General features: G+C 33.1%; 1 protein-coding gene across 5 annotated transcripts; it reads left to right on the top strand.

Annotated features, from left to right (window-relative positions):
• Positions 1 to 16665: 16665 nt before the first annotated feature.
• LOC143238617 (rho guanine nucleotide exchange factor 11-like) lies at positions 16666 to 238692 on the top strand. 5 transcript variants are annotated; one of them, XM_076478988.1, is made up of 41 exons: positions 16666 to 16914; positions 21000 to 21028; positions 54510 to 54614; positions 57934 to 57983; positions 59528 to 59585; positions 61045 to 61244; positions 64599 to 64679; positions 75591 to 75695; positions 76719 to 76901; positions 80847 to 80960; positions 89771 to 89914; positions 100304 to 100381; positions 102970 to 103086; positions 105863 to 105976; positions 107390 to 107488; positions 116388 to 116433; positions 120483 to 120608; positions 123871 to 123985; positions 125270 to 125447; positions 127151 to 127265; positions 128558 to 128719; positions 140983 to 141075; positions 146763 to 146883; positions 155277 to 155325; positions 198748 to 198806; positions 203422 to 203499; positions 208488 to 208741; positions 210439 to 210665; positions 211998 to 212123; positions 212776 to 212893; positions 218533 to 218711; positions 219552 to 219795; positions 220130 to 220214; positions 221210 to 221335; positions 222895 to 223259; positions 224396 to 224505; positions 226167 to 226230; positions 227002 to 227079; positions 235117 to 235253; positions 235873 to 236077; positions 236784 to 238692. In XM_076478988.1, exons 1-41 carry the CDS (start codon positions 16895 to 16897, stop codon positions 237005 to 237007), a joined length of 5181 nt encoding a protein of 1726 aa, XP_076335103.1. In that variant the 5' UTR covers positions 16666 to 16894; the 3' UTR covers positions 237008 to 238692. The 5 variants fall into 5 exon arrangements, with proteins under 5 accessions (XP_076335103.1, XP_076335106.1, XP_076335105.1 ...); XM_076478991.1 differs by lacking the exon at positions 236784 to 238692 and adding an exon at positions 236438 to 236470; XM_076478990.1 differs by lacking the exon at positions 89771 to 89914.
• The last annotated feature ends 5625 nt before the right edge of the window (positions 238693 to 244317 follow it).

Below are 244317 nucleotides of genomic sequence, written 5' to 3'. Positions count from 1 at the left end.
GCCAAGATAGGTGTTTGAATAGATAATATCTACAGTATATATCTCTTCCTCCCTAGATGTTTGGTTACATATATTTGTATACCCAGGAGGGTCAGGTACACTAGACCTCTTCCTCCTTCCATTACTTAGTTGGAATGGCCTAATTAATACATTTATAGCAAATAGAGAATGGCTGAAGTAATATCATAACTTTAAATCTGGTCCTTTTCAGGGTAATGTCCATTTATATTGTTCTTTCATTTTTTAAATTTATTTTTAATAAGTCTAGAACGTAGATGGTCTGTTTCATTTTAGCACTATATTATTATTATTTTAAATTTGATTTTATCTTAAAGATCTGATGTACAAATTTAACGGGGAGAGGCCTACAGTACATCCAGCTACTCGAGGGCTATCTGCGCTAGCCGTCCTTAATTTAGCAGTGTAAGACTAGAGGGAAGGCAGCTAGTCATCACCATCCCCCACCGCCAACTTTTGGGCTACTCTTTTATCAATGAATAGTTGGATTGACCGAAATACTATAAAGTCCCCACGGCTGAAAGGGCGAGCATGTTTGGTGCGACGGAGATTCAAACCCACGACCCTCAAATTACGAGTCGAACGCCTTAATCCACCTAGCCATCCCGTCCTCCTGCCGTATTTGCTTAATTTTTTTTACAATCCCTATTTGCTGGTTTTTAAATTCTCATTTTTTTAGTTATCTTGCTTTAATGTTTTGCATCGTTCAACTTAAAGTTGGTCATTTTTTTAAAGAATTTAAATAAGTCAGTAACAACTCGGAGAAGTGAGAAGTTGATTTTTAATTTTGTAATGAACAGTATTAAAAAAATTGTCGGATAGGGGCTTTCGTGAAGAGACAAATGACGTTATAACTGAGCATGTGATTATTTGGATCCACATTTTAAAGCTACTGGATGAATTATGTTAATTTTTTATGCCTAATGAAGCCTATATATTTTGAACAAAAATCCAAGCGATAAACTTGCCTAGTTTATAAGTAAAACATCATATGCTGACAGAATAGGACAAAGAAACTTTTTTTTTTCTGTGTGTATTTTGGAAACACTATATCACTGTAAAAAGAGAGATCACATATAATTCAGACTTACCCATTTCTAATTTGGAACTGGTGGCAACCAGTCAGAAGCACCTTCTGCCTACGAAATAACTCTTAACTAAATGACGCACTTGGCTGACAACAGTAAAAACAGCTGAAAGAAAGGAGCGTATTCAGTTGAGCATTGTGTCTCAAACTTCGAGCTTCTCAGGCACTGCTTTGCACATCAGCCACCAAGCCACGCCGTATATATATATCAACGTCAATAACCAGTAAAATATATTTTCACGGCTTTTCACACTGATACATTACAGACCTTAAAGACCAAATATTCTTCTCATGAGAAAAATAGTTAAACATCGCCGGTAATATCTTTTAATAAGTTAATAACAACTATTCATTTTTCGGTAATTTATAAAATCTTATAAAATTTTCAACAACAGTACATTTCTTTCACAGTTGATGATAAAATATTAAATTTTATCAACTACAACAAAATAAGACTGAATAACATAACCTTCCAGATAAAAACATTCCTGAAAAAGTCACCTGTTTAAAAATTAAATTTTGAGCAAAATAAAATAATCTCTAGAGAAATTTCGACAAAATTTACTCTTAGCAGTTTTAATACAATTTTGTAATCAAATATGCAGTTGATGTTTCCAAAGGCTAAACACTAAGTTATAAAACACGAAATATTAAGTAGTTTGTGCTCGTACATATTTACTTTAACTTTGTTGAATGTAAAAATACTCCCCAAAAATCCTTATTTAAAACTATGTTATTTGCCTTAGAAATTATTTATCACGCCAACCTGAGCAATTTGAAGTACAACCTGATGATAGCATTTGACATATCAAACCATAACAAGTATTATTGTAGCGACATCTAATGGATAATATTGTTGTTAACTATATGAAGAACCTATTTTTATCGTTGAAAAACACCACCTTTATTAAACGAAAAAATCAAACGTCGTGGAGTTTTAGGTTAAAAATAAATAAATGAAATATAAATGAGGCAAGAATAAATAGACGACACAGCCAATAAAAGCCTTCAAACAGTTAATATTTAACATTGAATAATTTTATAGAGGAATTCTTGTTGTTCACGTTTTACATATTTAATCAGTAACATAGTAAAGTATCTACTATGTATTCGGCTATTCAAAATGGATGTTCTATTTAAAAAAATCACCAATTCAACGACAGTGATTCTTTGGTTTAATTGTTTGGTTATTATAAATAATTATATGAAGTGCTTATACTAGTTGCAGTGACGGGCACAGGAGGGTGGCTGGATGGACTCAAACTCCTGTCTTCCTATCCTTATGTTCCAGAATTTTCCTTTTTCTCCAGTCATGAAAAATCGTCAATAGATGGTTATCTAGCTTGCTGCGAGTTATTAGTGGAAAAATTATTGCAGCTTTAATATTCATGTAACACAGAACTTCCAGGTCTCAACAGTGAACAAATAATAATTGTGACATTCTGTTAAGGATAGATAAAAATTTCCTTGTTTAATTTTAGCTTTGGAAAATGTTCATAAGACAACTTTAAAAGGACGAAAAGAAGGTCTGTTTGCTTCTTATGACTGTTTCTCTTATGTGTCCAAGATTTCCCACAGTCTCTTCTAACCCCCATACTCTCTCCAAAAAAAGAGACTTGTCTTAAGATGCTTGAAAAGGGCCTTTTTTTTGCCACTGAGCCCTTGCCCTTTTAATGTTCTTTATTGCGTTAGTACTTAGTAAAACATAAAAAAAATTATTTATTCTGCATCAACAACACAAAAAAATATTAAGCGGACTTCTTCGAAGCTAAACATATTCTTAATATGTTAGTGCGCTAGCTTATAACATTCCAATAATAAAAACAAATTACTTAAACTGTAAATTACATAATATTAATTACATTATTTAATATTGTATATTTTACTAATAGTAAGTTTATTATTGTTTTTAAAAAAGTGAAAAATGGTTTACTTTAACAGCAATGATTCGCGTTAAAATCCTACTTGTGTTAATCATTCAAATTATTAAGCGGCAAATAGTGATTTTACGAAATCGGAGGAGTTAAAGTGTAATATGTCTATTATTGATCATTAAAGCATTTCTTTTATTTTTTTATTATAAGGTCTTCACTAAAATTCTTTCTTTAAAAGCAGTCACGAACTTCAGGAAGCTGATAACCATAAATTTGCAACTGGAGTGTGTGATGTTGAGTAAAATTGAGATCAGAAGAGCAGAAATATATAATCTGCAGCTTCTCGGCTAAAATAAAGAAATGACATAAAACAGAAACCCTGAAAGATGCTACCTTTTACTAATCGTTTGCAAGATATTCCTGCTTGCTAGATTTATTTTCATTACATCCAGTGTTTAATACTCAAGCAAAAGCTAATTCTTGCGGAATACTAAAGGAGTTTCTGCTTAAAAACAACAGAACACGAACTCATCAATTACTCTAGAAAACATCGATGAAGTTATTTATGTTTGTTTCCTTGCTGCTAAGGATAAATCTGCACAATGGGTTATCTGTCTTCTGACCATTGCAGCTATCAAAACCCAGGTTTTAGCATTATGAGCTTTCAGACCTACTGCTAAACCACCAATAGGCAACTGATTTATTTAAGTAAAGTATGAAAGCGTTGAATCTTGCAAACCAGTCATGAATATGATGTTAAAACTGAAAATAATGAATACTTATAAATGAAAGAACTTACGAAACATTTTCGTTGGTAAGTTTACTATGTTACCTACCAGCACAATTACTATTGAAAACATTCCACATTTTATAATTCCCTGTTCAAATGACAACTGTGTTCTACCGCTGTTATTTTTAGGCATGCACAGAGGGTCTTTGATATTCATGGTGTAATGAATTCACTAATGTATATTTATTTTAATACCGATGTTTGTTTTATTTGAATATATATTTAGAAATGCGTGTAACTTATATTATTAAATATGTGTTACGAAAGTCCCGCCTACTCTCTGAATACGTAGAATATTCTCAAGTGTAAGAATCAACAATGTACAATGTATGTGTGTAAATACCAGTATTGTTGCCAACTTAATTTTCGAGAACCTCGCATAAAATTTATAAACCGACGCGCTGAAAGACAGTAGATGTTGTTGGTTTCCTACAGTTAGTATACCATATACTTCAAAAGCTGTAACTGTGATAAACGCTTATTAATTGGAACACTACAGATATTTGGCCAGGGACGTTTATAGATTTAGATTTCGAGCATTGCTAACTGTTCAACTTCATACGTTAGCATTTCTACGAGAACATTAGATACCTTCCTTTGTGAAAAGTTAACTTGTAAACTGCATAAGACCAACCAAGAATAGAGCTAACTAACTTTTCGTCTAGTGAATTTAACCTGCACATTAACACAAAATTAATTCGTTCATCGTGAACCATCTATAAAATATTCAGTTCCAGATCAGACAAAAGACTCAGTATTGTTTGTAAGTTTTTTGTAAAAAAAAATCATTCTTTGTAATAATCGTTATTATAAATTGTATTGTTGTTTGTACATATATTTCTGTAAAGAAATAAAATTATGTGTAACAATCTTGTTGGCAAATATCATAAATCTCACACATATCGACATTTAATTAATTTCTAAGCTAAAAATAAAATTTATGGCTAGTTGAAATCGTAAAACGTAACATAATAAATCAGTAACTCGTCCGCGATAAATTATAATACGTGAATTATGTAACATACTAAATCGGAGACTCGGCCAGGATAAATTATAATACGTAACAATACAAAGATGTATAAACAAACCTTGCAGCTCTTTCGTTCACCATTGACGATGTACTACGATGGCTGTGGTATTAGGTTAATGCTATATAGTGCATTTTCCATTGCAAGGAGGCAGGCGGGGTGCATAAACCACTACGGTCAGTTTCCCTCCTTCTTTATATGTTTTTTAAATCCACCAAACTTGAGCGGACGACAACTTCAGAAAGTTTTATTTAGCAACCCCAAGGCATCGAAATGCATGGAAGTTCTTCATGGTGTAATATGAATGGATTCTCGTTTAGTCTCGCATCTTGGGAAGAAACTCAGAGGTTGACTCGTATGTTTGACTAGACGTTTTGTCTGCAAAAGCCATATCGTGTCCTTATTGGCATCCAATGCATGTTGAGAGAGTATTTCATTACGGCATAGTGAGTTCAGCAGCAACGTAGCCTGATAATACGAAATTTTAATTCTTTTAGTGATTATAGTGCTTTTACAAAAAAACAAAATTCATTTTAAATTTGTCTTCCTTTTTATACGGCACCAAATTTGAATGCAATCTGTCTACATTGATTATATGCATTTCTGTCTGGTGTATTATTAAAATTATTATATAGCCTTTTTTGTTAAGTGTATTAAAATTCCATCAGTTAGTTTTTACAGATACACAAACTCGACATTACAGAATATCACATCAGTGTTAAAAAGATTCACTTTGTTAATATTTATCTACTTCTGTAGTAAAGTGAGTTATTCTAATGACAAATTATTCTGGTCTTTTAATGAACTGCGATTTGTTATTGAAAATGAAATTTCCGGTAAATTTTCTACTTTGCTTTTGACATATAAAACAAACCATTTGTAACACAAATTGTAAATGATTTGCTAAGAGTTTCACTTTGCAAGTATATCTTTTATTTTGTTTAAAGGTATTTCTATCCGTATTTACAAATACAGTAAAAAGTCCGAAACATTTTTTTCTTGCATCGAAAGAATGTTGAATGTTTAATTATGAAACGAAGTGAATCTTGTTATACTCCACCCATCAAATTTAGATAATTGGCCAGATATGTAATCCAATATCCGGCATTCTTTGAGGGTGGTTCTCGACAGACAACACTAGAAACATTTGTCCACAAAAATTTGTCAGTGGATGTGAATTTATAAATAAAATGTTCATATATATGAAGTACGCTTATGTTCATATATATGAAGTACGCTTATGTTCATTATAGGTTAGTTAAATATATATAAAAATACATTTTACAAAACTTGGATTATTCAGAATATATGTTCACTTTATAATCATTTCTGCTGCTTCAAATCTGTTTCTCAATGACATGAATGTTATGTTTTACCAGATTTTGCGAGATTGGGCATTGTCATTGCTTCATTTTGAGACAGGTAAATTTTAATTCAGGACATCTGTGATATAAGAAACTCTATATGAATTTAAAAACACATACAAATAACATATGAGAAAATACTAATATTTAATCAACATAAGTTTGTATATCAATTGTCCTATCTTTTATCACGACGATAATATTTAATAGTTGGCATTTTTGGTAGTAATTGAATGAAAATATAATAACATTTCACAGTATCTGGCATATGCTGTATAAACTAAGATAAAATAGTGTTAAACAGGGAATAAACTTCTGTTCTTTAAATGGGTCATGTATACTAAATGCTATTGCATTTCCCTCAGATCACTTTACAATACCATGTGTAACATACATTTAGGAATAAGTAGATAATATTTGACACAAATGAATGGCAGTTATGTATGACTAAATACAAATTGTAACCGAGTCAAAAATGAAATAATTAATACAATATAAAATTTTATAACGATCACTGATCAGAGGTAAATCTTTCTTATATGCATAACACTCAAAAGACTTTGATTATTTTTATAACTTATCATTAAAAATTTGTGAAATATGTTAAAACTAAGATCCAAACCAGAATGTAAATTTAATTTGGTGGTAAGGAAACACGAACCTAAACTCCACAGTCCTGAATAATAAACACTGGATCGCAGTCTCCTTTTACAGTCATAGAATGTCTAATCTAATTATTAAGTTGTCTTAGCCAACAAAACTGTGTTTATATTTACATGATAAAATTAGAATACTGCGTGATATTTTGAATAGTATGGCTTTCGTGCAGCGTTTTGATAAACCCAGTTTTGATACAAATTGAAATTTTAACATCCATACCATGACTTCCTCTGAAAGCACAATGGGTGATTTGATGTTAGAATAAAAAATTTTAAGTGTTAGGTTAACGTTCTCAAAGACCAAGTCTTTTCTTATCATGAGAACAGGAATCAAGACAACGAGTTAATTAGCTACCATGTGCTGACAGAAAATGTTGAATGTTGTTCAGAAACGATTTAATCTTTTATATATGTTGCTGTATTATATAAATGGCACTACTCTGTTGCTGGTCGAAATACTGTTGGACAGAAGAACTCTTTTTTTTTTTTTTGGGGGGGTTACTCTACGTATGCATCAAATATGGTACCAAAATAGTGTTTTCAACGTTAGTTATTATACCATTGAGCTCTTTTTAGCATTTTCAGTCATATTTACGGATAATTTTTTTGCCTTTGAGTTTGTTTGTTTGTTTTGTTTTTTGGAATTTCGCACAAAGCTACTCGAGGGCTATCTGTGCTAGCCGTCCCTAATTTAGCAGTGTAAGACTAGAGGGAAGGCAGCTAGTCATCACCACCCACCGCCAACTCTTGGGCTACTCATTTTTATCAACGAATAGTGGGATTGACCGTCACATTATAACGCCCCCACGGCTGGGAGGGCGAGCATGTTTGGCGCGACACAGGCGCGAACCCGCGACCCTCAGATTACGAAACGCACGCCTTAACGCGCTAGGCCATGCCAGGCCTTGCCTTTGAGACAGGAGAAAAATGTATTTATAATAACCAATGGCACTATAACAGTCACTGGTGCTGGGTAAAACGAATAATGTTCTTCGAGTGTCGTAAGTTCGAATCCCCGTCACACCAAACATGCTTGTCATTTCAAGCGTGGGGGCGTTATAATGTGTCGATCAATCCCACTATTCGTTGGTAAACGAGTAGCCCAAGAGCTGGTGGTGTGTGGTGATGACTATCTACCTTCCCTCTAGTCTTACACTGCTAAATTAGGGACGCCTAACGCAGATAGTCCTCGTGTAGCTTTGCGCGAAATTCAAAATAAGCCATTCATTGGCAAAAAAGTAGCCCAAGGGTTGGCGGTGAGTAGTGATGACTAACTGCCTTTCCTGCTGAATTAGGGACGGCTAGCGCAAATAGCCCTCGCATAGCTTTGCGTGAAATTCAAAAACAAATCAAAATAAAACAATAATGTTCTCAATTTATGTTCTTTGTCCCAGACACCAGGTACAACATCTGCATTGTATTTCTGATACGTGTGGAATTGTGACTGATGACCTAAAGAGTATGAATGATATACGAACATAAGAAACTGATAATAATAACAAGACCTTTTTTGGGATCTAACTCACCTTGTACACATGAGACCAAAAGAGGTTTATAATTACACATTCATACAGAACACTTACTTCAATACTATTTTCGAGTAATCTCTCTCATTTTAGATTCGTATTGAATAAAAAAGACAAACTTTCTTCATACTCACTACAATGAACTGTACAAAATTCAAAGCATATGGACAAGCAAGTACGATGTTTAACGTCTAGATCCTGCGTCATGATTGGAGCTTAGATGTTTACGGCATCACTTGGTATTGTTGCTGCTTCATCAAACTAAGGTCTCTTATTTCTTGAGTACATTGTCCTAAAAAGTCAGTCATTGTCAGCAATACATTTTAATATACTTTTCAGTAACTCGAGCAAGGGATACAAGTTATTGTAAAATGTATTTTGGGTATCAAATAATTCTTATATACGAAGCAATTTGTTTTGTATGACAAGCATTCACTTTATGAGCTAATAGAGTAAACAACTGTCTTTTGTTTCTCTCATGATCTTGTTTTAACTATTTGTAAACAACTGTCTTTTGTTTCTCTAATGATCTTGTTTTAACTATTTGTAAACAACTTTCTTTTATTCCTCTTATGATCTTCGTTTTAACTATTTGCAAACAACTGTCTTTTATTCCTCTTATGATCTTCGTTTTAACTATTTGCAAACAACTGTCTTTTATTTCTCTCATGATCTTTGTTTTAACTATTTGTTTCCAATAATTTTAGTGACTTCGTTCTGGGTTTGAAGAAATAAATATCAACTGCATCCCACATTCTTGGATTAGATAGAGTTTATATATGTGCATATACGTATAACTTCATCATCTTTGCTTATAAATTTTGGAACGGTCAGAAAGTATTTGCTGGTTGAGACAGTATCTGAATGACCAATGTCTTCCATAAAAGAGACTAACAGACACAGTGTGTTCAAGGTCTTTCATGAACAAGTCGAATTTTTTAAAATTAAAACTAACAGAAATAGTAGCTGAACAAAGTTTAAAACTAACTTTGTATGTATCGCTAGTAGTCATAAATGTTAAAAAAATCGGAGAACAATTTTGTATATTTACTGAATGAAACCAATAGATAATTGAGTCTATTAATTGAATGTTTCATTGAACAGCTCTTCTCTGTTATCTCGGTTTTTGAAAATAAAACCAAACTAGATGGGAAACAGCATCAATAATAATAATATGATCTGAACACAGAAATATCTATTACCAGTAAGATTTAAGAGAACTTAAGCACTCATTTATTAGCTCACTAGGAAAGCTAAGGCTCACCGCAGGACAAGAATGTTGTTTCTCTAGAAAGGACTTTGTTCGACACTCATTTCTTGAATTACAGCTTTGACTTTGAAGACAATCACATTTCATTGATGAGCTAACGATATAACCAAGAACAAATAACACAGCTCAGTGCAACTAGGCTTCAAATTTTGAAACTATAATACAAAATCATAAATTTGTACTTTTCTTTTAGTTTTGAACGACTGCTCAAATTTATCAAATTTCGTGGATTTTTCTTATGTCTTAAAAGCCTTAACATAAGATGTCAATAACCTTCCACTTTGTTGCTAAGATTTGAAACATGCGTCTTCTTATTGTTATTTAAAAATCAAGTTAAGCATCTTATTTACATGGATTAGTTAACAAGCAGTACAAAAGCTTCAATTTTCAAATACTATGAAAATGATGACTTTTTACTATCGTCACTATACGTGATACTTCTATTTAACTACTAAACCTCTCATTATTAAACCTGTTTAGAAGAACTACTTTCAGATCAAGTACACTGATAAGAAAAAATAAAATTTAGGTTTTAGATTGGACGTTGAAATAACAAAGAAGTTTCGAGATCAGTTCACCACTAACTGATATATGATCTATGTTATTTTGTGCCACCCCCCAGTGGCTCAGCGGTATGTCTGCGGACTTATAACGCTAAAAACCGGGTTTCGATACCCGTGGTGAGCAGAGATAGCCTATTGTGTAGCTTTGTGCTTAATTAAAAACAACAACAATGTTATTTTGTTGTTGTTTTCATGAACCCTGATGTTAGGAATAAAGGTTCTTGTTTTATTCGGTCAAGCTAACGAATCATGGAACAATTATGTTAAAAATATTCGTGATCATAATTCTTGTTTATCATGGCAAACAATGACAATTTCAATATGGTTGTCTTACTATACACAGAAGTATGTTGTTTATTCCCTAAACGAAATTAAAAGAAGTATTATAAATTTGATAAAGGATCGTTTTAATATAAAAGATTACGACAATCTCCAATTAAGCAGATTTTGTTGCCAATTTGTCAGTAAGTAAATGATAAATTATATCTAGAATGAATTCACGAAAAAGAACACTCACACACAACACAATTAGAAAGCCAACTGACGAATTATTGGAGAAATCCAATAACTTTCAAGGGTAAACAACATTTAAAATTTCTCTTAATTCGAGAAAAGATTTTTTGTCATTTTGTCACTGTCCTATAATACAGAATATACTGTTGGCCGTCGTACTGTAAAAGTATTCAGAGAAATTCTGGTTTGTTGTTGTTTGTCTTCGAGAAATGAGCCCTTTGGTTTACATGATTCATAATCTATATTTCTGGTGTTTGCTTTATCAATATCAACAGTGTAACTGCTCTTATTTGCTAGGTATAAATTGGCAATGACAGGTTCAAAATAAATTAGAAAAGTTAGGGTTGATTCCAGCTTGAACGTTATCAGAAAAGATAGGCATTTTACGATTTATAAACATAAGGGAGAACTGTATTGTTGGTGGAACATGTATATTTTGATAAAACATTGGTCGAAACGTGTAGTATGTTCTGCCAACAATACAATTCTTCCTTACGCTTATAAATGTTTTTTTTGTCTATCTATTATATATTACCATAATGTGTTTCCTTGCTCTATCTTTAACGTTATTACAACTAGAAGACATATTTCGTTGTTGTTAAGAGAAAAATTACATAATAAACTATTCATGCTCTACTCACAACGTTTAGTGATAAGCGATTATTATCGGTAATAAAATCAAACTCACCGCTAAACCACCAGAATACAGTAGACTTGTGTGTGACAAATTTAGTGAACTGCAAATAAAATTATTGGTGGTTCTTGAATTATTTTACGATTTCTTGAATCCTGAAATTTTGACTTTACCATCTTGTTTGTACTTTTTTTTAAATTTGATTTTTTAAATATTTGTATTTTCTCAGTTCTTATCTCATCTTTGTCTTTTCTTTTTAAATACCCACTAGTGCTAGTTAGTTCTATCGTTGTAGTATGTGCTTATCTTATATCTGGGATACTGGATATATTATTTTCCTGATTACAGACAATTAGCACAGTGAGTGAGTGTGTGTTTATCATATAGCAAAATCACAGCGGTCTAAATGCTGTGTTCACTGAGGGGAATCTAACCCCCGATTTTAGCTTGGTGAATTGGTAGAGGACAGCGGTGAACTAGCACGATACCCTAACTAATTGCAACGTTGTTTTAAATTAACTTGCGTTACGTCTGGTCTACTTAACAGTTTTTAAGGGTTAAAACTTAGAGCATTCGAGTAATCACCTGATAACAAATGTTGAAAAGTGGGTTAAATACATAATATTAAAAAATAATAATACGCTATTCAGCAAGTCTGTTGGCAACCATAGCGTTTATAAAGTTGAGATGAAATGGCACTTGTCAAAGTTAAATCTTGACATTGTTGGCACTTGTCGAAGCTAAATCTTGACATTGTTTGGAGTTCGTAAGTGGTGTGATGTCACCAAGAACTGAAATGTTTTAGAACTTATTGATTCAAATTGATTAAACACTCGTACCATAAGGGGGATTTAGAATTTCCATGATGGAGTTATTTCTTTTATTTAAGAGGATTAGAAAACACCGGAATATAGATGAATTTCGGAAACCAGGACAATAGAATAAGAGGCCCACAAAATCTCGTATCCGAATAGTGGTAAAGAGAGGTCCTTTATCAATAGATGAGAATTCACGAACACTAAGACTAGTGGTACAAGTCATCCTTGTGCTCCAAATAACAATACAAGATAATCAAGAAGGATCCTTTTCCGGAAAAGCATCATAACTCACCTATACACCTAACTAACAACTAACTAACTGTACACCTAACTAACAACTGACTAACTGTACACCTAACCCAAGCAGCCCCAGAATAAAACGGGTATTCATGCTATTGCATACGAAGACATGAAGGTCAGGTTGCAGGAGGCAGCGCCTATTGATTTCTCTTTGATAGAACTGTTAAAATGGACACTGGAAAATATCATCTTCGTATATTAGATGAATTACGGAAATCCATCAGGGAGCGGGAGTGTTATTTGAACATGACAGCATTACGATGAAGCTTTTTGTGATGTTACGTTTCATTGAAACACAAAACAACATTCACAAAACTGAAGAAACAGGTACGCTGGCTGACAAACTCGCTAGCTCAGTAATAAATGCATCTGTGACAGACTCTCAGATAAATTGTCAACACTAGTGTAACTTTCACTTCATACAACTTAAATAATTTCCTAGACTTTTATGAAAGTTCAATTCCTTAAATCACGTGTTCAAATGACTTTTAAAAATTATATCTAAGGGAACAGCAATACAAACCTTTAAAGTTAAAAGTAAACACTGTGCTAAATAATGATACAAGCGTCTGTGATGAAAAAGTACCAATGATTATGTTAATTAAAACACTTGAAAATATATTAAAGATGGTTTCATCTTTTCATAACAAAACCAGTTTTGTTTCTCTCACTTTTAAAGACAAAATAATAGGTTTAGTATGTTATTTGTGAAAATTATTCTCTTTGCTAGAATCTAGTGCACTGTATATTTTATATGTTGTGGGGGTGCCTCATTTTTTGTTCTATGTCCGAGAGACATGTAAAAATTAGTGTCCAAATTATCTGCAGTATAAATTAAAGTAGAACTTTCCTAAATTGGCCAATCTATATAAAAATTGTCTGTGTAAATTATTCTTAATTTTTTTCTTAGTGTGGCATTCTGACTGCTGTTCCCCGCTAGTACAGCGATAAGTCTACGGATTTACAACCCTAAAATCAGAGTTTCGATTCCCCTCGGTGGACTCAGCAGGTAACCGAATGTGGCTTTGTTGTAAGAAAAACGCACACAGTCTGATTACTACCTGGTGATAACTATTCGGTTAAATGTCAGTTTAAATCGTTAAGCCTTTAACTAATAGATTTCACGTTTCAAATGAGATGAAGGTGGTCTTTTATTAGATATTAGGTCATTCTAGTTTGGAAAAAATTATTTTAAAAATGTCACATACAAGATTTATATAAAAATTTGCATCAAGATAGTGATAAATAAGATTGGTAGTTTTGAGATTTTATATCTTGAGCAGTCATGACTCTTAAGATACTAACCTGTGTGAATATATATATATATATATATATACATATATAAATAAAATACATTTTTATTAATAAAAGTTATATTTTTTACGTAACTATACGAGATGGTTATGTATTTATTAATAACATTAACAGCATGCTTTACGTAATGGGGTGATAAATTGTGTTATTTACTTCTCTAAATTGTGTTATGGCAGCCTGTGTTACACAATGAACTGGTAAAACATCAGTATGCATCGCTTTTAGATCACATGATCTCCATTTAAAACTAATTTCAACTTCGTGAAATTTATCCATCATTTGATTGAATCTACTGTATTATTAATTTATCCATCATTTGATTGAATCTACTGTATTATTAATTTATTCATCATTTGATTGAATCTACTGTATTGTTAATTTATCCATCATTTGATTGAACCTACTGTATTATTAATTTAATTGTCACCAACATTTTTTAAATAAATACATAACTTGATATGTTGCGAGTTTCGTATTGGAAGGGCAGGGATGTATTTTGGCATAAGTAAAAGCCTGGATATCATAAAACTGGCGCAAAGTGAGTGCAAAATCCCTCTGCTCATGGCTACCAATGATACTAGTATGGTAGGCGTGTACCCTGGTGTAACCGAGGGAGAGGAACAACTCAGATGGCAAAATCTACTTGGTCTCAATAAAGATTTCCTAGAGAATATTAAACAAAATGTTAAAAGAAATATGAACAAATTCACTACCTCACATTTTCATAAAAGGAATAACTTTAAAATAGCATTTTAATATAATTTTGATAGTGAGAAATTAAAACTTTATGCCACTATAGGAGAATATACTGTAAACGATTGTTCAATAGAAATATAATAATATTTATTTATTGCATAATTAACTTAGCACATGGACTTAGAACTACCACTAAGTTACTAATCTGACATAACATCGTGATGTATTGTTGGGAATACGGCATTCTAGTCTTTATAAGTATGAATTATTGAACGGTATATTTAATCAGTCATGCTCACTACTATGTTGTTTTTAGTTCTGATCTATGCTTGCTTTGGTTAGAAGTTAATATCAGTCTACAAACTGAGGAATTAATTGACGTTTTTTGACATTATTTGTAGAATATTGATAGAGGTTCGACTACTGATGTCACACGCCATGACTGGCGTTTGGTTGGTCTCAGATTATTGTCATATTTGTGAAGAAACAAGACATAATTTTCAGTTGCCTAAGAAGCGCCATTGAGTATTCAATTTCACCTTTATGGGTTGAAGGACATCCACAGTTAGATGAAGAAGGTGTTTCTTGTAAAATATTGAGAGATCAAACAATTCAGTTGAAATTGTACGTTAAGACAAGCTTGTGTTGCTAAATTCTCTACTGTTGTTTATTTGATTGCAACTAGAATGAGGAATTATTCTGTGCCAGTATTTTCTTTTTCTATTATCTGTTGGTTGTAATGTCGGCTAGTAGTGCTTTCATAATCTATTGTAAGGAATTAGCAAGTTGAACACTTAACGTTGTTGGTTTCTTTATCGTAATATCGTTATTGTTGCGCGACATTTGCTATATGGTTACCTCCACGTGTGTTTTTCACATTTAAAATTCCATGAGACCAGGTACTTCTAGAAGTAGGGAGTTAACATACATCATAATCTGACCACTACATCTGCATATCATTTTCTGGAAATTTGTATTCCGCAATACACAGAGAATCATTCAAATCAGGCCTTTTATTTTCTCCATACCTGCTGAAACATATTACCGTAAAATTTACGTGTAGAACACAAATATATAAACATTAGGTCAAAGACTCTTTATTTACCCTCAAACGTACAAAAAAACTCGAGGTCAAATCGTTAACATATTTTTTGGCTTAATTAACGTCGACACTATGGCTTGCAGCTTCTTAGTTAACAAAGCATAGATCTAAGGTCATGTTTTAATGTGTCTTCATAAAAGTATTAATTTAAATGCAAGGACTACATTTTTAGTGTGATGCTGAAACTGACTTTTTGTTATGCTTGATTATCAGTTTATGAAAAGTTTGTTTGTTTGTTTTTTGTTTTTGAATTTCGCACAAAGCTACTCGAGGGCTATCTGTGCTAGCCGTCCCTAATTTAGCAGTGTAAGACTAGAGGGAAGGCAGCTAGTCATCACCACCCACCGCCAACTCTTGGGCTACTCTTTTACCAAGGAATAGTGGGATTGACATTGATTTTATAATGATCCTACAGCTGAAAGGGCGAGCATGTTTTGTGTGACGGGAATTCGAACCTGATACCCTCGGATTACGAGCCGAGTGCCTTATCCACCTGCCCATGCCGGGCCTCTGGTATTATCAAATGAAAGGCTTCATTGCCTATGACATATAAAATAAGATCTAACAGAAATGTTGTTATATACCCTTTTTTTATTGGGTACCTGTATTGTGCCAGTAAATAATTACATTATTTGTATGTTTATGTGTCACGTTGTGAGACTATGTCACATACACTGTACTATTATAACAAAATAAGAAAGATGTGTATTTTAAACTGTCTAACGTCTTTAATAGTTCCTGTTTTTAGCTATAGTAAGGATTTGAATTAGAAGCATTGAGAAATTCAAAAGAATACAAGAGTTTTGTAACGTTATAATAAAACAACATCATTAATAAATAAAGAACATTAAAATCATGTAATATAATTTATACATTTTGTAATGGTTTTCAATAAATCAATGATGAGATTTAGGTATAAAATACTAGAAAAATAATGTAACTTGACTTAATATATTGTTTTCTTAAGTAGTTAAGATTTTGTACAAGCAGAGAAATATTTACATTATACTTTTAACTTGTATTATAAACTTTTACCGACGTGAGCCCTGGTTCGCGATTTTCAAACAAATCATTACATACAACCAATCCCATAATGCAGTAATCATAACAGGTATCTGTTTTTGGTTGCATTTGAGTGGAGTACGAGGCACTTGAAGACAGAAAAGTTTAATTAATGCATGGATTATCAAAACATTATTTTATATATCATTATTAGAGACAGTAAATTATACAGGTTTTAAAGCATTGAGCGTGAAAAAAGGCTTGTCTCTGGCTTTCATCCTGCACCGGAAGCTCTTAATGAATTTACGTACTGCAGAGACTTGAGGTGCGAATACGATGGCTTCATCAAATGACAGGTAAGTACACAGGCGAAGGATTCATAACGAGTAACGTTAACTTACACTTTATTATAAAGTTTATATAAATGTATATTTATGTTCAACTTGCGTTACTAAAGTGTGTAAGATATTCAGGGCTGTTAGTATTATTATATGGTATATATTATGTGTAACTTGTGCACTTTATTATATAGTGGTGGTAAGCAGTGTCACAGGACATTAGAAAGAGAAGTACTTTTTACAACACTTTAGTTTTGCTGCCACACAAATTATACTCATAATAGTAATTAGTATCATATTTAAATGAAACCAAGATAACGTAAATAGGTTATACTTTATCTGTCAACAAGATTGATACAATGAAGAGATTATTATAATATATAAATAAGTACTTAGAAGTTTTATATGTGTGTATGTATGATTAAAATGATATCATTATTCGAATATCCTGAAAAGAAACAAATAGCGTTAGAATACATTTATAGATATTCTCTGACTGTGAGTATTTAAGAAAAAATTCAAATATAATTGTTAGAAAAAATGTTATACATAACCTATAATACACTAGTAGTTTGGTTTTATTAGTGAACACAAATTATTAATGTATTATTTTAAAAGGATGAAATTTTATATTATTATTATATATTATATATATATATCAGTCAAACATAATGCTACTACCTATAAGTTTCTGTGTCTTTAAAATACCTACACAGTAATAATAATGTTTAACTATGTTTGATATCACCTGTTGCTTAGAATTTTGGGTGTGCACAGCCCCTGGCTCTCCAGGTTCTATGGAATTGGTGATAAGTATATATATAATTAAAGAGAATATTAATACTGAAGTGTTAAGTAAAATAAAACAAAATCAAAAGAAGTATTATGTTAAAAACAGCAAATCCAAACATTTGACTAATGTTAGTTAATTATAACCAAAAATAAGCTCCCCACCAAAAAATGCTGCACCAACTGAAAGGATACCAGGTAACAGTCTATAATGTGGGAAATAGAATGTACTCTAGGTTTTGGATGTGACTGAGGAAGTAGGACCCAGTTTGGAGTGGAGATACACCATCTGTCACTCTTAACCTCCACTTGCCAGTATCACATAAAGAAATAAAGGAATAGCAATAGAAATTAAAATAATAGAAATAGAAATCAGGAGAGTGAGATATAGGTGCTCAAGCCATGATGTCTCGCATCTAAATCATCCTTCACTGCCTGTGGATGGTTGTAGGAAGGTGACTATTCTCCAAAGTAAAAATGATAGTTGTGGGACTCTTCATACTAGTATAATTTGTTTACTGGTCTATCATTTAGTGCCTTTCTACTATAGTAAGGGCTGGAATGCTAATTTCAATAGGTAGTAACTTCAAATGGTAGTACCTTATTCCTATTTTGTTTTATTATGTATTTTTTTTAATTTAATTTAATTTGTCTTTTTTTAATTCTTTACTTTGGAGAGCAGTCACCTTCCCACAACTGTCTGGAGACAGTGAAGGGTGGTATAGATTGGAGACCTTATGGGCTTGAACGCCTACATCTCACTCTCTTAATTTCTAATTTCTGTTACTTTAATTTTAATATCTATTGCTATTCCTTTGTTATTTCTTTATGTGAGACTGGCAAATGGAGGTTAAGGCTGATAGGTGGTATATCCTCACTGCAATATGGGCCCAACTTCCACAGTTACCTTGAAAACTTAGAATACATTCTTCATCCCACATTATTAACTGTATCCTGGGATCCTTTCAATTAGTTCAGTATTTTTTATTTTTTTGGGGGTTTGGTTTTGGTTATAACAAACTATGAATATATGTACATGAAACCTTGTAAATATAATGAAGTAAAACTTCAATTTTATATTGTTAGTAAATTTGTTTTATTATTTTAAGTTTAAATAAATTAGTGTTACTATGAGGTGCTGAACTTATTTAATTTTAAAATAATGAAATCATATTTGAGATTAAACAATTTTCATCATAATATCCAGTTGAGTAAAAAAGAATATTTTGAGTAAATTCAAGCATAACCTACTAAATAAAATGTTTTTTTGTTTTGTGTATGTGATTCTGTTGTATAGTGTTGTCTTTAATATTCAAACTACATTTTTCTTGGGTAAAACGTTTTCATCATAAATTTAATGCTGAATTGTAACAACTTATTTCCTGCTTCAATAATTTTTTTATTCTGTATTGAATTTTAGAATTAAAAACATTTATAATTATGTCTTAATAAGATTATTGAATATTATTCAGTTGCAAGTTTATTATTAGAAATGTAAGATTAATTTAAGCTGTTTAGACATTAAAAAAAAGTGTATGAATTACAGTAATATTTGTGTAGGAAGGATATAATCATAATCTTATTTTCATGGTTTGAATCTGTAATTTCAAGTTAAATTTTTGAGGCAGTAAAGCGAATTTGCTACCTTCTTGTAAAGTTGAAATAAAATTATGGTACATTATAGCTGTTTACATGTATGAAAATGTGTAATTTTATCTGCTGTTTTAAGACTTAAAGTGTATTGGATAACCTATATTACTACATAATAGACTATTTTCCTAAATTACACTTTATGTATATATTTTATATATATATATATATTACTAATATTGATTAAGCCTATAGATGTGTAGTACACAATTTTTTTTATGATACTATTTTTTTCTAAGCATATTTGTATATGTATATTCTTATATCACTTTCTCCTGTTAATTGTTGTTGCTGAATTAGTTAATAGTAGTAGTATGGTAATTTTTAAAATTTCTAATTTTTTAATTTGTATTTTCAGGTTTGATTTTTATTGTCCTATAGTCATAGTTGTGTGCTCTCATTCTGGGAGGATGTGCTCCATAACCTATAGTCTGCAGTATTTAAAGATTTTTCAATAAGATGAACAAAATATTTATAAAATATTGCAGATGAAAACAAATATTCAATCAGTTATGATTAGAGTTGATTCTGACATATAAACTTTGAATAATTTAAGTGCAACATACTGCTCCAGTCCCCATAAATCTTGATTATATTATTATTGTAGCTTAGCTGTGGAAAAAAAAAAAAAAAAGGAAAAAACTTACTCTTATATGTTACATATTACATTAAAAGCTTTATGCAACTTTGTGATATATCTAACTGTATACATTGAGAAAGGCCTATAGAGTAATCATTGGGTATAAGTTAGTGCTAGAAATATGTTTAATTATGCTGTAACACTTGTATATAAAATCTAAACCTGTGTATTCACTCCTCTCCTCTATTACTTATTTCTTACTTTTCATCAGGTTTTAAGAAAATATATTGATGCAATTTTTAGTGTGTTTGTGATAAGAAGTTTTAGTCAAATAAGGGAAATTGGTTATGTTAAAAATAACTATGTAAAATATTCTATCTAGATATATTGCAGATGTGCTAGAAAGTGCATTTGCATTTTCTGTAGCACTTTTTCTAAAAGTGCATTTCACTTGTTAAAAATATATACTTAAGATAGTAAGATGTTTCACAAAAAGAAAAACCAACAGCATAGAAGTCAGTGCATTTCTCAAGATTTCATTTAATACTACTATTTAATACATACTTTACTTGGATCATGACATAATTATTTTTAGTAGTTTCTTTGTATATTTTTTTTCCATTAGAATTCTGATAAAATGATATCTAACTACCTAATTAATTTATATTAATGTTTATCATTGCTTGGAGAATATCTGAATATGTTGCAAACATTTAGTATAATCATCTAATTTTATTTTTATAAAACAAACTTCATACTTTGAAATTTTGTTCATATTTGTAAACATCGTAAATGCGAGCATCCTGAGTGTCATAATAGGTTGATAGTAAACTATCAATTTGTGAATTTTTTCTTCTACTCAGGAAGCTATTAGCAACAACTTCTTGCTGTATAAAAAAAGTGTCAAAATGTTGATGCTATAAAGAGAATAGTGTATTTATGTGTGTCATATTTAAGGTATTAATAAAATGTTACTACATCTGATGCTACCAGATATATATATCTATAATACAAATTTATATATTTCTTCAAAATATTTTTCTGCAATACATTAATGCCAATAAATATTTTCTTTATTTTTTAGAATTGGTATCCACAGAGTTACTAGCCATGGTAAGTTTGAATTGTGTATTATACAATGTATGTTAAATGTCAGGCATTTTAAAGATTAACATGATATATGGATTCAATAGAAATTTGTTCTAGAAATCTTAATTTGTATAATTAAGCATAATGTCTCTGGATCAGGAATAAGCTTGAGGGTTTTTTATGTTAAAATTAGGAGATTGAACTTGTAGTGGACACAGCGTAAATGGCTTATTGTCCATCTTTATGTTTAATAACAGATAACACAACCGTAAATGTGTTAATAAGGTACCTGTATGTTAACACAAAAGAGCCAAAAGGGTGGTGATTGTATTTGACGTGATAGACATAACATATGAACAATACAAAGCTATTTGATCCTTGAAGTTTGTCCCACTTCACACGTACACACTTTAGAAGACGTAATATGTAAATACACTTTTTTTATTTTCAGGAAAGTTTTGATTCCTCTTTTAGACTTTCTAAAGTACTGCCACTTGTAACTGCTTTGACAAATTAATCACATTATTAGAAAAATAAAATTTCTTTAACTGGCTCCTAGACTTTATTGTCCAAATTTTTAAAATTAGTTTTGATATTTTACTACATGTTGTGATGAAAACAAATTACATTTTATTTTTAAAAATCCAGTGTTGAAGCCATAAAGGAAGACCTATCATTATGGAACTGAGATAATAAGTTAAAAAAGAGCTATTTTACAGATTTGGGAAACTTATAAAAATTCACTGTTTATAGTTCAAGATAGCCATGTTCTTAAAAAACAGTAAAAGAATTACAGAGTTGATCAAACCTAACATTTGGCTTAATAATAAATGTGAAGGAGAAAACAAAGGTATAAATGCCATGCATGTGAAAGGCTTAAATTAACAAATAAGATGGAAGATTTACAGAAAAGTAGGAAAACTAGTTTAAAATAATTTGAAAATTGAATAGAGCTTGTGAGCAACAGCTGGCTTATTAACAGCAATGTTTTCCAAATATATCAAAAGTAATCAAAATGATAAAATGAGGTTTGGCCTACCTTTAGAGGATTTTGACAAGAAGGTTTCTGTTGAAGATCATGAAATAGCTAAGTTTTTAAATTGTTTCATTCTTTTTTGTTTTTACAACAAAGGATGTTAACAATATATCAGACCCTGAATTTTCTGTGGAAATTCTGAGGTTGACCTGAGTCCTCTAGGTATCAATCCTGTTGTAGTAAAAAGAAGTATTATTATATTACAAATATAAAAGCGATGTTTCTCGCAGTTTTAGGGGAAGTGAGAGATCAGATGTGTGAATCCCTTTCAATTTTGGTCAGTAGACTTTGGACAGAGACCTGTGAACTGGAGGATTGGTAATGTACTTGTGTATTAACAGAAGTTGTTAAGAGTTCTTCTGGATATTGTAAAACAGTTAGTCTTACTTCTATAGTGGGAAATCTCTTAAGGAAATAATAAAGTAGTTCTACACATTCCTATAGCGAAGCATAATATTGTAAAAGAAAATCAACTTGGATCCACTAAAAAAAAAAGAATGTTCTCATATTAATCTTTTAACATTATTTTATGAATATTACACATTATCTGGATGATGGAAAGAATGTGGACGTAGTATACTTATGTTTTTCAAATTTTTTGATAATGTGCCATGCAAAATGGGAGCTAAGAAAACCACACTAGCAGGGCTTGGGAAAAGTAAACTGGATTGTATAATGGTTGGATGAGAGAAAGCAAAAATTAGTTAGTAAATTGTCCCAGTAATTATAGGCCCATTAGTCTTACATTATTTGTGGTAAATGTTTTGGAAAATGTGATAAAAGATGTAATGCAAAGCCACTTGACAAATTTTATTGGTTGCTAAGGGAAAAATCTTGCCTTACAAATCTTGTGACATTCTTTGAAAATATTACTGTTTATGTAGGTGAGGGTAAGGGTGTATCTGGATTTTCAAAAAGCATTTGGCAAAACACTACATAAAAGACTAGTAAATATTTATTTTTATAGGTGTGGAAGATAAGTTGGTAAATTGGATAGAAGAGTTGTTGTATAGAAAAAAAAGTTGAGGGTTGTTACAAAGAGTTCAGTAAAATTGGATTAATGTTACAAAGGGATACTTCAAGGTTCAGTCTTAGGTTCTTTGCCCTTTTTGATTTACACCAATGATGTAGATGGAGGAATGGTAAATATGTTAATTAAATTTACAGATGATATTAATGTCTTGGGTGTTGTTAGCTGTGAAGAGGATGTTGTTCATATACAAAAAGATTTAGATCGTATAGTCAGTTTGACATCGTTAAGGTTGTTCCCATCCAAATTATATTTATACTACAAATTATAACTCACATTATATTGCATTAATTATAATTAAAATTATAATTTGGATGTCAATAACCTTAACAGTGTCATGAAAGAAAGGACAATGGTGTAATGGTTGATCAGTCTCTTAAGCCATCTAAGCAGAGTCCTGTTGCTAGTGGTAGGGGTTTGAGGTTGTATCTATAGAAATATTGAATACAAGTCTAAAGAGGCCCCCCTCAAGGTGGATTCCTGTGTGTGGTGAGGAAACATCCAAGAGAGGGTTCTGTATTATCAGTTTACCTCCACTGGGATCTGAACATCAACCCATGTGTTTGCTGTGTGTGGCAACCTGTGAAGTAAAGGAGAGGATGCTGGTGGTTGAAGGGTCTAACCCTAACACACCACTTTGGCCTTGAATTCCTGTAGACAGGTTGCTTTGGGGTGGCCCCACCAGGGTCAGTTTGCTGGTTCACTTGGGCTAGGATCAACCAAGTACTAGTGTTGAACGTCTTCAACAGGTGTTCTGGACATTTCGTCTAATGCTGGTGTTTGGGTATGGTACTCATGAAACTCTGGCATTGCTGCAAAATCTTTATTTGGCATTGTAGTGTGTCCACTCATAGGGCTTCATGGTGGGTGGGGATGGTGAGCTCTGAAATGTATTTTATTTATTATGGATACCTTCATCCATGAACAAAAAAATAACAATAATAATACAGAGAAGAAAAATAATAATTGGTAAATGGCTACAAATGGATGATTCTGTTCAACAATCATCATCACAGTTGTACCTAAATTTCTCATTTTGCATTCGTTATGTGAGAAATCATCAGGGCAAATGTCTCCCTCCTTTTTTTTTAATCAAAAGGGATTAGAGGGGCTTGCTGGCTTTCTCAAATCAGTAAGGAAGGAGACATTGTGGTGGAAACATCTTCACCATAACACAACAAACTCCTCTTGAAGTTGAAGGCATGGGGATATACCCATTGAGGTTACTCCCCATGTAACTTCAAATTCTTTCAGAGGAGTTAAAGTTGAGAGGGATTTAAAGAATATTTCCAAATCAGAGATCCTAGCTGTTTTCTCTACCCTGGCATTTCTGTGGTTCACTTTATCTCCACTTGGAAGGATTTTATAATGCTACCTACAGGTGTGCCGATTTTGACATTTATATCACCAAATCCACATGCTACCATCAGGGGGTAGTTATCTGCATTGTAAAATACAGCAATATATATATTCCCAACTCTCTCAGATGTTTCCAGCATCAACAGTTCTGTCACTGCAACAAGCAAGTGTCAAGGACCATAATGCCTGTGAGTGCAAAATAGACCCTAATTGTGTTAATTGTAGTAGTTTTCACCCCTCTTACTTTCACCCTTACCCTAGGTGGGTGGAGGAAAAAGAGGTACAGTATTTCTTACCCTGAGGCTTGAAAGTTACTGTCCATCATTCTATCTTGGACATATTTCTGCTGCACTCTGTTCCACTGCTACAGTGAGAGTGCAGACAGATCTCTCCATGCCCCCAACATAGTCATTTTCAAACGACATTATTCTTTTTGTCCTCTGTGGTTAAGAAAGTTGAATAGTCAATATTGGCACCTATCTCTTTCCTCACTATTCCTTCCAGTAGCTTTGTCAATCCACTTCCTTAGGCTTCAGCTTCTAGCATATCCTTGGACCAATCTTCTTCAAACCTGAGATGCAGAATGATTATTTTTTTATACTCTCAGTCACTAGGATCTTCATCCACCAACAGAGACCTGCTCACTCAACCCAGGGCAAGATCTATGAAGGTTGATAGACCTTCTAATAAAGAAACAAATGTGTTCGAAAACAGAAGGGCTCTCCACCTAAGTAAAAATGCCCACTTTGATACAGTAGAACTATCGAGGTTTTTGCTCAAATATAGATAACGTTAAGGATTTGATTGATTCTCATCATCCTGTCTGTTTCTCCTTATAGGAGATGATTCTGAAACCTGCCAGCGTAGTTAACATTCAGCAGTTTTCTTTGTACAGATATGACAGGTTGTGTGATGGAGGAGTGCAAGGAGAAGTGGCACCATTGGTCAATCAGTATGTACCTGCTGTCTTTGACACTTTCCTGTTCTTTTCTACAGGAACTTGGAGTCCTTCAGAACTGTGTTTTGAGTGTCACACTTTTCAGTATAAAGATTAATGCCATCACTGAACAACTCCCTCTTGCTGTTGCATACGGGCTGTATGTTGATGACTTTCACATCTTATGTCAGTCGTGAAACATGAGGTATATCGAACAGCAGCTACAGAATGCCCTCAATTGTTTACTGAAGTGGACCACAGCAAACAGCTTTACTTTCTCTCTCTTAAACCATTTGCATGCAGGTGCAGTCAGATGAATTGGGTCTGTCCTTTGACAACATTGCTGTATCCACTGGACAGCCCATCCCACCATGGCTTCCTACAGTCCCCAGTTGTGACCTATCTTTAAGTCATCTGTGAAAAGTAGACACTCCTGATTGGAAATACTGTTTGCTATTTGCTGAACATATTTTGAACTATCCTTCCATTCCTATTTATACAGATGGTTCGAAATCAGGTGACTGTTTGGGCTCTGCCATGGTTTGTTGTAGTTCGGTGGTTGCGTGCAGAATCTCATCTACAGCTTCTGTGTTCACTGCTGAACTGTATGCCATTTCTCTTGCCCTGGATCACATGGAAGCTAAGCAGTACTCAAACTGCACGATTTATACTGACTCGCTTAGTTCTCTACTGGTCCTGGAATCACTTCATGTTGGTTCACACCCTGTTCTCACTGATATTCAAAACTGACTGGCCCATTTCTCTTTAACATCTACTTCTATCCAGTTTTTCTGGATACCAGGCCAAGTTGATATTCACGGGAATGAGCTCGCCGACACTGCAACTAAGTCTATCTGCTTTGGCACTATCACTGCTGTGCCTGTCCCATACATGGACTATAGACCTGTATTCGAGGCTCAGCTTCATGCCAGCTGGCAGTCGACATGGAGTGAGCAATACAAAAACAAGATTTTTCAAATGAAACCTTATATTGGACTTTGGCTGGCTTGTTACCGTAAGAATTGGAAAGAGGAAGTTGTTCTAACTAAACTACACATTGGTCACAGTTTTTAACTCATCGTTTTCTTTTATCTGGAACTGATGCACCAGTGTGTAGTTTGTGTAACACTTAGATCACAATAAGCCACGTTTTACTTCAAACAGTAAATTCACAATAATGGCACCATTTTAAGCATGTTTTGTCCCAAGGTTTGTCCATAACGTTAGACAGTGTTATTGATGATGGTGACACTGTCCACCTTGGCAATGTTTTTAGTTTTTTAAAGGCTATTAATCTTTTTAATACCATTTAAGTTTTTTAATTTATAATTTACAACTTTTTAATGTGGCTCCCTTTTAAAAACCACTGTTCATCTAGTTCAATTTGAAATTAGAAACTGACTGTAACATTAAGTTACTTGAAACCAGGACTGGAAAGGCCAACTTAGGTGACTGACGGTGGTTTTTGTACTTACCTGTTAGTCTTCCTGGTGAGTTATGATTGTTACTGTCATGCTACAGAAAGTCCTTTACAAATTGAATTACTGTTGTTTTTCTCTTGACGTAGATCAGATGTAAACATTGGCTTTATGCTATTTATTTATTTTTAACTTTCTTTTGTTTTACCTTAATTTCCTTTTATGAATTTTACTTAATTTACTTTTACCTTTTTACCAGACGTTTGGTGCAGATAGCATAGCTGCTTTGTGCCACAAAACACTAAATCAACCAACAAATCAATTTCCTTTCACTCTTCTCTTACTTTTCTTGGAGGCTTGGCAATGGCCTGTGGGGCAGTGATCATTTTCCTTTTGTTTTGAGAGAGACTCACTATGGTTGATGCTACCCGATCAAGTGGCCCTTTTTCACTGCTTTCTTGGAATTTAATTTTGCTGTTGTCTGTAAGCCAACAATAGATGACTGCATGGCAGCAGTTTCTGACTGTATTGTCCAAAGAGCTGCTCATTGTACTCCTAAAGTCTTAACTCAGTGATATCCTGCCTGCCACATGGCATGGAAGGCTCAAAAATAGGACTAGGATACTTTTCGCAGATATTCCACAATTTTCGACCACATCACTTTTCAATGGGCCTGTGCACATACTTAGTAGATAAGACATCAAAACCAGAAAGAATTTTGGATTAAGTACAAGACTAGCATCTCTTCTACCACCAGTTCCAAAGTCATATGGGAATAGATTTGGAAGGTTAATGAGCATTATACTTCTGCTGCCCTTTTGATCTTGCTCTTCAATGGCCAGGAAGTTGCTGATGTCCTGAACATTCCTCTGTATCCTCTCCTCCACCTTTTGGAGAACGGATCGATGTTCTGCACTAAATAGTTATTGTGACCTTATTCAGACAAAACTGGACTATGGATCTCTGGTGTATGGCTCTGCCAGGACCTTGGCTTTGAAGATGTTGGACCCAGTTCACCATCAGAGGCTTCAGCTCTGCATGGGGGCTTTCTGCACTTCTCCACTCCAGAGCTTGTATGCTGAGTCTCATGAACCTCCTCCATTTGAAACTGTCTTTACTGTATACTTCAAGACTTCAATCCTTACCACAGCATCCCACCTGGGTTTGTAGTTTCCTTTCTTGATGGGTCAGGCTTTTTCAGAATAGATTGTCTGTCATTGTTCCTTTTGGCCTTCACATCCAGGTGCAGCTGGCTGAATTAGGTTTGACCTTGGATGATGATACTTTTTACACTGGTCAGCCCATCAAACGATGGCTTATTACAATTCCCAGAATGTGACCTTTCTTTGGGTCATTTGAGGAAGTAACATCTTTTGTGTGCCAAACATCTTTCGAACCATTCTTTCACTCCCATTTATACTGATGATTTGAAATCAGGTGACTCTGTGGACACTATCTTGATATGTTGTTGTTCAGTGATTTCACACAGCATTCTCTTTACAATTTCTGTGTTTACCTCTGAATTGTATGCCTTTTCACTTGTTCTGGATCATGTAGAGCTATGCAGTACACCAATTGTACTATGTGATAAAAAGCTTTTCCAGATCAAACCTTCTGTTGTTATTTGGCCATCTTTTTTCTGTAAGTTTTGGAAGGAGAAAGTTGTCCTGGGTAGGCTATGCATTAATCACAGTGTTTTAACTCATTGTCTTCTTTTTGTATGGGACTGATGCATCAATGTGTGGTCTATATGATACTCAAGTCACAATAGCCCACATTTTACTGTCATGCCATTGTTATGACCAGTCACTATTGCCAATAACACTGTCCACCTCAGTTGTGTTTTTGAATTTTCAAGGGCCATTGACCTTTTTAATTCTATTAAAGTGTTTTTATTTGAAAATTGGCCTTTGTTTCAATATGATTCTTTTTCTCACAGTTTAATAATTTTATTTTTAATTTTTTACTTATTTTTTTAGTGCAGGTAGCCTAGTTACTTTTTAACAGTTAATGTCAAATAACAACTAAAGAGGTCATAAACCTTTAACCATAGTAGGTCCATGATGGTGCATTATGTTACCTTGTACAATTTGGATCAAACTCAATAGTACCACTACAGAAAAGGATTTTGACATAAAGTGAGATAAGTCACTCAAGTTGTCAAGGCAGTTCTCTGTTGTTAGTAGTGAAGCAAATATAATTTTGTTTTACTTAGAATACTGTGCATAATCCTGGTCTATTTATTTGAGAAAGAATATTGAGATATTTGAAGGATCATTAACAAAATCCTGAAGATGACCTAAGAAGGTCAAAACATTGCTCTTTATTTTAATTAAAGTTTTAATACCCATACCAGCCATCTTGAGAATATATTTTTACTTCAAGTGGGTTTTTCATCATCATGAACAGCAGTATGATGACACAAAGTTTCAGAAGCAGTATCTGAATAAAATAATCAGTCTTTCTCTTAGGTTTTCCCTTTTTTGCTTCTTTGAAGCAGAGATTTTAAAATGATGTAAGGAAAGGCTTAATTACTACAATTGTAGTCAGTCTTGCATAAAACCAACATTATTTCCATCTGGTATTTTGACTATTTCCATTAAATTGATAAAAAGAAAGTCATCTGAAAAGTTTGCAGTTTTCCAGATTTATCCCAAAGAAACTGATTTTGTAAATTTTCAGATTTTAAACTGTAAAATATTGCAAGACTTTTAAAAAAATCCCTACATAGGGTCATCTAAATAATAATCACTGCAAACTTTCAGGGACAAATTTTCAAGTGAGTCTCTGGAAAGAGTTCAAAGGAAAGTTGCTGTGATAAGCCCATAGTTGAAAGGTTTATTTTTTGGGAACAAGTTATCTTATTTACTGTTAAGAAGAAAGGAGTAAGAAGTGATCTTACTCAAGTGATCAATTAAGAAAATTGCTAGACAATCTGGAAGACTGATATGAAAATGGTTTTATTATGATTATGATAACAGTAGGAAGAAAAAACGTGTCTAAGAATTCAAAAAAGATAGGTTTGTGTCTAGCTAAGACAGTTTCATTTTCCTAAACTTGCCAATTAGCTAATAGAATGAGTTATCATCATCAGGAGTGTGAAGTTGCTGTTTTTTTAATTAAAAATACTTTTTTAATATTAATATGACATATATTATAACAATTCAATAATCTCAACTCTCCAAGATGTTTTAATCATTGTTATTTTTATTTTTAAACATTTTTTTTATAGACCTTTTCAGCTGCTAACCTCATTTGTAGCATTTTTTGAGCTAGTGCCTGAAAAAGGCTTGTGTCCAAAAATTTGCATTTTGTAAAAAAAAAAGAAGAAAGAAAAACCATATATTTTCTTTTAAATTTAGGTCATTAAATCTATTACAAGTTGAACAGTTTGTCAGAAGGACATTATATAAATAAAATTATATGGTCTATATACATAAGCAAGATAAAATATTTTTAGGACTTAGGTTAAGACTTTTGGCAAATTGTAAATATACAGGTTATATAATAATATTTATGTTATTCTGTAAATCATTTTGTGGATATTCTTTGTATACAGTGTGTGTGAAAGCTCTACATGTAATTTGAGATTGTCTGTTTTAATGAATATGACAGGATATAGTAGAGAATACATTATTTGTGCATGTAAATGTATATATATGTGGTAACTTGTATTATATTGTCGTTTATTTTTGAAAATTGTTTTTACATTTCTAAAGGGCTAGTCAGTATGCAGTAAACAATCTAGATCTGCTTCTTTCTTTCAGCATAAATTTAAAGAAAACGATATTCATTGACCCAATTTATGAAACTTGGACTGAATAATATTTTATACAGATATATGTACCCTAGTACATACATATTACTTTGGTTAGGAATTTTAGCACTGCATTTGTGACATACTTATATGTTGTTGTTTTTTGGTTTTTTTATCCAAACAACTGAACCAATTTTACCATATAAAATAGCTAGAAAAGTCAGTATTGCAACCTCCAGACACACTGGAAACACATTGTTATAAAGGTGATACAAGACAGGTTGTGACAGATGTTATAACAGATTTTTGACAAAATAAAATTATTTCTTACAAAAACCAATCTACTTGTTATTTGCTGTACTTTGGCTTGAAGTTTTAGCTCGTGAATCTGAAATCTGACTTTTTTGTATATGTTTTTTAAGAATTAGAATGCTACAGGTGTAACTGTAATTGAGTTTTCGTATGGAAGAATACCTACAACATTCTTAATAGTTTGTGGAAAGTTAAGAGTGGAAGGAGCTTACTTCCATTATTTCTGTTCAACACATATTCACCAAAGAAAATGGTATTATAGACCTTATTATTTTAATTAATGAGTCCTGATTTAATAAAGGTAATAGACCTTTAATATTTCTGCTTTCTTGTTTAAACAAACATCGTGCATCTTTATTTTGGTGCATTGTAGTATAAATCTTTTGTAAGATTTTGTTGTTTGGTAAAGTTAATGTATTTTTTCATACTGTGTAGGTGTTCTATGAAAATATATAATTGTCATAAATCAGTACCCACTGTAAGTGCAGGCGTTTTGTGATCAGTAATTATCACCTTGTTTTCTGTTCTGATTGATCCTTATTTGACTTATGGATCATGTACAAGTTACTGAATATAATGTAATTGTGGGAAATGCATGTTTGTTGTAAAAACAATATATAACTGTTCAAATTCAGAGTACGACTATAAGGATTACATATTAAACTTTTCCTTGTGAAAATTTTATCTGTATGAAAAATCATCCTGATTGTGACTAATCTGGATTGTCGATATTCAGACTAATAATGATTAATGATGCATTAATTAATGTCACACAAATTGATAAATTAATTGAAATTACTATCAAATCAGTTAATCTTACAGAGATAATCAAATAATTGATATTGGTGTTTCTGATTTACTTTTTGGTTATTCCAAGTCTCAAGTGAGAATAATTGATTTGTTGAGTGTGTTTGATTAATAAGCCATACAATTAACCATCTGTCAAATTACAGATCACCCATCTAGAATCTACAACAGTTTTTCACATATTATTGCAGTTTGAATAACTGTATAATACTGTTCAAGTTTTGAAAATCCATAGTCCACTGAGATTGTTTCAAAGTGAAACTGTTGAAAGTGCAGTTTGCATGTTATGTGTGGTGATAAGCCATTCGTTTGAATTTATGCCCCGTGAAGTAGATGAGAAATCTTGACATTATAACCAACACGTGGATACTAATATTAGGCTTTCTTTTATATTACATGTAGGTCCACTTGTAAAGAAAAGTATTTTTACGTTATGTTATTACTGAATAATGACAAAACATTTGCTGTGTTTAGGTATGTGGGTTATTTGTATAATGAGCTATATTATGTTGTAATGTGCTTCAACTTGACTGTAGGTCTATTAACATATATTTAAATTATAACTATAGCTGTACATAATTATTTCAGTTCTCTGTCCAAAAACAAACTAAAATATGGGAATGACATTCTTTAGATCTATAACTTTTGGATTCAATAACGTAAGTGAAAAAGGGGAGTATGACATCTTTGAATATTTTCGATTTGGTGAAAAGAAAAATTATACTTACAGTTTGTAATTCTAATGGCAACTTTTACAAAACTCTTAAGTTATGAATCATACTTATAACAATATAATTTTAATTTTCTTCCATTCAACAATGTTTATATGTAATTTTTTATGAAGGACCATACAGGCCATTTGTTTGGATGTTATATATTTTAGTGACACATTTTGTGGTTAAAATAAAATGGTTTATGAAAACAGAAAGTATAAGCATGAAAAATTATTTTAAATATAGTACATAAGAAATATCATTCATGTAAGTTCAGAACCTTAATAAAATGTTTTCAGAGCATCTGATCAAATTAAATTTATTTATATTTTATCAGAACTGAATTTAGTTGAGAAGAAGATAATTCTTGGAAAATTCAAACCACCTAACCCATTAATGAGTGCACATTTTTGCTACTATGGTTTTTAACTAATATCAACTCTTTTACTATTGTATTAATTTTTATTTTGAAACATTTTGTAAAATATTTATGTGGCTTACTAGTACAACCATTCTCAAAAGGATCTTGTAATTTTGCTATTGTTGCTTAATTTGGTACATAAAAAGAGCCTATAATACAAGAATTTAGTCATTTTGTTTTGATTATGTCGTCTCCTTCATGTTTACATTCCATTATTTTATATATGTATTATTAACTTTTGCATTTGATCAACAGTGCTCTTTCATTGTCAATTGAAATATTTCTTTTTAAATATTGTTTTATTCTAAATATTTGAATGTTACACCCAAATACATGCAAATACTAGTGTAACTGAAGCAAAAGTTAATTATAGATTTACTTGTTGAAGTCCTTTTATAGTAATATCCGTGTCTTCCATAAAATGGAGCAATATTAGAATAATGTATGTGAAAAATGCTACTCATCTCTCTACAGAAAAAATAGCTACTCCCTGGTGCCACTTCTGTTTTTGCTTGTCTGCCAACCTGTTAATAAAGTTCCAACCCAAACATTTATATACTTGCTCTACTCCAATCTGTGATGCAATTAATTTCAGACTAGTCCGCCACAAATAGGAGCGTGATAAGATATGACCAATGATTTAGATATGACCAATGATCATGAACATACTGAATGAATTCAGATGGACCATACATTTTCAATCAGGAAAGCCAACTAAACACACAAAATTCCTTGGGCAGAGTTAAATTTCTTAGAAATGTGAGAATGTAATGTTTTCATCACTGCAGGATTGGGTGATTAATGGTATTTAGTAATTGATAAGTTAATTTGTCAAAACTAATGGCACTCCATTAATTGATTAGTGCATGTTTTCCTTTCTGACAAAATAAAAAGAATTATGTATGATGGAGTATTTAACAAAGTTATAAAACTATCATGCTGACCTAGTTCTTACTACTTTTTCTCATCCAAAACTGTTTTGACTTTGATTTGTCCTGTAAACATTGCTAAAATTATTAGTAACAGTCTATATACCTTTTCATTTTTGCATTATTGCAGCAATGTATGCTAATCATGTAACTACCCTATGCCAGTTGTGTTGTGCTCTCTACACTGGTGCATGTAGCTCTCTACCATTGCAGTACAATCCTCATTTTCTCATTTGGCATTCTAGTATATTGACAAGTGTTTTATCTCATTCTTCATATTACTACAAATTTTGGATTCTTAAATTTATACCAGTTTATACTTATTATGTTTGATTTCCATTGTTTCTACTTGTTTTTTGAAATTGTACTTTGTGTGAATTCAAGATTTAATATGGAAAATGATAAAATTTCTGCCATAAGTAGAAAATTATTCCAACACTAATCTCTGGGTCTCAGAGTTTCAGTATTTGCTGGGGAAGCATAGACTTTAGTTCATGGGAAGCTTGTGTCTTATGTTTGGTTAGTAATTTCTTTTCCTTTCAAGTTACAATTTTGGTGTAGATCCTGTAGTGGTTTTGCACTGTAGTTGTTACTTTTTTCATGTTTGAAGATGAATTTCATAATTTTGCAGATTTATTATTTTAATGTACTTTGCAGATTTGGCATGTTGCTATGTTTTGTTAGTATATTGGTAATGAGTACTTTCTCTAAGTTCTATAGTTTGTGTCTTTGTGGCTACACTTCACAACAGCTCCATGGTTTATACCATTTTATTTGTGGATTTTCTGCCTTCCCTTTGCTTTTCAGATCTTTTTTTCCTCCTCTTCAAGATCATACCTTTTTCAGTTGCCTTTCTATGCCTTTTTGAGTCTTAATACACAAAGGAATTAATGAATAAGTGGTGAAAACTTTTATTCCTGTTTTTTTTTTTCTCAAACATGGAAGTTTGGGAGTCCTATCATTGATTTATTCTGGCTGTATCCTTAATGGGAGATGCCTTACTTCACCATGGAGTCTCATGCATCTTTTCAGTAAGTGTTTTTGCTCTATTGTCACGTTGTTGTTGTTTTTTTTCTTTGATTTGTTTCTGAGAGTTCTGTCTTCCAGTTCTGGGTACTGTTACGTATTTCTTCAGCTTATTGTGTGTTTGGTTGAGCGATACACTCTTTTGCCTGTTGTTTTCATTTGCTGGGTCATCAGACTCTCCGTTTCATGGATAACTGGCTTTTTCTCACCTCTTCTCATGCACAGTCAGTACCATTATCTTCTTTCTTTGAGCAGCTGCTTGGGTGGAGATTTTTACTGCCCCCCTCACATCATCTTATTCATTTGGGGATTGTATTCACTTCTTGTTTAAGTTGAGCTCAACCTTCCCCACTTCATTTCCAGGTTGTGGAAAGGGCAGTCACTATAACCCTACCTTCTTCATCTCTGCACATGATGTTTTATTTCTTTTGTGGATGTGGGCTTCCTTAGAAGCTCTTATTCTCTGGATTCAGACTTGCATGCATCCTTTCATTGAATGCTTTATGACTTATGCATTTTACTACACGATCTCTTGAACCATCCCAACTCCCACCTAGGATTAGAATCAGTTTTGCTTGGGGCCTCAACAAGGAGTTGATCACATTAGGAGCCTCCATATCTCCACTTTGTCCTGTGTCTTGTCTATTCACAGCTTCTTCCTTGGTAAGTTGGTGGTGGGGAACTTTTTCTTGATTCTCTAGAGATTTTGGGTTGGTAGTAAGTTAAAGAGACTACTTTCAATGTCAACATCCTGGAACCTTTGGCAGTTCATCAGTCTGTATCATATTCTCTTATTCCTTCATGGGAGGGTGGTTATGGTTCATTTCAACAATTCCACTGTATCAACTTTATCACAAAGCAAGGGGGAACCAAGTCCAGATCTTTGTCTTTCACTAGATTTTCTGTAATAGGCCAATGAATACAACTGGTCATGTCTCTGGAGTCCTGAATCTTGTGGCTGGTATATTATCATGTCTAAACCAAGCTTTCCACAGAGTGGTTTTTTTCATCTTAAGGTATTTCAGTTGGTGTGTTCTCTGTCGAGAACACAGCATGAATATATGTTTCCCACTCACTGGAATGCCAGACTTCCTTTCTTTTTGGGCTCTACTTTCTCATCTGATATAGGAGGGATGGATACTTTCAATCAAGATTGAAGAGGTTTTCACCTATATACCTACCGTCCAATCCAATCCTCTTTTGGGTTTTTCCCTTATCCACACCACTCCTTGTGATGTGCTGGTTGCTATGTATTGGCTAGCTTAGACTTGGTTCCTCTGTTCTGGCTCTTGCTGGAGCAACAGACCATACCCTTTTCTTTGTCCTGATTGTTGCTTCAACAACAACAATCTGACTTTTTCATCCCAATGTTACCACACTCTTGTCTTTCCATGTGACTTTTGTCTGGTCCCATGCTTCAGTAGAGGGACTTCACCCTTGTGTAGCATCTTCCCCTCAGTGTGGATTTTTGTACATAGTGAGGGGATCTTCCAGGGAAGGTTCTGTTCTTTCAGTTTACCTCTTCTGGGATCTAAACCCACCACTTTGGTCTTGACTTCCTGTAGATGGGCAGCCTTGGAGTGACCACCTTGGCTCAATCTGCTGGTCCACTTGGCTAGGATCAACCAAGTTCCAGTGTTGTATGTTCTCAATTGGTGTTGTGGACATTGTATCTGTTGCTAGAGTATGGGTATAGTGCTCACAAAACCCTGGCATTGCTGCAGTGTCCTTGTTTGACATTGTAGTGCATCCCCTCATAGGGCTTCATGGTGGGTGGCGTCAATGGGCACCACAATATTCTTTATTTTTTATTAAGGATCCTCCAAATAAAATAGTGAAAAAAACAGTCCACAGATAATTGACCATGTCTTGAAGATTCTGAGCAGCAATCTTCAACTTCTGTAACACCTGTATCTCATTTTCTTATACTACATTCTCTTTCAGACAAACCTTTAGTGCAGATGTTTCCCTTTTTCATTCAAAAGAGACAAGAGGAACTTGTTGGCTCTCCAAAGTCAGTAAAGAAGCTTCACTCTGTTGACATATTGGTGGAAACATCCACATCTCAACACAGTGATCTCCTCTTGCATTCAAAGGTGATTGAGGTTATGTCTCATGCTATTCTGAATTCATCATGAAGAGTTGTTGTTGAGAAGGATTTGAAGGACATCCCTGAATCAGAAATTCTTGCTGGTTGCTTTACCGTAGGAGTTTCTACAGTGAGGTGTATCTCCACTTGCAAAGACGGAATTATGATGCTGACCAATGCCCTCGTGCTGATATTTACATCACATCCAGCTGTCGCCATAAAGGTAGATTATCTTAATTGTAAGGTACAGTCATATATTGCAAACCCTCTCAGATGTTTCCAGTTTCAGCAATTCAGTGTCTCAAAGATATCATGTTGTGGTTCCTTGACATGTACTCATTGTGGTGGCAAGGACCATGATGCCTATGAGTGTGAAACAGACCCTCATTGCATCAGTTGCAATGGCTTTCACCCATCCTACTTTCATTCTTGCCATAAATGGTTGGAAGAAAACGAAGTGCAGCATTTGAAAATGATTGAAAACATTACTTACCCTGAGGCTCAAAAGTTGTTGTCCATCACTTCATCTTGGATGTATGCTGTTGCACTTCATACTACTGCTACAGTGGTAGTGCAGACACATCTCTGTGTACCTCCAAAAGAATTGTTCATAAACCAAATGAAAAGTCTTTTGATCTACATGGTTAAAAAGTTGATGAATTAACTTCAACACCCATCTCTGTTCCTAACATACATTCCAGCAAACCCCAAGATCCACTTTCTTTGGTTCTGAGTATGAGCATTTCCTCAGGTACATCTTCTCCCACTCTAAGATGCAAAACAATCATTTGTTCATATCCTCAATTGCTGGAATTCTCTTCCAACAGCAAAGATCTGTCCAATTGACCTTCCTTGAATAAAGACAATAAAGAAAAAAGATGTGGTCATAAACAGAAGGGTTCTTTGCCCAACTCACTTACACATAAATAAAAATGGAATTGTTGAGGTTTACATTCTAATCTGGATGACATAAAAGCCTGATTGCTTTCTACCATCTTGTATGTCTTTCCTTACAGGAAACATTTCTAAAATTTCTTGTTACAGTCATCTTTCAGTGGTTTTCTTCATACAGAAATGACACACTGTGTGATGGGTGAGTGCATGGAGGTGTGGCACTTTTGGTTGATCAGCATGTGCCCACCCTGTCTTTGTTACTCGATACACCCTTGGAGGCTGTAGCCATCCATGTTTTCATGGATCATACTGTCACTGTTTGTTCTCTCTACCTGTCACCTGGAGAGACATATGATCAATCAGACCTTGATGCTCTCATTGAACAGTTGCTGTCTCCCTTTTTCATTCTGGTGGACTCTAATAAACATCATCCCTTTTGGGGAAGTGCCAGTATTGATGGGAGGGGTTGCTCCATAGAGCATATGCTCTTTAATCACAACTTTTCTCTTTTCATTAGTGTCTCTTATACTTATTTTCATGCACCTAGTCTGTCCTTTATTGCTAATGAGCTCTCAAATTACTCCCATTCACTATTCTCCCACTATCCATGGAGGGTTGACAATAATCCACTGGGCAGTGATCATTTTCCTGTAATTTTGAGAGAGACTGGCTGTAGTCAGTGCCACATGACCCACATGCCCTGGTGGAAGCTGGATTAAGCAAACTGGTCCACTTTCACTGCTCTTGCAGAACTTCATTCTGTCATTGTCTGTAAGCCATCAATATACGACTGTGTGGCAGCAGTAACTGACTGTATTATATCGGCAGCTGGTCAATGTATTCCCAAAACCTCAACACATTTTCAATGATATCCTCATCCATGGTGGAATCCTGTCTGCCACATGGCAGGGAAGGCTCAAAATGGGCCTGGGATACTTTTTCTAAGTACCCACGCTCTTGCACCTCATAGCTTTCCAGCAGACCCATGCACATACTCAGTGGGTAAGATTTCAAAGCCAGAAGGAATCTTGGATTATGTTCACAACCAGCATATCTTCTACTACCAGTTCCAAAGTCATGTGAGACAAGATTTGAAAGTTCAGTGGGCAATATAATTCTGTTCCCTATCGATCTTGCTCTCTGATTGCCAGGAAGTAGCTGATATGGAGAGCATTGCTGATACTCTTGGTGAAAGCTTTTGCTGGGTGTCTAGCACTTCTGCTTCTTCCTTTACCTTCTTAGCCATCAAGACTCGGGGCAGAACAATCACCTTTTTCTTTTAGAGCTGATTGTCTCTATGACTATGATCGTCCCCTTACACTGGTAGAACTGAAACTGGCCATTCATTGGTCTGGCAGTACATCAGTTGGATCTGATGATGTACACAATGAAATGCTACACCATCTTTATCCTGCTTCTCTTGCTATTCTTCTGATTGTTTTTAACCAGATCTATCAAGAGAATGTTTTTTCTGATGCTTGGTGCCAGGCTATTGTTCTACCTTTCTCTGAGCCTGGGAAGGATTCCAAGATTCCTTCAAACTACCATCCAATTGCTTCGACAAACTGTCTCTGTAAGACTTTAGAGAGGATAGTTAATGCTCATCTTGTTTGGTTCCTCGAATCAAACAACCTCCTCTTGCCCACCCAGAGTAGGTTCTGACGACAGTGCTCCACCATGGATTACCTGATTTGACTTGAAACATCAATCAGAGAAGCCTTTCTCAAACAACATCTTATATCAATATTCTTTGGCATTGAGAAGGCTTATGATACAACATGGAGGTATGAGATTTTTTATTAAATTTTTTTTGATGGACAGGCAATTCAGTATCAGTGAAGTTGTGCTGCCTGTGGTCCCTGAGACAAAGTTGTTGGGGCTTATCATTGACTGTAAGCTGACCTTTATACCACACCTCAAGCATGTACAAAGTTGCTGATGACCTGAACATCCTCATTGTTCTCTCTTCCACCACTTGGGGAGCGGATCAATGCTCTATGCTAAAGATAAATCATGCTCTTATTCGATTGAAAGGACCTCAGCCTTAAAGATGCTGGACCCTGTTCATCATCAAGGACTTTGGCTCTGCACCAGAGCTTTCTGCACTTCCCAAGTTCAGAGCTTATACACAGAGTCTCATGAACCTTCTTTGTACCTCTGCCATTTTCAACTGTCTATACTCTATGCTTTGAAATTTTGTTCCATACCAAAGCATCCCACCTGGAGTTGTGTTTTCCTTCCTCAGTGGGCCATACTTTTTAAGAACAGATGGTCTGTTATTGCTCCTTTTGGCCTTTGTATCCAAGTGCATTTGGATGAATTGGTTCTGTCCTTGGATATCATTGCTGTATCCACTGGTCAGACCATCCCACCATGACTTATTGCAGTCCCCAAATGTGATCTATCTTTAAGTCATCTAAGAAAAGCAGACACTCCTGATTGGAAATACTGTCTATTATTTGCTGAACATCTTTTGAACCATCCTTCCATGCCTATTTTTACAGATGGTTCAAAGTCAAGTGGCTGTGTGGGCTCTGCCATGGTTTGTTGTGGTTTGGTGGTTGTGCACAGAAACCCCTCTGTTGCTTCTGTGTGCACTGCTGAACCATTCACCATTTCTCTTACCCTGGATCACATAGAAGCTAAGCAGTACTTAAATTGCACTATTTATACTGACTCATGTAATTCTATACTGGCTCTGGAATCTCTTTATGTTAGTTCACACTCTGTTCTTGCCAGTATTTAAAACCAACTAGCTCATTTCTCTTTAACATCTACTTCTATCCAGTTTTTCTGGATACTGGGCCACATTGGTGTTCATGGGGACAAGCTTGCTGTCACTGCAGCTAAATTTATCTGCTCTGGCACAACCACTGCTGTGCCTGTTCCATACTTGACTACGGTCCTGTATTCAAGGCTTGACTCCGTTCCAGTTGGCAGTCGACTTGGAGTGAGCAACATGAAAATAAGCTTTTTCAAATAAAACTTTCTATTGGACTTTGGTCATCTTGTTTCCATAAGGATCAGGAAGAGGAAGTTGTTCTAACATAGACTTCTCATTGGTTACAGTTTTTCAACTCATTGTTTTATTTTATCTGGGACTGATGTACCAATGTGTTGTCTGTGTAACACTTAGGTCACAATAAGCCACATTTTACTGTCTTGCCGTTATTATGATTCTCAGTGACAGCACCATTTCAAACACCTTCTATCCCAAGGTTTATCCATAACATTAGACAGTGTTGCTGGCAGTGGTGACACCGTCCACCTTAAATAATGTTTTTAGTTTTTAAAAGGCCATTAATCTTTTTAATGCTGTTAAGTTTTTTTAATTTATACATTAGACCTTTCTCAATGTGATTCCATTTTAAGAATTGAAGTATATCTAGTTCGATTTTAAATAGGAAAATGGCCATAACATCAAATAACATGAAGCCAGGACTGGAAAGGGAAATTTCAGGTTACTAATGCTGTTGTTTGAACTACCCATTAGTCATACTGGCGAGTTATAAGAATTAAAATTTTGCTACAAGTCTTTTAAAACTTTTATTACTTTACTTTCTGAAAATGGCCATAATGTCGAATAACTTAAAACCAGGACTGGAAAGGCCAACTTCAGGTGACTAGCAGTGGTTTTTGAATTTACTGTTAGTCTTCCTGGCAAGTTATGATAATTACCATTATGCTACAGAAAGTCCTTTACAACTTGTGCTAATGTAGTTGTTCTCTTACTCTTGTAGACTAGATATAAAAATTGGTTTTAATGTTATGTTTTTTCAATTCAAAATTAAACTTTGTTCTGTTTTACCTTAATTTCCTTTTGTGAACTTTACTAATTTTACTTTAATTTTAACTTGTACTGGATGTTTGGCAGAGATAGCCTAGTTGCTTTCCACCATAAAACACCAACCAACGTAGTATCTTTTCTTGCCTGTATCATTTGCCCTTCCTTCCTGTCTATGTTCTAGAGGCATTGGTCTTGCATATGGTTTTGGCCTTTTGCCATGGCTTTGAACCATCCTGTTCTTCTGTTCCTCACTTATCCTAGTTCTTCACTTGGTTGTTTGATCAAGGTTTGTCTGTAACTAAACTAAACTAAACTAACGTGACAGGGGTTCAGTTTAGAGAGAGAGAAATCAGAAGAGTTCTCTCCCCAACCGGGGTGTTCAGGAACGTTGTGGTTCCTCTTCGTCCCCTTTCGTGGATTGTTATTAAGATTAAGTGGTAGTTTTTGTTTTTTTTATTATTTTATTTAATAAATTAATTATTGTTATTATTCTTGACTTTTTGGGTGGAGGATGTCTCTCTAAATGTTGTCTTGGGTGGAGGCAAAGGCAGCAGCGGAAAGAAAGGCCGGGACCTGTCCCGAAAGGAAGAAGTTGAGCAGATGTGAACATGAATATAATTCATTCAAATCCAGATCAAATCAAATGGCACGATTCAGGGTCTGGCAAAAGAGTTGCCTGGGCTGGGATCTAGAAATCCAATGCCTAAAGATTTTGATGTGGGGGGAAACGGGAGTGCCCCAAGAAAACCCACTTTCACAGAACAGGCGAAAAGTTTTGCCTGTCATGTGCCCTGTACCTGAAAAAAAGGAATTCATGTTAATAACATGGATTTTATTTATTTAGATTCTTTGTTGAGTGGATTGTGATTCTTGAAATATGTTGTAAGGTGATATATATTTTGTTGGTGCACTTGATAATTTATGTAGTGATGCCGTTAGTTTGTTTCTATTTTCTGCTTTTAGATAATATTTGAGAGAAAGTACTGTTATTCTATCTCTTATAGTTGGTAAATTACTAATTTGGTGTAGATAATTTGTTGGCGTAAATGATGGTAGGCTGAATGCAGATTTTAATATTCTGTTTTGTTGCACTTGGATTTTCTGGAGTGTGTTGTTTGACATATTGTATGTTACTTGACATCCGTACTCTATTAGTGGACGGATGTAAGCCTTGTATATTTGTATAATGGTGTTCGGTGCGCATTTTGATTGTTTACCAGTTATAGTCTTTAGATATGAAATCCTTTTTCTGATTGATGAGTGTATATTGTTTATGTGTTTTTTCCATGTTAGTTTTGTGTCGAAAGTGACGCCAAGGAATGTGATGTTTATGCTCATGTTAATGGTTGTGTTTCCAAGTGATATTTTTATTTTTTCTAGATTTTTTCTTTGCTTCTTTAGTTTTCTATAGAAGGTGATTGCTTGTGTTTTTGTTGGATTTAACACGACTCTCCACTTGTTGCTCCATGTTGAGACGTTGTTTAGTGATTCTTGTACACGAGACATGGCCATTACTGGGTTTCTGGAGGTGCTCTAGATTGCGATGTCATCTGCGTATTGTGAATTGTATGTGTATGTTAGATTTGGAAAAGGTATGTCACTGACGAAAATTATGTATAGAAGTGGAGAGAGGACTGATCCTTTGGGCACTCCTGCCGATATATTAAATAATTTGGTTATAGTTTCATTGACTTTTACTTGTGCTGTTCTATTGGTTAAGAAATTTGAAATCCATTTGACTATCGTGGGATTTATTTGTAGGTGATTTAGTTTGTATATGATGGCGTTGTGCCAAACGCTGTCGAATGCTTTTTTGACATCTAGGAATACCCCAATGGTTACTTGATTGTTGTTGTAAGCTTTGTAGATTGATTCGGTGAGTCGTGTGAGGTGATCTGTTGTTTGTCTATTTTTATGGAGGCATTTTGAGATTCTGGAAGGATGTTGTTTGATTCGCAAAAATGGAGGAGACGGTTGGAGATAATTCTCTCCATCAGTTTGCCAAGGCAGCTTAACAGACTGATGGGGCAGAAATTATCTGGATTTGTTCTATTAGTTTGTTTCTTGGGGATCGTTGTTATGATGGCTTTTTTCCACGAGTCAGGTAATACCGGTCGCTAGTGAAATGTTCATGATGTTTGTGAGGTGTTGTAGTAGGAGAGTGGAACTTTTTTTCAGAATAATATTTGGTATTTGGTCATGTCCGGGAGAAGTGTTCTTCAAGTTTTTGATATTAATTTTTAGTTCGGTTATGGTTATTTTTCTATTGATTGAATTTGAGTATGCTTCTAGTGTCTCGCCAGGGAATCCTGGTGAGAATGAAGCTTGGTTTGTATTTATGAAGTTGTTGACATGGTGTTGGTGTTGTGTGTCGAAATCTACTGAGTTTAAATCGCTAAAAGAGGATTTGTAATAGTCAGCTAATAAGTCAGCTTTCTCTTTGTCCGTCCTTGCGATTTTATTGTTGTGTGTGATATGTTGTAGCATGTGATTTGTGTTTTTGTCTGAAGCAATACTCTTGAATTTTTTCCAGAATTCTTTTGGATTGTTCTTGGTTTTTTCTAAGTTTTTACAGAAGTTATGCCAATTGTTTTCTCTGACTTTTTTAATTTCATGTTTAATTTTTGTATTTGTTCTATTGATTTCTGTTTTAATGTGTGAATCGCGTGTGATGTAGTGTGTTCGTCTTAATTGTTTGCGTTTGATTATTAGTGCGTGAATTTCTGGTGTTAGAGTCCATTGAATAAGTGATTGTTTTCTTTTTGATTTAGGAATTGTGTTTTTTATGGCTTTCTTTATGGCTTCTGTAATTTGATCAACATGGTTTGTCTGTATCACCTGTTGTTCTTTATATGGGTGCCCTGTTGAACACCTTCTGTTCAGCCTTCTCTTCCCTGATTATTTTCCTCCTTTTCCATTCCTTTTGTCTGGTCAGTCTGCTATGTTCTTTTGTTCTGCTGGATCAGAATCTCAGTGGTGCTCTTCATACCCTGCCTGATTTTCCCTTTAAACTTACTGCAGTTTGTTTCTTGTACAGTTTTTCTCTAAAGACCTGATTTCTCCTCCTCTTGGCATGCAATCATTGTCGCTCCTGATATATATGCCAACCTTTACTGTTTTTTGTAGATTATCTGATATTGGATTGGGCCTTCCTTCCCAAAACATTGGCTGCCTTGGAAAGTTGTTTTACCTTTTCTCCTATTTCCTTACCTTCTTTTTTCCACTCATATTCCTGTTTGATCATGGCCTTTGTCCAGTTCATTCCCTGCTATGTTATTTGGATCATACTGCCTCCTTTCATGGTTCTAATTTCTGTCTAATTGTTCCATGGCATTCTTCTGTTTTCCTTGACTTTTTTTACCTACAACACTCACTGGTTGGATTCATCAGCTCATACGACTGTCACATTTTGACATGTCTATGGCAGATTGCTTTCTGCATAATGTTTCTTCACCCAAAATTCATTATCTAACTAAGTATTTAGCTGCTGTAAGCCACCTTATTTTGGAGGAGATTGTTAAGGTTGATATGTGGAGAACTTTCAATACATTTGTCACTCTATCTATGCACAGCATAGTTGTGTCTTTCTTGAGTAGGTGTTGTGTTTTTCCTGTGGTAATTGTATGTATATCTTTTCACTTTTAATTATGGACTTATACAACGAAATATAAACCAAATCAACACTAGGAACAACAGGAACAAAAAGATCCGCCACAACAAAAAACAAGAAAAACCAAGATGTAAACAACAGAAAAGACACCAACACGACAAACCATTGACTAACCTCATAATTAACAGATCTGACTGACAATTAAACACAGATGAGATGCATCTACTTAATAAAGGATTCAACTTTGCAATAGCACCTAGGTACATCCGAACCTTAAAAATTAAAGCATGTTTAGAAGATCTAGCCAGGAGACTTGATACTTTCCACAGAAAAGAAAAGCAACAAAACAAAAACCAAAAACAACCAATAAAAAGAAGACAACTTCGACAATTTTATTGACATCCAACAGCCAAACGTCCTAGGAAAAATTAAAAATTAATATTATCTAGAAACATCTAAAAACAACATCTTAAATTATTTTTTTCAAAAAATTTTCTTATAAAACCATCAACATAATTTCATAAAACAGAAAACTAAAAAAACAACCCTATTAAAAGATACATTAATTCCATTAAAACCTAAAACAAGATAAAAACATTAAAATCCTAAAAGGAGATAAAGGAAATGCTTTTGTCATAATGAACACGAATAAATACATCCAAAAAGTGAAGAACATCCTATCAGACACAAACAAATTTAAACCAATACACATAAATCCAACAAAGACACACGAAACACAACTAAACTAAATATTTCTAAAAATGAAAAATGCCAACACAATTTCAAAAACACTTTATTCTTAGCTTCACAAGACCAACTGATGCACACCACAAATATACGGCATCCCCAAACCTCATAAACCAGATTGTCCACTACAATCAATAATGTCCCATATATGAATTGTTTAATTACAGTCTTGGTAAATACATAGCATGGGCATTTTCCAACTATGTAACATCAGCCAGCTCATTGATCAAAGATTTAATTTCAAATCTAATCTTAATCAACTTAATCATAAAGCCTTAATGGCCAGGTCTGATGTCATATCCATCTTTACAGAAGTCCCAACCACTGAAGCCTGCAAGATAGCCTTAGAACTGTATATCCAAGACCCTAATCCATCAATAGACATTCCCTGCAAACAATTAGCAACCCTCATAGAATTCATCATGATGAAGACAAACTTCACGTTCAACAACCACAACTATATACAAACAAATGGCCTAAGCATGAGCAAAGCAGTATCACTAGTTCTAGCCAATACTTTTATGACACAAATTGAAACACAGCATTACATCCACCACTATACTGATACAGGTATGTCGATGACACGATTGCGGGATTCACATCTTCAGAACACACACTTAATTTTTCAATCACATTAACTCTATACATACCACCATTAACTTCACATATGAACAGAAAGAAAGCAATCAAATATCCTTTCTTAACCTCAAAATTACAAGAACCGATACACAATTTAAAACAGGAATCCACTGAAAAATCACCCATACTGGACTATACATTCCTTGGGACTCAGCATACTAAGAAACCAAATAAACACAGCCATAAAACTATGCTCACCAGGTAAAATTAATGATGAATTAGACAAAATAAAACAATACTTCATCAACAAGTTTCCTCCACAAGCAGTAGAAAACATTATATGCACACACTTAGACAAAAAGCAAAATAAACTAACAAAAGTAAATATACCCTACGATTTAAAAAATCACAAAACCATATACTGCTGCATATCATATGTTCCCAACATCAGTAGAAAAATAACCAACATTTGGAAAAAACTAGTTACAAAATATGACATTTCAATTAATACCAAATTTATTCAAAAACCAGACATAAACTAAGGTCTATACTATGTGAAAACTACAATGACAAACATAAAACCAACATTATTTATAATATACCATGTGATAACTGCCACTACTTCTGTATTGGAAAAACAAGTAGAAAAATGGAAACCAGATTCAAAGAACACAAAAAGTCACCTTCACATGTTTTTGAACACTGCAAATCAAATAAACACAACATAACCATAGAAAACACCCAAATACTAAATAAAGAAACAAACATAAACAAACACAAAATTGAAGAAACCTTACTTATACAACAACTCAAGCCCAAAATAAATTAAGATAAAGGAATACATTTATACCTAAATTAATAAATATATACAACATCTAAGCATGCTCTCTACATACCTAAACTCAATTACACAACCACCTTCAAACATGTGGTCAGCTATCGGTCAGTTACCTCTTTCTTACTTTGTGAACCTGACGTTGAGGAAAGATGGTGGAAACATTGTTTGCTCCAATACATAATGGTTTCTTTACCCATACCAGCCATTTTTACATATATATTTGGGATAAGTTGACATTATTGGTTTTTATCTTATTTAGTTAATATAAATCATATTTCAGGATTTCACTTGCTGGCAGGTATTGCCTGGTCAGTTATGCTGAAATTTTTATCTTGGCACTAATTCTGTATAATTCTGTGATTCTCACTGTGAAGATGGAATGTTTCAGTAAGATAACTGGTCTCTTATCCACTGGTAAATATAGTCACTTTCTATGACTATTTGTATATTTTCTTGTTATTGCTATATCATAAACTTTATGAGAAAAGCAGAAGAGGGATTTTTGCCCATACCTACTCATCTGTTGTAATTCTTACAATCACAATCTTTCTGCTTTTCAAAATAGGTAAGGGTAGGTGCCCATTGTACTGTCTCCAGTGTGTCATTCCTCTAGACTTTCCAACACATCCTCTCCCTCTAGTGGAGCACAGGTGTTCTTCCCACTTTCAGTTCATAGTCACTGGGTTGGTAGGCCATTGAAGATTCCTCAGGAGTGGGATTTGTATGATAAACTTCAAAGTTGTATGTATTCACTCTGTGAGAAGAGGGCTATTATCATTATACTTCATGTTACACACTATCATAATATTCTCAGTCCAAGGCACTTCTGCTAATGTTCTTTACTTGGGTTGACTATATTTGTTGATCATTACATACACAGCAAACATACTCTGTATTATCAAAGGTGTTTTCCCTAGATGTTTTTATCCTTAGCAGACTACACTTGTTGATCTTATAAACTTGTGCAAGGTGCTTCCATGCTGTTTTTTCCCTTGGTCCATGTCTTGCCTACCCATATATGGCCCTTTAGCCCTAACCATGTATTCTTGTATCATGTTACAGACACCTTCTTAAAATCCAATTATCATTGAGCCACATGTTCATGCTCGTTACACATGTATGTCATGCATATTTATTGTCCATGGACAGAATCTGTCTTGCAAATGCAAACGAACATGGCAGGGGTTCAGTTTAGAGAGAAAGAAGTTTGAAGAATTCTCTCTCCAACTGGGGTGGTCAGGAATGTTGTGGTTCCTCTTCGTCCCCTCATGTGAAAAATTATTGAAATTTACATGGGGTTTTTGCCTTTATTTTATTTTGACTTTTTTAAGGTGAAGAAGTGAGGTTGGTCATAATATAATTAACTGGTGAGTGAAACAAAGGTGGTACCGGAGAGGCCAGCCAGGCCAGAACCCAACCAGCAGATGTTAGTAAATATCAATGCGAGATGACTAGATTCAGGGCTGAGCAATAATGCTGCCTTGGCTGAGATCTAAAGAACTAATGCCTAAGATTTGGATGTAAGGGGAAACAATTGTGCCCTGAGAAAACCCCCTTGTACAGGAACAGGCACTGAATGATTTACCTGTCCTGGTGCCTGTCTGTTAAGTTTCTTGCTAGGTGAAGAGCATACCTGTTCCAGAAGTAGTGCTATACGTTACAGGTATATCTGCTTTTATAATTGTGACAGATCTGTTCTTTCACAGAGATTGTTCTAAGAATGTTTAATTATTTTTTTCACCTTCACTGGCCCCTTCACCTTTACAGTATGGGATTCTCGGTTTGTGTCAGTGGAGTTCAGAAGTTAACATTTTCTAACATTGCAAATGTATTTCTGATTGGTGCTTACCTCCTCTTAGACACTTCCCACCTATCCTCCTCACTGATTTCTAACTTGCAATATGTGTTGTTGAAAATTTTAGCAACACTTAAAGGGCAAATTAAGGGCAAAATAGCTTTGGGTGATGGGTGGTAAGTACTTATTGTAAATACATTTCTAGTGTTAGATGTTAACTTTCATAACTTTTTCAAACACTCTGTTATTCTGACATTGTATTAACCTTCCTATTTTCATTCACATTGTTTTGGCATTTATGTGTAGTTTTTGAATTACCCTTAGTTTCATATAATAAACCTTAACCCTTTTCTGAAGGTTCTCATTTGTATATTTTATTAAAACCTTTTTTAAATCTGAGAAATATTTTGCCACAGTCTCTTATTTTACTTCCTAAGGTAACTTAGACATTTTCTACTTGGTGATTGAATTTCTGATGTTAACTAATTACCACTACACACTCATCAGTATAGTTGTTGTTTTTTAAATACTTAGTATTAAGAATTAAGACATGTTTTACAGTCTCTGATGATTATAACAATATTTTTATTTGAAATGTTTCATGATTACAATTAGAAATAGTGAAGTAGCCAGTTTACTTATCTATTTGTTTGAAAAGGATAAGCAAAAAATTAGTTTTTGATAAAGATTTGAATCATCAGAGTATTTTTTAGTCATCTATCATACGAAACAGTAAATTAAACTAAATTTGTCTGATATGATGAGTTTACTTGATTTAGTGAACATAATAAAAAACTCATGCTTACAAACACTGCAATGCAGAAAAACCAAAGCAAATCTATTGAAAATTAAAAATACTATGATTTAAACAGAGTGAAACTGAACATTGAACAATTGTTACTGTGTTGTTCTAATAAAGTTTCTTTGCTACCTATTCAAGTCATTTATAACTAATCTGTATGAATTTACATTATTTCAAGTTATTTGATGCCTTCTCACTGAATATTTTTTTATATTTCAAAGATATATAACTTAATACAAAACTACTTTTATAATTTCGTAATGAAGGGAAGATTTACTGAAACTCTTTACAAAAAACAAGTTAAGCACACATGTTTATTACTGTGTGATAGTTTAATTATTGTTTTCTCCTAGTACTCAAACTGTGGTCTGATAGCTGTATCCAGAATTTCATACAAATATTTGGAAAAAAATATGGTTTAGAACAGTGGTTCCCAAACTGTGTGCTATGGCAGACTCACAGGGATGCCGTGGGATTTCCAAATTTTTAGGGAAACACAGTGGTATCTATCTGTTAGACACCATGTTGAGTACTAGCTAGAGGTATTCATAGTTTTCACACTACATTCTTTTTTATGATGTTCCCAAATGTTTGAGATATGTTTTTTGTTTAGCTGTACTTTTGGCTATGCCAGTAACATCTTGGACTTTATCGTTCCTTAGATTTTGTTTTTTAAATGCCTGTTGAGTCTCCAGGTATGTCAGTAATTGGAAAAAATGAAGGGTGTTGTGATCAAGTGTATGTGAGGTTTTACTAAGTTCAGTGAATTATTTTGTTGATTTTTATTCCTTGTGTATAAAAAAGGAAAGATTTATGAACATTAATAGGAAGTGTGGGAGTAAAGAAAAGGATGGCAAACCACATACCAGTGGTGTGAAGAAACATAAATATCAGAAGTATGATGATAGTTATCTAGATTTTGGTTTTACCTTGATAGATGTCAATCATGAAAAGTATCTGCAGTGTGTATTATGTCTAAAAGTTTTGTCTCCAGAGTGCATGCTTCCAAGTAAACTAAAATTCTGCTTAGAGACCGGCCATCCTAACATGGCTAGTAAATTCTGTAATTATTTTACCAGAAAGTTAAAAGAATTGAAAGAATAAAAAGGTACATTTTTGAAGCATGCATCACTACCAAGCAATGCTTTGCTAGCATCCTACAAGGTGGCATATAGAGTTGTGAAATGTAAAAAGCTTTATACCATCATAGAAGAACTGATATTACCAGCTGCAGTGGATATGGTGACCATTATGGTTGGTGAATCTGTGAGAAGACTGCTTCCAAAGGTGCTTTTATCTGACAATACTATCAGTCATAGAATCCAACACATGGCTGAAGACCTCATCAATCAGCTAATTACAAAAATGGAAGGAATTTGGGTTACAGCTAGATGAGACGACAGATAATGAAAAAGATGCTCATTTGATTTTCTATGCACAGTTAATAGATAGTGATGAAATTGTGGAAGACTTTCTCCTTTAAAAAAGTGTCACTGCAGGTAGAGAGGCTCAAGACTTGTTTGTGATTCTTGACACTTTTATGTTTGAAAACAACTTAGACTGGATTAAGTTCATTGGCATCCATACAGATGGTAGTTGCTCTACGTCTGGCTGTTATGAAGAATTGCAGGCACTCGTTCAAAGTAAATCTCTTGATGCACTGTGGACCCTCTGCATAATTTACAGGGAAGCCCTTGCATCAAAGCAACTGAAGCCTCCAATGAATCTAGTCCTGGAAAGTGTGTTTAAAGTGGTGAACTTTATAAAAACTTGGCCAGAGAATGTGAGGTGTTTTAAAAAACTCTGTGAGGATATGGCATCTTAGCACACATTTGTTGTACTACTGTAGCTCATGATGACTCTCCCATGTGAATGTATGATCCCATGTGTTTGAATTACAACAGAAACTCTACTCTTATCTTGAAGAACACAAACTTGCTAAAATCTTCTTGGATACTGATTTTTTTGTGAAAATTAGCATACCTGTACGATCTCTTCAAGAAACTGAATGCATTGAAACTCTTTCTGCAGGGAAGCAACCCACACATTCTGAAACTCGCAGAGAAGGTTTCAGCCTTCAGAAAAAGTTATTACTATGGAGAAGAAAAATGAATGAAGATGGTGGGAATGACTGTTTCCCTCTGTTACAGCTCTTTGTTACATCCAATGAAGTTGATTTGACCCAAAAACTAAAATCTGTTTTTGTGGAGCACCTAACACAGCTCAGTAACTGGTTTGAAAATTACTTTCCAGATATGGAGAAGTTTGCATGGATCCAAGACTTATTCAAGGCTAAGGCCCCATTTGAATTTACCTCTGCAGAAGAAAAAAATCTTATTGAGCTGTCTTCTAACAAGATTTTAAAAAGAAGATTTGGCAACATGGAACAAACTGAGGTTTGGATATCAGTAAAAGATGAATATTCACTGCTAAGTGCTGAAGCTCAGCGAATCCTAATTCCATTTGCGACATCATATCTCTGCAAAGCTGGGTTTCTGGTGGTTGCTGTGATAAAAAGCAAGTACTGAGCAAAAATCAATGTGAAATAGGAAATGAGGGTGACAGTATCCAATCTGATTCCAAGGTTTGAGATGCTGTGCAATGCCCAACAGGTGCACACATCCCATTAGTAATTGTGGTTATTTAAAAATGAAATAAAAATATTCTATTTACTTTCAATTTACAAGTATTATTCTTTCAAATGATTACTAAGTTCTTAGGACACAAATACTTATTAAGTATTAAGTTGGTTGGACCTAACTACTTAGTAAAAGGAACTCTTAGGTTTTTATTTTTGCCTAAGGGCTCCGTGAAATAATTGCTGAGACTAAGGGTGCCATGAAGCAAAATAGTTTTGGATACATTGATTTAGAGAATAAAAATATTTATGGTAAAAGCAAATTTATTTATGTGTATACTTGTGGAATAGGAAACGTCCAAGTTATAGTGATTAAACAGTAAAAATAATACACACAGATATCATAGTATTTGTGTGGTAAATCCAAGATATAAAATATAAATTGACATATTTGGAATCAAAATCTATAGTTTGTTAATTAGAAACATTATTTTCTTTTAATGAAGTTTTTTTTTATGGTATCTATGGTAATAATACAGGTACATGATATATATAAAGTAACTCTGATGTTATCTTTGATAACTTGTTTGGAATAATAAAATGGAAAACTAATTTTTGAACTATTTTTAGTTTTCAACATATAAGTAAAAACAATAAAATTATTATTTTGGATTTAAGTTTTTTTTGTATAACCATTTTAAACTTCTGTGATTATCAGTTGATTGAATTCACAAATTTTAGTTTACAGAAGTAGAGTGCAGTAGTATTCAGATTGCCCATAAACTTGACATCTCAGTGAGCTACTTCCAAGTTTTTAGCAGATTTGAGTACATTTTTAAGGCATCATAAGTATTAACATTTCAGTTAATATGTTCATATATGAACAGTTATTTAGTGTAAAATTCCTGTGTAATGCAAGTAAATGACACATTTAAAAAGAACATGTGACATGATTTAGTGATAATCAGTTTTATAACCTTGGAATTGTTAAAACAGAATTTTTTTTATTGTTCTCTTAAATCAGTAGTACTTAGATCACACATGCATGAAATTTAATATTTTTCTCTCCCAGGAGATTTTCACTACCACACCTTTTTAAGCACACAGGTATATTTCCATTATAATATTGTATAATTCAGTTTTCTTACTGAGCTAACATGCCATTTGATGTTATTATATACATTCACATACTTAATGTGAAGTACACTGTACATGTAGCCTGACAGTAGTTTGAATAGACAGACTGGTGTGAATGTTTGTGTGTTGTACAACCTCAGTTTTCATTGCTAACCAGCTAAAACCATAGCAGATTGTATAGAATTTTATTTATTTTTTAAAATGCTATGAATGGTACGGAGCCGGCTTATCTGGAATGTATCTTGGATTTTGTATTTTTCTTCTTGAGTACATGAAAAGTATATCATTTCTTTCAATAATATTTGATGTTGTGATGTCATGTCACCACATCTTTATACTGAGTTTGTGCCACAGAAATTGAAAACAAAAAAAAGACCTAATTCATAATTATTCTACATAAACATATTTAGAACCTGTCCCAAGGAAGTTTAGAAAGCAATATTGTAGCTTGTTATTGCACAGTAGTATGTTAGAAACTTGAAAAAAAAAGAAAGAATGTTATGCCAAGGTTGATAAAAGTAGTCAGTTTGATAAAACTTTTCAGTGGAACTTTAAGTATTTAAAAAAAAAATTAACGTAAACTGTTACAGTGTGAAGTTTGGGTTTAAAAAGATGTAATGGTATTTCCAGCTTCACTGTACTCTTTGAAATGCAGACAGTATGTTGAGTTGAGCTCAAAATCCTCATCAGGTGAGGCCTGTTTTTGTGCCACTAGCATATTAGATGGTACCTGTATAATTCATCTTTCTCACTGAAAACTCATTACGTCAATTGAAATCGGGGTGTAAAATGAAATTGTCTTCATTCATAATGTGATGTTGTATGGTACGTACTCTCCATTTAATTTAAGTAATATGAATCTTATTGTTACACATTTAATGTTTTCTTGTTGTTTTTTTAAAAGCTGATCAATTTATTAGTCGGACTGTGATTGTGCAGAAAGATGAAAATGGATATGGATTCACAGTGACTGGACATAATCCTGTGTATGTGCAATCAGTTAAAGCTGGTAAGTGTTTATTACAGTTTATGTGCAATTATAATTAATGTATCAGTTAATAACTTGAATTTCAGAATTTTGTTAAACAGAAAATGTCTCTTGACGAGACTGTGCATATTTCATGCAGGATGTAGTATTGACTTTTAGTTAAAAGTAAGCCATATGCTTAGGGTAAAACGAAAAATCAGTCTGGTAAGTAGTATAGCTAATTACATAGACCTTTCTGTGTTCTTAATTATAAAGGTTAGAAGACATGTTTCTTCAGTTCACTGTCAACAGAAGTTTTGGTTGTAAACTTAATAAATATTATGAGGTTTGACAAATTAAGGAGATTTAGGTGTATAAAAATAATAAATTAAAACTTATAAAATTAAATACCTTAGACAGTCCAATCTATACTGTTAATTAAAGTAACAGTAAAGAAATAATAGAATATATTTTGCTAGTGGAACATATAAACCTTAGCTATAAGCTTCAAGTACTGTCAGGAGTCCACTGAACAAAAATGAGTAAAGACAAGTGATTTCATCATCAGCATTATAACAAATTCTGTTTAATTTTATTAATTTATCTGGCTTATACTTCCAATTTGTACAATTTGCACACACTTATACAAAAGTCAAAAGAACTGGTGTATTTCTTTTCTAGAAATGCATCATATGTTGTATTAAGCTGTGCAAAAATACAGTTTTTTATTATACATACTGTAAAACCACCTTTATTTACAAGTTTCTTCAAATGAATTGCATAACATTGTAATCAGTGTTTACCAGAAGTAAGTTTATTAATTTGTTCAATGCATTTATTTTGTTTTTGTTTCAGGTTTACTTTTTATTGCAGCATTATACATGCTTATCTTTGTCTTTGTGTCAACTAAATATCTATTCTAAAGAAGTATCTTTTTTAAGAAATCTTGATATAGTGGTTTCTTCAGGTTGTTAAGTATGAATTTCTGAAAGAGGTGATTCAATTGGAATGTTGTCATATATATATAGTGTATGTTTGTGTGTACCTCTGGAAGTGTCTGAGTTTCAAACAAATTTCTAGGAATTTAAAGTACTGTATATATATATATATATTAGTGTAGCATTTTCATTAGGGAAAGTAATTAAGGTATTCTTTCAAAATGATAATGAAATGTTTAAAAGTTAATTCAATTTCATATATTCAGTGAACAGTTTTAAACAATAACAAGAACAATGACATCTTTACTCTTAATTTTGGAGGAGTTAATAGTTCTGTAAGTTTTTTGTGGCATTATTTATATAAAAATACTCTGTTAGAAATGTTTATGATTATATCTTTCTCAATCACCTAGATCATTTGACTGTCAATCTTTGAAACTTGTTCTTGACTGACAAAAGTCTAGTTAGCAGTTTACACTGAATAAACCATAAACATGAAAATGTTTCCTCATTATTTATTTTATGTATAAATTATTAAAAAGTTAAGTAAGAGCATTCTTTACGAAGGTCAGAATTCATTTATTATCTGTGTATGTTATTAGAATGTATGGTGAAAAAGAAATCATAATTATTAAAGAACAGGATCACATTTTTCAGTTCCTTAGTTTATATACATCAGTGTTTTATTTTGTTATAATTAACTATACAACATTAGCCAGTATCATATGGAAAATATAAAAGTCATAGAGTAAAAAGTAAATTGTTTGCTGAACAATTTACTTAAGCTGTTTTTATTAATAAGAAATATTTACATATATATTACTATGATTTAGTGTTTGTAGTAAACAATCTTTTGTTGTAAGTTCTGTAACAAATTATGTTTCAAGTATTTTGGTTTAGCATACTTATTTATAGAGTTTACAAACATATATTATATGAAGCCAGTTGATGAGTTTTGCCAGTTACTTTGGTAATGCTCCCCCCAGTGTTTTGTCTGTGGATTTACAATGCTAGAAACCTGGTTTTGATACTCATGGGGAGTAAAATGCAGATAGCCCATTGTGTAGCTTTTTGCTTAATTACCTAGAAACAAACAAACAATGCTTTGATATTCCCCAAGTGAGAGTGGTTGCTTCATTATACAGTAATATTCATGATATTGTACACAACAATAGTTTTTTGGACTGTTTTATCACCAGCATTTAGGATCAAGATTCATTTGTTGTGTTAGGTTGTTAGATTACATCCATTTGTCTATATTTTTTGGTTTTTTAGATGCAATATACAATCTAACAGTAGGAACATTCATAATACTTTGTAAATGAAACTAAAATAAAGTTTAGATCCACAGTTATGTAACAAATTTATATGGATACAAGTTTCATCACTTGATTATGTCTTCTTCAGTCTGACTGTTATTTGTGAGAGAAGCACTCCTACAACTTGTAATAGAAGTTTCTTCAGGACATAAAGGGTAAAAAAGAAGGTTAAACTTAAACACAGGGGTGGAAATGTTTGACAATCTTTGAGTTAGTGTACTTTCCACCATTCTTCTTTGAATAAACTTCAAGTTTTATATTTTATTTTGACTTGTGTCAATAGTATTTAAACTTGTATTCACATAATAGAGAATCTAAAGTTAATTTTAGATTACATAACACTTTGTATTTATTTACTATTAGAATGGTTTCCTTGTTATTAAGTGAGTGACAGTTATATTCAAGGTTTTCATAAGATGTTGAACATTTCAGCAGACAGAATAATTTAGCATAAACTACAAATCGCTGCTGTACTTTACATGTGGAAGAAGTTAGTAACAATTTCTAACAAGATGTTTGAAAACGGAATTGTCCATAAAACTATATTTCTGAATTATATACAAAGAATCAAGAACTGCTCTTTGGTAAACCAGAAATATTCATTTTGATCAATAAAATTGAAAAGATAAAATTATAAACTAATGACAACTTTTATAGTTGCCAAAAAACTGTAACCAAACTTGAACCACATGCTTGTACAGCACTAAGAGAACAGTTACTCAAAATATCAAAGACTTTTGTTGCAAGAAGATTAAAATGTGAATAGGTAAATCTCAGAAATAAATTTTTAAATAATTTTTAAAAAAATATATAAAGTTTTTCAAACAAATAAGGTTATGGTCTCTCATTTTCTTTCAGAAATACTGACCCTGATCCTAAATTTGGTATCAGATGTTGTTAGATTGGCTAAAAGCAAGTAATGATTTAAACTGTTTTCTGTATGTGTGACCGTCATACTATTTAACAATGGGAAAGAAGATTTAGTTATTCTTCATTATTTCAAAAAGTATCACTGAATCCTATAAATGATATTAAGCATTTTTCAATTTTGTCTGTCTTTTAAAATCTGCATAATTGTAAATTGAATAAATTATTATTGGGTAGATGGTGCTGCTTCAAGGGCTGGGGTCCAAGTGATGGATCAAGTAATTAAGGTATGTGTAAAAATATAGTTTAAGATGAAAATTTTATTTGTACCTGGTTTTCTTGTAAGTAGTTCTTAAGTGTGTGACAGTTATATTCAAGGTTTTCATAAGATGTTGAACATTGTAGCAGACAGAATAATTTAGAATAAACTTTGGACAAGTAATCTTGTTATAATTTTGTTTTATTGTAATGAATCAGTAGAATTTTTTTTTCTTATCGCACTGTGCTTATATTTTGCAATCCTTTAGCAACCAAAAAAGATTTGGTTAACCAGATTTTACTCCAATTTGATTATTGAAATTAGTTGCCATACTAGTTTCAGATGTAGCTACTACATAGCAATTCTTTGAAATCATTTTAATGATGGCTAAAATCTAAGTATATGAAATATAAAGTAATACCAAAAGAAGCCTAAATATAATTAAGCACAGGGTGGAAGGTGAACTCATTCTGAGCATATGAAACATTTTTTGGTTGTAATATATTGTATTTGAGTACAAAGATCATAAAATGTAAAGGCAATTCTGTATACATAAAGAAATTAAAACAGTTAAGTAAGCCTAGATTACTCGTACAAGATATTAGCTATATAGTGTTTTGAATTAAACTGATGGCTGTGTGGGGGTGTCTCAATGACTGGAAAGTTAAACCTATACCACAACACAAGATGCCCACCAAATATTTAGTTCAAAAAAACATTTTGAACCATATAGTGTGAACAAAAATGACAAATGAATTGACCTATCTAATAAAGAGACACCAGATCTAGCAACATTTTAAAAATCTGGATTTTTGTGTTCAGGTATTAAAATGTAGCATGGTTAGGGTTGTGGCACTCTAATTGTCTATAAATTAGTGAAATTTGCACACAAAACTTTAATACATAAGCAATGCTGTCTGAGAGGGGGGTTCTGAGGTATGACAGATGCAATCCCTAAACATCTTTCTGTGTGTAATGCATAAAACTGTCTTCACCCACCTTTTCCTTATGCAGTTTATGACATTGTCTGTACTATCTCTACTCTTAATTTCATTTTTACATAATGTAATAAAGTTTTAAAAGCACAGACACATCACTGTTTTTAAGTATATAGGTTTTCTTACTCGATCCTATGTATCGGGAGATGTCAAGTATTTATTATGTTTTGGGATAATTTCTTGTAAAAATTGTTTATTTAAGTGACTTATTTAATTGGTTTGTAAAATTAAGTACATAGGACATAAAGGGACTTGAGAAAACTGATGGAGACTTGTTTTCTTTTTGCATCCATCATCTCGCCTGAACGTATTATTCTGTTAACTTTTAATTGATTGTGCTTGTAGGCTATTTTTGTTATAACTTTGTACATGAGGAAAGATGGTGTTTGGGATATGTTACTTATGTTGCTTTGTAATTGAAATTTAGAGAAATAATGTGCATGAATATATTAAACTGTATGAAGACATTAGAAAACTTATGAACTCTTATTCTGATCTTAATATCACCTCAAAATATATTGGTTCTGCCATAATTCATTTGTCAAATGTTTTACTGATTTATATGCTTGTTTAGGTGAATGGCACTCTGGTAACTCACATGGATCACAAAGCAGTTGTGGAACTCATTAAATGTCAGTGTTATTTTTATTCTTAATTTATTTTGTATAATTGTACCTCTATTTATGGATTATCCTGGACAAATGTGCAAGTTGACTAACAAACAAAATTGTATGCATATTCTTTGTAATCAGTTGGAGGTTTAAACTAGAAAAATTATTGATCATACAGCTTCCTGTAACTAAAATTGGTGAGCACAGTGCTGTGGTCTTGTAGATAGTGATGACATTGAATATAATTTTTATCCTTTAAATTAATTAAGTAAATACAGATAATTGTAAAGCTTTTTGATAAAAATTCTGTGAAAGACATTAATTGCTGTAGTATAAGGTACATTCTACAACCTGAAATGTAATGCTCTGGGAAAAAATCCTCAATAATGCTGTTTTGTGTCATGTGTTAGGAATCTAGACATTTTGTCAATGCCAAGGCCTCTCTCTGTGATTCTGAAAAGAAAAGAAACTAAGTTTTGTGTTTACTAATGAATTTTGAAATTCCTTTTGTTTGGTGTTGATAAAAATGATTTACTAAAAAAAGAATATTTAAGTATTTTTGCTCCAAATTCAAAGAGCATTTTTAATTTAAAATTACTGATTTGCTTTAATATATATTTTGTTTCTCAAAAAGGTATAGAATTTTGTTTTTTGTGTAATTTAGTTGGGCTGTTAGCTTTTATAACTTCCAATTTGATTAGGTGTTAATTACCATTCAGTTAGAAGACCATATTTTTCTGCCTTAAACAGTCATAAGTTAACATTAAATACTTATAATTAGTTATAATTATAAATTTATAATTTATGTAAATTTATAATTACTGCCCTTTTAGTTATTTTAAAATTATTGGTAAGATACCATGCTTTTTTTTTTTAATTGATGAAAAAATTAATTGTTCAAAGTAATACAAATGAAAATTTATTCTTTCTCTTTCAGTTGGTTTATTTATTCTCTAAATTAAATGGATCTTTGGGTTTTAACTAATTTTGTTATTGGGCAAGTGGCCATGTTTTTGTTTTTACTGCAAGATTTTTTTGTAGAAATGAATTATTCTTGAGAGATTCAAATATATTAAAAATAATAGGATTTTTAAAATACGAGTGGTATTCAGGTTTACACACATTGAATTTAAAGTCTTCAAATGTAATATCTGGGTTATTAACTTTTTCAAAGGATTCTGATAATCAGAAAAAAATCATAAAATAATTTTTTATTGAAAATATGTGTTAAGCTATTTAAAATAAACATTTAGCTACATAAAGTAGCAAAACCCATGTTATGACTAGATAAAGATTTAATTGTACACTCTTTTGTTACCAGTTTTAAGTTACCAAACTTTTTTGTTGTTTTTTAAATTTCCCTGTTTTCTGATTTTAAACTGCAAAAAAAAGTTGAATCTTAAAATAGTAAACTTGTTCATACTTTTTGAAAGATTGTTTATGAAAATAAATGTTTAATTGTATTATTTTATGTAAATAGCTGGATCCTATGTAGCATTGACTTTGAGCAATAGGGTGAGTCGTGTTAGATCCCCTTTAGGTGATTGCCAGCACCAGTCTCCAGAGTGCCAGAGTAGACACTCTCCAAGCCGGTTGCTGTCTGGCAATTCACTAAGTCCATTGAGTCCCACTAGGAGTTCTATCCAGACTGAGAGAATTACAAGACCTCAACCAGTAGATGTAAGTTTTTTTTTTTAAGCAATGTGGTGCTTTTTGAGCCACCCTTAAAGCTCCAATAACATAATTTATTATATTACTTTTTCAATACAGTATATTACTTCTCACATGTATAGCTACTCTCATTCAGTGCTGCTTTCTATATGTGGAAATATCTTTTACATGCCACAATCCTTGAACTCCCATGTATTCCTCCCCCTTTTTTAGCCTTTGGCTACTTGTCTTTCTCATTTGGATACCATGACCTTTCCTGTTACTGTTTCTCATCCTGCAACCTCCTGTTCTTTATTTGCTTCTACTACTAGGTGTTCAAAGTTTTGCCATGTGCCTTAAAGTTTGTTGTAAAATCTCCATTGTCTATTGGGAAAAAATCTCTTCAGTCAGGCATGTGGCCTACTTCTCTGTGGGGTAGCTATTTCTTTTTCATAGGGGCACTGCCTTAAGCTTGTTTCCATCCTTTAAACTTTGGTACAGCTGTACCTATGTAGGCTATCTTTTCTATATATATTTTTACCTCCAGTGGCATGTCCCATATAGGATTTGGATCCTGCTCACCAGCAAGCACTTCCCATCAAGATATGCTTCCTGTATCTCAAATACGCATTATACAACCAGACAAATATACCTGTAGTCAATAACTCGCATTGTTGAGATGGTTTATTCCACAAGTAGGTTTTTCCCTCGTGATGTATTTGCTTTATTAATATGCCCATTCCAGACCACAATAACTCATGGATTTGCTTAACTGAAGCAAAAGAGGATAATTGCTCAGTTCTTTGATTGAATAAATCATGGGGATCTGCTCAGGATTCTTCCTCACATTTTATCCCCCTTGTTCTTGCCACTTTCCATTCCTGAGGTATTGGGATGAGGGACCTGAGAGGAGTCCTTCTGAATGTGGTTGCTTGAATTCAGTAAAGACTAAAGTGGAGGTGTTCTGTTGTTGTAAATGACATGTGACCTTTCATTCGTGCACTCAACCTAGGCAGGTATACTTGAGCTGCAGAACTGAAGTTGCTGTTGACTTACCCCCCTCCCTTTGCAAAAAAAAAAAAAATCCTGTATTAATTAATACTTTGTGATTTCTTCCATTTTATTCTTAGTTGTACCTAGTATGGCTAAGTGGTTAGGGCACTCAACTCATAATCTGATGATTGCAGATTCAAATCCCCATGACACCAAATATGCTCACCCTTTCAACTGTTGGGGCATTATAATGTGATTGTCAATCTCATTATTCATTGGTAAAAGAGAAGCCCAATAGTTGACTGTGGGTGATGATGACTGATTGCCTTTCCTCACATTTTGTAGTGCTAAATTAGGGAAGGCTAATGCAGATAGCCTTTTTGTAGCATTGCGTGAAAATTCAAAAAGCAACCAAAGAAAAAAGAAACAAACATTCTTAGTTATAAACTAGTTTAAAATTAAAAAAAAGCAGTAGTTTTTTTTATAAATTTAAAAGTCTTTATCAAACTTCCAACAATCAGTCTGTTTATTCAGGTATTTCATTGTTTTATTCTTGGACTTTTTCCCTTTATAGTAGTTGCCATAAGGAAGAGGAATCTTTTTGCATAGTTTATTTAATTTTAGAATATTTTACTTACAGAAAGGCTCCAATCTATGACTTCAGTTTTTTTAATAATATACTGTTTGAATTTTATAGATTTTTTACATTTACTGAAAGAAAGAAGGAAATATTTGTTTCAAAACTATTTCATTACCTTGCTTCTCACAACAGCTGTTCCTCGCATGTTTGTCTTTGAGATTTTATGCATGTCACTAACTTTCAACTGTCTTCCATCTAAGATTTGTGTTACAACATGAACTGGGCATCACACAACAATAGCCTTTCTAAAATAGGAGGGCAGCACATCCCCCATGTGAAGTAGATTCCTGTAAGCCTTTGCACTTGAAATATACTTCATCCTCAGCTGTGTCTTTAATGGATGTTGTTTCAAGTTTAAACTTAATAAGCATCTTGAGATTGGTACTGTCTTTTTACAGTCTTTTTTTTTTTTTTTCTATTAGTTTATTTAAACTTTGATTTGTCCATTCCAGGGGAGTGTCTGTTCACTTCCCTGTCATTTACATTCCAGACTGTTCCAATTAAGTTTTGAGATAATTCAGTCTTCTTTCTTAAATGAAAGATCTTTGCAGTGGGTAGATATGATTTGGCCCAGGACCTTTCCAGTGTCTCTGCAGTGTGAACTCCTTTTTGCTTTGTTCTCAAGTGGAGCATCAGAGATCCTTGTCACTTCAAGTTTTTACTAGCTGGAGTGGTTTGTTTAGAGCTCCTTGTTGATTTTATGATCCCTCCAGAGAGAGCTTGAGTGGGCAGCACAATGCAGTGGGAAGTAGAGCAGGGGTTTTAATGTTAATGTAGTGCAAGTCACCCCCTTTATATGCAAGTTGTTTGGTGGTTTGAGCAGGTGGATGGGGCAAAGTGTTCTTCTCACTTGACAGGTAGGAACTTAGCCCCTTTCCTCTATGCAGGGTGAATAAATTGTACTTCAGAAAGAATACCAAACCATACAATCTGATCGTTGTCCAAGTTACACTACATCTCATGTCTCTGGCTAACTGGCTGTGTGTAAATGCTCAGTTGATCATATCTTTTTTTTCTACATCCCTATGACACACTGGTTCATTTCACCTACCTCCTATCATACTTCCATCTTGGTGAAGAGTATACTCTGTGTAAGGTGAATGTGATCTTCCACATGTTATCCTGCTAATAAGACCCCCATATAGAGTGTCACGCTCCTTCAGATGCCTTTTCCGAGGGGAGCTCATCTAGGTTTTTCCAACTGCACAGGTCAGTCCATAACATTATGGGTTTCAAGCTAATATGTGCAGAGAGGTAAGCATATAATTTTGGAAGTTAACATTTTCCTTACCCAACTTACCCAAAAATGTATTTCCAATAAATACTTACCTCCTTGCATATTTTCCCACCTTTCCTCTCCCAGATTGGCACATATCATTCTTGCCTTTCACCTTGTGATGGAAAGCTAGTGTTGCATGATGATTACAACATGTCATAGCAACATTCACATTATAACACATATTTCAGATGGGAGATAGCTCATGAATAGTTGCATGTATAAAATATCAAAGATAGACATTTCAGAGATAGAATAACTTCTGTGTGGGGAGAGAGAGAGAGAGAGAGAGGTAAGTACCTATCAGAAATACATTTTCAGGTGAGGAATATGTTAACATTTGTAGGTTATGTAGTAGTGGTTTTGCAGACTAAGTGTTGTTAAATATTATTAATTCTGTGGATGATATTTTGCCCAAGGTGATTGTATTTACATTTAATCCAAGTTATATAAGAATAATGTTTTATCCATACAGCCTGAAAAACAGAATCAATTGAACAAGGATAGGCTAGACACTATGAGAAAAATGCTTAACAATGAACAAAGGTTTCTGGAGGTAAGTAAATATACACTTGTACATATATAGAACAGGTTTATTCAAAATTTTGTTAATAAAATTCCTCAAGACTTTTTAATTTATTTAGTGGGAAAAACATGTAAATAGTTTACCTGTTGTAGCTTTTCAATATTTATAATGTGAAAATAAAACCTAAAAGCTTTCACCTTGCCAGTATGTTTTGTTCTTTTTATTACAACCATAATCCCATCTAGTCTGGAGTTGACTAGGACTTTTATAAGCCAAACTATTTTACACCTGAGGAACTGGCCCAGTTGGTGATCATATAAGACGAGCATATTTGACAAAGATGACTCAAACTTGTAACTCTTAGGTTGCAAGTTGAGCAGCACTCTAACCACCATGTCATTACTAGAATCATTATATTGTTTTGTTCAGTTGTGCAATTGGCACTGTAACATTGTGTTATTTGATATAAAAAATGCTTTCTTTCGTCAAGTTAAGCATTAAATTCTAACTTAGTCTCACAGTATGTAATTTAACATGAGAGATGTTTACTTCTTAACAGATTAAGTTGATATGTTATAATAGATGTGGCCAAATCATGCTATATTTGGGATTCAAAAATATGCATCATTAAATTTATTAGTATAAGACACACACATGTGGAATTAGTTATGAGAGCATTCAAGATTTTACATAGAATTATACCCTTTGGTGTGGATTCCTGTACGTGGTGAGGGGACCTCCCAGGGAAGGTTCTGTTCTGTCTGGTTACCTTCTCTGGGATCTAAACATCCACCCACGTGTTTACCGTGCGTGGCGACCCATGAAGGGGAGGAGAGGATCCTGGTGGTTGAGGGGTCCAACCCTAACACACCACTTTGGCCTCGAATTCCTGTAGACGGGCAGCCTTTGGGTGGCCCCCCTTGGGTCAATCGGCTGGTCCACTTGGGCTAGAGTCAACTAAGTACCAGTGTTGGAAGTTCTCAACGGGTGTTGTGGACATTGTACCTGATGCTGGTGTTTGGGTATAGTGCTCACGAAACCCTGACGTTGCTGCATTGTCCTTGCATGACTTTGTAGTGCGTCCCCTTGTAGGGCTCCAATGTGGGTGGGGTCAGTTGGTACAGAAATTTTTCATTTTTCCTATGGATCCTCCAAAAAATTTAAATAAAATTGTAAAAAAACAGTCAATGGGTAAGCGACCACGTCTTGAAGACTCTGAACAGCAATCTTCAACATCAGTAACACACGTACCTCATTTTCTTATATTACATTCTCTTTTGGAAAAACCTTTAGGGCAAATGTCCCCTTTTTTTATTCAGAAAGGACTAGAGGGACTTGCTGGGTCTCCAAAGTCAGTAAAGAAGCTTCGATCTGGTGACATATTGGTTGAAACATCCACATCTCAACACAGTGAACTCCTCTTGAATTCAAAGGCAATTGGGGATATACCTATTGAGGTTACACCTCATGCTACTTTGAATTCTTCATGAGGAGTTATTGTTGAAAGGGATTTGAAGAATGTTCCCGAGTCAGAGATTCTCGCTGGTCTCTCCACTCAAGGAGTTTCTGCAGTGAGGCGCATCTCCACTCTCAAAGATGGAGTTACACTGCCAACAAATACCCTCGTTTTAACATTTACTTCACCACGTGCACCTGCCACCATCAAGGCAGGTTATCTCATTTGCAGGGTTTGGCCATACATTCCAAACCCTCTTCGATGTTTCCAATGTCAGAGATTCGGCCACTCAAAGACATCTTGTCGTGGTTCCCTGACATGTGCTCATTGTGGAGGCAAGGACCACGATGCCTATGACTGTGACATGAACCCACATTGCGTCAACTGCAATGGTTCTCACCCCTCTTACTTTCATTCTTGCCCAAAATGGTTGGAGGAAAAAGAGGTGCAGCATTTGAAAACGATACATAACATTAATTATCCTGAGGCTCGGAAATTGCTATCCACCACTCCATCTCGGACATATGCTGCTGCACTTCATTCCACAACTACAGTGGGAGTGCAGACAGATCTCTGTGTGCCTCCAAGAGAATCGTTTTCAAAACAAATGAAAAGCCTTTTGACCTCCGTGGTTAAAAAAGGTTGACTTCCACACCCATCTCCGTTCCTCCCATGCCTTCCAACAAATTTCAAGATCCACGTCCTTCAGTTTCAAATACAGGCATTTCTTTTGATACATCTTTTTCTCCCACCACAAGAGAAAAAACAATTATTCGTTCTCGTCCTCAGTTACTGGATTCCCCTTCCAATAACAAAAACCTGCCCACTCGACTCAGGATCCATGGAGGTTGATAGACCTCCTTCGACTAAAGACAGTAAAGAAAAAAAGACGTGGTCATAAACCGAAGGGTTCCCCAGCCACTTCACCTACCCGTTCTTAAAAATGATCACCTTGATACAATGGAACTGTCGAGGTTTACGTTCTAATCTGGATGATATCAAAACGCTGATTGCTTCCTACCATCCTGTTTGTCTTTCTTTACAAGAAACATTTCTCAAATCTGCTGATACAGTCTCCATTCGGCAGTTTTCTCTGTACAGAAATGACAGGTTGTGTGATGGTCGAGTACATGGAGGGGTGGCACTGTTGGTTGATCAGCATGTGCCCACCCTGTCTTTGTCACTCAACACACCCTTGGAGGCCGTAGCCATCCGTGTTTCCTTGGGTCATACCATCACTGTTTGTTCTCTGTACCTGTCCCCTGGAGAGACATATGATCAATCAGACCTTGATGCTCTCGTTGAACAGTTGCCGTCTCCATTTCTAATCCTGAGGGATTTTAATGGACATTATCCCCTCTGGGGAAGTGCTGTTATTGATGGGAGGGGTCAATCTGTAGAGCAGATGCTCTCTGATTACAATCTTTCTCTTTTCAATACTGGTTCTTCCAGTTACTTTCATGCACCTAGTCAGTCCTTTACCGCTATTGATCTCTCGGTTTGCTCCCCTTCATTATTTTCCCATTTTTCATGGAGGGTTGACAGTAATCCACTAGGCAGTGATCATTTTCCGATCCTTTTGAGAGAGACTGGCCGTGGTCGATGCCACCCTATCCGCGTGCCCCGGTGGAAGCTAAATCAGGCAGACTGTTCCACTTTCACTGCTCTCGCAGAACTTGATCCTGCCATCGTAAATCAGCCATCAATAGATGACTGTGTAGCAGCGGGTAACTGACTGTATTATACAAGCAGCTGCTCAGTGTATTCCTAAAACCTCGACACCTTTTCCACGATATTCTCGTCCGTGGTGGTATCTTGCTTGCCACTTGGCACGGAAGGCTCAAAAACGGGCCTGGGATACTTTTCGTAGATATCCCACACTTTCAAACCGTGTTGCTTTCCAACAGGCCCGTGCACATGCTAGGTGGGTAAGATGTCAAAGCCAGAAGGAATCTTGGATTAAGTTCACCACTAGCATATCTTCTACCACCAGTTCCAAGATCATATGGGACAGGATTCCTCTCGATCTTACCCTCTGATGGTCAGGAGGTGACTGATGTCCAGAGCATCGCTGACACTCTAGGTGAAAGCTTTTGCCGGGTATCTAGCACTTCTGCTTGTTCCTCCACCTTCCTGGCCATCAAGACTCGGGCAGAGCAATCACCTCTTTCCTTTCGAACTGACTGTTTCTTTGACTATAATTGTCCCTTTACCCTGGTGGAACTGAAAATGGTCCTTCATCGGTCTGCCTGTACATCTGTTGGACCTGATGATATGCTGCACCATCTATCTCCTGCTTCTCTTGATGTCCTTCTGATTGTCTTCAACCAGATCTGGCAGGAGAATGTTTTTCCTGATGCCTGGCGCTAGGCTATTATTTTCCCTTTCTCTAAGCCAGGGAAAGATCCCAAGATTCCTTCGAACTACCGTCCAATTGCTTTGACGAGCTGTCTCTGTAAGACCTTAGAAAGGATGGTTAATGCTCGTCTTGTTTGGTTCCTTGAATCAAACAACCTCCTCTCAACCCACCCAGTGTGGGTTCTGTCGACAGCACTCCACCACAGACCACCTAATTCGTCTTGAAACATCTATCAGAGAAGCTTTTCTCAACCGCCAACATTTTGTATCAATATTCTTTGACATAGAGAAGGCTTACGACACAACATGGAAGTATGGCGTTTTGCGAGACCTCCATGCATATGGGTTACGTGGCCATCTACCCATGTTTATTAAAAAATTTTTAATGGACAGGAGATTCCAAGTTCGTGTGGGTTCGACACTTTCCGTTCCTTTGTACAGGAACTTGGAGTCTCTCAAGGCTGTGTATTGAGTGTCACACTTTTCAGTATAAAGATAAATGCCATCACTGAACAACTCTCTCTCACTGTTGCGAATTGGCTGTATGTCAACGACTTTCACATCTCATGTCAGTCGTCAAACATAAGCTATATTGAGCGGCAACTACAAATTGCCCTCAATCGTGTATGGAAGTGGACTCTGGCGAACGGCTTTAATTTCTCTCTCTCTAAAACCGTATGCATGCACTTTTGCCATCGACGGGGGTATTCACCCTGATCCTGAACTTCATATCGGTGAAGTTTTGCTGCCAGTGGTCCCGGAGACCAAGTTCTTGGGGCTTATCTTTGATTGTAAACTGACCTTTATAGCACACTTAAAGCAGCTTCGGGTCAAATGCACAAGAGCACTGAACATCCTCCATGTCCTCTCTTCTCCCAGTTGGGGGGCAGATCGCTGTTCATTGTTAAAGGTATATCGTGCTCTTATTCGATCGAAACTCGACTATGGATCAATGGTCTATGGCTCTGCCAAACCCTCGGTCTTAAAGATGCTGGACCCCATTCATCACCAAGGACTTTGACTCTGCACTGGGGCTTTCCGTACCTCTCCATTTCAAAGCATATACATTGAATCTCATGAACCTTCTCTACACCTTTGCCGTTTGCAACTATCTTTACAATATACTTCGAAATTTCGTTCCTTACCAAAACATCCCACCTGGGAATGTGTTTTCCTTCCTCGGTGGGCAGTACTTTTTCAGAACAGACGATCTGTCATTGCTTCGTTTGGCCTTCGCATCCGGGCGCAATTGGATGAATTGGGTCTGTCCTTGGATAACATTGCAGATTCCACAGGTCGGCCCATCCCACCATGGCTTATTACAGCCCCCAAATGTGACTTTTCTTTCAGTCATCTGAAAAAGGCATATACTCCAGATTGGAAGTACCATCTTTTAGTCAATGAATATCTTTCAAACAGTCATTCAGTTCCCATTTATACAGATGGTTCCAAATCAGGTAATTCAGTGGGCTCTGCTATGGTTTGCTGTGGTTCAGTAGTTGCACGCAGAATCCCCTCTACAGCTTCTGTGTTCACTACTGAACTGTATGCCATATCTCTTGTCCCTGATCATATTGCAGCTGAGCAGTACTCCAACTGCATTATTTATACTGATTTGCTTAGTTCTATACTTGCCTTGGAATCGCTACACGTTGGCTCACATCCTATTCATGCTGATATTCAAAACTGACTGGCTCATTTCTCATTAACAGCTACTTCAATCCAGTTTTTCTGGATACCACGCCATGTTGGTATTCGCGGGAACGAGCTTGCAGACATAGCAGCTAAATCTGTCTGCTCCAGCACCATCACCCCTATGCCTATTCCGTACATGGACTATGGTCTTGTCTTCAAGGCTCGGCTCCATGCCAGCTGGCAGTCCACTTGGAGTGAGCAACGCGACAACAAACTTTTTCAAATCAAACCCTATATTGGACTTTGGCCATCTAGCTTCCATAAAGTTCGGGAAGGAGGAAGTTGTTCTCACTAGGCTACGCATTAGTCACGGTTTTTTAACTCATCATTTTCTTTTATCTGGAACTGATGCACCAATGTGTAGTTTGTGTAACACTCAAATCACTATCAGCCACGTTTTACTTTCTTGCCATCGTTACAATTCTCAACGACGGCAATATTTTAAACGTATTTTTTCCCAGGGTCAATCTGTAACATTGGACAGTGTTATTGGTAATGGTGTCTCTGTCCACCTTGATAACGTTTTTAGTTTTTTAATGGCCATTAATCTTTTTAATCTCATTTAAGTGTTGGATATTTATTCATTTACCTTTTTAATTGTGGTTCTCTTTTCAAAGTTTCAATTTTTCTAGTTCAATTTCAAATTGGAAAATGGCCAGAACATTAAATAACTCGACACCAGGACTGGAAAGGCCAACTTCAGGTGACTAACGCTACTGTTTGAACTATCAGTTTGAACTACTCGTTAGTCGTCCTGGCGAGTTGTTATTATACTTTTGCTGCATATCATTTCACACTTTTACTGCTTTACCTTTTAATACTGGCCATATTGACTCATAACCCGGAACCAGGACTGGAAAGACCAACTTCAGGTGACTGACGGTGGTTTTTATACTTACCTGTTAGTCTTCCTGGCGGGTTATGATCATTACCATTCTGCTACAGGTAGTCCTTTACAACTTTGTTGACTGGATGTCAACATTGGTTTTTGCGCCATTTTCTGTTTTAATTGCTGTTTTGCTTTTATCTTAAATTACTTTTACAAATTTTACTCCATTTAACTTCTTATACTCTGCTTTCTCTCTTAACATTGTAGACTAGGTGTCAACATTGGTTTTATACTTTTTTGTTTTACCTTCATTTCCATTTATGTCTTTTACTACATTTACTTTATTTTTACCGGATGTTTGGTGCAGATAGCCTCGCTGCTTTGTGCCATAAAACACTAAATCAATCAATCAATCAATCATAGAATTACATAAAGACACAACGATGCAAAACATTTTTTCAATGTGTATTTTAAAATAACAGTTCCCAACTTGCTGGTTCACGAGTAGTTTTCAGCCAGTCTGCAGGATGGTTGGAAAATAAAAATGTGTGCGCTAAAATATAGCTTCTGAAGTATATTGTTTTGCAATGTAATATAAACGTAGTTGACTCTCTCCATATGGGTTTCATCAATTTGATTGATAATATGCCCCTTTTGGAGTAATGTAGAGTCGTTATAGTTTTGGTATCACTAACTTTTGATATAGAGTGCATATCTTCATAAACTTTGTCAGAGACCAGTAAATATTACAAGATTTTTACATACTAAAAATTATATTTTTGTTGAAGTATTATTAAAAACTAAAAACACTTTTGTCCTTGAATATACTGAGTATTTGTTTTGAATAATCCATGTGCAAAGTGACTTTCATGATAACATTAAAAATACTTTTCGTCTCAAAAATCCCAAATTTTATTTTTGTTATCTCTAAAACCCTTTTAACTACATTTCAAATGTTTGTTTTCAGTAAAACTTTATATTTTTCTATCCTAATCTATGTAAGGTCGGTCAGTTTGACTGATCTAATAATTCCACAAAATAAAAATAAATTGAAACTATCCTATTTTTCTTTCTAGAATGACTTTAAATGCAGTTTGGAATGATATTTATCCTGAGTGCCTTTGAACTCATAACAGTATAAATCTATTTCTTATTAAATTTTATTGTGTTATTTTTGTTTGGATTCCCTTTTTAACTGTGTCTAACTACTGTTTGAACTGTTATAAGTTGTAAATCACTTAGAGGAATTTGCACCTCATGTTACACTACCAAATCACATTACCTGCTTACTACTTCAAGCTGCTCATGAGTGTGACTCAGGAAATATTTTTATTATATTACTATTATTGTTGACCTTATTTAACCATTAATCTAAAGAAATATCTATTTTTACATTTTAATTGTTTTTATAATAATGAATAAAGAATGAATATGAAAAACGAAAAATAAATTATATATCTGTCTTCTGTTTCTTGCTGTCTGTTGTTGATGAGACTTAGCCTACTTTTTCTAATACTAACCTGAGTAGTGCTTTAAGTAATGTACAATAACATGTACCATTAACATGCACAAAGCAAACAATTTTTTTCAAATAATCACAATTTTTTCTGTTTTTCTAACTATGCAGTAAGAGCCTTTACAAATTCAACCAAACTACTCCTCGTGATTCCTGTTGGAACCAAAGTTCTATTGCAAGTGAAATTGATGCTTATTTGTTTAGAATGTGTAATTTGATAAATAAAACCCTTGACTTTCTGTTAGTTATAGATAATATATAATTAAATGTAAGAGAGAACTATTAATGAATCCTGAAACAGAATTGAAGGCTATGATAATTATTGTTCGTCTGAGCAATGACAATTTTATAGTGAATAATTTATGTGTAATTTCATAGTTTCTTGGAGGGAGAAATGGATAAAATAGTGATGAAAAGATATTTAGAGAAAATGTCACATTAGGAGAAATTCAGGAATTATTTTAAATATTACCTTATAAAATTAAGAATTTAAAACTTATGTACTATTAAAATATGGGGTTTTAGCTAAAATTTTATGTTATACTAATTGGTATTAACCTAAACCAAAAATACTTAATAAAATTTTGAATTTAAACACTAAAACCTAGTGACTTGTACAGTAAACAATACCAGGGACAAGGGGGTTAAAAGATGAATACTGTATAAAGTGGTCTGTGAAATTTTGGATCAGAACTAGCTGATCCTTAGTTTAAAAAAAAGTTTGTAACCACTTTCTTAACACATACTAATAAGCAGTAAGCTATTTTAAACCTCTTAGATTCTTTTTGACAAAATATACATTATTTTAGCATAATTAGAATATTTCATTAAGAACACTGTTGATCTTTATGAATTTTGTGTATTTTAATGGGTACCTTAGTTATACATCAGAATACATATGTGTCTTTTACCAAAGTATTCTTCTCAAGTTATTTATATTTTGAAAGGTCTTTTTTTTAACTGTTTAAATATCCTTCACTTATTATTAATATATCACTTGTTCAACCTAAAGGAAGCTAATATAATAGTTATATAATTAAAATATGTATTTTGTATTTTTTATGCTCTTTAACAAGTCTTTGTGAAAAGATATTTCATTTACTTGATGATTCATTTGTGAAATAAAATGTACAGCTCTACTTTTTAAGTTGTACATTTAAGTATACTACAGTATGATCTAAAGATAATAAAACATGCTTTTATTCTGTTTTAACCTTTACCTTTAGGGATGTAAATTGTTCATCTGAATATTTTATTTCTCTTAAAGATTTAAACTTGTGTTCCAAAAGTTCATTAGTTATGTATTGATGAGAAATTAAAATACTTTTTACCATTAACCTGATGTGTTTCAGACAGTTTTCAGAGGAGATCAAGCTACATTTCAAGAGAATTTGACAATACACGTTAATTTACAAATTAATTAATTAACAAATTACAGATGGCATTTATATTTTATGTATAATTCTGAGTTACACAAAATGAAAAAAATCTTGTGTTATGCATATACATATACTGAAGTGATTTATTAGAGTTTTGAGATTCAAATTGCTTTAGATATGGCTTATTTATGATATTATGTTAGTGAGAAATCAGAAGGATTTATGTTGTGTTTAGAAATATATTTGTTTTTACAGAGAGTAGAATAATTATTTTTGCAATTTTAATTTAAATACTTTTAATTAGATGTTAAACAGTTATGTTCTACATGTATGAAAAAGATATACATCATTATAAGTATTATTCTTTATTGAAGGTTAGTAATTAAAATAGTGCTATGGTAACCTCATCATTTGTTATGGTAATCAAACTTTATTTTACTAACACAAGCTGTTCTGATGAGCTTTGAACAGGTGAATATGCAGTTTGCAGCAGAAAGTGTAACAAATAAAGGAATGCCTTGTTGTTATATATCACAGATTATATTCTTAATTTACCTTTAATCTTTCACGAAATTAAATCTCTAATATTATCATTGAACAGCTGGTTCTTGATATAATACTGAATACTAAATTAGGTACAATGCCTATCTAAATTAATGTATGTTACTACACGTGATGATGAGAAACCCACTTGAAATAAAAATGTATTCTAAAGATGGCTAGTATGGGTATTAAAACTCTGTTAACGTGAAGATGACCTAAGAAGGTCAAAATATTGTTCTGTACTTTATGCTGGCTTTGCACAACAAATTACTTCTTCCCTCTTACTGCTATATATTTAGTGTCACCAAATAATCTATAAAATATTTTAAAAAAAGAATTACATATTCTTTAGTTATAGAATATAACAAATAAAGGAATGCCTTGTTGTTATATATCACAGATTATATTCTTAATTTACCTTTAATCTTTCACAAAATTAAATCTCTAATATTATCATTGAGATAAAATATTATCTCAAAAGTATCAGCAAAAATATTAGGCAGTATATTAAATAATGTGTAATTCAAAAAAACACATATTCTTGTTTTATCCTCTAAGAAAATAAAGAGGTGTAATATCGGTTAGTATAGATACCACATTTAATTAATTCTGTTTACTAAGTCTAGCGTTGCAAGGTGGTTAAGGTACTTAGCTGTCTAAGGGTCATGGATTATTTGAATCCCTGTCCCACCAAACATTGTTACCCTTTCAGCTCTGAAGACGTTATAACATGATGCTCAATTGGTAAAAGAGAAGCCCAACAGTTGTCAGAGGGTAGTGATGACTAACTGTCTTCTCTCTAGTCTTCATTGATAAATTAGGAGCAACCAGGACATATAACCTTTGTATAGCTGTGCATGAAATTCAAAACCAAACCAATCTGGTGGCCATTAAAGATTATTATCCTTCTTGTTTGTTCTCTTGTATTTGGATTTTTTTTTTTGTTTTGACTTAAACAAGTAAGTCAGTTAACTGTTTGGTGTTGGTTTTTGCTAAACTGTGCAAGAATTATATTACTTATTTGTAACATAATGTTGTTACACCAGCATATTTGAATTTTGAATTTCTTTTTTAGAATTACTTCAGTTGTAGAAATAAATTTAATGTATTTATATTTAGTAATCTGTATTTTTGACCAATTAGTGTGCCTCTGTCTTTATCACAGGAAAAAAGAAAAGAACATGCTAAAAACCCATGTGAAAAATTTTGGCAAGAAATTGTTGGAGCAATGAAGCGAGTCAAAGCTATTGAAGACCAGCTAATTAACATTGTAGGTGGAAATAACATTGAAACAGCAAGTAATATTTTTTGCTATAATAGACATTTTTTTTTAAAGATGAGACTTACTTCAACTTTAGAAATTGTACTGAATCTTGAATGTACATCTAAACTCTTGTTAATAAGATATAGCTATGTTTTACTTTGGAAAATATGGGGTTTGATCCTCCAGTGAAAGATCACAATCTGTGAATTTTTTTCAATGTTTCAAGTGATGTGCAGTTAGTACTAAAATAAACAATATCCCATCTCTTTTAAGGAAAAAAAAATTCAAACCTGAAGCTCGCAAATCAGTGTAAGGTCAAATATGAGAAAATGCAGAATTTATTTTTTCACAGAGTGCTAAGTTGAAAAATGTACATTCATAAATCATGCAATTTCTCTTAAAGTATAGAAATATTGAGCTTATAAACTAATAGTAGTACTAGTGTTTTGTTGTTTTGCTTCTCAAATGTTAATATAAACAGAGAAGTTCTCCACTTCTAGATTGACAGATATTTTCACACCTTTAATGCAGTAATCTGATAACAACTAAAAAGATAGCAAGAAAAAACAACAGATATGATGAATGAAATCAAATGAAAACAAATTTACACACAAACAATTCTATTCTCACTTACTCATCAAATACGTCATTTTATGTTTGTGCAAACAAGAGTAGATTAAGAAGTAAGTTTGAACACAAGTATTCTTCTCAGTACTACAATGTATATTTTATAACATTTTATCTCTCAATGTCATATTGAGGAAAAAATCAGTACGAAATGCATGAAAAGTTGTAACATCTTTCATAATTTGTAATGTTGTAAGAAGTTTTCTGTTGGCTTTTATAACTCTGAAAATCCAAACCTGTTAAAATGTTTCCTAAGGAATATTTATATTGCATGTACTTTAATGTTAACTAGTTGTTATGTCTCTTTATTATAACCATTTTTAATTTTTTTAGTTTTCAGTTTGAACATTGTATTCTGTTAGGATATTAATCTTTCACCTTTTTTATTTCTTTACTTTTTAGTATCCAGATAAAGGCACTGTAGAGCTATCACCAGCAAATCCTCTGTTAGAAGTAGAGAACACAGTCCAGTCTACCACACCAGCCAGCTTAACTGTACCTATATTTTCTTCCCAGCATACTGGAAGCCTAAGTCCAAATTTAAGAAGACTTATAAAATCTTCCAGCCCTAAAACAAAACATCCAGTAAGAAGAGATGTAAAAATATTTATTACATTTAGCTCTATTTTTAAGAATCAAAGTAAAAACTGCAACAAATATTCATCATGATATTTTAATTTTGTAATATGGTTTTTCCTTGTAAGCTTCCCCTCAGTGTGGATTCCTGTATGTGGTGAGGGGTCCTCCCAGGGAATGTTCTGTTCTTTCAGTTCGCCTCCTCTGGGATCTAAACATCAACCCACGTGTTTGCTGTACATGGTAACCCGTGTAGGGGAGGATAGGATCCTGGTGGTTGAGGGGGTCCAACCATAACACACCACTTTGGCCTTAAATTCCTGTAAACGGGTGACCTTGGATTTACCCCCCCTTGGGTCTGTCAGCTGGTTCACTTCGGCTAGGATCAACCAAGTACCAGTGTTGGATGTTCTCAACAGGTGTTGTGGACATTGTATCTGATGCTAGTGTTTGGGTGTGGTGCTCACGAAACCCTGACGTTGTTGCAGTGTTCTTGTTTGACATTGTAGTGCATCCCCTCATAGGGCTCCATGGTGGGTGGGGTCAGTGGGCATTGAAATTTACCTGTCTTTCTTATGGATACTCCAATTAAAATCTTAATAAAATAATGAAAAAACAGTCTATAGGTAAATGACCATGTCTTGAAGATTCTGAGCAGCAATCCTCACCATCCGTACATACCACCCTCATTTTCTTATATTGCACTCACTTTCAGACAAACCTTTTGGGCAAATGTCTCCCTCTTTCATTCAAAAGGAACTAGAGGGACTTGCTGGCTCTCCAAAGTCAGTAAGAAAGCTTCGATCTGGTGACATATTGGTGGAAACATCCACATTTCAACACATTGAACTTCTGTTGCATTCAAAGGCAATTGGGGATATACCTATTGAGGTTACACCTCATGTTACTTTGAATTAATCACGAGGAGTTATTGTTGAGAGGGATTTGAAGAGCATCCCAGATTCAGAGATTCTCACTGGTTTCTCCACCCAAGGAGTTTCTGCAGTGAGGCATATATCCACTTCCAAAGATTGAATTATGATGCCAACCAATGTTCTCATTCTCACATTTACATCACCACATCTGCCTGCTTCCATCAAGGCAGGTTATTTTAATTGCAGAGTACAGCCATACATTCCAAACCCTCTCCTATATTTCCAGTCTCAGGCTCTCCAAAGTCAGTAAGAAAGCTTCGATCTGGTGACATATTGGTGGAAACATCCACATTTCAACACATTGTACTTATGTTGCATTCAAAGGCAATTGGGGATATACCTATTGAGGTTACACCTCATGTTACTTTGAATTAATCACGAGGAGTTATTGTTGAGAGGGATTTGAAGAGCATCCCAGATTCAGAGATTCTCACTGGTCTCTCCACCCAAGGAGTTTCTGCAGTGAGGCATATATCCACTTCCAAAGATTGAATTATGATGCCAACCAATGTTCTCATTCTCACATTTACATCACCACATCTGCCTGCTTCCATCAAGGCAGGTTATCTTAATTGCAGAGTACAGCCATACATTCCAAACCCTCTCCTATATTTCCAGTCTCAGTGGTTCGGTCACTTGAAGACATCATGTCGTAGTTCCTTGACGTGTGCTTGTTGCAGTGGCAAGGACCATAATGCCTATGAGAGTGAAACAGACCCTCATTGCATCAATTGCAACAGCTCTCACCCATCCTACTTTCGTTCTTGCCCTAAATGGTTGGAGGAAAAAAAGGTGCAGCATTTGAAAACGATTCATAACATTACTTATCCTGAGGCTTGAAAATTGTTGTCCACAACCTCATCTCAGATGTATGCTGCTGCACTTTGTTCCACAACTACAGTGGGAGTGCAGACAGATCTCTCTGTGCATCCAAAAGAATCGTTTTCAAAACAAATGAAAAGTCTTTTGACCTCCATGGTTAAAAAGGTTGATGAATCGACTTCTACACCCATCTCTGTTCCTCCCATACATTCCAACAAACCTCAAGATCCACATTCTTCGGTTTCAAATACAGGCATTTCTTCTGATAAATCTTTTTCTCCCACCCCACGATGCAAAACAATCATTCGTTCGCGTCCTCAGTCACTGGAATCCCCTTCCAACAACAAAGACCTGCCCAATCGACCCAGGGCAGGATCCATGGAGATTGATAGACCTCCTTGAATAAGGACAGTAGGGAAAAAAGCAGTGTTGTACACAGAAGGGTTCTCCACCCAATTCGCCTACACAAAAATAAAAATGGCCACCCTGATACAATGGAACTGTCGAGGTTTACGTTCTAATCTGGATGACATCAAAGCACTGATTGCCTCCTACCATTCTGTATGTCTTTCCTCACAGTGAACATTTTTGAAAGCTGTCGAAACAGTCACCTTTTGGTGGTTTTCTTTGTACTGAAATGATAGACCGTATGATGAACGAGGGCATGGAGGGACAGCACTTTTGGTTGATGAGCGTGTTCCCACCCTGTCGTTGTTACTGTACACACCTTTAGAGGCCGTAGCCATCTATGTTTCCTTGGGTTGTACCATCACTGTTTGTTTTCTCTACTTGTTGCCTGGAGAGATGTACAATCAATCAGACCTTGATGCTCTCATTGAACAGTTGCCAATCCTGAGGGACTTTAATGGACATTATCCCCTCTGGGGGATTGCCAATGTTGATGGGAGGGGTTGCTCAGTAGTGTATGCTCTCTGATCACAACCTTTCTCTTTTCAGTAGTGGTTTGTGTACTTATTTTCATGCATCTAGTCTGTCCTTTACTGCTATTGATCTCTTAATTTGCTCGCCTTCACTGTTCTCCCACTTTTCATGGAGGGTTGACAATAATCCATAAGGCAGTGGTCATTTTCCTATAATTTTGAGAGAGACTGGCTGTGGTCAGTGCCACCTGATCCAGATGCCTTGGTGGAAGCTGGATCAAGCAAACTGACCCTCTTTCACTGTTTTTGCAGAACTTGATCCTGCCATCATCTGTAAGTCATCAATAGACGACTGTGTGGCAGCAGTAACTGACTGTATTATACAGGCAGCTAGCTGCTCAATGCATTCCTGAAATCTCGACACCTTTTCCATGATGTCCTCGTCCATGGTGGATCCTGTCTGCCACATGGCACAGAAGGCTCAAAAATGGGCCTGGGATACTTTTCGTAGGTATCCTACACTCTTGCATCGCATATCTTTCTAACAGACCTGTGCACATGCTTGGTGGATAAGACATCAAAGCTAGAAGCATTCTTGGATTAAGTTCACAACCAGCATATCTTCTACCACCAGTTCCAAAGTCATATGGGGGTCAGAAGGGTCAGTGGGCAGTGTAATTCCGTCCTCCTCTAGATCTTGTTCTCTGATGGCCAGGAAATAGCTGATACCCGGAGCATTGCCGATACTCTTGATGAAAGATTTTGCCAGGTATTTAGCACTTCTGCTTTTTCCTCCACCTTCTTGGGTATCAAGAGTCAAGCAGAGTGATCACCTCTTTTCTTTCGAGCTGCTTGTCTCCATGACTATAATCGTCTATTTACACTGGTGGGACTCAATTCTGCGGTATTGTGTTGTGCATATGTAGCAGTGCCAAAACATTAGTACATACATAAGTCATATTAAGTGTAATGAATTTTCTCTAAATAATAACTGTATTGCTTTGGGCACGTGAAAAACAATAATTTAATGTATGTTTCTTTTTTTTTTTTATTCCTTAACAGTCATGTTCAGATGAAGTGTTTCAGCTTTTTAAATTAATAGAACTTGTTTTAAAACTTGAGTTTCTGAACTGGTATGGGTAAAAGTAAATGTTGATGTTTCTTTGACAATCACTGTATTTTTATTGTAACTGTCATGTGTGGGCTTATGTATGTATAATCAGTATGTATAACTGAGTATGAAAGGTGTTTCTTCTATTTTTGTTTGTATTTGTATTACTATCTATGTTTCTTGTGAGACTTACTTTTATTAATAGCATTCAAGTTTGGATGGACAAAATGACTTTGACACACAACAAACTAGGAAATCAAGTGCATCAGAAGGTTTTGCAGAGCCTCCAAGTAACAAAAGGCTTCAGATATCTATGAAAGTATGTTGTTTTCTCCAGAATTTGTGCACATAAAGTACTTACTAGAAAACAAGCTTTTTATTTTAAGAATCTAAAGAGGTTATCATTAGACAATACATAATCACACATGAATGATTAATATAACTTGTTCTCATGTTTGAAAATTGCTTAAATAGGTTTCTTAAAAGTATTACATCCTATGTAACTTTTTATGTTCATGTAACAAAGCTAAATTTTAAAGCTGTTTAAGCCTCCTGCTAAAGGTAGGTCAAAGTGTGAATGTCATGAGTTTTTAAGAGTTACATTCTAATGCTAATTGAATTAATTTATTATCATTGTGTACAAATAGATTTTGTATAAAAATGTTTTTAAATATTAAATGTTGGTATTACATGAATATCAAGTTCTTAATTTGATAAATAAATATTTTAAAACATTTTCAGTCTTCCTTTCTAGTAGAATTATGACATTTGTTTTCTGAGTCTTCTTCCTTCTCTAATTTATTTATTTTCCCTTTGTAAAGCAGGGAATCAAATGTAAATTACTCATTATGATATAAATATTGCTAAGGCAATGCATAGTTTTTTTTATAGTGTTCAATCTTATTTTGTTATGGAACCATAAACTAAAAAGCATCAGACTCCTCTTGTCATACCCACCTGTGTCATCCTTTCTTTCTCAAATTGTTAATAGTTCTTTCTGAGGTTTTATATTATTTATGACAAAGAGAAAGCCAAACGTATTGAATGGCATGATGAATCATTTTTTGTTTCCCCTTCAGTTTTAACCTTTATCTAGTAGTATTCACAACAATAAATTTTTAAAGGCTTTTATCAGATAGTTAGAAAGACAGATAAATTATGATAATGATGAGACGTGAGTTTTTGTTGATGTTACTTTGTGAGTGTTATTATTGTGTTTCTAGGTGCTTTCTTTAATTAAATAAAAATTATTTTGAACAGTAGTATCATTAGTATAAAGTATAAAAGTAGGCTAAAGTTCATAGATAATTGATAGCAAAAAAATGTGAAGACCTAGGTAAGTACTATTTTTCTTGTTTTTCATGTGTAATTTATATTTATTTAAGCAATTTAACTGAAACATAAAAGGTAAAAATTTACAAAGTACAATAATGAAAATAATTATTCACTTGGTATGATTGTGAGTAGTTTATGTATTATGTAATTCAACATGATAACTTAAGCCACACATTTGCTGAGTTATTTACAACTTATGTGGTGAGATTATTAGTTAGACATAACATAATTACCTCATTTCATCCAACCTGTAGGTTCTATATTGTCATTACCATGATATAAAAAAATGGAGCAAGCAAGAAAAAGTCAGATCATAGCTTAGATGGGCATGTTGATGCTGTTCTAAATAGGGTAGAGACAATAGTTAAAAAGAAAGGTAAACTATGGAAAATGGCAGGAGGATCTAAAGAGGGTCTTGAGCCTTTGTGTGTAAAGAAGACTGATTCATGATGATTACAATTAGATTATACTCTTCAGGGCCAGGGGTGGAGTTATATCTGACAAAGTGCTGTATGATGCTTGTAGGAACTAATGATCTAAGGAATAGTTGATTAGATGAGCTAATTGTTAAGTACAAAGCATTGATGAAGGCACTCAAAGAAAAGAGCCCTAGTAAATTAATTGTGTAATGGATCCTGCCAAGACTTTATTTTGGGTATAAAATTATGATTCACTAGGTCTGGATGCTAAGCTTATTTTAATACATTAGGATTAGCTTAATGGGAAAAAAGCTTTTTGGAATTGATGGTTCATATTTAAATAGGATCGGAGCTGGCTTGTTTGCAAAGGCTATTATCTCAACTGTAAGGACAACTTTAAAATAGTTCTCAACAATGGTGAGCAATGGAACAGTGAAAAAAAACTAAAATTTAGAGGAAAGTATAGTATAAGAATAAACTGAAAATATAGTTTTAATATGCTAAACTATAACTATTCTAAAGATAAAAGTATAAGAAATAAAATGGATGTCTTTGTTTGGAAATGAGGATTTTGACATGATGTTGAACTATAAAATTTGGTTGAATGTAGACAATTTTAATTACAGAAATGTCTTTTAAATATAAAGCTATAGGTTGTTTAATAGGGAAAGAGTACTAAAACGAAAGTAGAGGAGTGGCTTTGTAAGTAAAATGTGAGTTACATCCTGTTTGCATTGAGGATCCCAAAGCTAATACCAGTGAGGTTGAATCTGTTTGATTCAACCTTTCGGTAGTTATAAGAGGGGAGAGGGCTTTTAATTGGAATTTATTAAAGACTGCCAAGTGAAACTAATGAAATTAATTAAAATTTCTGCAGTGAGATAAAGAATTTATTTGTTAATGAAATTATACTTGTGGGAGGTTTTAATTTAAGGCATATAGACTAGGGAGGAAAGTTTATAAGTTTATAACCAAATCATGAAGGAGACAGATTTTTAGAAATTTGTCAGGATAATTTTCTTCACCAATTGGTTAGGGAGCCTAATCCCTTAAAAATGTGAAGTAAGAGTCTGATAAAAGTAATACAAATTCCAGAGGTCTGTCTGTGTGAACCATGTCTGAGTTTGACCTGCCAGTATCTAGAAGCTGGATCTAGTGTACTAGACCAGTGGCCACAAGTAGAGGAAAAGTATTGTTGAAACTTTTCAGTATATACATGTGTAAAATGTCCTGGGCCCAATCTTGTCTGGGATGTATTTTAACTAAACTACAGTTTGGCCATAGTGAAAACAAATCAGTTTCTGTAGCAGTCTGTCACAAAAGTACCAATTACTGAATTAAAATGATATGGCATGTAATGTTGCTTAGATCAAGTCAAAGACATAATATCTGATCTCTTCTAGACTAACAATATTCGCTAGAATAAATTTTGTGTTAACTGGATGAAGTGGTGGATTACTATCAAACATCTGATATATAACAAAGACGAGTTTCGTGTTGCTCCAATATCTGTTTAAAATTCAACCTTTTGTTGTTGTACTGTTATCAGTTTATGTCATGTTACATCAAGTTTGTTGTTTCCAGGTTAACCACTATAACTTTAGACATGAGCTTTATAATACACCCACCCAAGTTAACAGCCATACATAACTGAGGCACAACAAATTTTAACAAGTATGTGCTGCAGAAATCATTGCCTATTGTAATCTATCCTGCATTGGGTGTAGTATTCACATGAATGATACTTTTCTCCCATTGTCTTGTTTGGCAACAGGGTACATATAAGGTTGTGTAAAATGTTTGTTCAGATTTTAATAAATGGTATTGCATGCATGTTCTTGTTTAAACGTCATTTTGAAAGGTGACTCAATACACTTTTTTTTGTTTAGAGTTTCACAAACTTGTTATTGATTTGGAAAGGAGTGATAATAAGATCCATATAATGCTTTTCTATTATTAGATGGTAAAAAATACACTACAAACAACAACAAAAAAAGATTTGTGAAGTGTGTAGTGGTGATGTTGGAAACAAGCATGCTGCTTAGAAATTTTTATATTTTTTGTGGTAGTGAATCCAGCATGGATGACAAATAGCTGTCAGGAAGGCCCATCAAGGTTGATGATGAGAAAGTAACCACATTAATTGAAAGTAATCCATGTTACACGTTATGAAAAAATTGCTGACATGTTCAAAATTTCTTAGAAAATAGTTGCATTACATTTAAGTAAGTTAAGAATGGTGAACAAATATGATGTTTGGATACCAAGCAAACTGACTGAACAACATTTATTTAGTAGGATTTTGACCTGCAATTCTTTATTAAAATGTAATGAGATTGAACCTATTTTAAAGAGATTAGTAACAGGAGATGAAAGGTGGATTGTTCACAACAATGTCAAGCAAAAGAAGACATTGTACAAGATGAGGTGAATCAGAATTAAGTGTTTCCAGAGCTGGTTGGTGTTTTGCATTATGAGCTTCTGCCAGACTATTAACATAAATACATATTTTGGACAACTTGACCAGCTAAGGGCAGCATTGTAAGAAAAACACCCTCCACTAGTCTCCAGAAAAGGCCTAGTTTTCCATAATGAAAATGCTTAATCATGCATCTTTGCAAACCCAACAAAAATTAATGCAGTTTGGTTTGGATGTTCTTATTTATTTACTATATTTGCTGGACCATGCACCCACAAATTACCATTTGTTCTGGTCAATGTAAAACTCTGTTAATGGAAAAACGTTAAAAAAATCTGGAGAAACTTGAAATGTATGTGTTGAAGTTCTTTGATAAATATAAAAGAAAAAAAGAGAAAACTTTTACAGTAATAAATTAACAATCTGCTCAATAAATGGCAGAAAGTCATTGAACAAAATGTTGCTTACATTACTGATTAAAGATTTTTCATAAAAAAATGTTAATGTCTGTTTTTGTTTTTTTTATTTAAAAACAAATCCAAATGAACTTTGTACACAACTCAATATACTTGCATAATAAGGTAAGCCATAGTTGAAACAGTATCTCCTTCCTTTGTGCTCAATGTGCTTTTAAGTATGGGAGTTCAACTCTGTCTACATACATGATATGATCATCACAGCTAGATCAAGAAAGCTTTGTTACCCTCTTAAGAAATAGTAATGAATGTGCCATTAGGCCTTATGGCATCTGCTACATAGAGTTTGTGGAGCTATTGACTGATAATTTTTCTTAGCCTTTGCAGCCATGTCAGACCATGAAGACACCATTAGAAGTCAGTCTGCAGTTGTAGTTTTTCTTGCTCTTTTTTTTTCCTCCACTATTATAGTGTGTGATTTGATGTAAAAACTTAAATTTGTATTGCTACAGAAACTGCCTCCATGACAAACAGGGTGTTTTTCATACTCTTGTGGTGCCATGTAGATTTGCTCAGTAATCGTTTCAAGCATTGGAATCAACCATTTAAATTTTTAGATTGCTGTTCCTACACAGAGCTGAATCTGTGATATAATTCATCGATATTTTTGTTCCAATCATTAAACTGCTCCTCTGTTAAGTGTGTAAAACAATGAGCAAACCATTGCATAGCTAAAAGACTGTACACTTGGAGAAGGCTCTTGTCTCCTTCTTGAAGTCTAGAGACCACATACATCCTCACAAATACACTAACTCTCAGCTAAAGTCATAGTGTGATGATTCAATGCATGATAGTGTTTCCCAGTGCTACTCTTGTAATGAAATAATGTTGTAATCTACATTGTCTTTACATTTCTCATTGTCTTCTTTTCCAAGATGTGGATTTTTAGAACTGTCAGTATAGTATTCCAACCTGAAAGGCTCTTGACTAATTAGTAATTGCATCACTCATATTGATATTCCACCTGTTCTACCTGAAAATGCTATGATAAAATGCACTGAACTTCATCTTACACACACACATATATGCTGTCTTTCTTCTTTATCATGAGTGTTTTGAACCAATGCTTTGCATTACCTGGACTCCTTAAAGATTACTCTGGTGTCTCATAGAGACTATTCCAATAAGTCTTGGTATATTGAGGTTTCTTGAATCACCATTACTCAGAAATTCCAAAATCCTGGAAATCATTGAAGAGTTTCTAAATTTTTGAACATTTCCAATCTTGGAAATATTATTGATCCAAAAAATCACTAAGCAAGGTAATGCTTATTGTGTAATATAGGGCTAAGAAAAAAAATGTCTGTTGCATTCAGTCTATTACTCTATGATGATTACAAATAAAGACTGTAACTCAACTTCAGCAAATAGGAGCCTTTATTGAATGTTTCACTTCTTGTGAGACCCTAAATATTGTGTTTCTTAAGTGGAGAACTTGTGTTTTTTCTTTTGTGTGTGTGTGTGTTATTTGAATCTGGTTTCCATTTTTCTGCTTGTTTCTCCAATATAGAAGTTGTGACAGTTGTTGCATTGTATTTTATAAATTATGTTGGTGTTGTGTTTGTCAGTGTAGTTATAACATAGTATAAACTTTAGTTTTGTACCTGGTTTTTGAATAAATTTGGTGTTTACTAAAATGTTATGTTTCGTTTTAAGTTTTTTCCTAATGTTGGTTATTTTCCACTGATGTTAGGAACATATGGTATGCAGCAGTACAAAGTTTTGTAGTTTGTTGTATCTTGGGATTTATTGTTGTTTGTTTGATGTTGGTCTAGGTGTGTGCATATATTTTTTTGTACACAGTGTTTTTGAGAAAATTTGTTGATGTTGATGAAGTGTTGTTTTATTTTGTTGATTTCTTCATTAATTTTATTGGGTGAACATAGTTTGTGGTTGTGTGTATTTTATTTCTTAACATGTTGAGTTTTTGTTTTGTTCCATGTGCTGAGTCCCAGAGAATGTATAATCCAGTATGTGTGATTTTTCTGTGGATTTCTATTTTGAATTGTGTATCACTTCTAGTGATTTTGAGGTTAAGAAATGCTATTTGGTTAGGTTTGTTTTTTTTTCCTGTTCACAAGAATTTATATTTTATCTGTTACTTTGTCTACCCTAAATGTATACAAAGTTGGTTAATTTTGACCATCCTTATAAGTGCAAAAAAAAACTGGTATAAATCTAAATTACCCTCTTATGTATGGTAATAAACTCAGAATCAAAACCTTGGTCTTAATTCAAAGTTCTATATCAATAATTTTAAAAGGAAATAATTCAACAAATTTTGAGTTTGCACCTATGAGTTGCATGATGCCCTGACATCTTGCTTATATACTTTTTTTCTATTCCGTTGTTAGAGCTTTAGGCTCAACCAGATAGAAGAATATATTGTAGATATTAATGGGTCAGAATATAAAATATAAAACTGTATTCTTTTGATTTTATTTATATATAACTTTGTTTTTACCCACATTAATGTTTCTTTCCAATATCCTCTGTTATTTAAGAAATGCCTGTAATTCTCTCTGAAATTCCTATTGAACATGTTTATAACCAACCGAAAAAGATATTCCAAACTACATGAAACAGATGATCACCTATTTTATTTTAACAGGCAGAACTGATAGTTTGTGAGGAGAACTTGATATGTTTAGTTTAAAAACAGTTTTCTGCTCAGTAATGGACTTTTAAAAATATTTATAGGTCAGTTAGAAAAGAAGAAAATAGTAATTATGAGACATTTGGTTCTTAATGCCTGATAAATCTTTGTGTTTTAAAATAAATATTTGAGAGACAACTAATGTAATGTGAAAAATATAGTCTTACTGAAGTATGTTCAGAAGCACAAATAAGCTTTATTTTTACTTATTGCTGTGGTTTGCTTAACAAAAGTATTTAAAATATAAGTATTTAAAACTAATTAGGTTGGATAAGAAAAGTTAAATGAAAACTAAAATTAAAACGTTTTTTGTGATTATTCCTTGATGAACTCGAGCATTGTATGCATTTTGACATTACATGATGTCTCCTAATATTTTATTTGCCCTAAACTCTTGATACGTGATTTATTGCTTTGTTACAATAGTCAAAAAGAGTTCAGAGAAAAATTAAATTAAGTGAAAGTGGTTATGAAGAGAGTAAGAGGTCAAAACTGTCTATTATAATCTAGAATCATTATAGAAAAAAGGTACTTTGACTTAATTTCACACCTTTCAGCTCTTCGTTTGTCTGTACACATTTGGCTTTGCTATAGTTAGTTTTAAGATGGAAAAAAATAATAGATAAAAGGAAAAGTTTAACCAAAAACTTTTGATATTCATTTTAGAGGTTATACATGTAAAATACGAAAACTATAAGATGAAAATTGGTATTTTCATTCTTATATAAAATTCACCTTTCACTCAGAATGACTTGGTGAAGACTTTGTAAACTCAGAAGAATATATCATAAATAAATTTTATCAAGAAACCTAATTTTTGTGTACAAAACAAAAATAATATTTACTAAAAGTTTGTCTAATTTTTGTGAAAATACTATAAATTCAGAACTTCAGAATGTATAATTTCATGGTAACATGCTGGTTATGAAGCTGGTCTAAATGACTAATCTCTTGTACAGGGATATCAAATGAAATTTGAAATATACTTTTACAAGTGTTTTCTACTTTGTTAAAATATTAATTTTGAACGTAAATTTTAACTGTGGTCAATATCAATATTAACATGGCCTAGAGGTTTTCATAATCCTGGCTAATGCTTGATGTGAAAAATTTCCAAGTATGGTTTAGTAGGCTGAGATCCTTCTCTCTCCTCTTTGATCACACTTCTGCATATCTGTCTGTTCAGAGTAGTTAAGTAGGTTTGAGGTAGCAAATATTTTGCATTCCCAATCAAATGTTGTATGCTCGTACGTTTGTTAAAGTGACCTTGTTCTTTGTGAACACGGTGCTTAACTAATCTATTTCCTCTTGTTATTGCAGTCTTGTAACTTATATGCTGGTCTATAGTTTAGCTTGAAATACAACAGTTTACCCACATGCTAATCAAGTCAAACCACTCAGTAAAGTTGCTTCTTTTTTTGTGGTGGCTTTGAGTCTGACAAGGAGGGGAAACAAATGGAGTGTAATATGACAAATATGTCCACAAATTCTTAAATAGCATTATGAAAAAAAAGAAAAAGAAAAGAGTTCATTATGAAAAATAATGCAGAGATAATATGGTTCTTTAACAAGCTCCATTAATGTATTTAACCTGAAGCATTGGGACTAAACAAGGTTTTATGCAAATATGAACTTTTGTACACTTACTTTATACTTGAATATGGTTTATTTGTTTTTAAGATGTAGGTATACTACCTAGAAAGCAAGTAAATTGTGTTAAGAATAATTAGGATTGTTGAGGTGTAAATAAGATTTGTAGAAGTTTAAAAAAATTGTTGTGTTGAATATGAATCTTTCATAAAGTTTTGCATTTTAAAATTGTAGGGGTTATCTTTTGGTCAGTATGAGGGTAAGATAGGAAGTCCTGGTATATCACCTCCTGCTACTCCAGTTCTTACAACTGAAGTGGCTCTTGGAGAAAGAATAAAAGAAGTTCTTAATGGAGAGGACTCCACAAGTCAAGAAGAGGTATCAGCAGTTGTATTAACATGGGTTGATAATTTTTACAATTATAACTTTAAATATTTTTGTAGTTGAGCTAGCTTATTTAAATTTATTCTGCATGTGTGAGACTGTGTGTGTTAATTTGACATCTGTTTTATGGTTTGTTTTATACCAATGTGAAAATCTACTGGATAAAATAGTTTGAACCTACAGATCATCAGCTGCTACAGATAAATTATCTTATTTTTAGATTTGAAAATTATATGAATTTACAACTATGAAATTTGGAAATATTTCATTGTTGACAAACTTTTTAAAGAAATAATCAAAAATGCTTATCTTAGCCATAGATTTTGTATACTGATTTTTATATCTTCATACATTCTTACAATACTTTCCTATAAATATATATGTAAACATATTCTTGACATCACTGATTACTTTCCTATAAAGTTTTTATTTTATAAAACTGTAAATCTGATATTTGTTGTGATTTGAAAAACAATGTGCACAGTTATGCTGTGTTTACATTAATTTGACATACAATAAAAATGGCTTTTTACCAAACCTAAATTATTAGTAAGCTGACATTCTTTTAAATTTTAGACAGAATGCTTTATGTAATATATACACCCTCATTGGTAAGTTGTTAAGCTCATTATGTTAAAAATGGGGTTTTGATACCATGGTGGACAGAGTGTAGATAGACCAATGTGTAGCTTTATACCTAAACAACAAACATTTAATATATATACATTATAAGTTTTAAACCCATTAGATATTTAATTGCTTATCTTTACTTAAATTTCTTTTTGGTGATTTTTCTTTTCCAATTCTTGCAGTTAATTAGGTTGATAAGGCCTACTATAAGCAAGACTTGACACAATGACCCTGTAAAAGAAATGAAACTTTATCTGATTGATTGCAAAAATCAAGACTTCAATTGTAGTGGAGGTTGTTCACAAGTTCATTTTCTTCTTGGAGATTGTTGTCAAGCTAATCTTTTTTCACTCTACTTGAATCTTTGCTGAACTGAAAGTCTTCTTGGATTTCACAGTAGCTTAGAATGGGAAAATAGCTGTCATAATGTGCTCAAAGATTGAGAAAAAGTGACTGGTTAAAAATCAGTAATATTGATTACATTATGTAACAAAATTTTTACTTTTTCTTGTTCCTGGGTAGAAAGTGTTATTTCCCAATTGCTTATGCCTACAGTAAATGGAAAAGATCTATTTTTCTCTTCAAACTTTGTTTTTGTGACCTGGAAGTGTATAACGAAAACGTGATGGGAAACTATATTTGGGGGCTGATACATGAAAGTGATTTACATTATAGTCTCATATCTTGAAAAACTACTCACTTCTAAACATTTTTGTTCATTTTTGTATAACTTTAGCATAAATACATGTAAATCTTGATTCATATGTTATTTCATATTATTCAGATCTTATGTAAATGAAAATGTGCAAATTTGCCCATTTTTACCTAGTAAACAGGTTAATTTCTAAATTTCATTATCCAGGTCACAAAAGCAAAGTTTGAAGGAAATAATGGCCATTTTCTGTACTTTGACAACATAAGCAATTAAGAAATAACACATACTATCCAGGAACAAAATTTGTGTTACATAGTGTTATTATTCATGTTACAAAGACAGATTAGCACAATTTTCTTTACATCTATTATGTATTTTCGTGCAGGCACTTATATTGCCACATTATATGAAAAGTTCTGGATTTTCAAAAGACTTTCGGTTTTCTACGGAATATATTTAAATAACCCAAAATTAAAATTTTATTATTTTTCTATATGAAATATAAAATCTTTTTTATTATTGAAAATATTTCAACTCACAATAATTATATTTTTTAAAGTAAAAACAATTGTTAGTTTATTATCTAAAAGTTTTTAAATTCAATGATGCAGTTTTGCCCTCAAAGCAGAGTGCACCCTCCAAGTGTGGTAACATTAACTGGAAGATGTTATAAAATAAATATTTGCTGATTTTGCAGAACTTTTGGATTTATTATAAATTTCATATTTACCCTTACCCACTACACAGCATTACATTATGATATGAATTGAATGTTAATTTAACTAACACTATTTTTTATTATCATAAAATACATCAATTACTGTTTTTGCAAAAGAATGAGTTTGTCTGCTGCTGTTTTGAAATTATTAATTTTGATCACAAAATTGAATAGTTTTATTCAACTGTATTGTCATATAATTTTATGAGTTAGATAGTACCAAGTCTCCAAAATTGTGTAATTTCTTAGCTTTTCTATCTTTTCTTCAATGCCAAATCTTATAAAAGAATAGTAAAAATGTGCATTTTAGGTTTACTGACAATTAGTTGGAGTTGGTGTTTAACAAACTTATTAATTCAGATTAGCTTGGAGTTAATCAGCAATTAGAGTGTTTTCTAATTATGATCCTATGTGTTTTATCTATCTGTTAAGTGAAGAGTTCCTCAGTGTATCAATAGTAAGTTTATAAACTTAAAATCCCTTCCTCATGGCAAAATTAGTGAAGATAGCATTTTATGTGGCATTGCAATAAAAATAAACAAAAATGCATCTGAAGGTTTCCTGCTTTTATAAGGATCACTATAATTCCAAAACATTCCTACCATCTACTGATGCTTTAGCCATTCTTCAACTTTTACTTTGCCTGTAACATCATTGGTCTTGCTTGCTCCAGTCTTTTATACCCCAAATAAATATCCTTGGTTTTGTGACACTCTCTACCCACTTCAGTGCATCGTCTGTCTTGGTACTGTTTATAAGCACCTCACTTTTTCTCAACATAGTGTTGTTTACAGTTTTCTTTGTAGCAGTGCTTTGTTTTCTTTGATTGCAGGCTGCAATTTTGACATTGCCTTGTGGATTACTGTACCATTACAATTTCCTAAAAATTTATTACTAATGAATTTTGATGCAATGTTTTCAGGCATAACTTCCTGTGCTACTGTTCTCAGCACAGTGTGTAGTCAGACCTCTTGTATTCCTTCTTTGTTATGTGGTGTGTATCTACTATTGGAAAGGAGGCCCACTCTCAGTTTAGGCTGTCCATGATGTGATTGATTGTGAGGCAGAGACATATATTGGTTGTTTTTTCTGAGGATTCTGAGGCTGCTTTTCTTGATGATCCAGAACATTGTGGGGCAAATTTGGACAGTTTTCCAGTACGATTCTGTTGTAAGTCGGTTTCTTATGAGACTAATTTGGATCAACCACCTCCTGTTGCTTTACTTTAATTAGTCTGTTGAGTTTCTGAAATTTTTGTGCTGTATTTGGTGGGTTTTGACTCTACTCATTCCTTGATAATGGAGATTTTGGGGGAACTCAGTTTTTCCTCCTTCCATGATATTGATAGTTCATGCTGGGAGATTTACTACTTTATTTCCTTATTGGATATACATACCTTGTACCCTCATTTCTCTGTTTGCATGCTTTGACTTAACTTCATCAGATGGACATATATTTTGATTCTACATACCAGATCCACTTTGGATACGTGTGGATTCAGAGTAGACTCAGTGATCACCTTAAACAGATTACACCTTCTTGTATTTGTTTGACCCTCAGGTTCTGTTCAATGCTTTATGGATGCTCAGAATAGAATCAGTCCTTAGTTTCAAGGTTCCTTCATTCAGGCCAACTGCAGCCAATGGCATCACTGTCTAGATGGGTGGGATTTATAGGAGTGTTCTTAGAATTGATGGACACCTGGTTTTCATCTACTGCAGATCCCTAAGTATTTCAGGTTTCAGCATAATGGTTGGTCTTTCTGTTCACTTCTTCACATCCATTATCTTCCCAACATGTGGTATTTACATCCCCAACTTATCAGTGGGAGGTGGATTTCACTGCACAACAATTTTTTTGAAAGTTTTGCTTCCTGAAAAGTTTTTGCTGATTGTGACAGGTATGCACAAGTATAGTTTTGGTTTTGCTTCATCACATAGGAACTCTGAGAAATAGACAGTTAACTGTTTACCAGCAAAAACGTATTTAATTGTGTTTATGTTTCTAACATGCTATTAAGTTCAACATGATTAAAAGTGTTTTGCTCTTGAATTTTGTTTGTATTTAATGTCTGGTGCATCACGTTGCAGTGTCTAACAGTAGTCAGCAAGCATTGACAGATTCCAGTTGTCTTGATATCATTTTTTCATTGTAGCAATGTCCTGGTGAAACTTTTCACCGTGTTCATCACTGACAGCACCGAGATTTGTGGGGAAGAAGTCCAAGTATGTGTGGAGAAAATTAATCTTGAGTGACACGTTGCACTTCATTGTTTTGTATGCTTTGAGAAGTTTGTCTACCAGCTGAATGTAATGTGGGGCTCTGTAATTACCAAGAAAATTGTCAACAATGTCTTTGAAGGTTTTCCAGGCAATTTTTTCTGGCCCAACTAACAGGTCTTTGAACTGCTTGTCACTCATAACATGTCTGATCTGAAGGCCAACAAAAATGCCCTGTTTGATCTTGGCCTCAGTTTTTCTTGGGAACATCTGTCTTAAATATCGAAAACCTTCGCCTTCTTTGTTCATTGATTCATGAAATTCTTCTTAAGTCCCAATTTTATGTGAAGAGGAGGCAAAAAAATCTTTGCTGGGTTGATAAGCAGTTCATGCACCACATTTTTCTGTCCTGGAACTAACTTTTTTCGGAGTGGCAAGCTCTGTCTAGAATAATGTCACTCTTTGGCATGACTGTCCCATTCACAGATGAAGCAACAGTACTTTGTATAGCTGAGCTGCAGTCCCAGTAAAAGAGCAATGACTTTCAGATCTCCACAGGTATCCCAGTTGTACTTACTGTACTGGATGTGCTTCAGCAACATTTCCATGTTCTCGTAGGTTTCTTTCATGTGTGCTGCATAGCCAACAGGTATTAAAGGGTGAATGTTGTCATTGTGTAATAGAACAGCTTTGAGGCTTAACACTGATGAATCAGTAAAGAGATGCCACTCTTGCAGGTCATAGTCACAACCCAAAGCAGAGAACAATCTTTCGATGTCAACACAGAAACAGAGACTGTCAACTTGTGCAAAGAATTTGGTTATATCATCTTGGCGGCTTCGAAAAACAGAAATTTTCATACCTGGTGACAACAAACACCATTCCTGCAGTCTGGGATCCAGCAATTCAGCTTTTGCTTTTGACAGACCCAAATCTCTGACCGGATAGTTTAATTCTGACTGTGTTATGATATATGGATTGACTGAAGAGCACGGTTGAAAATCCAGATCAATGTTGCTGCCAGTTCCCTGCATTGCAGTTTCTTCATCTGGTTCATCTGAGGTCCATTCCTCTGGTGGTTTAGGAATTGGAAGACTATCATCATGTGGCATGAGTCTTATTGCTGAAGGCAGATTATGGTATTCAACTGACTTACTGTTTTTGGCAGAGAAACAAAACATATTAGTCAAACAGAAGTAACAGTCCATCACTTGGTCTTTCTGTTCTCGCCATATCATTGGGACAGCAAACAGTATTGTCTTTCGAGTGCCTCTGAGCCAAGCTCTCAGACAAACAGCACATGTGCACAACAAATGTAAGGTGCCCATTCATGTCTTGGTCACCAATTTTACAGTCGAAGTGCAGATAATATGCTTTCTTCACAAGAGCAGTCATTGAGCATCTCTGATGAACAAGAGAAAACTCGCCACAAATATAGCAGAATGTATCTCTGCTGTTACGACTTCGACAAGAAATGTTGACAGACACCAATCGTCCTGTAAAACGTCTGTAACATCTAACTTACTTGTTACAGTGCTACTGTGTTAATGCTATATTTTGAAACAATAAGTACACACTATAAGGTCTATATTAATCCAATGAGCAGCATCTGTGTGTGCAAGCCACTTTTATAGCCTGCTGAGACAGTGTTAAGCTGGCTCCGGCCTCCCCGTTCTGCATACTTCCACAGAACAGCTTCCAACCTGGCCTGATTTTTCATGCCCAGACTGCAAAAAACATTGTTCCTAGGACTCTTATGCAAACGAAAATTTTTGGACACAGATATAAGACAAAACTGAAGATTTCGATAAAACAGTACGTGATGGGCAAATTTGGATGTGATTTTCATGATCAGCAGCCAAAAATCTATAAGGAACACCCAACAGTGTTCAAGAAGCAAAAACTTTGTTGTGCAGTGTTTTCGTTCCAAGGCTATCTCAGAATTATTGGTCACAGGGATGGTAGCAGGAGTCAATCCAGTTCTTCCAGGATCTTATTTCTATTTATTTGTTGTGTCTGAGATGATGAGAGGTTGGCAGATGATCATTAGTCTTTCTCAACTCAGCCAATTCTTTGATTATCTCAAGTTCACACTGGAGTCCTTTACTCAACCTACAGTGACATTCTTCACCAGGTCTGTGGATGACCAAGTTCAATATTGATGATGTATTTCTCCATGTTTACATGGTGAATTCATACTGCTGCTACCTATGTTTTATGTACAAGGGTCAGATTTTATCCTTAGTCTTAGCATCTGCTCCATATGTTTTCTGCAGGATTGTACAAATTTTTCAACATGTTTTAAGCTAGGCTCAGCAACTCCCATCTGGCTCCAGGCTATAGAATGAGCAGTCTGGCTCTTACTTGGATGGGGTTCTATTTTTTTTGGGGGGGGGATGTGGTATCCTTTGAATCTCAGATTCTTTCAGGAAAAGGATATATTCTGTCCCTTCATTAGTTACTGTGCAACCAATGGATATGGAATTTCAATCCATTATCTTCTTCATCAGGAGCAATGTCTTTGTTCTTGAGTGATGTTTGGATCAGATGAACATTACCATTCATATACTTGTACTGCCCCTTTGTCTGGATAAAAGTGACATCTGTTCAAGCTTTTAGCCTTATGTACCACATATCACCCTTCCCTTAATAGGTATTTTTGTTGCTGCTGGCATAATCACATCATATATCAGAGTTGTTTGTATTCCATGTGCACTGGGTGTTTTATAACTCCACTTTGGTCATGATATACCTTGATAAGCCCTTTTATTCTCAGTCCTTACCACTCATAGACTATTATGAGTAAAGCTAAAGTGAATCATGCCTGTTTCAGCTAATCATCAGATTTCATCAGTGTGCATTATTTCTCTCCTTTCTCAGTGGAACTAGGGAACCCTTCCAACACCTAGTTTCCTGTTGCTGGGATGGTGAACAGAAAATTTTCTTGTTTTTGGAGAAGGTGAAACTGGGGGCTCCTGAATGTTTTTGCCAGATATTGGTAGGAGTGTCACTGTTCATAATACTGTTTCAAATTTGATGCTAAGTTATTTGGTTGAGATGTGCATGGCCATTATTTTTTATTATTATCAGTTTAGTATCTTGTTTATGGAAGGAGGTCTACTATCTCCTGATAATTCCAAATGCAGAGAAGTCCTATCCTAGGTAGTTGGTTAAGTACAGTGTTTTATGTCCTCTCCATAATTCTGGAGGTGAACAGAATGCTCCTTGCCAACTTGGTGGGGAGTAAGGATAAATGTTCATAACTCTAAACCAAATAAGTTTTCTTCCTTTTACTGATCAAGGCATACATGATCCCATCATTCCAAGCTTGAAATATGCCTTTTGTACTTCTTCAGATATATGAGAAAAATTTATCCACTTTGATGTTGCTTACTTTCTCATCATGATCCAGTGGTTTGTAACACATTACTCAATGGCTACAGGTTGGAATCCAGTCAAAAGTACATCTTTATATAACATCGTGATCCAGAGGTCTAATTTATATTGGAACTATGTTCCGAGTAAAGAGTATATCTGTTTCTGGATGTAGTGCAGTTCCCCCACTTTTGTACCTCTTACCTAGGTACACTCCTGATCTATACAGATGCTTCTTTGTATGAATAATGCCCTCACTTGAGCCCCTTCATCTTCTCAGTATGGGATTCTAGCTAAAATGTAAGTGGATGGTAAGTTTGTTTTTGAAGTTAACATTTTCCTTAATTGAAAATGTATTTCCAATAATACTTACCTCCACTAGCACTCTCCCACCCTTTTAGCTAAAGGATGATATTAGTGACTTGGGTGGTGTAAGTCTTAAGAAAGTGATTACATTATCTGAGTGAGGTACTTATTTACAGTAATAGAATAGAAGGCACACCGATGTGGGTGGACAGTGTTGCAATGGCATTTAAGCATGGTAAAAAAGACTAGAGCAAGTTAGACCAATGCTCAGATGGGCAAAATCAAGTTTGAAGAATAACTGAAGTTTTAGTGGAGATAAGTATTATTGGAAATATATTTTCATTTTAAGAAAATGTTGACATTCAAGTATAAAAGTATAAATATTATAACTGTTATTTTGAAATATTGTCACTTTTTTTTTACTAATTAAATGTTCTCAAATTTTGAATTAAATGTTTCACATGAATTAATCCACACATTTGCAAACATTACATACTTGCACTATAACTTTGATATAGCATCTGTATCTTCAAAAAATTGGTAAACTTTACTAAAGATTACAAGTTTTGTGTGCAGAAAATCAGATTTCTTAATAAAATGTTTGGTTTTGAAAATATCAAGCCTGTTTTGTTACTAGTTTGATGCAAAGTGATTTCATGTTACGATTATAAAACTATTCTTCATCCCAAAAATCTGAGATAATGTTTTCATAAACTTTGAAACTTCTAAAATACACTTCAAATGTTTGTTTTCAGTAAGACTTTGTTTTATGTTATTTTCTATGACCTAATTATGTGAGGTTTGTCATTTGGCCAACCTTTCAAGCTGTAAAATAATTAGGAAAGAAATGTAAATTGTGCTTTTTTCGTGCTAGAATGACTACCTATTATAACAAAAGAGAATAGAAATGTTTAGTCTAAACAGCTTAAGTCTCATAGTGCTATATATTTGTATGTATATTTTTTATTATATTGACCTTCCAGTCATGCCTAGCTAACATTACCTAACTTGCATTAAAGTGTTGCATATCCAATAATATAAAACTGACCTTTAGTCTTCCCTGTCTTGGATGTATTTTAGTTGACTGGTATTTTGTAATATACAATCACATTTCAAATTTTATACATTATACATGTATGTAGGTTATTGGTATTTAGAAATAGATTATTAAACTTAGTTTTTTTTTAGCTATGACCTTTTAAAATTATTTCACATGTGATAGTTATCAAAAGAAAAAATTTTAAGGTATATATATTTTCTGTTGAATAACCACAAAATAATAAATAACTACACTGATACTGCAGTGTACCATTGTAATTTATTAAATTTATTAAGTGAGATGTGTTTAGATTTAAAATAATATGAAACTTCAATCAAACTAAGGACACAACCTACCTACTTTGAAATCTTGATTTGAAAGAAAGTGGTCGCATTTTCTAATCTGTTGATTGCTTATTCACATGTTGTATATTGAAGTAAGTGTACATAAGGAACCGTTTTTAAAAATAGAAAGAGGTGAGCAGGGTCACTGTGTTTGATTTAGCACATAAGTCATATCTCAGCAAAATAAAAAGATACAAATTTCTTATTTTATATTGTAGCTTTTTAATTTTGGTAGCTTGAGTTTCTAATTTGTATGAAACTATAAACATCTAACTTTAAACAGTGCTGCATTCACCATACCATGTGAATCACTAAAGTCTATATTTAGGTGTGTTCTTTTAATATTTACTTTTAAATCAAGAAATCAACTCTTATATAATATTAAAGTTTGAATTATAAACTAAAATTTGGTTCCAAACTTATTGACATAAATTCATAAAATAGTAGTTCAATAAAATTTTGAATCCAATTCAGTAATGCTGCCTTTCACCCATGATCCATAACAAAAAGGTTAGGTATGTTTTTCCTCCTCTCTGTTATTCCTTAGCAAAATGTAGACTAACTTTTAATTACTTAGATTTTTTTTTTGGTAGGTTTAATAAACACTATTAATCTTTACATCTAGTCTTTTACATTTTGTGTAATTGTGAGTGAATACTTTTTTTTACATTTTAGAGTAGGAAATTTTTCTACATGAAAGTAGGATAAAATTGCTAAAGGGGTTTTTGTAAAATTGTGTTTCAAACTTATTCACACCTGAGAGAAATTTATTATAATGAGAAAATCAAGGAGAAAATGTACATTTTTTTACTGTGGCTAAATAGCTAGATGCTTTTTGAGATGAAAATATGGTGTAAAACCAAAAAGAATGCAACTTCAACACCTACATGAATTGTAATGTTTATGTAAGCCTGAAGTAAAGCTGCTTGTGTGTGAAATGTTCTTTGTGAAATTTGAAGTGTAGAAAATAAATCTGGCTCTTCCTTATGAAGTCTTGAACTGACTGTTACTGAATCCAGTGATGCATTGTGTGCTTGTAGTTTATAGAGCTGTAGACTATTTTATTTTCTCATTTAGTATTATGCTTTGTTCTTCAGGAAGAAAAAACCTTTTTTCCTAGACCTGTGGACCTTAAGCCTTCTACAGGTGCTATGCTATCTTCATCTAATCATCAGGTATTGGGGCTTATAAAGCAAATGCCTTACTTTCTTTCCTTGGGCTCTGTTTAATTCTTATTTTAGCCTGAAAGTAGTCTTTCAAAACAGGATGCTGCTGAAAGTTGCTATGACACTTCTTAAGTAATAACTAATTGTAACTATGTATAATTTAATAAGAGATTACAGAAACCTTGCCTATTATTTCATGTAAGCTTCAGTTATAGTTCGACTGAACTATAAATCACAGTTTCATGATTTATATAAGTGACAATTTGCCATTAAAAGGAAATAAACACATGTTCAGTATGTGAAATTGACATTGGTTTATAAACAACCAATAAGTAATATGAACATATATAGATATAAAGTAATTACAAAATTATGTATGGTGCACAGATATCACATACTTCTTGTTTGACAGTAGAATGCATTTATTTTAGGAAAAGTTGAATAAAATATGAAAAAATTCTAAATGAACCAAAGATCTCTATTTGCAGTTATAACAGCTCTTCAGAGGTATGTTGAGTTAATAATTAGTTGTAAAGTAGTAGCTTTTAATAGATGGACAGGGTATCACCATGAGCCTGTAACAATTGATGTGCTTAATACAGTAACAGGGTACAAAAAGGGCATATATCTAATACGTATATTGTTTTTACAGAGTGTAGTAATAAATATTCAACCATTGAGGCACATATTGTTTGGAACACAATACAAATCAAAACAAGTAACCTTCATAGACATGTTACTTGCTGAAACCTCTACTTGCATATTTACAGTGATGGTGATGCACCAGTTGCTTCTAACAGGGTGTCCCCTTTTTGGACAGAAATAACTATACAGACTTACAACAATAAAATAGGCAGTTTGATTCCCCTCAGTAGACATAGCAGATAGCCCAATGGGACTTTGCTATAAGAAAAATAAAAAATCTAACACAGTATCATCACTGACAAATAATTAGACAAGAATGTCACAGTGATTGCATTAGAGTTTCTGTATGAATATGTAACTAGTGATGTAAATGTTGCATGTATCAGAACATTATTGAATAAGTATCCAGTCAGACATGTTGCTTGTGATTGGGTGATCAGTATTAAATATATAACTGGTAATGTACATGTTACTTGTTACATTGCGTAAATGCAGTTATGCCCATTCTGCCTATAAATGTCAGCATGAATATGTAGTCTTTGTATTATGTATCTTTCTCCCTTTTAAGAATTAAGTTTTAAGTAATTATTTAATGTGTTTTGTACAAGTTTAATAATATCTTCAGTCAAACTGTACAAGAAATTTGGCAGAGAAAGGTGAACTATTGTACCACCAACATTCTAATAATTTACTCTATGTTAGGTAAATTATTATTTTAAAGTATATTTTAATTAAACATTCAGTGCATGCATATAATTTTACGTAACAATAATCTCTTGACTCTTTTGACCGAGTGTTTTTGTTCAAAGCATCTTTTATTTTTATTATGTGTCTTCACATTTACATTTAAATTATCTAAAATGTACTTTGGTTTGTTATGGAAATATTTACGAATTAGATATTTATTTCTTCTTGCTTGCTACAAAATATTATGACTAATGGTTAATAAGTAATAATTTCCAGTAAACTCTTAAGAAGATGGTGAATGTTTGGCACTTGTTTAAAACTTACTGTTGGATATACAAATCATAATATCAATAGTTGCAGCATTTCAGAAGGTTAAACTGGTATCTACAGATACCAAAACAACAAGGAGTGAACCCATGAACTAGATGATATGAAAAACTAGTGGATGAATATGTTGGTATTTGATTGGTTGAGCTTAAAAAAACTAAATAAAATAAAATGTTGCAAATTGTCAACCAGTTGATGTTGTTTTTCTATACATGAGAATCTTAATCAGAAAATCAGCCAAATTAATGTATAAAACTGTAAATTATGTCAAAAGAAAATTTATGATAGGTTTACTAATCTAAAGGTTGCAAACACCATTGAAAATCAGTTTAAGTTGAACCTGGTATTTATTTCATACTGTTTTGGAATGTCAAATTGATATGAATACAGTTAGTGACATTTCATGTGTTCCTTTCTGTCTAGCAATTTATTCTTGAGAAAAACACTATTCTATAACAGAAGTTCCAAGTTTGTTTTTTTTACCAACAAAGGAGGATGACATTGAGGGGGTTTGGTTTAAATTGACATTTAGTGGTGTTTGAATTTTGACAGCCTTTGAATTAACAAACTTTCCACAGTTTGTTTTGTTTTTTGGCATAATTTCCAGTTTTATATATTAATGTGGCTGATTTTTAGTTGATTTTATCATCAAGATTTCTCATGTATAAAAACATCACAGCAAATAAAATATCATTGTATCCATTAGCTATTTTTTTGTATTATCTAGATAACAAGTTCATTCTTTGTAGTTGTTGTACTTGATAATATCAGGTTGATCTGGTCAAATGTTGTAATTATGCTCTGTATATAATAATAAATAATAAGTAATAATAAACATAACAAGGTACTTCATTTATTTCTTGCTCATCACAGAATCTAGTATTTTTATAAATACATTTTGTTCAATAATGCTCATTGTGATAATTGTGTTTCTTCAGGTGTATGGTACACCACCTGAAAGCTTTTGTAGCTCAAATGTTATAGGTGAAGTTGGTACTGTGTCACCAATCATGTCAATGGAGGATGATGATGACTGGCCACCAGACTCTCAGCCAGTAAGTGCATTATTGTTGAACATGCCTGTTTGAAATTTATTAAATAATGCATGCAAAAAGTTTTAAAATAGTGTGAATTCTTAGAAAACTTATGAAGTAGTGGAAAACTATAAGAAAATTGTTAATTTTTGAGAATATATGTGGAAATCAGGCATGTTTTATTCTATCATGTTTCATAGATATGTTTTTGGATGTTTTTTGCAGTTTTTCATTGTCCTATATGTATATACACACACACAGTCTTTTATTAACTACACAGAAAATATAGTTATTGTTGAAAGTCATTAACATACAAATATCATCATGTATTTAACTGATAGCAGCATATTTAGTTTTCTTTTGTTCAATTTCTTTTTTTATTGGAAAAGGTGATTTTGAGATTTCTCCTGTACATTTTAGTATATATTGTTATTGTACCAGTTCATTTAGTGAACTGTTTGTTTTTGAATTTTGCACAAAACTACTCGAGGGCTATCTGTGCTATTTCAGTGAACTAATCCAAACAAGTTTATCTAAGAACTTGCCTTTTCTAAGATTTCAAAATATACATTTATTACTAACTTGAATACTTTCGGGTTTTATCACTAGTCTTGAAGCAGTCACAGTGTGAATTTTGGTGTACAAAAATGTTATTTCTTGAACCTGTAAGGTTTTCTAAAATTCTTAGATCAGTTGCAGTTTTTGTATGTTCATAAGACATTCTTTAGAAGTTAAATTTTGAGGTCTGGAATTTTTTATACCATTATGTCCAGCAAAAAATATTTTTATTATCATAAGTTGAAAACAAGTTACAAATAAAGACATCTTATGTACATTATAACAATTCTGTATTGGAGAGTTAGTGTTTACTATAGTTGTTAATTTGCTTAATGTAGTTTCACAAATTTTGGTGAGCTTTTAATAAATATTAAAGGCATATACAAAAAAATCAGAATTTTTAATAAATTATTTAAAGATTTGTCTTTGTATTTACTATAGTCAGTCCTAACTCAGACTCTGACTCTATTCTGAGTATAAGGTGATTTTCATATTAAGGCTTAAACTACTTTTTCGTCTTACAGTTTTCATATTTTATTTGAATAACTTCTAGAATCTTCTGAATGAATAGCAGAAGTGTTCTCTTTTCAGTAAAACTTTGTTTTATCTGTAGTTTTTCTCTCTCTTAACCCTACAGGAGCTCCTTCTACTTATTGGTTTTGAAACCAACACAAAAAGAAATTGCAAAATGAATGTATACTAACTTTGTTTTCTTTGTAACAGCAGATTGTAACAGGAAACTAATTATTCATCCTAAACAGCCTTAGGCTTATAAGAGTTTACATCTGTTTTCATTTAATATTGTTGGTTTACTGCTTTGTGAGTTATCTAATTACCACGAATAGTAACAAGTCACCCAGCAAAGGTGTGGAGAGCTTTGGGTAAAGAAAATTTGAGCTTACATTAAATGACATCTAACTGTATTTTCTTTGTGCATTACTCGAGGCAAAAATGTATTTAATTATTTTAATTTATCTGACAAGTATTTATTTTTTACATATAATCTTTATTTATTAATTTCTCTCTTAAAAACTAAAAATTAATAAATAAAGATTATATGTAAAAAATAAGTAATTTAGTACTTCAGAATTGAAGCCTTTTACTTTTGGAAGCTGGTTTTTATTGGCCCTAAATTTTTTCATTAAGTTGGTTTTCCAAAACATAATTCAAGTAGCTTTCAAATATTCATTTTAAAACACAAAAAGTAGAATAGAATGCCCCCAAACTACTGTAATTTAATTTCCCTTCTGATTGACCTATAAAAAGGTTTAAAAAATTATATTATTGAAACATTGACTTTGTCCTTCATTCGATGAAACCTGCTTTGTAAATGATGCCTTTTACTGAGGTAAATTAACATAAAGATATCATGATCATATAGTTTACAAATGGCCTTTTTGTTGGTTATAAATATATACCATTGACAAGTAATGGTGAGTAAATAAGTTATTTTGAAAGCATTAAAAATTGGGAAGAGTTTTGGTGGTGGCTCTTACAAATTTACCAATTTTTCAGAAAGTAAAGAAGATTGGCCATTCAACATTTATGATTTGTGTGTATAATTAGTGGATGTTATGAAATCCATATGAGAGATGAATGAAACTTTAAAATGAAGAATTCAGAGCAGAAAGACATTACATTTTGTATACGAGTGAAGAATAAACATTTATTTATACATTTCGTTTTAAAATTAAAGTATTAAGATTTAAGTTTTAACTTGGATTTTAATGCCAAGTTTGTTGACACACATTGTTAATAAAGTTGTTTAATTAATTAATTTGATTTTTGAATGTAATTCTGTAGTGGTCTTGACATATTTTGACTCCATCTGTGCTCTTAGCATTAACAAAAAATTGTGATACACATTAATAAAACCAAGTAAATGTGAATTATTTCTCATTAATCTTTTCAAACTTTGCTACTGCCTTGTCATCATTATGAATAGCAGTTTGTTTAGCATAATAAATCTCTCTGACTGAGTGTATGGTATTTGAAATATTTGTTTTTAGGTTGCTAAAGGAGTATGCATTTATGTAAGCATTGCTTCCTGTTTATAATTGTACTGAAAACTGCTTTATTTTAATTCACCATTTTTCTAATAGCCAATGAATATAATTACAATTTAGTTGAAATAATATAATAGGATAATTCTAGTAGCAGTAAGTCAAAAGGATGTATTATTTGTGTGTTCATTGTTACCAACCATAAACTGATTAATGGTACTTGTTTATTTTTATAGGGTCAGCAAAACAAGCATGGCCCATTTGAGACAGCCTGGAAATTGTTGATGCATCCTGCACATTTAGCTGTATTCTTATCTTACCTGATCTCCAACAGCGATCCCTCTAGTTTGGTGAATAAAATTAATTAATTCTTATAGACATTATGTATACTTGGCATGAAATGAGTAGTATTTGTAACTTATGTTTTGTCACCAGGATGAACCTGTGTGTAGATATCTTTTTTAAGTATTTTATTACATTAAATACATAATATAAAAGACTGATATTTTTGCCTCAAAGTTAGCAAGTTTTCTAAACAAAAGCTTTGTTGATACAAATGAAATAGCTTTTATATTGAGGAAAATTGCTTGTTTGTTTCTTTCTGAAAATTTATTTATATATAAGACTGGTTGATTATATGGTTGTGACACTTTGAAAAAAAATTTAAAAATCTGTAAGTATTTACATGCAGATATGACAATTATAAATGATTTCATAACTATATAATTTTGAAATCAAATAATGTTATCAAGTTTAACAATCTTTAATGGCATCCTTATGCAGTCACTGTGTTGCATCTGAGAACACTTTTGAATACATACAACTTGTTTTATATTCAGAGTTTGCATTGTGAACAGCTGTGCTTTTAAAGCTATTAAAAGTTGATGGGTAATAACATATTTTAATGCATAACTCATTTTAATTTGTAAACCAAAGCTTTTGTTTGCCCCCAGTAGTACAGCAGTATATCTGCAGACTTACAACTCTAGAATCCAGGTTTCTATATTTGTGGAGGGCAGAGTACAGGTAGCCCATTGTGTAGCTTTGTGCTTAATTACAAACAATAACAGCTTTTGTTTCTTTACAAAACTTGATCTAAGTGAAGTGTCACAGAATTTTTGTTATTTTCCTTTACATTTAAAGCTGTCAGGAAAACATTATCTATTTGCATATGTGGAAAATCAGCTTCAATAAGCTTTATTATCTCTGTGCATTCAGTAAAAGATTTGTATAGTAGCTGAATGAAAAGTGTTGTTCTGTTATGGAAAAATTATGTTTCTGATTCTCACTCAATGTTAATTAAAGGTAGTTGATCCTTTCAGTGTGTTTAAATTGAATATTATGAAGGCTGTTCATTCAGTTTGTCTGTAGTTGTTAAACTAATTACTATGGAATTCTTATGACCTGAAGACATTCCTAAGAAATTTAGTAAGATTTATAAATTTAAAATACAAAATGTAATGTTTGTCGTCTTATTTGCATAATTTCCAAAATGTATTTAGATTTATAAAGGATGAAAGTAATTTAGAAAACTGCCAAAACAGATTGTGAACATTTCACACTTTTGATTTTATAGTAGATGTTCTGAAAAAAATGTTTTTATCAAAATAATATAGTCAGAAATGTTAAATTTTTCTTTGATGTAATATATTTATTAAGATTATTACATTCACAACTTCATATCATTCCACTTACCTTTTCATGCATTTAGATGAGTTGGTTTAACAAATATTCTGCTTAAGAATTGTTGATTTTGGTTACAGTTTTTCTATCTTATTGCACAAATATATGAGGAAGGAAATGGAAAAGAAATGAAGAAATGGGCATATGAGATCTATTCTACATTCTTAGTGCCTAAAGCTGTAAGTAAATCAAGATTCATTCATATTTTTTCAAGGAATGTTTTTCATTTAAAAAAATACATTGGTTGTTTTCTATTAATTAAATCATGACAAGATTTAATCCTCTAGATGGGTAGGCCAAGTCATTACAAATTCATCCATGCCAGTCAATACATTTCCTTTGGGTACAAACCTTGTACAGAAAGAGAAATTAACAATTTTTATTTCAGAACACAAAGTGATATGTAATTTTATAGATGAAAATCTTGGCTTTTACTGGTTATAAATAATGTATTAAAGTGAGAACAAACTATTAACAAATCTTGAAAGAGAAGATGTGGTAAGCATGGAAACTGATTTTCTATTTGATAGGCCTCCAACAAAACATGATTGAAGGTTAGGAATATTATGTGGCCTCCAACAAAACATGATTGAAGGTTAGGAATATTATGTGGCCTCCAACAAAACATGATTGAAGGTTAGGAATATTATGTGGCCTCCAACAAAACATGATTGAAGGTTAGGAATATTATGTGGCCTCCAACAAAACATGATTGAAGGTTACGAATATTATGTTTTATCTGGGCAATGATGATTTTACACTCAGTAATTTATGTTAAATTTCATTCTTGTTGGAGGGGTGATGAGTAAATTATAGAAGATGAGATGTCTAGAAAAAAAGTCACATTTCTTACTCTACTTTAAAGCCTGGATTTTTAATATTGCTTTTTATAAAATTAAAACCCTAAAACTTGTACAGTATTAAAATATGAATCATTAGCTATGAGTTTATGCTATACTAATTGGTATAACATAATAAAAAGTAGTTTGGTTAAATTTTGAATATAAGTCACTAAAAACCTTGTGACATATGCATTAAAGGATGCCTGTGGCAAAAGGTTTAATAAATCAAATTTAATATTATATAAATTGTAAGTTTCTAATATTATAAGAAAGCATTTTAAAAGTCCTCAATCTCCTCCAGAAGGAAAATTGTGAAGTTTGTTCACTAGATCTTGTTCCTTCTAAATTATTTACTTTACTACCCTTGTCTTGTATGAAATTTAATGAAAATTACTCATTATAATATATATATTAGTAAAAAGACATTATTTATGTAACCTTCAATCTTACTTCAGAGATGCCAACCATTATGATTTGAGCGTAATCATTACGATTTTGGTGTATACATTACGACTATACCTAATACAGACAAGTATTACGACTTGTTGCAACTCCCAAATTATTATATATTATATAGGCCTATACAATAAAGTGATAACTTGTTCCCCCAGGACTTGAAAGGGGTGAAAAGAAAATTTCTAGTGAGATACAAATAAATTTTGATACTAAATAAAAGACATAGTCCAAATGGCTATTTGCGATAATCATGTTTGTGCTTGAAATAATAAAAAGTATTTGTATCTTTGACGTTTACCAATAGTTTGAGTGCAGTGCTTTTCCATACTGGGTATGTGGGGGAATCCATAGTTACGTCATCAGCACTCGCGTAGATGGGTGTTTCTCGTTTTATAAGCGACATAGAAACACCAATGCAATAGTTCAAAAGATGAAAAAAAAACAGGCTTCATTCATCAGATTCTCTTGTTTCTGGCAAATCAGTGGTAGTTAATAGTTTAGTGTATCTGGTCATTGTCACAAGTCAGAGTTTTTTGTACAGTTTGTCACATCGATGGCGGGGATAAATGATTGTTTCAGATATACAAAATCGGCATCTCACCAACAGAAGTCTGAGGCGAAGACAAAAACAATGCAGATAACGACATTTATGAGTAATAATTCAGAATATGAAACCATAAATGCAGAAGTGATGTTTACGCAATTCGTCATTGCTCATAATTTACCCCTAGCTGTAGCCAATCATGCAGAACATCTATTCAGAAAAATGTTCCCAGACTCTGATATAGTGAAAAAATATGGCCTGTGCTCAAACCAAAACTACAGCCATTGTACAAATGTTGGGTTGTGAAGGTGACAAAATGATTTCAAGCATACTTACTAATAGTGTTTACAGCAGTTTAGCCACAGATGGATCCACAGACATGGATGACTCAAAACTGTATCCAGTGGTTGTACGATATCTTCACCCTTTGCTTGGAAAAATTGTTTGTTCTCTTTTGACAATTGTGGAATGGAAAGAAGTTTCAACAGGAGAGAATATTTTCAAGCTTTTGGACCACGAACTGACAAAGAGGAAAATTCAGTGGAAAACTGTTTTAAGAGCCTCACTTATGTCTGGTAAAATTCAGTGTCTGTCACCTCATGAATATTGCTGCCCAGAAAGCTTCCAGAGAACTGCTCTGCCCAGTTTCTGATATATTGATAGATATCTATTATTTTCAGAACAAAAGTGCTAGCAGAAAACAACATTTCAAAGAGTTTCAAGGATTGTATGACAAAGAAACAAGAAAAATTCTACAACTTGTTTACACAAGATGGCTATCTTTTCACTGTGAAAAGGAAAAACTAGATTCAAAAGGATCTAAACGTGCAGCTCAGTCAAGCAGCAAGACTTTAACAGTCAGGATATCCTCTTAGCCACACAGGGACAGAGTCAAGACACCCTCCCAGCCCCACAGGGACACACTCAAAACACCCTCCCAGCCACACAGGGACACAAGATAAACAGTTTCCAAAAGCAGACAAAGAAAAATTTGATATAACTCAATATATGTTTAGGCAGTCTGACCTTGAACTAAAGAAGAGACAATCAATGAAAAAAGAGATGAAAATGAAAGCTAGCAAGGAAGTTACCAAGAAATGTTATGCACAGAGCAAGTTAGATAAGTTAACAGTTTTCTTGGATAACAAAATGAACTTGTTATTTTGTCTTTTTCTTCAGTCTGCAATTCCTCTATTTGAGCAAGCCAATTTGATATTGCAAAGAGAAGAACCTTGCATACACATTATGCATAGAACTCTGATTACACAAGTTAAAAATATACTTGTCAGATACATCAAGCCAGAATATCTTAAAGGCAACATCACTGAACTTGACTACAACAATGAATCCTTACACAAATCTGATGAGGCAGTTTCTATTGGAAATACTGCCAAGGATTACATTGTTAAATATGAAAAAGACCTGGACCTGATCAGCTTCAACACCAGTGTCAAGAAATACTATATTGCAGCTACAAATTACATGATGAAACATTTCATCAGAAGATGAACTTCTGATTCATGCAGAGGTTGCTGATTCAAAACTGAAAGTCAGCAAAGATTTCTTTCTCTATGCTTCTTCACAGACAGGTATCCTGTCCTTGTCAATACATGTGAGCACGACACTATTGACAAGTTGGAAGGGCAATATTTGAACTATCAAATTGATACTTTCTCAGAAACTGTCCTTCAGTTGAATGTTGACAAGTTTTGGGTTCAGCTGTCTACAGTTAAGGATGGAAATGGCAACCAGAAGTATGACATTCTGTGTAGGGTTATGCTTGGAATTCTTACATTCTAATAATGACAGTGAAAGGATATTTAGTTTAGTGACTAAAAACAAAAGCAAGTTCAGACCAAACTTGAGCACCTCAGTTTTGAGCAGTATTATAACACACAAGATGTGTATGCAATCAAATGGAAAATGTTATAACTCCCAACCATCCAGAGACATTATCATGAAAGCAAAGGCTGCAACAGCTGCAAAACTTACAATAAGTGTCATAAACATAATATAAACTAGTCCTTATGCAAAGGCTTTCTCTGCTTACTGTTTGTGCATGTTCAGTGTTGTTTTACCAGTATGTTTGTTACTCTGAACTAAATAAAAGACATATTTACAAAAGAAAACACAGTAATAAATGAGCAATAAATAGCAGTAATAAATAATAATAGTTATAATAATATAATAATAAAAAGCTTAGAGACATTGGTCATGCCTAGTAGTTGCAAATGATAAAGGGCTTTGTCTACAATCATTACGCTCAGTCATTTGAAATAGTTGGCATCTCTGTTACTTGTTTACAGGGCTATAAACAAGAAAAACCATTTTTGCCACACCCACCTATCACATCCACTTTTTCACAAATTGCCAATAATGTGATCTAACATTTCAGACCATATTTATAACCAATAGAAAGGCAAAGTTTTAGCCTATCAAATAGCATGCTATGTTATGTTGTTTTCAGTTTAGAATATTTGCTGTTTAATTTTCAGTTTCAAATTTTCTCTCAATGTTCAGAGTGTGAAACTTTGGGAAGTATTTTAAGGCTGTTATACCATAGTTAGTAAACCAGTTAAATTATGATAGTTATAGGATATTATTTGCTTTATGCTTGTTATTATTCTATCTTCTAAAGTGTATTATTTAAGTAAATAGAATTAAGTGTACTAGTGTGATCAGTATAAAATACAGTGAAATGAAATTGACAACTGTCAGCAACAAAACAAGAGGTCAAAAGTCAAACTACTATATTCTTTATTTATCATTATAAAAGTAACTAAAATATTAGAATTAGAAACTTGTTAGGGTAGATAAAGTAGGATAATGAAATGTAGTAATTTGTGTTTTTGAGTTAAGTCTGCAAGTAGATCATGCATAATTCAGTACATTAACATGAAGTACTCCTTTGCTAAGTGAGTTACAACTTATTTGAGGGGAGTATTTGTTAGATGAAAGGAAAATAAAACAACAAAATTAAGTGTATACAAATGTATACTGATATGAGCTTTAAGCCACTTATGATAATTAATTGTAGTTTCATGTTAGAATTTTTAGTCATTCTAGAAAAAAAAGGTAATTTAGATTTATTTTGTATTTTTCTATGGTATATACAAGGTCAGTCAAATTACCAAACCCATAGAAAAGTAGTGTAGAGAAAATAACAAACAATATAAAGTTTTACTAAATAAACATTTAATAGTTATTTAGAAGGTTTTAGAGTTATATAAATTAAATATGAAAAGTTTTCAAGTGAAGAAAATTGTTTTTAAACTTAATGTGAAAATCATGTTTTTACTTGGAGCAGTCAACACTCTGACTACATACTTTCACATACAAATCTCTGGTTCAGTTACTTAATCAAAAAACATTATTTTTTTTCTGTGTACAAAGAACTTGTAACATTTATTGAAAGTTTGCTAAATTTCATGAAGATACACAAAACAGTAAAATGTTATGACAACTCAGTGGTTGCAAGGTTGATCACATCAATTGACCCTGGAAAAAAAATTAAAGTGTATTTTGTAAATTCATTAACTTTGTAAATTTTAGAAAAAACTGTAGCTGTGTCAAAGAAAATGCTGAAATAATATTTGCCTAGAAAACTTTTACATGTGCTATTTAAGCATCAATTAAGTTAGTGTGACAGAAATATAAATAAAAGTCTAAATTTCTTTTGTAAAGATAATATGATTTGCTCGTGCATTTACTTGGTCAAAGTACCAGTAACACTGTCATACAAATTAGTTGCAAATTTATGACTATTCACTCAGTATTAAAAAAGTGAAAATAGTAATATCATTTCAGTAAAGACCAAATAACAATGGACTCCAAACACTAGTTGTCATCTGTTTGGCTGTTTTTGCAACAGTAAATCTATGGGTAGTTTTGAACTGCCTGTTAGAAATTGAGCTGACACAGTTTTGATAATATATTTACATGCTGTTATCAGAGAACTAGTAGTCATTCATTTAAATAGGTGAACAGTATGTATGGTACATTTATAAATTTGAACAGTATCTGAAAAATTGAGCTATAAGGAATAAATATTATGTTGTCTTTTTAAAAAATGATAAAGCCTAGTAATAAATACAGATTTAGAACTAATTTTGAACAAAAGAGTTTTTTTGTGTAAAAGCTCTAAGGTAATATATATGGATGCATGTAATCTGTATTGTTGTGTATAGCTTCTTGTTTTTATTGATATTTAAGAGGCCTTGTCAATGTTTGTGCACAATATTTATTTTTTGAGAAACCCAATAATAACATGACTTTCAATCTCATCATTTTACAGTTATGTGATACTGAAGATTAAGACTCACGATTAATCCTGGAAATCTTACAAAAGTGTGTTGTAGAAATGTGTGCATGCTGCTATTTATAACACTTTGAGAAAGTTACCCTTTCCTGATTAATGAATTCAGGTACACTGCTAGGTATCATTGTATAGGTTTGTTTTTTATTCCAAAGAGTCAGCCCAAACTTGCTTGTTAGCATGCAAGGATACTGATTATAAAGTCCAAGTTGAAACCCACAGTATGTTACATATATGATCTGTATTTTAAATTGTGTGCATAATATAGAAACCACAGTCATTCTCACTATTCTGTTCAAAGTGTACATCTAAGCAGCTAATGCTGTTGATTGATTTCCATTCTTCAGGTTACTAGCTCTTATAGTGACAACTGGGATCTCTAATAACATACCGCTGTTTGTTATCCTTATTCTGAATATTTTGTGCTTAATTATTAAACATTCATATGTAAAAATAAAGTTCCAGAACATTTAAATTAATATTCACTTATTCTGTTCATGTTGAAGTAATAATTTTGTACTAAAAGTTTGATTTATGACTAACAGTCAGTTTACTTTCATAGTAATGGTTACAGATATATCTTTTCTTGACAATAAGGTTTATTTATTAGTTAAAAAGAGTCTGTTTATTATTTCTTTTGTAATTAATTTACATGATACTGATTTAATTCAATAGGCTTTTGATCACACACCAGTATTTTGTGCACTGTTTGTGAAAGAGTTGTGTTAATTACGTTTATCCAACTTTATTGTAGTTTTATTTTTCTTGTCACTAACTTTGTATATGATATGTGGTGTTTTGATCAGAAATTTTAGTTCTTTATAATATAATCTTGTCAGAATTTGTCTTCAGATATACTAGTATAATATCCTGATCAGATTTTATGTTGTTTATGTATGCTTTAATTCCCACAACTGTATAGATTAATTTGTCTCAAATGTATCATTCATCTTTTATTTGTTAGAAACTGTTCTAAGAAGTGTAAGGTAATAGAGGAACATAATAAGTATTAGTTCTTTAAACAGCATGATTTATTTACTGAGTAATTATGAATGTGAGAAGTTTATACACTATAGATGAATTACAGCTTTAATAATCATAATTTCAGCTTTGGCCAAGAATGAATGCACCACACTTTGACGACACTTCACAAACATTTATTGTACAAATAAAACTCCATTATGTATCTGGTTCTTACCTCTGCAAAACAGTCAATAATGTTAAAAGTTAACTTGCATCTGTTATTTGTTGGAAACAGGTACTAATAGAGCAGTTATCAGTGTGCTTCAAAATTCTTTACAGAATGAATAATTTTGTATTTAATAAAGCATAATACAAAACTTTAAAGGTGTTTTCATTGAAGAAAGTATAAAATATGCTTCATGCATAACTGAACTTGATAAACAAAAAAATTAACTTCAGAAAGTAAGTTTGTTGAAGCTATTATTATGCTTTTCATATATATACTATATACAGGGTGTTCGGAAAGTCACTGTGCACTTATATATATAATTACAAAACTGCACAGTGACTTTCTGAACACCCTGTTCTAGAAACTGGGGGTCAATACGCGTGGTGGGCAGAGCACATATAGTCCTTTGTATTCCAGACAGAGTTACTGTTAATTTTATTATAAAATTCAGGCATTGCTCTAGTAAAGTTGTACTTTTACAGTGTGCATAATTATCCTCAATTGATAGGAAATTTGTTGATAATCTTCACTAGCTTGTGTTTGAAAGCGTTCGAATTAAGAATTTTCATTAGTATTGTATTTGAACTACATGTGATTTAATTAGTGTAAGTTACTTGCATTTCAATATCCCAAATATTAACTTACAGTACCTAAGCCATATATTTACTTGTGTTTTCAATAGTATGTTGTATTTTGTATGCTAATAGCATTGTAATAGACCTACAAATATAGCAGTAGTTTTAGGAATAAGCTGTAGTATTCTAAGTTAGCTAGGATAACTTCTGTAAGCCATCGAGTTTTTATAGTTTATTTATCCCCCTATAGTAACAGCATTTTTAACTTTAAATTTTGCAACTGAAGATCTGATCATTAATGTAATAGCAGGAGTTTAGACTTCATAAAAACTAAAATGAATGTAATTGAGTTACCACACTGTAAACTAGTACACATGTTAACTAAAAGAAGTGTATTATATTTATTAAAATATTCCTTTAATATCAGTTCCAAATTAACAGATGCTATTACTAATGAAAACTCAGTAGATAAAGCATACCAGCGAGTATGATGATAGTATTTAGTAAAAAAAGAAGATGCATTATTGTTTTGCATCCCTCCAACATGCAGCAGTATCAGTACTTGAAGATAATTTTTAGTAAAAAAAACAAAAAACCTATTGTTGTTTCTCAGCCCTCCATCATGCAGCAGTATTAGTACTTGGGTGATATTTGTGGCTTTTCGTCACTTATGAAACAACATAGATACAATACAACTTTTAATACAGTAATTGGTTCTTTGTCTCCTCAGTACAGGTCAACTCTGTTTTATTTTAGAAATGGAAAATCATCCTATGTCAATAATCAAGAATAGTTGTAGAAAAACACACAAATATAGAGGACAATATTTTGAGTCTGCCATCTTCATGTTAAATAATTTATCAGAAAATAAGTTCTTTATTTTTGAAGGCTCTAAGGTAGAGAGAAGTTTATATTGAGAAGTTTTTGATCAGCATGACCAAATAACACTATTTTATATGGAAGATCAGATATGATAGAAATTATACTTTGACTATACTTGTTCTTTGAGTACACTTTTTAAAGACTAGCTGCATTATATGGGAACTATTGAAATATACACAATGCTTTTATTTTGATGCTGTTTTGGTGATTTGTACTTTACATGTAATGGTTTAGATATTAAATGTCTCAACAGTGTTTTATCTTTTGGCTAGCCAATGAAGGTTAAAAATGTGGATGAAAGTATACTGCATGATATAGGTAAGTTTTAGTATCTTGTGATAAAAAGAGTGTTGGTTCTTTTTATATGTTCTTTTATCTGATTCAATTACAGTAAGTTTAGACACTAAATTTTGGTTTGTTTTATAATTGATAATAACATCTTATTCAAATAAATTCCACAATGTTACAAAAAATTAATTAAAAGTTTTTAATTGAAATATTAAATGTAGATATTTGCTCTTTGTTTTCTTAATATTATATTAGTTAAAATGTAATCTATACAAGTATATATATGTGTGTGTTTGTGTGTAGGGGTAGAAATATTCTAAATTTTCAGCAGGACGTGTGTCCTGCTGGACAATGAAACTTGCCGGACATTTGAAATTTTAGCAGGACACCTCAAAATTGTCACTGGACATTAGCAAAAACAAGAAATCAAGTAGACACAATTATTATATAAAACAGAATCACTTTATTTATGGCACTGAAACATTATTTCAAAGCAAGTGGCAACAAGCCTTGTATCCATTAAAAATGACACATCTGTCAAACTGGTAGATTTAGTCATCCAGCACTAAGACATCAGCTGATGTAGACTCAGCATCTCTATTGTCTCTACGTGTGTGAGTTCCATGTGGACTCACAAATTGTCTGGTTTTTTTACTGTCCTTCCATCAGCATTCTACAGACTTGCACAGTAATTCTGTGCTTGCAAGATTACAGGTCTTATTTTTAGCTAATTTTATTGTCATCAAGTCATTAAGAGAACCATTTATTAGTTTGGACTGCCAGTCATCCTTAATAACTGCCATCTGGGAAAATCCACGTTCTGGTTCAGCAGATGACATGGAAATCACCTGCATGAGGCATACCAAGGTCAACACTGTTGATCCAGGGAAAGGTTTACCGTCCTGAACATTAATTTGACTTAACATGTGGGCCCACAATCCACTTGCACTACTAGCCAGGGACTCATCTGATTTGGCAAATCTTGTGGCTTTGAGCAGTGTCTCGTGTAAGTCGGCTTGGCAAATATCAGCTGCAGTGTTGAAACTCTTAGCTTCTAGCAGAGCACCAAAGTGGTCCAATAGTGTCTGGAGTTCATTATGGCCATAAGATGACAGTGCTTCCTTGCTTTTAGGCCATTTGCTTGGTTCAAAAATTTGAAAGGCACCAATAAAATCCTTATCAAATTCTTCAAATCTCTCATTCAGATATGTGACAATTTTACCTGTGAAGATGGCAGTTTCTTCAGCCACGGATTGAGCAACTGTCTCTTTTGTGGCACATTTTGAGCCTCTGGCCCTTGTCTGACCACTAATAGCAATCACCTTTCCTCTAAGTAACCACTTGCCAGTTTGTTCACATGTTGTGAGCTCTTTAACAGTTTTCTGGGATATCTCAACAGATAGCCCATCTTCTCTTTGCAAACAGCGAGTTTGTCAGAAACAGTGTTCATAGTAGCAGAATTGTCTTGCATTTTGAGACTAAGAGTTGTCAAAACAGGCAGAATTGCCAAGAGTATGTCCATGTACAGAATGAATTTAAGGCTTGTCAAAGTACTGTATAATCCTGCAGCTTTCTGTCCACATTCCCCTTTGTCATGCAGCTTTATTTGATACAAATGCTCTGCTAAAGCTGGCCAGTTATGAGAAACTGACTTCAGAGTGCGCTCTTTGTAGGCCATCCACCAGGTTCCTGTCCCTTTTGTTGGCTTTCTAACAACAATGTTGTTGGCTTTACCAGCTTCTTTGAGGCCAGCCCAGTTCTGTGGCAAATTGTCATTAAACTTCCATAGATTTTCTAAAAAAGTTTGGATACTATCAAGGTAATGAATGTTCTTGATGGTCTTCTTAATTGTGAGTTACAATCTGTGACTAACACAATGGATCCCTGTTAGATAAGGTTTTGCACCTTCAATCTGTTGACAAGTCCTTTATTTGTGCCAAAATTGACAGCTGCCCCATCAGCTGTCAGGCATACAATTGATTCAAGCCAGTTGGGAAACTTGCCATATATGGATAATGCTGCAAGTACAAAACATTAGTACCCAATATTAGTTACTTTCTGTTAAAAAAAAAAAAGAAGTAAGTTTGTACTTTGGAAAATTCAATTACTCCATTATCTATTACGCTAGTTGTGCTAGGTTAGGCTCCAATTTTGTCAGTGGTAAATACATGGTTCTTCTTGGTTTAAATCAATTGAAAAATGCTTGAGTTTTCACTGATGTATATTAGTAATGGAATGACTATGTAAACATGAATTAAAACACAAATGTACATGAAATATTGTCCATTTTAATTTTTCTTAATTAGGAATTCAGAATAAATCCAGAAAATTCTCATCCCAGGTAATTAAGAAACCTTTACCTGAACTAAGTGCCTGTAGCAAGTGTTTAAAATCAGCTTTTTTAACTGACTGCAGACACAGGAAGTGGATTGCTGGGTAACAGTCACTGTCCAAGTATCTTACATAGACTATATCCTGCTCAATGTTGGCAGTTTCTGTTGAGCCGTCAGTCATAATGCCAAAGAATAATGAGGTGTGCAGACGAGATGTGACATTAATTCTAATTGTTTCTGCAATATACTTCATAAAGATAACTGCTTGTTTGTCATTGGCATAATGTTCTGTTAAGTTCATACCAAAGTTGTGCTCCTGCAGCAACAGAAGCTCTTGAAAACTGCTGAATGGTTTGGCATTCAAAGCCATATAAAGGGCAGTCCTGAACAGCACAAGCAAACAATCTTTCTGTCTGGTTAAGTTTGCTCAATTCTTTCATCATGGGAGTTAAATCAGGTGTTTCTTTTGCTGTCTTACTTTACAACTTAGACTGTGGGTGCAACTGTTTTCATACTCCTTAACAGCACTTGTTCTCAGGTTGAAAGATCCTGTTATGAAGGTGTTCTTCTGCCTTCCACTACTTTGGTCTTATTCCTGACAAATTGAGCAAAACATCAGTTTGGTAGCGTTATTATACTCCAGCCATTGTCGGCCTCTATTCCATTCATCCTGGAAATGACGAGTAGGCTTAGTGCCAGTACTAGCAATAATAGTTTTTGCTTTAACACTTGGGCTTGGGTCAACAAGCTTGGGTTTTTTCACTCAGAGTTCCATAGTTATGATTCATTAGTCTTGCTTGTGAAGCCAAACTGAAATAAATCGTGAGACTTTCCTGTTTTTTTACTATCAGATGCCATGGTTTGATCGTCGTGAATGTTTGGCAGTCACATGACTATCCAGGACAGCACGGATAAGGCGATCTAAAAAGCGCATTTTGTGAACATTCACGATCGTTTTTTTAAATTTGCTTTTTTTTTTTGTCTTAAGTTAAATCTTAAATTTTGCAAGTTATTTTCCACTCATTATAGAATATACTTTTAAACAAAATCTTTGGGCTGTGCATACACAGCTTTTGCCTCACTTATTTTTGAGGGGACGATGTATTTGTGTCTGATACGTTAGGAATATGACCACTGGTCACGATGTGAGGTGATAGATGGGAAAGTGCCAGTCAAACTTGATTTTTTTAACAGACATGTTCAGCTTTAAATAGAAACTTTTGAACCCTGGTGTGTGTGTATTTGTCTGTCTAGATGCAGTAACACTGTAAAATAACAAAGTATCTTGTACAAGTGTATTTAGATAGTAACAAATACTCTTTCGTTGTCTTATGTAATTTGATAATACTTTTTCTGCTGCTAGCTAATTAGCAGTTTAATGTTTTAAAACCTATTCATTGGTGATTTAACTAATTTTATCACATCTGTACTAAAAACATTGTGATTGTTGGCAAATGTTATAGATATTACTTTTATTAGCCATACCTGAATGTTGTTATTTGTGTAATCTAAAAATCAGTGCATAAGTTACAGAAAAATTGTTTACTCTATTTACTGGTTTAACTGGACAACAAATCATTTTTAAGTCAGTTTTGTTAATATACTATAGGTAATTTAATACTGTTAGAAATTTGCAATTAGTTTAGCCTTGTAAAAGTTATTTTTATTATTTCTATAGTTAAGATTCTTTGAAGAATAAGTTTGTAATCATGACTTTATTGGCATTAATTGTACTTTGGAAAACAGATGATGTTCTACTAAACCACATAGAGAAGGAAGATCTTCTGAAATCATTGTTCCAGAAAGCACGTAAAAAAGCAGTAAAAGACATAAATGAACATCTAGAAGAATTTAATTGCAAAAGAACAATAGGTGAGTGTTCCTTTCTGTAAAACAAAAGAAAATATAAAGTTCAGATGGAGTGTGTACATTGTTGAAAAGTTAAAAAATAATAAAGCACATTGTCAAAATCAGTAAATACAAATAAGGTAAACATTCAGATATCCAAATTTCTTGTGTTACAAATGTGACAATGAAGATACAAAAATAGTCTGTCACATTGCAGCTTTCAAAGTTGTATTTTTTATACACTGAGAAACAGGAAAAATCTTTGATCATATATGATAAAACAACAGTTTTTTGTATATATTTCATTTTCAGAGAAAATTTTAAACTTGGACAACAGGAGCTGTCATTTCAAACAGTCTATGTATATACATACAATACTATTTCAATACTTGTGCAAATCCAAAAGTTAGAAATCATTTATTTTTGACAGTAAACATAATTTCACATATGTTAAATTAGAATTAAATCTTAGTTGTTGTTATTGTTGTTTTGTTTTTCTTTTTTGTGGTTAAAAAGTATTAAAGAAACTAAGAGTAACTGATTATTTGCTTTATTTACATATGGGTTTCATATTTTCTGCTAAGAAAGCAGCTCACAAATCATTGTAATTGGTTTTGTTTGTTGAAGAATGTTTCTGATGTGCATTGTAACATTAAGGATTAGTTAGCTGATTCTGTGTTATACTGAGGAACATATTGCAAAGGTGAAAATATAAATGTTATTTTGGCATAGAACAAACAAAATGATACAGTTAAAAAACAGAGTAAATCCAAAACTTTGTAACCAATGTTCTAACTAAATCTTAAATTTCATATTCTCTAAATTTATATAGTGAATTTAGCAACTAACAGATAGCAAACTGCAAAAAACAAAACAAAAACAAACAACAACCATCCATCACCATGGTAATTGTAATTCCTGTCTTTACTGTCATTTTTTTAAAATGCTTGTTTGTATTTCATTATTTTTGTTTCTTTTTTCTGTAGTAACTGAATGTGATGTGTTTAACCCTGTAAGAACGTATTTCCACAGAAATTATCCTCTTATGTTGAGATCTTGCATCATCTTTTGATTTTTTTCACCATTATATATATATATATTTTTAGGGTAGAAGAGGAAATTTTTCACAGTATACATCCAAATAACTCGAAAGATTTGAAGAAAAAAGTCATAACAGCCTGTTAGCCTTTTAACTGTACATATGCAATAAAATACAAGCTGCAATCTGAGCAAAAGAATGATTGCACTGTAATATCGATGTACATTTCAAGCAGCTGTGAGAGTAGGACTTAGTAATATCATGGTTGTGCATAACTTCTGCATCACACCATATAACCTTTTGTTCTCTAACACACAATACATAAACATAGAATTTAAGGAGAACAAGAAATCTGTCCATCTATTAAGGTCATCAGATTCACTAAACTAAACTTAACATTCAAAGCTAGTTCTTATCATTCATATATTTATTAAACCTTCACTTGCACTTTGTTAAATTAACCCTATCTATTTCATCTGAAGCAAATGAATTCCAAAAGTCAACTACTATAAGAAAAATAAAAATGTCTTACCAGAAAATAACACCTACATTAAAAAAAATTATATTTTTGTCCTCTAGTTCCAATATCAGGCCATTCCATAAGTAATGTTGTTTGTAACACTAAGATTTAAAAGGAGAAAAACAAACTCAAATAACACCTTTAATCAATTATGTATTTCCACCACTTTCAATAACAGTTGACAGTGTCTCAAAAGATTTTGAATTCCACACTTATAAAAAAAAAAAAAAAAATCAGGTGGCTTTGAGACAAAAAAAAGGTACAAAAGCTACTTTTTAACTCATCCATACAAGTAAACTGGTTTTCTTTCAGATGATGTTGTAAGCTTCTGAAAAGATGGTAATCTGAAGGAGCAAGATCAGGAGAATAAAGGGGATGTGGAAGTTTCTCCCAGCCAGGCTCTGGAATTTTTCTGGAAGCGATTCTAGCGGTGTGAGGACATGCTTTGTCATGGTAGAAAACAAATCCTTTCCGATTCACCAAAGCAGGTCTCTCTTTTTTGATAGAGTACCATTTCTCATCTCCAGCCACTAGTCAGTTCAAAAACAAAGCTTGAAGTTCACTAGAGTAAAGAGACATTCAGACATCTACTAATTCTCTCAGATTATAAGCTGACAACTCGTGTGGTACCCATTTTCCCAACTTTGAAACTCTACCAAGTTGTTACAAATGCTGGTGGACAGTGGAAGGAGATGAATTGAGTTTCTGAGCTAATTCCTCAACAGTTGCAGCACGATACTACTCAAGTGTTGCTAGAAGCACGTCAATATCAAACTCAACAGAGCGCTAAGTGCGAGCTGCATTTGTCAAACTGCAATCACCAGTTCTAAACTTATTGAACCATCTTTGACACTTCCTTTGTTTCAGAATGTCATTGCTGTAGACCTCTTGAATACTGATATCATCAATTCACAGAAATATATTCTGTGACATGATAACATCAGTCTAACGTAAACTCTGACACATTGGAGTGCAAAGTAATGTGAATATGGAGAATTAAAAATAATTTTGTCCACTTACAGTTTGCATATTGCACAATCTCTAGGGTCTCCCAGATGCATATCTACAATATTTACAGTATATGTGTATATTGATCTGGTATCCACGTTTCTCTACTACATATTGTTGCTAAATCAGCAGTGTAGATTAAAATGAGAAGTGTATAACTCTGACATTGAATGCATAATACCATGTTGAATGGTACGAAAGATCATAGTATGTGTACTTTAACCTTCACCTATGTACATAGGATTAAAATTTGTCAAATGACTTTGCAAAACATATTTTACTAGACTTTCAAAAACTTTTCCCATCAGCAGAGTAAGACTGATAGGCCTATAATTACCAATACAGTTTTTATCATCTACCTTGAAAAGAGGAGTAAAATTATCCAACTGCTGCTATTTAGAGATCACACATATGAAAAACATTTTTTAAGAAACTTTTGTAATAATTCAAGATGTACCAAACTCAGTGCTGCCATTCCAATGTCAATATCATTAACATTATACTTTTTATCTGTAAAAATTATTAGTATTTTGGAAGATAGTGGTTTGCCAACTTAGAGTGAAATAGGTGTTGCTGCAAATATTATTTTTTGTATACTTGTATGTGACAGAAAGCTATGCTCATATACATATTATATTGCTTTGATACTTTTTTAAAAAATTGTTCCTTGTTTGTATAGCAATGTTTGAACATTAGTTGTTTGTTTTTATTTTCCTTAGGCTTGGGAACATTTTTTGGTCCTCCAGATTCAGAATTAAATGAGGCACTGAATGACAGAAGTAAAGAGATGAAGATTATGGAAGATGTTCTTGTTCCTATTTTAGACAAAATCCCGTAAGTAGTGAATCATATTAATTTGTACTAGATTTTGTTAACCTTAATTACATTTGAGTTGTTCTCAGAATGAGAAATCAGTACATATAAAATTACAGTTTGTCCAACTGTTGGCCTATCAAATAGTTGCTAAAGAAATTAATTTTTTGCAGCTTTTTGATGATCACTCTATAGGGTAAATAGTAAAAGTACTTAGAATTCCTGTCTCTGTATTTAAATTACAGTAAATAACACTTCAGTTACTATCAAGTTGTGGATGATAATGGATGCTGCTCTATTCGTAAAATCTATTTCTTTTTTTGAACTTTCAGGAAACCCCGTCTTTGTGTGTGAGGATTTATAACATAAGACAAAAAAATTTAACAAATATATACATATTTACCTATTTATGAATGTTTGGATCACTTTTGCACTTGGTTGCAATGTCTTTCACTGAAAGCTTGAAACATTCTGTAAAAACATTCACACAGTATCTTAATGTTACAGAAGTTTTATTTGCTGTTTATAAAATCAGTTTTCTGATAATTGGGTCAAATTTATGTTGGAAGTATGCCATTTAAATGCCTTTAATACATTAGAACATTACATTTTAAAAGGAAATATTCTCTCATATTTTTACAATTGCCACAGAGGTATCTTATTACATTTTTGTTGAAGCAATATGAGGAAGTTTCAATTTTTTATACCTTGGATAAGGGTGATGTATAAAACTTCAGTTTTAGTTATAAGTTATTTTATCAGGAAAATTAAATCGCAATATAGAATAACCTTGATTACAATCTTTCAGTATCTACTGGTAACAGTAACCTTTGCTGTTTTGGTAGCAACATTTATGTTTATAACTTTTAAATATTAATATCCAGCTTTAACATTGTCTGCTTTATAGTTTTAGCTTTCTCCCTGATTTTTGTAGTGTAAGTAGTAGTTTTGTCATCATCGTGATAATTTTGTTTTTAAATGCATTCACTTACTTTATGATTTTGGAACCACAAATGCTTTAATATGCATTACTGTTTTGTGAAAGTGTTTTTATAATAAGTTAGTGGCTTTTTTAATCTCTGGAGATCACAACTGCATTTAATACAGTATAGGTCATTTCATGGATTGATTACTCTATAAATGTTATAGTAAGCAAAAGATATGGTAAGCAAAAGGTAGTAATATGTATATGGTATGAATAATTTTATTGTGATTTATGAATATAGTTTTAAGTATAAAAATAGTGCACTCAATATACAAATTAAAATATTTTTTATAAGTGTATTTAATGGAATCTATATTCAGCTTTAAAGAGGATCCAGAAAATATCAATGATAGAAACACAGCTGTAGCTGCTGCATTGGCAACAGTGCTCAAACATTTTGGTGTCAAAAGTCAGTATGCTCTCAACCTGTTAGAAAGATATCCAATTTTTGTTGCAAAAGAAAGAACAAGGCTGAGGTTCCTTCAAAGAAACAAGAAGGTGATTTTAAATAGTATTTTATGAGTTTGCTTCTAAAACTGTAATCCATTCTAACATCTAAAGCTTAAGAGAATTATATTAAAAAAAAACTTTCTAAATAAAACAAAGAATTATTATTTTTAAATTTGTTTGGAAATAAAATCAAGATGGACCTTCATATGATGTTGCTTTTTCACACAAGTGCTTTATTTTTGTATTGTTCACTTAAACTGTTTTCTTTGTACTACATCGGTAAGGGAAATATTTGATAGATAACGATAAATTATATCATGCAATTAACTGAGTGGATTTTTATAGATGATAATACTGAAGCTGATTTTCCATGTAATGTGAAGTGTTTCTTCTACAAAGTTTAGCTTTATGATAACCTTATTTTATGGTGCTAATACTGCATTAAAAACTTAAAGTAAAATACAGCTTAGTATTACAAAAAACTGGTAGGTGATTAATTTCTAATACTATGAATAACCAATTAAGTTTTTTATCTAATGAAGAATGATGTACTTCTTTTGCTACAAGTTTGCTTGGCAGACCTAATTGAATGATTCCACGGAGGTACAGGTCATGTTATACAGTCAGTGGAATATATATAATAGATGGCAAAGGTGCTAAATAGGCATAATACAAATATGTACACTAAAGAATTAACAATGACAGAGTTTTACTTTAACAGATGGTTGCCACTCACTTTAGTGTGTTTTCTACCCAGCAAGCACCAAAATAAGACAAAGATCAACAAATGGTTGGGTTTGTCACTTTTTGGTTTGACATCTTAGTGACCAACCCACCCAATTGTTGATCTTTGTTGTTCTTCTTTTAGTCAATATAACTACAACTACTTTATCACTGAAGTCAATTTAAACATAAACTCACTATGTGTTTCTGGGCAGTGCACAGTGTCATTGCTTAATTGTAATAACTTGTAGTAATTGTAAAAAAAAATAATCGTGATTCTAGTGTAAACAGTGTTATCATTAAACCATAAAATTAGTTTGTTTGTTTTATAGAAATCAGATATTTTTTTAACACAGTTATGTACACAATGAAACAGGAATTACCAGCCAATAACAGATTAACATTATAAAACTGTAACATTTAGAATACTCAGTGCTTTGTAAACTGTACTATTGGTTGTTTTAATGATGAACTATGTATAGCTGTATTATTCCTATATTCTTGTTTGTATTTTTTTTTGGCTCTGTCATCATTACATTATTTTACATAATAATAAATATATGTATGTGCAGTATTTTATTAAGGATAAAAACGTAATAAATTTCATTATAAATTGTTGTTAAATACAGGAACCTCTCGCATAGATTGTATTAAAATTAGATTCTTGAATTTTATTACTTTCATATGTTTTTAAAATTTTGTACTAGTGTTTTACACTGAGTTATTAAAGTCTTGTATTTCAAATAATATGTCGTTTTGTTACATCTTTTAAATGCAAGAATAAAATTTGTACATAAAGTAAAGTAAAAATTTCAATCAAGCTTTATACTAAAAGTATAACAATGAATAAAATAAAAATAATTTCCTTCAATACAATAACTAGTAATCCCAATATTATTAATGAAAGAAACAGTAAATAAACAAAATAATATACTTTTATTAGTTCTTATCTTTAATTAGAGTCATTGTTGTATATACTGTTGGAAACTTACTGTGTGTTTAACATTACACTTTACTCATTTTTGTAGCCTGTTCTTGTGAAAGGTCATACATTTCAACTAGAACACTGGCATTCAGTTATCTATTGTAACCATTGTCAGCATATCATTTGGGGTATAGGATACCAAGGATATCAATGCCAAAGTAAGTGTTTATGTGAGACCTAAATATAATTCAGTATTTTAGTATACTTTGATAATTAACTTTCTTTTTTTACTGTTTTAACTGTCATTATTTCAGCAGTAACAAGACAAACAACTTTTTCTTGATATTATTTAATATTGTAATAAAGCTGAAAGAATGCATTTTTGTATAGTGTAAAAATGAGTTTAATTGAATATTTTAAAGTATAATAAAACTGATCAAATGCACATGAAGTTATTTTCAAAAACTACTGTAGAAACAAACTGAGGATGAATTTTGTGTTTGCAAGTCAATCTGTCAAAAACATATTTTCTAGAATACATTAATGGTTGTTTGGTAAACAAGAAACTATTCTAATATTTGGTAATACATCTGTCACATAATTAGAAATACATTGTATCCTTTATTGTTTTCTTACTTTATTGAGAATTGATAAGCCAAGAGCCCCAAAGTGGCATAGCAGTATGTCTGAGGACTTGCACTATCAGAAATCGACTTTTGATACCCATGGAGGGCAGATCACAAATGTATCTAATGAAGATACATTTAACTATAAATAAAGAAATAAGCCAAGAAGGTGATATCTTTAATTGTAATTGAGCTATACAGGGTTAATTTTTATAGGTCAGTTGCAGTAAAAATCTATAAATTGTTATTGTTAAAATTATAAACACATAAAAAACATTGGAAAACTTTCATTAACTTACTTTTTTATACTTTGTATTAGTTAATGGTGGACATGTAAATTAATTTTTTCATCTTGAATAGATTTTTCATACTACTTTAGTATTCTTTCTGATTCTATTTTATTATAAATTCTTATTTCTATTCATCTTATTACTGATTTAAACATACATAAAAATTTTAACTTGATATAAAACAGATTTCTGTTCAATTTGTGATGTCTAACATAATTGTTTTAAAGTGTGGTATAAAGATCATATCTTTTATCTATACCATTCACAAATGAATGGTTGACCCAATTAGTATGCATACAAGACATATGAAGACAAATCAATTGTATTACAAAATAAAATTCAAGAAATTGTTATTGTTTCTGTTGTTGATTAATGCTTACCAAAACTAGACCATTATTTTAGTGTGTGCCAGGCTAATGATAGTGTGCGTAACATGAGGTAAATGATCTCAAATTGTGCAATGTTTTCTTGAATTTTTCCTTATTTTAAATGGAAATGTTTACATTTGGAGAAAAAAATGTGGGCTAGAGTTTATAAAGTTTTTATTTAAAGAAGTTAATTTTTGTAATGATTTTTTCATGTTTTTCTGTTTAGACTGTGATATGAACGTTCACAAATCTTGTTTGAAAGTAGTTGATGAATGGTGTATTGGAGTCAGTAGAATAAAAAAAGATAAGAAGAAAGAGAAAAGAAGTGGACTGATGGAAAATATTATGGGAAAGGGACGTAAGCCTAGCCAGTCTCTACAAGGTTCAGGTGAGTTAAAAATTATTTTATCAGAAATGGTTTATATGTTTATTTTAAAAGGTTATACCTTGTAGTTGGCCAGAAAATATTATTTCAGAGCTTGATTACTTTAATTATATATTTTCATATTTGTAGAATCTTGATTGAGAGCATATAACATTAGTAAGTTTTATATCTTGAATATTTCAACATTATAACAAATTTTCACCTCTAAATTAATAGAAAGGACCATCAGTGAATTTTTAGCTGACATAATTTGTGTTCTTTAATAATTTGATATTTTATTTGAAATATAGTGTGTTTGATGACATTCCCTGCTCGTATGATAAACAAACGTATACTTTCCATGAAATTAACAACTAGATATTACACATAAACTGGAAGAAGTTTTATTGGAAAATATCTTCTATTTTAACATTATCTGTGTGTATTTAATTTAACAAAATGGAAATTATAAAATGTAGTTGCTGTTAATAATACGTAAGATAATTATTAGGTATGTCTATGCATAGTAAAAATTATTTGTTTTGTGCTCATCTTTTTGATTTTTTTACTACAATGAACTTTCATTGAAAACGTTATTTATAGACATGTTGAGCTGCAAGAAACAAAAAGTAATAGAAATGAATAAAATAGTTTTATTCACATAGATGAAAAGTTTAATTCTGCATTATATTAAAAAGGTATTTTTAGAAGCAATGAATAGGAGTTAGACTAGAGTTAGGCATTGTGCTTGTTTTTATTTTATCAAAATCCAAAGGCACTGAAATAAAGAAAATTAGAATATTTATGTTTTTATCTTATATTTACTTTTATAATGTTAGAGGTTTAATTGCACTTTGTATGAACAAATTGTATATGTTAATGCAATGATCTCCATGGCAACATGCTTAAAATATAAATGCCTAATTTTTGACAAATTTCCAATCACTTGTCATTGCATTGTCACCATTTATAACTAATGGCTGGATGATTATGTCGCAGTTTTCGTTTAAGAAATTATATTCATGCAACAGTACTCTCAAATAATGAAATCAGAGGTATTTCAAGCAATGAAGATTTTAACATTTTCCTTCAAAGCAAAAAATGTCTTAAAACAGTACATATAGGATGTAACAGGTGGCTGTAAAACCACACAGTCCAAACCTAGAGCAACACCCTCGTCTGAAAAGTGAAAGCTGTGGTTTTAGTGAAGTTGATCTTATTTCATAGCACCATAATAAGATAATAAACACATGAAATTAATAAAGACTCATTGGCCAAAAGCTCATTAGCTTCCAACCACAACTTGACAGCAGCTTTTGTTAGAAAGATAGCCAAAGAAACTAAAAGCATTTTCCCATTAGATTTGTATCTGTTCCGTGATGTAGATTCAATGTACATCTGTGTCATTGGCCCATTTAAACAGTCATGAAATACTGATCTAAGTATAGTTTTTAGAAGCTTGTTAAAATGTAAAATTTTGATGTCAAACAATAGTGTGTAGTCATGACCACCAGACCAGGTATGATCACACAAGAGTATTGCATGACCTGGAACATCATTCTTATTTTTTATGACTATTCTTAATATGAGAGGCATAACCAGGGAAGATATTTGAAAAAAAAAAAAAACCCAAAAACATGATATTGATGCTTGTTTTACATGTATCCCAAAGTCTACCAGTTTGAGATATTCCTATTGATGGGATTGCTATTTGTTTATGATGCATTCAGCAGGATATTTTATAAAATATATCAGCTTATATTTTACAATGCCTAGTAATACATTTGACTATTACTTATAAAGATTTTTTTATGATCTTAATGGTTTTGCATTCAGTTGAAAATGTATGTTCCAGATATAATATGATTTCAACATAAAACTAAATATTCCTATTACCTTTTATTTCTATACTAACTTTAAACATCATTCATCAAATAATGGTGCTTTTGTGAAACTAAGTAGTTTTTAAAGTGATGAAAAACCTTTACACTACTGATATACACAGGATAAATAGTTTCAACATAATTATAGTAAAGTCTGTTTAATGCACAGGAAATAAAACAGTAAATTTAATAGATGTTTTTTGTTGTTCTTTTCTCCATTTACTTCTTCATAGCTGTAATGGGAAGTTAGATTGTGACATTTTCCACAGGAAAATATTTACAAAATTATAGTTTAACTTTGAAAGTTTTATACCACTATGTTTTAAGAAACACTTACTAAAAGTATGGTTGATTGAGTATATGAACTAATCAGTAAGTATTATTTTTTTCATAAAAAATAGCAAATATTAAAGAATTTGTAATAAAAATGCCTTTCCAGCAAATATTATAAATCATGTTTTTTAATGTCATTTAAATAATAGTGTTCTTCCAGCATTACTCACATTAATTTCGTCTTATATACTGGAAAATAGGTAATTGAGATCAGAAATCACGTAATAAAAACAATCAGTTTAAGCTATCCACGTGCAGATTTGAAGTCTGGCATCAAATCCTACAATATTTGGTGCTTTTTAAGCACAAATTGTACAAAAGTGTTGCCACTGTAAACAGTAAATTTAATACAAGTGAAGCCATTATTGTAACATTATTAAAAGGTAATAAGTTATTACAACCAACTTTATTCAATTCAGTGGTAAGATAATTCACTTGTTTTCCTTTGGTTGTGCTTATTGGACTGCAAATTCAGGGAAGGTGTTTCAAGTTGCAGCAAAACAAAAAGTAGTATTTTGCACTTTATGTATCACTCACACACACGTATATGACATCACATTATCTCTACAAGATACACATAGTTCTGGTACCAGTAAGATTATTTTAGTCCAGATAATTTAGGGTAGTTGTAATGGTTTGATCTATTCTTGCTATATTCACTTATCTGTTTACTATATTTTCAAAGATACCAGTGGAAGTATCAAATTTTAATTGTCAAAATGCTCAGTTTCAGGCTATGTATAGTCTCATAGAGAGAGAGAGAGAGAAATGAAAAATTTAAATACTGTTGAAAAGACACTAGTAAATGTAAAAATATTAAAAAGTGTTGCAAGGTTTTCGTATTGCAGGCTACACATTTTGTTTCTTGTAATCTATTTAACTTTTTTTCTGTTCAATAATTTGATTTTTGATTTTATAACAATGTTTCTTTGAGTTAAAAAAGAAAATTGAACATTTCTTTGAAAGAAGGGATTGAGATTCCATAAAGATTTGAATAGAGTTGTTTAATGTCTTTAGACAGTAAACATTTTTGTGACAAGCTTTTGATAAAGCAGATGATTTTGCTCTCTTTGAATTTTGATTTTTTTGTTATGCAAGACTATCAAATTCAGCCAGTTTACTCAAGGATAACACTGTTTTTTCCCCTTTAGTTCTGCTTAATTTGCCAAGCAAACTTGGTTTACAATATACATTAAATCATACTTGTTGTGAAATTTAGCCATTTATCAGTTACTTGTGGATTAGGTGAATCATGGTGAAAAGTCCACAATTGCTCAATGGTAAGTCTGTTGGCTTATGACATAAAAAATTTGATTTTGGTACATGTGGTGAGCACAGCACAGATAGCACATTGTATAGCCTTTCTGAACAATAACTAATCAGTCATAATGAAACTTTTAGTACTTATCAAAACAAAACATAAAAATATTAAACAACATAAATGTATTGTTTTGTTCTGTTCACACCGAAGCTTAAGTTAATTATTTGATTTTGGCTTTTAAAGATTTTCCCTGTACTGAAGGAAGACATTATCAAACAAAAATTTTTATCAGCTTGATTTGTTTATAGTGACTGAGCATGCATAACCTGTTGGGTAACGTGCCCAATTGATAATCCAAGGACTCATGCTTAGAGACCCATTGCCACAAAATTACACTCACACTTTGGGGCCTATGTTGTGTTACACCAGTGACAGTCAAATTTCTCTATTTGGTTAGAGCAGTCCAGTAATTGGTGATAGTGCTGTTAACTAACTGTTTTCCCGACTGCTTTTGAATTCAAAATTGAGGAAAGCTGTGAGTAGCTAGTCCTTGTGTGATTTTGCACACATTTCTGAAACAAAAGAGTAATAAATTAAAAAAATCAACTTCCTAATATAGAAAAGTTACAAACACTATATATGTGACTTCCGGACTGTAGGAACTATTAAGTTCCTTTATATATACCCAGGTTTTAAAGGATGAGCTGCCAACTGAGTATTTTACATACTCAAATTTTAAAGGACGAGCTGCCAACTGAGTATTTTGTATACTCCAACTTGAAAGGATAAATTGGCAACTACGTATTTTATACTTCCAGATGTTAAAGAACGAGCTGCCAACTGAGCGTTTTGTAGCTACACCATCAAACATGGAAAAATATAATATTTTTATTTTTTTGCAGCAGAAAGTATTGTAGCTCTAGTGAAAGGACAAGAAAGAAGTAAAATATCTTTTTAATTCAATTTCTGCATAACCTGAGAAAAGGAACGAATAACATTTGAGTGCATGATAGTGATTTATATATAAATAGATTATTATACACATTTTTTTTTTTACTTTCACTTCAGACGTTTTCATAATTATTGTTTTATTTTCACATTTCTGCGGCAATGGTTCTTGTGAAAACACCAAGCCAGCACTTTTGGACAATATTTATTAGTGAACTCGGTTTTTTATCACTTGACTAGCAGCAAGATATCAGAAACCACTTACTTTCGTACAATAGCAGCCACCGTGTTAAAAGAAGTATTAGCGTCCAATTACACGCTCAGATAACGCTGTAGCGTCTGAAAGCCGCTTTTAGTTAGGTTCTTCAATCCTGAACTTTCAATTCACTGAGAATTGCGCCCTGTTTTATCAAAGCACAAAGTGAGCTTTCCGTTCAGGAAACGGAGGTAATTAATTCAGAGGGCGCTTTTAAAAAAAAACCTACTTGTACGACACTTTCTAAGTGGTTATTAACCAACCCTTTATAGTATTTGGTTTTTGTACTGACAAAAGTGTAAATTTACTTGTCGTATATAATACGATTTATTTACTGCTTTTCCAAAAGTACTTTATAAAACACAAAAGCGACGTGTGATTGCTCTAGTATTACAAAATTTAAAACAGCAAGATATATTCCAATTTTACATATACGTCGGACTGTTAGAAACAATTATTTAAGACAAAAACAACTTATTTAAACAATATCGTGATATCCTATTTTCACCATTAAGACGGATCGTGGTGAATTAATTACACTGAAGGATACCTTAAAACTAGATTTTAGCAAACGCAAGAAAAATAAGTAAGCTACGCTGTCACATGACGTACTCTGTGTTGAGTTATACGCTTCAAACTGATCTGACAAACTTTAAGTTCGGGCGTCAGGCGCAGATCCGAGGGTCGTAGGTTCAAATCCCCGTCACACCAAACATGCTCGCCCTTTCAGCCGTGGGGGCGTTATAATGTTACGGTCAATCCCACTATTCGTTGTTAAAAGAGTAGCCCAAGAGTTGGCGGTGGGTGGTGATGAATACCTGCCTTCCCTCTAGTCTTACACGGCTACATTAGAGATAGCTAGCGCTGATAGCCCTCGAGTAGCTTTACGCGAAATTCAAAACAAATAAACCTTTTTGCATAGTTTTTTTTTCTTTTACCCAGATACATAAAGTAGGTATCAAACACAGTTACGAACACGGCCGTAAGTATAAAAAGAAGCTCTTCTTTAGGAACACTTCGCTCCTTTTAAAGAATATTAAAGTACTTGCTCTAAAATAACGAAGTTTAGTAATTATTTACTACCATATTAGTGAGGCATTTGATGCTTTCTTATGGCTTCGTGTCCCCGACTGCTGATCGAAGAGTCCACGGATCGAGACGTGATTTCTCGGAACACACTCCAAACTTTCAGCCGTGATGCACATTATCAATCTGACAGTCAATCCCATTAATTAATATCAAGAACCAGGCAAAACCATTTTCACAACGGGTGCTGGCTGTGCTAACCTCTGGTTAGTATTTCGAAATAGATACGACCAGTCATGAAATCTGAGGGTCACAGACTAGGACGTTTCGCCTTTGTCCACTTATTGCGTCATTCAAGTTGAAAATTCCAGTTCTCAAAATTCATGTGTTTTTTACCATTAGCGGATTTCTTTTCTAAAGGTAATAAACTTCTATGAATCGTGGCTAGTTTTGATGTATTTCAAGCTAACTGTCAAGGTTTTATTTTATATTCATTCTTAACCACGAAATCGTAATATTATTTAGCATTATTAAATTAATTATAGCTATATCTACACGCCTTTTGTATTGTTATATTACTTTTTACTGTCATATCACTATTTTGGTTTACTTTAGCTGTTTTGTTTCTTCAGAAGAGGCATAAACCAAAATATTTGAAAAATCACTACTGTCATATATCCACAAGCGACTTGCTTTTTGAAGTGGAGTATCAGATGTAAGAAATCACACACATACACGTTGGAAGGATCGAGTACCACAATAATAGAGTAGGGTTATAAAGTGAGAAGGTTCACAGTGGTTTAAAAGAAATAAAAAATATATTCACAATAATTTTGGACTACTTACCTGTTTCCTTAACATACTGGTTGTACACATATAATGTTGATAATTAGTTATAGTTAAATAACAAGTTAAAATGATATTATTCAGTACCAGTAAAGACATATGGTATAGTACGTTTAGTATCCACCTCCAATCTGTGGGCTCAGTGATAAATATGAGGGCTTATAACGCTGAAAATTCGGCTTAGATATATGTTGTAGAAAAAGCACAAACATGTTTATATGTAGCTTTGTGCTTAACGACTCGCAGACAAACGTTTACTATTTAATTTTTGCAGTGGACATTTGTATTATTGCGTATGTTTGTTTTGTTATGTTAAAAGTATCGAGTAGTTTATCTGATATGTATCGGTTTGCTTTATTCATTTCACATTCTTGTTTGTAATTTTAGAGATACATAAACTGACACAGAAGTTACATGCTGTTAATCGCATTATTCGTATTTCATAATTAGTTTAACTTTACGCTATGAGAAATCTGAAACCAGCTTGCTGACGAGTAATGTTGAGTGTAGTCAAACATAAAGATTGTCTTAGTATTGTCACGTATTTGTATAATGGAAAATATAGAAAGAAAATGCTTTGAAATATAAGAGGTTAAATATATGATTACGTTATTTAGGTATATTGTGTTGCATTTCTTGTTGTTGTGTAGAATTTGGCCTTTCGTCATGTAAAAGTATGTATCAATAATTCCTTTTTATTGTTAAAATTACTGCCATAAAGTAACGTTTTTTGATTGTAATAATGTTGTTAAATTGTGTTGTTAGGATAACATTTGGTACGATAATTCGATGATTTTCAAAATATACGGAGTTATACATTTCATTTTATAAATCTGAAAGAAATATGTAATATATCAGTTTTATTTTGAACTTATCACGTTTTATTAGAGTAAAGGTTGACAATGTTTTTTGTAAAATGTATGTTTATGTTAGACTCGTTTATATACAGATGATTATTTGTAGAACCTTTTGTGTATATATATTTCATGTTTACCAGCTTCCCGTTCCATGATTGCTGTGCGTTACGTCTAATTGTATGAGCCAGCGATAAAAATTAAACCCCGACGTGTTTGTGTATAAAACAACACTTTCGTTACGCATAAGAGCATAAGCACATTACCTGTCAATTTAATTTAAGTGTTTACAGAGAACAACACCATAACTGAAGGCTCGTGCCGACCTTCATGTCGAACTGTACAATATAATTAGGCTTGCCAGCGGTTACGTAATCTTTCTGACACATCTACACGTGACAAGAGGATGAGAAATATCAATTGAAGAAAGCGGAAAAATTAAAGACGCTGGACTTAATAGATAGGACGAAACTGACGTAAACAGCCAAAAAAAAAAGAAGAGAGAAATGAAACCTTAGATAAAATATCTGAAGCTTATACTGCAAAACAAAACATTACTTCGTCAAATCCGAAAGCTGTTAGAACACAAACCAAACAGTGTGGGCGTACCCCAACAAACCATGACATTGATGTATAACAGTAAAAGCAATAAGGGGCTTTTTTTTCAGTTTTCTTTCATGGTTTTGCATTGAGAATCACTAACAAACACTATATGACTGGATGTATGACTTGGTCTTCTACTGTCGTTTAAGCACCAGAACTTGCCGTAGTATTTGTAATTATCACTACTTATGAGCACAATTTTCCTTTATTCATTCCAAGTGAATGTTTTATGGTTAACAAGCTCAAAATACCTGACCTTTGTCCGTCATGAACTTTAGAAGTTTGTGAGTGGTTGCTATGATTAATAACACAAAAATCTTAACTTTAACACAAGTTAGTTATAGCATGATATATTATTACAGTTTTCGTTATTATGTCACCGAAGGTTTGGTATAATCTTTAAGAACTCAAAACTTAAAATCTGGTATACACTGTGCGATGATCAGGGTGACTTTGTTGAAAGAGGTAATGGCGGTAGGTTGTCTTTCTGTTACTTGCTTTGAACACCCACCACTTAATGTTCTTCCATAGTGTTTCACATTATTAATTAGTTGATGGTCATTGGCCACAGAAATGTCTTATAGGCCGAAGTTGAAAAGTCAAAGAAAGAAGTAGGTGTAACTTAAAAAACAGCTCTTGATATCAGACTTGTGATGACTATTGGAGGAGAAATTTCAGCTGCGTTTATGTACAATTTAAATAGTGGCTGTCATTTTTGTTCCCAATAAATTCTTCCATAGAGTGCGTTAACACATTTTCTGAAATATAAAAAAACGTTTATATACTTTCACATCGTATGTTGTGGCGCCATTTATGAATGAAGTTAACTAGTCAACGTTAACTTACGTCAAAGATAACAAATGCTCAATAATAGCAATAGTGGGGAGGAAGAAGGGATTGTATTAATCATGCCTCTTGTCCAAAGTTATCATCCCATAAAGTTTGGTTGAGATTGGTTTAACGACTTAGTAGTAGTTAGATAACGGACAAACAGATTTTTCTTGCCTTATATACGAGAGAGAGAGAGAGAGAAATCACATTTAATTTATAAAACGAGAAGGAAAATTCAAAATATTGATATTCACGAAAAATTTTCAGCCATTTTTATGTTTTAGACAATATAAAGCAACTGAAAAAATGAGTGGGGTGATAAAATGTGTTAGGAAAAAAATTATTGTTTTGGATTACTAACAATAACTTAGATGTGTAAGTCTTCTTGATACTTTATGTTTTCCCAGCTTTCCTCTTCAAGACATTATTAAGAACAATGACAAACTGTTCTAATTAGTTTAAGCTTCCATTAGTACAGTGGTATGTCTGCGGACTTACAATGCAAGAAACCAGGTTTCGATACCCGTGGTGGACAGAGCACAGATAGTCGACTGTGTTGCTTTATGCTTAACGTCATACAAACTTATTAGTTCAAACAACTTTAGCAATTCTAGAGTAAAAGGTATGTTCGTTGCATGTTTCTTTTGTATGAGCTGTTTTAAAAAATTTGATTGTAAAGGAATGAGGTCTTCATTTTCATGTACATCAGGAAGATTTGATACACCACATGTGCAGTGTTTTTTATCACGCCAGTATTGAGTATGTAGTATGTGATTTTAATTTTAAATTAGGTGAACAAATAAGCTACACTGTTAGTACTAATATACTCAACAAATACGGTCGAGAATAAACATACTAGAGTAATCTTTAAAATTATTTCTTTTGATCGAGAACGCCCACAGGCATTCGTGATTTTAGGAGCCCCGTGTCATGTGTCCGAAAACGTAAAACCGGCTGAATGGAGCGTGTAAAAGGTTCTTTATTAATCAGTTACACGTTACCTTGGCGTTTCAGCCGTATAGACAGAAGATACGCACAATTATAAGCATCTTCCGCGTTGTTTATTTTCGGATAAGATATTGAGCGTTCTTTCCCATTGTATTCTTCATATAATTATCAAAATAATTTTCGAAATTCTGTTCTTGAGTCGTGAATAATAGGAATTTAGATCTTTTAGAAAAAAGATATCCATGTTTCTTAAAAGTTTTATTTCCAGTATATGACTTACCTCAGTTTTATTTGTTGTTGTTGCCACATTCAAGCATGCATATATAGCTCGTGGCTGGTGATAGTGATGTGTAAAAATTCCTGTGCTTTTTTAAATATTTCGATAATTCTTTAGAAAGGTTACTTCAAAGTGTAATAAGATTCTAGAGTTATAATTTTCTTTAAATATTAGATTAGATACCCATGAATATGTAATTTTTAAGAACTTTAATCAAATGTAAGTTATGTAAATACGAACGAAAAGGCAGCGTAAATTAATGAAGCCAGGTTTTTTATATATATATATTCAACTGACTAGAAGTGGTTATCGCCAAAAAACCTTTCATTTGCCAGAAACTAAAACTTGCACTAAGTTGGATAATCTCAATATCAACGATTTCTTCGAGCATATTTATGTCTCACGAGATGCGCACAGTTTTGAAGATTTAAATTAACGCTGAATGCATCTGCTTACGTTGTAAAATGATTTTATACATATATAGCAGTGTTAATGAAATTATATATAAAATAGAATAGTCATGTTATAAAACAAAACATTTCTCGCGGCTTTCTAATTGTGAAATACCTGAATATACCTATTTGCCTTCAATGTGTATGTAATACTGCACATTCGTCAATAAGAAGTAATCGAAGTTAAACGCATGGAGAGTAAGTATTTTAAATGAAAGAATATTAAACTCCTGTATAATGTAAATATTATAGCAGTGTTTCACCACTGATACCCTAGAAAAGCGTGACATCGCTATAAATGGACCCTGAGGGTGTATGTTGAGTCTGTTTGAATTGGTTAAAAGTGATTTACAGAAGATCGTATCTGATGTCGATGTAACTTGATAGCATTTTAAGCAGATGGATTTCTGTAAATTCGATAAATTATGTATATTAGAAAAAACAACCTACTTGTAATTGCAGGAAAGATAATCGAACTTTTTGCAAAAACAGTTTTTATTCTACTTCAGTTTTCAACTTTTTATATTAAGATATATTGGATAACCAGAAAACACGTTTGTTTTTTCAACAATCCTCAAATCATTCCTGTTGTGATCTGGCATGGCCACGTAGTTTAGGCACTCGACTCGTAATCCAAGGGTCGCGGGTTCGAATCCCCATCTCACCAAACATGCTCGCCCTTTCAGCCGTGAGGGCGTTATAATATGATGGCCAATCCCACTATTCGTTGGTGAAAGAGTAACCAAACAGTTGGCGGTGGGTGGTGATAACTTAATAGCCTTCCCTCTGGTCTTACACTGCAAAATTAGGGACCGCTAGCGCAGATAGCCCACGTGTAGCTTTGTGCGAAATTCAAAGGGAACAATCATTACTGTTTTATCTCAATAATAATTATAGTATACATAATTTATATTCTTTTTACTCAGCAAGTCTATTAATGTATATTTTAAATTATTATACTATTAAAATAGCATATACACGCCACTTTAGTGAGAAAACATCAGGCTACTCACTTCCGTTCTAAAAAGTTGATTGCGTATTTAAACGTTTCGATTTCAACAGCAATTAGACTTTTAACTGATACTCTCTCTACTTACAGAGTATATTAAAATTGGCACATGCTCTATCTTATGTAAGGAAACGAAAAAAATGCCTAAAACATTTAACGAGAACATAAAGTTTAAAAGATACTCGGGAAAGAAGAAAATATTGACAGGTCTTCCGGATTATACCGGATAGCATTTATGTTTTGGTTCTAAGTGCTCCGATTCTCAGCCCACGTAGTCATTTCGGAAATGTATAGATATTCCCTCGTGAATATAGATTATAAGTGGATGTAAGCCACTCATTTGTACCATGAACGCCCTTCCCTTTTGTTAGATTTATATCATCGCTGTCGTTTTCCCGAGTATTACCATCGTTAGGGGGCGCTACTACCACTGTTAGCTAAAGCAGTGACGACCTAAAACCTTATACACATTGTCACCCAACCTTTTCACAACGAATGCTCGTTAGCGATCCAGTCTTCAGATCTACGATTGAAGCTTCAGGTCTTCTATTTATAAGCTATGTCTTCGAAAAAGCACAAGCGTTAGTATTTTAATCGATTGCCTAAACTTAACAAAAAAAAATCTTTTGAAAATTATTTATTATGATGTATTTGCAACTAGTTCAGTTTCATGTATGTGCCATTTTTATTGTGTGATTGGAACACTTGGAAGACAACATCTTTTAAGCCTTTTATATATTTTGCTTGTTTTTTCACGTAGTTGAACGAGCCAAAAGACTGAACGAAGATTGGAGCGTAGATTCTGGAATTTCATCTTTTTCGAGTTCCACCGGAGAGAATCATTTAGATGGAGGTAAAGTTGTATCCTTAGGATGTGTTTTGGATTAGCACAAGTTTTGTAAACTTTTAAAGCACATACAAGAAAGAACATGTTTAAATTTAATTATGGAAATAGTAAATGTTCTAGCAATTAAATTATTCGCACTGTGAATTTAGGAGTTGTAATTCTTAACCCCTTTGTCGCAGAAATGCGCTCCGCACTTTGGGACTGTTGATACACAGCAATAATGCTAAATGTTAAATCATCCCACTGTAACTTGATCATATAAGAGCAGCTCAATAGTTGGCAGTAGGTGCTGTTGACTAGATACTTTTCATCTTATCTTTTAGCTCAGAATTAGGGACATTTATTCACAGAAAGCCATTTTTATAGCATTGCGCAAATATTCTGAAAGCAACCAACCTTCACATCACTTTATATACTCATGCCAACTGGTGCAACGTTTCTTGTTGTGGAACCTTGGATAGTTATAATTAGATTATCCCAAGAGTTGGTGAGAGGTGTTCTTCAAAATTAGAGACAGTTAGTAAGGATAACTGTGTTGAATATTCCAAGCAAACATATACTAAGAACAGTAAAAGTTTATAATTGTTAAGTAATAATTATATTTTCATGCGAATATATCACGTTAAATGAACCTCAGCTTATTACTCTATATAAATCTTTTTCAGTTTATTATAAAACAAGAACTTGTTAGGAGACGAATGTGTTTTGGTTTTTTTTTTCGCATGCTGAAGAAGTCTTTTTCTACAACATTCTATGATGTTGAACGTATTTTGTTTAGTTAATTTGCCTTAGAAGGAAAATTAGAAATATAAAGTGTTGTCTACAGTTAAGCTAGTTGGTATGCATGTAATTCATTATTTTCGACGACAGGGGCCTAGGTTGGCCTCGTGGTAGAACTTTAAATCTTGGAAATTTCATATTCGCGCAATGCCACAAAATATTCCGTTTTAAAAGGTTTTGTCAATCCTTTAGCGTGTTTGGTATGAGGTAGGATGATGCTGAATGGCTACCTTCCTTCTGGTCTGTAGTTCAAAATTAAGAGCTACAGCAGATAAATATTAGTACATTTGCCACAAATATAACAATACAACCTCCAGCCATTTCTGTTTATGAAACAGACGTAATAAGAGATCTCACAATAAGTTGATATGCGAATTTTACCATTTTGTTGTATACCTGTTGCAGGAATCTACTACTGAAATACAAAAATATTATCAATGCCATACACAAAGAGTCTTTAACGAAGCCTGTGAAAATAGCCGTTAAATCAACAGCTTGGTGTTTACCACAATGTAGCATTGTCCTGTGAACAAGCCGTCTAACGAGGGGAAGTTGAAGTTAAGATAAAAATAGCAAACAAATTAAATGACTCGAGTTCGTTAAACCTGAAAGTGGAAAGTCTGTTTACCAGAAAATAGAAGATTTGTTTACACTCTGAGAACCGGAAATTGTAGGCTTACCCCTATAAATGTATTTAAGTGAACATAGTTTCGAAACGTGTGAATTTGATGAATTAAAGTAAAATTCAAACGTCACAGAAAAGGCCTGGGCGTCAATCTTAAACATTAGTTTACGCTGTTTTTTTTTGCGGTTTTTTTTAATTACATTTCAAATAAAACTAGACTGACCCTTTTGGGAAATCAGAAAATTTTCAAAGGACGACCATTTCCCTTTTTATTTATTCACGTTTCCAAATCTTAAAAGGTAAGAGTAATTCGTTATTGGTCTAAAATACTAATGTATCGCTAATTTTTCAGTTAAAATACACAGGTTACATTGCTTTATTGTGTTTTTTTTTTTATTTTCTGTTACGCTCGGTATGACCACGTGGTTAAGTCACTCGACTTGTAATCTTAGGGTCCCCATTATACCAAACATGCTCGCTTTTTCAGCCGTGGGAACGCTATGATGTGACTGTCAATCCCACTATTCGTTGGCAAAAGAGTAGCCCAAGAGTTGGCAGTAGGTTGTGAAGACTATCTGTCTTCCCTTTAGTCTTGCACTGCAAAATTAGGGACGGCTAGCGCAGATAGCCCTTGTGTAGCTTTGCGCGAAATTCAAAACAAGCCAAACTATTGCTATTAATGTAAGTTCTGCCTCAACATGCTGTGCATATTTAAGGGTCTGGAGGGCGAATTGAGTTCGAAACTGTCTGATACCAAAATAATCCCCATTCTTTGAGATTTGGGTGCGTTGTAAGAGAGACGGTACATCCTTTAGCGTTAATAGGGGGCGGTGAGGTGCTGATGACGGACAGCCCTTACTCTGGAAAGTAAATAAAAATTAAAAATTCCAGAAAATATTCTTGACGACTGGAGTATTCTATAGGATCTGTAAACTATTATATGAGATTATACTCACGGATATTATAATTGTTTTTTAGTATAAACGTGATTTTGTTTATTCAAGCTTCTATTCGCTGTCATGAAAGTCATGATGGTTTTACACTGTAATACGCAGTTCTGCTGTCTGATTAAAAGAAACTTCGCTAGCGACGAGTGCCAGTAACTGATTGCCATTTATCTCTCTAAGATGGCTGTACCTCAACAACGTAGTCTGATGTGGCCGTTCAAGTCGGAAGTATGAAATACCATTGTTCACATTGGTCATATCTCATGCACATTAAAATTTACGTAGCTACTTTTAACTGTGCCCCCTGGTGGCTAAGCGGTAAATGTGTAATTACATAAAAAATTGGCTTTCGATGCTCGCAGTGGGCACTGCACAAATAGTGTGTAGTTTTGCTCTTAATAATCACAAACAAACAAAAATATTATTTGCAGTTTTCTTTTGTACATTGTTTAACCTAGAATATGTTGATTGTATTTTATTAAATGGAATGTCTTGGCAACTTATTTTTTTAATATTCTGTTCCTAAAAGCATTGCTTACTGAGTAAAATATATTTAAAAGTGTTCTTGATTTTTACGTGTGTATAGATAAATATGCACTTTCCATGTAGTGATCGGCTGTTGATAAGTTTCAAAGTTTCAAATCGGTTATTTTTTTGACAGTTTACAGTGGAAATGTGATCAAAGAGACATTGTGGGATAAATTAAACTGGTACTTCAGTCCCTTAAATATATATTAACACTCACCAACAGACGGGTAAATGCATTTAGCATAAGTATTACACGCAGTTGTCTGATATGTAAGGTGGAGCTGTATTTGATTTTACTTAACTTTGGATCCACACAAGAAAAAAAAGGTGTTTCATTAGAACTAAAGTATCTAACAATATCCACAGTATGCGTGTATAGTTAGCAGTGTAACGGCAGACCTTCAGTAGAAATTCGATTCTTAAGATGGACTACAGATGGACCTTCTTCCAAGACCAGTCGTCACTGACGCTGACAGTTTAGAAGAGAAAGATCAGTGTAAACCATCTTAAGTAGAGTAATAATAGGAAGTTGTTAATTTCAGAAATGCCTTCCTACTTGCTTATTTTTTATTTCTTCATGTATTTCCATATGTATATCTGAAAGATTTAACTTAGTTTTTATTATTGTTCTTACCCTCACTTAACATTACAGTGCGTAATATATGGCAGTCATCCAGAAGTACAATTTACATTGCAATATGATTTAAATTTTAATTGTGTTTGAAAGTTGAGTTTTGTTTGTTTTGTTGTTTTGGTGAGTGAATTCTACAGCACAGTGCTATAAATAATGTTTAGCACATAAATAGAAAAGCAGATTGTAATTTACAAATCTATTCTGACATATTGACGGATCCTGAAATAACACATAGCACAGACTCCTAACATCCATTGTTTTATTTAATGTTTAATCAGACTGTCTTCATTTTTTCTTCAGTCATTGCATGTGTGTGTGTGTTTAGTGTAGAATTTAAAAGTTGAAAAGAGTTGCATTTTTTTTCTGCAGGCCATTAATTTACTTTGTTATAACTCTCATAAGTAGCACATCTGTTCCATGCATAATCTCAAATGATCTGCTCACATCCATCACACACTTTTATAATATTTTGAAAACAGTTTAAACTTTCCATTAGTTAATTGTATGATAAATATCTAATGCTTAGTTGGACATTATATTGCTTGTCACTGCCACCTTAGTTAATCTTTACGTGATAAACACAATTGATTTCAAGTGGCTATTGTTTACCTAATCTGTTGGAAAGTCTGTCCTGAATAAAGCAGTTACACAGCTGAAGTTTGTATGAGTGCTTTTCTATCTATTATTTATGGTATGATCATTATTTATATCCACAAGTTTAGAAATTATCTCTGGTTTACAAATTTATATTAATTTTCATATGTCATCGTATAGTTCTTTCATTTGGAACAATTTTCACTTTTTTGAATTTTAAATAATTTTAGTCAGAACTAGTTTTCTTGAATTTATCTCCCCAATTTGATACATATTAAATTTATACCAAGAAGTACGTAGATTGTTGATCAATTTAAATATTTTGATTCTTTGTTTATTTTTTGTATTTTATTTCTAATATTAAACATGGGTCTAAATCATTTTCTAATCCATTTTTAACAGGTAGTTATGTATTTTTACTAATTTCACTTATGCATAAAAATGTTTTGCGTATTTTAAAGATGTATATAATGATATATAATGAACCTGATGTATGGAAGTTGTTTGTAAGCTTGCAGTAATTTTTTTATCAACAGGTTTTATTCAGGTGTAATAAAGTAACATTCATTGTGACAGGTGTTTAATAAAATTATAAATTATTGTTTAGAAATCCATTTATTTGTACAGACCATACATTTATACATCAGTGTCAAGAAATTTTGCACAGGAATATTTTTTATTAGAAAATGATAATACTTCTTTTATAGAAAATATGCAAAATCATGGGATCGTTCAATAAAGACAGGTAATTTTTGCAAAGACATGGGCCATTACTTATGCATTATGCCATGAAATTGACTTTTGGCTTTAACTGGTTTCACAGAGATTATGATAGTTTTGAAAGGTTTTTTTTTTTATTAGCCAGAATGTTAACACTTATGCTTTGGTTATTTAGATATTAAACAGTAGTATGTTGCAGGTTAAATATAATTATTTTGATTAGCCATAATTTTAACACATAGGCTTTGGTTATTTAGATATTAAACAGTAGTATATTACAGGCTGAATATAATTATTGTGAAAATCTTCAGTTTAAGTAGTTCTTTATTGTTCTTGCAAGAAAATTGTTCATATCTTGCATCTCGTGTGTTTTTATTCGTACTACACTTCTACTAGGGTAAATCAGTGTAAGCCTAATTATCACATAAAGTAACTTTACAATAAACACCTGTAAACTAAATTCATTTTTTTCTAACTACAAATTCATTCGTGCTTGAAACATTTAACCTGAACTCTTCCACTTTTCTCGGCCTGCTGTGTAACGTTTTAGGTAAATCAAAAGTGTATTAAAAATTACTTCCACTTGACTAGCTAGAATGTTAACATTTAGACTTTGGTTACTTAGATATTAAACGGTCGTATGTTATAAGTTAAATATTATTATTTTGATTAGCCAGAATATTAACACTTAGGCTTTGGTTACTTAGACATTAAACAGTCATATGTTACAGGTTACATTTTGATTAGTCAGAATGTTGAGTGTTACGTTTTTTGTTTTATTTTTATCTAATAATAAACAATAACAGGTATTTATGTAAGTTACTTTTCCATGATAGACAATTTTTTTCTTCGCTGATTTTTTTAGGTTCGTTACCTGGAGATCGGAATTCCGGATCCTTCCGTTTTGAAAAGAGAACAGACGGGTTGCCGTCAGACCCTAACTTTGCTTTACACCATACTGGTAGCCATGATACGTTCGACACCCTGTAAGTTACGATGTGTTACCTTATTTTTCTGTAAGAAATGCATTAAATGTTTCAGTAGGTAATGAAATAAAGCTTAGAAATATGTAGTGATTGCAATATATGTACAATAGAAGTATATTTTATCAATATATGTACAATAGAAGTATATTTTATCAATATATGTACAATAGAAGTATATTTTATCTTTGGTAAAGTAATTAGTGCTCGCTAAGTTTAGTACTTTGTTTAATAAACATTTACCTGGGTTAAAATATTGTATTGTGCCGTTGAACGTTTCAAGATACTCTGATTTCCGATTGTATGTGACGCAACTGAATCAGGCCCGGTGGTTAAGGCACTCGACTCGTAATCCGAGGGTCGCGGGTTCGAATCCCCGTCACACCAAACATGCTCTCCCTTTCAGCTGTCGGGGCGTAATAACGTGACGGTCAATCTCACTATTCTTTGGTAAAAGAGTAGCCCAAGAGTTAACGGTGGGTAGTGATAATTAGCTGTCTGCTCTCTAGTCTTACACTGCAAAATTAGGGATGGTTAGCGCAGATAGCCCTCGTGCAGTTTTTCGCGAAATTCAAAAGAAATAAAACAAAACAAACCACAACTGAATCAGTATTTAAAAGTCGAGAATTATGGAATTCATTCTGAAAGTAGTAGTAGTGGTTAAGGTTCTCCACTTGAAACTATCCGGTTGCAAAATCAAACCTCGTCAATGAATTTACTTGCTTATTTATCCGTTGGCAAAGAGTAGCCCTAAGAGTTGGCGGTGGGCGATTTTCACTAGCTACGTTTCCTCTTATGTGTAACTTTTAGACGACCATCGCAGACAGCCACTGAGTAGCTTTGAGCAAAATTCATCAAAAAATAATTTATAAGGGTCGGTTAGACTAATGAGTAAATGTACGACATTACATTAAAAATATAAATTCTGTCAACGATGTTTTCATCCTTAGTAGTTATCACAGACAACTATTCCATGTTACGTATTAGGTGTTTACACAGACTCGGCAACTTATGCATACCACGATAATGAAGTGATGGAAACATTTCCTTTAATCTGGATTCGTTTAGAGAATGAAAATAAACCACGGAAAGTGATCTTCCATAATGAGCAAATTAAATTATACGTCCATTAAATCGCCAGAAAATGTACCAGCGGAAGTTGTCAATGTGTACAGTGCTTTAAAATTACCCATCATATGGCATTAAAATTATAGATCGTGTATTTCTGTTTTATATAGTTCATGAGTAACATTAGCCAAGAACACCGTACACAACAGATGCGTGGGCTTTTATATCACTTTGAAATGCAATTTGTCGTGCATGAATTATTTGACATGAGCTTGCGTCAGAAATATGTACATGTAAGTTTGATCTATACAAAAATTATGAACTTTATGTTTAACATACAGTAGAAAATTATTTTAACTCATTCTTTTGTAATAAACTCGCAAGCATCTAAAATATTACAGAAATAGCTCTGTTTATCTATATCATAATCAGAAATAACAGCTTTCTATCAAATTAATCGGTTTTTTTCAGCTCTTGTGCTAAAACATATTTATATAATTCGCCAACAGATGGAGATACCGTATTATGTTCCAAATATATTTTTATGACGGTTAAATGGAGAAAAAAAATAAAGGGTTTTTCCTCTTATTACTTGACAGATTTTCATCGCCAGTGAAACTGTAAAGGCGCACAATAACCTGACTACATGATATTCAAGTTTCTGATTAAAAGTGTGTTTCAAACGGGGGTTACGTTCTACGACGTCTAGTGAGTGTCTTTAAAGAAGAACTTGAAAAGGCTCTAAAATATCAGCGTAAAATAACAAACACTGAGTAAATGAAACACTGAGGTTTAACCTTGAAACACCAGTTTATCCCAAGTCTCAATGATTTTGTGAGTGACACGGCAAAATGCTTGAAACGTCTCTGTGTAACAGTATAATTAATGACTCGAGGATTGATAGTTTATTGACCTAGAAATGCTAGGATTTTAAAACAGTTGCACAGCGTGATCGCATAGATTTTCAGTATATATTTAGTAGATTAAATAAACTCCGCTGTTGAAGCTTGTCACTTATAAAATCACTAGATGGCGCAAGATGTAAATCAATGTCTTGTTCTTTATTTGTATAGAAGTAAACACAAAGCTACACAGTAGGCTGTCTGTGCTCTTCCCAACACACGTATCAAAACCCGGTCTTTTGCGGTATGAGTCCGCAGACATACCGCTATGCCCCTTAGGGGCTTGTGTTATTCTAAAAGGCAATTTCTTGTTACAAGTAATGTCAATAAACAGGAATTTTTTTTTAAAAGTTGTCAGATGTCTGGCCTGTTACAGTATACATGTGAATTAACGCAGTTTTAAAACAGTTTCTTTTATAATTATTTATTACTGATAAAATTATTGAGTGCTCGACTCGCAATCTGTGGGTTTGAATTCCCATCACCAAACATAATCGCCTTTTCAGCCATGGGAGCTTTATGTCACTGTTAATCCCACTTTTCGTTGATAAAAATAATAGTTCAAAAGATGGTGATGGGTGTTGTTAACTTACTGTCTTTCTTCTAGTCTGTCACTGCAAAATTAAGGATGGTTAGCGCAAATAGCCCTCGTGTGGCTTTGCGTGAAATTCCAATACGTAAATTAGTATTAACTTCTGCTCAGAGTAAACTATCAATTTAGATCAAAACTGACAATCAACCTGTTAACCAGTATAGTTAATTAAGTACACTCTTCTTACGTCCATACTTATAAAGAGTAGGGATAACATCGTTTCTTCAGTTGGTTACCCTCATTGTTAACACTATTTTCGACTGTAAACTTTGAGAAGAAAAAATACAGAGATTATTATAATGGAGCGCTATAGCTTCAGTATTTTGGGAAATGCAGTTGAATTTCAAAGCCTTTCAGTAAGCAGGCTTAAATTTTAATTGAGCTCATCAGTTTATGGACTTTTTGTAACCTGTTTTTTTTTCAGCTAATATTTATGGAATTTCTATAAATACAAGGGAATAAATTATTAGTTTTTGATTAACATGTCTAAAAGACCATTATCAGTTACTCTGATGTAATGGATGATCATTCTCAGCAAGGATAATGTCGCACGAACTACAAAAGAATAACGGTATATTCAATGTCTAAAGATATGTTTTGAGTGGCGTACCCCAATTTTTAATATAGTTTTTTACCTGATGTTTTTTCACATTCTGACAGGACACTGCAATAGCAATAAGGAAGAGTTTTTAGGTAATTTATATATCATATTGCAGACTTTAAATCAGATGTTGACTCTAAATAATCTAAAAGGGAAACCATCTCATTAGAAACTCGCTCTTCTAAAGCACCGTAATTATAAAACTATTCACCCGTTAGATTATCAAATTTGCGGAAATACGTAAATGTAGTGTTGATTTTGTGTCAGTGTGTATTATATGTCGCTATATATCACTGTTATATCGGGAAAATACGTATATTTTAGTAAATAAACTAAAAACTTTTAAATGAAGACCCAAGATTTGTAGAGCTTGTTTTTTGTTTTTAAATATTGTGCAAAGGTACACGAGTGCTGTCTGCACTACCTATTCCTAAGTTAGCACTGTAACGTAAGAGGGAAGAAAGCTAGTCATCACCAACCACCGACAACTCTCAGGCTACTCTTTTACCAATGAATAGTGGGATTAACCGTCATTTATAACGTCCCCACGGCTGAAAGGGGAGCATGTTTGGTGTAAAGGGGATTCGAACCCGCGGCCTTCGAATTACGAGTCGAATGCCTTAACCACTTGGCCCGTATGTATGCAGTAAACCTCCATACCAAGTTTGTAGATCCATCAACACCTTATGAAATAGTTACATGGACATACAACAGACAGTACATAATATTTATATATGTGTATGGAAACATTCTGTAAAGTAGTCGGTGATTTATTTTAGATTTGTTTCTGAAACTAATTTATTGATCTATATAGATGTTTGTCTGACAACGTATGGATGTTTGCATATTTTTGTGTAAGTGGTGAATTGGTGTTCTTGCCACGCTTTAATTAGTATCGAATTTTGGATTTGTCCATCTAAAATTTGAATCGTATTTTAAACCAATAAGTGTTTCTGATGTAGCAACTTAGAGAAGTGTTCCATTTAGTAGGTTTTGTGAGGTTGTTTGCTTATTTTAGCAGATTTTGTGAACTATATAATTTGTTTTTTAGCTGTAATTGTTTTTATTCACAATATTGTTGACAAATTTTTTGGACGGTACAAACTCTTCCATATAATTACGTCAACAGCAAACTGTGAACTTGGATTCAACTACCCTTCTTTATGGAAGGTACACCGATCTCAGGAGTGAAATATTCTGCCACGTTAAGCCTTACCTTTCCATTTTCAAGGAGGTTTGAAAGCTAGTGAATGTGATCGATCAATAATTCCAATCCTGACTTTTGTAGCCCTAATCTGCAGTGTCGTATACTGTTAGAAGTTTGTTTGTTTTGAATTTCGTGCAAAGCTACACGAGGGCTGCCTGCCCTGGACATCCCTAATTTAACAGTGTAAGACTAGAGGGAAGGCAGCTAGTCATTACCACCCAGTGCCAACTATTGGGCTACTCTTTTACTAACAAATAACGGGATTTACCGTCACATTATAATGCGTCCACGGCTGAAAGGGCGAGCATGTTTGATGCGACGAGGATTTGAACCCACGACCCTCATATTACGAGTCGAGCGCCTTAACTACCTGGCGTAGTTTTATTTCGTGAGAAATAAAATTTCTAACGAATGACAAAATAATATTGTATTAATACTATAGCCCTCGTATAGCTTTGCACGAAATTCAAAACAAACCAACAATACCGTTTCTGATAATCGAATTTAATGATTTGTTGTTTTTTCCTCGGAAACCGTTTTCTGTTTTTTTGGTATTTGGATGATTGTTCTAAATACATTAGTCATTTCTTGCTAATGCAGTTGTCCAGAAGTTTACCTGTTCAGCTGGTCATACTGATAGGTTTGTAGCTGTCGGGTATGTTCACTGGCTTTTCCATCTTTTAAATGTTAGTATGTATCCAGATTTGAGTGACAAGTTTTAGGTTGATGCGAGGTGCTTATACAGTTACCGGTGTTTGTTTTCAGTAGTGTGTGTGTGTGTGTGTGTGTGTGTATTTATATATATACTAGTGCCTAAACAGTTTTTGTATTTGACGAAGTACTTCAGAATTTTTTTTATCTCACAGAAACTGTTCCAAACGATGACGATACACGATTGAATGAGTTATTTATACCATCAGTAATGAATGACATAGCAAATTCTTACATAGATCTTTCAGAGTACAAATTAAAAGCCCCCGTTGGGAAAGCGGTAAGCCTACGGATTTACAATGCTAAAATCAGGGGTTCAATTCCCCTTGGTGGATTCAGCAGATAGCCCAATGTGGCTTTGCTATAAGAAAACCCAAACACAAGCCTTGTATTACTTCGTGTAACTTTGCGCGAAATTCAAACGAAACCACTGCCTTGTATTAGACGTGTTTAATATCGTTGTGTTTTGGAGAATGTGGTTTGTTTAGTGAGCATGTGTGTTCGGTGTCGTCTTTATCCTAATTTTCTAAAACAGTAGATGTAACTGGGAAGAGTTAAATATATTTATTTATTCTTGTTTATAAAATTCGTGTTCGTTGTAGTTTCTTTTGGTGATTTAAAATTTTGTAAACGTTTTTTGAAAACCTGTGTTTGTGTTAACGTATCGAGTAACTTCATGATCGTATTTTATTTAAATCTTGTTTTCAAGTAGTCCATAAAGTCATTACGATTTTTAAAAACGTTTTATAAATCCTTAAAAATAAAATTTCTAACGAATGACAAAATAATATTGTTTATTTGTACCTCTTGTATTAATTGCTCTAATAGACCAAACGTTTTTTTAACTTTATACCTTGCATGGTCAAATGGTTAGGGCGCTCGATTCGTAATCTGAGGGTCGCGGATTCTGATCCTCATCACACCAAACATACTTCCCTTTTAGCCATGGAGATGTTATAATTTAATAGTCAATCCCATTATTGGTTTATGGTGACTAGCCGCCTTCCCTGTAGTCTTTCACTCGTGTAGCTTTGCGCAAAATTAAAAATAAACCAAGTAATCCTAAACTGTAAAGTCGACAAGATGAATATAAAACAATAAGGCCTGTTCTCAGCATTGACAAAACACGTTTGTATTAACCTCCATCATATTAATTGACAGGCTACTTGAAAACAGACTATTGTTCAAAATTGTCATATCTTAAACAGTGAGGAAAGAATCAATTTGCGTCGTTATTGTAACTTATCTGATACTTCTAAATTTGTTTGTTGTTGGTTTAAGCAGTGTAACACACCACAAATGTACCCATGATGATGAGGGTTGTTAAACTCGCGAAACATTAAGCCTTCTTTTTTAAAAAAAAAAATATGTTAGATTAGGTTTAGTTGAACAGTTTTTGAATTTTAATCATAGTTATTGAGGATAAAGCGCATATATTACCACATACTGTCCAAATCACATGTTGTCCCTTGGTATCCTAGCGCTAAGTCTGAGGGCTTGTAACTCTAGAAACGATATTTCCATATACGTGGTAGGAAGAACAGTGATAACCACTGTGGATTTTTACGCTTAACAACAATCAAGCTAACTATATCGTATTTTAGGTTGTACTGTCAGTAGCATCTAACCAAAGAAAGGTGCTTGTATAGTACTCACGTAGTTAACTGAGATAATATGGTGCCTTAAAAACAAAGATTGATAGTGATTAAAACACATTGATTAAACATTTGGGTACCCTTGCTGTTATAGATATTTCGGATCTAGGACTATAATGATTATACACTGAAATGCACGAGCAAATGCCAAACAAACACGTTTTCAGGATCGTAATGTTTTTGTTTTGTTTTTTTACTTGATTCCCACACTAAAATGTACAAAACTTTAAACCCATAAGTGGGTCAGTTCATAGATTTACAACGCTGAAATCCTTGGTTCGATTGCCTGTGATGAACAGAGCGCAGACAGCATATTGTATATCTTTGCGCTAATGAGTAAGCATTTAAACATTAGAACCTAGGGGAGCTGTTCCCCAATTCGGTGGGAATGTTTAGGTAAAACGAATACATTGTCCAAGGATTTTAGTCTTAAATATTCTATTTGTAGTTTTCCTTTGATTTGTTTTTATTAGAAATTCATTGTTTTGGGTTTTTTTAATATATTTCATATGATACTGAAGCCTTTTGTGGCTATACAGTAGGCCTGGGGGCTTGTAATGGTCGTATTCAAAGCTTTCCTGAAGTCGAGACAACGTAGAAAACCAAATGTGTCATTTTGCACTAAAAAACGGCCTTCGTGTTCTATTTTGTTGAGCACTGTATATTAATTTGCCTTCCTTTCCATGTTTAAGTAATTTACAAAATAAAAATATGCACATATTTGTCTATCAATTACAAGAAACTAATGAAATCTCGTGTACAAGCGCATTGTATATTATTTGTATTTATTATTCGATAGCCTGGGAACATTTCTAGTCACTTTCCGTGTAGGCAGTATTGCGTGTTTTGCAATTATTTTGATGTCGGGTGATTAAAAATATATCTGATAGCATACCTTACTTATCTTGGAGTTGTACGAGGGACAGTTTTGTTCTCTGTTGTTCTCAAGGTTGAATTATGTATTTGATGATGTTCGATACTCGATAGATGGCGCTGACGTTCAGTAAGACTAAGCTGTTTGACAGTGATGTAAAATAGCGCGATTTGTTCTGATCGATAGAATGTGCAGCATTTCGTTTTGAGTTTTTTCCTGCAGTGAGGTCGGCGAGATTTTAGCATGGCATAATAGATAAAATTTTGGCTGCCGTATTTTAGAATATACAGTGTTTTATAAAGATATCTAGATATCTGCTGGTTAAACTAGCCGCTTGAAAAGCTGTGGTCTCATAACTCTTCTGATTCGCCAACTCCCCCGTCTACCCACACTATCGCGCTTCCCTCTCTTGCAAGAGTTCTTACTGAAGTGTATACGCACAAACACACACGGCTGTTGCACTGACTCATTTTCTTTGCTAGCCAGTCGGGTGAAGCATTTGGCACAATGGCTACGTAGTTGAGTCAGCGCTGAATGTTTACATGTTTTATAAGTTCCAATACGAGGCTTCCTGTTAGATCTCTTGATGCTATTAACCAACTTGCTGCCGGCTATGTAAGCACAAACAGTGGCGGCAACTTGCTTGAATGTATTGTGTTTATAAGTTATCTATGCACCAGGGCTGTAACGCGGCGAGCTTCGTAGTTCGAGCTCGTTGGATTTAAATCTGCCTTGGCCATGGTTTTTGAACGGAATTTTGATAAATACGATGTTTCCTCGTTTCAGTGGCAAGAAAGGCACAGCGATCGGTCGCTCAGAAAGCTTTCGTCAAAGGGTAAGTCCATATTTTTGTGACCTAATTTTATTACGAAAGTATTTATATGAGACTTTGCATAGTTTAAAATTACTAAGTTTATGAACTACACGAAATGTCAGGACAACTGAAAGCCAGATGTAATTCAGTGGAAGGTTAATAGAATATTGTTTGCTTATGCTAACTGGATATGAAACACCTATAACATTAATTAAGATGGTAAAAAAATTACGTTTTAATTTATATTTTGTAGCATGATCAAAGTGTCAATTTACTGTATTTGATTAAGCATTTAATCCAGTAGGTCTTTATAAATAAATTAGAAAAGAGTAATATAACAAATGTATGTGTAGTTAAGTTTTTAGGCTTCATTACAGTTTATTTGTGATCATGTTTCACTTTTAAAGTTACACTTATGTATTCATAACATTATTTAATTTAAATTATGAATATGGTAAAGTTTACAACTAAATGAATGAAACGGTTCGTTGATACCTTTTGACGTTTAGTCAAACTACAGATATTTGTAAATATACAACAAGACAATAAGATAGAAGTTTTTTACACTGGCTTAGAAATTAGGTTCAAGACTAGACCCGTAATTGTTCAGATAGGGGAAGGAATATTACTAATTACAGAGTACCATATTTAAACAAAATTTGTGGTCTGCATAATATGTTCTGTAAAGGAATAGGATAAACCACAACGCTAGAGTTCGAAGTGAATATACGCATTATTAATTAATTTCTGTCAACGTTATTTTCTTTCATGTTAATAAGTAGTGTTGTGCGAGAAAAATAGGATGTGCATAAATGAAATATTTATTTTATTTTTCGTTGCATTTTTACAATAAGAGTTTTGCTATTACCGATTAACGTTTTCAAGGTTGTAAGTATACCTTATGAAGAAATAATCGAGACATCCCAAAATTTTGACGTTATTTTCAAAGGCGGCTACCAAATGACTTGGTAAAAGTAAGTGATACTTGACTGACAACCACCTAGAGGGACGTACGTGTTCTAAGCACGACCCATATTAAATAAACGACTATAGACTAAAGAATGGCGCGAACCTTCTTCCGTCTTCCGTTCCCTACCCACTTCCTCTGTGCTGTACACGTCCATCTGTTCTATACTTATTGATATAATGATGGCAAAAAAAAATTGTTTCTGCACCAGAAGATTTATTGTTTGCGCGCTGTGAAGGTTGTAATTGTTCGTCGTTTTAAGTTGTTTTCTAAGCCTATTGAATCATCCGAGCATTTTACACTGTCAGTCTTTCCTGCGTTTCGTTTGTACTTTGTTTTTCGTACTGTTATACATTGTGGTATACTTTATCCATAAAGACACTAACCCCTACTGTAAGCAGTTGGTGTAAGGTATAACAGTAACGTGTCATCATTTATTAACTCAAAATAGTCGGGTGGTTTTGTGCACGTTTATCTCTGAAGTGAGGACTTAAATGAGGTCGTCGTTTGTAGAGTATTGGAGTGTTTCTTCAAGTTGAATTTTATTTCATTTTTCAAAAATAAACAAGTAAAAATGACTATATGGCTGAATTATATGAACAGATTAGTAAACTTCTAAAATAATTAATATGTATATGGAATGTATAAATTAATTGAACGATCGACTGATTCATTATCGTGAACGTACTTAAAAGGAAACTGACTGAGTGTTATTAATTTGTTTATTTACTCACCAAAATTTTTCCCCAGAAAATTGTTGATGTATAAAGAAGAATTTTACTAACCCGAAAGTAACTTAATAAAGAAGCTTTTTGTTACTCTGACGTTTTGATTAAGTAATTAGAACACAGTTAATTAGTGAAACAAACTATATTGTGTACTTTAATATCTGGTACTAATGTGCAAATTTAAAATCATAAAGTTTATGGTATCATTTTATTCTACATATAACAGGGGGCTTCACGTAATAACTGAATTACTTACAATACCGAACTGCAGTCTTTGTGTTTTATTTAATAGTTGACGTTCAAATGGAATGATTAATTTTGTGTATTCTGAAGGAAAAGAAATGGGTGTTTGTCTGCCAAATTTAATTTCTCCTCAACGTCATGGCGACTTCTCTAAAATAGAAGAACTGCATTATGGATATTAGCTTCTGGACATTAGTAGTGAAATTCTTTGCGAATTCTGCACAGAGTCGGGATGGTTGTTTGTTAATGCTACACAAAGAAGTATTTTTATTTCATATCAAAACTAAATAAAGTAACAGTTTTCTTGTTTTGGACGTGTATTCGCAAAAAAACAACAACAAATATTTGTATGGTGAGACAAGCTGCCGCTACTTTACAAGTACAACCTTTGTTCTGCGAACAGCTGACTCTGTATAGTGTGTCTGTTGTTTGTACATGTCACGTTTTTGAAAACTAATGAATGTTCGTGTGCTTCGAATTAACTTAATGCCAAATCTGAATTAAGATATTCTGCTGTTTCGAGAAGCTAAAACCGAACTGTCGCTGTTCTGTACGCCAGTCAGGTAGGTGAAGTTATCCAATCATTTAAATATTAAGAGAAACCTTGACTTTTTGACAGAGACGACATTTTCATGGAAGCAATTAAACTATTTAGGAATTTCAAAGACTTAAAATTCTTCCTGATAAAATGGTTATTATAGACAGTGTGAACTAAGTTTAACGTATCTTCATCAGTTACTTTGTTGTCTGAATGGTTAAAAGGAAGGTTTTATCGTGTGCTCTTTTCTTACCTTCACAGAATATGTATTTATTGTTTTTGTTGTTAATTTTTCAAGTTAGTAAACTCCAGAGACGTCTAGAATGCCAAGTTATAATGGTGTTACAATCGCTAGTTTTTACGTTTATACAACTTTTTTTTTATTACGTATTTCTTGTATTTTATATTTTCAAAATCTGAACGTCGTTATTAGGGAGACTGAAACCGCTAACGTTTTATCTGTAGCTGCAGTATTTCCGCTGTAGAAGTAACCGTAAAGCGCCCTTGTAGTCATATGAAATGAAAGCGCTTTCTTAGCTTTAAACATAAACGCATATTGTAAACACGTTCCTAAGTTTGAACAGACCTAACCGTGACGTCAATAGACATTGATCTTTTTATTGTATAATCCACTATGAGATTATCGTACAAAATGGCTACCTTCATCATTTCCTGATATCCAATCCCTGTTAGTTTTAAACGACTTAGACGTATCAAAGTATAAATGCAATTTGTGAAAACAACCATTTGTAGCTCAATGCATCCTTGTTTGTGTAAGTTATATGGTAACGAGAAGTAACTCTGTGCAATATTTCAAAGGCTGTGCTGCTACGTTGGCAAGATTAAACAAATAGTGGTAAGGGAAGTAGGAAACAGTTAATCCAGACTTCCTGGGGTTTCAAATAATTAAACCAGTTAATTAACTTTTCGTGCAACTCCTAGACTATCGACGCAACATTTACCAGTCTTGTTCGTTTGCGACATTTTTTTGCGTCATTTTATGTGCTGCTGCAATCGTTCACAAGTTTTACATGGACATAATGATACCACTATTTCACTATGATATAATAATAGAAAATGGCATACACATTTCTAAATAATAGTGCGATAACTCTGTGTCGAATGGCAACAAACAATGTACAATAAATGCACAACGATAACCTAATTAGTTAAAGAATCGAGTGTTTATTACGTTCACTCAAACCCCTATGTATATATCTTGCATTTACTTTATCTTCTATGTTTGGATGCAATTTGTAAACGAACCTTATTAAATGAACATATTTTATACTTGGAGCTAAAATCAAGAGTATTTCCCTAAATATCCAGATTAACCAGATATAGTTTATAATAAAGTGGCTTCATTAGAATTCTGTTTTTTCAAATATGTGACAGTAAGAACGTATATTGTTCAATGTCCAGTAGAATGCAATAACAAAGAACCCCAAGATATGTTGTTTGCAGAACGTAACGGTTCGTGAATAATGAGACAGGTGAAAGTAATTTATTGTGTACAGTCATACTTTAATTAAAACTAGTAATTACCCTACATGATTGGGCACTTGCATCAGAAGTAAAAACATATAAATAATTAAAACTAGTAATTACCCCACACGATTGGGCACTCATCAGAAGTAAAAACATATAAAGTAACCAAAGAGTCGGACGTATCATGAAGCATCGTTATTTTGTTATGTATTTCATTGAGCTGTTGCACAAGTTTGCCGCTAGGATAAAAGATGTGTAATGTTGCCTGTTTACCGGAACTTTTCTGGAATATTTAGTTAAGTGTACTAACACTAGTATTCAAAAGATGATTATTTTCTAGCTCTTAAATTTATTCTTTGGTCTTGGTTAAAGTGAGTATACACGTGTGAATAGAACTGTTTCATCAAAAGTTACACAGAGGTGTATCCATGAGAGAGAATGAGATTTGGGGGGGATAAAACGACCACCCTAATATTTTTAAAAAGTTTAAAAATACCAACCATCATCTTTTGTTATTTTTTAATAAGATTTCGATTTTCAAGTAAATCCCTTAAATTTATGTACAAGAAAAGGCATTTAAAAAAAACAAAATCCATTTTCCCGCTCTGTAATGCTGGCTACGCCTATAGATTACATGTAAGTATAATGCATGATAATATAATTTTGTGCTTAAGCAATGTTAAAGGAATGCGGAATTACAGATATTTTGCTGTAACATTGTGAATACCATTGCTGGTATGCACGCATGTTTATCACGCACACTCTTGTCACATTGTTTGTTTTGTTTTGTTTTATTGAGCAAATTTGTGCACCCTTTTTGATGGTTATCATAATGCCTTATATGGAAATTTATCTTCCGTAAATTTGCGGTTACAGTTATATGTTATGTGTAGTAAAAAAAGTGGAAGAAAGAATAAATATCTTTGACATTTCATTTTGCAAAATCAGTATGTCCTGCCTTAAAAACGTTTATATTCGATTGGCCAAGCCCCAGAATATGTCTATAAAAAATACTTTATTGTGTCGTTTCCAGGCAACACAGTGATCTTAATCTGTTAAAAAGGTAACTTGATTATTTGTAGTGAGATCCTTTGAATATTTTCCAAAAGAAATAAGACAGTATCTGGTGAGGCTAACATAACAAGCCATCAGCAATACCTCTGTTAGAGACTGGAAAATCGTCTTATTGATATATTTAACAAGACGACAAAAAGTTATATAAAGGTTTTGTAGTATAAAGACATTCCAAACATTGATTATTACCGAAAACTTTTGTCTCCTTTCGAAACGCACATACTCTTAGCCAGGAGACAAGATGAAATTATTATAAAACATAACTTGTCTGTACCTTTCAATTCCTTCGGAACACAAATATTATTCTATGAGCTAAATGTTTACTCTCTGCTAGCAAATGGTTACAACTAGTATTGTTTTTCTCAAGTACACGTTCATACGCTACCTAGTGGCTTAGCGGTGTCGGGACTTGTTACCCAAAAAGTCTGGTTTCGATACCCGTTGTGGACAGGGCATAGCTAGCGTGTTCCGTATCTGTATGCTTGACGACAAACACAAGTTCATAAGCAGTACACAAAATGTAAGTTTTGTTCTTTGAGCCTTGCTGAGTAGTTCGTTTAACAGTTTTACAACCTTCTTAGCCTATCGTTCAAACGTTTGTAGTTTGAATAATAAAATGTCTCTTCCTACGCACAGAGGCTCCAATTTAAAATCATAAATCAGTTGCCATGATCACTGACATTCAACAGATTTTTAAAGAGGAAATTATTTAAAAAGTGATCATTGCTCCCTAAATTCAAACGAATTTAAAACGCTTAGTTATGATCTATGTATATATTATCAAGTTGTATCAGTAAAGTGTTAGCTTACACAATCCCACAGTGATCGGAAAACATAACATTTCCAGAGCAGCTTTTAACCCAACTGTTTTGTTTTGTCAATAACGCATAAATAATATTTATGAAATACTATAGACAACTTCAGAAATGAAAAAAAAATTGTTTTTATGAATCCCTTGTCTAGAATTACTTCCTTTTCGTGGATCACCCGAGCCATTCACTCAGGTAGCAGTTAGGACTAACTGCGCATTCCTAATTTTTCGGGAAAGAAATGATTTTTATTGATAAGTTCTTGTGTAAAAGTTTGTTAGAAAGGAAGTAGTGATTTATCATCCTCAAATGAAAAAGATTCAACATTTCCTGAACAGAATAACTATAAGTGCATCTGACAAATTCGTAATACATTTAGTATACCTTTCACCACTAAGAATTGCCTCAGAATAAAATTTTCAACGTTTCTTTTGTAGTACAGTTCTTGTAAAGAGCAGCTATTAAACTTAGTGTAGTCTAGAAATTATCTGTTGGCTATACATATCGTAAATAATTATAAGTGTTATATTTATGCAGTAAACGTTTTTTTTTATATATAATTTCAGTGTTATTATGATATTTCCATTGTAATAGCTTCGAACTAGAAAGTATATATATGGGGGAGTTTAACTATCTTAAGCCCTAATATGGGATGGTGAAATAAACAATTCTATCCATAATATATCAATGTTTAAAATGTGGGACAATCATACGTGTGTGTTTTTGGGGGAGTGTGTGGGGGCTTTGGCCGTTACATATTGTAGGTGTGGTTTGTAAGTGACGGAAACCGAAAAAAATACAGAAAAACAACAATATAATTGAACAGTGCTCGTGTGGTTGATCCCTTGTTTTGTATTTCTAGAATCTTACGAGTCAAACTTATGAAAATTCTCAGTAGTGTAATTATATGAATGAAAAGTAAATAACAGAAGTTTCGGAGGTTTATTTCTAGTTTGCGTTATACCATCAAAGGTGTTTCAGTTGTTTTTTTCTATTCATTTGAGTTGGCTTGTTTTGATTCTGTTTATTAGTCGTTGGATAGTGCGAGTTGGATCGTAGGATAATGTGCTTTACACGTGGTTTTAAATATACTCCAGTAATAACTTTGTTATTTGCCATTATAACCATGGTATTAAGAAAGGGTGTAGAATTCTGGACATTGCTGTAGTTGTGAGTGTCAGCTTTGTGGTAGTGTTGGTTATGAAGAAAGTCAGCAAACTGCAAAAGAAGTGAAAGTCTATGATTTCACATACCGAAAATGCCATATTATTGTCCCTCGCTGGTACAACGGTAAGTCTACGGATTTACAATGCTAAAATGAGGGGTTCTATTCCCCTCGGTGGACTCAGAAGATAACCCAGTATGGCTTTGCTATAATAAAACACACACATGCCATCTTTATATCTCTACCACTAAACTGTTTTAAATTTGTTTCAAAATTCCATTAAGTAAGACCTGATAGGTTAAATAAATGCATGAAATCAGAAGCCGAGACAACAGCTGTGTTGTTACCCATACAGTACCATTGGTTTATTTATAAAGGGTTGTCTACCTTGAATTTAAATTATTTGTCGTTGGTTTGGTTTTAGTTTGTTGAAAATAAGCTCTTAAGTTACAGAAAAGGCTATCTGTACTCTGCCTACAGGGGAAATCGAAACTCGGTTTCTAGATTTGTAAATCCGTAGACATACTGTTGTGCCCCTGGGAGGGGCATAATTGTTGTTTCAAGTAAACTTTATATGATTTTCAGTTGCTTCTACAGAAACTTCAATAATAGTAAAAAGGGGTATCAAATATAACTAGATTCATAACAGAACTTTACTATCTTTTATGGGAACGGAAGGGGACATAGAGGCAACATCAGAGTCTTTTAGGATATCGAACTAATCGTTAAATTACCTGTTAAAAACGTCATCAGTGCTGATCATACACGAAAGGTTTCATTCGGAAGGGTGAAGTGACTATTAATGTAACCGAGATAGAGATGCCAACGGAGAATTTCACGTGAAAACTGTAAGTGCTAAAGGTGAGTAAGATTTATGATCATGAGGTAGTTCGTACAGTTCAGGAGGTTTAGAATAATAGTCTTAACTTGCCTGAAAATTTAGTGAATAGTTTTTGTTTTTTTTAAGATATTCAAAATGCATTCATCATCTTTTGTTCGAGTTATATTTAGGATATTTCTCAAGTAGACGTAACTACGGTATTATTTTATGACACAAGTTAAAGTATTCAGTAACTTTCAGTTATCTTTCTTTTAGAGTTTTTCAAATATATTATTTGACCAGAGCATACTTTGGGAAAAATGAGTTTAGGTGAATCGAAAGGTACAAGAGAAAACTTAAATTATTTTGTTCTTTTTGTTATTACAATTAGATACGTGTACACAAGAAGTGTGTGTTCGTGTGTGTATGTATGTTTTAATACATGTTGACTTATAAAAGTATTGCTTGAAGAAATGATCGAATGTCAAAATTATTTTATCTTCATGTTGATCTGAAATAGCAAACTGGTGGTTAGACACTCGACTCGTAACCTGTAGATCGCGGGTTCGAGTCCCATCACCGAACATTGTAATCTTGTCAGCTTTTGAGGCGTTATAATATGATGGTCAGTCCAACGTTTCGTTAGCAAAGAGTAATTCAAGAGTTGGCGGTGAGTGACAATGGCTTACCTCTAGCCTATTGCTTCTATATTAGAGCTATATATTATTGCTTCTAACAGTTAGCGCATATAGCTGTCGAATGGCTTTGCACGATAATCAGTAAGCAAACAATGAAATAAAAACTTAGGACGTTTAGAAAGTATGGATATCCAATTTTCTGATGGTTGTGCCTCGTCCACAGTTGTAATCGTACATCATTATCATCAGAATTATTATTTTGTCAGACTACTTTCAAAGTCAGGTTTATATGAAGTTTGTGCCTAATAGTTTTAAATTTTTCATAATTTTCTGGGCTTCGATTACATCACCAAGAATGTTACTTGAAAATAGTTTTAGGTGGCTAAGAGACATGCTGGAAGAAAAAGTAGATGAATTATACTAGTAGGTGTAGGTTGGTGATGTATACAGAGAAGAAACTCATCTGTGTTATTAGTTTTCTAATTTATTGTAAATGGAAAGCTGAAGAACTGTGTAATATTTATATCGATGTCTTTAGGAGTAATTATACCCACAAGTGGCTATAGACAGTGAATGGTAGTGACACGTCGGTTCTAGCAAAAAGATCCCATCTCCTCCCTTGTTTGTTTGGTTTGTTTTGAATTTCGCGTAAAGCTACCTGAGGGCTATCTGCTGTAGTCGTCCCTAATTTAGCAGTGTAAGACTAGAGGTAAGGCAGCTATTCAACACCACCCACCGCCGACTCTGGGGCTACTCTTTTACCAAAGAATAGTGGGATTGACCGTTACATTACAACACCCCTACGGCTGAAAGGGCAACCATGTTTGGTGTGAAGGGGATTTGAATCTCGACCCTCTGATTACGAGTCGAGTGCCTTAACCACCTTGCCAAGCTCCCCTTGTTGAAGTTGTAGGTGTCTTGTTGTTTTTAATCTGTTGTTTTGATCATGTCTGATAGACGGACTATCCGAATGCTTTTTGGTGTTATGACCACAAACATCTTTATTGTAAAATTATACCAGTTGTACACTTGTATAAATTGTATAATTTTGCATTGCTTAAGTTTTTATGACAAGATCGTGTGTTTGTTAGCGTGTACGTGTATAATAAAATGTTGATTTTTTGGTATTTTTTTATATAATTATTTCGTCATGGCTGTGCAATGCCAAATAATATCCTGTACGCCTTTGTTGTAATTTCCTATAATGGACATAGCGTTTATATATAAATATATATATATATGTGTGTGTGTGTGTGTGTGTGTGTGTGTATATGGCCGAAATAATAAATACAGTGTGACATCATCTATTGAATAGCACTGGAAACACATCTGTAAAACGTTTTACCCACAAAAATAACTACAACATATGCAACAACCATTTCTTTACAACAGAACGCTATTTTGCAAGAACATGTATTTCACTAGAACTGTGCCTGAGGGTTTGACTGTATATCTGTTGATGTAAAATACACCACTTTTAATACATGAAAACATTACTGTTTATATCACCACAATGCTCATATTTTTATCATGTGATGCTTCCCATAAAATTTATTTTTTATAAAATGTTCACTTTTTATTTTTTTAATGAGGTAAGAATACTATGATTATCAAATACTAGTGAAAAAAGCCGCCCATAGGGCGTCGTTCCTGCTAGTACAGATACTTATGAAATATACACACGTTCTAGTTAAATGTATCGCACATTGCGTGTTTGATCGTAAATAAAATTGCGATTTTTAGTAAACGCCATTTTTCCTGGATTTTTTATAGCTACGTTATAAACATCTTTTAAAAGAGTACACCCGTTTGTTTTCTGATGCAGTTATACCAGAATTTTAAACTTGTTAATATTAGTAGACATATTCACAAAGGAGGACGGAAATAATGCAAAATAAGTGTTAACAAAACACTTAAGTAGCACGTCAACATTTCTTTTTTTATATGTACATATACAAGTGACGTATGGCGTGATCCTTCTTTATCGTAGACTCGCGGTTATTCAACTAAATATTTTCATTCCGTTTTATAAGAAAAAATCTGTATGAAAGTATATATCTCAAGTAGTGTTGTAATGAATTTCGATATTTTTACATTGTATTATGGAGACACTCATTTGCATAACATTATGTTGGTTTCGAATTCTTATAGTAAAGTTTCTTTCTTGGTCCAAAAAACAACAAAACAAAACCTATCTATAAGAACCGATGTTGTAAGCAGCTTTCTCTTCAATATGCATGGTAAAAAACTAGCACTCGATTATGTTCTATCGTTGTGCACCTGTTACTTGGGTGTGCTGTTGTAAAAGTATGACTTCATGTTTACGGAGTAACCAGTTATTCCAGAACTGGTTCTCGTGCCTGATTGAGCCACAGATATTCTGGGATTTATTTTTTTTTTTCCAAGTGTTTAAATAAAATTTTCCATGAGAAGAATAAGAATGAATCTTTATTGTTTAGTATGTTTACACGTAACAGTTAATAATGTATGTTTGGTTTGAATAAGCTTCTTACAAACACAAATCAAGAAACATTATACATTAAATGTTGATAAAGAAAACTTGAAGAAAGTTTGAAAACCTATTGACGTCAATATTGTCAAAGATACACCACTGAAAAACAAAGTTTATTTGTTGAAGTTACTTTTCTGATAAGAAGGATTAGTTATAATATTGATATAAACTTAAAGTGAATTATTATGAAGAAAAATAAAACTTTTAGCAATATATGGACTTAAATATCTGATTGCTAGAGCATATACTGTTAAGTTTGATGCTTGAACCTACGATATGATAAAAAAAAGTCTACTTACTACTCGGGCCGAAAATACGAAGTGATGATTGTATTAGTTTTTTATCTTAGGTTTTTGTCAATTATGATTATTATTTTGTCTGTGAACAATGTTTTAGAAAGACATTTCGGAGCTTTGAGTTAATTTACGAAAATTGAAGTTAGCAGGGACCTCTTTCTTGTTGTTTCTTTGTGTGTGTAATTCTCAAATTTTACTCTATAAAATCAAGTCACTGAAATCGAAAAATTGAAACTGGCGAAGCGTTGTAAAAAAACATTTTCATTACACAACTCAGATTATTGTGAACTGCATAATTACAGATAATAGAAGTAAAACAAAAACAGCAAGATATTTGTTACAAAGTTTGAATAACTAACGACATGTGTAATATCTGACTAAAAAACTAAAATAACATACAAACTATTTTTAACACTGCTTCATATAAAGTACTGACAAATGGAAAAAATAAGACAGAAATAATATGCAAGAGGTCATTTAATATTAATATTTGTTTATTTGTTTAGTTTTCACACAAAGCAACTCTAGGGGCTAAAAAATTAGCCGTCAAATGGCTGAGATGCAAGTATGAGGGCTTGTACATTTTAAAATCTGGGTTTGATACCCGTGGTTATCACAGTTGAAAAAAATATGTATATTTGCGCACAATTAAACAATTAACAGCTAGGTTCAACAATGTATGTACTATTTTTCCCCATCACGAACAATTAACAGCTAGGTTCAACAATGTATGTACCATTTTTCCACCATGTAACTGTCTTTAAAAAAAAAACACATAGGAAACTCGGATTTATGCTCTACGTCTACAATATTTCCTTGAATGCAGCTTTCAAAAAGGGGAAAAACCAAACCTCGCCGTAGTTAGTGTGAACTTCCTCAGTTTTTTTTTACAAAACGTGCTTAACTTTCATTTTCATGTGTCAGCACTGCATTAAATTTTCAGTCACGAATTGTTATTCCTTAATCTTACGATTAATAAAAAGACTTAAATTACAGAGCAGAGCGGTATGTCTGCAGACTTAAAACGCTCGAAATCGGATTTCGATACCCATGATGGGCAGAGCACAGATAACTTTATGTTATGTGTTTAACTACAAACAAACAATATTAAGATTTTTTTAAAATATTGTTGGCGTGTTTTATGTCGTTTTTAAATCAACTTTGTTTGAGGTTCCTTTTATTATAATATCTTTTCGGAATCGTTTCTAATTGCTTATTATGATAACTTGTTGATTTTTGTTTCGTTTCTTTAAAGCCTGACCGTGAGCGATTTTCATTATAACGATTACACCATTATTTGGTATTAGCTGATAACAATGATCGCACCTGTCCTCGTTTTTTAACTTTTAATTAATTTCATACGTATTGCCTTTTGTACATTATAGCTTATTATTAATAAGTTAGAAACGTAAGAATTGTTATATCTATTTCTTTTATATTTTGTAAGAAACAAAATAGATTCCGCAATGAATACGAAACAAAGCTCTTTTTATCTACCACTAAACGTATTGTAATCGCAATTCCTTGGAAACGTTTCAACTCGCTTCAGCTTGTTGTTTTTTAACGACACGTCGAATATAGTTTGTTTGTTTTTTTTTGCTGTCGTTTAACATTAGTTAGGGCCAGCCTAAAGGCTAAACATACACGAATTTATGGTTTGTGTCTCGTTACATAAATTCACGGTTCACACATTAGGGCTGTAGGTGCGTTTTAAAAATGGTAATAGAATCCCGCTCTTCGGTCAAACAAGATTATTCGAAGATTTAGCGATGGGTAATTTAGCCTGTTAAATCAAAATTAAGGAAGACATTGCGCAAGTAATCCTTACGTCGCTTTGAAATAGATTTATATAATGTGTATGTGTGTGTTTATGTGTATTGAGATACTTGTAACATACAGAACTGTGAAAATGTTACATGAAATATATTTGTTTTACTGCTATTAAACAGAATAACAAGTATAGTTTTGTTTGTTTGTTTTGGTTTTATGTACAAAGCTGCACAAAGGGTTGTCTGTGCTCTGCCCACTACAAGTATCACAACCCGGTTTCAAGTAGTACAAGTACGTAGACATACCGCTGTCTCACTAGGGGGCAGCAAATAGAGAATCTGAGTTTGGCCCTGCATGGCCAGATGGTTAGAGCGTTCGATTCATAACTCGAGGGTCGCGATTTCGAATCCTCCTTACACCAAACATGTTCGTCCTTTCAACCTTGAAGGTGTTTTAATGTTATTGCCAGTTCCACTATTCGTTGTAAAAGAATATCTCGAGAGTTGGCTGTGGATGGTGATGATTTAGATGCCTTCCCTCTAGTCTTACACTGCTAAATTAGGGACGGCCACAGTAACCTGTGCTAAACCAAGTGCCTTACCTAGTCGTCAAATCTATTTAAAATGTTGTTTATAATTAGTGGGAGTGTGTAAACCAATATGTTTAACTTATTGTCATAATCATTCATAAATTAAAATATTTTACAACATGTATTACGAATTAATGAGTCAAAACGTTAAAGAACAAATTGTAAGAGAGAGAAGGAGTCAGATGGAAAGATTGTAAGTTGGAAAGAACATTTTATTCTATTTTAATACATACGTGAATAATGATTAATATGTTATCGTGCGTAAAATTTCTAGTGCAGGAAAATTTTAGGTTTACCACACGTGTGTCAAGCTAAGAACATGAAATAATGTGTGTAATCAACTCCGTCACTGTTTAACTGTAAGCCCGTTTATGTGTGTCAGTAAGAAAAGAGAATGGAATAATTAAATACGTCATATCTGGAACGTGTGAATTGGTTGAAATGAGTATAATAGTGTATTTTTATCCACAGCACTGTCTGTAACCGTACATTTTTATAATGTTGTTATTGGTTCGTTTTACCAACTTTTTTTTGCTGATTTTTCAAAACTAATATCGTATTCAGAAATTCTGTTTAGTGAGAAAAAAGAGGAATACTGGTAGTTAGTGAAAATTTTTAGGTTTCGAACAATACATAAGGTTAATGGTTTTGTGTTTAACATGGAACATGCAGAATCTTCCCCAGTATCTTTTACTGTTGTTGTGGAAACTTGAAATAGTCCTTATGCGTTTTTTTAACGTATTTACTTCCCGTCACCGAAAGTGAATGAGGTTGTTTTCATCTCGTATGTATGTGTGTGTGTGTGTTTGTCAGAATTGTTTTGTATACGTTTGGACTACGAACCAACTTATAAGTGATTGGTTTTTGGAGGGTCAACGGTACAGCGAGCTCGCGAAAAACAATTATCTATTAAAATGGGAACCGATTTTTCACACCATTTTTGCTCTAAAACTCAGAAAATGATAAAATTTTGAGTAAGCTTCTTGTAAATATGTAGAATGTTATTCGCCGTTGTTTTGCCAAATATAATCTTCGTCCTTTTATAACATTGAACACATTTTCGTACATTTGGAGGGCCAAACAAGATGAACGCTACGTGGCTGAGACATGCGCTGTACTGAGTGTCTCTCTAGTCTATTAAGAAGACATTTCCGTTAACTTGAGTCCTCCATGATCAACATCAGGTTCACTGGTTACAGCCCTAAAATCCTGGGCTCGATTCCTTGCGGTGAACAGAGAACAGCTAGCCTATTATGTAGCTTTGTGCTAAAAACATTAATGTTAAATAGAATGTGTTCATGTTTATTCTGTAGCAAGTTAACATGTATGTAAATCAAGTATATATATATATATATATATATATATATATATATATATTTATTTATTTATTTTTTTGCTTTTCACACAAGTACAATAATTACATGAAATATTATAAGCCTTATATGTATCATCTGCTGATTAAACCTACAGATGACAACAGTGTCATTAAGCAGTTTAACTTTTTGTCTATTAGAATAAGCTAGTGACTATAATTAAAAAAGTTCCAAAAGGTAGGCACTGCAGACCTACAGTGATCACAAGCAAGATGGAATATGTTTATTTCATGTATAAACCAGCTGGTATAATTTTTGACGTTATTTTACCACCACCCCCACGCTAACACCACGGTAAGTCTACAGATTTACAACGCTAAAATCAGATGTTAGATTCCCCTCGGTGTACTCAGCAGATAGCCCGATGTGGCTTGCTATAATAAAACACACACACACAAACACACGTTATTTTAATTAGGTGTGAATTTTTTTAAAGTGTGAACAATCCCTTCCCTTTTAAACAAGATTCTTCCTGTGTTCAGTGCGTAACCTGCTTCATAAAAATTAAACTTTGTACTTGTTTATTTAAGACGCGTTAATTTGTGTAGTATCTCTCTTTACTGTCGAGGCTGTTCCCGTTGGTGTGGCATTGGAATGATACATTTATATCCATACTTTCATATATGTCAAGTATATTGAGATTCTATCCTTCATCAAATTGTGTTCTTCGCAAGTAACGTTTTTATGCAACGCAATGCATTTAAACGTACACTGCAACGTTTTTTTTTTTTTGCTTTTTTTAAACAAAAGCACCACCTTAGATCGTTAACCTAATAAGCGCTTTCGTAGCTCCAAACGTGTAATGGGCCAGCTAAAAATCGTGTGTTTAAACAGTTCACCGATCCTTTATGTTGTTTCATCACGCCGCTGCCCCACAATTTTTATTGTTCAGAAATTTATAGCAAATATTAAGTGAATCCATCGTTTGAGTAATATTGCGTATCTCCTCTCCTCACGTTCTCTTAAATGTAAATTTGATATGCCAACATGTACAATATACTGTAGTGATTTATGTATTGTTTGATATGATATGTAATGATTGTAATTCTGCTTATATGGCTTGTGCTCCTGTTTTTTGCCCTTTTTGATTCTAATACTTGTTTACTCGAGACAACCCAGGGAAACAAAATGATAACTTTGCAGTCCTCTGATTGTACGTCGTACATATTAAAGGCTCTTCTGTAACAGAAATGGCTCTTGGTAACTTTTGACCTTCAGAGAAAACAGCTAATGAACGAAGCAGTATGGCAAAAAAAAAAAAAAAAAAAGGAAAGGAAAGGAAGAGTTATTATTCTATAGAGTTGTCATTTCTATGTGCTTGTCAAACGTATGAGTGTGTTGTGTGTTACATATGAATAATATTCAATTACCTGTTATCGTTAAAAGACAAAACTGCTACTTAAAATCAACTGTTTGAACGTTATCCTTTTCACTGGTGTTTAATTATGGCATTTTGAATACTACCCTTAATCATTTGTATTTTATGTTATAAAGAAAAAGTCATAAACATTTTAAAAGAAAGTATTAAGCTGATGTGTATAAACGAAACAAGAGAGATGTGGCTAAAGTTATAATCAAGAATGTAATCTGACCCAATGTTAGAATGCCAGATTGCTGATTGAAAGACACAAGGTTCGAGCCAGGATATACCGTTGAACCTGATCTTCACTATAGACTATAATTTTGACGTTGCAGTACTGTTAATTGCATTTGTTCTTGTCACTAATTCTAAATTAAGAATGACTATACATGAACGTCACTGTATTTCATTTATATTTAGAACGAAACAGTCCCGGCATAGCCAGGTGGGTTAAGGCATTCGACTTGTAATCTGTGGATCGCGGGTTTGAATCCCTGTCCCACCAAACATGCTCGCACATTTATCCGTAGGAACATTATTTTTTCAATCAACCCCACTATTAGTTGGTAAAAGAAGATTCCAACAGTTGGTGGTGGATGATGATGATAACTGCCTTCTCTCTAGTTTTTCACTGCTAAATTAGGAACGGTTAGTGCAGATAGCCCTGGTGTAGCTCTGCGCGTACTTCCAAACAAACGAAACCAGTTTGAGACCTCTGTAACTTAGCTTCAACGTCACTATGGGAATTGTTGTCTTTTGTCCTATACGTCGCCTAAGGTGCTATTGAAATTGGTGTTACCAAAGACCATGACATTTAAATGAAGGAGTACTTTCTAAAGAAATCTAAGAAAAGATAAAACAGTAGACTGCAGGTTAAAAACTTACTGAGATAACCAAAGAAAAAGTTGCAAATAAAAATAAATGAATGTAAGATTTCATGAAGTAAAATAGTAATTAAAAGAAAAAATAGTTTTTTCTATTAAAATTATTTTAAAAAGATTTCGAATACTACTCTTTTATGGGGATAATAAAAAGATCGTGTAGAAAACGTTTTTGAATCATAATTTTGATGACGAAATTTTAATATCTTGCGATCCTATTTAAGTTTTGTTGCTTTGAAAAATCACTGTTTATGCAATTTTGTAAAAATAGATTTGTATGAGAGAGGTTTGTTCACGTTCCAAAATATAACTTAAATGCAGTGGCGACGTTTACCCATGTTACCACAATCTTTTACATTTTCGAATCACATCCTACTGGTATGAAAATAATTTATCTTTTGACCAGTAACATTAAACTACTATTTGGTTAAGAGCTTTAATATTCTAGGATTAAAATATTTTAACTCGTGTTAATACCCTAGAATTAAAAGTGACCAAAGATTTAGTGATAATAAGGAATGAGAAGATTTAAGAAAACAAAATTGCGTGTTGAAAGAAGAATTGGGAAATAGAAGTAGAAAAGAGTTGATGAAGGCATATGAGGATAGTCCGTATTGATTTCTTGTGTTTTTTGTTACGTGACCTTGGTATCTTTACTGGGCTACCTTGTAAAGCTTTTGTGTGTAAATGGTGGGGAGTACATTAAATAAAAAGTGTTTATTTTTATGTTGTGGGGGAAGGTGTTTAGTAATTCTTTTCGTTTAGTCTTGTGTAAATTGATGCTTGACAAATTTTAAGTTTCAGTAAAATAAAAACCCAATAGCTGATTTCGTATCTTTTTGTGTGTGTTAAATTCATTTTACCCTTTCTGCAGCCAGTGGCACAACACTATGTCTGCGGGCTTATAATGCGAGAAATTTGATTCTGATACCCATTGTTGGCAGAGCACTGATAGTCTGTTGTGTAGCTTTGTATTTAAAGAAAAAAACTGATTATCTAGTTTTAGTGTAGACTTGTTAAAATACACAAAATAACCCGCTAATAAGCTTTGTTCTTACAAATAACTACATCAAATGCATGTTAAGAAAATGACTGGATGTATTCATTTGAATTTTTCAGCATTAATTGCTTTTCATATCATTTATTTTTTATATTAAATGACATTTATTGAAGGGTTTTTTATTGACCCAAACTGCTTTAAAAAATCAAGTTTTGATTATTGCCATCTAGCGGTAAGTCTCTAGGATTACGACGCAAAATTTAGGCTCGATACCCGGGATAGCTAGAGCACAGATAACTTATTATGTAGCTTTGTACTTAGTAACAACTATACCAACCAATGAAATTTTCTAATGCCCTTTAAAGAACTATTTTTAAATGTTAATTTATCTAACCCTACTTATATTCTTATCTATTGAATATTCTTTCACATTACAAACGAAAGACGGTCGTAGCTCAGTAGGTAGCGTACCAGATTGTAAACCCGAAAACAATGGTACATATTCCGATGTCGCAAAATCGCACTTGGCATTTTGGTTCCGTGGGACATTGTAAGAGTGAAGTTAACAATCCCAGTATTCGAGTAAATTAGTCTGTTTAATAGCCACCTTTATCACAGTCTGTTAGTTCAAAATATGGAAGGCTTGTGCAGATGGCTCTTGTTTTAGCGATGAGTGAATATCCGAACCAAACATTGCAGAAATTTCTGAATATGTACCTTTAGACAAAGTTTACAGAATATAAAGTAATTTTGTGTAAATTACTTATGTAATTTATGTTATGTAAAAGAAATCGTACTTTACACTACGAACCTGTATACTTTATGAAATGTAGCGTATTCTGCAGCATTTAAGGCTTTAGCTAAAATTAGCGAGCAGTTTCTTGAATAAAGCTCTGTTAGATAGAGGGAGGCACCGTTGTGCTTTAGGTCTGATATGAGCTATTAGTTAGGGCGCTTAACACGCAATCTCCTAATCATAGTCCAACTTCAATTATCAAACATTGTGGCCACTTGCAGCCGTAGGAAGATTGTAATACGATGGTCAATCACATTATTCGTTGGCAAAAAGTAACTGAAGAGTTGGCAGTGAGTGTTTACTATCTGCCTTTCTTTTGGTCTATCACTTTTCAATTAGGGTCGGGTAGATCAGAAAACTCTCGTGTAGCTTTGCACGAACTCAACAAACAAGCAAGGAAATATATAGTGTTTTAGTTTCGACGGCAGGCTGAAAAAAAATGACATCGTATAGCCTTAATATCTTGTGTATAATGGTAGTGTTCATTGGACAGAAGTTAACTATAGGGTTTATCTCTAGCCTCTGCTATTGATTTTAATGGAGATCGTTCGGTAGAAAAAGTTCGCTGTTCTTAATTTCCTTGTTAAAATGACAGTTGATACACTTATCTGGTTAATCCAGCTGCTCCGGAAACACCGTGAAAACTTTATATGGTCATTAAGTCATATAGTTGGAAACCTTGTAAAAAATAGCAAGAGGAAAACGTTTTTTGTGTGCTAAATTTAAGGAGATATATGCTAGATTATACATTTAACTGACCTTTATTTTTGTAATACTGAATGCTGAATCGCGCTGTTACCGTATTTTACGCCTTGTAAGACGCACTTTTTTCCTTAAAAATACCTTGAAAAATCACCACGTGTCTTCCAAGACAAAAGTGATGAGTTAAGACAAGAGGTCAGCTTAGGTTCTACTCAAATGGCCTCTCATACAGATCGTATTCTCATTAATTGCCAATTACATGTATTTTCAATAGCATAAAACATTCGATTTAACTAATATTGTCGATATACTGTGAAGAATATGACGTATTTGACTGTATTTACTCAGTAGATTGAAAAAGTCAAGGCTCCATCAAGGTGATGGTTGCTGAGTCAAAATATTCTTTTCTTAGAATTGTCTTTCTGAAATTAGGGCGCGTCTTCCACGATGTAGCATCTTACAAGGTGTAAAATACGGTAATTGCGCCAGTTTACTGCCTATTGGCTGACGCCCCTAGTGGCACAGCGGCATGTCTGCGGACTTACACCGCTATAAACCGGGTTTCGATATCCGTGGCTGGCAGAGCACAGATAGTCCATTGTGTAGCTTTGTGCTTATTTCCAAACAAAACCTATTGACTAGTACATGTATATACTTGCATCACCTTGAGTACAACTCTAAAATATTGAACGTTTCAGTTATATGTGATTTAATAACAACTTATTGGGTATTTAAAATGATCCCCCTCCAATCATAATGGGGAGATATTATTTAAAAAAAAAACAACTGACACTGGTGCTACGTGTAACGTTGCATAGTCAGTGATATGTATGCCTACTATCATTCATACAATTGTCGTATTAAACGTAAATATTTTATACAGAATTTTCTCTGCTTTATATTTAATACCGTCATAGTTAAATATATATGTAAAAACGGCTGGTTTGGGTTGAAGAAAATTTTTTTATGCAGAGGAGCGAACAACGTAGTAAAGTATAGACCTGCATACGCATAAAATTACATGATCCATAAGTGTGCGATTCACAAAAATAATTTTAAGAGTAATTTAATAACCATTTTATTATCATTCGTGAAACAAATCATTGAATGAAAGCTGGTACTCGACAAAGCCCAGAACAAGAATGTATTTCAATAAAATTCGTTTTTTTTTCTTCTGTGGATTATCGACCCACCAGTAATTTTTCTGGTGTCCAAGTGGGCAACTCGCCCACGATCTATCTAGCATTGTGCAATAACATTACCTTGATACTGTATGTGACTTCTTTACGGAATCATTAGAATATGAAAAAACGTAAAGTCGTCATACAGAAACTTGAATAAAAGGAGTGTTCACGTGGGGTAGAACCCCAGTGGAGAGTTTATCTTGCCTCCTCCATCTGAGATTTAGTATTTATATGATTTTTATATTTTCCATATATTGTGACTCCTACTGTCTCGAAAATGTTTTTTGTTTGTTTCAAATGGGCGGGGTCATAGAATTAACGTGAACCGAAAGTCTTCAATCAGATGGAACACTCGTAGTGGGTTTAAACATCATATGATCGTTGTAAAGATGACCATAGGGAGTCTGAGCTAGTTTCAGCTTTTGTCTTAATTAAAAAGAATAAAGATACATTTCGTAACGGCAAAAAATAAGTCAATTTATGTTTAATAACATCTCGTCTCGTTTTTCCCCATATAAATAATCTTAGGAGCGCTACAAACTTGAACAATTTTAGAAAAGAAGTTCTTAAGAACAGATAGTTCAGCTTTAGGTAAAAAAGTCAAATGACGCTAAAACTGTGTGTTCTTTATATCAATATAGACATTAGTTATTCTGAGAACTTGAGTAAAAGCGAAGAAAAATATATTGTATCTGCCACACTACATTTGCTGCTATATCAAGTATCGACAAGGGTTTTCCTTCTAATACATACCAATAGGTGTGTGTGTCTGTGTGTAAATGTGTGTTTCGGAGTGGGTATTATCCAAAGAAAAAAATGATGTTTATAATTGAGTCTTATGGTTCTATAAATTATTTTGTGACGATTGTATGTCAATTCAGAGAAGTATTTCGTATTGCCTTTCACTTTTAATTCTATACTTCAGTAAATTTATTAAACTCGTGGTGTGACGTATTTCATCTTGTCTTGTCGTGTCCAGAAGTAACTAACATTTACAACCGCACAGTCGTTTTTGTTAACCAGTGTACCTATTTACTGTTCTTGGACAAAAGTAACGAAGTGTTATATTTTGAACATCATTTCGCAAAAAATATAAATATTATTCTGAATAATAAGAGTTCACCCTTTTTTAGTAAATTTATTTTATACATTTGATTCAGTATATTTGCTTAATTAAGTCAGTGTCAATGAAAACGACTATTGGTGTGTTTTTCTACAATAAGACTAAAGTCGCAACATTTTATAATTTCTAATGCAAAAATTATATATTCAGCTATGTTTGAAGGGACATTTCGAAGTCGCACAGACTGAACTCAGGAACCAGGTTTCTATATGGGTAAACTTAGAGCTTTACTGTGTGGTAGTACAGCTAGGTAATCAAGACAGTGGCAGACCAAAACTAAATCTCAAACTGGCTGGTCTCCACTAAATGCGCTGCCTTCAGTACATCTGTCCACTGTAAATGTTTTTGCCAGTAAAGATTATTTTCACTTTGGTTTTGCATTGAGTGTTCAGAAACGCTTCCTAATAGTTTCTCCTGTTATTTCTGGTTAATATATAGAAGGTATATCAGTGCACCTGAGAATACTACATTATTATCACTATTGTAACTGAAGACTTCACAGGCGCCTAAATTTTGACCTCTGGTGACTTGAAGTATAACATATTTCTGCGTATATCGAAATGATATTTAGTTCCTGGAGATTCACAAAAGATTGTAGGCATTCAAAAATTTTGCGTATCAACAAAGCGCACTATAAAAAAACGTAGATTTTTTTTAATATAACATACGATTCTCCTTTAATCATAATAGCACGACACTTTTCACCTGGTCGTTCAATTTGCATGAGGAACACTTTCCTTTCTTCAAGACAAGGCCAGCAGCCGCCTGGTGTGGTTACCTGTTTGAACTACTAGCGCCATTATACAGTAGTGTTGTCAGTCAGTAGAAATTGAAATTACGTCATATAAGAAACACTTAACATGGCAATCTGTACTGTCGTGACGTCGTTAAAATGTGTGCATGCGATGAATAACAAGAAGAATTATGCAGTTTGTAGGCTACAAAATAGCCTAACACATGAGATTCGGGAGCAATAAATGAAAATATTTGTTACACTTTAATTTTGGTTTTATTTACTCTTGAAATATTACTCTTTCGTGGACCCTGCGGAAGTTCGTGTAGTGTCTTTTAAATGTGTTCATGTGAATTAAAATCAACAGTTTCATTGCAACTGATAGTAGCTATTACGACACGTTTAAACCTCCCATTACAGCCAATCCTGAACAGTCTGTTGAAAATTTACTGTATATAGTCTGAACTAGGGGCAGGAATCCAGATTGAGTTGAAACTTCGACATGACTGTGGAAAGCTTTCCTCCTGCGAGATGAGAACAAAGCCGCTGTTGCAAAATATTATAGTCAGGAGATTGAATATATTTTCAAAGATTATCCAGTAGTAATAATCTCATGGATATGATTTGATACTGTTGTTGCAGTGAGGGAAAAAATTGCATTCGGAAGTTTCAGAGCTTAAGACAAATAAGATAGAAGCAAACACGTACGTAGTATTACATAGTGCTGACAGTAGCCATAATAGCATTACAATAATGGCAAACCTAGACACAGACGCTCATGTTCCCTTTCATCATCACGGTAGTCGAAAAGATAAACACACGGACTTGATAAAAAAAAAAAAAGATGTGTGCCAGTACAACTTTACTCCGAAAAACGAGTTAATAAAAACTGATCATTCTTCCATCAGTGTACATGATCCTGAAATGCGTTATTGTAAATGCTTTTTGTGATCACAGTAAGAAAATTACATGATGAAGAAAGCTGCCAAGTACCAGTCTTTGTCTCAGTTTCGTTTCGAGCCTTAGTAAGATAAGCAGTAGAAGCTGCTCCCTCCTTTATTACGTTTCTGTGAAAAGAAAAACTGTTACTCTTAATTGGTTTCAGTTTCGCCCAAAGCTAGACAAGGGCTATATGCGTTAGCCGTCCCTAATTTAGCAGTGTAAGAGTAGAGGGAAAGCAGTTAGTCATCACCACCCACAGCCAACTCGTGAGCTACTCTTTTACCAACGAATAGTGGGATTGACTGTCACATAATAACCCCTCCACGGCTGAAAGGACGAGCATGTTTGGTGTGACGGGGATTCGAACTTGCGACCCTCGCATTATGAGTCGAGTGCCTTAACCACCTTGTCATGCCGGTTTTTTAATAAATTCAGAATAAACGTGACAAGTTAAAAATAATAATAATTCCAGTGAAGAAACGTCTATCTGCAGAGGAAAGTTTCAAACTTCATGTTCTACGATCTGTCTTCCATCTGAAACCATCTTTGCAGTCTTTGAGGATCTGAACTCAACAGTCTTTGATTACATGAGGGATCACGAAAGAAACCTATAATGGCCAGACTTCATGTCTCTATCAGATGCAAAACTAGAACTGCTAAATGATATTGTATGCTTCTGCCAACCCGGATATTGCCATGTAAACATGCTGCTGTCTGGAACACAACCAAATATACTCACAGGCTTGTAGTTGTTAACCAACTCCAAATGTAGGAGGTAATGATAATAGTCTATTTTGCGCGAACTTGATAACTTACTGCTTTGCAGCCAAACGAGGAATCGAATGGTGATTAATTTAACTGTAAGTGCAAAGCTGACGTATGTGTCATAGAACACATTGAGACGTAAACGCCAACAGAACAAACAACTTCTAACATTTTTTCAATCAAATAAAGGTTTTGTTACAAATGACGTAAAATATTGTTATAGTGTGAAATGCACTGCCAAAAAATAACACTGAAAAACATTACTAAAATATATTAAACATCATCGAAAATGTGGGATTTCAAGTGATTTTTTATAACAAGCGTTTTAAAGGTTTTGCATGGTAATAGATCGTCATAGTTTCCATTGTAACGATTTGCCATGGTATGCCTGACTCTATCATTCACACCCATCGTTTATTTAATTTTTCACGCATCAGCAAACAAATGTGTGAAATCGAAATCGTATTTGATAAATTTACAAAAACTAATTTATTTAGCTAGCGTGTAACAAAGGCACAAGATACAAACAGTTTTCATCGGCTTTACATTATATTGCAAAGGTCATGGGTCACAACTAAAATTAAGACTGCTTTGTGTCCATAACAACAAAGGCTAAATTTGAAGTGGCTGTGCATCCGAAAATGTTCTTTAGACTACGGTCTTTCCATGTAATTGGTTTCATTCTTTGATTAAATAAAAAATATCTAAAGCAGAAACTATATATATATTCACACTTACACACGTGTATTTGCTGGACTATTTGTTGAAAATTCTTGAGGTAACTTTGTAGCGCACCTTTTGAAGTGGAACCTTGACATGTAAAGAATGCCTTATCTCATCTTGCCATCACATCGAAGAATATTTTCATGACTCTTCCTAGTCGTCGTGGCCTACGGATTAATTGATAAAGGTAGACAAGTCAGGTTTCAGGGTAATTGACTCTGAATCTTTAGGACTTCATTTGCAGTGGTATATTGCTCGAAAGTAATGACGATATTGTAGCTGTGTTGCATAATATAGCTGAACAGTAATTACTATACTTTAGATGTGTTGCATTATGTTATAACTGTACTGTAACTACGATGCTATAGTTGTCCTATGTGTTAACCAAAAATATTACTTTTCGAAGTATGAAACATTTCAATAATATTCTATTTGGTAATATCTGAGTCTGCTTACGTAAATAGTCTGCAAATGGAAAGAGTGTTATTAAAGTTCTTCTATAACTGCAGTTATTGGCTGCTAACGACGAAGATTTTATCTTTTAGCTGGCACTCGTGACACCATTTTTCGATGTTATACGTCATATTACTTAATTTCTCACGTATGCTTGCTTAAATTAACGTTTTAACTATAATATCGAGACGGATGGTATGGGTATTAAAACTTTAATTAAAATAAAGTTTTAATACCCATACCAACCGTCTTGAGAATTCATTTTTACTTCTAGTGAGTTTTTCGTCATTACGTTTTAACTATATCTTTTGAATGCTGTTATCCAACCAATTTGATAAGCATTAATAATGAGCCATCTACACTGAACAGCGTCTGGTTCCGTAATTGTTGGTCCATTGTTTTGTTGATGACATTTATAAACTTTCTTCAAGTCAATCCCAAAGGGATTCCTGCGGATCCAACTTTGTAATATACTGAGTAGTAATTGTAAGACAAAACTAATTGTGATAAAAAAACAACATTTTAAAGTTATTTTTGTCTTAGTGTGAGATATATATGTCAAAACACGTGACTGTTTCGTGTCAAAGATAATGACTACCATTATGCACCACAGTAAATCTGTGTATATATATTCAAGCACCTTTTTCAGGAAAAAAGGAAAACGTAGGAATGATAAACTTGTTTATACGGAAAACATACCAGTTTCGATGAACCTTGGGTAAAAGAAAGTAATGATGAAATGTTGAACTGCTTATATTTAACTGTTGTTAAAACTGTAGACTAAATGTTTCATGCCAGTCTAATACATTGTATTATGCATACTAAGTTGTGTGTGTTCATGTAAGATGACAATATTGTAATGATACAAGAAGCTGTAATTTTCATTCTGTAATCAACCTCTACATGTTGAGAAAGAATGACCTATTTCTACATAAACTGTTTCTGCATTATGGGAACTTATTTACGTACCAGTCTGTAATAAGTACAAACTTGAACTACATATATTTTTCGGGTCTCTGGAGAATTTGTGATTAGGATTTCGAGAAATGGAAGTAAACGTAAGCGGTGTTATACATAATATATGACTGAGGTGGGTATCAGTTGTGAATCTGCGTAAAACACAGAAAAGTTTACAAATACAGTATTTCCTTAGGTATTTCTTTAGCCATGAATGAGCAGCCCAGAAGACGGCTCCGAGGTTTTTGCTGTTTTCAAGTATAAACTTTTAGACCATAACTCCGTCATCTCTTGACCCATTTGAGATTAATTGCAGTTTTGGACACAGGAGATCAAACCCCTTTGATTGATACATTTGGCCACGCCCAAGGTCTCATATTTTGGTTTGCTTTGATCGTGCCTAAAAGAATTTCAGTTTGAGAGTACGCTGTTAAAGATACACGAGTAATAAAATCGAATTTCATATACGCGAGCTCCACGTTTGGTATTGCTGGCGCACAAAAATATAGCTAATAAAAGGGGGAAAATTTTCATAAATTAGTTTACTTTTATCTTGCCTAAAAGAATTTCAACTGCCGTGGTTATTCAGGATTCCCTTTATTGTTGATTATGATTTTGTCATCCGTTGCTGAACACATTTCAAGTTTATGTTTCACTTGTTTCTGTGATTTATAAACGCGATATTTAAAAACGAAGTCAATATTTGTGACACGTATGTATATGACTGAAACTAAAAATAAATAATTATCACTATATAAATTATAAGTTAGGCTTCATCCGTGATGACGAGAAAACTCACTCTTCTGAGAGAAAATTATATATGCGATAAACGGCTGGTATGGGTAGAGAAAGCATTATGTAGAGGAACGAACAACGTTTCGACCTTCTTCGGTCATCTCTTATCAAGTCCGTCTAAAATGCTGGCCTCCTCTGACGATTCGCTTCTCTACATAGTGCTTTCTTTACCCATACCAGCCATTTTTTGCATATATAGTTAGCTTTCAGTTGAAATACTGTTTATAATTTTAGTTTGTTAGTTAAGAAAGGGCGTAGCATGGCTAGGTGGTGACAGTGTTTGATTGGTAATCTGAGGATCGTTAGTTGGAATTCCCGTCACTCCAAACATGCTCGCCCTTTTAAATATGGGGACGTAATAATGTGACGGTTAATCCCACTATTCGTTGGTAAAAGAGTAGCCCAAGAGTTGGCGGTGAGTGGTGATGAGTAGCTGCCTTCCCTCTAGTCTTGCTCTGCTAAATTAGGAACGGCCAGCGCAGATAGGACTCGTGTAGCCGTGAGCGAAATTTCAAAACAAACAAACAAACAGTTTAAGAAAGAATATTAACTTATAGTTTTATTTTTCTAATAGATTGATTGATTGGCTTGTGGAATGAGTTGGCATCGACAGTAGAGGAGGCCAGCATATTAGACGGGTTTAATAAGATATTTTTTTTCCTGAAAATGAAAGTGTAGGTTTAAGTTTTTACTTTTCTCGAGGAAAGCTTCAAAGGACCAAAGAGTCCGTTATTGTTGTATGGTATTTTGTATCATGTTAAAGTACATTAAGTATGTTACTTGTACTGGTTTCATTAAATATAGTGGAAAATATCTAATATATCAGACCTTATGTAATTCACGTAGGATGGTAATCTTTTCTTGAACGAAAAGAATTTCACATACTGGTCTTCAAAATAATTTAAGAAATGATTAATAAAATTCCTAGATTGGTGCTCCTATAAACTGTATTATTTAAGTGTTCATATAATAATATTTCTACATGTAACTATCTAATAATATAGACGAACAAAACGGTTTTGAAAGCATTGTAAATGTTGAAATTTTCTTATTTCGGTCACTCATTATTGGTTTATTGCAAATTTAAACCAAATGACAACAACGTGGAAAAAATTCATATTAATTTATTTGACTGCTTTAAAACTCTGGTAATCTTTGTGAAGCCAAGCACAGGATTGTTTGTGCTTTTAACAGAAACTATTATCCTGGTAACAAAGCTGATTGCCTTACTTACGCCTAAGATTCTGTGACATCTATGGACATTTAGATGTGCAGACTTTACACATAAAGACCATACCCAATATGCAGAATTTTCCACCACCACCCCGCATAACGCCTGATTATTGTCTTTCAGATGTAGTATATGATGCAAGACAATTGTGTTCTCTCCAGAACTGCAAGTTTCTAATTTGTAACTTTATAATGCGACTTTCATTCATAAAATGTACAATCAATCATATTGATTCCAGTTTTGATAAATTTATATCAAGTGAAACCGTGCTGGACAAATGAGAGCTGAGGATGATGTCTAATTTGTATGTTTCAGCTATTTTGAACTACGAATATTCATAGAAAGCGCCCTATACAGAATTCATACATGCTCTCTGATTACGACCCACGGTAGTGGTTCATAATAGGGATATCCCATTTGTTATTTATTATTTAGTAGTATTTTGCCTGCTTACAGCAAAAGTGACTGTGAGTATTGTAATAAAATCTGGGCAGTATTACTAAACGCAACATTGTGCATTGTAAATTTATTTCACGACTTAGCAAATAATAGCAGCTGTATAACTGTTAAAATTCAATCGTTTTAATGTAGTCTGTAGTAATATGGAGCCTCAACATGTACCACATGCATACATATATAGCTGCGTACCGGTCATGGATGTGATTTAATGTGTATGAGACAGGCATGACGTATTTTTCGTAGCGATAATTAAGTTATTATTGCAACTGTATTGATGTCTAGTATGATTTATGTTTTATAGGATTCCTGCCCATTCAGACAAGACATTGCTTGCAGGATCACTTTTTTTTTTATCATTAATGTCACCGAAATCGTTCGTAAATATTCCAACTTTTATACTTGAGTCAAAATAGGGATTTGTATCTTGCCGAATTTATATTAACACTGTCTTAATCCTTAAATTTATTTATTTACTTTTCTTGTAATTGCTTTTTCTCTTTAAGCTACCTGTCTCGTTTCAGTAATTTTTAAGATCCCTGTTCCCCTTCTTTGAATTAACAATAATTAATCATCTTGCATATATAGAAGCTAAGATTTTCAGAGAATTGTGTTTCACAATAAAATTGAAGAACATACTTGTGTTTTATGGTAAGATTCAGATGTTTTTATGTTGTGCTTTCTACCGATAGGAATTTTAGACATCTTCAAAGAAACTGCCGTTATTCTGTCTGTTTGGTTGTAAAAATTACCTTTACAAGTTTAAAAACGTGTACAAGTTGAACAGTGATTATTTTGGAAAGTATATACAGTTCTTAACATCTACGCTATCTTTATGTAAAATATACTTCTGATATCATGCTTTTTCTACGCTGGAAATTCAAATCGATTGTGAGAGAAAGCAGACGATCATTAATTCATCGTCTGTTTTATTACCAATTTTTGTGAACATATCGGGTTTTTTTCTTTTCACCGAGTACAACTGTCTGTGAGTTGGGAGAATGTTTCTGATATATGTATTAGTCATAACGAATAAAAATGTGCTAATTTACACGTATTCTGTTTGTTTTTTCGGACATTTCCTCTATTCTTGTGACATGGTTTTATATTTTTACACTGTTAGTTACTATGGCATCCTCAAGGGTCGCCATAGTCACGCAATCTAGTTCTTAGCTTAAGAAGTTTTGACGTCACTTGAAGATATATGTTAGATACCAGGAAATTTTTGCGAGGTTAGGGTAATCAACTGCGCCTACCAGTACATGATTGTCTTCTGCATTAGATATATTGAGTCTACCAACTTATAGTGGATGGTTCTTTACATCATACTGCCTGCTGTTTTTGTTGGTTTTTTTTCTAGTCCTCGATTAGAAACTCTGTCGTGTTTCTGAAATTTTATTGTACACATTTAAAGGAATTAACTGCATTCTGTTTTAGTTCTGAACTTTTGTTCATGCAAAGAAATAACTGAGCACGCTTTACTTGTCATACAAATGTATGTGCGCACTTTCAACTCAGAATAACATGGGTTCCTTTTGATCTTGTTATATGGCCCATCCAACTCGTTCTGCAAACCGAATTCCCACAGTGTACATAGATATTGACACTCACCAGACGAAGATGATATTAAAACGTTATTAATTATGCGAATATTTTAAAAGATATTAAAATCTGATAGAATTGTGAAAAATTGACTCCTGATTTGTACGTAACATCATTAAAGTACATCAACATGAATGCAAGTTACACTTGAAACAAAACTTTAATATGGCGTTGCTGAAACTAGAAAAATGATTTTTTGTTTATGTACAACTATTTTGATAACGTATTTTTTGTGCCGTTGTCACTGGGGTTCGGGATTTGTTTTAATTCTTATTAAGAAATTTAAAATGTCCAACAGTTAAATACCGGACACTATTGTAAATGTTATTATTGTTCTACAGCTTCTAATTATTACACACTTCAAGTACATCATTAATGGAAAGTTTACACTACGAACGTTTATTCATAGAAAACCGTTTTGTATTAACTTCTAATTGCTTTTGAGCTGGAACATCAGTGATAAAGTGACTTTTGTAAGATATCTTTAGTTATTACCTAATAAAGTGTTGTTTTAATTTTTGTAATTAAAGGGCTGTTGGAAGTAAGTTAACCGTGTACTGACACAAAGTGATTTTTATATTCACAATAATGTTCTCTTAGCGATTGTTAAATAATACAAAGAATTATTTAAACCTGCGATTATTTGGTTCTTGCTTCTAACTTTTCCTGCTCTGTGTTTTCTGTTTTACGTGCCTTTTTTTTTTTCTCGTAGGAATAAATTCTTTGCATTATTACCAATGTAACCAGCGATTGAAACAATGTAACTTCGATAAACTTTCGGCACCTTTTCACTCCAAAATTGTCATATTTCAAGTTGCTCATTTGGAACTTATTTGATGTCTTTTTCTTTTTATTATTCGTGGATTAGTACAAATAAGTTCGTTCTTCTTGCATGTAGTTGTATGATATAAAAATGTTTAGGGTAATTAAAAACTTCGCACAAGAAAAATGAAATATGAGCACGGATTTAAAGAGAAACAAATTCCCTCTCAGTACATGAGGTAAAAGACACACATCAGAAATAACGTTTACTTAAGGTATAGGTACAGCTTGGAATATTTACACAGATAATGTTGTAAAGTGAGAATCTTAAGCTGTATGTCAAATAAAAACACGAAGTGAACACGTGTAGAGGACACATTTACATTTATTATTGCTGCCGTGATAGTCTCACTTTTTATCGTGTATTTAGGTTTGTCATTTTTGATAAACAGAAATGTTCAAACATCTTTTATCCATTGATTTTGCCACATCACACGGATTGGACAGATTCAGCAATAATGGTATTAAATGATATATATATATATATATATATATGTGTGTGTGTGTGTTACGATATACGTTTCCTTCCATATCTATTCATCTGGTAAATTTTATATTTTTGTTTGTAGTTAAGTTCAAAGTTGCATAGTGGACTATCTGTAATCTGCCTACCACAGGTATCGAAACCCGCTTTATAGCGTTGTAAGTCTGCATACATACCGCTGTGCCACAAGGATGCATTGTATTTTTAATGATATTATTAACCGCATAATTTGAGGTTTGGACTGCACCCAGAAATAGTTTCTGTTTAATAACACTATGTAACAAACTTTTTACTTTTTCTTGTTCCTGGGCAGAAAATGTTATTTTCCAATTGCTTATGCCTAAAGTAAATGAAAAAGACGTATTTTTATCTTCAAACTTTGCTTTTGTGACCTGGGTAATGAAAATTTCAAATTTACCCATTTTCCAGAACATTCCAGGTAGATTTAGTGCTGAGTAGCTGGTAGAGAATTTTCAAGAACCTTTTAGAATCTTCTAGAAATTTCCATAGTAATATATATATACAGAGGCTTACCACTTCAGTTTAGTTCTAGCTGCCTAAGTGAACACATAGACCTATCTGATTTTATCAGAGATGGCATCAAGAAGCTGCAAGCATTTTTCAGACACATCCAGAAGCATCAAAGCTGTGCTGCTCCATAACGGAAATAAGAATCCATTTCTTCCCCTGGCTCATTCGGTGCACCTCAAAGAGGAATACAACAGCGTCAAGACCTTGCTAGAAGCCTTGAAATATGATGAGTATGGCTGGGGAGGTTATCGGAGACTTCAAAATGGTGGCATTCCTGATGGGTCTAGAAGGAGGCTTTACCAAATTTCTCTGTTATCTTTGCCTTTGGGACAGCAGGGATACTGCAGCGCACTACAACAGGAAGCACTAACCACAACGGACCGAATTCTCTGTGGAGGGGCATCAAGTGTGAGCCACTGGTGGACCTCCAGAAGGTGTTGTTCCTACCATTGCACATGAAATTGGATCTTATGAAACAATTTGTCACAGCTCTTGATAAGTTGTCTGCAGCCTTCAAGTACTTTCTAGACTTCTTCCCTAAGCTGTCTGAGGCAAAGGTCAAAGCTGGTGTCTTTGTCGGACCACAAATAAAGAATATTCTGGAGGCCACAGAACTCCTCAAGAAGCTGAGTAGGAAGGGTAAAAGAGCTTGGGGCAGCTTTGTCGCAGTGGTTCGGGGCTTCTTGGGCAATCTCAGGGTCGAAAATTATGTGAAACTGGTTGAGGCTCTGGTGAAGAACTACGACAAAATGAGCTGCAGGATGTCCCTGAAAGTCCATATCCTTGACGGTCATCTTGATAAATTGAAGGAGAAGATGGGAGCATACTTAGAGGAGCAAGGCGAGCACTTCCATTAAAATATACTGGATTCTGAATGCCGCTACGAAGGAGCGTATAACGAAAACATGATGAGAGACTATATTCAGAGGCTGATACGTAAAAGTGATTTATATTAAAGTCGCAAATCTCGAAAAACTACTTACTTCTAAACGTTTTTTGTATAACTTTAGTATAAATACATGTAAATCTTGATTCATATGTTGTTTTATTCAGACCTTATGTAAATGAAAATGTGCAAATTTTCGCGTTTATACATACAAAATAGGTTAATTTCTAAATTTCATTATCCAGGTTACAAAAGCAAAGTTTGAAGAGAATAATGGCCATTTTCTTTTCTTTTACAACATAAGCAATTAAGAAATAACACATACTATCCGAGAACAAAATTTGTGTTACATAGTGCAATCTGCAACACAAATTTTCAAGCAATTCTTTGATAAATTACTTGCTTCTAAGTTATCTTGCTGTTGAAGTTTAAATTACACAAATCTAATTGTGTCACTCACCATGTAGAAATGGGAAAGAATAATAATTTTGGCATAGTATCCTGTACCACACGCAATTCATTTCCAATTTGGCAATGTTGGATATATTGAGTTGAATAAAAGAGTACCTTATATCTCCACCTGCCCTCCCTGTATCTCTGTGAGACAGCATTAATATTTGTTTATCAAGAAGCACATCTTTGAGAAGGCTGTTTTTATTGAGCCTTCCAGGATGGTGTAGAATCATAAGGTTGAATTAACAGGAAGCCATTTTTTAAATAACTGAATCTACGAATTTCCATGACTTGAATGTAACCAACGTAGCGATTAGTGTTTGGGATTAAAAATCCAAAACTATCGCGTTTTAGCCATCATCCCACCAAACGCACTTCACATTTTCAGTCATATTGGTGTTTTAGAAAAGTGAGAGTCAATCCCACTATTCGCTTAAAAGAATAGTTGCCTCAGATGGCGGATGCTGTTAACTGATTACTGTCCCTATAATCCACAGTTCCAAAATAGGGTTTTTCTGACCTGACCTCCATATAGTGTATTATATTCACAAAGGGAGACAAACAAACAAACAAATAAATTCTCATGAAAATTGAAATAGGTATATAAGCAATGTAAGTGTATACATTTAAATTGATAAATGTTCGTACTGGGACTTCAGAATAGTAGATCAGAGGGATTTTATGACGTACAAAGTATATCCATATTTTTATATATATTTTTTGACGAGTTAAGGTTTGATTTGATTGAGAGACGATCATGAACTAATCAGATGCTTGTCGGTTACAGAATCATAAAATTTCGCACAAATTTATATCTGGAACAGCATAAAATTATTTTTGTTAAATAATTGTTTCAAAATCGTTTATATATGGACGTCTTATTTTTATGTGCATTTTTTGTTGAATTCGACTGTTTGTTTTGTTTTTTTCTTAAGTATCACGTATTTCATGATTCTGTTAAATCTTCCCAGATTAACTCACTGGCATTTCATTGCAATTCATATAGCTTTTCCTTTGTGTTTTAATTGTGTGTTATCCTTACGTTAGATTCGTTGTGATCTCCGACCACTTGGATCTATTCAGCTCTGGGTGTTGGGTTTCTTGATGCTTACGTACGTCATAATGGCGTAATTAATTTAAAATATCCACTTTTCCTTAACGGATTATGATAGTTACACCATTAACTGCAGTATAATTCCATCATAAAATACTATTAAAAAAGCAAATGTGTCGATTTTTTTTCTTTACTCAAACAGAAGAGGCTGTTCTTTAAAAGCACTTGAGCTTTTGAATTGCTTTGTAGACTTTCTTAAAGCACTCGTTCTTTTTTCCAGTCGTGAAGTGACATTTATCGTTTTTGTTAATTCATTTTCATAGTATAGGGTATTCTGAACGTTGTTTAGTGGTACACTTAAAACAATTGCACTACATGTTTTCTTATCACTAATAATAAGATATTTACGCATCGTTTCCGAGCAACTTCTCTCTCCCACTTTTGATGGAATTAGCTGATGTCTACTTGACTGTACTTTTGGCAAAGTTATGTAAAAACCACTCGTATCTCTCTAAAGTGTATTTTACTGTGTTAATACGTAAGCATACAACTTGTATATAGCTGTTAATCCTGTTCCTTTTCAAAAGTAATGAATTAAAGTAATAAATGCCATTTTCCACGCAGATTTAAACATACAGGATTTTACAAATTAGACTTCGTTGTTATTTTCCTTCTTAGACGTTTATATATATATATATATATATATTTAATGTGTTTTCCAAATATTTGTGTTGAAACTGGAAAGATATGTACTGGTATGTCTTTCCTTCCGATCAGTTTTCAGCGTAGTTTTTATCTCTGGCTGGTAGGTGCAGTGTGTCTATCGATCGTTCAGTGTGCAATCTTACACACACACATATATGGCATGGTATGTTATTGGCTAGATGAATATATATATATATATATATATTGTCTGTGATCTGAAATAAAAGGCTGGTGGTTTTATCAAGTACTTCTTCACGTGATCTACTTAACCAAAAAAGATTCGCTGTCGTCATCCCAAGATTGATGATTTGGACAATACTGTGAACTTCTTTTAGCGTGTATGTTTACGATCTACGGTACACAGATTGATGTAAATATCAGATCGACCATAATACACTTTAACAAATATTAAAGCTTATGACGTATTTTAAGTACTCTTGTACTTGGATTCAAATAAGTTATTGTGTTTCTTGAAGCTGTTTATATCTAATGACTTGATTGTATTGTGCAAGTTTATGCCAATATTATCAAATAAACAACTGTAGCGAGTTGGCTTCTGTTTTTTTTAATATGAAACAGAAAAGGTTTTATAGAAGTTCGTGTAGTTGGCAATTTGAGTTTCATGTTTGTTATATGCTTCAAGTAAACAGTGATTTGTGCTTCTATAATAATGCAGTTATAAGTATCTTGTTATTGTAAGTTTGTTTTGAGCGATAAAGCAAGTTGTTGACATTAATTTTCATGACCTGGCTGTTTTTGTAAATATATGGTTTCTTTAGATAGTAATCTGTACTTCCAAAGTAATTCCAGTTAAATGTTTATAATTATGAATTTGTATTGAATCATGAAGCAGAAGGGGTGTTGTGCTTATATAGTTCTTGGAATTTAAATACCATGACATGGCCCGGCATGGCAAGGTGGGTTAAGGCGTTCGACTCGTAATGTGAAGGTCGCGGGTTCGAATCCCCGTCGCATCAAATATTTTCGCCCTTTCAGCCATAGGGGCGTTATAATGTGACAGTCAATCCCATTATTTGTTGGTAAAAGAGTGGCCCACGAGTTGGTGGTGGGTGGTGATGGCTAGCTGCCTTCCCCTAGTCTTACACTACTAAATTAGAGACGGCTAGCGCAGATAGCTCTCGTGTAGCTTTGCGCGAAATTAAAAAAAAAAAAAAACATGACCTGCTTGTTTGTGTAATTTTATGTTGTACTGTAAAGTAGACAGTAGATTATATTTATTCTTTTATATTTCTAGTGTCTAGGCTTAGTATCCTATATATGAACGTTAGTCAGATAAAATTTAATTCATACTTATTTGTCCACATACAGGTTGCATCTCTTCATCCTCCTCTGCATATTCCATAGATATGTATACACACACTTTGTATAAATACATATCTACAGTGTATAAGTCACAGTGAACAATTAAATTGTATCTGCTCCATGGAAATTACCATTGGAGTAAGGGCCAGAAAAATGCATTGACTGAAATCATCTAACCTCAAAGTAGCCAGTCCTAGTTGCCCCCTCTGGTATGCGTAATGCATTGCAAATCACTATTTACGATACTTAATATTACATCATAACGGTGTAGGGCAGATGGTAAAAGGTAGAAGTTTGGTAGACTGTGCACCTGTAAGGCATTACTGAAGGTGTAATAAAAAATGTTTATAAGTACCTTGGACACTGGCTATAAACTCCTTTTTGTTATTTATTGTATCTAAGAGATTTGTGTGTTAGGCTGCAAATTGAATGGACTAAAGTTCAAGCCATGATGCTATTGAACATGCTTTGTACTTTTATGTGTGGATACATTGTAAAGTAAATAATTAAACACATTATTTGGTTCAAAACTTCAGATGAGAAAAATTATGGAGGTAGGTGTTTAGGCTACCTTCTTTCCTTCAGATTGAGAAGTTTAAAATTAGAGGCAGCTGTACCTGTTTGTTTGTTGCTAGACACTTAGCTGCATAATGTTTTATTTCTGTTTCACTCACTATGGGCATTTTAGCGTAATAAACCCTGTGGTTTACTGCTGAGCCTCTAGCCAGTAGAGGAAGAAATCTGTACTTGAACCCTGTGAGTCTGACATTGCTGTATAACCAGTGTATTACATAAGGTAACATTCAAGCTGAAAATTTCAATTCCAGTTATTATTTGTTCTATAAGTGATAAGAAACTGTGTTTTTCCACTTATATTGTATGTTTTAGTTGCAGGAGAAACCTTTTAGACATTAAGGAAGTGTTTATTTGTTTGAAATAAACAAATCATATTCTTTTTTCAGTTATCAAACATTGTAAGCATAGTTCAGTCAAGTGCTGTCTTATTTTTAATAGTCCATGAGTCCATTTTAGGCCCCCTGCTTTGTTGCAACTCCTTCACAAATCTTACATATGTTCCATTCTCTGCATGTGAATATTATATATTGGCTTCATTTAGTTTGTGGCATAAGCAAAGGCTGGGACATACATTGTATTTTTTGCATTAACTCGTATTTTTAAAACAACACCTGAGAATGGTATCTTATTAGATAGATAATTCTTAGATAACCTTTATACTTATTTTAGCTGTACTTTCTAACTTGTAACATATGTATGAAGAGAGTTGTCTTTTATATATTTGGAGTTTCAAGGCATTTATCTTTAATGTGATTTGTGTTTATTCTTGGAATTAAAGTTCCTTAACTTCAACAGTTCCAAGCCTATAAAATAAACATTGTTGGATACCCATAGTAATTATTGACTTAACCCTTAAATGGCACCCATCATCAATTGATGCTGCTACCTACAACATTCCCACTGTTTAAGGGTTAAAAACTTACCTTTAATAGATCTCTTTTTCTAATGCATACAGATATGCATTGCTGTATTATTTCTTTATAATAATGTAATTTTAACAGAATCTATTGTCTTAGCTATCTTGTTAACTTTCACTAAAATGTAATTAGTTTAATCATGAAGTGTTTTTAGATCCATACATAAGTAAAGTTCTGCATACATGAAAAAGTATATGCACAGCAGTATTGCATATACTATGACATAATAAACAATTTTAGATTCAAAATTTTCTAAAATATAGGGCTAGATAGATTGATGGTGTTCTCACACCTTCAAGATCATGTGTATGGTTGAAAAAGGTCTTGTTCAGAAGGGCTTAAAATATGAATGTAATGAGAAACAGTGTATGAGTAAAGTAAAAGTAATAGTTACCACACATGTTTATTACCATGGCGTGTGGACAACTTTATGTTGCAGCAATAAAAGACTTGTTGCTTTACACTGTGTTTGTTGTAACAAGTTAAGACTTTGTCCTTCATGTATGTGTACACTTAATGATTTGCTTGTTGGTGGTTGATTTTTTAAAAAAATATATATATCTGTTTGTGGGAAAGCTTTGTTGCAGTATTAAATTGTTTATAACAATAATATGTTGGATACTTCATTTTTTGTCTTTGACCAAATTCATCATTTCTTTTTCATTTGAAGAATGTAATTACAACAGCCTTTCAGAAGAGAATTTTACTGAAAAATGTGTTTTGATATTTTATTCCATATGGGCTGCCAGTTTCATGTTGCCATCATTAAGAGTCAAGTCAGTCATTGTTTAAACTTGTCTCTTTTATCCTACAGTTTCTGTAAAATTTATTAGTGGAAATAGAGAATGCCTATATAAACGATAAATAACATAATAATTACCATTAATTTTATTTATAAATTTTATTGTACTTTTGTCCCTTGTGTTTTCCTCCTCATCGTTTTTAGTTTTATGTATTATAGAGGATATTGGAGTTAAAAAACAAACCCATTCTATATGTAAAATGATCTCAGCTTCAAAAAAAATAGTTTATTTAATCAACATTTTAATTTCATAAAAGAATTTTGAAACTTATTTTAAGTTATGAAATGTAAAACAATTTGCACCAAAAAATATTAAGGTCTGGTTGGTTGTTCTGTTTTGTTGGCACTCAAAATGAATGAAATATTTTATTTAGTAGTGTACATATTAATGATATTCCACTTTACACAATGCAATAAATAGTTAAACAAGAAATATTGTAAGACAACAATGTAATTGGTTTCAAAATATCTCAAACTAATCAGAAATTTCAGTACATAAAGGTTTATTGGATAATTTACAATGACTTTTGATATTTGACTCAATGTTTTAGCATTATAAAGAATTTTGAAAGCTGATCTAACTTGCAATCATATCAAATCAGTTAAGAGTTGGCTCATATGCACTTTGTTACTTATTAAGCTAAGGACTGAGTATCTGGCCCTGTATGTGTGTTTTTTCTTATGAGCTTATTATTACAAAAATTGGTAATAATTTAGATCCTACATAACTGATGTATTTCTGTAGATACCTTTTAGAGAGCCATATTTTTGAAATTTTAATTTACCAACACTCTTATCCCTTCACTTTATTGAAAGGTAATTGAAATTTGAACTTGTAGTATGCATTAGATTTGCATATACTAAATATTTTAGAACGATGGAGAAAATTCTAAATAATTCTGTAAGCTCTAGATCATTGTGAAATATTTTAGCATATTTATGTGGAATATACTAGAATATTCCACATTACTCAGAATATTCAAGAGCATTCAATTTATAAATAATCCGCGCTGTCACATTTTATTTCGGGAATATTCTGCATGACGGAATAGTAGTTTTTCGAATTTCTACAAACAGTTTCAAGTCGGACAACTTGGATCCCCTGCTGGTACAGCAATAAGCCTAGAGATTTACAACGCTGAAATCAGGGGTTTGATTCCCCTCAGTGGACTCAGCAGATAGTCCAATGTGGCTTTGCTATAAGAAAACACACACAGACAAGTTGGAAATGATTATCAAGAAATATTTGAGCTAGCCATAATCTTTCCTCATGTCCTCTCTTTTCATAAGTTGCAGTTTATAGCACCTGGAGCACTGCAATGTGCACATTGGATTGCTAGGCAAAATTTGGATGTTAATTGGACAGATCTAGCTCACTGTTTGTGAGAAAAGAGGATTCCATTACTGTTCATTTTTGATGTTCTAGTTGGTCTTACAGTATATTTCATTGCTCTTGATGCTATTTCTACATTTTTCAATGATCTTAACTTCCTGCAATGTTTTGTTAAGTATAGGAAGATGAATTGTGCTATTTCAAAATCTCCCTTTTGAATTAACCTCCAAGGTGCATGCAGCTGAATATCGGTGAGCTTGAGGACGTGGCAATTAAAGATTCATCACAAAGAGCACAAAGTCTTGCATTGAGTTGGAATTTTGTTATTTTTAGTTTATACATTTATTATATTTACAACACCCTTATTGAATATTCAGAAAGAAGTGACTACAATTATGGATTAAATCAGATGTAATACCATATTACCTAATAAGAACTAGTAACTGTAAGTGTCAAGAACAATTTAAACGTCTTCACAACCCGCTAGATGGCGCTACAATACATTATAAGGTATATTTTTACTTTAGGTAAAAAAGTACTAAACCTTTTTTGGTCAAAATTTTATAAGTACTTTAAAAGAAACTTGTACCTTATTGCATTTATCCTACACCATAAAAGTTATTACTTTTGCTGTCACATTTAATAAATTGCAGGCTCAGACGTCTGATTAACCTATATATGTGGTTTAAAATATATGAATTTTGACATATATTTTTTTGTTTTTTTTGTACTTTGGAACTGAATAAGGGGATAAAAGCTTTAGAATCTTTAACCTGAAATTTTACTAAAAAATATAGACAACTCTAATACCTATGTAAAATATTCACATCTATATTGTGTAACTAGCCACTGGTTGAAATATTTCAGCTTGTAAAAAATAATAGTTATATTACATAAAATGTACCGTTAGTGTAGAAAACTTAATTGCATATTTCTATTATTTAGTTTGTATATAAGGGCATTGATAGACATTTGTAAGAACTTGGTAATATGAATTGGTAATATGAATTGGTAATATGAAAACAGTAAAATTACTTTTAAACTGTCACAACTGTGTGTGTGTGTGTGTGTTTTGTGTATATACATAAAATACACAGTTAATTAACTGCAAATAAGGACTTGAAGTAAAGGATCAAACCTTGTATTATCTTTATTGCTCTATTGACAAATAACACTACAAAAACAAATTGTCTAAAAGAAAATTAACATTTAAAGTTGTGTTTGAAGTATGACACTAAATAGATGCTTTGTGTTTTTAAAATAAAAACCATTCTACATTTTACACACCCATAAAACAGAACTTAATCATTTGTGAGATATTCAGAAGAGTGATTCAGCAGTTACATATACTAATTTATGCTACAATCAAATTTTAGCATATATTTATGAACCTTCGTTTTCTATGATAATTGTTAAGTAAAATGTTTCATCTTATTTTCCATAGTACCTAGCATTAGTGGCTCACTAGTAAGCCTGAGTGCTTATAACAATGAAAATTGGGGATTGATTCCTGTTAATGAAATGGTGCAGGTAGTGTATTGTGCAGCTTGGCACTTAAATAGATCTTTCTTATAGTAGGAGTGAGAATGTATTTATCTAAGTTGGTTATTGTTATTGACCTGAATGATTCACATTTATTCAGATTTTGTACCAGTGCTAAGAAAGAAGTGGTTTTCAAAAGAATGAATTTCTCAGTGTTCTGGCTTATTTACAGTTTTAGAAGAAAATGCAAGAGAGAGACCTTTAACATGATGTTCATCAAAACTACACCATTTATCAGCAACATTTTTGTTTTCTAGAAATGTTATTAAGTATTTAAGAAATAATAACTTTACTGTGTGAGAGTTTTACCTGGCCACAACATTTTTCTGTTTTTTCATGAATTGACTTCCTTGTTTGGTGTCATACATCAACTACTGTGATAATTTTAGATAGTTTTAACATAGTAAATTATTATATATGCTCAGTGAATTATCAGAATAACTTCGCACAGATAGCCCACCATGTAGCTTTACATTTAATAACAAACAGAACAATCTTATTAAGTATCATCAAATCTCTTATGTACCTACTGCAGTGTATTTTGTCTAATGTTAAGCATTGCAAGAAAAGTGTTCCTTTGGGTAGATCCCCAGTAGCACAGCAGTGTGTCTGTGGACTAATACTCCTAGAAACTGGGTTTCCATACCTGTGACAGGCAGAGCACAGACAATCCTTTGTATAGTTTGGAGCTTATTGACAAATAAGAAACAACATATTTTGGGTACTCCCACTTTTTATTGTTTTATTTGTAATAAATTGTGCCTCAACACCAATAAGACTGCATGGTGAACTTATATATATGTGGATGCTTTTAATAAAGTTTTAACATTTTATGATTTACGTTATATTGGTTTTCAATGAACACAAGTCCTATTAAGAGGTAATTATATGTTTTGTTTTGTTTTCATGATTAAAATTTCTTGCTAATAACTAGATTGAAAAGAATAAAGTTGTTTTTAACTTCATGAAGAAACTATAGCTAAATGCACATATCAGTTATTTATTATTAAAGAGCAATACTAAAACGTGTTTTGTCTATCTTCATTTTTTAACTGTAGTAAGATATCAATTCAACTAAACATGTGTAAGTCCATCTACAACAGTACAAATAACTCTTTAAGTCTAAACTAGAACAAAATACACCTCTCTCACAATCTCTATGTAGTTTTCATTCTGTGAGCATAAGTGATAAACTCCTCACATTTAAAACATTGTGTTTAAGAAACATCTAAAAAGAGAAATTTATGAAATTGTTGTTCTACTAGTAAAACTCTTTATTTATTACATGTGTTTTATTTACAGAGGGAAAATAGACATTCGTTCAGGAAGCGTAGTGATCCAAACATACCAAGGTCAAAAAGGTATGTGTGTAAAGTATTTAGATTGCCTACCAATAAAGAAGCATGGTATTTTCCATACAAAACATTTTTTCATATATTATAAAGACCTAAGGAGTAAACAAATTAAAACTAAGAATTTTTGTATTTTCTGAGGTCTCTAAGGTAATTTTTACAAATTATATTGTGTGTTGCTTTATGATCATTATGTTGAGGAATCATTAGGTATTTGAAAAGTCCTATGTCTTCAAGCAACGAGGAATTTCATTGAAAAACAAATTCAGCTAATAAGTGTCTATAAGTTTCTTTAAATTAATAAAGAAGAAATGCACTACCATCTGTTTCATTCCAGTCAATTTTTGATACATTAATCACGAGTCTTTTCCACCTAATGTTTATTATTTACTATTATATTGTTATATATAGTGCCTACTGGGCAGATACTGTTGGCTGAAGTTTCGCATAAAGATTATACATTAAAATAGAATATGAAGTATGGTTATTGGTAGTAACATATTAGAAATTCATGGATTAAATGCTGAAAGTAGATGAGTATTAGAAAACTTGTTAGACTGCAGATGTCTCTGTTGTTGTTTTTCACATTGTTGTTTCTTACCAGAGTGGACTGGTAAGAATTCATCCTTGTCTTATCTTTGTACTTCACTCAATAAAAGTCTTCGTATTTTCTATTCCTCACCCAATCTTGAATAGTTCTTCTCCTTCTGTACTTAGCCCCATTTGAGGGCAAATCGTAGATACATTTCTAAGTTTACAGCTGCTATATGCAGATGTACTTCTCTTTGAGCTTATAACATTTTGTTTTTCTACCTAAACTATTTTGACCTCTCTTATGTCTAATTTTTTGAGTACCTGGTGTGCCATCATGATTGCATCTGCATTTTCTACACTCGTGACACCTTGGGCATTGAGCCACTATACATTCTTAAGTTGCCTTGAATCTGACCACAACATGTAAAAATACTCAGACATTTTGGTTCATTATCTTAGCAGTTCCTCATAGGTTTCATAAAAAGTTTAATAATGGTAAGTGTTCCATAGATAATGTAATTCAACAATGCCCTGACCATTGTCTTAGGATAAAAATCACCCACCATTACTGACAAAAAAAAAACAAAAAAAACAATTATAATTTCTCTGAGTATTATTCAATATAAGCATCAGGGGATTTGAAACCCTGTCATTCATGAGGGTGTTATAATGTGATTGTCATTTTCATTATTTGTTGATTAAAAAAAAAAAGTAACCTTAAAGGTTTGTGTTGTGCAGTGATGACTAGTTGCCTTCTCTCTACCCTTTCACTACTGAATTAGGGACAGCTGATACAGATAGCACTCATGTAGCTTTGTACAAAATTCAATAAACAAACTATAAGGGACTATATAAGGAATGTTGTGTTAAAAATATGATAGAGCTTATACTGCGTATAATTAGATATCATCGAATGTTGATTTAAGTTCAAAAATCATTTTGAGAATGATCGCACCAGAGATTGAAACATCGTACCTCTAAAAACCTGTCTTACTGTAAAAACTGTAACTTATAAAAGGAAAAAATGAAAGACAAACCTTTTAATGTTGATATATTAAGAATTATTGTTTTTTCTTTTCACCAAAATTAACATTAAAAATGTAATATTTCACATAGGGATATATTTTGTAATTCATTATATCCTCTGCTGTAGATTACAGTTATGTATATCAAAGGTTTAAAATTTATTTGAAATATTATTTACATTGTCATAATGGTTTCTGTTGTTATGCCAGTTGTTTTGGATTGCTCAATCAAAAGTATTAATAATAAAATGTCCAGTTTACTTAATGATAAGAAAAGCACTTTCTTGCACTTTGTTTCATAATTCTAGGTTTTATGTAAGTAGCCTAGCATTTACAAAACTGGAATATGCTTTTTTGTTTATTTTGAATTTTGCACAAATCTTTTTAATCTTGTGACTTTAAAATTTCTTACAACTGAACAATAACACAAACCTTGAGAAGCATCTAGATTAAAATAAAACTTACAACATTTCTCTCTGAATTATGGATTAGAAGGTTTGGACTTAACCAGACTTTCCCTGTTTGACAAGATGAATAAAACACCAACACAAACAGACCAATTTTCAACCCTGAATTGCTTAGCTTCTTGAACAATCCTATTGCACAAAGATAATAATGGATACTAGGATTAAATTTCAATAATTAGTAAAGATATATTTGTTTATGGATAACAACATTGGTACACATAAGTTTGAACATCACAGTAATTACATCATTGCTGAAATATAAGTAGAAGCACAGATTGGTTAATAATATTTAATATTGTATATTGTATCAGTTACTATCCTTAAATGCCTCAGGTAGTAAATCTTCTTTTGGGGGTAGTTCTGTTTTTCTTGGGTTATGAAACAAAAGTGAGATTACCTTATGCCATTTATCATTGCTTACTACCATGTTATTAGGTGGTCAAAGAAATTAATGGTGGTTTCAGTTCCAAATGATACATTGATGGTGATCTTGACAAGAACCTTCAGTTATCCAGCAAATTGTTTTACACCTGGCAAATCTTTATTTGTATTAACCACTTGACCTATATCTCCAATTTACTTCCAAAGACACTCGTGACAGGTAACTTTTGATTTGAAGTGCTAATCTTTCAGCATTTTACTTGGTTGCACTTTAGGTTAATTGTCTTCACTATTTTGTGCTCTAACCTTGTCGTTACTGGAAATTCATCCTCTTATCCTTTAACTGTCAAATATTCTTGACTATAGCACTGTGAAACTATTTGAAGTGGTTCTCACTTTTTGTCTGTATTTCTGCTTGAAGACAGTTCCTGATATTCACTCTTTTTCATTGTTAGTTATACATACAGTTGTATAGACTAGCTTCTTGTAGTGATAAATAGTGACTCTCAACTTTCCTCTCACCAGAACAGTTATTGTTCGTATTACTCTACAAGCAGTTTCTCAGCTTTCATTACGAGGTTAGGTCAAGTAATTGTAACAATAGATCCGATGTTAATCAGCATGCTACAATGAAACCATTGACTGGTAGACTGATTACTTTAGATAATGGACTTCTTATTACTGTTGACAGATGAACTATTCTCATCCTCAGATACTGTGTTCTTTGTTTATTATAAGTGATTGCTTCATCAGTTTTTGAATTATTTTCAAATTGTGCCTGAAACCATACTACTGATGCTTGTCTTTTATGATTTTTGTTATTGGACATATTCTTTTAGACTGTATGGTAGAAAGAATATAATGTGTAGTTAACGTAATTATAAGAAAAGAACATTTTACACCTTATGTTCAGTTCTACAAATTGAAGGGCCTATATAACTGATTAAACATTTGTTCACTAAGCAATAAATCTAAATTAATAATTCCACTTGCTGAGTAATTTTTGGATGAGTACAGTAGTTAGTATTACCATTAATGCACCAGAAACACAACTTAATTTACTAAATCAAAACAACTTTTGCACAATAGCTTTACAAGTTAGAGACTTATTCATTGGTTAATGAATGCTCAGTAATTCGCTGACTCACTCGGTAATTAGTGATCATATAATCTAGCTTAATTTCTGTTTTTCTATTACTCAAATTGTTCTGAAACCTTAGAGGAAATTCGAAATGTTGGGCCATGTGCTTAACGAAAATATGAACCTTGAAAACATCTAGAATAAAAATATACGTTATTGTTATCTTTACCAATATCCTTGAAATTTTTACTGAACAAATTAAGATAAACTAAAAATAAACAGCACCTAACATGATTTTTTCTCTTTAATGTCAATGGTGTTAATTTCTTGTCAGACACATTGTGAAACTATATTAACACGTTGGCTCCCAGGTCATATTTTGCCTATACTTTCCATGGTCTAGAAAAGAAATGTTGTCCTGATGTCCCACTCTCATCTGTATATGTAGCCGTTGTGTCCCAGCCAATAAGTGGCTCTTTAAAAAGAAAATTCAGCACGACTCACTGATGGGTCGTGTGGATCTTACTAAAAGAATATCATGACCCACTGATAGGTTGTGTGGGAGCCAACGTGTTAAGAGGTAAAATATTGTTTGGCACAATAAAAGGTAAACCCATTATTATAAGTTACAGCCGACCAATTGATAACAGTAGCCCTGGTGATGGTAACTGTCTTACCAAAACTAGTCGGCTGTAACCTGTAATAAAAAGCTTACCTTTCATTGTGCCAAAAGACGTTTTAATACTCTTAATCAGTTATGCTTTTGAACACAGTATTTATGTATTCACAAAAATAAAGAATAATGCAACTGTCTTATCAAACAAAAACATTTATTTGTAACATTTGTTCTCTTTTCTTCGACACATACGTTCGCACAAAACGAAAATAACAACAAATAAATTAATAGTTTTTTTTAAATCGTTTCTGCAGATCATTATCATTATTTTTATTTGGTACTACTATTCTGTGACTTGTGATTTTGTTTTATCCATATGCAGTGTGAGGTAAGCAAGTATTTTAGACTGAAGTTCATTGTAAGTAATGGCTGTATATAAATGTGTACATTTCTTTTAGGTATTTTCCTACAACTGGTAAAGTATAAGATTTATAACATGCTATGATAATTTTTCACACAGCGATGTAGACGTAGATGATAAACCAGTGTCAAATCTTAACCACTCAGGAAGCTCCTCCAATTCAAGTCTTTCAGCAAGGTAAGTATGAATTATGTTAAATGATACAAAAAAATTTTACTCAAGAATTTCATGAAGGATGAAACATTTTTCAGAAATACTGCCGCATTTCACATCAAAGAAGCCTTAACTTTTATATGACTGCCCATTTATTGTTTAAGATATTAGAATTATGATCTACATTATATTTTATGTAAATGTGTGTGTGTGTATTAAACTGAAAATTTTAGACAAGTGGCTGTGTGTGTAACTTTTAAAAAGAGAAAAAATCATTAGTATTATGTGACTATGATGATGCGAGCCAAAGTCACTCGTATTGCCATCAAAATTCAGTTAATGTTACGGAGACAGGTATTTTTGTTTGAATTTGAAATGCATTTCAGTTATTCCTAAACACACCAGTAAAATTCCTCTTATATAATACAGGGTGTTCAGAAAGTCACTGTGCAGTTTTGTAATTACAGTTTATTCAGTCTATTTCAAGCCAGCAACTGATAGCGGTGTTTAGAAACCAAATAAAAAGGATCCAGGTCTGTATTGATGCCAACGGGGGTCACTTTCAACATTGTTTATAATTGTCATTCATATTTACCTTCTGTATTCTATATTCAAACATGTCTGTTAATAAATATATATATATATAAGTGCACAGTGACTTTCTGAACACCCTGTAGTTTCAACAGCTTGTAAAACACGCTACACTTAGTAAGGACACTTTATTTTGTTTAAATACTGTGTGTTGATTAAGAGTGACGCTTTATGAGAGTTTAAATTGTAGCATGGTGTATCAGTAAATACAAGTATTTTTAATATGTTTTACACCAGATTCGACTGTATTTTACCAATGCCATTTATAATATAAAATTTATTGATTTCATCTTTATTATGTTGTGTTAAAAAGTTCGATAAGCCAATTTATACATTCAATTGATGTAGTAAAACATGGACAGTATTTTATACTGTAACATTATAATGTTTTAAAATTTTAGACAGATGTTCATATCCTTTCATGATTAATTAAACCCATCGTCCTGTTATTGATTTTAATGATACTAAATACGCTGAGACTAAACAGCGAGAATTGTAACTTATTTTCTATTGATTTTTTTTCTTTAATTACACTTCGCTCTCAGTAAGTGATAATTTCTTTTTGGTTTTCCTCTTTGAAAAATGGTAGCCCACTTGTGTGTCTTTAAGTATTAAAAAGTTAGATAATCTTCAGTACTTTTGTTTGTGCTGAATATTTAAACTAATTTGTAGAATAATTTCCCAACAACAGAACGTTAAGATATTCGTTTTAGTTACTTTATACGCTTTACTAATGTGTGTGTGTTTGTGGATCACCGTAGTTTGTAAACGTGAAACAGGTTAAATTATAAAAATGCGTAGGATAAAAAGCGTTTGTATATCACATTATAAAAATCAATGGCGCCTTCATCCTGTGTTAGAGTAACTGAAGGAAACACCTGCTGAAAGTGCTTGGACTTCGTTTTCTCTCTCTCTCTGTCTTGTTTGTGTGTGTGTGTAATATGTACAGAAGTATATTTTTGATTTCATAGTAACAAAATTCAAATAAGTAACAGTTTATTTAACGTGACATTTACAAAATGTTTTAACGTAAGGTACTAATATTATGGAAAACGTGAATAAAATTGTTGTTTAAAATGATAGTTAGAAAGGATATTACAGACACTAATTAATAAACACTGTGTATCAATTCTACGTAAATCCATATTACAGAGACTATTCATAAAACACTGTACATAAATTGTACTCTAAATCTGTATTATAAAACCGATTTAAAAAACACTTTGCATCAGTATGTTAGAATTCGAAACGTGAAATTTAAAATAATAATTGAATACTTTTTACTGTATTTCCAAGCGGTATTAAGACGCAAAAGTTTGCTGAGAAACTCGGTGTGGGTCAGCGAAGTTGCAGGACTAAAATCCGGGACTCGATTTCCTACGGCGAATAGATTACAAATAGTCGTATGTGTGTGTGGCTTTGCGCGAAAACGAACAAATGAAAAAACATAACAGTGAACCTCGCTAGAGGTTTCTATCTTCATCATACGGTGGGAAGAAAGAAGTTAACGTAATCAAACATTGATATCATTTCACTTATTACCTAATCTGTTGAGACGCAAACATTGCTCAAAGTGACAAAATCCTAGTGAACAGTGCGAGATTCTCGAAAATTGAATTATTCATCGTTCACTCGAATATTTTATCTAGTTAATTTTATTAATCCTATAAATTAGCAGGGCTGTCGGTAGATGGCGACATAGTTCATTTCAAATGTCTGTTGTGTGCACGTATTTGTTTTTGTAACCTATATTATGATATGGCTGAAAATAATGTGGTGCATGTATATAAATCAAATATAATTTTAGAATTCTACAGTATTGTCCCAGCTTTGTTTTCGATAAATAACTTGAAGCATATATAGAAATATTTAAATGATTATACTGTATTGTAAAATTAATTGTTTTTATGTTATTTTTAACAACTGTATTCTAGAAATACTTTTGGACATTTCTTATACTTTTATGTCAGCAAGTTTTTTTGGCTCTTTTTGTTGGTGCCTTTGAGAAAGTCAGAAGAAACGTGGCAGAAAAAAATTAATTTGTAATTTTATTCAACTTTGATAATCTAAAAACATCTCTAAATATGAATTATAGTACAGCTTCGTAATAAAGTTAGGCGTACTATCTGTTATCCTTTATGCTTTTCGGGCAAGTCATGTCGTTTTAGCTCTACCATACACGTGCGCATCGTAGGAATTGTGGGCAGGCATGCGTAATCAGGCATGTATTATATTTGTATAAATTTGGAGCAGTGGACTTTTTATTAAGAAGGGGCCACAGAGTATTTTTTCGTGGATATCCTGATATAATTCGTTTGTAGGGCTTCGTGTTTTACGACAATCTATTAACAAAAGTTTTGACGTATCAATGAACATAACGACTTTATTTCCCTGTATGCCGAGAAAAATGTGGATCGATCGGTCACAGGAACTCTCTCGTTGAATGTGAATCGGTACCTGCGCTTATTCCTTTAATATCACTGGCGTTGATTTCACTATTTGTCAGTTGAAAGCACGAGGTTTGCCAATCAAAATAGTGGAAATAGTTTCATATGGATGAACCTAAGATACGTGACCATAAATCTAATATTTCTAAGGGTTGAAAATTGTTACTCGTTTTTAAGCAAGTTTATCGCAGTATTTCTCGTTTTCTAGTGACAGGCAAAAACTTGTAATTTTTGAGATAGCCATCGTAATTAGATATATAGTGAAAACGTTTTGATTGAAATCAACCAAGAGGAAAATAAAACAAATAATTAATAACTCGTATCACGTACGTTTGAAGACAACATGTTCTTCAGTTTCTATTACTTTGTGAAGTAGTCGAGCACTTGAGTATATATGTGAAGTCTACATATAAATTCTATAAGGTAAGAGCTTAGTACTAATAAATTGCCAGTTTAAAGTATATTGTACAAAAAATCGTATTTGTTATTTTTGTTTGCGTATCTTCCAGGTGTTTAAAGCTAAGTGGTAGTTGTGAAATGCAAAATAATGGTGAATATAAATGTTAACTGTATTACTTTGTCAAATTCTAGAGGTAATAACATTCTAATAGCAGTATGTGCCATAACTACTAAATTTGATAAAACAGCGACCTCTAGTTTCAAATTTTGCATGTATTTCTCAACTTTCTAAGAAGTAATTCATAATAATGTGCATCTACAGTTTGAATGTTTGGAGCAAACTAAAACATAGTGACCAGCTGATAGAACCCAGATCCTGTCTTAATAGCAAAAAAAAGTAGCTTCAGTGACACAATTTGAATACAACATTAATGATAAAATGTTAAATACTTTATTAACCACTTCCATGCCTTGCTAGAGATAACTCGGGCACCCTCCATTTAAAAAAAAATATTTGCCTGACTTATTTCCAGCAAACTGTTCCTTTCTGTACTTTTAATTATTTTATCAAATTTATTTGCATGTTATGATACATTAAAATCAGTGCTCATTAATGTAAAGTATAAGCCATCAAAAAGCAGAATAAAAAGAAACCTGACTGTTTTAGCTCATTTTCAATAAGCCTGACACAGAAGGAATTAAGCCTAAGCTCTTCAATGGAAGCATGACCCAAACATCACTGGTATGTGAAACACTGTGTACAAATAAGTTATAACATTCAATGAAGAAGGGGCATTGACCAAAAATTATCATGAACTAGTTTATCACTCTTATCAATAGAAAATGAGTGAGAACAGCAAATGAAATTAAGAACATTAAAATATGTGAAACTACTTCAAGAATGAGCTATTGCTAAGGGTTCATAAGAGCTTGGCAACTTTTTGGTAACTTGCGAACTATCATAATTAAGCTCTTTTGCACTTATTTTAACCAGGTTTCTTCCTTTTGGTTTGTAAAATTAATGTAATATGCATGTCTTTAGCCTTCACCTTATACAATCATACAGTGCTAACATAAGTGTATAGACAGTTAAGCCCCCTAGTGAGTCAGCAGTAAATTTACAGCTTTAAAACACTAAAATGCAAGGTTTGATTTCCTGCAGTGTAAGTAGTGCATTGTGTAATCAATAGCAACTAGTCATTTAAAATGTTATGTCTAATCATTAGCACTTTACAAGTTTTCTGCTGTTAAACCCTGTGCTAAAGACAAAAACACTATGCATACATATATGTGAACTGTTAAGAATTAGTTTTACATTACTGGTTGTAATCCAGAAACATTTATACTAAAAACAATAAATTCTAACACTGATGTAAATTTCTCCATATATTCGTTCTTAGTAAGAAATAAACATTTTATTTGTGCCACCACCTTATTATTAAAAAACGTGTGAATGTTTTCATATTTGGTTTTATAACAATTATTATAGGAAAATATCTTTACGCTGTGTAAAGGAATTGTTAAGGTTATGACCAGTATGTTATCAGTACAATGTTTTCCACATTCTCTTAACAGAAGTTTGGAAAGCCCATGTACTTCTGTAGATATGGTCCATCGAACTCCCTCAGGAACCCCAGCAGACCCCATCACAGGCCCCAGTCCTTTGCCTGGAATCCTTCCATCAAGTGGATTATCATCCACTTTTCACCACTACAATGACTCTGACCTGGAAGCAGAGGCAGACCAACCAAACTGGCAGGATAACGTCAATGTAGAAGAGTTACGTTTAATGAAACCCAAGGAAAAGAAACGACAAGATGTGATAAATGGTAAAATAATTTGTTATAAATATACAAGTTTTGTTGTTCATACTTGACTCATAAAATGTTTTATGTATGAAGTAGGTTAGTTAAAGACTTGAAGTGGAATATTACAGAGAAATATTATGTACCTCATATATCTCTTTCATCTTTAAAAATAATTGGTCTTTGATATATTTTTGAGCACTTTTATTTGAGAAGCTGAGAAGAATACTGTTTAGTGCTGCATTCTGGCAGGATTTTTACATTCTAGAGTTATTGTCTCTAAGCTGAAAACTCGTGTTGTTGGTGAATTACCATGAGTTGTGGTATTTTCCAGCTTACAGATGTACCCCATAGTAGACAGTAAGGCCAACTAACTGGAAACTTTAGGATATCAGATGTGAAAGTCTGTTTTTCCCTATCTAAAAGTGGCTCATTGCAGAAAGGATCAGATAACACACAAATACAAATGTTTATTAACAACAAAGCACAAAATAATACACTTCAATACAGAACAATAAAAAAGTGAATGGTAAGAGTCCCATCTGAAGAGAAACATTTAGTGAAAAACTCTGTCCAATTTGTTTTAGCTCTCTTCTCCCATATGTTAAATTAATCCTTTCACAACATGTCATGGCCCAAAGTCAGTATCATTTTGTGAATTTATATCAGTAAGTTTTGAATCAAATTATAGATTATAAATCAACTTTAATGTTATATAAAGTCAATTTCTTAATATAAAAGTAAATATTAAAAGAACACACCTAAATATAGATTTTAGTGAGTCATGTGGTATGCTGAATGCAGCACTGTTTAAAATTAGGTGTTAGTGATGTCAAAATACTAAGTTTATAGTTTCATACAAATTAGTAACTTAGATTAAGATCCTTAAATTGTTTTTTCTTGAATAAAAGAAGAGTTAGAGAGGATCTGATTGAAGTGTTTAAAATTGTAAAAGGTATTGATAATGTTTATATATCCATGTTTTTCATACTTAAGAGTGAAAACTATAGAACTAGTGAACACAAATATAGACATAGGAAAGGTAGAAGCCATCTTCAGCTAAAACAATTTTATTTTTCAAATAGAGTGGTTGACCTGTGAAGTGAGCTGTCTTTAGATGTTGTGGAGGCAGTAAATTTGAGTGAATGATAAGAGCTGGTGTTAATTTTTTTTGTATTTACTAGTTTTAGCTTGGCTTAGAGGATGGGACAGCTGATATGAACCAAGTCCCTTGTTGTCCCTAAACATTATTTTATTTGTTGTGCTATGTTAAAAAGAAATTGGTAAGTTAAATTTAACTGAAACTTGATCTTTTCTGTAATTTTACCTTATTAAATCTTCAGATTTCCATTCCCTTGAAACCTGAATTTGGTTCTAATTCAAGTTGAAACAAGTAAACAGTACTTTCACCCAAGGTAAACATCTAACTTAAACTTCATGGGAGTTCTGACAGCTGTCACAGTATTAGGCAAAGAAAATCAGAAGATGCAAATACATTCAGGTTCTCCTGAATACTTATAATTGTGAACTAACTAAAAATTGCCCACTCCCATGGCAAACGAGGCATCGAGAATGCCAATTTTTTTTCCCAGTATGACAATCAGTGAGCATGTCATGCAAATCCCTTTTGAATGTAGAAAATATTTCTTCACTTAGCAACATTAGTAATAATCTGTTTATTGCAAGTATAATTATGTGATCTTCTTGCTTACTTTTTATAGAATTGTTCCATACTGAGCGAACCCATGTTCGAAACTTAAAAGTGCTTGATGGGCTGTTTTTCCGACCACTTCAGCAGGAACAGCTGCTTCCTTCAGATCTACTTCAACTTCTCTTTCCCAATCTAGATGAAATGTTGGAAATACATGGTGGATTCAATAAGATGATGAAAATTCGTCGTCATGAAGAACCAATAATTGGTGATATTGGAGAAATGATGCTTCAAATGGTAAACATTTTAGCTTATTTGGGCTACATACATATGTTCTACTGCTTTTTATAAATGTAGTTCCATTAACTATTGATAGAAAATTAGATTTGGTAAGTAGAGTGAGTTTGAATATTATTGCATTATCATTGTGAGAAATTATGTAGGGAATGAAAGATGTATTATTTTGGACATATATTTAGACCTAATGAAGGATGGTAAAATTAAAGGTTTAAAGAGCAAATTGAAGTCAGGGATACACTTGGGTTGATGGCATGAGAAAATGGAATGAGTTAAATAGGCTTGAATATGAAATTGTTTCAGGCAGTGAGGAATATAAAATAATAAAGAACTGTACTCATTAACCATCAGAATTAAAGAAGACATCATGACCAATTGAGTATGAGAATGAGTTAATGTATTAAAATCTTATTTCTTAAAACCTTTGTTCATTACAATCTTGAAAGTGAAATGCAAGAAAAATGTTATTAGAATATTTGTCACTGTTATAGTTACATGAAGCTTTTTTCTCCTTTTCAAACAAGTAGTGGAACATATAATTACTTCAACATTATATATGCAATAAGTGCTAGTATTTAGGTAATTAATTCTGACATTCAGGTTGTGTCAGAATTAACATATAGCTAACTTATAGTATTGATAAATTTACACACAGCTGATCAGATTTGTGTTTGTAATTCTTAGGATATAAATACTTTCTTTGTGAAAGGGTTTTGTGATAATGCAGTTAACACATGGCAGAGTACTAAGTGAGCAGAAACTTGTTCCTCTTTGTAATTAGTATTATAACAGTAAATTTTAAGTGTGTCATGTATACCTTTAGCCTGATTATGTTTCACTTTGGGTTAGACTAAAGTTCTGTAACACATGGATGAGTTATATTGCAGTTAACTGCAGTACTGAATGGAGTAATAGCAAGGAAAATAAAGGGGGCGTGTTTAATGCATGTTACTGTGTGATTTATTTACTTCAATCTTTGTACAAAATATAATGTTGATAGTTAAAGATACAGAGTGTGTGGGGAGAGATTCATTTTTTAAAACTGTTCTTTATGCTTTGTTAAATTAATTTCGTTAACTGCTAGTGCCTACCTCTGTCTCGTTAAGAGTTAAACACCGGGAACATCACTAATTATAGTGGAATAGAATATCTCTGAAACATGTAAAGTTGTTCAATGAGCCTGATACCTTACAGATAAGTTGCTCTACACTTTATAGTGTTGTGGTGTTTTTCTCTTTCGTCAACTTTCTCTCAAAAGTACTATCTTTTACAATAGTGTTGGAGTTTTTCAAATGTATTTCCAAAACGTTTTATCAATTATTGTAATTTCAGTTTAATGGTTGCTCTGGAGAAAGGCTAAAAAAAGCAGCCTCGACATTTTGTAGAAACCAGTCAGTGGCTTTAGAACAATTGAAAAACAAGCAACGTAAGGAACAAAAATTGGCACAATTTTTGGCAGTAAGTCTTTCATCTTTTGCCCCATCTAAAATATTACAAGATAGTTGTGCTGAATGATGCAAGTGTATGTATTTAAATTGTTTACCTTGTTTACATCTTTTAAGTGCAGAATGTTTGCTATTGTTTTGTTTACTTCTGGTTACAAACAGTAAAAGTAATATCCTTACAAAAGCAGTGTTGAACACTATGTTTTAGTGTAAGCCATTCTTTGAGGTAAAACAATGTATGTACCCACTTTTTCAGTTATTAAGTTTTAGTTTTCTTTTGAGCCTACCCATACTTCATGTCAAAATTATTTAATTCATGCTGTATTTTGCTTAAACTAAAATAAATAAAGGTTTGTTTACTGTAGATTCAGTTAAGTGTTTGTAGTATTCAGATGAAATATATTAGTATTTAATTTAAATTTGCATGCATGAAGATATATTTATTCACAAATGAAGTCTGTTATATACTTCATGAGAATTTTGTTTTGATATTCCACTATGTTAATTAAGTCACCTATTATACAAAAATTTATTAGAGCATTTGTATTAAATGTTAAACTATTTCTTGGTGATATACTGTTAAACTATTATGGTTGCAAAACTAAACTACTATGTATTAATACAAGGTTAAGCCAAATACAAGAGTATATTTTGTTTTGCATCAGGATGCTGAGATGCAACCACTTTGTAGAAGACTTCAGTTGAAAGATATTATTGTAGCTGGTTTTCAGAGGCTTACAAAGTACCCGTTACTTCTCGAAAATATTGCAAAATATTCAGCACGTAAGTAATAAGCTGTTTTTTGAAAGTTAAATTTCACTTTCAGCATTTAAGTGCTCTTTGTCAAATATATGGATTCTAAATAAGCAAACTTGAAATAATTATTGGAACTAGGAATTAAAAAATAAGAGTCCATATGTGTTTTTCTTTTATTTGTTGGCCTGGCATGGCCAGGTGGGTTAAGGTGTTCGATTTGTAATCTGAGGGTCACAGGTTCGAATCCCTGTCATGCCAAGCATGGTTGCCCTTTCAGTTGTGGGGGTGTTATAATGTTACAGTCAATTCCACTATTCATTGATAAAAGAGTAGCCCAACAGTTGGTAGTGGGTGGTGATGACTAGCTGCCTTCCCTCTAGTCTTACACCTCTAAATTAGGAATGGCTAGTGCAGATAGCCCTTGTGTAGCTTTGTGCAAAATTACAAAAAAAAAAAAACAGTTTTATTTGTTTGTAAGCTAACTTTTTTGTTGCTATTGATTAAAAGAAATAGCAATAAAACTCTTGATATTATTTCTTCTGAGAGCTGGGCATGAACTCTTGGTGATAAGTGACTGAATTGTGAATTTGAGGAACTATAGTTTACATCCTTTTGTTTCAAAATTCGACCTGCACATTTGGAGCTGTGGATGTGTTATGAGAGTGGCAATCAAACCCTAATGTTTAATTTGATTATCCCAGGAGTTGCCTGTAATTTACCATTGTCTAGCTGTATTTCCTCTAATCTATCAGTTGAAATACAGACACCATTTTTCACATACATGACATTAGACTTCAAACAAACATGAGTAAACATTGTGCATTAAAACAGGCACATACATGTTCTTTGAAATGGATATTAAAAAGCAGAAAATTATAAAGGTACAACTGTTGTGTGAACATTTTTTTTAAATGTGCTTTACTCTCTGTAGAGTGAACTCGTAATTTTAAAGTTGAAGATCGGTTACTAATCATGTGCAAAAGTCTGGGTTTCCACTAGAAAAGTAACTCTCTTAGCCACTGTGGCTAAGCAAAATAATTTTCTTTTAGCCACAGTGACAGTTGTTTAGTCACAATTTTAGGTTGCCAAAAACTATGTGGTGCGTGACTTTTAATATGCATCAATTTCATCCAGTAAAAAATAGTTATAATTATGTGAAAATCTACAAGACATTAGGTTTTGTACTATTTTTTTATTCCCCAGCAACCTTCCCTGCCAAAAAAAAACAAAACAAAATAACAAAATAAACATGATAAAGGGAAAATAAAGACATACATTTCTCAAAATAACACAGAAACAAAAAAAAATGGCTGAAAACTAGAATAAGGTAGCATGACTAGTAAGTAGATAAATCCAATGGCAGCTCTTCAGCCACATCATTCTCAACAGAAGGTGTGGTAGAAATTGACACCTGAGGTTCCAAAGCACATTTCTTCAACAGGGAATAGTACCCACGTCTGTCTTTGTGAGTGACCCAGTATCTGAATGCAGAGTCGAAGTTAAATTTATCTAAAGGTTTGGACTCCATGGATAAGTTCAGTAACATTTCTGTCTTGGCCACAGACAGACTGCTCCTGGCATCTGTTTTGATGCTGTTGTATCTGCTAGTTCCCTGCTCACAGTTAACAGATGTAACTGGAATTATTAATCCAATTGCTGCAAGCTGAGACAGATTTGGAAAAGTTTGACAGGTCTGGTGGATGTATTCCTTGTAGAAGCTCTTTATGTTTTTGTGAACATCCTGTTCCATTATGTTCCTTAGTAGCAGTTATTCAGTCAGTGCATCATCCTCATTGACAAAAGGAGAGAAGTGCTGGATGAGTTTCTTCAGATCATCCTCATCAGATACTGCTCTGCTGTGACATGGGCTAAATATTGAAAACAATGACATGGTGTTAGTGTCTGGGAATGCTACTTGTAGTCTTGTGACCACCACTTCAGCAAATGACTCAGCAGCTGATCTATACCTTTCATGTTGTTTATCAATATCTTTGATGTCATGGCCTCTGTAAGAAGTGTAACCACTGGTGTCAGGAGCTTGTGAGAGTTCCTTCAGTGCAGTCTGTGTGTAAGGACCAGGGATGTGTACCAGCAACTGAATTTACAGATTTGACCCATCAATAATTGCTTTAGTCTGATCATAAGATAAATCAGCTCTCTGTAGAGATCTTGACAAAAGTCCAAGAATGCCAACAGCATCAGTCAAAAAATGTGTCATCATGACATTTGCTGGACTAGACCATGTAGTAAGGCTCGGCCTGGAGTACCACTTTCCATTGCTACGACCTGCAGGCAGCTTATCACAGATGCAATACAGTTGACTAGTGCTTGGACGGAATCATTAAAAGAGAGCCATCGTGTGAAGAACACTTGCCTGATTTTGTTGCTTTTCTCTCCATGCAATGCTTTGCTCTCTTCCAGAACCCGACACAACTTGGGAGAATATTTCAGGCTTTTTGCAAACTGGTTCAAAACTGAAATGTACTTCACAAGGTATGGCAACTGGTTTGCTGCCTTTTCAGCTGCCAACTGTAATCTGTGTGCCAAACAATGACTTGTTATTATCCAGGGGCATTCCTCCTTAAATTTTGTGGCAACACCTGTTTTTATTCCCACCATGACATTTGCACCATCAGTTGCAAGTCCAATTAAGTCAACATCAAACAATACGCGATCTACCATGACCGAGTGCATTGTGTTGTAGATAGAATCAGCCCCACTGTTGGTCAGCTCACTCACAGCAAGGAATCGACTTGTAACCTTGCCTAATGATGAAAGATACCTGATATAAATTATCAGTATAGAGGTGTTTCCTGTATCAGTTTCTTCATCTGCTTCAAGAGCAAAAAATGGAAAGGTGATGCCCAAACGTCTGCCTGCATTTCTTCCTGAACTACATGATTTAGGGCACTGTACGTATTATCCAGAGACTGGCTGTGGGTGTATATGAAGCTCTCTGTTCCACTTTGTGACTGAGGTGTAGTTTCTTTAGAGAGGTCACTCCCTGTTAAAAAATATATAAGAACTTGTGTTTTGAAATAAGACCACCCATTAAAGTAATAAACAAAGATACAGTGGAGCGCCATTAAGCCGCAGACCAATAAACTGTGAAATCGCTTAAGCCGCTGTAGCAAGTCTTGTGAGCGAGGATTATCGCGGCTCACCTCTAATTTAAGAACGTGTAAAAACTCAGCTTATAGAATTTAATCCTGGCTTTATAACTTCAAGGGGATATTTAAAAAGGATTTGCTTTAATTTGGGAAATAAATAAAATATATTACAATAGAAATTGACTGTTAATCTACCTTATCCGCTCTCTATATCAGCTTTATGGAGGCTGCCATTGTTACCGAATCACACCTCTCCATACATTAAAGTTAATCTACGGTAAATCCGTGAAAAAAAATGATCAATAATTAAAGTATTATTTTTAATTCGATAATCTGATATAATGATCACGCAATGGCCCGGATGAGGCTCCTCGGTGGAGCTGTTGGTGACTTCGGCTTTTCAGTCACAAAGGTTTAAGCCACGGTTAAGCAGGTTGACCCCCTCCAAATACCGCGGCTTAATGGCGCTCCACTGTATTTGGAAGAGTTGGGTAGCTACTTAATTTTTGATAGATACTTTGACAATTTTCTGAAAGTGAAACATTTTGCAATTGCCTTTTGTTTTAAGAAAATACTGTAGAAAACAGAAAGTATTTTATTAATACTAGAATGAAGAATATTCTTACATTGAATACTTGTAGTGAAAGGAGGGAATGAAACTTCACAGTTGGGATGGCTTCCTTTACTTGTACAAGTAATGTGGCCATCTGTGTCTGAATGCCACCTTTACACCCCACATACATGTTCACAGTAGCAGTTGACATGTCCTTCAAAACTTATGATGCTACTGCACTGCGATGACCTTCTGATTGTTTATGCTACACCAAGTCATCTTTTTTAGGTTTAGTAGCAGTTTTCCCAGTGGTAACATAAATATTTGTCTTCTTGTTAATTTGCATAATTTGCAATGAAATGTATTTTGTTGTGAAACATGTTCCAGCCAAGGAAACTGTGAAAACCAAGTTTCTTTAACAACTCTATGAAAATCACGAGTATATATTTTTTTCACACCAACAGTCTGATCACTGCTGCCAGCTTCAGTTTTTTCAGAGCTGTCTTTTCTTTTGGAAGTGGATTTCCCACCATCGGTTGATGTTGTTGCTTCAACCTTCTTTTGAAAAAAACTTGATATATCTTAACTGTTTAGACGTCTTTTTATCTGATCTAGGAGTTGTCATGATCTCAATTCAAACACATGTTAAATGAAACTTGGGATTTCTACTTTGTTACAGACCATATATTGGTTTGACAAAAGTCAGCTTTTCTCTGACTACTGTTTGTGTACCACAGGCAGAATCAAATATGTAGCACAAGAAATGAAAATAAAAGAAATCATTAGTACAGCTGAGTGATTTTTTTTTAAATTTAATGTGTTAGTTGTCATATCCATGAAATCATAAAAATACATATATAGAGAAAATATAGATTACAGTTAGTGGTAGTTTTTAAAGACATTTCTTGTTTCTTCAACTCGCTGGCGGGAGTCTCTGGTCATTTGTCATCATTAATGGCGTGGATGGCAATTAAAACTACGAAAGCTGTTAAGACCAAAACTTGAGCAGAATAAATAAAGGAAAACCATCCAAGACCAAAATATTATTATCTTTCACTACTGTGGTGAAACCAACACTAGATTTTTTAGCCACAGGCTGTTTCTTTTCGCCAATGGTGATGTGGCTAATGGCTAGCGAAAGCCTAGAAGAGTGTTTTATGCAGAGCTTTGAATTCTATCACCAAACATGCTCACCCCTTTTAGTTGTGGAGACATTGTGATGTTGATGATGGATACTGTTAAATAGTTGCCATTCATTTTATATATCACTTCTAAATTAGGATGGCTAATGAACATGTACCTTGAGTAGCTTTTGGGAAAATTAAACAAACTGTATGCAGAGTAATACTGTGATAAAAATGTATTCTTTGTATGTTAGTAACATGAGACCATTAACATTCAGAAAATTACTTTTCTTTTTAATTCCTGTGTTGTAAGAAGAAAAATTTTTTTTAGTTTCTTGGTTGCTTTGCATAAAGTACAGTAAATTAAGCCAAGTTTGCTGTTTTATGCTATAAAAATGAGGCACTTGCAGTGTTAACAATTACTATATAAATAAATACAAAATATCTTGGTTCTATGCTTGAACAATAATCTTACCAATCTATGAATATGCAGGAAACCTTGTACATCAAATTTCAGAAACATCTGTTTAAGTACAAGTGAACCAGAAAACAGTTTATTCACAAAATACAATATTTTTGGTTTATTATTAAAAAAATACTTATATATATCCAAACTATAAAAAAGTTTGTGTCAGAGATAATAATATATTAACAATTTTTTAAAGTTATTGTTAAGTATACACACATATATATTTAATAAAGACATTCGTTATAAGAAATGTTAAAAATATTTTATAAACTGTGTAAACATAAGGAATCAGAAAAATGTATTTAAAGGATGATTATGATTTTTTGTAATATGTTACACAAATTTCATCTAATTACAATGAAAGTATTTATTCTCCATTCTGAGGAATATTTCTTACTTCTGAATTGCAGCAAACACAGAAGAATATGCAAATCTCCTTCAAGCTGTAGACTGCAGCAAGCAGATTCTTGCATATGTAAATCAAGCAGTGAAAGAGTCTGAAAACTACCACAGACTTTGCGAACTACAGAAGAGAATGGATCGAAGTGCCTTTGAAAAAGTGGATTCTGTTGTAACGCAAAACTACAAAGTTAGTTCGATAGCATGAGTTACTTCTGACAGAAATAAGCTTTTTTTTTTTTTGCTGTGAACACACAAATAATACTGGACACCACTTGTTGACATAAACCAAGAACTTTGTGTAAGACTTTTTTTTTTTTTTTTTTGTCAAAAAAACCTATTGAAATTGAATGTTTTAGTGGTTTCTTTCTAGTTAGATATAGATTGAGCAGAGTTCTGTTAACATTTTCTCTGTGAGACAAATCTGATTGTGGCTATCTTCTACAAATATTTGAAAAAAAAGTCACCTCACTGTATGTATTAGTTTATAAATAATTATTGAGAAATGTTTCACAAAATAAAACACAAAGTGAAAGTCACTTGGTATTTACAAAGATATTTCCATTTAAAATACTATATATTTGTATTTCCACGTCTAGTAGAAAATATATACATATATAAGCGTTTTAGAATACTGTAATTTCTGACAATAATATGTGAGAGAAATAATTGCAGAAAGATAAGTAGCACTGTCTCAGTTTAGGCTGGGGGTGGGATTTTAAGAAAACAAGTCACTTTGCTTGCAGCAACACATTACAGTAAAGAGAAATTGTTTTATTGCACTTCAGGACAGATACTTAGAATATTGTTTGTATTCTAAGAGTGATTAATATGTTCATATAATCTGCATGGTTGTGATAACTATTACTCAAAAAAGTTATTTATACAAGTACTTGTTATTAAAACAACAACTTTAACATTATTCTGTCAAATGTATTTAATATATATTTATTAGACAGTTTTTTATTTTATGTGGGCTATTGATATATTTATTGTGTATGTAATTTTTTATTATTTTTTGTTTCCTTAGCATCTTGACCTCACTAAACACAATTTAATTTATGAAGGACTGTTGACCTGGCGCTTGCCAAAAAAAACATTAGATATCCATGTTGTTCTATTTGAAGACATCTTAGTGTTGCTACAGAAACAAGATGACAAGTTGCTGTTGAAATATCACAATTCTAACTTAATGTCGGGTCGAGAAGATACAAAAGTGACTCATAGCCCTATTTTGAGGGTTCAGAATATTTTTACAAGAAATGTTGCTACAGGTAAACTATTTTTTTCATCTTAAATAACCACAGAATATTTTGTCTCATAATAACATTGAGTTTTATGAACTGAATGCAATAGTTTTATAGCTTCTAACATGCTGAACTTGTAAACGTATTTATTGCATTTATCTCTCAAACAAAAAACTAAATTAATCAGCAATGTTTTGTCTTTAGGCCTTTAACAGGCTCTGAGTGACTGTAAACTGAAAAACAGTTTTATGAAATATATCAAAATAAGATAACCTTACAGATTTTTTAGTGTTATCTATGTACATTTTGACTGAAATACTGAAAAATTTAAATTTGTGAGAAATATTTTATTTTCATACAGATGAAAGGGGATTTTTCCTTGTCTCAACATCAGAACAACATGCCATTTATGAATTTCTAGCTGCTTCACCTTCTGAAAGAAAAATGTATGTATGTGAATGGTAACTTGTGACATCTCAATAAATATGTTCATATTTTTTCATCCTATGGATGTTTTTATCCCAGAGCGATATGATCTTCACGATATGTACATGAAGCATAATTTTTTTAATATTCATGATACCGCTAACTGCTATTATTATTATTTTTTAATGCTAAGAAATGCTGGGTATATATAGTTTTATCCCTTCCCCACCAGTTTACAAAAACATTTTTGTGATTATGTATATGTATATCATGGGTAGTGAATGGTCAAGTCATTACCATAAAAGTAACCTCACCAGCTGTTAAGATATAGCAGTTTAAACGTAAAGTTATCATCAACCAACTTACAAGATTTATCATCTTGTGAGTCATATCAAAAGTACAGAAGGATTATTTGATAAAATATTCAATTAAAGCATTATTCAGTGAAACTGTAATAAAATGTCTTTCTTTTTTGTGTGAGGGAAATTACACTATCGTAAAGCATGAGTATTAAGATCACAAGTTTAGGAAATTGGTTCTAATAGCAGACATTTAAGAATTTCTACATATTTACAAATTCTCACAAAGTGAAATTAAAAAATGTATATTTTCTTAAGGGGACAGAATGATTGAGAAACATGAATAATTTCTGTATAGGTGAAGGTGTGAATTAACTTTGCAACTTCACTTGTATATTATTTTTTACTAGTTTGCCTATATACATAGCTGGAAATTAAAGTGCTGTCATTTATTTTTTGAGCGATAAGTTTTGTACTTTTTAGTTGTGAAGAAATCTTTCCAAATTTTAAGTGTTCTTTATGAATAAAAAACAACAGCTGTTTATTTCTAGACATAAAGATTTAAACCAAGTGCAAGCTTTGCTTAGCATGTTGAACTTGAACTATCAGTGGTGTAATTTATAACTTATTTCTCAATATATCTTTTGTCTTCATGTATGTAATAAGTAAATTAGTTTGAGTTATTAAACTGTTATATTTTTACCATTCTATATCAGTTGGTTGCAGCATATAACTGCAGCTGCTGAAGCATATAAACCTAGAGGAGGACAGACTCCAAAGAGACAAGAACCATCTTTGTTAATATCAGGAGATACAGAAGAAATAGAACAAGGACAAAAAGAGTAAGGGAAATTGACTTAGGCCTTCTATAGGAGTTGTTCAAAACTCCTATAGCATAAATGTTACTAAAAGACTGAAAATTTCAACATTTCTAAAACTGGAAATAAAAATAAATCTAGAATTAAAAATTGAAGTGCTATAATTATTAGTTTCCTTTATGTAACAGGTGTATTCCTCAAAAACGTAGGATTTCAAAGATTGTGCTACAGTTAATATTAAAGTAATTTACTGCAGCTAGTATTTTGAAGTTATAAACAAAGGAAGGGGCATTCAAAGAGCATCATGTCAAGAGGGCAGTGTAGTTTGAAGAATTGAAATATCAAATCTGTAGCTACCATGATAAAGACTTTAGCGCCATCTAGTATCAGTCTTTTTATTTCAAACGTAAAACTAGTGCTATATTTAACACCAGTGGGGTTTGAGTTGCATAAATAAATTTAAATGACAGTTCAACTAAACAACAGAGTGAAAGGTAAGTAAAATATATATGTTATAGTACTTAAAAAAATTAAAACAATGCCACCTAACAATCCAAATGAGCTTTTAAGTTACAGGACCATATGAAATTAAGTAACAGAATGAAACTATGAACATACATATAATAATCAAATAATTGTCAATGTTTTTCTCAAAACTAAATTAAAAATCAAAGAAATTATAAAAGAAGACATATCACTTAATTCAAAAGTTTTTGGTTTTTTTTCAACTAAACTTAAGTCAAGACTTTACTATAAGTTCCTGCAACATAAAGCATGCACATGTTCAGACTTGCAAAAACAAATTACAGGATGACTTTGTAATTTTTTTTGCATATATTACTCAAGATAGTTTAAGAAAGATCAATTAGGAAAGTGTTTGCAATGCTCTTTCCAAGAGAGTGTAGTCATTATTACTGAGCACAATTTTAAAAGTAAAATCAATAGGCAAGAAAAGTTGTGTTCATTTTACAAACTTGTGGAATCTATCATTGAAACTTAAGACAGAAACTGAATCCCTGTATAAATGTTTCTTTTGTTGTTGTTTTCTATAATGTTATTTTTATTTACTCTCTTAATTATAAGTTGTTTTTTTTTAAATAATGTGAATTTAATGTTTTATGCACAAGCATTCTGATTTATAAATGTAACCCCATAGTGGCAAAGAGGTATGTCTGTGGACTCAACCGCTAGAAACCAAGCTCTGATACCTATAGTGGGCAGAGCACAGATAGCCCATTGCGTAGCTTTGTGCTTAATTCCAAACAAACAAACAAATCATAAATGTAACCCTTTTAACTAAACAGGGTCAATTAAAGTTTTTTGTTTATCATATCTTTGGGAATTTTGTTTAAAGTAGGCATTTTTAAAATGATTTTAAGTTTTTGTAATCAGTTATACTGTTATGGAGAAACCTCGATTGCTGTATTATTCTCTTTCCAACTCATGTAATGCTTCAGTGAATACAAAAGGTCATATTTTGTGATAGAAATTAAGTAATTATTAATACTTTTGCATGCATGTTATCGAATTTTTATCCAGATGAAATTAATTTTAGGAACATTTATCATGTCTAATTTGTTCAGGAATTCACCATCTAAAGAGCTTTTGGGTGAAGTGAGTAAAGAAACAGAAAGTAGTGGGAATACTGAAAACATGGACACTCCAGTTAATCCTCAAGCTGATTCCAGTATGAAAAATAATAATGATGCTAGTCCTGCCATAATTTCCACTGAGGCATCTCAGTCAGATGAGTCATCTTCAGAGTCTTCACAAAAGGAGGAACCAACCACTCCAACAGCAGAGGAAGATAATAAAAAGTCTAGAAGAAGTTTTCAAAAAGTGGAAATCTTGCAGATTGCTGATGGACCTCAGTTAATTGAACCATCTGAGGTGAAAATCATTGAAGGAGCTGTTCTGCAGACAGCTGAACCAGTTTTGACACCACTAGGTAATTATAACTCCAGGATTCACAGTTGTTGGCTTTGAAATACAGAGTGTTTTTCTTCTTTTGTTAAAGTAACAAGTTTGGACGTACCATTGTATATTGGCTATATTCTTTTTTTTTGTTGTTGTTGTTGTTATAGAAACAGATTATCTTAATTAATTGCAAGGTTTGTTGTGGTACACATTTTACTTGATATGTGTAGTTTTCAAATTAGGTGTTACTAGGTTGAATTGTGCATTACAAACACTGAAATCCTACTGTTAGGTCTGACAAGGGTAGTCTAAATGTTGAGGTATTGGCTATCCACTTTCCATGTTGTCTGTTGCCATTAAAATAGATAACCTTGAGTAACTCTGCATGAAAAGTCAAGAAAAAATGTAAACTTGGATTAAGTAATGAGTATATAACATTTAGTATTTTTAAAAGTTTAATGAGTATTTATTTCAGTAGTACTTGCTTATTATTGAGTCTTTCTTAAAATAAAGTTTTAAGTGTGTACATATATACAAAAAAAGATGCACTATTAAAAGAAACTAATTCCTCCAAGAAACTACCAATGATGCCCATACACCATTTTATATAATAAAGTTATGACTGTAAAAACACTTTTGTACTTTTTTGTCAAGGCAGTTTTAAAATCAACATAAAAATATTGATGGACTGTATAGGAGAAAACTTTTTGACTTGTTTCAGGAATAGTTTGTAGTTTTTGTAGTGTGTATGAATCATATAATATTTGTGTGGCATGAGAAGTGTTTATTTTTCATTTTGTGGTTTTAGATAAATAACTGGTAAATGTAATTTACAAATGCATGAGTAAAAATTAAGTACTAGTTTTGGTTGATTATAGTAAAATATAAGAACACATTTTGATTTGGATTTTAAAATGTTTCAGAAAGCTTTTAGTTAGTTTCTTACTTATGTTATCATGTTTCTAGCTGAAAGTAAAAATTCATTTTGAAATACCATTACAGTGCAAAATTTCGTGAAGCTCAGTTATCACCAGATAACATTCTTTTTAACATGTGTATAACTTTGTACATAATTATAATTTTAAAATTCCAGTTGATAGTGAGGTCTTGCATTCTTAATTATCTTTGTGTACATCATTTTTAATTTTTTTCATTAATTTTTATCAGAAAAACTGAGGAGAAAAGATCAGAAAATTGCTGAAAGCTTGGCTGAGAAGCAGGAAATAATAGCAGAATATCTTCGGATACCTCCTGGTAGTTTTGCTCATTTTGGCGAGGTGGGGGTTTTAAATGTTTATAAACAGATAATTATATTAGATGGTAGGCTAATGAAACAGTTACATTAAAATTTTGTTGCATGTCATTGTGATGATAATATTTTGTAGTAAATACAGTAATAAACAAATGTTTTAATGTAATCTGCTAAAAGGTAAAAAAAACAAAAAACAGTCACTGTAGAAAAACTATTGCAACAATTCTTTTTATTAATTTATGACTTCTGAATTTAAAATGTGATGAGGATTTCATTGGCTGAATAAATTCAAAATTATGATAAGTTTCACAATAGAAATGTTTTATATTTGTGTGTTTTTTAAGTATTTAAACTCCCTTGTTTATGCCTATAGAAACAGTTCACTTTCGTGCAGTATATGAATAAAAGTAATTACAGATTCAATCCACATGTTGAATTAAAGTAGTTAGTTTGTACATAAAAGTACAAAAGATGGTTATAATTATTAGAGATAGAGAGGAGTTTCTGAATATTTATTTAAAAAAAGATTTCAATGTTTTAATCACTGTCTTTTATATTAAGAATTTGAATCTTGTTAAAGGACACGGAGTGCTTGAACAGTTTAAAATGTTCTTTGATCCATGGGTTCAGTTCTCTTAAATAAGGTTGTTCACATGCATTATTGATTCTGTGTATTTATTCCTTTGATGTTCATTTGATTTGCCCTGCTACACTAAACATCCTTGCCCTTTCAGCCGTGGGGGCATTATAATGTGATGGTTAATTCCACTATTCGTTGGTAAAAGAGTAGCCCAAGAGTTGGCGTTGGGTGGTGATAATTAGCTGCCTTCTCTTTAGACTTTCACTGTTAAATTAGAGTCAACTAATTCAGATAGCCCTCATGTAGCTTTTGTGGAAATTCTAACCAAACTGATTCAGTTTTGCAGGAGTATGTATGTCTGTATTGAAGGCCTTCTTTTCTGGTTGAAATGTAAAGACACTGGCAAATGATCTAGATAAATTTCCATCGTGCACAGTTCCTCGATTTAGCACTAAATTGTATCATTGAGATGAAAGCAAAATTTTGTTGCTAGGTTGAATAATGTCACTAAATTTTTAAAGAGTTAATTAACTTAAAATCATTGAAGATAGTTTAGCATTGCAGGTTAATTGCTTAAAAATTGCAAAAAATAAACATCTACTTTAAAGCTGGTTATGATATTGAATGTAGTAACTTTCTTTATTGACAGAATTATTCAGTTGCAAACAGGTACTCTCCTATTATAGGGTGATATCCACTTGTTTAATAAAGTATAAGATTGTGATCAATTTCACGTAAACCTAACAGTAAAAAAATCTTTTTTTTATTTTTAATTCACAAACTCTAAATTGTTATTAAGTTTAATGTAGAAACACTTTTAATTAAGAACTTCATTTTGCCATCAAAGTGCAGAACTGTGCAGTGAGTAACCAGTGAAGAAAGGTTAATTTATTTCTAGAGCCATTTACAAGTATCAGCTATCAGAAACTGTAATATTGCCTCTAAAATGCTTGATGCAAAGACAAAGCAGAAACAATACTTAATTGTGATTTTAAAATAAATTTTGTGTGATTCTGTTGAATTCTGTTATTTTATTGCACTTGCAATAAAGATTAGTTCATTTTCTTTTATTTTTAAACTAATTTATTGAACTTTGTTTCTTTCAGATTGCTAGTGATTTAGAGGGACCAAAAGAGATTAAAGAATTAGTTTTGGCCTGCATGTATCATGGTAAGGAACTTGTGCCTCAGTGTTGATTGATTCCACATGTATAGGCCTAACAGAACACTTATAAAAACCTAGTTGATTTAATTTGTAAAATATATATGAAGAGAAAAGAAACTGGTCTCTGTTTTCTGTATTACTATTTAATTGGGTTTTCTTTTGGTTTTGTGAGTTTTAAGAAGTTCTCATAATTTTTTAAACTTTAAACTTTCTGTGAACAAAACAGTGTCAGGACTAACTAGTTTAAATAGGTAAAATTCATTATAGCAGCACTCAACCAGGTAGTTTTTTAAGCATTGTTCAACTATTTTTCATGTAATCAGTTACACATTGTTTATCTATATATGTATGTAAATAATATAATCCAAAAATTTATTACATGTAAAACTGTGCTACGTGGTACATGTGCACTTTGTATAGATTGATTCATTAACAATGTGTAATGCAAAACGTGCTTATATATGTTTCTTCTGTGCAGTAACTGTGTCTGTAATGCAGTTAAATATAATCTTCATACATGTGGATACCACTATTAGTTTATATGTATCAAAGTTTTCTTATGAGTAATATTAATTGTATTTAAATATATGTGTTGCATTATTTCTATTGATGGTCTGGCAGTTTGTTAACAAAATAAGAAATAATCTGAAGTACATGCTAGAAAATTGTTTTATTTCTATTTATTGAAGTTTCACAAATAATCTTCATTTTATACCACTTCTTATTACCTGAGTTGTTTTACGTTTAAAATGACTGATTAAGTTATATTTTCCTTAGCAAATCAATTGACATTGCTATTAAATGAATCTTTGAGAGTTAGAGAAGAAGACAGAGTGACTGCTTCTAGCATTGAAGGTAAATCATATCAAACAGTTTTCCATGTTTTGAACTTGGCAAATAGTTTTAAAAGTTGGTGGCATGTTATGCAAGAAAAACTTCTTTCCTATTTTACAAGATCATTTGAAGATTTTTTAATCTCTATGAGGACTGCATTCTCTGTGTTGGTTATATCTCATATTGTAATAATTTAAGCTTAAAATGTTATTATGATACAGAGTTCTTGATTCATATTTTGTATATATAATTTTTAATTACTAATTAGATATATTGTAAAAACTTATAATTTGCTTTCTATGCATTTTTATAACAACAAAGATTCACACTTGCAGAATGATGTCTAAGAAGCTATTTAAAAGATAACTTAAAATTTTTCCACACAATGTTGAAAAGCTCAATGTTTATTTACTGTCTTTAAACCAGCTCAGTTTGAATTTCAGCATACTGTTATCATTAGAAAACAGTCCTTTTTTTTTTTTTTGCTACTTATGGGTTTATGGACAATGTTAAAAGTTCTTGTTATTTTTTACTGACCCTTGTAAATTTACAGAATGTTGTCATCCCTTTTCTAAACCTTCCTTTCTATTTGAAAATGTTTATGGTGAAACTGATTCCTTTTATTTCATGAGTAATCTTAAATATCAAACTTGTACAAAATCAGACCTTTGGGGTCTGGATTTACTTTAGTCATGTCCAGTTTCACCTTTATCTGACAAACTATTGCATTTTAATTGAGTTTAGCATATTTATATCTGGTTGAGTTTGATACAGTGGTTGTGTACCAGACTAGATCAGTAGATCTCTTGTTCAGGTTCTCCCCTCGGTGTGGATTCCTGTACGTGGTGAGGGGACCTCCCAGGGAAGGTTCTGTTCTATCTGGTTACCTTCTCTGGGATCTAAACATCCACCCACGTGTTTGCCGTGCGTGGCGACCCGTGAAGGGGAGGAGAGGATCCTGGTGGTTGAGGGGTCCAACCCTAACACACCACTTTGGCCTCAATTCCTGTAGGCGGGCTGCCTTTGGGTGGCCCCCCCAGGTCAATCGGCTGGTCCACTTGGGCTAGAGTCAACCAAGTACCAGTGTTGGAAGTTCTCAGCGGGTGTTGTGGACATTGTGCCTGATGCTGGTGTTTGGGTATAGTGCTCACGAAACCCTGGCGTTGCTGCATTGTCCTTACGTGACTTTGTAGTGCGTCCCCTTGTAGGGCTCCATGGTGGGTGGGGTCAGTGGGTACCGAAATTTTTTCCTTTTCCTATGGATCCTCAAAAAATTTAAATAAAATTGTAAAAAAACAGTCAATGGGTAGCGACCACGTCTTGAATACTCAGAACAGCAATCTTCAACATCAGTAACACACGCACCTCATTTTCTTATATTACATTCTCTTTCGGAAAAACCTTTAGGGCAAATGTCCCCTTTTTTTATTCAAAAGGGACTAGAGGGACTTGCTGGCTCTCAAAATCAGTAAAGAAACTTCGATCTGGTGACATATTAGTTGAAACATCCACATCCCAACACAGTGAACTCCTGTTGAAATCAAAGGCAATTGGGGATATACCTATTGAGGTTACACCCCATGCTGCCTTGAATTCTTCACGAGGAGTTATTGTTGAAAGGGATTTGAAGAACGTTCGAGTCAAAGATTCTCGCTGGTCTCTCCACTCAAGGAGTTTCTGCAGTGAGGCATCTCCACTGCGCAAAGATGGAATTACACTGCCAACAAATACCCTCGTTTTAACATTTACTTCACCACGTGCACCTGCCACCATCAAGGCAGGTTATCTCATTGTTCGCCATACATACCAAACCCTCTTGATGTTTCCAATGTCAGAGATTCGACCACTCAAAGACATCTTGTCGTGGTTCCCTGACATGTGCTCGTTGTGGAGGCAAGGATCACGATGCCTATGACTGTGACATGAACCCACATTGCGTAAACTGCAATGGTTCTCACCCTCATACTTTCATTCTTGCCCAAAATGGTTGGAGGAAAAGAGGTGCAGCGTTTGAAAACGACACACAACATTAGTTATCCTGAGGCTCGGAAATTGCTGTCCACCACTCCATCTTGGATATATGCTGCTGCACTTCATTCCACAACTACAGTGGGAGTGCAGACAGATCTCTCTGTGCCTCCAAAGAATCGTTTTCAAAACAAATGAAAAGCCTTTTGACCTCCGTGGTTAAAAAGGTTGATGAATCAACTACCACACCTATCTCTGTCCCTCCCATACCTTCCAACAAACCTCAGGATCCACGTCCTCCAGTGTCAAATACAGGCATTTCTTCTGATACATCTTTTTCTCCCACCACAAGAGACAAAACAATTATTCTTTCACGTCCTCAGTCACTAGATTCCCCTTCCAATTACAAAAACCTGCCCACCCGACACAGAGCAGGATCCATGGAGGTTGATAGACCTCCTCCAACTAAAGACAGTAAAGAAAAAAGACGTGGTCGTAAACCGAAGGGTTCTCCAGCCACTTCACCTACCCGTTCTTAAAAATGGCCACCTTGATACAATGGAACTGTCGAGGTTTACGTTCTAATCTGGATGATATCAAAACGCTGATTGCTTCCTACCATCCTGTTTGTCTTTCTTTACAAGAAACATTTCTCAAAACTACTGATACTGTCTCCATTCGGCAGTTTTCTCTGTACAGAAATGACAGGTTGTGTGATGGTCGAGTACATGGAGGGGTGGCACTGTTGGTTGATCAACACGTGCCCACCCTGTCTTTGTCACTCAACACACCCTTGGAGGCTGTAGCCATCCGTGTTTCCTTGGGTCATACCATCACTGTTTGTTCTCTGTACCTGTCCCTGGAAAGACATATGATCAATCAGATCTGGATGCTCTCGTTGAACAATTGCCATCTCCGTTTCTAATCCTAGGGATTTTAATGGACATCATCCCTCTGGGAAGTGCTATTATTGATGGGAGGGGCGATCTGTAGAGCGGATGCTCTCTGATCACAATCTTTCTCTTTTCAATACTGGTTCTTCCACTTACTTTCATGCACCTAGTCAGTCCTTTACGCTATTGATCTCTCAGTTTGCTCCCCTTCATTATTCTCCCATTTTTCATGGAGGGTTGACAGTAATCCACTAGGCAGTGATCATTTTCCAATCCTTATAAGAGAGACTGGCGTGGTCGATGCCACCCTACCAGCGTGCCCGGTGGAAGCTGGATCAGGCAGACTGGTCCACTTTCACTGCTCTCGCAGAACTTGATCCTGCCATCGTAAATCAGCCATCAATAGACGACTGTGTAGCAGCGGTAACTGACTGTATTACACATGCAGCTGCTCAGTGTATTCCTAAGACCTCGACACGTTTTCCACGATATCCTCGTCCGTGGTGGAATCCTGCTTGCCACTTAGCACGGAAGGCTCAAAAGCGGGCCTGGGATACTTTTCGTAGATATCCCACACTTTCCAACCGGTTGCTTTCCAGCGGGCCGTGCACATGCTAGGTGGGTAAGACGTCACAGCCAGAAGGAATCTTGGATTAAGTTCACAACCAGTATATCTTCTACCACCAGTTCCAAGATCATATGGGACAGGATTCGAAAGGTTAATGGACACTACAATTCTATCCCCCTCTCGATCTTACTCTCTGATGGTCAGGAGGTGACTGATGTTCGAACATCGCTAACACTCTAGGTGAAAGCTTTTGCGGGTATCTAGCACTTCTGCTTGTTCCTCCACCTTCCTGGCCATCAAGACTCGGGCGAGCGATCACCTCTTTCCTTTCGAACTGACTGTTTCTTTGACTATAATCGTCCCTTTACCCTGGTGGAACTAAAAATGGCCCTTCATCGGTTTGCCAGTACGTCTGTTGGACCTGATGATATTCATTATGACATGCTGCACCATCTATCTCCTGCTTCTCTTGATGTCCTTCTGATTGTTTTCAACCGGATCTGGCAGGAGAATGTTTTTCCTGATGCTTGGCGCCAGGCTATTATTTTATCTTTCTCTAAGCCATGGAAAGATCCCAAGATTCCTTCAAACTACCGTCCAATTGCTTTGACGAGCTGTCTCTGTAAGACATTAGAAAGGATGGTTAATGCTCGTCTTGTTTGGTTCCTTGAATCAAACAACCTCCTCTCGCCCACCCAGTGTGGGTTCCGTCGACAGCACTCCACCACAGACCACCTAATTCGTCTTGAAACATCTATCAAAGAAGCCTTTCTCAACACCAACATCTTGTATCAATATTCTTCGACATAGAGAAGGCTTACGACACAATATGGAGGTATGGCGTTTTGCGAGACCTCCATACATATGGGTTACGTGGCCATCTACCCATGTTTATTTAAAATTTTTTAATGGACAAGAGATTCCAGGTTCGTGTGGGTTCGACACTTTCCCGTTCTTTTGTACAGGAACTTGGAGTCCCTCAAGGCTGTGTATTGAGTGTTACACTCTTCAGTATAAAGATAAATGCCATCACTGAACAACTCCCTCTCACTGTTGCAAATGGGCTGTATGTCGATGACTTTCACATCTCATGTCAGTCGTCAAACATGAGATATATTGAGCGGCAACTACAAACCGCCCTCAGTTGTGTACGGAAGTGGACTATGGCAAACGGCTTTAATTTCTCTCTCTCAAAACTGTATGCATGCACTTTTGCCGTCGACGGGTATTCACCCTGATCCTGAACTTCATATCGGTGGAGTTTTGCTGCCAGTTGTCCCGGAGACCAAGTTCTTGGGGCTTATCTTTGATCGTAAACTGACCTTTATACCACACTTAAAGCAGCTTGGGGTCAAATGCACAAGAGCACTGAACATCCTCCGTGTTCTCTCTTCTACCAGTTGGGGGCAGATCGCTGTTCAATGTTAAAGGTATATCGTGCTTTTATTAGATCGAAACTTCGATTATGGATCAATGGTCTATGGCTCTGCCAGATTCCTCCGCCTTAAAGATGCTGGACCCCGTTCATCACCAAGGACTTCGACTCTGCACTGGGGCTTTCCATTACCTCTCCAGTTCAAAGTATATACGTTGAATCTCATGAACCTTCTCTACACCTTCGCTGTTTGCAACTATCTTTACAATATACTTCGAAACATCATTCCTTACCAAAGCATTCCACCTGGAAATGTGTTTTCCTTCCTCGGTGGGCAGTACCTTTTCAGAACAGGCGATCTGTCATTGCTCCGTTTGGCCTTAGCATCCGAAGCAATTGGATGAATGGGTCTGTCCTTGGATAACATTGCATGTTCCACAGGTCGCCCATCCCGCCATGGCTTATTACAGCCCCAAATGTGACCTTTCTTTCAGTCACCTAAAAAGACAGATACTCCAGATTGGAAGTACCGTCTTTTATTCAATGAATATCTTTCAAACAATCATTCAGTTCCTATTTATACAGATGGTTCCAAATCAGGTAATTCAGTGGGCTCTGCTATGGTTTGCTATGGGTCAGTAGTTGCACGCAGAATCCCTTCTACAGCTTCTGTGTTTACTGCTGAACTGTATGCCATATCTCTTGCCCTGGATCATATTGCAGCTGAGCAGTACTCCAACTGCACTATTTATACTGATTCGCTTAGTTCTATACTTGCCTTGGAATCGCTACACGCTTAGCTCACATCCTATTCTCGCTGATATTCGTAACCGACTGGCCCGTTTCTCATTAGCAGCTACTTCAATCAAGTTTTTGTGGATACCAGTCTATGTTGGTATTCGCAGGAACGAGCTTGCAGACATGGCAGCTAAATATGTCTGCTTCAGCACCATCACTCCTATGCCTATTCCGTACATGGACTATGGTGTTATCTTCAAGGGTCGGCTCTGTGCCAGCTGGCAGTCCACTTGGAGTGAGCAACATGACAACAAACTTTTTCAAATCAAACCCAAAATTGGACTTTGGCCATCTAGCTTCCGTAAAGTTCGGAAGGAGGAAGTTGTTCTCACTAGGCTACGCATTGGTCACAGTTTTTTAACTCATCATTTTCTTTTATCTGGAACTGATGCACCAATGTGTAATTTGTGTAACACTCAAATCACTATCAGCCACGTTTTACTTTCTTGCCATCGTTACAATTCTCAACGACGGCAATATTTTAAACATATTTTTTCCCAGGGTCAATCTGTGACATTGGACAGAGTTATTGGTGATGGTGACTCTGTCCGCCTTGATAATGTTTTTTAATTTTTAATGGCCATTAACCTTTTAATCTCATTTAAGTGTTGTATGATTATTCATTACACCTTTTTAATTGTGGTTCCTTTTTTACAGTTTTAATCTCTGTCATTCAATTTGACATTGGACAATGGCCAGAACATTAAATAACTCGACACCAGGACTGGAAAGGCCAACTTCAGGTGACTAACGCTCCTGTTTGAACTATCCGTTTGAACTACTCGTTAGTCATCCTGGCGAGTTGTTATTATACTTTTACTGCATATCATTTCACACTTTTACTAATTAACTTTTTAGTACTGGCCATATTGACTCATAACCGGAACCAGGACTGGAAAGACCAACTTCAGGTGACTGACGGTGGTTTTTATACTTACCTGTTAGTCTTCCTGGCGGGTTACGATCATTACCATTCTGCTACAGGTAGTTCTTTACAACTTTGTTGACTGGATGTCAACATTGGTTTTACGCCATTTTCTGCCTTAATTGCCGTTTTGCTTTTATCTTCAATTACTTCTACAAATTTTACTCCATTTACTTGTCTTTATCCTTTTACTGGACATTTGGCTACTCATTATTACGATTTTATGGAGTGTCTTTTAAAACTTTTACTTTCTTTTACATTTTGATAATAGCTGCTATGACACATAACCCAGAACCAGGACTGGAAAGGCCAACTTCAGGTGATTGACGGTGGTTCTTGAACTTACCTGTTAATCTTCCTGGTCAGGTTCTGTTTCTACAATAGAAAAAAATATTGCTCTGTACTTCAAGGATTTGGGTACATTAAAAAGGTGATGGTGATTGTCAAATCCACTGTTCTGGTTAGATAAGAATACCTAAGGTGGTGGTATTTTTCTGCCTTCCATCTTGCCTGTTAGTTAAAATTTAAGGATGGCTTACACAATTATCTTTCAAGCATGTTTGAACTCGTATCTGAAAACAAATGAAACTTTTCAGGTCGTTTTAATTCTATGGCACCAGGAGGTGCATCCTGCCTGAGAGTAAAATTATACAATTGAATTTAAAAGATTATAAAAATAAATGGTAAAACAAACCATACAGTGAACTGATGTAACTGGTCATTTTTTAGTTATTAGTGCAATTTGGTCAGAAGGACCTAACACTGAATTCTTTAATCACAAAATGTTAAATTATTGTGTGAAATCCATAGCAGCTCAAAAGCTTTATAACACATTCTTTTATAGTAGTAGCTGTAAAGTATTGGTGTATTTAACTTTTGCTTTGAAAGAAGTCAAATGAAAAAACTTCTTAAAGAGACATAAAAAATATACCCTATAATATCCTTTATTTAACATTATGCAAAATAAATGTATGCAGTTTAATAATTTGTATACATTTATAAATTACTTTCATCAATTAAAATTTAGAAGCAAGTTTCTTTGTTTTTATTCCTCCCTTTTTAAACATATAATTGCAGTAACCTGTATCTTACTTACTCATTGAAGTCATACATGATTCCTGCTGTTTTATAATAATACCTTACCCTTTTCATTTGTAAGATATTTGTAAAATATATTTAAAGAAAGTTATATAAGAAAATATGTTAACCAAGTTGAAAACAATTAAAAAACTCCATTAGTTTAAAGTTTTTCTCAGTTGTATAAATTACAAAATAACAAACATTGTATAATGGGATTTACTGTATTGTGGAATGTTTACTAGGGTTATTTGGAGACTAATTTTCCACGTACTATTGCAGGTTTATTTATTAAGTGCTACCATGTAAACTTAAAGAAGTAAATGGAATGTGATAGAGTTTCCAAGATCACGTCTAAGACAGTTTTGTTTTTTGAAATAGTATCTGCATTTATGAAATTAGGTAGTATATTATTAAAATGAAAGAGTTTTTACTTTCTGCTTATTTCTTTCAGTTATATGTGAAGGGAGCAGTGAAGCACATTCAACTACCCCATCTCCGAGTAGGAAATTCATTCGTTTTCCGGGTGTTCCACCTGAAAAATTGAGAACAATCTCCTACACTTTGAATCGCCATTTAACACATCTTATGGTCAGTAACAAAACAGTTAACTTAAAATTCGAAAGTGGCACTATGAATGTAGCGAAAGGTAGTTTAACTTATAGAGAGGTAATTAATGGTTTTACAGCATAATGAGTAAATGAATAGCCCAAAACGTTTTTCTTGGTTTTTTACGTTACAATCTATGTACTTTATTACATTTTTATACCCCTCGCTGGACTCAACAGAGAGTCCAACATGCCTTTGCTATATGAAAACACGTGCACGTTTTTATACCTTATAATGTATTTCTAACTTGAAAAACATAAGTGTATTTGTAGTTGAGTAAGCATGAATTACCAGTTTTTTATTAATTAAAGAGTATAATTTTTTACTGTCATGTTTCATAAAATATTTCCTTTATTGTTACCACTGTTTCTGATGTTACATGATTCAATTAATTAAGTGTAACCTTAAGAGATAAATAGAATGTCTTTAATTCCCATTGATAAATTTAACAGTAAAGTGGTGAATCTTAAATTTCTATTTTATTGAATGTGTGCAGTTTATTCAGTAGTTGTTTAAAAAATAGACTTCTATTTTCTTAGTGTTTTACTTTTCAATTCATTGCCAAGCTGCTAATTACATTGATATGATTCACGTCTCTCAGTCTCTAGTGACAGAAAGAGAGGAAGAGAGGAATCAGCTTCGACAAGAGCTGCACACATCAAGGGAACAGATACACATGTTGCACGAAGCTCATCGTCACTGTGGTAGTCTTCACCTTCCCTCACCCAACACTACAGAGAGTCGACCCAACAGCTTTATCTCTGTTACTTCCTCCTTTTCAGAAGGAGTTTATGATCAAGAATCGGGTAAAAAAAGTTAAAAATTGTTTGAATATGAAACAATTTAAAGCAATAGCACATAACTGTATAGTGCTGGGAAAGATTGATAAATTTGTATGGTATCAGTAAGCAGAAAAGACAGTTCTGGGGTATCAGTAAATAGATGTAAAGAGTAAAAGTGAATATGTATGTGTATGTACATATGAATGTATATGTACGATATCAGGGTGTATGTGTAAAATGTGATCAGATTAGGTTGCTATAGAAACTCATTAATAAATGAGTATAATATATTAAAAGGATATTTTTCCATGATAATGAAATATCTTCATGATTGTAGTTATCTGTAATTTGAAAGCTTATTTTCCTTAATGCTGCCTTGGGAAGAAGGAATAGGTGAACTGACCTCTATTTTGTAAGGTAAGGAATGGGTCACTTCACCTTGTATTCAAATAAGTGAGAAAATAGCTTTTTAAAATAGTATAGGTTGAAGAGTATTACAGTGAATAAAATCACATTCAATAGAAAAATGAGTTGTTTTGGATATTTAGGCATGGGTGGTTATACATGTAAATTCTGTGATTCATCCGTTTTGTTTGCATTGTGGAAGTGTATTCGTGTACCTTGAGAAGTACTGGTTGATATACAGCTCTATCAAACAACAAAAGCTTTTGTTAGAAATGATTTCACTAGATATTGTTGTTGTTATTGATCAGATTTACATGTTTTATAGAAACAATAGCCAGAGAGAAAATCGAAAATATATTGCCAGATAACGAATGTTGTGCAGAAGATGATGAAAACCAGTCAACAACTTGTGAAGAATTAATTCCAGAGATGTATCTTGATGCTCTTTCTGATGAAGGAGTATTGGAAACTATTTGTAACCAGGAGATGGCAGACTGTAGTCAAGAAGGTAGTGGTGATGCAGTGACTTGTAGCACAAGTAAAGTATAGAACATTGCTGTTCCTGAAAAATAACACTGAATAATGTTGAAGGAAAAGATTATTGGACAAAGAATTCTGGAGAAATAAAAATCATGTTATCTAAGGTTAAATGATAAATCTGAATCTTATATGGGAGAAACAAAAATATATTTTAAAAGTTATTGTTGAGTGGAATGTCCATAAGTGGTTTCATGAAAATGTACTGAAAGATTCTGAGTATCATTGGATCAAATGTTAGATCATTGTTATTGAGTTATATAGCTCATTACTGAATGGAACAAATGGTCCATTATTGGGAAAAGTACATAAGATTTTAGAAACGTCCACAAAATGCAGAATTGTGCCTGATATAAGAAAGAGAAAAATGATTAGATTCAGATTGTTATCTCTCTCTTCATTTGTCTGCTGTTGTTTTTTTTATTGTTAATTCATTGACTTGTGAATCAGTACTATTGACTAGTAGTAATGTAGGATACTAGAGTTAAAATCTAACCATTTTATATTTATAGGTATTAAGAAGTTCACCTAGAGCTCTACTTATAAAACAGTTTGTGTTAATTCCACATATTAGCAATTAGTTCGTAACAGTAACAAAATCACACTTTTTTTTTGATAAACTTTTGTGTTCATATTATGTATCTCCAGAAATGACTTTTGGCAAATTTTAGGACTTTTGACACAAGTGTAACTAATATTTAAAGAAATTTTGTATTATATTTATTTAACATTTCTTCTAAACGTTTTTTTTTATGTAAGGTCTTTTATCTGTTAAGTTAATGGAGTTAATGGTAATCAGACATATAGATTCATTTTCATGGTATTTGCATTTTGTTTTGGATTTGGGAGATACCAATTTCACATGGATCATGTTTGATATTAGTTAATTAATAATAATAAAAGAAACATTTGCTTGTCTTTATATTTTGCTTCTCTGTTAGGTTTCCACTCATGATTGTTGGGTGAAGTAATATAAATGAATACATGATGAATGAATATTTGTGACCTATCACCTTGAATATGTTCACTGAATTGTTTACTTGACATTGAAATATAGAGATTACTAAGATTTTAAAACAGCATTATACAGTTAAGCCACAGTTGTATGCATAGTATTTTTTTGTGCATGTAAATTGTCATATGTTTTGTCTTAGGTGCTACAAACTAGTGTGTTACTGTCTTTAACAAAACTGTAAAAGTAACTCTTAGGCCAGTTTTTTGCATTTATTGTAAATTTTGAACATAATATCTTCCATGTGCTGTGTACATGACGTGGGGTACAATCTGTATCATTACAATGTAAATAATGTGATTCCATAATTGGTGTTGGCTTTTTCCAGAGCACAATTGTAAATTTTAGATTATCAATGTATAACTAAAGTGAGAGATAGATATTTATCTATATATGACCATGTTAATCTATGGATTAGTAAACCTAATTACATTGTTTTTATTTACTTTCCATAATGATAGTTTGTTTTTTTAATCACTACAGTAGGGCATAACCTATGACCTGATTTTGGTACTTACCAATTTATGTAGGGAATTTTAAATCATAACAAAATAAGCTTAATTTTAGTTCTTCAAGATACTTTGGATAGATGGTCTGTCAAATGTAAGTATCTATTATAAAACTACTGTAATTTTTGTGTGAGTTGTTATAGAAATTCAGAAAGTAAAATTTTCTCTGCAATGAATGCTTAATATCATATTGTGCCTACTTTTGAAATACAGTGCAATCAAAAACAACAGTATTATGAGATTTGCATTGTGTTATTGTTTCACAAGAGTACTAAAGGTAATGTCTCTCAGGTCTGGAATGTCCAAGCCTGTATTCCTGTTTATACATCTCATTGACATTTTATATGTGACAAAACTATTGTGTTCTTAATTCAGTTGTGCAGAATACATGTACAACAATTACATTTTGGTAGATACATTATCAGGACAACGATTATATTCTGTTATTTATTCATTAGGTATCACTTTAATGTTAAATCCAAAAACATTTTATTATTTAATCTGAAGGAGTTGTCCAGGTCCAACTTTCGTGACTGAAATTCCATAAAAATACACTTGTATAAAAAGACAGCCAACAGCAGTGTTCGTAGTTATAAAGCTTTGAACATCATAGTCGTAAGTTTATTAATATAAAAAAACAAACCAGACAATTTTTGAAAAATTCTCAGTCACTTTTCATGCTCTATTGTTGAGTATGGTTAAAATCGATAAACATTCCATATAAAATGACAACCCTTAAGTTCTAATGTGTAAATGTAACGGTCGTCAGTAGTATTAACATCAAAGAAATTTTATTCTTGGCACAGAAATATATTGCCAACACTTGTAATATTTGAAACATAAAACTTAGGTAATTTTTAAGACATAACATAAACAAGCCAGAAAAGTTAATAATAGCCTGATTATTTACCAACATTGAAAAGAAAAATGATGCACTAGAGCTTTTGACAAGTTAACCTGTCTTTTTTAGAGTTTAAAAGTAGAATGGTGAAATTCAGATATTGGACAAAGTAATGTGGCTATGAATTTATTTTACGTGTAATGGGAAGAAAACACAGTTTGGAAGTTGAAGACAAGTATACAAAACCATAGAACAATTTATTATTATTTTTGTTGTTTTTTTAATTGGTGAGGCAACAATATTATCTGACTGTTTTGAGTGTGATTTACCAAACTTTTTTGATCTTGCATGTTTCTTTATTATTATGAATACACCAGCCAACTGTAATTTTATGTTTAAAAACAGCAACTTAAAAAGTAGAGATTTATCAAGAGTACCAGTGGTAAATACTTTCATTTAAATAAATGTTTCCCAATAATTTTCACGTTAAAAGTGGAAAAAAGCAAGTGAAATGATTTAAGTCTGTCATTAGTTTTCAGTTTTTAAACTGCATAAAATGAAATAATGTTTTATCTTTAAATTTTACACCTTTGATTTTAAGATGAAGAAAGCCAATTTCCAAGAAAATAAGATTTTTTCATTGGCATCACAATACAACATCCAAGTTGACTCTGAAGAAAAATGTAAGTGATGAACACCAGACATTTTATTTGTCTAAAATGCTACAAAAATTCATTCCTCTTGAAGAAGACCTCTCCACATAAAAAAGAAAATCCAAATTAAGCCTCATTCAGACTACCATATGCATACCTGAGATATCAAACACAAAAATGGAATATTGCATCTTGCATTCATTTGTGTCCTGTAATTTCTTATGGCATAATAATAAAAAAAAGCGTGATAAAGTGAAACACTTTATAAGGTTAAGCATTAAACCTAATTCTGCCACAATAATAACAAAATTAGTTACCAACACAGATTTTATCTTTCATATCCCAGAAGTATAGTTTTCAGTTAGTTTAAAATTGTATGCCAGATCTACCTAAAGGCTTAACCAAATGTACACAGGGCTGCTCTGTTAGACCAAACTTGTATCAAAGAAGGAATGTTTACTATAGTTCTGAATTTATGTTCATGAAATGTGGCAACCTTTTAGTAAAATGTACAAGTGTGTTTTGAACAAAAAATTTGGATATGATATTTCTGCTCATGACATGTCTGTGAACTCACAATATCAGTCACATTCTGACAAGGCAAGGTGCTATTCATGTGAAAAAATAAAAGTACTTTTATCATCCTACAGTTTACTATCTACATTTTTTTTCAGTATACACATATCACGTATAAAGTATTTACTCTTTACTGCAAACTGTTACTAAATCAGCAATATCTGGGTGAAAGGAATAGTACATAATTCTGACATCAAATGCATAGTACCTTTTTAAATGGTGCTGTGTAAAAGGTTAAAGCATGCAATCTTTACCCCACCCTCATCACATACATATTCGTCTGTACATAGGGTTAAGAAGCTTTTACACTAAGAATAATGATATGAATTTCAGGTCACAAAGATGAAACTATTTTAGGAATAAGAATTAAATATGACCAACTCCTTTTTTTTTTTTTTTTTTCAATTGTACGCCAGAAGAAGATGGATCACATTTATCTTTAGCAAATGAGTTTCAAGAAAAACAAAAAAAAAGCATATATGAAATATGACCAGAACGTTTTTGTCATATATCAGCTCAAAAGTACACGTTTAATCTTTTTTGTTTGAACCAAACAAGTATTGTCATTTTCTAGTATCAAAGTAATTCTACTTAGCTTTTTGGTTTACAAGCAAGAAATTTTATTTAACAGTGAAACCTCGTGTGAGATCTGTTCAGAATTAAAATTGATTAGTGCACAAAAATGGTTTTTTAAGACCAAATTTTAAAACTTGCAAACAGAAATGTAAACATATGAACACATGCACATAAAAGAATACATTTATCTAAATTAAAATATGTAACTTTCATCCACCAAAAGAAACTTAGTATTAAATTGAAAACATATTTTTAGACTTGATTTAAACCAAAATATTTTAACTTGGTATTGAGTCTTAGAATTAGTAATTACAAATGAAAACTGTATTTCAGTTTTCTTTGCTTTAAAACAGAGCACTGCTTGAACTGCAGACTCAAACATCAAAGAAAATGTTTAAATGAACCCGAGCAACTTTGTCAGAGATGATCAAAATAAACACGATTAACGTATTAATGATCGACAAATCAGGAAAAATAGAAGTAAATGGTAAAATATTGCATTTTTACTATTTGTTTAAAAATAAATTACCATTTTCAATTGTAATAATGTAACCGAAGAAAGTCCGAGCAAGCAAATTACCAAGATAAAGGTAATTCTTCAATAGTTTTTGTTCAGTTAAATTTCTAGGCTAAGATCGTTCAAATAGTTACGTATAAAATATTGTTGTATTTGCTTCTTTAGAATAAGATATTTTGAATAAAGCAAAGATGGTGATTCCTAACCTATTACATAAAGAAGTGTCAATGACCTTTAGTAAAGTTTAACTGTGTTTTCGGAGAATAGAAATTCAATAACAGTTTATAATTTCAATGTAGTCTTCATTTTAACTGGTAATTCATTGACGTCTGTAGACAAGGTAGTTTTCACCAATTGACATTTTGCAAACAAATTCTTGAGATTTAATCTTCGACATTTGTCTTTGAAGACGGATGTTATTCCGTCAACCTACTGATATATTTGCCAGAGAACATATACATTGAAAACTTGGCTCCATGTCTTTGTCTTTACTTTTCCAAATTTTGTTTTTAAAGATAGCACCTTTTTTTTCCAGCAACTAATACTCGTATAAGAAGAAAGTGAACTTGGAAAGTTATTGAAATTCATCGAAGAACGGCTGTAAGACCTGTCTTTTTATTTTCATGCTGGAGCAAAATGTTATTTATCAATTTCAACTTGTTAATATGATCATTCCAGAAAAAAAAAAAACTAGTTTTGTCACATGCGTAAATTAATGTTTTAAATACACTTTCAGAAACTTTTCTGTTCGCAATTTCATAATAAATTAAATGAAACTGAAAAGTTTCTACTTTGACATTGATAAAGAAGATACAGATCTGCCTGCTGGATGAATGATATATTTTACACAAATAGTAGTGTATTCAAATATGACCTCAATAACTTTGATTCTTTTAAAATGACTGTGCAGTTGATTCCTTCTAAACGTTTCGGTTAATTTCAGCTTGAATAAAGAAAGAAAAGTGTCAATAATTTGTTATAAATTAACGGCAAAACGTAACACAAACCATGGTAAAAGTGGTATTGTTGCAAAAATTGGTTTAACCATTTCTAGTCCAGATCGAATGGTTACCTTTTGTATGAAAATTTAAGGATTAAGTTGTTTTTTATAACAGAGTTAAAACTTTAAAACATCGGCAAGATTGAGAAATCACTTGTATCCTTCTAGACGAATGATAGCATCCACTTCATTTTAATAATAAAAAAAAACTGCCACCAAAATTGATAATTTTGCTTTACCCGTGAAAATAACTTTCGGCCCCATGCAACAATATTAGTTTGTCAGGCAGAGGATGTCGCGGGTTCGAATTCGCATCACACCGAACATTCTTGCCCTTTCAGCCGTGATGGCGTTATAAGTTACAGCTAATCCCATTAATTGTTGGTAAAGAGTAGTCCAAGAGTTAGCGGTAGGTGATGATGAGTAGTTGTCTTCATTCTAGTCTTACACTGTTAAATTAGGGAGAGCTAGCACATACAGCCCTCGTGTAGCTTTGCTGGAAATTCAATATTAAAGTCAAACAATGATATGAGAGTTTTCAAAATCATTTGCTATATAGAAAACACAATTACATAATTATAAACTTACTCTAACTGTGGTTCATTGTGTGTGTGTTTGTTAGCATCATCTGTCACCCAGAGTTAGTTGGCTCGATTACCACAATGTTTTGTATGGTAACTGTAAACTGTCCTGTGTAAATGGGCTATGTTTTTTGCGATTTTTCGCCAGAGAAGAGGGAATAAAAGACGCTGAAATACGTCACGTTTTCACTTTTAATGTCCCCCGCTGATACAGCGGTCAGTCTACGGATTAACAACACTAAAATCATGGGTTCGATTCCCCTCGGTGGACTCGGCATATATATCAATGTGGCTTTGCTATAAGAAAAATACACACCCGACTTTTAATAGTTTTAGGTTTGAATTTAGAAACGTAAGTACGTAATCCGTTAAATGAGTCAATTATTACCTTGCAGAAAGCAGTGTATGCAATTAGAATCCAATGAAATCGTTAAAAAGGGTTTAATAACAAACGGGGCTTGACATAGTCAGGTGGTTAAGGCATTCAACTCGTAATCCGAGGGTCGCGGGTTCGAATCCCCGTCACACCAAATATGCTCGCCCTTTCAGCCGTGGGGGCGTTATAATGGTACGGTTTAATCTCATTATTCGTTGGTAAAAGAGTTGGCGGTGGGTAGTGATGACTAGCTGCTTTCCCTCTAGTCTTAAACCGCTAAATTAGGGACGGCTAGCGCAGATAGCTCTCTTGTAGCTTTGCGCGAAATTCAAACCAAACCAAATAACAAAAGAAGGGGAACATTATATAACAGTGCTCTTTATGTAATTTTTGCTTTTTTAACGACTGCCCTCCCTTAGTAGTAAACAATATAAAAAAGAAGTAAACATTTGGATGTAGCTAAAATTTAATATAAATACCGAGTCTTAACTCTTTTGTACTTTTTCCAAAATAATGGATTTTTATAAATGATTCATATGTGCAAAGCAAACTTATTTCAGTATTAAAAATTAAGTTGTACTTGATTTTTCGTAAGAGAATAGTTTTATGTGTCTTTATTTGTTTCTGGCATTAAGCACAAAGCTACACAATGGGCTATCTGTACCCTACCCACCACTGGTA

This window comes from Tachypleus tridentatus, chromosome 13 (assembly GCF_004210375.1).
Source record: "Tachypleus tridentatus isolate NWPU-2018 chromosome 13, ASM421037v1, whole genome shotgun sequence".
Classification (NCBI taxonomy): domain Eukaryota; kingdom Metazoa; phylum Arthropoda; class Merostomata; order Xiphosura; family Limulidae; genus Tachypleus; species Tachypleus tridentatus.
Note: the sequence above shows the minus strand (reverse complement) of the source record. Positions and strands in the feature narration are given on the sequence as shown.

Coding starts and splice junctions, on each gene's coding strand:
- LOC143238617 (XM_076478988.1), top strand. CDS start 16,895: ATGGCTTCATCAAATGACAG. Junction 116,434..120,482: donor AAGTATACTGCATGATATAG/GTAAGTTTTAGT, acceptor TTTGGAAAACAG/ATGATGTTCTACTAAACCAC. Junction 220,215..221,209: donor TCACCTTCTGAAAGAAAAAT/GTATGTATGTGA, acceptor ATTCTATATCAG/TTGGTTGCAGCATATAACTG.